The sequence below is a fragment of the Amblyomma maculatum genome, chromosome 6, assembly GCF_055883805.1.
Source record: "Amblyomma maculatum isolate TAMU_Amacu chromosome 6, ASM5588380v1, whole genome shotgun sequence".
Lineage (NCBI taxonomy): Eukaryota > Metazoa > Arthropoda > Arachnida > Ixodida > Ixodidae > Amblyomma > Amblyomma maculatum.
In genome coordinates, this window is record NC_139349.1 from 88,458,293 (window position 1) to 88,668,292 (window position 210,000).

At 45.7% G+C, this 210,000-nt stretch overlaps 1 long non-coding RNA gene across 1 annotated transcript; it reads right to left on the reverse strand.

The window, feature by feature from the left end:
• Positions 1 to 69,967: 69,967 nt before the first annotated feature.
• LOC146186224 (uncharacterized) lies at positions 69,968 to 206,508 on the reverse strand. Its single transcript, XR_014707848.1, has 4 exons — positions 206,290 to 206,508; positions 205,953 to 206,036; positions 183,047 to 183,160; positions 69,968 to 70,077 (listed from the first exon to the last, which is right to left on the reverse strand). It is a non-coding gene; the product is annotated as an uncharacterized LOC146186224 (long non-coding RNA).
• Positions 206,509 to 210,000: the final 3,492 nt, after the last annotated feature.

Below are 210,000 nucleotides of genomic sequence, written 5' to 3' on the forward strand. Positions count from 1 at the left end.
TTACAAGTGGCGAGCGGCTGAGGAACGCGGTGAGTTTAGAACTGGACAAAAGAAAGACCTGTTTGTAAACATTTGCATTTAGGGTTCTGATATACTCATGCCCAGAATGCTTTCATTTATTTGCCCCTAAATATATATATATAAGGTAACGCAGATGAAAGTAAGCTAAGGACCACCACACACTAAGCACGACACTGTCTCTGATACTGGCACGATTTGCCATCTGGTATTATATCTTCTGTTCGTATTTTTCCGGATGACTGCGTCATTAATATATCGCCGTATTAACAATAGCAGAGATCAGGAGATATTACCGGATGACCTAAACCGCATTCAGAAGTGGTGTTCCGACTGGCTTATGCAATTCAATGTTTTAAAACGCACATTATTGCACATCAAGCTGAAACTGTCTAAAATTCATTTGCCGTACCCTCTCAACTCAATAGTTGTATCTCAAACAAACTCATTTTCCCCTGGAACCGGTATAATTACCAGAAAAATGCGAATGTTTGTGTAAAGCTGTTCAAGGTTAGCCTCGCTGGCTCAGGAATTCAGGAACCTGAAACGTGACCATAGTTGCAGATAGAAAGATGGACAATTTATTTCACAAACAAAGTTGATATACAGCGCAGTATTCCAGCGACAACGTTCTGATAACTACGGTTTACTGTTGAGTTTAAACAAGAGGCAAATGTGTGAATTGTGAATGCCTCTTCGTGCATGTGTTCCGATGTTTCTGGGCATTCTGTGATTATTTATTCCGTGTGTCATCAAGGTAGGGTATTTCCTGGTATGCATGCGATTCGTATCAAAGGTCAGCCAGAGCGCTGGCAGATCTAGTTTGTTTTGCAACATCACTTTAGGTGCTACGCCTTTTTTTTTCTCAAAGGGGATGTGGAAGGAAAAGGGTTGCAATTCGAATAAAAATTAAACAGTAGCGGGACACCCCACCTTACCGAAAAACGTTAGCGTAAATACGTTACCCGTTACAGTTCCGATATGGTAACGTATAAACAACTTTAAGTTAACGAAAATAGTAACGCGTTACAGGTGACGCTTTTACGTTTAACGCTTTATCGCCAACACTCATGAAGGGCAATAAAACACCCCAACCCAGCCGGGGTGGCGCAGTGGTTACGGCACTCGACTACTGTTCCCAAGGATGCGGGGTCGAATCCCGGCCTCGGCGGCCGCTTTTCTGTGGAGGCGAAAAGCAAGGCGCCCGTGTGCTGTGCGATGTCAGTGCACGGTAAAGAACCCCAGGTGGTCGAAATTTCCGGAGTCCTCCACTACGGCGTCTCTCATAGCCTGAGTTGCTTTGGGACGTTAAACTCCACAAACCAAAAAAAAAATAAATAAATAAAATAAAACACCCCGATATACTCTTGCGAATTAGTGAAACGAACGAATCTATCCCTATCCAAAGGTTGTGGGTTCAAGTATTGCTTTCTGCACATCGATTTCCTTTCCGCTTCTTTTATAGCTCCTCGGTGGCTTCAGATGAAAGAATTTCTTTCATCGCTCACAGAGAGAAGGGAACAATATCGTGCTAATGCTCGCTGGTCGAAAAAGGTTTACTATTCTACCATGTCAGTAACACTAGACCGCTGGACGAGCAAAGCTGCTGAGCTTCCTCGCCACCCAAAAGCTAGGTTCCGCATGGGTGCCAGGATGGTCACGTCGAGCCGGAACAGCGCGGTGGTTTTTCAACGAAATAAATGGCGAAAGTCGAAACTGGACCCCAGCCAGCCGTCCGTGACCGTAACAACAACGATGCTGCATTGTTGATGAGAACCTGCTTCGCTAACTACTCTGACAATGCAGCATAAATACAGCAGTGAAACATGTGGACAAGCAGTAAAAGCAGCTACAGACAATGATACTCACTTACACGGTTCCCTGAGTGCGCTTTGAGCTTCAGTCATCGTCAGAAGAAATAAAAACAAAATATGATGACACGATCACGTAATAAGTTCTATCGCAAGCTGAATGAAAGGCCCAGTTAATTACGTTACAGCACGTGACTGTGCTCTGTGTGCAACAGATCATAATGCCCTTCACAATGATGGATTCGTAAACGGCCACAAAAACAGCTTAACCGGCAGCGTAATTGTATAGCTTCAGGCTCAACGTAATCAAAACGCTCTCCAGTTAACAGGCGCAATTAATTACTGCTACACGGTGCGTGACCAGAAACTCAGCACCGGATGCAGAGGGGAGCTCATAACGACAGTTATAATATACTGTATGGAAGAAAAAAAAAAAGCTATGTATTAGAAGTCCTGGAGCATCAATGGACAAGAAGTGGAAGCTGTGACAGGTTTTCTGTTCTTGGGAGCCAAGATTACCTCGGAAGGAGACTGCAGCCATGAAATTAGGAGACGCCTGCTTCTGGGAAAGAGAGCAATGGTTAGCCTTGACCGCCTAGTAAAGAGCAGAGACATTAGTCTACCAACCAAGATCCGTATAACCCGTACTATGGTCTTTCCAGTTGTGATGTATGGATGCGAGAGTTGGACTGTGAAAAAGGCTGACCGCCGAAGAATTGACGCGTTTGAATTGTGGTGCTGGCGAAGACTCTTAAGAGTTCCTTGGACTGCCAGAAGATCAAATCAGTCGATATTGTCGACCATAAACCCTGACTGCTCATTGGAGGGTCAAATTCTAAAGTTAAAGCTCAGCTACTTTGGTCATCTGATGAGAAGAGAGGAGTCGCTGGAGAAAGATTTGATGTTGGGAAAGGTTGAGGGTCGCCGGAGAAGGGGTAGGCAGCGAACGCGATGGTTAGATGGCATTCTCGAGGCATTGCAGATGAAGCTATGTGATGTTAAGAAGATAGTGAGAGACATGGTCCATAGGGTCACGAAGAGTCGGACACGACTGAACGCCTGAACTGAACTGAACTGAACTGAACTGATGTATTAGAAATAAATAATAGGAATAAGCGATGCGAAACGAAATAAATTGAATAGCGCTCAGAGTTCTTGCTAAGTCTTTTACGTGGGGTTCTGGATACATAGACCCAAATAAAAAAGGCAGTGTTTTCTGAAAATTTTCACGTAGGTCATAATCATATGTTGCGCAGTAATGGTTTCAGCCACTAGTTCCGTCAGTGATTCAGTGATGAGCATAGCTACACGGACTTCCTAAATTACGACGTCAAGGTGGCAGAGAGATCATGTCGTCATCTTTGTAGTACATACTTGGGATAAGTTTTTCCAGTTGGATCTAGTTGAACTTTCGCTGTAGTGTCATAATGCTAGGAACCAGAAGCTCCATGTTAATAGCTGAACTATCGGTATGAATGGTGGCACTTTCATTCGTTGCGGCTCTCAGACTCATGGAATGTTTCAAGGCCGCGTCAAACTTTTCGGGTATTCCACAGTTTATTTCCAGCTGGAGAAGTGAAATTGTACTGTGGTAGCATTGAGCAAAACAGCTAGAATGGCCATGATTTTAACAAGAGGGAAAAATATTTGTCATATTTACATATACATTTAGAATACTTAATAGCGTTAAAAACATATCCCGTCAAGGCTGTTCAATGTAACTATGAGCTAGTGAAATAGAGCTTCATTCAACACTTTGGTCTTCTGGAAAATGTGTTAAAAACAAGTTGAAACACCCGTGTAGATATTAAGCATACAAACTAAGCCTCCTGCTATGAAGGCAACTATTCCACATGACTTTCAAACGTTCCATGGAAGCTACCGCAGGGTCCAGCCGTTAAGCTGGACCCTGCGGTAGCTGGCTCTCTGTGCGCTTCTTTCAGACTCCTGCCCGAGGGCAAGTGGCAGACGGCAGCAGCTGGACGTTGAAGAAGTGAGCAAAAAGAGCGGGTGGTACTAATGGCGGCGCGAATATTCATCGATCCTTTACAGACATGTCGGGCACTGAGATGCTTAGCAAGCAGCTCGATTAGTAACATGAAGCGGTTAGTACATGAATACCCCGTTGTCTACGTATTCCGGTGTTTATTGTAGTGGATGAATGCAGCTGGGTGAGTAGTTCGGTAAGCGAACGTTGAAAAAATCAGTTCATTTCTATTGCCATTTGCGAAATATGCATACATAACAACTAGTAATAAAGAAAATAAATGGTTTATCAGGCAACAATGTCAATATGTAGGTGAAAGGTTGAGAAACAAGGCGTGGGAGTGCAAAGGGAAAAAAAAGTTCTTGCCTGTTTGGCAAAAGCCGATTGTCACTGTTTTCGCAGTGGAACGTAAGGAAATGCGAAGAGCTGTGTAGATAATCCTTTTTTCTAATTTTGCAGTCGCTAGCAAGCTCTCATGCCATATGAGAGAAGCTCCGTGCTTTGCCATGAGAAGCGTTCACTCATTAAGACCATGCGTTCAGCATCAAATGTACGCAAAGAGTCTAAACCAAGTGCGGGCTATAGCCAACTGCTTCTAGCCTATCAAATGAGTCTTTCAGTTTTTGGATCACTCAAAAACTCCTAAAGCAAAGGCAGTTTTATTTTTATCGTTCGATTTGTGTCTCTTCCGAAAACGTTAGGAAGGCTTCGTTTAGGGAAACACTTCTTACGGAAAGGGATTGCAGGGGCAGACGTCGCGGAGGCAGAAAGGAAAATGCCTCACGGTAAGCTTCACGTAGGTGCCAGCCGAGACGCAGATCAGAAATAGGTTGTAAGGAAGAGGAGACATTTCACATGCCATACCCACACGGAAACCTTGGATGGCATATGCCCGTTCAGGTACTCACTGCAAAGAGAGGGGAGCAAAGAAGTTTCTTTAAAGCCCTCAAGGGCTTTAAAGCGGATTACAGAAGACCAATTTTAGATGTGGCGCTTGAGAAACGCGCCCCCGGATATAAACATTCAGACACCAAAAAAATGAAATAAACACGTTCTCAAGATAGCAACATTACGGAGTTGGCGGTATAAGAGGTAAAAAAAAATCAATAAACGGAAGCTGCTGTTCCTGGTGGGCGCGAAAAGACCTCCCACTGCCGACGTACAGAGTAGTTTGGAATTTCGTAGCGGAAATCAGAACGAAACAGAATACGCACACCACAGGGAGAGGACGCGAACTTGAATTTACGAATTAATCACTAGCAGCGAGTGGTGGGGTGGACGATAGGTAGAGGTCAGGACAGATTATGCTTGGATGGAAAGGAGCTAGAGGGCAAAATATAAAGGGCTTGGGTAGCGGCACCGATGCATGTTGGAAACTGTGGGCAATAACACCAAGAATGACAGAGAAGCACGTTTAGGCCGAGAAAAATATAATGGGAACGTGTAGATGGGACATAGTTATAACAAAAATGAAGGTAAGCCGAAATCGGACTCTCCAGAAGTGCCAGCAAAACGATGCAACAGAGAAATGGCGCAGATAGAACGGAGTAGTCATTACAGCAGAAACATACTTGAAGGGAGAATGCAACAAATTAAAAAGAAGTAAGCAGCCCAGTGCGAAGTAAACGTAGGGTAACGAAAGCGTGGCATACATCAGTATTGATCCTGGCTCGAGTATATTCTCGCCTGAGAAAGATTTCCCCTCTTTCTATTTGGCAGCCGAGTCGGAGATTTTCCCCTTCGTTGAAGCTACCCACGAGTCCCTCCATCCTGCGGCCGTCTTCGTCCACGATTACGGGGTGGCAGGGGTCTGTGCGAGCGGTAGGGAGCGAAATGATCGAGTCCCGATGTGATCGAGTCCGCGCTGCCGCAACGGCGCCTCTTTGCCATTTCGCACCGCTGACCACGATGTCACAGGGCTGTCCCCGAGGCAAGGTTTATGCTGCCCCCTTCCTCTCCACCATTTGTCCCCGAGCATGTCATGGATGTCGTCGAAACGCCCCGCTCTCCATGCCCTTGACACCTCTGGCACCCCAGAGCGAAAGTGAGCCAAGGAGTGCTGGCAATCTAATCACCAGAGACGATAGCAACCACAACAACAACAAACACAAAAATCGGTGCTGGAATTGTAATTCTTGAATCTGAGTTTCTGCTTGTGACGAGATCCGCGCGGTGGTGAGATGTACAGCAGAGACCTTAAAGGAAAAAACGTTAAAATCGTGGTTTCCTTAAACGATGGATGGTGCGGCATCTGAGATCAGCAGCCCAAACAACCGTCAGACAATTTAATTTTTCTTCCGGATGTCGAGAAAAGCAGAGGCTCACTTCGAAATCTCCGCTATATTGCCACTCGCTTTGACCACTTTGTATTGATGCAAAACCTACGCCAAATTGACTATCGATGGTACTACTATCTATAAACTATTAACGATCAAATAAAATTGATGGTACTATAGATAGTACATTCGATAGTACTATTAATAGTTTAAAAATAGGATTACTAACAATACTTAATCTCTCGTATTACTACCGATACTGTTGTGAATAATTATGTAGTTTTCGGCTAGCAATATATCCAAAATATTTGCGATAACCTTTTTTTCTCCAATATTCAGTCAGTCTTAGTTAAAGACAATTGGTTTCGTGAACTAAATAAATTATTTATTTGCGCAAAGAAATTCTTGGTTGCCTAAGTAATAACTCTTGTGTATTGCGACTCCTGGGATTTTTAACGTCGAAATGATGGTCACGACGGTTCCTACGCATAGACAAAGTAGAATGAGAAAGCTAGGCGTCTCTCGCACCGCCTATATATTGATGGACATGTCTTTACAGTGCACTGAGGTTCCACGAAAATAAAAATATATAGCCGATCACGAACCACTACAGTATCATGTCAAAATTTCCCTACCAATAAATATTTTGTTTTCCTTACTTCACCCTATCGAAGGAACATGCGTTAGCTTGCTGCCAGCCACAGATAGCGAAATAAATTACTCGAAACTGCATACGGAATACTGATTGCTTGTTTTTGAGGAATCTCGTAAAGTTCGAACTGTTCAAAACAACACAGGGTAAAACATCAGCCAAGAAACTAGAACCGATTTTGAAAAATGCCGCTTTTACAATTCCCAAGAGCTGGTAATCATTAGACTACCTTAACTTGCATCGTTTGACACCTGACGCTGAATATGCTGTACGAGCTTACCTGGTAAAACAGGCCACTGATACTATTATGAAAGCTGCAGCTACACTACAGAGAGAACGGATGTCCTCAAATATACCCGCTGAAGTGTTAATGCCAACCGATTTCAGTTGCCAGCACAAATAGGCTATTTGCTAGACTTAACACTTTATACAGCAACTCTATCTATGGTACAGTTGTGTTGAAAAAATATTAACTCCATGGGGTCCCCAGGGCGGCGAAAACAGAACCACGCTGATGATTCGGCAAAGTGATTCACGAACAGGATTGTCCCCTTTGCCATAGGCGCATTTTTAACCGCTCTAGCTAGCCTTGTTATCGTCTGCTCCAGAACTAGGTCACCAGAACTAGTTTGTTTTTTCAACACAAGTGTACGTCTGCATGCCTTGGTGACGCGTAGACTGATAATGGAGTGTCCTGTCATAGCTACCACCACCACCACCACCACATCACAAACTCAGGAAACCGAGTTTGTGCTGAAATAACCTCCCTCGAATCATTTCATACTATCTATAAACTATCCAAATTACTATCAATAGTGCTATCGACAGTACTATTGATAGGTTTTTACTATGAATAGTTTGGTAGGGATCCAGCTATAGTATTGATAGTGCTATCGATAGCTTTGCATCACTACCGATTTCACTTCAGGCGGCGACAGTTCATTTGTTCACCTCTCCCTTCGCATGTGTATGTTTGCAGTCGGCCCCAGACCCTTAGCTCCCGAATTACCTTATCACCAAGCCTATTGTTGTTCACTTCACTGCGCCCATTTTGCTAAACCAGACCAATTCTGCGCCATCGGCCAAAAGTCTCGGTTCTCCACAGATAACACCCATGTTCAGGCCGGCTTCACCGCTGAACGATAGCTATCCTGCGGTCATCTCTTTTAGCGCACCCATCTTCTTTTATGGTCCTACTTGCAGCGACCTCAGTCTTTTTCTCTCATAATTTTGCAGCCTTTCTCGGAGCTTGTTCTTCTTTGACCTCCCGGAGCGGGTAGCTCTCGTAGGCCGAAATTTATTTCTCCCATTCGGGGCCATGTGTGGAACAGCATGCTCTGTATGGCAAACTTCTGTGTTCTCCGTGTCGGGCGGGTTCTGTACGTCGCCTTCGTTCTTTTTTTTTTTTTTTTTTTTCATTTCGGTGATTCTTCTTCTATAAATCTTTCCGTTCCGCATCTCTGCCCTCTTCCTAGCTCCCCTGCCCTCTTTGAACCTTCTACACACTTTCAGACCGAATTTAAATTTCTTCCAATACTCCATTCTCGAGGTATTCTACTTTGAATGCTATTTCCTCGTCCTTATTTACAATTGTTTTCTATAATACATTCAGATCTGCATAGATTTCTTGCCCAGACTTTAGGCGCAAACGACAGTTGAAACGAAGCTACTTTACCGCCTTTATACATTCGCCATGTAGCTGCAAAAGGACATTGTCGTTTCACATTAATGAGTTCTAAGTTGATTCTTTTGGGATTGGTGTCAGAATAAAAATCAAGTAATATCTCTAACACTTTTAGTAATACCAAACAGGAATCAAGTAATACCTTTAGCAGGAAGTACTTTGAAGAACGGAAGAAAGCGTATTTTTACCACACTAAAATTTATACAAAGTATAACTGGCGCGAAGTAAAACCTCTGCCATGCGTATTCTCAAGAAATTAGAATCTATATTACATATTTCTTTTCGTTAAAGGAAAACAAACTTCACCCAACACTTCATTTTAATCAGCACGATGGTATCGTTCTAATCAAACGAAGCCATATCCTGTTGTTATGTGTAGCATGTGGGCGATGCGAAAGCATTAGTGCTGTGCGTAAACAAGCGCAGATATAAGCCTGAAATAGTTATCGATAGCATGCTGTCAGCCGGGCGAGCAGTCAAATGTTGTGGCGTATAACTTGCAAAGCAATCGCTTTTCGCAAGATGCTTACTACCTCACTTTTCATCACGCTCCATTTTAGGCTTAAGTGGCTCTGAGGGCGATTAAACTGAAGTGCAGGACGATGCGAAAGATTACGCGGCCAAGAAGAGACGCTAACCTGACAAAGGTAGAATGAATAAACTTGCGCAAAAAGTTTAGGAAGACTGGCTTGTGGGGTTTAAGGTCCCAAAGCAACTTAGACTATGACAGACGCCATAGTAGAGGCCTCCGGAAGTTTCTACCACCTGGGGTTCTTTAACGTGCACTGACATCGCACAGCACACGGGCGCCTTGCGTTTCGCCTCCATCAAAAAGCGGCCGCCGTTGCCGGGATTCGAACCCGCGTCCTTGGGAGCAGTAGTCGTGAGCCGTAACCACTGCGCCACCCCGGCCGGGTAAAGTTGGGGAAGAAAAAGACGTAACGACAGGAAAGAGCTCAATGTCCTGTCGTCACATCTCTTTCTTCCTCAACTTTGTGCGCAAGTTTATTCTTTTTGCTAAAATGAACCAACTGTCCCAGAAGAAAGTAAATATTGACAAAGGTGTAGGAGCACGCACTTTAGGGTGTTCCGCTAGTGTGCATAACTGTCTGCTAAATAGCGAAACGCAATGACATGTTGCTTCAACACAGTGATGGGCTGTACTATAAATGCCCGAACGTGCTTCAACGGAAACGCATCGACGGCATCTCAAGGTCGACCCTGTGACGGTGCTGCAGTCATTAGGGCGCACGACAGCTGTGCTCAAGGGTGCGGGATCGAATCCTGGCCGCGGTGGCGGCTTTTCTATAGAGGCGAAAAGCAAGGCGCCCATCTGCTGTGAGATATAAGTGCGCATTAAGGCCTCTCATGTGGTCGAAATTCCTGGGAGCCCTCGATGCACTACGGCGTGTCTCATAGCCTGAGTCGCTTTGGGACGTTAAACCCCATAAACAAAGCAACCAACCTCAAAGCGGGCGACAACTTGAGCTTAAGGCATTCCGTATAGTTAATATGGTGCGTTACTCCGTTATGTACTCCGCAGTGGTTTAGCGGCTGGGGTGCGAGACTACAGAGCTAGATTAGCTTGTCCTGAATGCTGCAATGGCGGTCGCATGTCGGTGTAGGCGAAACACATAAGACGCCTGCATGTTTTCAGATGTCATTTTAAGGCAAAGATCCTTGGGTGGGTCAAATTATGGCGAAACCCTCTCCTGGGCCTCCGTCATAGCCTCAATCTCTCTGAGACGGTGAACGCAACATACCAAATACTAAGTCTTTCCAGGCAGGTCTGTCAAAAATCTATTTTCAAACGTGATATCGTTCCGCATACAAAGTAAGAAACTTGTCATTCAAATTTCCGCCATTCATTAATAATGCGGATAACACAATATACAACCGTAATTAACTAGTGCCGATGTGAGATAGCATAGTACGGCATTTTGAATAGAGAACAAGGGGAAGAAGACATCTTATCGCATTGGCCAAGCTTCGTTCCGACTTCTTTGCTCTTGCTTCCTTTTATTCCCTACTGTGTAACACCCCTTTTTCCCCATCATTTACCCCCGCTTTCTTTCACGCACGAAAGCTCCTGCTTAGATATGCAGACCCGGCTCGGAGCAGCGACGTTGACAGCGAGTGCAGCAGCTAAGGGCGAGGGAAGCGCACCCGTACGCACCAGCGCATCCTTGCATAGGCCGCGCTGGGCACTGAAAAAACGGCCGCGAAACCGGAATGAGCCTTCAGTCTCGATGACGCCTTTATCCGGCAGAGCCGTATTCTAGGCACGATCTCAAACGCGCGAGGGGGCTGTCCAAACTAGACACACATTACTGTAGCTCCCTTTCGCACTCCCGCGAGAACATTCATAAATGTGGCCCGACGTAACTACGTGCCTCTTGGCTCCGGACGCACATTGCAGGAACAATAGTTCCTCCAGTGGAACTTTGGGATAACGGCGGAAATCTGAAACACGCGCGCTGAGGCCCTGTCTTTTCACCGCATGTGGAAGCTGTTTTATCTCAACTAACTCGAGCGCTGAGCTGCGGGCCGGCTGCAAGAGTCTGGGAACTGGTACTGGAAAAATTCTGCTTGGATGTTGATTCACGATTATTTAAAAGAACACATTATCGGCGATCATGGCTCGTCTTCCACTAGGGCTCGTGAAAAGGCGGGTTATTCCGACAAGCCATGGAACCCAGAGGGCACGTTTTGCAGGGAGAACAATTTATACGTGGCCATTCGCGGAGAACGCGCGAATGAAACACTCGGCCTAGTTTTGCAGGCACCTATAGATGGCGCTACGGTGCTGCTGTGTTGGCTCGCCGCCGAGGCAATCACCGGTAGCGCGCGGAATATGAATTAAAAGGTCTGCACTTCGCGATCGATGCTTTGCGGGCACTACGCAGAATTGGAATAGAAATTAATAATTCGCTACGAATTTCTACTCACTGATTACTCGCTGTGAAAAGGAGATTGGAGGTTACAGAGGAAAGCTGAATAATTCTGTCCTCATGTTCGGGAAAAATGGCAGTTGTTTTGCGATGTTCCTTATTTGAACATCACATTGTTTATTTGTAAATGACATATGTTTGATGAATTATTTATAAATATTTGCGTGATTTATTCTGGTAGTTCTTTTTAGTGCAAAGTGACTTAGAGTGTCTCAATATTTAGTCAGCATGGCATCACAAAATTTCTGCAAACTTATACTGAAAACAGAAGCAAGCTGCTGGCTATATTTTAGATTGCTCTTCACGCGTTATAGGCATCCAATAGCATTTTTTACACCCCAGGCTAAAATCCAGGCTTGGACCATAAGCTTAATGACGTTTGCGTGGATATTGAACACCTTTCTGTCGTACGGCTGAAGAGTCTTATTAGAGTATCTTGTATTAAGAAAGAGCTGCTCGTGCTTTAGTGTAAACGAAAGTCACAGCCCGGTAACGAGTTTATGAAAGGATGCATCATCACAATGTATCGGATACATATTACAGTTGATATATCAAGCACTTGCATCTTAACTGAGGGGCACTTTGAGGTGTATGAAGTACTGAGGAGGAGATAGTAAGATAGTACACCACAACTTATTTTTGCCTGTAGGCGCCGGAAAACTCGGTTTTACTCGCGGCAGCCTAGCGGTGGGCTTGCGGCTGCCGATTTCAGTGACCAATGTCTGAGGATAAAGGTATCAGCACCTAAAGCTGAAACTTCTACGTTACCGCAGAGGGTACTTATAGGATCCCCGCATAAGTTTCCGGTTCTTGGAGGCGCTGGATTCGTAGGTGGGTGGTATATTTCTAGTGGTGTGTGTTCGGAATGAGGCTCTGTGGACGGAATTACCTCCACAGAGTCGTATCTTTATAAGAGCTAACAACTACGAACGCTCTAATCAAGATGTACGTATCGTGAAGATGCATATATCTTGTACAGTTCAAAGTTTGGATTAGACGTCGCTCACTCCACGGCTCATCACGCACGTTCTGAAGCATTTTGCACAGCTGAAAGAAAAAAGGAACTCACAACCGCCCCTTATGCTTATCCTCTCTACATGGCGGCAGTGACGCGAACACCGCAGTGTTTGAAGGAAGTGGCATCGCCTCTTGCAGAATTCTCGCTCCCCTCACTTGCCAAATTCTATTCTACAAACAGAAAGCACGCGAGAACCAGAAGCCTGTCTGATGCGGCGACATTATGGGATAACCCACTTGCTGTGGTCAAACAGTTGTTTCTGGGTGCAGAAATGCCTGGAAACAAGCTTAGTTCAAAATATATGGTCGCTAAATGTGCTCAGTGCTCTTTGTGTAGTATTTTATTAGGAATAATTGGTATAGTTAAGCTTAGAGACTTGGAGTAAGAATCACCGTGAGCTGAGTAGCAATTGCCACCGAAATTTGCGATGTGATAGTAAGCTCGATACCTATAAACACGGAGCTCCTATAGGACGGTAGCGTATGTTCCAAGGTTTTCTCTCTATTCCTGCTCTGTCCCACAGCAACCACATAGAGCCGTCTGATAATTCCTTAGCGCCTGCGGCATAGAAATACTATCGAGGCAGACCCGGTTGCAGGTTTAACAGATGGAAGCCACCGATTTGACCCAATTCTCCTCTTCCTTCTTTTTTACCTACAAGGCAGGTGTAGTTAGGAGATAATTACTCATATGCCTTTACCCGAGCGCAGTCATACGGCTAGGGAAGCAAAGCACAACGTTTTTAGAAATTCCCTGGGTAATAACGCTGTATAGCTACACTTACATCAACGAATTGTAAACGTAATTCTTTATTACATATCTGCTCCAATTTTGGGGATACTCCACTAGAACCTAAGTTTATGTCATGGGGCCTTACAATGTGAAGCAGCCACGCGTTCAAATACCGGCTTGCATTTGCATGTGCCTGCTTGGCCTTGTTTTGGAATTGACCTGTGCAAGAACGGAAGTTTAGGCCGGCAGTACGCACCACCAGCTAGTCCATGCCTGTTTAAGATATGCGATATCAGGCTGCGGCTATGACTTAGGTGCTCAGTGAAGTGACCAGGAAAGGTGTTCTGCGCAGTCCGAATCACATTCAGGGCAGAATGGCATCTACAGAGAGATTTAAGGCGAAAGTCTTTAATGGCGCACACTGTTGGCTTTCGTTCGGTCGCACTATAGCTGCCAATCATCCTGACAGGCACGCCGGGCAGTTTCTCATTGTCTAGCGTCACGCCAAGGCGGTTGCCATGGAGACCATAGCCACTTTTCACCTTTAAACTGTCAGTGAATGACTTTAGTCAGGGGCAGATAGTAATCATTAACGATGGTGGTAGTTAGTGATATATAGTGACATTGATGATGATAATGACAGAGATGACTAACGTTATCACACGGTGACGTCATCGACCGGGACGTACCGTCTCGACCAGATGTCATGCTATCATTACGTCAAATCCGGTCACGTCTAATATTCGGAATTGGCGTCATCATGACGTCGAAACGGTCATGATGTCATTCACGCATATTTAGGTTATTCGCGTGACGTCATTGCAGCCTTCCTGGCAACCATGAAACGCATAACGCAACGTGAGAGAGGGAGAAATAAAGAGAGAGAGGGCCTTCGGCGAATCATGACACGGCGTCGGTGAAATCCCAGCTCTGGTTGGACGGCGTTCCAAACGGCCTCTCAAGTATCGGAAAAAAGAGCGGCACGCAGCAGGCAGGACGCTGGTAGACGCTTTTTGGTTTCGAAACGCCCAACGTTATGGAGTCTCCGCAATACAGGGTTGCCCAACCGCGCCTGCTAAACCTGATAAGGAATAGGGTCTATAGGAAGATGACCCCGCCTGGCGTCCAAGCCAGGCATCCGTGCTGCGTTTTTCATTTGGCGCCTCCTCGAACGCCGCACCAAACAGCATAGAGAAGAAGGCGTTTCAAATTGGTTTACAGGAATGAGATGGCGCAGTATCTGCCACAATTCTCCGCAAACACTTGACCAGCACCTTAAGAGAAGGTAGTAAGGTGGGAATGGAAAAAAAAGTAAGAAAGAGGTTTCGTAGTGGAGGGCTTCGGACCACGGCGTAATCGATTTTGGTTTTTGGTTGGTAGAGGTTGTCCTCAACTTAAGTAAAACTCTCTTGGTTAGCCTCCACGTTTCAGCGCCATAGGTGAGTACAGGTAAAATGCAACTGTTATATACTTTCCTCTTTAGCGATACCGGTAAGCTGCTAGAAATAATCTGCGAGTGCTTGCCAAATGCGCCAACCAAAGTTGAGGGCAACCCAGAGGACTATGGAACGAAAAATGATAGGGGCAACATTAAGAGATAGGAAGCGTGCAGAGTGGGTTAGAGAAATAACTCAAGTTACCGACATTCTAGCGGAAATTAAGAAGAAGAAATGGACATGGGCAGGACATGTAGTGCGAAGAGAGGATAACCGATGGTCGCTTAGGGTAACAAACTGAATTCCAAGGGAAAGAAAGCGTAGCAGGGGGCGGCAGAAAGTTAGGTAGGCGGATGAGATTAAGAAGTTCGCAGGGGTCAAGTGGATGCAGCTAGCACAGAACCGGTTTAAGTGAAGAAATCTGGGAGAGGCCTTCGCCCTGCAGTGGGTATAGTCAGGCTGATGATGATGATGATGGTAGAGGTTTTCGCTTCATCGCACTTTAGTGGTCCTCAGTAAAGCCCGGCCTTAGTCCACAGTGCCCCCAGGAATTTTTTTTCTTTTTACCTGCTTACAGGCTGGTTTTTTAAACACTGTGAGATAACGTCAGTTCTGTCTGCGCATGTAGATTGTGTAGCAAGGCAGACGCCTTATACGTGACAGAGCTCAGTAATAAACAATTCAATAACAAAATTAGAAATCAAATTTCTGATGTTTGATTTTAGGGGTCATTAATATATCAAGAAAATGAAGGCCGTTAAGAGAAAAGCTGAATGCAGCTTTTTAATTCCCATTATTGGTAATGCATTACGAAATGACTAACGTTAAAAATCATAATTTTTCAGCTACTAAGACTGGTTTTACGAGTGATAATTTTTTTCATTGACGTCACTTTGCCTCTTTTATGCCTCAGAAGTATTCAGCGTTATTCCCATGACAATACCATGCCCAGCGACGAGTGGTTTCCCGCAATACCTTGGCATTGCGGGAACCCAGCTTTACGAGCTAAAAATGAGTATTTTTGACGATACATATATGTTCTAGCTACCGTGCCGATAAAGGAAATTTAATGCTCGAAGCAGCATTTCTTTTGATGGCCTTCTTTTTCGAATTATAATATTGGCCCCTAACATCAAAATTATAAAGGTAATTAGTTAATATTACTTAACTAACTGCTAACTGAGCTTATCACGTATATAATGTCGGTCTTGCTGCCCAGTCCGCCTCTACAGACCCAACTACGAGGTCTCTCAAACGGTTTAAAATAACCATCTATTGACTGTTAATAAAAAGAAAACACCCTGAATACGTTCATTTATGATGCTACCATCACATGGTGAGTGGCGTCATACTGAGACGGCGGCAAATAGCTTCAGTGCCTGAGGCCCTCATACAAGGAATTCGTCATCACGCGATATTTCGTTCAGCTCGTGCACTATACCTCTGCGCATACCCTGAATACAAGGTCGCGCTTTGGCGAATGTCCTGCAGGCGCCCCGGCCACACTGATTGGCCCAGGAAAGCCGTCTGAAGCTTTAGTAAATGCAGATGACGCTGCAAAATTATTCGACTTAACATTGAGTGAAAATAAAAATGTAAAGATAGCTGATCAGATGACAATGACAGCAATGACAGGTAGTTCTTACTTGGCTGCTTCTGGATGGTTTTAATATCCATAAGCCGAAATGAGTGCGCGATGAAACAAGTCATTTTCTGAAAAGGAGTTCCCAAATGGTGTCATCAAAGAGCCTTGGCTCGAGAGTCTCAAAATTTGCAGCGTGAACGGGATGTGCTAGAACAAAAGCAGTTCGAAGTGCAGTCAGTTTTCTGCCGTTTGTAGCTTCCATCGCATATCTGTATCCGCGAACAAGATAAAACAAAAAGACGGGACATTGTCAATGCTGAATACAGTACATTCTCAGAAATAAGGCACGCTCAATTATATTTATGCGGGAACCGAATGTGATAGAGTAGAGCGATTTTTCTTCCTTACGGTAATTAGGGCGCTCCCAAGCAGTTACATTCCGACAACACTGAAAACGAATGATTGTGTATGTTGAATACAGTATCGCAAAATTGAAAGCGAACGGAGAGTGCAAGGTCAGCTTCAGCTGGCTAGAAATTCGAGGGAAGTCGAACCAGAATTCTGGATATAAAGCAGCCACTCATACCCTCTAGCACTGTACAGACAGACAGATATTTCCGCTGCCTCTTACATTCGCTTTCGCCAGGGAGTGTTGGGAGGGGGCTGGTGCGTTTTCCCTGGCAAACCAAAGGAAGCTAAGGCTGCGCTGAGAGCCGGCGTCGAAGAGCAATCCGGCGCAACAAGCCTCACAGAGCCAATCTCGACCGCAATACTCTTCACGGACAGCTCCCCGCCCCGCCACAGTCAGATATCTTCCGAAACATTGCCCGGGGATGCGACCCGAGACAAAATATATACCCCAAGAGCCATGCCAGCTGTAGGGCGCCTTTCTTTCTCGAGGCAGATTCGATTTGTCTTGGGATGCGTGTGTTGTTTTCGTGTTTCTGGCCAACCGAATGATGGAGTCGGAGCGGAGATCGCACTCGAAGCTTCAGCTTTTGGACGAAGTAGTGAACGTGATGGAAGTCTTTTCGCAATTGGCAAACATTAGGTGCCTAATGACTGGTGTCTGTAGACTTTTAGACCTTTCTTCTCATTACTCATTTACCAAGATACTTTGTTGGGCGAGTTGGTACATATTTATTATTAATTTAAACAGCGCTTTCTTCCTTCTCCGCATGAGGAAAGTTCGTAGCATTGCGCGCATCGGCGTCATCACCGCTACCCCCGTCTCCTCCTCACTCGGCGGCGACGGGGACTCACCTGGGTGGGAGATGCGGGTCGTCTTGAGAACATTCTAGAGCACCTAACCAATTACGCCACGCGGCTAGGCGGGAGGAAGAGAGGTCGCTTGCAGAGTTAAAGTTACGCGTATGTGCGTACCGGCATTGGCGCTTTGTAACGGACAGACGCAGCATGCTCTAGTTATTGAGGTTCCGTCGTTTGAGCAGCCAGCCACTGTTAAAGCCATTGTTGCTGCGTTGGTAAGTGCTACTTCTCCGCTCCCGGAGTCAACCCGCTGTTCGGCAAGCCTGCGAAATCTGTGAGGGAGCGGCACTCGTTTACACAGCGGAGACATCGTGACTCTCAAGAGGTCGGCCTGCAGCAGTGCCCGGTGAACAATTTGGTGTACGTGTGTTTGGTTATCATGACTTTTTCAGTGTTGTAAAGTCTCTGTGCGTATTGAGATACTCTTAGTGGCATCCTTTGCATTGACTTTCTGTGAATCTTGTCTTTGTATTTTATTAGTATTAGTGAGAATTTCTCTGCATCGTCATTTGCTGTATATATGTTTCTGTTTATTACTTCTGACTCTAGCCCTTATTCTGGCTTGAACCGACGAAAGCTGGGCACCAAACGCCCGCCCCCCCCCCATATGTCACTACAGGTAGTTGACTTCTGGCTGAGCTAGCCACGCAAGCTGAGGGAATTTCCTTTGAGACCGGGATAGCTGCCCGCACTCACTCTAAGGGTATCTGGCAGTGCGCGGACCATTAGCAGCGCATCATTAGGAACCTATATTCAATAAGGGTGACACTCATTACTGGAGTTTTTTTTTAGACAGGGTTTGTCGTAGGTGAAGGCACAAAAGGCAGTTCACTTTTGCCTGACGAGGCCCCTTCACCCATTGCATTGCTGAGGGAGACGGCAAATTAAGATATAGTCAAAGAAAAAGTAAGACTAGTACACAAAGCAATAGCACACACATAACATAGCTACTACTTTTTCCTAAAAACTACAATATAGAATTATTGACACACAAAAAACGAGTAAAAATGAAACACGTATGATACAAAGCTAAAAAATGGGCACTTGACGCAGAAAATAGAAACAGGAAGTACCTTTTTACACTGCTCTTTAAATCATGACGGCAGCAAGAATGCTGAAGACATTCCATATTACGTGGGTGTTCATTGAGTAAATTAGGAACTAAGTAATCAAGTTCTGTGCGCCATAAGTTTTTGTCACCAGAGCCATTTGAGATCCTGCGCCTTGTTTCTCGGAAGCAATAGCGCCTAAAAGGAAAGTTGGTCACGCGTACCGCCAGTGTAGAAGTGAATTAAAAGCTCTATTTGAAATATTCCAATTGTCATCAGTAAATTGTGCTTTAAGTAAAATAGTTGTGCATGCTCTAACGAGCCTAACTTTCTATGGAAAGCAGTGCTCTTTTTTGTGCGATAACGCAATCCAGTGCAAGATTGTCTTTGTAGTGGCAACTGATATTAAGTAACAGTAATGCAAATGAAAAATCACTAACGCAAAATACAACTGACATTTAGGCAGCTAGGAACCAAATATTCTAGTTTTCATAAAACGCTAAGAGATATATTTGAGTGAACATTGATTATATTTGGAGTCCAACTTAGAAATCCCTCAAGAAGGACGCCTAAGTACTTATAAACGGAAATGTATTCTTAGTACCCGATGTCAATATTAAAGCTAACGTGCTTATTTTATGGCTTCAACCCTTGATCCTCATTATTATTCATGTTCTCTTTGAGCTGGTTTAGCCGGAATCAGCATAAAAGCTCATATAATCAGGTGTTCGCGAAGATTTGTAGTGTTAATAAATGCGTTCCTGAAAAAAGATAACAGGTGCCATCAGTGTAAAGTGCGATATCGGTTGCATTTGGTACGTTGACAACATATTTAATGTAAAATATAGACAATAAAGGACATAGAATTTTGTCCTGTGTAACACCATATTGTAGAGGAAAATTGGACGGTACCTTTCAACAGTCTTCAAGAGATCATTGTCTTTGTCTTTTGGTGTGAATAAAGTATGCGCAGAATAGAGAGTGAGAGGCGGAAAGTCAGCATCATAAGATGTTGGGAAAACATCTAGCAAAACAGGTGCAAGGCAAGACGAAAATGATTTGTAAAACTCGCTGGCGAACGCCAGACAGGTACTTCTCCGATACTTGAGAACCGCGCTCGTTTTCTCTTGACTTGTTAAACTATGCTAATCTATTTTTCCCATTGAAAGACAGAGAACCTGTGTACTTCTGTTGAAACGTCATTTAGCTACCCACAGAGTGCATAAAGATGTTTCATGAGGCTCTGCCGTAAACAAAGTAGAAAACATAATGAATGAAGCCTAGAAGCTTTGAAATTTCCCATTTCTACCATTAGCAAACGAGTCGCTGAGGTAGTTGACCCGCAGGCATTGAATACGACAAGATGACAAGACAGCAGGAAAAAACAACAGTACATTGGTTGTCCGTTCTTGTAGACCTGTTGCTGCGTGAAAATTAATTCTGGGGTTGATGGTTATGGAGAGACGTATTTATTTTGATCAGCCTCCAGACCAAGCCTTTCGTCGCTACTAGTCGTCTACACTGCTACAAAATGTGATGCAAATAGCATGCTACATATGTCTAGATAATCAAGGCTTGACGAGGAAAAAACGATTTGCTAGATTGATATACGTAATCAGCAAAACTTAAAAACTCCAAATGCTATCAAATCCAAGTCAGTTCTACTAGCCCGTTCACATGCCCCGCAAATTAACTAATTCATGCGCGTGTCCATGACCGTTGCAAAGTGATGAGGCCAGAACACTGCTTAATTCCCTTCAATTATTTCGTGAATTAAAACCTGCAGTGTCCAGTGTCACAACTGAGCGGTTTTCAGCGAGAAGGCAGAACAAAAGTGAATCGCAAAATGCTGTCTTTGTGTTCCGAAAAGAACGTTTGATGCGCCTAGATATGCACCTGTCTATTGAAAATCAGCATTCGGGTGGTTAGGCTTTCATTAACTTCTTATAAGCTGCGCAGCAAATCCGATGACATATATATGAAGGGGTAGAGTAAGTTTTTGGAATACCGGTACATTTAGGTTGAACATGACTATCTCGTCGCATCACTGAATGAATAGCCGCGCTTTGGGCCTAGATAACTTTGTCCTCTCATTGTGAAAGGGAATGAAATCGGTATGTTCCAAAAAATACATAACACGGTCTCTGTAAACGTTGCTTATAGGAGAATTAAGCTATTGAGATGCGAAGTATGTGCAAAAAATATATGTGTGTAAATATTTGCGGGGTTTATCTCTTCGAAATCTACATATACAGAGCGAAACGCTATGCAGCTGCAGTATCCACTATCTGTGACGGGCATATCTCCTGTTGCTTCTCAAATCGAGCTGCTTGATTTTCATCGATTTCAGTGGCTTGTTTTTAGAGCGTATCAGTTGCAGTAGTTCCCACCTGGAGAACTACATCACCTTGATTATCGGATGTGGCTTTAGACGCAGCCGGAGAGTTGCGCACTCGGTTGGCGTGCACCTCAGGTATGGCGAATGAGGAGGAGAAACCATTGGCAAAACAACTGCTATTATACCCTTTCTTAGTCACGTGGTATCGCAGTTGCGGAACTAGATGATATATACATATATATATATATATATATATATATATATATATATATATATATATATATATATATATATATATATATATATTAATGGTAACAGGAGGTGTCTGACTGGTGGTGAGCTTATAGGATGCTACTCCTGATTGATGAGGATGACAAAGAGTGTGAGTGGATGGAGGAAATTATTGAAAAAAAAAAGTCAGTGTCGCACACTTTCACACACACATAATCACACACAGATGGGTTTAAAAGGAATGTGATTAACCCCGTGTCCTTGTGAAATGTTATTACTCGAACTGGAGGAGCACACGGATTGATTGATTGATTGATTGATTGATTGATTGATTGATTGATTGATTGATTGATTGATTGATAACACTTTATTGTTCTGCGGATCTGCGCCTCTTCATAGTGAGTCCCGTGGTATGACATCGCAGTCACACTTCCTCTTCATCGGCTCAAGGTGAAACACTCGCAGAACTGGACTTTGGCACACATAAATGATTATTATATACATTATTATACACATTTTAGCTTTAAAAAACAATGATTGCTTCGAAGTTCTGCACTGGCTTCCGACGAGAAATCATTGCGTTAGAATCTGCTGCTGAATATTTTTTTCATGGAAGGTCAAATGTCGAGGTTTGCAAGTGCCCTGATTTTTCCATTTGCCCCACGAAATGTAGCCTTCGCACTAACAATACAAATGGCCAGTGAAAGTCGAAAGGTAAGACTGTAGAATACCTCTATAAATAACGCCTCAGCTTTCACAAAGCACGATTTAGGAACTGGTTTGCAGGCCAAGATACTCAAACAAAATGCCATAGCCCCAAGCAAAACCAAAGTAAGTCAAGCGGCATTTAATATAAGCAAGGAAGGGTCTTCTACATTCATGAAAGTGAACCCAGGGCCAAGCTAGGTCCCAATTGTACTCGGCACCTTTAAGCGCTAATGCGTGCTTTGAGTGCCTGACGCTGCTAGGCAAGGGCGCTTTGGCTGATTACGGATCAATCACCACCTTAAAAACATGGCGAATCCAATTCTCAGTGCATGGTAGATAAGAGAAGATGTTGAGGAACAACATAATAATAGAAGGATCTGAGGAACGACAAGGGGTATACCTCAGCAGCAATAGAAACATTGCCAATGAGAAATAAAGGGGATACGAAAGGGCTAGCTAACGACCGAACGCAGTCCTGTCGCCGTAATTCGCACACTGTGTTCTAGTTCTAAAGGGTATAAGGCATATAATATGGTAGACGGCTTGACGCCATTGAATAAAACAGCCATTGAAAGTCCGTGTAGTGCGTGAAAGCGCGGCTAAGGGATGTAGAGAGAACGGAAGAAACGTAGTAGATGCAGCCCGGGCTAGACACAAAGGAGTGTCGAGGGGCTTCTTAGCATATGCATGAGGACGCAAACTGCCACCCGTGAAACGTCGGCTCCTTTGACGCGCTTTTGCATCTCCGTTCCCTCTTCTCCGAACCACTCTTTAAAGCGAAGCTCTTGGCGACTGCATTTTCAACAATGAACTCTGAGTGGCGTGGAAGCGACGCAGGGTCAGCTCCCCACGGCACTGAGAAGAGATGCCCTTATCGCAGAACTGACGCCCTCCTCTAAACTGAGCTTATATTTTCCCACCAAAGCTACTTCCCACAACAGTGGGCCAAGCGACTGACGCTATTAGCTCTTTGACTGGTCGCCACTGCATGGCACCACTGTATCGGCAAAAGTAACAAGAGAAAAAGCATGGCTGGAGCTTTATGATTTGCTGATCTGTGCTAAGGCGTTTTAGGGGCCCTCAAAAGGGCAAGAAAGTGTTCCCGAGCTCACTGTCTCATGTTCAGGTTAGTGTGAGGAATGAGCACTTTTACAAGTTTGATGGGATCCTTTCATTGACTTTTAATCCAAGCTTAAGGATGATTCAACAAGCCCTGCCGTATCCAATTGGCAGATGTTTATTCAATACCTTAGACAGTGTCAGAATACCTTCAGCAATTTGTCGAGGAAGGGATTGGGGTTTGTTACTACAAGTGTAATAAGAAGGCAAGGACCCCGGACGTTTGCCCCGTGTTGCTGCTGAAAGCAGCAAATTTTACCGCGTACTTTTCTGCCGTTCATTCCACTATAAATGCCTCGAAAGTAATCGGGAAAATGATAGTTGCACGAGAAACCAGAAAAAAAAAATACCGGTAGAAAAAGATACAATTTTTTTTTTCATTTTTTGGTATCCTTTAAAAAAAAAAAAAACAGTATAGTGCTCGACATTCCCATCCAAACCGTGTACAGATAAAAGTTTCGAAATTGTATTTCAGGCCATTTTGAGATCAGAGAACGCTATCTGTATTACACCTTCTCTGCGCTCAATTGGTAAAAACTTATTGGCGCTAATGGTTTTGAACTTAGGATGTACCAGATACAAAAGCGATGGTAGGGCCTTTGAACGTCCATGACATGTAGACAAAACTCATATTCAGGCCTGCATTTGGTGTTTGCAATGCTCGGCAATATAGCCGCACCAGGTGTAAAACATAATTTGTCTTTAATACAACTTGTGCTATGGTGCCAAACTAACATCATGCGGAGTAAGGGAGCGTTTCATTTTATTTCAATAGGTAGGTGCAAATGGGGCACACTATTGATAAGTCATGCACTTTCTTCAAAATTCATCTGATATTGCGACGTCGGTGTCTACAGCAATTCAGGAGTCTCAATCCGAGTGCATGGAAAAAAACTAAACTGATTCAAAATTCTGAATTTCGGCACGATTGTCCGTTGCAATGCATTTCGCATAATCCTTATTTCTGTTGTTACTTTATGCACTTTTCTAAATAAAAAATTTGTGGAATTAGGCCCCTGATTTTGCCTTTCAGACATTTGAAAGGAGTGCATTCGTAACGCCTTACGCTTGAACTGGAATATTTTGAGCTAATACTAGCTGTTATGCAACTTAACAGACGAAAAAATAAACAACGAGCAAATACATCGAGAGGGGAAGAGAGCTTATCAGTTTGTAGTATTAACTGTCAAAGCTGTGGCTTGTGCTAAGTGGTGAATTGTGCCTCCATTGTGTGGAAACCACAACATTGGAAAGATGATAGCGCATGGGTGGCTGAAGTAATATGGCCTCAACCAAATTATATCGGCGGGTAGGTGACACATGGTCCATATTAAATATTCATTCCCCAGTTAGTTCTTAAACTAATCACAAGTAATCGGATATAGAAAGTTTAAAAAGATTCTTTTAGTACACCCACAAATGTAATCTGGTATCGACATCCAGTGAGTGAATAAAACTGGTTACGCATAAGCAATGCATCTGGAAAGCTAATCTATAATGTTCCATGGTATCTATTCTTAAAACTATTTACTTATAGTTAACAGCGTGCAGTTAAAGGAGCCCTCACTAAATATAAAACATCCAATACAAAAAAAGTCTAAAACAAATGCTGGATAATCTTGACAGTGAGAACCCTAATGCGCATACAACTTAGATGCGCGAAATGCTGCGACACATATAGGAATAAGGAAGAACATAGAAGAAGTAGAACCTTTGAATACAGCAAATTAAAATCGAACCTAGCGTCCTCATTTCTCTTCAGTAGAGTAGCTCAATATAAATATTCCATTTCAAACACGGCACTTAGTTGACAGGGTAAAAAAAAATACAAAATTCATTTTCGTTCCTTTCTAAATATTGAAGTACCTCCTTTTCACCTTTCCAGGTATCACACCTCATCCTATGGAATATATATCAAACTGAAAAAGCGATCTGAAAGCGAAGGGGGCAGTGACACACCGATGTTTGCAGATGGTGTTTTCTTTATCTTTTTTCACTAAAAATAAAAGAGTACGGTATTATTTTTATATTAGCTGTAAAAGAAAGCCGCCCAGCAAAATTTCAAATTGTTGCCACCTTATTTCAGTCCAATCTTGTGATTCAAGGGTGCTCCATTCCAATCTTGGGTTTGAAGATTTTGTTGGCTTTAAACTCACTTTTCTCAAAACAAGACTGTTTATTAAGGACAGGTACAATTATTTTCTAAACGAAAATCGCTATCAGGTTGATATTTTTCTGGGCTTAGATTATATTTATAATTGGCAATTTACTCCACCAAGATTATGGCCGCGCGAAGAATAGTGATTAATTATTAAAAACATGTGCAAACATTTGTCAGGATTAGTGCGTATAGAAAAAAAAGAACTAATAACGTGGTTCGTTTATAACAACAGATTTTGGTACAATATCTAGAGAATAAAACACTGAACAAATCGATATTAATATCTTTCTGCTATCTCTATTAGTTGCAGAGAAAATTGTACCTCAATATCCCGAAAATTATATAGGAAAGATAGGGATAATTTTTTCCTCTTAAGCTGTAACTTCATTATGGCTGCATAATTATTTTCAAATAAACAAAATGTAGTCTACCGGCTCTCATGCATGTAAGACACGCATGGAAAAGCTTAGAAGATGCGGCATGTTCTTCTTCCAGCTTCTCGGAATTAAATATTTTTCCTCACATATAATGGCTGGTCTCCATAGACAGACGATTTTAGTTTCGATGCCTTGGCGCCGCCATCTTCCCATTATAATGGCGCGCCGAATGAGCGAAAAGGGGAAAGTGCACATCGGTTTCACTTGACGCCATCTTGGGCTGTGCGTGCGCCGTTGATTCTGCAGTAGCGGCAGTGTACAACGGCTACTGCGCGCTTTTCATGGAAACATCCTGGCATCATAGGGCTGTTTTGTGTTTGGTCAGCATCCCAGCAAACCATACCATATGTTTTGCATGGCGCAAACGGCTGGCAGCAGAAGCAGCGGCCAGGACGTCTACGAAGGACTATGCTGTGCTTCCGCAGGCTGAACTTTAGTGATGAGTGCCGCATTTAAATGAGAGGATGTCTCTTTTGAGTTGCATTTCACAATTCTAATGGTAACTGTAGACACAAAAGCGCGGCGAATGAACCGTACGGCAAGCAACCGAACGCGGGATTTAATACTCGCCGCACTAATTGACCGAGCTACCCATTTCATGTCTTGTGTTTTCACTCGACCATGCGTATTTGATATTACGCTGTCTTCATATCGCATTAAAAGATTTGCAGCTTGCTATCCACAGGCAGCGTTCACCATGGTTACGCAGGTAACCGCTACTGCCGCGAACCACGCTCGGCGAGTGTTGGCGTCTGTGGGCCCAGGCTCCTGATTGCGAAAAGCTTACTATCGCGCTAGCCCGCGTCAACTACTTACTTCCTTGCGTTAAACAATTTTAAGAACAGCATATATAACAAGTGGTGTCTTGAAAACCGTCCGACGGTGTTTTTATTGAGCCTTTGAGTGCCTCCGATGGGGGCGCGATAGCGCAGCCCCGTACCGTCGTTGCTAATCGCATCGTCGTGTCATTTCTGCGCCGTGCCGTTGAGCTGAACGTCAAAAAACGTGTGGTCTCAGCTTCACCACATTAGGCACTATTAGTTGGGCGGGAGTAGTAAATGGGCGTACGTATCGTACACTGCGTTGCGTGCGTTTCAAACGTCGTGAACACGACACATTTAGTTGGCCGTGCCGCAGCATCCGCATCTATCGGTGTGCACGGTGGCGGCATCTAGTAAGCCAAAAGACGTGCGCGCTGGCTTGAAAAAAAATTAATTAAAGAGCACTGCAGAATCTGCATTGGAGTAATGTGAAAGCACGGATGCTGCTGTTGGTTGCTTCTGGTTGCTTCATGTCGCTTACTTCACTTCTTCGTTACCCATATTCGGTCTATGGTATTTTCAAATTGCGTGCCAATTCCTTCCTATGCCCTTTATTCGAATCTACGTCCGGTTGCGTGACGTCACGTCCTTGACGTCATATCCACTACGGCACCCCTTTCTCTCATTCCGTTTTCACTTTCACATTCCTCCCCTTCCCTTACGGCGCGGTTCAGGTGTCCAGAGAACAAGTGTGGCAGATACTGCACTTTTTTTTTCTGTGAACCAGTTATTCTAATTTTTACCTAATTAACTTATTGACCAAATAATTTTTTCCGACCCAACATTACGTCATTCTCTATCGATTTACATCACTCATTCACCTCTACCACTTCTCAATTTCTTACAACTGCTGCGGACACGATTTTGCGGACACGTTCTGCAGACACGGCCTGCGGACACGGCCAGCGGATACGGTCTGCGGGCAGAAACTTGTGAACATAGCGAATTAATACTTTCGCATTAAAAAATCGTTCCACTGTAATTGCTGATGACATGAATAGTCGCACTATCAACCTTTTTATTGCAAGGAGAAAAACTACACAAAGCGAACAAAATGAAAGCCACATGCCAAAGTGAGAAGAAGGTTGAGAAGAAATGTTCGTTGCTATGACGACCACATAAACACCTTAGAGAGAGGCCTGGCAGCTTGAAATTCGCGAAGTAATCTAGACAGCCAGGAGTATTTGTAGTTAATGTCTTGTCGTGTGGGCGAGAGTGAGCGTAATAGAAAAGAATTTCCTAATTTAGAGTGAGCCATTGCGTCGGAGAAAACAGCGGCGAGGTGTATTCGTTCCGAAGCGGATGGCCAGCGCGCCACCATGTTGTCAACGCATCCCGCAACCCACGCAGCAAAGGACGTACGCCGGGATTTGATGCGTGCGCGCGCCCGCAAGACAGGTCGCGTTACGTACGGATCTGAGCATGCGCATTCGTTACACGCATCGTCTCTGCGTACGCCCAACTAAACGTGTAAAGTAGACGACAAATTCGCGACACTTACAGCAGCCGATGCCGTGAACTTACCAAAGTGGTACCGCCCTCTAGGGCAGCGGACGACGGCGCTCTCACCGTGCGCTACTCCCTAATCGTCGCTAGGCCTCAATTGTTTTACACTGAATGCACATTAGACCGCGCTTTCGGATTGCATGTAATAAAAGAAAAATATGATTTATATTGATTGGCCACAACTCAGCCAGCCTGCAGACGATGAGGGGCGCCATACCGGCGGTAGCTGACTACAAGCAAAAACTTGCTTGTATTGCAGTTATCACTCCTATCCAACCACATGGTACGGGTCAACAATCCTCAAAGAAGATTGGTTTTTGGTAATAGGCTTATTATTAAAGGAAATAAATTTTAGCAGGCTCTTTTGGCGCTGACGCCAGGGATCCACCGAATGTTTGACACAGGGCTTGCGGGAGGCAAGGCCGGTACGGCGTGCTGTTTTACGTTTATGGAGGAAGTTAAATGTGCATCGTTTGTACGAAGTTTGTCGGGTTTACATGAAAAGTTCATAGGAAATTGAAATCAGGGTCTACTGGAAAGCGGTGAGGCAAGAAACAAGAAAAATAATAAATATTGTCGCCATTCATTAACCGGTGTAGTCTTCACCGTAAAACCACCCGACTGAAACTTCGCAGGGTATCTACAATATGCTGCTCCCAACGGGTCATGAAAAGAAGATGCCAACAGGAGCACTATTCGAGCTTCCTTTGAGAAGAAAAAAAAACATGCACTCTGCTTTCATTTGTTCTATATTTTAAAAACAAATCCCGGTGTTCTTTTGTTTCTTTTACTATTATTTTCAATACTGGCAAGAGTCTCCGCCTCAGTGCGTCATCCCTAGCTCTGCAATAGAGACAAACGAGGGATGTCGCAGGGCATTGAGGAATTTTAATCCCCTATATCTTGCTTTCTTAAGAGAAAATGAGTGGTGTGAAGGCACGGATGAAAGGTGGAGGTACACTGGCAAAACTTCGCTAGCCGCTCTTTCTTTGCACGTAAAGGCTGCTGCGAAGCCGGCGGTTCTCACTTATCGGTGTCGAATGTGTGCGCTGCTATTTCCTACATTTGATCGTCCGTTTCACGTTGGTTTCCCTTTTCTTTTCTGGTCACCGTCTTCGTGATATCACCATTCTTGCAGCGTAACTCTTCACTTTAGAGCCGAGAAGCCCTCGTGACTAATGTGCTTCAAACGCCTTATCGATCAGCCTTGAAACTCCATTCAGCGGCGCGTCTTCCATCAAGGAGCTCCGCTGCGAAGACGGAGGAAACGAAATTGTGATCAGTGTTGGGCTGGCGTGCAGATATCGAAAACACGTTCCGTATCGGCCTTGGACCCTTTACCTGTTCGTGTAGCTTCCGGTTCCAGTTTTGGGTGACAATTTTTCATCGTTTGCAACCCAACCTGGTAATAGACGCAGCTAACTTCAGAGTTTTGTTTTGGCGCACTTTTTGTTCCGTATCTTATTCTCCCTGAGCGTCCAGATAAACATGAAATAGTCATGAGGAAGTCTCGAGGAGAACGCATACGAGCGGGTATATGAGAACGAAGGGAAGAAGAATCAAGATGCTGAACTTTGCTTTTCTTGCGAGGCCACGGTGAACTGCGCGGGATAAAATATAAAGAACAACCCACTGAAATTCAGTTGTGCAGATGGAGTGACAATGATGTCACCACAAGGCACCATCGATATTTTTGGCGGTTGCACTACCGTCCTCAATTGTTATCGTGGAAGGTGCTATGCATATCTGCAGTGATAGGAAATGAAATGCAATAAGAAGGGAATTTACTTGAATATGATTGTATACGCTTAACAACTCCAAGCAGCCTTCCTCCCATTTCAAATCAGAACCTTTCTCGGCAGCTCTAAAATCAATTCACTTTTTATCTTTCAAGAATGACAAAAGTAACTGTGTCAAAACACGGTTAAGTGATAATGTCTGCTGCAAAAAATTCTCAGCCAGACACCAGAGTCAGAGAGAGCTTTTTGTCCCCTGGAGAAACCATTGATGCTGCAGACGCTGAAGTCGAATCCCGGTGCCCAATCATGGTAACTGGCATTTTTTAGAGCGAGTACAACTCAGCTGCTATACCGTCGCTGCAAAGCCTTCATGTTCCCATTTAAGGGGTTCTCGACCGTCTGACGCTTGCAGCCTGCGGCTAGGTTCGCTTTCATATTGGCGGCTAAAGGAAAAGGAAGAAAGGGACAGATTTACATCGATCTAAGAACGCACCTGCACGCCAATGAACAATGAATCTCAAATTTGGCTCTTCGCTAGAGATGGGAAAAATAGATTCGAACAAAAAGGTAGCGTGGATCAATCGCAAGCATCGATTACCTTTCAGCAAATCGTAAATATTCAGACTTTGATGAATACTTTATTTTTTTTCACACTTTCTCTCAATGCCATGACACGGCTGTTACACTGCCGGAACAGCGATGCTAGCATTATTTTTGCAGTGAACTATTTTCTTACTGCTTTCGATGCAACTTGCGCTTTTTTTGAAAGTGAAAGTTTATTAGATTGAACATATTTACAAAATGCATAAAAACACAAACGAGGGTCCCATAGTCATAAGACTGCACCGGGACCCTCTTTACAAGGCGAAAATTTCTTCTTGGTGTTTGCTTCTAGGAGCGTATTACTTGAAGTGTTTCAAGTTTCTCAGCATAATCGCTGAAGCAAACTTCAATACGGTCTATTCAAGTGGATTGTGCGGTAAGTTGGACATTGTGTAAGTATCGTAAGTTATAGAGTGCAATGATGGCGGGACTAATAACAGAAATAACTAAAAATTTTCATTTGTGTTTGACTGAAACGTGGCATGATATAGTGCCATATTAAAGCTCTAAACATCCTATGTGGTTCATTTAAAAAAAATTGTTCCATACCGTGGCTCGAAGTATCTAATGTCAAACAACCCCCCCTGAAAGCTGGTTGATTTGAATTATACCCATTGCACATTTTTAAATAGCGTTACTGCGTGTGATACTCTCGTAAATATCCAGTAAAATTTTTCTACGTCTTCAAATACATAAATGAATTCGCTATGTGGAGCATAAAGAGCAAACAGCTGCATTTTGTAAACCTTCGGTGCATGAAAGCCAAAACAACAATCGCGGTTCACTCCGAACGAGATCAGTCATACATAGAAAAATTACTTTTGAGAACAAATTATGTAAATAAATCACATTACAAATTGCTGATCGTAAAAAGCAATGACATTAAAATAACTTCCGAAAAATAATGCCGTTACTTTCAAATTACTTTCGAATTTTCAAGCAAAGAAAAAACACCTAAGAAAACTGCTCGAATGAAACTGCAGCCACTCTCCCGATGCATCGGAGCAGACATTCTTAGTCTTCCCGCTAAATTCCCTTGCAGACAAGTACTCCCTTTTTTCCTATAGCACGCACCATTAGAAAGATAAGCAAGTGACAACAAAACAACAAAAACGAAAACGGGGTCATACGCTGGTCACTTTCATTAGGCTCAAGAGAGAAATGAGCAGTGGGGAACTCAGCGCTTTTGCTGCCCAGATTTGTCCCCTGCGTTTGAAGCCGCCGAAGCAGGTTGTGTACTGCTTCGGTGGTCTCAGGAACCGACATCGGGAAATTCCGAGACGTAATGCTCGCGCCATGGCCATTTCTGCTTATTTTCTCCCCCCTTCTTCCCATGGGGACTAGCGTAGGCAGGTATACCACACCGCCTTGGCCGGCGCGACCTAGGGAGTGCTATTGAGCGCACTTTACTAGCTTTGAACTCCGTCCTGCGCTATTGTTTGCTGATATTTTGGCTGGCTCGAACCTGCAGCGCTTCGTTACTACTTTCTAGGCACCCAATATGGTGCACGTTGCACTGCCTTTACGTAAAGAGCGAAACTGCACTTCAGTAAAAGTAATTTCGAAAGGAATGATTTTTTATGGTGCAAAATTACTGGCCTGAAGTAATTCATTACAGTACTGATTGCCAGAGGAATTCATAAGAGTGCAGGAATTTCATTACTATAATTTCATAAAAAAACTGTAACTTCAGCTGCAGTGATTGAATTATTGCCATGGCTGAGCTCAGTACATCACAAGTAAACGAAATATTGAGTATCCAATTTCGCTTTTTTTTTTAGGTGATGTATGCCTGTCATTGCACCATTGTAGCAATTTGCATTTGATAAAACTTGCTTGAGTATCCAAGTTCTTCGGAGCTCGGATGCAGAAATCAAAGTTAAGGAATTCGGAGATCAAAGCTGCTTTAGTCAATGTCCTTTAGCTGCAAAGAAAAGAAATTGTTGCGTTGTCATCATTTATCATTTAGCCTATTTTCTGATCACAGCAATCTTTTAAAATATATATTCTTTCGGCAGGCCCACATACTGTGTTAGCTGTACTTTATGTAGTCATTTTTTTATTCTTTTGATAGAGCTTCGCCTAGGCTTTGTATCCCTGTCTGTTTTTTTTTTTCATTGTACTCTATATCATTATGAAATATCCTTATTACAATGACTTGATCACCTCTACTTTTGTTTTACCGTGAACCGAAATTATGTTTAGTTATCTGTGTTTTTTTGTGCTAAATTTGTTTTTGACTCTGTCGAATCTACCCCACTGGCCAATATAACGCCCTCGCTCCTGAGAGCAATGAAATAAAGTAATTAAAGGTTAGAGCATAACGATTGGTCTGTCTCGCATTTTACGCCACAAAAGTCTGTATGAGAAACTACACAATGTTATTGTTTGTTCCGTTCAATTTTATATTTCGGCGCCTAGCTCTCGCTCAGCGCCGATAGATCGCAGGGAAACAATTTACCACACGTCGTTTGTCGTTTTTGCAACAAGCTTGGCACTGGAATGTTCTTCATTATAATCTACTCTTCAGGATCAAGCAGCGCAACATAACTTTCTTTCACATATGCTTCATCATAGGCACTTACACTTTCCAAGAATACAAACCTTTAAAGAAATTTGATCGCTGAAAGACAATGCATTCGCAATAAATGAGTTATATCCCTGAAAAGGTCACGAACAGCTTGATTCCAGAAGAGATAGCAGAAAAACGGAAGACGAGCACAGGGTAAGAACACGAGAATCAAACGAAGAATGCGTAGGGGACTTCGTCGCTAGGGAGTTTCATCCGGGTGTTTGGAATTCCGAAATGGAGTCTGTAGAGGCAAATTTTCTCCTCGAATGGGCCTAAAATCACTTCCTTCCATAGTCTCCCTTCGCGATCCTTCTCTATACATGCCCATTTCCACTCTGGGGAACTCCCGGACCTTGTCTCCCGCGGGACCTTGTCTCCCTCTATTCCTTTTTCCCTGTTTAGATTTTCTCTCCTCTGAACTGTTCTCTATATACTCCTATCGCGTTGATGCCAGCATTACGTCACTCATTGCTCGTTCCGATAAGGTTTGAAACCGATATAGTTGAATAATTCCGGTCACCCTTTCAGCTCTCATGTTGCCCTTACTATCGTGGAAAAGACACTAAAGGAGAACAAAGTCACGTGGGTTCCTTTCTTTACGCGTAAAAGCAAGCACTATATGACGACCGCTGCAGTCTGTCCGGACGGGTGCGAGAGGAGGACATTTTTCCCATTTCCGGCTGAGGCGCCGCAGCGCTGTTCCGTGATTCAGCCCGGAAGTCATTTCCCTCGCATGTCTTTCATTTCCGGACGCTCCTAACTTTCGAGTCAGGGATCACGCCACACAAATTACGACCACGTTGCCCTGCAGCAGGCGTGCTTATTCTAGACAGACTGTTGGCGGTGGCGAAACGGGCCGCGCCAGTTTTTATGACAGTCGGCGATCTACATGTACAACTGACACGTTCTCTTGACGGCCTTAGGGTTGCCCAGGGACTCTGGTGCTCTGTCTGCGGGCGCGTTTCGCGCTTGCTGGACAACGCGATAAACAATTTGCTGCTGCCAACTTAACGGCCACCTCTTAAATGTTTCATTCCCTCTCTGTCTCTTACACTTCCTGTTGACCAAACGCGGATTCGCCGTCGCCATGTTCGCCAAGTCACATAGCCGTGATGCTTTTGCTCGCCTTTGGTTCGCTTCGCATGGATTTTTATAGTCGCGCCAGACCTTCTTCCACTTTTGCGCCCCTCAATATTCTCACTTAAGAGTTTGAGTGGATGTCTGCTGGCCGCCCCAAACAACGTTGCGTATTCTGATTGCTTACTTAACGCCCCCATTAAGTACGCTGATAGCAGCGACGTCGATAAGATCTTGAAATAGACTCGGTGGACAGAAACTCGGTGTTTTGCCCAAGGTGACAGCAGAGAGGACGTATAAGAAAACACGACTAATAGGCGTACTTGCCCCCCTTGCATCATAGTCGTAAAAAAGGTTAAACGTGTCTTCATGCTATGCCACGCGGGCTACGAAATGACTAGAAGAGGCCGCTGCAACTACGAAAGGTGCACAGGCTCGCGCGCAAGGTGGGAAAACAGAAATATAGTCGTAAAAAAGCGGAACGTTTTCGATCATGCACGCGTTCGCAATACGACTAGAAATGGAGCTGGTTCATGCGTATAGCGTCTTCGAATGTACCCGTCTTTCCATCGTTGGCCGGTCAACTGAGATCAAAGAAATCTTGTCACGATAGCTTTGAAACAACGCGCGCAGTATTCGATAGACTACCCTTCAGGAATAAAACACCGTTGGCTTATAAAGTGGCTCCTGAATTTATTAGAGAGGTGAGGAAACACTCCACTTCACGGCGCACAGGGGGCCTCGGGATGGTGAAACAAGGAGTGTTTTTGCTCAAAACGATGGAGTAACACAACAAAATCATGAGAAGCCTGAGCATACCATTGCATTATTGCATGAAAGAAGACGAACGCACTCTTTATTCAGCAAGATAAAAGCAGAGACCAAAATACCGAATTTTAAGTATCCAATATTTTTCCCTGCAACGGGAAGTCTGCTGTTCGAAGCACAGAATTCTGAAAGGATTTTTTAAGAAACGCTATACTTTAACAATAATATTTTATTGCATGAATGCGCCCGTTTTCACACCATGAAAATTGAGCGCGATATGTAGCCAAAACACTGTTGCGCAAGCTCATATAATCACATCTACCTATTAATATTTGCACGCATTTGGTATACAGAGATGGGCATCCCACATTTTTCACCAAACTTTGTTAAGGCACTACTAAGCACACTTCGTCAACTGAAAATGTGGTGATTGTGGTGAGTAATTATTATTTATTCTCTTTATAACCGGTGGGCACAATGTCGCCATCGAGCTGTAAAAATAAACAATAAATTGATCGAAAATAGCCAACTATTTTTCCGCACATGAAAGCAAAAGTTATTAGAGCTCGAGCACTACAGCCCACCATCAGGAGAATTTATTTTGGCTATCTGTACTAATGAGTATTTTTGGAACACATTCGCTTCCGTCCGGACGACCGTCATACATGCAAAATCAAGCATCAGCGTAAGCGTAATGCCCTCTTGCGGACAGTGGTAGTAGCCTCATCCAATGACACAAGATGAAACCTCATTATCGGCAACGCAAGTTCACTAGAACATGAGATGGAATTAAACATTAATAACATATATTGTCACCATATATATATAGGCGGTGGCTTCCGCCGCTGGCACTCACAGCAGGTACAGACGTAGCGGTGCACAACGGCAGCTAGCCTGGGCCAGTAGTACTTTCCTCGTATCCGTGCCAATGTCCAAGAAAAACCGAGATGGCTGGAAGAAAGGCAGTCGTGGCACGCGCGAAGAACTTCGTCATGAAGCGTTGTGGGTATTACAAGCAGATAAGCAGTTTCTGTTGGCCCTTAATTCTTCTTGTAGAGTACATCAACGTGCAAGCAAAATGACGACAGTAGGCGCCTGAAGAGCTGAAGATGGGATGACACGGTTCCTTCGAGGTATTCGATGAGTGGCAAAAGTTCAGAGCCATCCCGCTGCTTTCGGCCTAAGGTGAACGTCGCGATAATACCGAGGAAAGGGGAGTCATCGTCGGAGCCGTCCGTGTGGCAGCGAGTAGGGGCGCGGGACAAATAGTCAGCACCACTGTGTTTCTTCCCGGACTTGTGAACGGTAGTAACGTCAAATTCTTACACCCGAAGGCTCCGTTGAGCAAGCCGACCCGATGGATCTTTCAGGTTTGCCAGCCAACACAGCGAGCGATGGTCGCTCACGACACGAAACGGACGACCGTACAAGTACGGACGACATTTCATTACTGCCCACACAATAGCGAGGCACTCCTTTTCCGTAGTTGAATAATTACCTTCGACATTTGGATAACGTCGTCCTGGAGCATTTCTGTTACCCATCGGCGGCTGGCGTCACGTTCTTTTGAAGAGACACCGTAAGGACGCTGACATAGTGGACGTTGGTCGTCGGCAACTATAATTCGGTGCTTCGTTAGTGGTGTCTGTCGTACCTTAGAGGTTGATACAAAACAATCGCGGAACGAATTGACAAGATTCTCTATGCAGCGTTTCTGACTGGGCAAGAGGTGCGAGTTCACATCGGTCTGAATGGCTGTAGACGTCGCATTGTCGAGGTCTGACGTGTTGGATAAAGCGTACTAGCCCGTACATTCTCCAAGTCCTTCAATATAAGCAACCGTCATGTTCGCCGTCAAAGGTTTGGGTTCACATGTGATGTTTGTCACTAGCATTTCGGCTTGCCCACGGACAAGTTCGACAATGCCCCGAGCTACACAAACTTGTCGTGTAAAAAGCAGTGACACGTTAGCTTCAGCAATGCTACACATGCCGGTGCTATGATCACATTCGACAGTGATGAACTTGCTCGCCTGCGGAGTGATCGTTTCGCGGTCGTCACAGCTGCGCAACATCGTTTTTCGGAAATCCGTATTGCTATCAACGGCTTGCTTGGTTGAAAACAATACCATGAGCTGCGCCCGAAGGTCTATAAAAGCACCATACTCTTGAGAAATATCCATGCCGAGAATCAGATTTTTTGAACACTCTTGTAATACTGCAAATGTGCCAATGAAAGTAAAACAGCAGATCTCTATGGGGCAAGGGCACATGCAAATCGGCGTCATCACATGGCCACCGGTGGTGCGCATCATTGGCCCAGACCAAGGCATCAGAACCTTACGGAGTGCCGTGGCTAGCTGGCTGCTCATGACGGAAAAATCGGCGTAGGTATCCACAAGTGCGGTCACATCACAACTGTCGGCGGTTACAAAAATTTCCCCGGAAACAATGCGTTCGGAGCACGTCGGTAAGTTTGTCGGCTCGAGTCGTCGCCGCTTGGGCCGTCGCGTCAAATCGTCGGGTGGAAGCTGTTTGATCTGAGACGTAGCGGCGACCTCGCCCCCGGAGGTCGCCGTGTTTGGTTTTCCCGGCGAGGGGACGTTCCTCTGAATTGCCCAGAGGAGGCGTTTCGACTGGGTGAAGCAAAACGCCTTGGGAATGAAGATCGCGACTGCCATTGCGGTGACGTCGGGTACATCTCGTTAGCAGCAAGGTATTCCTCAACCTCCTGTGGTCTTCGCCATAGCAAGGTCGTGGCACGTTTGGTGGAAATCCTCTTAAACATGTTCTCCGGTATGGGCAATTGGAAGAATGGGGCCAGGCTCACCGCAATGATAACAGAGCGGCCATGTATTGGGCGTGCGCCACATGTGCGCCTTGCTGATAGCGGGACGCTGATCTTGCTGCTGCTTGACGGGGCGCAGATCCTGTTGCTGCTCGACGCAGCGAAGGTAGCGAGGCGGTGGTCCGGCAACGGGGCGGAATGAATGTGGCTCGGGGGCAGGTCGACGTAGGACATCACTGTAAGTCATAATGCTTGACTCCGGTTGTGGTGCTGGTGATGGCTGCACCGCTCGCCGGATTTCATCACGGATGACGTCCCCGGTAGAATAATACATTGCAGGTGGAGCATCCAAGTGGAGGTTCTGCAACTCTTCGCGAACAATGCTCCGCACAAGCTCCCGCAATGCCTCGTCCCTGGCTGCTGGCACGGATGCGCAGTAGGGTGTTGCTGCTACGCTTGCCTGATGGCCGTATTGGGTACTCCGTTTCTGCTGTGAACGTTCCATGCTGGCAGCTTCTCTCGCGAAATCTGCGACAGTTGTTGGAGGGTCGCGAATGAGGCCAGCGAACTACTGTTCCTTTACCCCGCATGGTAGGTTCGGCCCGACTGAAAAGTCGCGTCATGTCCTCGACAAGCATGTCCACGCTCTCATTTGACTGTTGAGACCTCGAACGAATTGCAATCTCTGTGTTTTCTTTGCGCGTACTCGAGCTGAATGTTGTAAGCAACTCCCTTCGAAGCCTGCCCAGTTGACAAAGGACGCCTCGTGGTTCTCAAACCACATCTTGGCCGAGTCTTCCAACGTGAAGTACACATTTATTAGCTTCCGCTCGTCGTCCCACTGGTTGAATGCGGCCACACGGTCAAAACTCGCCAACCAGTCTTCCACATCCTCGAACCGGTCACCGTGAAATGATGGCGGTGATTGAGGTGCGAGAAGGACGACCGGTGGGGCGTTGCTGGAATGCGTACTTGTCTGGCTGCCCGTCGTGGATGTCATTGCTCGCAGCGGTGTGGTCAGTGGAGTGGCGTCCGCGCGTCGATGAGCAGCGTCACTGACGTCTTCGGGGGCAACGTACATGGGGATCGTATCTTGCACCATCCACCAAATATCACCAATACACGTAGCAAGCAGGAGAACAACCGAGCTGGCCCTTTTAATGAAGCGAAGCTCGAGGGAGAAACGAGGACGACGCTCAGCCACGTGCCTAGACATTCGGCCACTTGATGGCGCCAGAAGGACAGTGGTGTGCCAATTTGACAAAAAATGTTTTGCGCGTAATCCAGATAAATAACATTTCACTGATAGTGGCGTCCTGTCCAGATACATGTGAACGTACAGGGTAGCACCGCAAAATGGCACCGCAGTCCTTTAGGCGGGTTTCGATGCTAGATGAAACTAACAGTATGTATTTTATTGGGTATTGCAGTCCTGCTGGTTTCAAATACGAGACAGGATCTTATCATTTTCACCATGATCTTCTCCCCGGAATTTTTAAAGGCCCAGTAGTCGTCCCCTTTAACTCCGTTCTACGGGAGTCCAGAAAATACAAAATAGAACTGATGTGGCCTCTTCTGTTTTTAAGGTGAAAGGCAAGTTCGAGTATTTGTTTTTTTTTTTCTTTCTTACAAGGAAGGAGTCGGAAATATAAGCTATGGTAGCTTACCAAACGGTTCCAGACTTACTTCCGGAAAGACTTAATTGGCTAAAAATTGCATGGGCGAGATCGGTCAGCGATATGTGCCCGCGAGATTCCTCAGGATATCAGTAGGGTTCTGGTATATAGTGACCGTTAGTATAGTTAGTGACATATAATGATAGTGGGGAAAAAGAGAGAGATAAATAGAAGGGGAGAGAAGAAAGAGACTCTCTCCATATATATATAGAAAAAAAGAAAGAGAGACTCTCTTCCCTATGTCTGGCAATTGGATAGGGAAACTCTCTCCCTCCTTTCTCGAGTTCATGATACTATCTCTCTCTGCTCTCCAAAGAGAAAGAGAGAGAGTGTGAAAAGAGAGAGAGTCTCTTATTTCTGTCTCTACAGTTAGCCGTTACAAATTAGAATTACAAAGTCGTTTAAGAAAAGCAAAAGAGAACACACAACTACAAAACAAAGAAACCAGCATTATTGCTTTGATTCTATAATTTAAAACCAGATTAATGTGCTCGACAACGCGTTTTCATTGAGTGGCGAAAATGAAAGCTGGAGAAAGCCGGAGCTAAAGTCGAAGCAGGTTTTGGTGAGCGAAGTGCCTCTGTGTAGCTTGTTTTCGCCCTTTGTTGCGCCTTGTGACTGCCGAGGTCAGGAAGTGCGCCACCGTTCCGGCGATGATAATACTGGTGAATACAACAAAGACAACCTGTTCTTGTTTGTGGAAGCATTGCTAGAAAAAGCTTAGTTCTAGATTTATGCTGGCGTCGTAGATAACCATAAAACATTTCTTTCCACTTGTGCCAAAATGAGATGTATTACTTACGAATGGCTTTATATTAGGCAGGTCGTTTTCAATCTGTTGTTTTTCGTATTTATAGACGAATCTGGAGCACCTCAAGGACATTATTTCAGGGAGAATTCAAAGCTGACTGCTTCGTTGGCGAGGTTTGAACACAAGCGTCTGCGCTATTGCCGTTTGCAATACTTTATCCTCTCTCCTTAATGATGAATAAAGTTAGCTATTCGGCTGGAAGAAAATGAAATGACGTCAAAAATTTTGATAGTCTGATACTTCTTATGTAATAGGTGCATAAGGTAATTTGGGTTCTATGATTTTGTAAATGCCAGCGTAACAATGAAGTCATCATGAATTTTAATACCAATAATTAATCTTAGATTTCACAAATCGGTCATATAACCGCCAAAGGCAATAGTGCATTGGCAAGTATTTGCCGCAATTTTTCGTTCATATCATCATATCATCACATCAGAACTTACTACTGTACTAAGCATATATTCGTTCACAACTGGAATGCAAGTCAGTAGCTTGTGATTTACGCGCCTCTCGCTTCATGATATAATCTGCAGCAATGCGCAATAACTGATAGCTCCATTCTAAACAACTAGCAAAGCTCAACCCCTGCTACTAGCATGAAAAGGTAGCTTTCTCACCCTAGCTCACAGTATGCGGTAGCAGGAAACTAGATCTCTTCTATGATTTTCGACAAAATACACACTGATCAGTTTACTTTAGATTGTCTCTGGGATCAACCGCCACCACGCATTCCCTGCTGCAAAGCTATGGTTAAATATTTTGTCCCTTCCCCTTATTCGTTCATCCCCCACAATAGGAAATATTCGAGTAAGGTTTCCGCATCAGTAACAAAAAAAATGATTACGGCTAACTTTGTAACACCTTTAGAGACCACTACTTTAATCGTGAGCTGCGAAGCACAGTAAGAGAGCTGCTGAAATATCGGACTGCTTGCTTACATGCGCATGTATAGGAATATATTTTACGTTTCCTAAAAAATTATTTTCGGTGTAGAGTGACTGTTTTAGGTTTTCGTTTCAGTTTGCATTGAAAGTGTTTTGTGTTGTATTTATTATACCATTTCTTAATTTGTTTCTTCCTTTGGCCTTTCTCTTCTCTAACGGATAATTGTACACAGAGGATAATCGTAACCAAATGTAAATTGAAGACCCCACCATACCCTCTCCCGAAGAGTGACACATCTAGAGTCGCCATAAAGCACCGGCTTATTTCTTACGACAAAAGCTTTTGAAGTAAACAGCCCCGGATGCGGGGCAGTAGGGATGCAGAGGATGCCATCGAGGCTCCCGACAAGCAATGATAACAATTACAACGTAACGAGAGTGAGCCCATTAACGCGGCAGGACAAAACACACTGAGGCCCGATTAGGGCGACACGTCACGGGAAATGGGTTGCAATTGGTAGAAGAAACAAGGCCTACCACGTGGCAGCAACTGACACAAAACACCTAATCAATCTCCCCAGACACTGCTTCCGTCATCATCATCCTGACAAGGTGCTGCTCCAGTGTGCGTGTACAGTTAGGCTGGCTCATGCTGGTCACCCATAGTAACCGCGCTCTAGCAGCGCTTCCGCCACAATTCTCCCTCCCAACCTTTTGCGAAATTATCAGGCATTATTGAAGAGTAAGCTAACGAACAAGAGGGGACACTCCAATGGGGATCCAGCGGCTGATTCGGGTTGCACCACACTGAGCACAATCGGCGAAGCGCGCGCCTCAGAGATGGGAACCTGAAATCAACATCTATTACCAGAGGCCGCAGCTTTACTTTCGGTATAGTTTTTACCATGCATCGCGTATTTTATGCAGACGCTTGCACTGAGTTTCCATTTACGCCTTGTAAACTCACTGAAACTGAGGAAGTTCTGCCACCGCAGAAGCCGCGCCGCCTCGACCATGCATTTCATGAACAAATTAATTGATGGATGGCGGCAGAGTCGCATGCCGCCTATCCATGGCTTTTAATATATTCTGTACTCAACCTTGCCTTGGCATACTTTTAGCAACCAGGTAAGTTATAGTTGGTTATTACTAGCTACCAAAAGTCTACTTATCTTCCATTTATCTTAAATAAACAGTATTTCCTTGCTGAGCCATGGAACATCGAGCTCGGCCGCAAAAGGTCCGAGTGTCCCGCCTTTTCCGTTGGCATACTCTAAGCCTTGCAGTATGCCAACAGAAAAGGCGGGACGAGGCAGTAATGGCTTAGCGTCTAAGGCATTACTGCCTCGTCGATTGCATGTCACGCGTCGCGGTAAAGAAAGACCTCAAGCGTTACGCTTCCTCCGGACGGGCATGGAAGGCGGGGAAAAGCGCTTGTATCTTATAAGTATGAAATTAGTCGCAGAGCTGCACAAAATAGAGGTTTGAAATTAAATAGGAGGCAGCATAAAATTTTCTTATTCTTACCTCTTTACTAATGTTCTTGCCTTTGAATCAAACTATTCAACAACAGAAATATATTTCTCAACAACGCAATACAACAAGCTGGTAGAGCGCACGCGCGTTTTACACTTTTGAATTGTCTGTTCAAGCCTTTCCTATATATACTACGGAACTACGAGCTGAGTACCAGTTGAAAGATGATTTTGAGGGTATCCGTCGGGCTGGCATGCTTATATGTATAAACATTTTTTATTGCGAAAGCAATACTACTTGAGGTTTCGAGCCTTCAGCGTGGCGCGGCCGCACCCACATGACGCTGTGACGTCACACCCCACGTGACACTAGGGGAGAGCTGGGTTACCAACTCAAGCGGTCAGCGTAGCGCGGCCGCACCAACGTGACGCTGTGTGTCACACCCCACGTGACACTAGGGTGAAAGCTGGGCTACCAACTCAAGCGGTCGCAGCCACGGCGCAGCGTGTGACGTCACACCCCACATGACACAAAAGCGGTCGGCGTGACGCGCTAGAGGCGCAGCTGGTGCTCACGTGATACGCGACGTTAGACACGTTCATATGGCTTGGTTACAGCGGGGCTTTATATGTGGACAGGCAGGAGTTGCCAACTTGGGTCTCTCGTTTCACATTGGACGGTTATGTCAGAATCAGCCTGCTAGGACCATGGCATTCACGTTACCCCTATAGGCCACTAAGGCAAGTTCATACTGGTTGGCTAAAGCGGGGCTTTATATGTGGGCTGAGGAAGAAGAAAAAGAGAAGAACGCTCGCTCACCCGCAGCTCAATATTTGGTTCAGCAGCATTGAACCCATTTAATGTTTTTCAACCTATTTCGTTCAGCTCTATTCTGTCGGTGCAAAAAAGTTAGTGACCCATTTTTATTAATTTTCTTGTTAGAAACGGACGTACAAAAGTCGGTTACGAAAGAGAGGGGGAATTGTGGCCAATAATTCAGTATTGAATTGGACATAAGCATACTGACGCATCAAAAATGTCACCAGAAGACCGCAGCAGCGAACATGTTCGTTTATTTTGGCTGTGCGGCAGGCGGTTTATGAGTGCATGGGCTCATATTGCAGTAACGCCGAAAAATACTTTGCACTGTCTACAAACGTAACAAAGAAACATCCCGTATTTCTACCGCTGGCGGATATATATAGCGAAACGAATCTAGACACTCAGTCTCTGGAGACATCGGAACAAAAAGGATTCAACTATGGCTGAAAGTTCAGCCTAATAAGGACATCGCTCTTCAATCCTGTGCGCATGTTTGCCCATCCCCCAACTTCGTCTATCGCAAATAGAAGCTTAGGGAAATTAGAGTAACAAATTCAATACGCCGCTCGAAAACGTAATGAGATCGTTCTCTGCTTCCGCTGCAGTTGTGCTCGTTTCCACGCAGCCCTTCGTAAGTATTGAGCGCCAGCCAATGGAAAGCAAATATACATATAACGGAGCAATATATACAGACAATTATACGTGCTGCTGGGAGCTTAAATGACTCGTAATTCTCCTCCCACGACTAGAACCAGACTGCGTGCAGCACCGGCAGGTTTTCTACCTTTGGGCTTCTGAGCACGCATAAAACGCCGCCCGGATTCGATTATGAGATGCCCTCTCGCTCAGAGCCCTTGTCGCGCACGACTCTTCGAATGCGGGCACAGCGCCAAGCACCGCGCAATATTGATACTAAAAACTCCCATAGGCACAGAGGACTGCTCGTCAGTGGGTGCCTCTTCCCATCCCTGGCCTGATTCGGGCCCAAGCGAAAGTAACCGCACTCTGAAGTCCAGGCGCTTTTCCCGGATTAGCAGCCCCTCACGGGCTTTACGGGCTATCAGAGGGTGCCTGATTCAGATGAACGCGACCACCGCGCCTGTGCTGCTCACCATTTTTTTTTTTTTTGCCAGGGCAGAGCGAATAAAAGAAACATTTGTGCAATAGGGTCAAAATGATGCCCGTATTTACTACGCCCGGAAGGCAGGATAGGCCAGAGGATGGCTATGTTATGAAAGACCATAAAATCTACAGCATCTTCGGACCATCAAAGATAGCGGATGGCAGAAGACATGAATATAAAAGTCAGTGCACGCGGTCACAGGGGCCCCGGTGCATCACCGTCTTCTTCATTCCCTATGCCTATAATGCAGTGTATCGGGACTATAAAGTTCCAACGGAAATTCGTCACCATGGAGCAGGAACGGCAAGTCATATTTTGAGCGGGATAAGGCTAAACCTTTCGCATATTTGGGTTTGTAACATATTTGCCTTGCTTTAAGGTTTTTTTTTCTCTAAGCTTGGGGCAGCATTGGTGGGACGTCTGACAGCGAAATGAAGATTACTAAACGCTTAGAAGTGAGCTCTTCGTCTGGGTGAATCAGGGGCAGCTAGTTCTCGTACTTCAAATTGAAGGCTCCGCCTTCTAGAATACGGGTCTGCGAGCCAGGGTCTCGCCCGACGAGTGAAGAACCAAGTCTTTTTTAAAACACCGGTTTATTCCGGATCAACAGAAAAGCAATAAATAAAAAAGAAACAGCATTGGACAAAACTGCGCTTAAAACATGCCGTCGAGGTGCGCGACAATGGACGATCAAGAATAAAATGGAACAAGGGTCAGGGTTTTACCGCGGCTACACAAAACACACTGGGAAGCGAATAGGGCGAGTAATGGGGCTAAAGCGTTGACGACGGTACAAAAACAGTGCTTCTCGCGGGGCAACAACTCACGCTAATACTCCTAAGGCATTCTTGTAGGCACCGCTTCCGTCTTCGTCTGGTCGCCGCCCCCCCCCCCCCCCCCCCCCCTCTGTCGTCCGTGTACACATACCACCAGCCTGTGACGCTCACTGGCCGCCCGGCGAAATAGCCACGAGCCCCGCTTCCCACGCGCTTATCTACCGTCGGTTTCGCGTCGATAACATGCCGATAACATGCCGCCCCGCTCCAGGCAGCTCACGCATGCGTACTCGCGCTGCCCGACCAAACACCAACAGAAACAGGAAGAAGCGCGAGTGGTTTGAAGCGCTAAAAGCGGCTGTGGGGCCCCACAAACTCATGCGCCTCCTTGTAGACAATCAAGACTGACTATTGTGAGAAAGCACTTGCACACTCCATGACGAAGGAGGTGCGTTCTGTGATTTCCGGAACGATTATACAAAAACGTAAAGAGAGATCTCACATCTTTAGTCATGAAATGATCGGTTGAAGGTTAGTTTAAAAGCAGGTAACAGCATCGGTAGTTGAATAGTTGCGTGAAACTCATTGCATTATCGCTGGTATGCCAAAGTAAACAATATGACTGCAAGAACACTTGACCAGGATTTCTTATTGAGCATCAAACTTTGTTACATAGTACGTATAGCTTTCTTCTGAATTCATCGAGATCACTGGAAGTGTTTCAGGCAGGTACTTCCGCTCTGGTGCAGTTTTAGGTGCCAAGGAATATTGATAAGATACAGTTCCAAAGTGAGGTACTGTACAAACGTTATCGATACTTGATGGGACATATGCCGGTGGCGCGATTAATACATTTTTCAGGGTTGGATTATTGTGATAAAGTTTAACGAAACATCTTTACATGGAAGCACCATAGGGAACGTTTACAACAGCTGTCACGTTCTCCTCTTAGCAAAGGATGACTGCTTAGAGCGGCTTTCAGCACACTTAACATTTAAGAACGAATGTCTTGTGGTGATGAAATGGATCAGTATTGTCTACGTTGTGATGTAATTTTGTGTTCGAAGCGCAATGATCTTCTGAGCTGTCACCATGCTAGTCCGGGGCCCGCTTTTCAACAAAATGTCGCACATACTGTTCTCTTTATACAATCTTGAACAAGAGCCCTCCTATGATGAGTCAAATTTCCAGGTCTGTGTGTTCAGCCATGTGGTAAAGTGTTCGTATTCGGAATGAACACGTCACGCACAGCCACAGAAAGAATAAATATGGTGTCTAGTCAACTGGAAAAAGATACCTTAAGCAGGACGCTTCGGCCAGTGTTTTTTTTTTTTTCCTTCAACATAATGTCGATACCACGCTTTCGGCCTTTTACAGTAACTGTCAAAAAAAAAAAAAACGAAATAGAAGATGATCTGGGAAAGCTAGCTTACTCAGAACAATGGCCTTGGCAGCTCGTTTCTTCTCTCCCTTTGTCTTATTTTTGCCCTTTTTATTGAACTTTTTCGCTTGCAGACAGTTTATGCTGACATGCATTACTTTTAGACTATATACATCTACAGTGGTGTTTATGTTTGGTTGGTTGGTTTGTGGGGTTTAACGCCCCAAAGCGACTCAGGCTATGAGCGACGCCGTAGTGGAGGACTTTTCGACCACCTGGGGTTCTTTAACGTGCACTGACATCCCATCGTTAGTACATTGCGACTTTAATTTGATCGCCAATTTACACCCCCCCCCCCCTCCTCAAACATACTTGATTGTGAAAATAACGTTTCTCTTTCCTTCTAGCGTGGCTTTATTCTCCAAACCATTACAACAGGGTCAATGACTCAGGCTGACGGATGCTGCGCATATCGCAGCCACTTCTTTCTATTTAAACCACTCGTTTTGTTCAGAGCCTCCTAGGCTTATATACTAGCTGCGGATAGATACCCTAGGCTTGTTACTATATTGTTACGTACGAAGGAGGAAGAAGAAGGCAGTAGCGCGGGCAGGAGCGCGCGCGCTAGGCTCGCACACAGATTCATTAAACGTCATCTCACGACCATCGAGCATCTTCTCTATGTCCTCTGTTCTCCTGCTGTCATCGCTTGCCGCCACGTAACATTTGGTTGGAGGTGCTGGGTACGTCATCCCCATCCTCGCCTTGGAGCATCGACGCCATCTGTAAGCCGGGACCATTGATCGAGGGCCAGGGACATCGCCGAGCAGCTTCGCCCCAGTCCTTCAAGCCCTGACCTGATACGTATTTAAAAGAGGAAGCGTCCTTTCGCAATTGAACAAGAGGTCATTCATAAAAGCGTTTCTCTGCTTTAATAATTCCCAAAACAAAATCTCCCTTTCGTTAACAAATGTGGCAAAATAAGGAGTGTTAGGCGGACGGTAGCTTTTGCTGGCGGGATAAACGACATGATGTGTTTCACCTAGAAGCAAACGGCGTGAGACGTCTCGATTGTTGCGGCTGCGATTTTTCTCCGCAGGCGTCATTAGGATCATAAAGCAGACCAGCCAGGAGCTCTTTGCAGAAGAGGCTATGCGCCGTGAGTCTTTAGACGCGATACAAACAAGAAAATTTTATTTTTGTGGCCCGGTCGGAGGAAGGGGAGCAGATATTCTTTTGTGTTTCCACCAAATGCTTTCAAACGAGCGGCAGTACTTTGCTCTTACTTTTATACTCTCGTGAACAAACGAGAAGGTAACATCCGTGCAGGAGATCTCTTGCCGTTGTCATTTTGTTTTGAATGTTCAGAGATTACGACCAAAGTGATGTTCGCTTTGGAGGATTATAAGTAACGTGCGCCAAATGAGAGGTTGCAGCGGCCATAGCTCACGTTACCAGCAATATCCTTTGCACCTAGATTTAGCTTCTAACACACACACACACACACACACACACACACACACACACACACACACACACACACACACACACACACACACACACACACACACACACACACACACACACACACACACACACACACACACACACACACACACACACACACACACACACACACACACACACACACACACACACACACACACACACACACACACACACACACACACACACACACACACACACACACACACACACACACACACACACACACACACACACACACACACACACACACACACACACACACACACACACACACACACACACACACACACACACACACACACACACACACACACACACACACACACACACACACACACACACACACACACACACACACACACACACACACACACACACACACACACACACACACACACACACACACACACACACACACACACACACACACACACACACACACACACACACACACACACACACACACACACACACACACACACACACACACACACACACACACACACACACACACACACACACACACACACACACACACACACACACACACACACACACACACACACACACACACACACACACACACACACACACACACACACACACACACACACACACACACACACACACACACACACACACACACACACACACACACACACACACACACACACACACACACACACACACACACACACACACACACACACACACACACACACACACACACACACACACACACACACACACACACACACACACACACACACACACACACACACACACACACACACACACACACACACACACACACACACACACACACACACACACACACACACACACACACACACACACACACACACACACACACACACACACACACACACACACACACACACACACACACACACACACACACACACACACACACACACACACACACACACACACACACACACACACACACACACACACACACACACACACACACACACACACACACACACACACAACCAAAGTGATATGCTAGAAAAATATTTGAGTGCTTCGAAATGCCCTCAACATTTATACCGCATCAATGTGAGGATCAGTGGAACTACGTATAAGTCCATTCAAAACTTTGATCTTTTGTTTCCGGTCCTTATTTGCCTTGAAAAGAGTCCGAAAATACATGCTGTTCGATATAAGCTTTTGTAGTACTTATCTGGCCCTAATTAACCAAGAATCACTACAGCCATATAATCTAAAGGCACGGAGTGTTGCGACCACTCTAATCAAAAAGAGGAGAAGCAGAAATAGCCTTTTTTAGACTACTTATGAAAGAGGGGCTGACTCTGGTCTTGTGACCGGGCACGAACCTTTAAGAAGCTGTTGCTGTTTTGCAACAGCATGTCACGGGAAACTCTCAAAAGACCCTATCAGTTCAAGGATATCCAGAAAGTAAAACAGAAGCGAGGTATTTCCACATGGTAAATCACCTGCCAAAATATGGGCATACGCGTCCAGTAATTCTCAAAATATAAACTACCCTACTCGCTTCAAACAAGAAAACTCCGCAAAATCTCCGCCCCAAATAAACTACTAAATATTTACGGTAGCAGAAATTGCGCTCATATTAAAGAATATAAACAGAAAGCGGTGTTCAGCCTTTCCGAGCATGGCATCAGCCATACGTTTTCTTGCTGTAATGAAAGCCTTGTAATAATATATGTGTAAGAAATGAAAGGTGGTTGTGGTATGTACCGGGGACGATCGGAAAGAGAACTTAAATATCATTGTTTGTGCATCGAATTTTTGTTTGAATTTATTATAGGCCCTAGCTCGGACCAAGCTGAGGATAGCCATAGAAAACTAAATATTTTTGCTGGCTCTTGGGGCTTAGGGAAATACTAGTTCAAGAGCAGATTTTCTCGCTGCTTGTTCGGCAACTGCGTCTACTTCACTCATCACGACACAACTCGTCCCCATCTATGTCGTCATTAGTTTACGACAAGGTCATAAGCAAGCACACTCGAGCCAGCAACGCGCACCAATGGCCGGCCACCTTGTGGTTAGAACTTCGCTGTTATTTGGAAGCGAATGCCTGCGACAACAGCCTAATAAATACACTCCGAAACAACCTGAAAATGACGAAAAATGTGTCATACAACTGCGAATAATCAGATAAGACGCCCTATTCTATGTGAAGTGCGATCAATAAATACTGCCAAATGGAGGCAGCAGTTAAAAGATGAATGAACAGAATTGTGTCTTTCACCGTTGCACGCACATGTCTTTAGAAACGGCACCTATATTGTACATCATCTTTCCAGAAAGCAAGTTCTCAACTCTAGTTATCAATCTGAAACGTCGTACATAAGAAGATGTCGCGGATAGGGTAAACTAATTAATTATAATGGTAAATAATATCATTTGCCTGCGGACTGATGCGTAAAGAAAAGAATCGCAATTTTAGAACGGGCTTAGCGAATAGAAGTCGACAGCCCGACCGTTTAAAATACAAAAAGAGCAATGCGATCTTCTGTGCCCAAGAAGAACTTTGGTTTGAGCTAGTTGGTTTGAGCTAGTCTTCCGTAGCATTGCCAGCAATTACTTTGATGAAATCGCATTATTTTAGTTAAATGTGCTTCAAATAGAGACACAATTAGTGCGGTTGGTGGCGTGCAAGATGGTGAGATTACTGTGGCAACAATACCACGCGCTGCTTCGCCATGTCATAAAGCTCAACGCTTAAGAGGAAGCTCAATAAGAATTTTGGTGGGTGCTTTTGACTTCCGATATTTCTAGCCACAATGCTGTTTTTGGAAAATTTATATAGCTGACTCATTTTCGCTGTTGACGGCCTTCAATTCTGCCACATTACATTGCTGTTGAAAATAAATAGGTAAAAAGGGAATTTATTATTTTATTTATTGTTTTATTTATTATTTCATTTAATATATTCATTTATAATATATGCCCGATCAACTGCACTTTATAACACGCACAGAGCCTACATTTCCGTGCCATCCACCACATGGGATCAAACTGCCGCATCCTTCCGAAATTTTGAAAAAGAAATTGTATCGAATAATTTGAAACGCCCTGCACATTTCGGCAGTGCTTTGGGTCTGTTGATTTATTGTGGAATGATTTCCAAATTCTAAATGGCATTCAAAGACCGGAATTCATCCTTAAAATATTTGCCTTGCCGAGGTTGCAGAAGAGGTGGAAGCGGTGTGAATAGCCCGTAGGTGCACAGCTGGTGCACAGCGGGTGCATCCGCGGGTTTGGTGTGGAGAATGCTGAATACTCGGGACAAAGTAAAGCCCAAGCAAAGGATGAATTCAGGACGGAACAAAAGAAAAGAACAAAGGTCTTCGCGTGTAAAGGTGGTTCGCCAAGGCTTCTTTGGCTAGAGAGATTGGGAACGTACGGGGGGAAATATTTAATCTAAGTCAAGCATTAATCTTCAGTAAGGCAGTGAAGATAGTATGAAAGGAAGCGGGGACGGGTGGCTATATGTCTTATGGACTTTATTCTGGATTCAAAGCGAGTATTATGCAAACGTAGTTGCGGGGGGAGAGGCTATGTAGACGGAAAGTGTGGAAAAATATTCGCTGAAACACGGAGAGAGGTTTAAAAAGCAGGGCGCATGAAAGCGTAGGTCTTGTAGCTTCAAGAAATATACCCAGAGACGAGGAAATTGCTATTCTCATGTCCTTCATTCAAATAATTGCAAATGCTAAAAAGAACTTTATTTCATGTTTCTAAACAGCTCTGCTCATTAACGCCACAATTTTATATCGTGAAGAAAAAAATGACCTTGAAAAACGGCTTCTAACAAACAGGCGGATCATTACCATGACTTTTAACGCGGAAGAATTACTAGGCAGTCGGGTAAGTAGCGTGTACGTAGTGTACATAACGTGTGTACAGTCTTGTGTCGCTCTGGTAAGAATTAGAATCGGACGAGCGGTTGTAATCGAAAGAGGACGACTGTGTAGATGCCAACACAAATTATGTCAATAATGTGGTTGGTTTTTAATTAAAGCCAGAAATACAAAAGCAACATCAGACGTCGAATTAGCAATACGACTAATGCCGACGTCCAAGCAGTGTTACGTCACTCCAACCGGAAGTGGGTGTATTCTGACATAGTGAGCCGAATAAATGCGTAATACGGATCAGAAGTGTGTAATGAGTGTCAATTAATAAAGTAAATTTAATTGGGGTATAAAACAGCGAAAAATAAACATTTGCGCAAAGTGAGGTCACAATGATACAGTTGCCGTGGGAACCACCGCCGGTGACGTCCCAGTGCAGCCTAGAACTAGTGACGTCATCGACAACCGGCAGTGCCATTCTCAACGCCAGGAAGGAGTTCATTGACTACCACCGTGACATCATGTCGCATCCTGATAACGTGTGACATCATGACGTCCAGTGGCGTCCTCTCCTACGCCAGTTGCTTTGTCGCCGCTGGCCCCAGATGACGCGGTGCTTAATCGTGCGCTGTGTTGATGTGTTGGGGTGTAACAGTGCTGGTAACGTAATAAAAAACGCCGGACCAAGAGTGAGAAATAGAAACGAGAGAGATAAGGAGAAAAAAAAAAGCTAAACGGAGGCAAAGAGGGCCGAAGAGAGGCAAAGAGAGACAAAGATGGGCAACGAGTGTCAAGAAGGCGTCATTGCTTATGAATTAATGCAACACAGATTATTGAATGCTCTCAGAAATTTCGCTTACTTAAATATTTTGTTGTCTCTCTGTGAGTGCAATTTAGCGAATTTAATCGAAATAGCAATTGTTCTTCGTTGACCACAAACGTGACATCGTTTTAGTGGTGATGACATGCAGTAAAGAATTGACAGGTGTGCTTGTCGCCGCCAAACTCGGGTTTTTCTCATTAAGACACATCTGTCATTCACAATTGCTGAGCAATACCCGCTTAGAATATTGTTCAACTCAAAATGTGAGAAGAATACAACGGTGGTTTTGAGATTGCCAGTAGAAAACACCAACTACTTTCGTATGGTTCAAATGCCGTGGAGGCTCTGCTTAAGAAACGCCTTTGCATACATTCATGTGTAGAAGATGCAACTTGAATAAATCAGTGAGCGCTCAGAAAGTAGAAGCAAAGCCTTCTTATTTTCCCTAAATATAACAAAGTAGTGCGGTCTCCCAAAATTGCTCATGTAGTCTTGCGCGACCACACCCGAGAAACCAGACGCAGGAATGCCTATCGGAGCCTTTTGGAAATGAAGTAAACGAAGGGCAAAACAAAAATAAAGGCACTGTAAGGACGACACACTCTTCCCAAATGGATTCTGGCCCCCAACGCTTTAAGCCAGCAGTATTAGAAGTCCAGCTGGCACGGTCAAATGCAATACCGACTGGCTGCTTCTCCCCTCTTGAGCAGCCGCCGAAAGTCTGACACAGCGAAGGCGCAGGCCGGGACGTTGCACGGATAGCATAATGCATGCACCCTGAACGCGCCGGCACCCGGGAGAAATGGAAGTAAATAATTATGTCTTCTGCAGGACAAAATAAAACCTGCTTAAATAAAGCGCATAGCGGACACACCGGTGACGGCTAAGAGTACTGCACTATATGTATTCTGTGAACGCAGGACGGGTCTCAGCATTATGATTTCATGAATGAGGCTGTCCACACATTTTTGTTTTTGTGTAGCTTACTTCCCTACCCCCCCCCCCCTTTCACCCTCTCTCTTTCCAGTCACGCCACCACCGACGTTTATTATCGTTGCTCCCTGTTCTGGCGTTGGAAGGCGGTTTCGTTGTGCCGTTTACCAGACTCTTTAATAGTTTCTAGACAGGTTGAGAAGCGAGAGACAAATACTGAACTCGCTCAGTATCTAATGTTATGCAGTAATTCTTTTCCAATCGCTGAACTGAAGTAATGAGAAAATAACAAACGAAAGTACGCACTTTATAACTTTACAAACAGTTAATATGATGGCTTTGGCAAAAAATTGTTGATACTGTGACGTTTCAGTCTTGGCGGCATAGCTTTGCCTCCCGCGTTTATTACGCCATTCAAAACACTGGTAAAGCTCCATACCCACCTCATATTTGTTTTCTTCAAAGGTTGGTACGGAAAGCTAGGCGTGACTAACTGCTTGCGCTGCCTACCGCGTCTATTTCAAGGTAGAGGAACACCAAACCCGCTCTCTCAAAGGGGGGGGGGGGGTCGACTGCGTGCCTTAACCATTTTCACGATTTTTGACGACAACATGCGCACGGCCTCGAGTAATACTAAATGCGTCGATTACCGCACCTGAGAGGCACGAACAAACGTAACAAACAAAACAAACAGACAAAAAAAACCAACAAACAAGCATCCCAATAAAGAAAATTAAGTAAAAGCAAATGTGAGGATAGCAAACAGCTGTTTTGTTTTATTTAGCCTCTTTCAAACCAGATTGCCGTCGGTGCTGTCAAGCAGAAACACTTTCCAGAATTCCAGAGGCCAGAGGCAAAATGCAGTGAAAAAAACGCTGCACTCAAACGCAGTAAGGAATACCTGCAGAAATAAAGAGAAAAGCGCAGGAGTTCGATGCCGAAGAACCCGCGAGGGAGAGCCACTTCACGACGCCCGTCCGATCACGATCCCAGCGAGAGCGCGGGAAGCACCATGTCGCGGTGGGGAAATTGCGACCGGGATGAACCGCACAGGCGATCCTCCGAGGTAACCGACGTGAAGCGTAGGGCCGTAACCTTCTGTATTTGTATCTGATATAAATGCTTTCCACCACCACCCGGCGCCTCTCCAGCGGAAGCCGGCGGGTGGTTCGCGTGCCAGCGAGATTGCGATTGTCCCTGGCAAGCCAGCTTCGCCACTTCCCATGGCTACGCTCGAAGCAGCCCTAAACCCCGCAAAACGCGGGCGCTGGATGTGTATTAGGGGTTGCCGCTTTTGACTTCTCTTCCTCTGTTCTTTGTAGCTAAAAGTTCTGAGCCACCACCCCAGCATATACGCTCCCTTCTAGCTTTTCTAGCTGATTTTACGATCTAATCTCTGTCACGTCGGGGCGGAAATGTACGCCACTTTGTGGTCTTTTAGTTTCTACCTTGTTTTTCTCTTAAGAGTTTAAAACGAGAGGTGACAGCCGTTGCAGACACCTAAACACGAAGCGTTTTCTCGAAATCTGGAATAACGTTTCCCTCTTCGGAGCAAGCAGAAGCACAAGGCACTCGCTCTCTGGGCACGAGAATGTTGCTTGGTAGCCGATGTCATCGTGCTCTACTTTGGTCTTCTGAAAACGCTACATCTTGCAGCGGCGGGATTGCGAACACGTACTTCATAGAACGAGTGGGGCTTTGTTCGGTGTATCACATCTGCCTTCTGAGCTGTGATTGACGCCGGCTTAGGGTTTGCTGGTGTAATACTACGTCATGTCTCTTTCACCGGTAAAAGTCGGCCCCCGCTCATGAGGAATGTAGCCATTAAATACGGCTATAATAAAGAAACACGAATTATGCAATATTTTAAGATATGGATTGCGTGAAGGAAGCTTCATACAAAATTGAGATGAAAGCCTCCCTCCATCCAGCACCACTGATTTTGTTTATATTAGACAAAGGGACATTTTTATTGTGCTTTTTTTCTCTCGTGACAACGAATATCCTGATGGAATGGCAGAGATGGGACCAGCCTTAAATATTCCGCTAAAAACGTCTTCTGCCTATTTACGATTTTAAACTCTTTTCTATCATTCTTTGTCGAAACCCGAAAGTTTAAAGAAAGAAAGTAGAGGATTAAAAAGCACGGCATAGCGCGTCGCATAAGTTCCTAGCCTTAACTAAGCTAATCGACATAGAGTACAGGAGAACCTGCGATTCATGAATAACATAAGTCGCGCATGAACTAAAACTTATACGCCGAGCACAACAACGCGATAAACCGATTTCATGAGGTAGAGTATCGATCGGAGGAGATGGTATATGCCATCAATGGATCAGTTGGCACTCTCGCAATCAGATGCAAGGAGGAACCATCAAAAAACAAATTGCATACAAAAGCAGTGCTGCGCCTGACATACTTCACGCGCGAACCTTCACCAAGCGCCGGCTTAATAAACACCACGATCCATCGGACCTAACGAAAACATCAGCGGCCTTTCTTCACTCGCTGACGGCACCGTGATCTCAGCCGCACGCGCCGGAGGTGGCACTGTGCAGGATGACTGCCGCGCCCTATAGAGTTCGGCTCCTCTCGACACTACGACAAGTCAGGAGCCCCAAGATATTACCTTCCTCCTCACCTACAGCGTAAAGGTCAAGCAGGCGTTCCGGGCTCGGAAAAAGGGGAAGGGCAGTTGAGGGGGACCGAGGCCAGGAATCCATCGGACGCGAACTCGCTTTAGATTGCAGAACTACAGGATAGGGGGCTGCGTGGCGCCTCAGTACAAATCGAACGATGACGAAAGGGAGCCTGAGGACGAGGCTAGTGTACAGAAGAGCGCATATGTGCCTGGCTCCTGCAAATTAAATTTTGAGTAGTATTCTCGCCCGCGTGCAGAGGAAGGGAGCTCATGCGCGCGTATGTTGCTCAAGAGCTATAGTACGTCCTGCGCCGTTCGCGTTCCTCACTGGGCCGGCGTTTGCGAAGAGGAGGATATTTGGAGAAAGCAGCGAATGCCACGTGGCACCGCGGATCCCGGAGTCTGCGGGAAATAAAATAGCAACACAAAACAGACAAAATAGGCCACAGTATTCGAGTCAACTTAGACAGCTCCCCTTCACAAGCACGCAGAGAGTAAAGTTGCTTATTATATTCCGTTCACATGGTAATGTGTTCCCTTTTTCGTTGTTTGAAAGTGACACCGAGACGTGAGCGTGAGTAAGGCTTACATTTGTTAGGAATCCTATTTCCGCTGAATACGCTCAGTGTAGAGAAATGAATGTAGCGGGTGGAAATGAAAGAAAATAGGAGCAATAAAAAATACTGGTAGCAGTCTCATAAAATAACTAAAACAACAGTTTTAGTTATTTTCCGATACAGAAGAGTTTGTATCGGACTTGTGCTTGATATCCAGCTTGTCTTTTTTTTTTTATATTCATCACATGAATAAACCACACGACGACGGCATTCGGCACGCGCCCACACAGCAATGTCTGTATTAGTGTTCAAATTGCCCGTGAGTTAGAGCAGTTCGAGTTTTCTGATTTTGAAATTCTAGTCGGGTTAAAAATGCTTGTGGGGCACCGGCCAAATTTCCATGACTCGGAACTAGAAAGAGCTGCTTTCGAATTCCGCCGGCTCTCTGTGAATAGCATTATAGCCAGCAACCTTCTCTACAGGCGCCTCTGTTTGATACACGCAAGAAGATTGAAATAGTGTTGCACTTGCTTCCTTCTTCTGAAAGAAATAGAGATTTTACTGCGCACATCCACTGTTTCTGTCTTTGTAAATTATGAGTTTCTGTTTATTTAGGGTGCTTAAAAATACTTCTATGGAAAGTCTTTTACACGAGGGCTTGTGCGATTTGAAAGGCTGGTCGTGGCGCTAACCAGGTTGGTCTGAGAAAAACACTTCAAATAAGGTATAAACTAATGTATAAAGAAGCGCGTCATACAAAATAAAATATGGGCAAAGGGAGGCAGTCTTCGAACACGCCGAGTCTCAATTACAAATCTTAATCGAATTCGTTACTCTTATTGGAATTTGTGCCGGCTTCATAAGCTGTGCATGGCCACCAAAAAAAAAAGGGGGGGGGGGGGGGGGTGCATAGCATTATGGAGGCAAAACTGTTCCGAGTCATAAAAAACGGTCTTCTTCCTAAAAATCAAGTTTGAATAGCTCTCTCAAATTTAATATTGCTTTGACAAATGGCCCCGCGTGTTTTTTATCTGCCTTGCTAAGCGAAACGAACCAAAAGATGCGGTGCTATATCATATGACCTTTATGTCATTAAACAAACTCCTACAGCGTTGCGCCGTTGTGTTCGTGTCATGAGTGTCTGTACCTGTAGCGTTTGGTTATGCGAAGTGGATATGTCTATTTCCCGGGTTACAAAAGCCGTGTATTCCACATTCACTCTTGCTGAGTTTCTGAATGGGGTTTTTGGCCTAAGTATTACTAACGCGAAAAAACAGGCTTTCGATATAAACAGTTTTGAGTAGAAAGCAGGTTTAACCGCAGTCACAAAAAGGTGCTGCATAAGTGCTCAGATCTGACCAACCGCAGGATCTGTGAGAATGCTAAGCCCTAAATAATCTATCCCAGCTGAGCACATTCGTGGCACTAAGTAATTTGACTTCCTGCAATCACTCCAATTATTGCTGAAGCACTCAATTGCAGTTTATGCGGTGTAAGATGTTTTAATAATCCAGAACAGTGTTCCAGATACACTTTAATGGAGCCTCGCTCTACATATTCAGTAATTGGGAATGTTCACAGCGTTGCTCCCATGTAGCTCTCCAATTTTATATCAGAGTTTCTCTCCTTATTTTACTGACGACAAGACCTCAGGTGTCGCTTCCTAAAGTTTGTAGAACCTTTAATACAGTTCCGCCTTATTTCCAGGCAATATTTGGCACCTGCATGGAATTGATTAGGTATGTGCAATGCCAGTTTGACATATCTAGAGATATTACACGTCCGTTTGCTTTCGTTGTAGCGGCACTGCTGCAGTAGATGTAAGCTAAGCACGTTATCTTCGAAATGAACATTGTGTTGAATGTACAATGTGTCAGCAGTAGTACAATATTTTATTTCGGTCATAAATTAGAGGCAACGCAAATTTCTATCTGTAAGTTGTACAGTGAGTTCCAGGCAATTATTTGCGAGACACCTCGACTGCATAAAGACCCACATTCGGAGGTTTCCGCTGGTCCTTTAGATGAGCAGGAAAATCTTCGCATAGCACTTCTCAAATTAGCGTTAGTAGTCTAGGCAGCAAGTTTTGTTTTCGTTTTCGTTTTAGACTGGAGCAATAAACAGACTTTGCGTACCCCACTACTTTCAATAGCTGGGCAAGTAGGGGCTACTTTGCTACATTCAACACCTGTCCCCATCTCTCTACGTCTTCGATTTTGATATTCGTGCATGAAACATGCCTACCGATAGGGTTCAGCCCCACGCTCGTCACTGCAGATCAGCGGTAGCTTCAGCTCGACATAGTGTAACCCGGGATCTGTAGGCGAAAGAATGAGCGGGACCTATCTTGATACAAAGCTTCTTGCATCGGCCTTCGCCGTGGAATAGGAAAAGTAAATCTCATTGATTTGAAATCACAGTAAAAGAAAATCAACGATAATAGCGGCCTTCAATTGTGTCTATCCCTTTTAACTCAGTCACAGCACCTGCTGACCAGTCCGCAAAGATGTGCTTGCGGCCTCCGACAGATGAGGCACGGCGTGCCACGGGGGAGTGTTTACCTCCACCCACGCCGCTGCATACATCAAAGGGCGACGAAGCGATGGAAAGGCATTCTTCAAGGAGAGCAGCGGTGGATTAATGGTCAGCCGCGCGTTCTACATCTGAGGCCTGCGGTGCAGCTATTAGGATGTGCTGCTACATGACCATGCCACTGGTTTCCGCCGTGATTCCAGCGCTGCGCCTCGCTCGCATGTTTTTCCTCAACGTAGAGCTATCCCCAGAGATTTTGCTGGTAAATTATTAACACTGATGCCTCTTTTTTTTAATTTCTCTTTTCGCTACTGGATCCTACGCACGCCTTAGTAACATAGAGAGCGCCGGACGCTGCGGCCACTGCTCATGCGACCGCTCCCCAGCGAGGAAACTTCCAGCCGCCGTATAAAGCGCCGCACATAGAAAGGGGAGAACCGAGCTTTGCTCTCGACTTTCCCATTAAAGAATGAGTGCGCTTCAAGATACCACAGGTGAGCTAAGGAGCAAATCCTGACAGGTGCCTTTCGTGTTTTAGTAGATGTGACAACTCTTCCTATCCAGCTAAGTAGGACTGCATGTGAAATGGCTGATTTTAGGAGGCACTGAGAGAGATAAGGTCCAAGTTTCTGCCTTAGTGAAGTTTTCGGAAAAGTGCGTATTTACTTATTTATTAACACTAAAGACCCGAAAGGGCATTACGTATATAGAAGGTCTAATAAATGTTTAACATACAGATCATGCACAAAAGCTGGCAAGCATTCAGGGAGCACATACATAAATTAAACCCGTCATTGCAGGTAAAAATTTGCTGCCTCAGGAAACACTTCAAGCTATCAACATATTTGTTGTGGCCAATGATAGTTGTCCGTTCTCCGGTAGGTGATTCCAGTAACGAATGACAAAAAGCGGTTACTGAAAATAAAGGTTTGTACCGGCAAAAGAGGGCTGTTCTTTGTATTGGTGATATATTTGTGGAAATACTTTATTAGCTGGTTTTACGTGTAGAGTGAAAAAACTGGATGACTATAGTTAATGTGGTGAAAGATAGACAAGAATTTTAACAACCTGCGTTTCACAAAAAGTGGAAAGTTAAGTGACCTGTTTATCTCAGATACGTTTGCATGTGCGTGAGCAGTTCTTTTGACGTAAACCGTGTAGTTTCTCATTGGAGAGATTCAACTTTATGTAATAGCTAAGCCTGACGTGGAAACCATATAAGCGATGCTTATGCGACATTCGAACGCAGTAAAGCAGTGTATGCGGTTTGTTTTGCAGATGAGTTGGCCAAATTCAAGCTGCGCATGAAGAAGCCAAGCGTTTTAGATGCCGCGGTCAATGTCGTATCAATGTTAAGGTTTCATTGATGAGAACAAATAATTTTAAATTCGTTTGAGCTTTCTGGAAGAGTATTGTTTATGCAAAGCAAGGTTTGAATTCGTGGTTTGAATTGAGATCGGAATTATTTGTCTCTGAAGTTTTTTGCTTTGTTAATGCAAGCAGAACGATGACACCACTGATATGTGTATGCCAGCTTATCGTTGAAGATGGTGTTCCGGCAACAGATTTCATGTATGTCCTAATTTCTTTCATAAACAGTGGACAAAACCTCACCCGAGATTTCTTAATTTCAAGTCAACAGCAAAATTTGAAGTTCGTTCATGCTCGCGGTATTGCCGTAATACAGCTATGAATTCTGAGTGAAAAACTTATCTGACACGTTTTCCTTCATAAAGACATTCGGGAAAAGTAAGAGACATTTTACCAACTTCCTAATCGGGAATCAAAGTTCCACAATTACTACTCTGCTTTAGTTTGCGGTCGTGCTTAAAAATAGCTACAAAAAACAACTTTATTCATTAGAGCAGTTGCTGTTTAATAAAATGATCAGTGTGACCCATATTATTTCAATCTAAATGGCCACAAAAAAAGTCAATTAGTCATTTTTTTTCTTCCTTGTGCAAACGTCTGAGACGCCTTGAGATTTGATTAAGTCCACAACTAATACATGAACATTAAGGCAAACAGTGTGATAATGCTTGCAAAAGGGGGTGCTGTAGAGGGGGTAAGAACTTAGCCAAGCGTTAATCGCTTTTATTCCCACCTCCTCCATCAACTTACAGTGATGGAAATGAACATTATTATTATTATTATTATTATAAAGACAGGTACAAGAAAAGGCATGCAACACATGCGGCGTCCGCGTCCCCGCGAGTTCGGCATCTCAGGTCATCAGCGCCATACCTCTTCTCGAAGATGTTCCTGCAGATTATTACAGCTGTATCATTTTTTGTGCACTCCATCTTTTTGCCTTTAGGTCGGTGGCAGTGACCAGTCCCTTATTCAGCAGGTATACTAATGGACACTCGACATGCGTCTGTCCCAGGAGAAGAAAACTGCGGAAACGCCACTGCATTTTGAAGCAGAAGCAAGCTTCCAATCTACCTCTATCTTCATCCAACTCGCTTTCTCTGCTTCTCATCGTATGTTCGTTCCCTATGTGCCGTTAGTCCTTTCATCCCATGAAGAGCAGGTCATCAGGACAAGGGGTGAAATGCCGTTCTCCTATTGCAGGTAAGTGCCCGGCGTTTCACTTCTCTCCCTCTGCAAATCGCGTCCCTCTAGGGGGTCTCTCAAACCGCTCTCATATAGCCACCCGTGGCCGGTTTCGAAATTGAGGAAACAATGAGGGCAGGGCGAAGACGACGTGGTGGAACTGATTACTTCTGAACAGCAAAACCGGTCGTTCAATAAATCCAGTTCTAGTTGGCACTGATCAAAACAAACGTGAAAAGCGCCTAGAATAACAAGTACGCAAAGAGACAACTCCTGCACTATGCACCGTCAGTCTCTGTGGTCATCGTTCTTAGAGCTGTGAACTTTTTCTTTTACTGCAATTTATTTACTTCTCTTCCTTTTCGCACTTATCCATTTGCTTTTATTTCCGCTTTCAGCGGCTAGAAAGAGCTCATTCTTCGACTGGTCTAAATACCACCGAAAATTTCAAAACACGAGGGCATGCCCATCTTACTAGAACAAAGACCTTGCACACGGAGGCGGGACCAGTCCAAAGGCTATAATCAAACTATTCATGTCTGACCAACATGTTACAAATATCTTTCAAAACTATCCTGCGAGGAACAATAATAGAGTTGAACGTTCATCTAGTTGGTCACACATTTCTTGGAAGAAGGCAGCAGAGCAGGTAACAACGCAAAATATAAGAAGCACACACAAACACAAAGACAACGCTGCTTGCATTGCAGCGTTGTCCTTGTTTTTGTGTGTTCTTATGTTTTGTGTTGTTACCTGCTCTGCTGCCGTCTTCCTAGAGATGTTCTGCGACCTTATGTCGATCAAACCGCAACGCGCTCATTATGTTTAAGCAAAGTATGTACTCAGTTCAATGTCCTTACATTGATTAGTGATGGTCGATCAATGCGAAAAAGAAGAAAAGGAGATATAACACCCGGGTAAAGTCCTTCCTGGCTCCTGTTCATTACAAAGATAATTTCTGCGTCTTCACACGGAAGCAGTCTGACAGGATTCAGGAACTTAACGACGAAGCTATCCGTACGACATGGCTGTGATAACGCACGCATTTTTGAAAAAGCTTGACGGGTAATAACGGTACGAATCTGATTTCTGAGATTAGGAACAAGCAAACCCTGTCCAGAGGCACCGGTTACGCTACTTACCAGCTCAACTCTGCCTTGGAGAAATTTCATATCGAACCGAATACATAATTTCGCTTCTGAAAGAATCGATTTCAATGTCCATCGCCTCCTAAACTTGCACTGATAAATGCTGACCTGGTGCCACAAATAATGGTGATTGCATGATGTGGCAACACGATGCAATTCAACCGCTGCCCTAAGGTACATAGCAAAAGAAGGGCGCGCCATTCATCATCATCATCATCATCATCATCATTGTCATCATCATTTATTGATCGCTTAAAGGTCTCATAGGGACATTAAATAAGGGAGCTGCCACATTGCTACCACAGTCATATAAACGAACACAGCAATGGTTGTGCTGTGAATAGATAGTGGAGCCAGCACGTGTGAGTATAGATTTCCCAAGCGTGGCCGCAGGGTGTCGACATCACCAATAGCATTGTGTTTACGGTTAGACTTCCTATTGTGAACAACGTCTACACTCTGGTGACAAGCCGTCTTGTTCTCTCGATATTATCACAAAGGGCCTTCCAAATATTTAAAAAACTTCACCTCATGACGAACTCGTCCCGCGCATAAAAATGGGCAGACAGGTGGGTGCCAACCGGTCAGCATACACGTACTACTGTCGCAAGTCATCTGCTGCACTTCAAGAGCTGCACTTACAATTAAAGATTACTGCGACGAGTTCCTGGATGCCTTGTAAAAGTATTCGTGGAATGCACTGAGTGGACCAACTGCCAGGAGCAGTCACCGGCATACAAGGTGGCCAAGCACGTCGCCAACACTAACTACTATAGCGGGTACGAAAACGTGGCCGCAGGATCACTATGCCTTCCAAGTATTTGCGCAGAAACGGCGTCGCGAATCCCTTGTCAAGCTAAGCGCAGGAAAATAGGAAACCTCTGACAACGAGACTAACCAGCTTAAGCAGGAGGAACTACCGAGAAAACACAACAGCCTTTTGTCCGCTGCTCAGCTGAGCCATTGATACGCAAGCTCTTCAAAAATGACCACGACTAATGATTGTGCCTTCGCTGCCAATCTCGACACCCACTATTCAAATCGCCAGACAACGTAAATATAATGCGGAGGTAAGCAGAAGGAAGCAGAAAGAAGTTTCTGTAGCGATCCACCCGGCCACGTACGTCGGCTGGGCTCTTACACCTACAAAGATCAGCGCAGTCTTCTGTTAGCTATATGTATAGCTCAGCGAAGGCTATGAAGGAGGCCATAGGAGCTATATTCACTGCAGCTGGCAGCAACCGAATCAGCCCCCGTTTCCGCTGCTTGACAAATGTGGGACCACACGAACATTATTCCAACTTAAAGAAGAAGCTAAAAAGTAACTGCGTAGTGAAAAAAAATAATTCTTCTTGGACGCAAACAACATCAGAAAATATATGTATTCCTGCAAGTATAATAATGCAGGGGATAAAGTGACATATATAGCTCAGCTTCTTTTTCTACATTTTCACTTTCTGAGCTCAAACCAAAAAAAAATCAAAGTTTCTGTTTGAAGAGGCATTGCAGCAAGCAGTACTGCCCACCTGTTCTGCCTGTGCTCCCCAATGAGGGTGTAAAGCGGTAGTGTAACAGGTCGCGATAGCCTGCCTTGGTCCCCAATAAACAAATACGTTAAGTGACTAGTTTTTTTAGATGTAATGTAAAATCTAGCCATAAATTCACAGTTACAGCAATTGGCTAATTAATACGCGAATGTTGCTAATAGAACTGTGCTCACGAACCAGACGTATAACTTTCAAAGGTTCCAATCAGCGCACCCGTGTGCTTCATAGAGTTGCGTGGTGCCAAAAATGGCCGAGCAGCATAGGAAAATCTATGAGAGATGCGACATTTCGTAAAAACGGTAGCGCAGCCGTAATGTCGACATACAGAGCGCCACCAGCTCTAATTTATTCATCCTTTGCCTTTGTTCAGCTGCCAGCTGTGGCTGCGTTGGTGTAGTAGAAAAGCTTCCTCAGCTTTGACAATATCACCACGCCATTTGCCCACAATAATCTCGATTACTAAATCGCTAATCCAATCCAGCCTCATTGAACGAATCAAGCCAAATGAATCTAGCGTATGGAAAAAAAGTCACACATTTCATTTACCTATCTCAGGGGCGCTGAGTGTTAAAGTCAATGCGTTCCCAAAACTGGCGCCATATTTCCTCGGTACTGCAAACGTAGACTCAAGTCACTGTATTTGTTTCGCTATCAAACCATTTTCTGAACTTTCCGCTTTCCTGAATGTCAGCTGCTAATCGAAGCAAAACTTGAGAGCTAAACTTCCGGCATCCAATGAGCATGTCGCGTTCCAGCTCTTAGCGGTACATTCCAAAATTTGGTTTCTATAAACTTAAAAAAATTCTTGTATGAAAGTGGCTCATAGCCTAATTTTTGCAGCTTTCCATAGCCTTAAAGGGACAAGGTAAAAAAGTATTTTAGAGAGGTAATGCAAAGCAATTTTGTCCGCAGTAACACTTTAGACGATATATGGTAGTTAGCATCATCCACGGCAGTTAAACTGTTGCTCTCCGTGTGCTTCAAACCCACATAACCAAGCTGGAAATTTAGCCTTGCCTTCAGCATAATACACTGCCTTTAATATTTAATGCGACTTTTCTCATCATAACTAAATTAGTATTTATTTATTCCATAATGAATAAGTTTGGTGCATTAAACTTCAGAGTTCCAATTGCATGATATACTGCTGGGTAAAATGGAGATGCGTTTGTCTGCAGGTTTCTAAAGCCACCCTGAGCTCAAGACAAAGTCGGTTGCACATGCACTTTATTAGAGCAGCTCATGAAAGATTCAAACAAAACAGAAATCTGCGAAAGCGAAGTGAGAATAAGAATTCGTTTCATATCAGCAGACCTCTTGAAGTCCATCTGCTGCCTTTGTTTTGGCGAGTAGTACACGGACGTTTAAAATAAAAAATCTGAAACACAAGCTTCCCGCCTTGAATATAAAAAAACATATAATCCTAAAGAAAAAAGGGCCTGTCAGCATTTGTTGCCTACTCACCAGAAAAAAGGTAAACCAAATTCTCGATATATAGCAAAAAAATTCATTTGCATAGCGGACTCTGAAACGCAGCGTTTTCAGACTACAGCACGTATGGACTGACCAAAAATAAAGTGCCTAATGCCTGGAAACTCTCCTCGCTTCCTATCCTTCTATATGCAAATTGAAGCTGTCTGCGAAAAAGGTTTTGGAAAATAACGAAGCAAAGCACACCCCATGAGGTTGCGAAAAGCAGCTTGGGTTCTTCTGGCTTTCGCTGGTGCGAAGCAAAGCCGTGGTTGATTAAATGTCCTGCACTGAGTCGTAGGCTGAGGTGCACGGCTGACTTCAACTTCAGTGGACGCAAATGAACAGGACGTTGCAAAAAAGTGGACAGACATTCTATTGCAGCGCTGAGAGTGATGGAGAAAAGTAGTTGCAAAGGGAAACGGATAATGAATTATGGTGGCGAAAGAGGAAAGCGTCGCTAAAAAAAAAGAATAAAGTGGCTTTTGGAAATGACACTGGCTCCTCCAGATGGGAGAAAGCCAAATTTCTTGATAGGCACAGCTGAATTATCAGATTCATCGGGAGCGGTTATTAGCTGAAAACTTGAACGGTGGTGCCGACTACTTAGAGCTGATGCTTTCTACACTGTCACTGCTTTTTGCCCTTTCCTGCAAGAATATCGTTGTAGACAAACATTCCGCTCCTTCGCCAAAAACACCGCGTCCTATGTCTGTGTGTAAAAAGTGAGAATTACGCCTCCGGCAGATGCCATGGAAAGGCACCGTCATTAAAAAAAATAAAAGAAGGGGCATAAACATAGATAAAAAGTTTGCATAGGAAAAAATAAAGACAAAGCGAAAATAGCAACCACAGAGACAGAAAACCAGAAGAAAACTATAAAATATATACATGATAAATTAGGTATCTTGCTTGTATTAACATTAGTTATTTATAGGAGGTCATGGCAGCTATGGCATTCCAATATCTGCTCTTTCTGTGCTGTGTAGATGTTGAGCTCTCGCAGATATTCCTTGTTCCCATTCACTCGCCGGAGAAGGATAAGTAATCCTCCTGCATCCCTGCTTTTGCCCCTCCCGCTTGTTGCGTTGATGCTAGTTTACCTTCTGGCGGGAAAGAACAATTGATATGAACGGTATGGTGCTCAGATTAGTCCGTGATTTTTATTTTTTTATTCTGGTGCTTGGTTTGTTTGTGTGGTACTGAATCTCTCCACGGTATCGAATAGCGCATGTGAAGTTCAAGTATAGTGGAATTCTTTGTATTTAGAACTGTCTCTTAGTCATAAAAGACGGTGGGCGGCTTTGAATGGATTGCAAAGCATCTTTTGAAGTCATTGACGCTGTTTATTAGGCTGTAAAATTGTGGTCTGCGCTAGAACGTTTTTCCATAACAGCATAATCAATCGTGAGATGCGCGTGATGAGGCTTGCTTTCTCTAGGTGTGGGGCACAGCTTATTGCAGCATTGGCCTAACGTTATTTTTAGGATTCGACATGCTCCTTTCGGGGACGTTTTATGCATTTGTGAAGTTTCTGGATTGGGTGTAGCGAGCTAATACACATTTTGTATAAAGCGATCCGTGATCCGCCATTGAAAACAGCAATGGCGTGCCGCCGGTGCGTACGTGCTGGTAGTTCCCTATGCGGCCGGTCTGTGTGCAGACGTCTAGCTTGTGGCGCCAGCTTGCGCCGCAAAGGACTTCTAGACATGCGCAGTCGAACACATGGTAGCAGATCACTGTAGCGATTAGCAAATCTGACAATGAAAAACCTTTCTATTGATGACGCCCCTTCCATAAAGCAGTTCTTTATGGTTATGTGATAGGTAATGCTTATAGGTATTAATTTATTTTAATATGAAAACGCCCGCTTACTTGTGAGTATTTTGGGTGTTAATATAACATTTAGATGCTGTTTGGTTTGATGAAGGGCGTTCAGTGTACTCAGGTATGTCCCTCATATGGTCATGAAACAACAAGGCGTTTTAAAATGTTTCTCATCTTTTTCTGCTTTATTCCCAGCCTTTTCCATCTCCATTCCCAAATCTTTCTGCTCTTTTTGTTTGTTCGCTCTTTTTCTAGAGAAGAGAGAAAGAGAAGCTCAATAACGCAAAGAGCGAAATTAGCTCGCTTTTAGTTCCACTCTTTGTTACTCCTCGTGAGGAAGACATTTCGGAAGAGAAAGATGGCAGGAAAGAGGTAAAGGAAATAGTGAAGGCTTGAAAATGCAAAAATATACATGGGTAAATGGGATCGGGGGGTTCGAGTTGTGCACCAACCTGATATGGTACAATGATGATGTTGAATATGATAAAAAAAAAGCCTGAAAAAGTTCACTGCCTAGGAAGTGCGCAATGATAAACAACATTGAGGGATCGATGTTTGTTTAGAAGTACAACCCCCCCCCCCTATATACCCAAATAAAAATTTCATAGAGCGCCCCTGCTGCCTATGACAGATTAAGAGCCTGCAATTTTGTGGTGAGTGAGTGAGGGATTCAGCAAGATGTTCACAATAAGAATCTCCAATTTTCCTATTTTAATGTTTGACTAGAAGTGTAGACAGACGGACTGGGTACAGGCTTGTGGTGGATATGTGTCTTAAAAGTCCCTTTATGCTTTCGTCCTTGCAGAATTCTGGCGAAGACCCGCACATGTGTATGCATGCGTGGGTAGAGTTTGGCACCGATTCAAGCGAAGAGGCTTGTGTCGGTTGCTAGAGGTTGTTTTAGGGAATGAGGATGGGTAAGTTATCAGCACACTCTCACACTCTCCACCCCCGGAGTTGCAGCGGATTAGAGCATTCTGTGCAACTCTCAGAGATCATGCCATGGTACAGACTATTCCTTCAGGAAGATTCGTGGCAGGCTTCGTATAAACAGTCTGACCAGGAAACCAAATAAAGAAGAAGGAACGACTTGGAAATGTTACGTCTTAAGATAAGTGACGTGTCGGCAGTAAAGCACGGAAAAAACGTGGTACAAAACAAAAGGCCATTTATTTACTAGACGACAAATTACTTATATAATTTATTTCCTAAGCAACTATTTATTAACAGTTCGCATGCTGCTAGCAAATTAAATACTTCATGTGCATCATATATTATCTCATTTTAGCATGAATGTTCTTTTGCACTAAAACAAGTTACAGCGAGCTCCATTCAAGACCCAAAGGCTCACATCAACATTATTTATCAGAACAAAACATGTGGTTGAGAGGTTTTTGTCAAATATTGCCATGAAGTTAGGGGTAATTTTTGTTAAAGGATAAAATAGAAATACAATATAGATCCCCGTATGGCAGTTCGTTAGAAAACATTTTTAGAGATTCAGACGAACTAGAAATGAACAATGCAGCAGAATATAGGCCCATCTGCAGCTTGGTATTTCATAAAATGCCTTCTCAACGAAACGCGTTGAACCTGGCTAACTATCTTAAACACCGTACCATTTCTCGTCGAAGTAAACCAATATTGCCTAAGTACCGACGGGTGGTGGACACTACCTGTGTCTCACTATATGCTTATTTGTCTACTTAAGTGGAATGAAAATACTTGCAGTAGCGCCGAAAGGGTATCAGGTTGATGTTTACCCTGAGGAGCGCTCTCATGTTTACTTATCTGCAGCTCACTTACTTTCCTTTTTCATTCGAAGGCTTGTTATCTCTTTCAGTATGATCATGTAACAGACTGGAACAGAAGGTTCATTTTTTCCATGCATTTTTTCATTCCACACCATGCATTTCCCAAACGAAGGTTTCATATTTTGTTGTCTTCAATCGTCTTTGTCTTTGCCCCGCAAGTGTTATCTCGCTTTTTATACCTCCTACGGACATTGGATTATAGTGGTTTCCCTACAGTGCACTCCATAGTTAATCCGTAGCACACTTTCACCATGGCTACCACGGATTATCCAATGAGCGGAAAACCTCAATTTTGTCTGTGATATACAAGATGCTTGGTTAGAGGGAGGGAGCAACTAAAAAGAAGCGCAAGTAATCTGAACTCGAAAAGTACGTAAAGTGATTCGAGTGCACTGAATTTATATCCTTGTTACGAAATTATCAAATGTCAAAAGTGAAAAGACTTACCCTTGACAGTACTCTATCATATTTGATGCTGGAGTAAATGCCCTTCTGACAATATAGTCTGAAGGATTATCGTACAGATAATGTTGTAACCGGACGAGAAACAGCTCACCAATGACCTGAAATGATAAATAATAAAAATATCAAATAATAAATATCACACTCGTATTAACATAAATAAAACCACATATCTAAATCTCTCTTATTATCACTCGCGCAGGAATGATAACGAAAACTGTAACAGACGATTTGCATCCCGCTGTGATATAAATTTCTGAAAGCGTTGCTTCAGTTGTAGTGCAGAAAAACATTCCTCTACTATCAAATCCTTGCAACAAACTACTCAAGAAACTAAATAACACGGGTATTTTTCTTACTAAAAAAACTAATAACTCAGTTATTCAGTACCGCAGAGTACACTGCCTTGAATCCATGACAGAAATAATTGAATCTTGGGGATGATTTATTTTCTTGGTTTTCAGCACTGTGCGTGAAAAAAAACATGATACACTATGCGATAAGAAGTTTGGGTTGATTTGGTTTATGTAGTTTAATGTCCCAAAGCGTCTAGGCTCTCAGATACGCTGTAGTGGAGGCTTCTGGAAATGTTCTGCCTCCTGTGGACATCGCACAGCGCATGGGCGCCTTGCTTTTCGCCTCCACAGAAAAGCGGCCACCGCGGTCGGGATTTGATCCTGCGTTTTTAAAGGTTGAAGATGAAAAAAAAAAAAAAAATGAGATGGAACACACTTCTTTAAAATACAAGTGGCTGGGGCTTTTGTAACATCCTAAAAAGTCCCCAGAACTCCAGAGACACACTTGGCAATGCTTTGGAATTGCCCTGATTAATCAGCTTGAGCTTAAGAAATTAGAATGTGACTGCACTCCCGGACAAGACGAAAGAAACGACGTACACCGACTAGTCTTCATCAGCCCTGTTCTACATCTTCAACTGAGTTCTTTTAGCGGCTCTCAGAGCATCCTTCCATAAAAACGGGGAAACGGATAGCTGGGGGTCGCTGCGAGTGGTTGCGGCCAGGCCTACAGGTAATGGCATAGGTCAACTGTGGAGACTTGGCAAATTGTGCAGTAAGGAGGGTATAATGTTGGACGTATTCTGTGTCTACGAGTTACATGCATACTGACAGTCACACTTGTGTGCAACGCTCGAACGGGGCTGTGCAGATGAAGTATAAGTGAAATTCTGAGGTCGGCGCCGCATATCGCCATTCCTGATATCTATGCAGTGAAAAATAGATAGGCAGCAGCATGTATGCTCTCTGTTATACGGCGTGACAGCTTGGTAGTCATAATGTGAGCGATCGCTCATCTCGTTGAGAAGGGGTTCTGTAAGCTCTGAAATTAAGAGTCTGGGGACGAAGCAAGAACGCGCCCATGTCGCTTACACTGGACTGACCAGAAAGATTTGCCTTTTTTTTTTTTGCAGAGAGGAATTGTGGGAGACTTCATTTAGAAATATCAAGAGTGATTTAGTCAAAGTTTGGCCGCAAGAAGGTGTAAATGGCTAAGCTCAACACTGAAAGTATCTGAGTGAGTGTTGCTGAAATAGTTGTGTTCCCATGGAAGAACATACGAGGTTGTCATAGCTTTTGTTTTAATAATTTAGAAAAATATGACCCAACCGTGGCCAAAAAGTCTAATCTGTCTGAGACAAATTTTAGAATTAGGCCATTGGCATTATGCAGAATGATGCTCCCGACTGATTTGAGAAAAACTGGCGGCCAGCCAACTTGCCTATCAAGCCCCGAATAATAAAAAAAAAGCAGTTTACCGAGTCTGCTGACATCTTTGAACTTGCTGCACCAGTACGACCCGCGAGGAAGAGGATCACTACGGGAGCAGAGTACGCGGAGAGTGCAGTAGTGTGCAATCGGACAGACGTCTCCCCGGGAACAGAGAGGCGGCAGTTATAGGGAAGGATGAGGGTCACCGCGGAAACAAGAGTGTAATGCGATGACAGAGGAATGCGCAACCGGGCGGTAGCTTCTATTGAAAGCCTCTAAGTGGTAGCCTTGTCCTTTGAACATCCCCTTGTATGAGGGAGGCAGAGGTTAGATCACCAGTACCGCAGAGACATGACTGGTTCTAAGTTCATGCAAGCCTTCTCAGGCTTGATGCTCGGTTTCGGCGGGGTTAAATACTCAGACATTAATCTCCCACCCTACATATAGCTATCCAAATACCTCCTGTCATAGCAACTTTGGCTTCTGATGCGTTATCGCCAGCCATATGCTCGGAAATGAGCACGCACCTCTGCTCCCAAATGTGGCGGATTTGAACGCCACTACCAGTTGATTATTGATCAGTTTCATCAAGTATTTTCAATTGTATGCCCTGTCTGGTTTGGCAAGTCGACACAGATGGCTGGGGAATGGACCTTGATGCTACGAATGCCCTCACTCTACGCTTAAATGCGATCGCATCTTAGTGGACGTGCGATAAAGAAACTCACTTCAACTCGAGAGCTGGAGTGTTCAATTCCGAGTAGAACCGCGCACTCACTGGTTTTCTAATAGGCACGAAATTTCCTCAGGCATTGATCTCGGCTCATCTTGGCGAATTAAAAAATGCATTGCGGTAGTCTTTCTCCTTCGGCGGAAATATGACAAACAGATTTGCAAGGCTTAAACTGCGCTTGACAGACTGCGTTTGCCGACCACTACCTCGCTTTAGCATGGTTCAGCTTTGCTTCGCTTGATTTTTTAACTGTCAGCAGGCAGAAACGACTACGCTGCACGTGGGCATGACGCGTACGTCCATCTGGTTGTTCGGGCTGTCATTTCATGTCTGTCTAAACAGCACTCAACGGCAGCTTTTTATTCTTACGGAAGACAGGCATTGGCGTTCATAACTTTGAAGTCACTAAGCGGCATTTCGTAGAAAGCGGCAGTTCAGGGGTTAAAAACCAAGGTTTATGTCCACAATAGTGGACATTGGTAATTATGACATGGCGGGTTAGCTATGTACACCATGGTCATCATAATCACCAGCCGAACTATACCCACTTCAAGACGAAAGCCTCTGCAATTCTTCCCTAATTAACGTGGTTTTGTGCTAGCTGTATTTACCTGACCGCTGCAAAATTTACCCCCCTAATTTTCGGCCAACCCTGCTTTGCTTTCCTTTCCTTGCAATCCAATTTGTCTCTCTTAGCGATCGTCGGTTAGCCCTCTCTCCGTACTTCATGCCCTGCCTACTGGCCATTTTTTCGGTATTCCCTCTACACCTTAGTTTAGGTAAGAACAACTCTATTTCTATGATCTGGTAATCAAGGTTAAATCAAAGTCAAAACAGACAAAAGTAGTATTGACAGAAGCAATTCACAGGGCGTTGATTCTGTGAATGCATGAGGCGTTGTCCTGTCTGAAAACAGAAAGTTATCAATGCGGTGCTGTAAAGACTGCTTTCGGCCGGCTCTTTCATCTTCGAGCTACAATCCACTGCACCGTTGGATTGAGAGAGATATGGTGCCGTAAAAATTGAGTTTACACCATTTTTTTCTAAGAAGTGTTGAAATTCACTGGATCTGAATTGCGGGCCGTTGTCTGTCACCACAATGAGTAGGCCATACGCCGGAAACCTACTCCTCATCGCCTCCACCGTAGCTTAAGGTTGATGTGCCACGCATTACTTTTATTTCGAGTCATTTAGAGTAGGCGTCTACCAGCAGCCGCAATGATTTCCATTCTACTTGCGCAAAATCCAAATGAACTTTTCCCAAGGATTTGAGCTATTGGCCAAGGTTGAATCGGTATTGACTAAAGAAGCAGGGCGGACACCAGGACGCCTCTCACTGCGTTTAATACCCGACTGTCCCTACGACTCTCGATGTGACTCGCGCAAGTCCCAAACCTCGTCTTCGTCCTCTTCTCGTCGTTCTGTTTGCAGATTCTTGCCTGAATCTGCAACACGCTCCGCGCCCTGAGGTGAGAGGTAGCTCGCAGCTTCAACGGTGTCGCCTCTGATGACCACCATGCGACTGATGCGATGATGCGACTGATGGATCGGGTCCAAGATGTGTCGTAAGAACTGCATATACCGGAAGTTCGTTATGCTCGTCTACCGTCTTCGTTAGTTCCGCCTCGTGGTCCCCTTGGTGATTCTAACTGCTCGAGAGATTAGATTCATCGCTGATCTGCTTGAGCGTCATCGTAGGCATGGGTCAATACTGCACGATGTCCACAAGGCCCATTTCTGTTGGACGGAAACCAGCGCACCACCCTTACTTTTATCAGCTGTGACAACACGTTCACTGTTTCTAGGGGTCCTTCCGTGTTTTCTGGAAAAGTGACAGTCCTGGTACTCAAAGCATTAAAGCACTGATTTCATGCAGTTTGCGCTGTAGTTCTAGCTTGAGGCTTAATTCGTAATACTCCTACTCACTCTCAGCCATCTTGGTTCCCGTCATGTAGGGCGCGATATACTCAATGTGTAACAGCGCCATACGGGCGCAGGACTTAGAAGCCATCTGCCGTTTATAGTCGTTCTTCCCGGCATGAACGTGTGATTGTGACTTTGCCCCACTTCACTGTAAACATAATATGCTTTGAACTAGTTCATCAATACAAAATGGTAAGTTCAACTCCGGAATTTCACAGCTGCATCTATAAGTTTCTTACGCACATCGTGGACGTAAACGCTGACCAAACTCACGCACAGTCTGGCACAACACAACACTCTGGGTTTCCACCATGTCTTTTCTTGCGAATGGGCCTCGCTTTCGTTATGTGCCTATGAAACCCTTTCCGCGACTTTACCAGGCTGTTCGATGATTTGTTGCCTTTCTTTCTCTCCCTTGCACCCTGCATAAAAGCTTGCGGCATTGCCCGACCTCGTTGTTTGTGCAATAACACTGGTGTGAAGATTTTCGTTTCTCACCTGGGCCCCTCTCGCAAGCTCTGTATAAGTCAGCGTGTCTGACAGAATAATTGTCGAGGCGTCGTCCTTCCGCACGTTATATTCAGAAGTTCCGCTTATGAGTTCATGAAGGTAGGATCTTGCTCTGCTGCTGGTTTTCTTTGTTTTGCGCAGAGTCATTGAATGCACTTCCGTCTTTCTCTATTGTTTGCTTCTGGATTGCTGTGCGATGTCAGTGCACGTTAAAGAACCCCAGGTGGTCGAAATTTCCGGAGTCCTCCACTACGGCGTCTCTCATAGCCTGAGTCGCTTTGGGACGTTAAACCCCACAAACCAACCAACCAACTTTCTTTGATCGCTCCAAGGGTATAACATCAGGTACACGATCCCCATGTTGCGCTCCTTCAAAGTCTTCTTTCGATGGCGGACCGAAAATAATCTCGCCTGTGCACAGCACAGGAGCGTCGCGCCGCCGTTCAACGCGTGTAACTGCATCGATGCTTTCTGTACTGTTGGAGAGCCCCGTCTGGGTAGGTTCGAGATTGTAATACGCGTCCTCAAGAGGTGGATCCCCCCCTACGACAGCCGCTCCTTGATGACTGCTGACATCGCTCTGGGCCCACATACGTCCTCACTCTTATCCGTCACTCGCCGCGATGTGTCGGTGTACTAGGCCTTCAGAGCTGGCTCGAGAAAAGGAAAGTCAGGCATTGATGTCACCGCGGTGGAACTTCTGACTTGTGTCTCTTTAATCACAATGTGAGAATCGGCGGCTGAGTCGATAGGTGATTCGGCGAACAGCGGTTCACGCTTTGAAGGGTTTCTGCGAACTGCAGCTAGAACAGGCTGGGTGGCTGAAGTCGTCTGAAATGATTCGATGTCTTTCTTCACGCCGTTACATAAATTCTCCCTACGTTGTGTCAGTTCTTTGAAACTTTCCTTGAAGCTTTCTACCTGTCCAGATAATGAATTCTGAATGGAAGTTTGTTTTCCCGCCGTGAGCTGCACTTTTCTCTTACGTTCGATCCCTCTGCTGCTTTCGCATACGATGCGGCTGCTGGAGAGAGCTCCACCCCTGTCTTCATGAAACAACGACTGTCGGCAACAATAGTAGGCCCCTTAACGCCCTCGATGTGATGGCAGAGGAGCGTCAATGTATGTGTGATAGTTTTGCGATAGTTTAATGCAGCTGCGGCGTCATCTGCACAGTCGCCTTTAAAAGTCTGCAGCTTCTCGCTCAGTTCGCGCAAGCCGTCGTTGCATGCCGCTAATCTTGCGTGAAGAGGATTTAAAGCAAGAATATTTACTGCGTTTGAATTCAAAAGTTGTCTTGCCTCATGTAAGAGCCGTGTCATAAAAGCTCGCTGGACGACACGCTTCCTTTTGATGTGGTCAATGGCGTATCGCTGAAGCCCTCTTTCCTTGCTGTCCGGTAGGGTTCGAATGCGGAGCTCCTGATATCTTCATGGAGGGCCGTTGTCATTCCTCTTGTAACCTCCAGGAAGGATCGTTGGACGATCTCACATTACCCTCCTGGGTTTCGGCGCCAAAAAAATATAGAAGCAGGGCGGACACCAGGACGCCTCTCACTGCATTTAATACTCGACTGTCTGTGCGATTCTCGAGATGACAACATGGCGCTCAGTCTTCTTCTTCTGCCTTGATATATGGCACATACCCACGAAGGGGGATTGGCCAGGGTTCAGTGTGGACTGCCAAATCTATCGCGCGCGCAAGTCCCAAACCTCGTCTTCGTCCTCTTCTCGTCGGTCTGTTTGCATATTCTTGCCTGAATCTACAACACTGTCTGCGCAGAATTTCGCACACTTTGACAGACCTCCCATGCTGGCATTATGTCCTCAAATTTGTATCGATTAGGTTTGGCTCCAAATCCAACTTCGGGCCAGCATATTTATTTTTGTCAGTCTTGAGTGGCTCTCAACATTAAAAATGAAACATTTGGCATGAGGACTGTCGGGATAACAGCCCGATTGTTCCACAACAGACAACCCTGTTCTATCGACAGCTAATGTCGACGAATAAAATAAGGGCGGTATTACTGTTCTGTTTCTTGCGACCAACCCCGCCACGTCATGTCGACTACTGCTCCCAAAACCTCATCCCTGCTTGTTTCTTCAGCTACTTCCTGAGCTGTGAAAAGAACCTCCGATTGTGTCGAGAAACGTTTTATTTCTTGTTGGTCGCCAGCAGTTGTTTCCAATGGAAGCTTTGATAAACAGTCTGCGTGGCCTACTTGCTGACCCTTCTTGCACTTGATCACGTACTGATAAGAGGCCAAGAATGTTTTTCATAGCTGCACTTTTGCAATCACTACTTGACTGCCGTATCTCCTCGGATAAAACAACTGCGTCAGCATCTGACGATCAGTCACTATTTCGAATTGCCTATCGAGCTTGTGAAACTTTTTAATGCCAAAGCTTATGGCTAAATCTTCGCGCTCTATTTGTGCGTACTTTCTTTCGGTCGCTGAAAGCGTGTGGAACGCGAAAGCGATCGGTTTGTCGTCGTGACCCTCACTATGTGCGAGCACCGCTCCGATGCTATAGGCCGATGCGTCACTCGTCAGGTGGATCGTGTTTTCATCGTACAAAGCTAGCACTGACTCCTCGATTAGAGGTAACTTGCATTTCTGAAAGCTGCTCTCACACTCTTTTGTCCACTCCCACGAACGAACATACTTTTCTGAGCAGCTCGTAGAGTGGTTCTAAGGTCGTTGCTGCTTGAGAAAGGAACCTAGCGTAAACATTCACCAGACCTAGGAAAGACTTTATCTCGGAGACGCTAATCGGGGTTGTGGCCTTCAGTATGGCTTCTACTTTTTCTTTCGTGGTATGAATGCCGACTGCGTTAATTTCGTGACCTAGGTAGTGGACGCGGTGTTTTAGAAATTGACATTTATCGGCATTGGCGCGTAGGCCATGCGTTTGTAGTCTCTGTAGCACCTATTCAGTACGTCTCAGGCATCGTGTTCGGTCTTTCCTGTTATGACAAAATAATCGAGATAGCACACTGTGCCCTCCAAGCCAACCAATATCCGATCCATTATCAACTGAAAAATGGCAGGGGCGCTCCCGACACCAAACGGTAAACGTGTGAAGCGAAAAAGGCTGAGGTGTGTGTTTATCGTTAGCAACTCTTGCGAAGGGCTATCCAATTCAAGTTGCATGTACGCCTTCGATAAATCCAGTACACTGAAACAAGTCTCCCAATGACGCAGTCACAATCTTCCGGCAACGGCAGCGGGTGACGGCTTCTCCGTCACTCTTCAGAACTGCTACAGGAGGCGTTGCCCATTGGCGTTCGCGTACCGGGTAGAACACACCTGCCGCTTCCAATTTCTTCAACTCTTTTTCAACTTTGTCTTTCAAGGCCTGGCCTGGCTTTACAGAATACAGGTTGTGCTCCCTGCTTCAAAACAATAAAGCCCACGAATGCCTTTATAGTTCCAAGTGGCCCCGTAATACGTACTTGTACTTGTCTAGCAGCCTTTCCTGTTTAGTGGTTGCGTTCACTTTGAACACCTGTGACCAGTTTAGGCGAATGTGATTCAACCAATTCGGCCGAGCAAGGTCGGTACCATGCACCCTTGTCCATCTGCAGCTACCACTAGCGGCAGTCTCCATAAGTGCCCTCATGAGTTACAGTTACAATGACCCTGTCTTTCAATGACACACTTGAGCCGTTATATGTCCGTAATCGAAATGGCGGATGTCTATAATGTTTCACAAATTCATCTTCAGGAGTTATAGATACCGCTGAGTCTATATCCATTTCAATAGCAATGGTTTCTCGTTTACGTTCATGTCAAATTTGTACGGATGAATTCTTTCTCCTAGCGCGCACAATTCTAAACTAGACACCTCCTCCCCAGGGAAATTGATTTGCCTTGTAGCAGACATGCTAGCTAAATGGCCAGCCCGAGAGCAGTTGTAGCCCCTTGCCTTGATGTGCCGACAGTCCTACTGGTGGTGGTGACTCCTACAACGAAAGCGCGACGGTATCCTGTCATTGTCAGCGGATATTTCTCTTGCTCACGCCGTCCCGCGTAGCCGATTGTGGCTGGTCGACTGCAGAGTCCCTGCACTGTCGCCACGTTGCCACCTCACCTCCTCCTCCGGTTCTCGTGTCACGCTGGGTCCCTGTAGCACCTCTCTCGAGTGGCTCTCAGCGGCTTTCATAGACGTGGCGATTACGCACGCTTTATTCCACGTTAAGCCCTTGTCTTCAGTGGCCAGAAGCTGAACCTTGAGTGCCAGCTCAGACGAAAACGTTCCAACCGAACAGTTTGTTGCTTATCGCTTCAGTTCTACGATGATGTCATGAACTGCCTCCCGGGTGCCTTTGTACGTTTATGGAAGTTATACCGCTCTGTGACTAACGAACGCTTCGGCGCGTAATGGTTCAGAAGCGCCTGTTTTATCTCTTGATAAGTGTTCTTTTCGGGAGCGTCCAGGAACATCAAGTTGCGCAAAATGGTATGTGCGCCGTCGCCCAGTATAGTTAGTAAGCACGTCCGTCTTGCTTTGCTCGTTCAGCTTATTCACTTTTGCGAATTCTGCACCTGTCGTGGTGCAGAATTCCGGCAGGCGTCCGATGAACGGTGCTGATTCTTGGGCGGCGTTCATGACGGCTGCTGCATTCTGCTGTTTGAGTCAGGGCCGGTGGGTTCGTGGTATCCTCGTCGCCATTGCTAGAGCCGAGACGGCCGGTGTGAACGGGTGTATTGTCGATGGCTTGACTGTACGCACACGGAACACCAAAGAACGCGTCCACCTACCTGGGCAGATTATACCATTGTGGTAGCGCTCAGATACATATGACCGTGGCCTCCTGCTGGATATAATATGCAACACAACCTAACGAACGACTTTTGAGTTAAGTAGAGCTGCAGCTCTAAAGTATCCATACTTTTCATTCGCAGAAATCTCCAACCTTCACTTCACGCTCCATCATGAAGTGAAGGTTGGAGATTTCTGCGAATGAAAAGTATGGATACTTTAGAGCTGCAGCTCTACTTAACTCAAAAGTCGTTCGTTAGGTTGTGTTGCATATTATATCCAGCAGGAGGCCACGGTCATATGTATCTGAGCGCTACCACAATGGTATAATCTGCCCAGGTAGGTGGACGCGTTCTTTGGTGTTCCGTGTGCGTACAGTCAAACGAAGTGGCGTCCGTGTGCTGTGCGATGTCAGCGCACGTTAAAGATCCCCAGGTGGTCGAAATTACCCCGTAGCCCTCCTCTACGGCGCCCCTTTCTCTCTTTCCACTTTCACTCCCACCTTCATCTATCCCTTACGGCGCGGTTCAGGTGTCCACATAGCAAGTGTGACAGATACTGCGCCTTTCCCTTCCTGTGAACCAATTATTATTATTCACTTCACGCTTGTTACCAGGTTAGGATGAGGTAACATATGGCAATAGGAAGGTGTGCGGCTTGTCTCGTCTCCGAATGGTCTTGCCAAACGCCTGCCTTCACCTAAGAGACGCTAACTAGGAGCGCTTGGAGCGGTTTATTGGATAATTATATGGTCAAATGTCTAGTATTTATAGAAAAATTTCACTTTTGTGTACATTGGCACATCATATGTCAGACTAAGACTGCATGCATAATCAGGAATGATGAAACCTAACTTTATATATAGCCATGACGCGTGGGTCTTTTACATTTTGCAACGTAACATCACTCATCCTTTCACTAGTAACCTTCTGTAAGCTGTGTAGAGTGACACTAATTAGGGCATTCATGACTCCTCATCATTGCTCTCATTCATAGCCATTGTATTGTTTTCGCATCTCAATAGTTAGAACTCAAGTAACTCTACCGAATTATTCTTTATCCTCTACAGTGCTCTTTCGGCAGCAAAGCAGCAGCAGATTTGTGCGTGTATGTGTGTGCGTGTGTGTGTGTGTTTTATATGGTGCTGAATGTTATAGTAAACCTCGAAAGTGGCTATCGCCCTCTCGTGAAAGCTTCGCTCCGCTCCGCCCTTTTCTCTGCTTCCTGCGAACTCGCAGTTGTGCTGTCTAAGTGCGTTTTCGCCCCTTGTTTCTAATGGACCACCTGAGAATCGACCTTAACAGCAATGACCCTCATCTGCTTGCTCTCGCAACTTTAATCGCTCCTTTAATATTTTGTTGCGAAATCAGCATTACGCCATGTTTCGCCTGGCCTCATCACGCAGCCGATAGCCGGTGGGCGCGAATGGCCTTGATAGCCGTTGCCTAGCACCCGTTCCAGCCGAGCTCCGTCAGGTGGTGTCGCTGTCGTCGGCTCCGCGCCGCTACCGCTTGCTCCCGCCAGATGTTATGCCTTGTTTTGTAGGGAAAGCAGCACTTCGACAACCAAAGCGAGACTTCGAGTAGCCGCAGCTATGCCGTGAAGGGGCGTAGCTACGGTCTCTGTCATACAAAAAAAGAAATTTGTCTGCATCCCTCAGAACCCCAGTCGAGCGCTTTAACCAACTGAGCCACGCACGGGACCGTGAACAGCGCATCTCAATTCTCCTTCTCCTTCGTAATGATGATAGGCTAGCCAGCGGCGTATTTCGGACGAGCATGTACTCAGCAAGAGTGCTCACTCGGGTCTCTCTTTTCATGTGAGAGAATGATTATTGAATCATCCAGCCATGACATTTGAATTCACGTTACCAGTATGCCACGGGTAGGAGCTGCCAACTCGGGTTGCTCGTTTCATATGGGAGGGTGATATCAGAATCAGCCTGCAACAACCGTCTGCATTCTCGTTACTCCTACGGCACGAAGACGCGGTAATACGGCTTGGTCGAAGCGTGACTTTATATTTGGGGTGTAGATAACGATCTCGCGTCATACCTCTAAAGGATGAGCATAATGTGTCTCCAATAATGTAGCGCCTTACACTGATAAGGCATGATAGGGGAATAATCTAGCAGGCAAAAAAAGGTTCCGCCATTGCTTTCATAATTCAACTAGGGTTAACCAAAGCTAAACCACAGCTGACTTTTTTGACCGCTATTTCCATTTTTTGATGAAGGATTAGATGAAAACAAAAAAGCCTATTGCGTCCATTCTGTTCCATGCTGCGCTAACCAGGCATATGCCCCCAGTTTCTGCAAAGCGGTGGCCAACCAAAACTACGCAGAGGTTTGTCGGTAATATGCAGAAATTGGGACTCATAGTTGGCGTTCCACCCCGTAATATTTCTCTAGTCTGCGATTGTTCTAAGGTTTGTGGGCTATGAGCATCTGGCCGGTGGATCAGTCATCTAGGTCACAAAGATATTTCTTTCGTCCTGTTATCGTTTAGAGGACGCATATTGTTCGGTTTGTAACGCTTAGGTTATACTCACATTTATTGTATCTTTTTCTGACATTCTTACTATTCTTCGCGAAGAACATCCTTCATCGGAGGAGGCACGAGAGTTCAGATGGGCATTATCTGGGAAAAGCAGTTAGAAAGCATGTTGCGAGCGGAATGCAACTTACCACTTGCGTTTCCCAAAAATCCTAGGTTGTCTTTCAAAGGCATAGGTTGCAATTTCATCGATGGAACCTACCATGTTCTCGAACTAACTGCTGCAATGACGTAGGCAAGCAATACTATTCTGTCTACCTCATCAATGGGCCCTCACTATAACTTAAACAAGAAGAGAGAAAAGCCGAAGGTAATCTCTCTGCAAGCAGCCACAGAGCAAGGCTTTGCAAGAGCATTTTTCAAAGTTAACTCGTTAGTATTAGTTAACAAGGTCACTACTTAGCATGCAATCACTGCATTCTGCTGCACCGCACCACTGTGAGTACTATGCTCAAGAATGCGATCATAAAATAAAATCACTTATTCAATAATTTCAGGAAATTCTATATTAAACACTCCGTATACTGCAGCATACATTGCAGTGAATTGTTTGCTGCGTAATGTGAGCTCTGTGTCATTGACGCTGTCCACTTTACTGTATACCACACCAATTAATGTGGTTTAATGCACACCATACAAGGCCAGAGCACGGTGACTTTTTCAAGTAGTATATAATGTGCCTCTACAACCTTTTAATATTCTGTCTTTAAAGGTGATAAAACTTTTCTTGCTCCCTCTGCTGCATTGCTGCACTGAGGCAGACTTGATGGGCACTTTTTAAAGTTTTTTCCCCACTGTTTTGCGTGCATTGGCAATGCTGTGTTTGACAACGACCATGTTTCTGAGAAACGTTACATGTTTTAAGAATGTAAGTTTAAGCAATGCAGCGTATGTATCTCGGCTCATATTGGAACTGAGAACTCGCGCCAAAAACTGAATTTCAGCTTAAGTAGAGAACTGATCACACAGCAGATTAAACGGTTTTGATTCACCAAGAACAAAAATCCTCATTTTTATTTTACTGTTATTTACTCTGGCAGACTCGCTGTTACAAACGAAGGAATTCGATATAGACATATGACTCCTCCTTGCTTAGGTTCGCCAGCGAGCAGTAGGTGCTGCTGTTCAGTAGCCAGACGCAGCCCCAATTTATCGAAGGACAGCATGTGAAGATGAAAGCGTCTGAGCGTTATAAGAAGCGTATTAGCTTTAGGTTTGAATTACGAAATAATACTCAATTTCAGGTTTGCCTCTCGAAGTGTTGTATAAAGAAGCGCCCAAACTCAAATAAATGTTTAGGCAAAAAAGAAAAGGAAGTAATTAAGGAATCGACAAGCCTGCCGAAAGGCACGTCATCAGCTTGTGCAAAGAAAGGTCACCACTTCAGAAGCCTCAGACGAGAGCAGAGTCAAGTGGGAACAACAATGAGACAAGCCCACGCCTTCTCATTCTCTGGCCACAACCAGTCAACCAAGTCCCCCGGGAAAGCGACGGTCGGAAGCAAGAGAGATCCGGTGTAGCCGAAGAGCTTGCGCAGGGAGGGAAGGGACACAGAATAAAGGGACACACACCGAGACATTCCTTGCCAATTAACACTCGTGCATCGTCCTGACACCATGCTTGTAGCTTACAGATTCGGTCTTACTTTGATCTTTTTCTCCGTTCTCACGCCTGCTCTTCACAACTAGCTGTCTTTCGTATTTCTTTCTTCCTTCGATTCTTTTCGCCTAGATGGCGTCCCATGCTGGCTATTCCGCTCCGCTTCCATTTGCCCATTGCGTGCCACATCCAAGATTAGATTTTGCTTTTAGTGGGGCATATCTTCCTTCTGTTAAAGCTATCCTCACTGAGAGTCGCGTATGTCCTGTTCTTCTACTTAGAGAACGGAGCGAAAACGAGGTTTCTCTTTGTTTTGCACCCTCTCTGTTGCAACGAACAAAACTTAAACAGCACATTCTACCACCTTGGATGTTAAGGTTTTGTTCAGTTCGATAGGACGGCTCTTCTAACTCCCCTCCATCCACGCTGTTGTTCGCAATATTGTCTATATCGCTCTCGATTTTCGCCATTTTGCTGTACACAGTGTCATTTGCATTCTGTAGATATTAGCCATAACCTAGATTTTAGAGCTTTCAAATATTTGTTGTTTCCTGTGTTCGCCTTCGATTGATTTATATGTTGATTATTTTTCCAAATACTATTTTACCACAGTTTTATACGTGCTCGGGTTAACGCAAGTGCCGTGCGGCACACACTGCCAACCAGGTTCCGAAATTTTCCACGAAGCAGTGTGCGGTTTTGTGAACTCTTTTCGAGACGAAGCATTCTTTACTCAAAATGGCGGCACTTTTGTATAACAGGCATGTAAGCTACATGCAGAGCGTCTAGCACTAAACACGAACCATAAACTTTTAGAAGCGGCGTGTGGCCGCCGCTCTTTCCACCAACGTCGTTGAGCGGAAGAAGCAGCTGGCCGCAACGGGGGCTTGTCCTGCGTTTGCCATTTTCCCCTTCCTTCCGACATTCGCCCATAGCTCATTTATTCCCCCCAAATTAAAGCACCGAGATAACAACAGAAAAAAACAGTACGAAGCGGCGTCCTCTATCCACACTATATAATTTTCGGCAGTGCCACCCACACTTCCTGTCCAACCTCTTGCAGCAGTGCAAAGCTCACACGGAGCATGATAGCTTGCGCTGACATAGCTAGGACTTATAAGTTCTCTGTAGGCATCCTTTTTTTATCTCATCTTATCATTTCCATTTTACCTCAAGGTGGCGATTCTCCAAGTTCGCTGGAGGCCACTGTTTTTTTGCCACCGAGCTTCCTTGGATCAGCCCTTTTCTACTCTTGTTTCACCTCCTGGGCCACGTGCGTTGCTTCTGCCGGCAGGCAACAAAATATAAAAATAAAAGATGATTGCGCTAAGCGCCACGTCTGTTCTTCTATTCCTTTCTTTTCCCTCTTTCTCTCTCAGTTCTGTATGCGATACTCTTCACCGCTGTGTGCAAAACAGGCAACTTTACAACGTGTTTACAGCGTTTTTTATTGCGAAAGCAATACTACTCTAGGTTTCGAGCCTTCAGCGTAGCGCGGTCAGCTGCCACGTCTGACCCACGTGATGCTGTGACGTCACAACTCACGTGACACTAGGGTGAGAACTGGGCTACCAATTCAAGCGGTCGGCAGGAACTGCTAACTTGGGTCTCTCGTTTCACATGGGACGGTTATGTCAGGATCAGCCTGTTAGGACCCTAGCATTCACTTTACCCCAATAGGCCACTAAGGCACGTTGATACGGCTCGTTTAAATCGGGGCTTTATATGTGGGCTGAGGAAGAAAAAAAGAAAACGAAGAACGCTCGGTCACCCGCAGCTAATGATTTCGCTCAATATTTGATTCAGTAGTGATGAATCCTTGTAATTTTTCTTCTCGCATTTTCTCTCGTCTTGCTGCTCTATCAAAGGCCGGAAATCAGAAACCTGCGCTGTCAATCTTTGCGGGGAGCGTGTTCGCGGGACAAGAGAGGTTTGCTGTTTCTCTCGGTATTCATTACAACGCCATCGCTAAGTAGCCGTTGGAAGAGCTTCTAAAGCAAGCATGCAGAGGCAAAAACAAACTTCCCTGTCAAACAACAAAGCCCAGAAGAGATTGGTGAAAGCGGATGGCCCTGCCGGTAGGCACCTAAGCGCATTTATTTGTCTCTTTTTCCACTCCCTTCTAGGTAACTTTATTGACCGGATCTTCTTCCTCACCCGACCAACTTATACCTTGCATAGACGCAGAAGGCGATTTGTTACATTTCCTCCGCAAAGCTTTTGACAGAGTGGAAATACCGCCGGGTGGTTCTTAATATGTAAGCGTAAATAAAGCGGCATTCCGATTTTGGTTATCATTCTCGCTATATTTGGAATAATTCATCTGTTTTTGTAGCCATGCCACGCCAGTTCGCCGATTACTAGCGACAGCGCCGTAGAGACGTTGTACGCATAATAGCCTCTCTGATCGTGGCAGCGCCCCAGCGCCCGCCTCGGGTGCTCGGGGGTCGGGTGCAGTACACGCAATATGCTGAAAACACGCATGCAATAGACGCCAAACAAAGCTGCGAATGACAACTGGAAAAGTAAGTCGGCTCGGCCTGACCTGGCAAGGTTAAAAATGTGGGCGGACGGGGAACACGAATTTCACCATCTTATGGCAGTTAACATTAAGTTCTAGTGCCCATGAGGCGAACATTGGTTTCTTAATTCCCGGTCAGGCTCATCGAGGGTTCGTTATATCCACCATTGGGGAGAAAATTAATTTATGAATCGAGATATTAATTACATGGGCTTGTCTAGGATCTTCGAAGGGAAATAGGGACTACTTCATAATATATACTACTTCGCTATAAATCATTCCAATATTAGGAGGCTGAACTGTAGCCCGTGGCGTTTTTAGGACGGGAGCTATCGCCGCAAAAAGGAGTTAGTCGTCTTCAGTTACGGTAATATATGTCAAGGGTTTTATTAAGTTTGCTGCTGACTACAACACAAGTAATCTATTTGCTCTGTAGCCCTAGTAGGTTATGATGGGCTTGAGAACATTATGGAGGGCCTAATAATGATACTGCAGCACAGAGACAAAGGAGCGAAAAGTGAATGCTACCGCAGCGCAGTCGGGCAGCCTTGAAACATATTTTATTTCATGCTGTATCACGCGCGCCCGCCGTGCCTGCCGAGAAGGTTGACGCTGCTATAGCTAGCTGACGCAAACATCCGCTGGCGGCAGAGAGGTAGACAACGGCGCCAATAGGCGGTGTCCAATCTGAACGAGCTGCAAAGCATGCTGGGTAATTCCGACTTCCGGGTCGATCGGCGAGACGCTCGTCTGCTGCGCTGGCTTGAAACTCTGCATCGACAACCTTAAATTCGACTCTGCACGTGTTTTATACGCGTGAATGAAGTCGTAGAAAGGGTCATAATGATCTGCACACATGTTATGACTCCATTTAACGTTTCATATTTGAAGAAAACGGGTAAAAAAGCGTTGCAAGTGCAACCATTACAACATGTGTCGTCTGTTCGCTCTGAAGTTTAGCATGCATCATTCATTCCGCCAAAGTTCTTTTTTAGATGATGTTATCATGCAGTCGCTAATATATCTCAATATATACTACAGTAAGCATTCTTAGATGTATTTCGCTAGCAGAAGCCGGATAATTAGACTGTCGGCAACCGCAGCTTAGCGATACGTAGGAGCGGACTGTTGCGCAAGTTGTATGACGGCTGAGCTGAAAGCATGCAAATACCAGATGGACATTGTGCTCTTTTGTTGCTGCCTTTATAAAGCTTTATCGGTTTATACTGCTCTGCCTGAGAGCGTCAGAGCAGCTAGGGCTTCTTGTCTTGCGGTGTACTGGAGCTGCCTGCATGCACGGCCGGTGCACCATGTTTTAGTTGCTCAGCTAAAATTGTGACATGCGATTATAACACTGTGCTGTGCTATTCCTCCAGTAGAATATGTTTACTTACCAGTGTCTTGGAGACCTTAAAAGCGTGCACAATGCTATTTTAAGCGACATGCTCTTGACAGCTTAACTTATTTTGTTTACATATATGAGACAGTTTTTTTTTTCTGAAAACTGTAGGAGAGAATACCGAAAAACTGTATCATGGTTCACATCATACTGTCAATCAATGAAAACAATAGGAGGATCACGAGATAAATAAAATCTCTCAAGCATTTTATTTTTACCTGATGTAGTACGAAGATGCAACTGCATGATACATGAGTTCTATTTTTAGCACTCCTATATTCATTCTGCATGCATATCATACCCCAACATGTATCCAAGAATATATGGCCAAAAACCTCTACTAAAGCTTGTTGAGGGCCTGGGTCGGCTAGTAATGTAGCTATTCTGGCATTCAGAGAGACATATACACTTGCCGAGGCTGCAGTACATGCGAGAAAACCCCACTCATAAACAAAATTAACCAAGCATAGTGTGTGGGACATTTTACACCATTTACATACAAGTGTAGAAGTTCTCCATGCTTGAAAATTTTATGCTTGATTGCCCAATACTGATTGCTGCATTATGTCGGTCAAAAAAGAGTATTTGTACTAAAACAAACGCTTTGTTTTAATGGCATCTCTTGAAACCTCCAGAAACTTCGGAATGGGAAACAATCACTGCTTGCAATCAAAGCTTGGAAGAGCCTGTAACTATTTGGTTGTTCTGTACTTTGTGCTTGGGGTCTGGTTGGACAGAAAATCTAGACTGTGTAATTGTGTTTCCAGTAGGCACATAAGCTGGTAATGCATACATACTGAAATGTGGGAATGTATAACTTCTGCACTATGTATAACGTGTTCAAGGTAAAGGAGTCAAGTACAAAAGCCAGGTATAAAGTCAACTTGGCTTGTGTTTCGTTATAATGAAAACATCAATTGATAACGCTTAGCAGAGCTTTGCTACGGGCACCAGAGAAACCTCCAGGCACAAGAATATAGCAAAAGGATAGAAGTACCTATAATCTTTATTATACAGCCATGAAAGCGCAAAGATTATTGGAAATAGGAAACCGTTCTCGTACTGTAATTACACCTCATATTACTTTCACCAGCAGAACTTTTGCAGCACATTTTTTACAGCATGTTATTAATGACCTCCAAGCAAAGCTGAGAGTGATGAATAGTATATTGATTGTGGCAAAATACCTAGTACCGGCTGTAGAAATGAGCTTCAATAGACCTGTGGGCGAGTAATAGCTAGCTCTAAGAAAATGCACAGAGCACAGAAACCTTGCCTCGGCAAGATTCATACTTCTTACCCTTACAGTCATAAAAGCTGCTAGCTAGGCCAGCCTCTGCCTACCTTGCAGAAGTTTGCACTTCTTGAGATAGTCAATGGCCACCAGTGCCTTGTTATGTATGTGAAAGCCACGCAGCGAATGAAAATAACACATAAACTTCATGTATGCAGCACCTTGCATTAGATCACAAGTAGCTTTAGACATTCATTTAATTTTCGCAAGCACGTTCAGCAGCACCTAGGTCATTATAAAACTGCTTTGCTGAACAGCAAAATTTGGTTTTATAACATGTATCTCAGCTGTCAGCTTTTCTACGTGGCAGACAATGAAAGATGAAACACAACTAGACAATATATATTGGTGCTGTTCTCAAGTGAAGATTTTCATGACTCTGACCCAGAGTATTGAAAAATGCTGTTAATTTTAATCCCTGCAACAGTCTTTAACTGCCTCTCTTTCTACACAGGAGAAGAATAAACATAACAGCACCATGTAGTAGGTCTGGACAAGCAGGAAACTTAATCCAACTTGCTTGTATTTCTCCCACATTTCTGCGTGCTCACGCTGATTGCTTCGCTGGTGAAAGCATGTTTCGTTTTCTGGAGTTAAATCAGCAAATAATTGCTCACACAATAAATTTATAAATCTTACAACCGCAAACGGTGACAGGCTGGCCTAGTCAGGCAACGAGACCAACTATCGACAGATGATTGGTAATTAGGCACTGACTGTGGTTCTAGAAACTTGCATTTAGCAGAAATGGCGGGAAGAAAATTGTTCAGTACTGATAATATCATATCACGCTGTACTGACGGAGGCCAAACAACACAATTTGCGGACCTTTTAAAGACGTGGAACGACCGCTCGCTGCTACCGTCATCATGCGACAACAGCTGTAACGCATGGCCAAAGTCTCCTGCGCGAGAACGTGATGCTCCTGAACGAGAGCAAACAACATACTTCACAAAATTTTCTAGCTTTCACAACGCTATCCAACACTTGCCATTGACAAAAGACTCGAAATAAAGCCTCGTGTTCCACGTGCAACTCGCCATCGACGGTCAGCCAGCGGATCGCAACGGCCAACTGTTTTCGCCGTTCACAACTCGATGGCACTCGGAACATCCTGTATTGTGTTCTAGTTGAGTTGCCATAGTTGGACGCCGGGCACAACACATTTCCAGCAAATTTACCACAAATATAAAGGGAATAAAGGTCGAAACCGCACGCCTGCAAGCAATGCCAGCAGATACCAAACCACAAAAACGACCCGGAAGTTAAAATTCATATTACAAAACCTTGCTGTGACGCAATGTCCACTAAAACTTGGACACCACCTATTGCTCGCGGAATCGGAGCATCTACAGGGCCACCCCCCCCCCCCCCCACACACACACACACCGCAGACGCGAAGGTCGCTGTTGCCGAGCTGAAGTCCACGACACGTGTTTGCTCACGGGACACTCAATGGAGGGACCCGAAGAGTGGGGCTGCGGACAAGTGAGGAGTAAAACGGACACACACGAGTTCACCCTGTACGCGGGTTTTACACGGTCCATTGCAACCACATTCCCACGGCCATTCACAGACACAGTGAAAGTCTTTTCTCGACGCTGTAATACTTCGAACGGGCCGTAGTACGGTGCGGTGAAGGAGGGTCGGATACCGTCACGGTGGATGAAAACGTAAGCTGAGGAAGCCAGGTCCTTGCTTACGTCGAAAGTGGAGGGCCGTCGAGGTGGTGTTGGTCGCAAGCGCTCAAAGAGCGACCGAAGTTGCTCAACGTAGGCGGGAGATGAGAGGGTGAGTGCTGCAGGAGGGGCGAAGAATTCATCAGGTAGCCGTAAAGTGGTCCCGTAGACTATTTCGGCAACGGTGAACCCTAGGTTTTTCTTTATCACCGATCTAATACCGAGGAGGACTAGCGGGATGTCATCGACCCATGAAGTTCGGGCATCGCGGGCAATGAGGGCGGCCTTCAACTGCCGATGGAGCCTTTCAGCTATGCCATTCGCAGACGGGTGGTATGCAGTTGTGTGGATGTCGCGGATGCCGAAAATGCTTGTCAACGCTCTGAACAGATCACTCTCAAACTGTCGGCCGCTGTCGGTTGTTACCACGCTGGGGCAGCCGAAACGAGAGATCCAACCGGCTACGAAAACAGACGCTACGGTGGATGCCCTAATATTGACACATATGCCATTCATAGACGACGAAGATTTGAACCGGCGATTCGGAGAAGACGACGAAGCGAAACGGTGCTCCGCTTTCGTGCTGCCCTGACTGGCTGTTGGTGTTCTTCGGTGTCACAGTGCCACAGCGCCTTCTGTGTAACGTTACGTTACAAATCTGGTGGAGGAATTGCCAGGTATCGATCCAGTCCTGCATAATCAGCCTGTCAATACGGAGCTTACCCCCGTACATCAACGTGTCGGCCGCCGCCTACGTGGAGAGCCCCCTGAATTCGGACCCCTTCCGGCCGCTACCAGGACGACGCATCCTCAGACGGCCGTAGAACCTGCTGCAATGACATCTGAGAGCAGGCTTCCCACCCACATCCTGTGTCATCAGCCGCGAACACCCCCCTCCTTTCATGGTGACGTGTTCGAGGACGCCGAGGACTGGCTTGAGAACTACGAGCGAGTTGCTCGTTACAACGGGTGGACTGATGAGCGCAAGCTCCACAACGTGTACTTCGCTCTTGAAGAGTCTGCACGGACATGGTTTGAAAACCACGAGGCTGCCTTCCCATCCTGGGCAGCCTTCTGTCGTGATTTCAAAGCCACCTTTCCTAGCGCCGACCGCCGGGAGCGAGCAGAAGCTGCGCTACACTCGCGCAATCAGCGCCCGAACGAGAGCGTGCGTATGTTCTTTGAGGACATGACACGCCTTTTCAAGCGTGCAGACCCACAAATGCCTGAAGATAAGAAACTGCGTCACCTGATGCGGGGCGTTAAACAAGAACTTTTCGCGGGACTGGTGCGCAGTCCACCGCGCACTGTGGCGGAGTTTCTCAGCGAGGCAGCGACCATGGAGACAACGCTGCAACACCGAGCCCGTCAGTACAACCGTGACGTGAACATCATTGGGTCCGACGCACCTCCTGTGCATATCGGCAGCGACATGGACGCACTACGAAATCTCATCCGTTCTGTCGTGCGGGAGGAACTGCAAGCGCTCCGGATGCCTTGCAACACAACAGCTTTTCCTTCACTGGCTGAAGTCGTCCGGGACGAGGTGCGTATGGCAGCTCAGCAAGTTGCTGACGTTCCCCAGCAGCGCGTTCCCCAGCAGCACGTTCCCCACCAGACGATCGACGCGAGGCCCACCTACGCATCCGTCTTACGTAGGGCTCCCCCGCCGGACCATAGTATCAACGCCGCAGCTCCAGCAATGGAGCCGCAGGGTCCTCGCATGGAGGGCCTCGCATGGAGCCGCATGGGGCCTCAGTACTCCCCTCCGCCAATGTACCAGCGACCCCGTCAAGTATGGCGGCCCCGGGACCGTCGCCCCCTGTGCTATCATTGCGGGGAAGCCAGTCACCTTTACCGGGCATGCCCGTACCGCCGCGTCAACATGCGGGGTTTCGCCTCGGAGGAACTCCACCCTCGGTATGACGAACGGCCTACTGAGATTGCAAGCGACCTTGCAGCGCGACAGTATCCCGTCACGTCCGGTTACCAAGAGCGTCGGTCTACGTCCCCGACGAGCTACCGTTCGACAAGTCCCCACTCTTCCCGACGCCGCTCCTCTCCCAGCCCTAGCCGGGAAAACTAATACCAGCGGCCTTCGGAGGCAGGGTCGCTGATGTCGGGAAATGTGAAGATCCTCCGTCATCGTCATGCCGACCCGACGAGATTTCGCTTGTGTCAGGTAGCGACAGCATCCGGCATACTACCTCCGATTTATGTGTAACGATTGATGGAGTGGATGTCACCGCGTTACTCGACACTGGTGCGGATTATTCAGTAATGAGCCGTGGTCTCGCCCGAGAATTGAAGAAAGTTTTGACACATTGGTCCGGCCCGAAAATTCGCACGGCGGGAAGCCACTTGATCGAACCTGCAGGCAAGTGCACAGCGCGGGTCGGAATCCGTGGTTTTGTGTATGTCGGAGAATTTATCGTGCTTCCTGAGTGTTCGAAAGACTTGATCCTTGGTCTAGACTTCCTGCAGACCAACGGCGCTGTCATTGACCTGAAAGAAGCGCGTGTTTCCTTTTCGACGAAACGAGCCGTGGCGCGCATTGAAAACGAAGATCCGGGTCTGAACGTTTTGCGTATAGTCGACGATGACGTGAGGGTTCCGGCACGTTCTAGTGTGTTGGTTCTTGTAAAGCATGACTTATTCCACGATTACGAGGGCATCGCGGATGGGCACCTTCCGCTACTACTCGAGAAGGAATTAGCCGTTGCTCGAGGACTCGTACAACTCCAGAACAGTTGTGCTACTGTCCTCCTGACAAATTTTGCTAAGGAGATGCGGCATCTCGCCAAGGACACGGCTGTTGCCGTCCTTCACGATGTTACTGCCTTGCCTCATTTATGCACCACCGGAGCGAACCCTAAAGAGGAGGCCGCACCTTGTCATGCTCTGCAGACCGTTAAAATTAACCCCGACTTGAGGCCCGATCAGAGGAATCTTCTCTCGGCTCTTCTGAGCGATTTCGCAGACTGCTTCGCCACAGGCTCTAAGGTCGGTCGTACTCCTGTCGCCAAGCACCGCATCATCACCGATGAGACCACGTTACCGGTATGCCAGCGCCCGTACCGGGTTTCTCCTAAGGAACGTGACGCCATTAAAATGCAAGTGGATGAAATGCTTGCGGGCGACGTGATCCAGCCTTCGACGAGCCCATGGGCATCGCCAGTGGTCCTTGTCAAAAAGAAAGATGGCACCTTGAGATTCTGTGTCGATTACCGAAAGTTAAATAACGTGACTAAAAAGGACGTCTATCCGCTGCCCAGGATTGATGATGCCCTCGACCGGCTACGCGACGCCAGGTACTTCTCCTCATTAGACCTCAAAAGCGGATACTGGCAAATCGAGGTGGATCAGAGAGACAGAGAGAAGACTGCATTTGTGACGCCCGACGGCCTATACGAGTTTAAGGTGCTTCCGTTTGGTCTTTGCTCTGCACCGGCCACGTTCCAACGTATGATGGACACGGTTTTATCAGGTCTCAAGTGGCAGTCGTGCTTGGTGTACTTAGATGATGTTGTTATTTTCTCGCCTACTTTCGAGCAATACTTGGACAGGTTGCGCATCGTGCTTCAAGCACTCAAAGGCGCGCAACTAACGATCAAGCCTGAGAAATGCCACTTTGCTTTCAAAGAACTACGCTTCCTCGGCCATGTTGTCAGTGCACAGGGCGTTCTCCCTGATCCCGAGAAGACTACCGCAGTGTCAAATTTTCCACGTCCTACCGACAAAAAGGCACTTCGACGATTTCTAGGTCTTTGTTCGTACTATCGACGCTTCGTCCAAGATTTTTCTAAGATAGCTGAACCACTGACAGCACTAACCAGAGATGACATACCCTTCCTGTGGGGAGACGATCAAGAGCAAGCCTTCCAGGAGCTTAGAAGCCGCCTACACAAACCCCCAATACTCGCCCATTTCGATGAAGACGCCGCAACAGACGTACATACTGATGCCAGCAACGTTGGCCTCGGCGCGGTACTCATTCAGTGGCAAGGCGGAGTAGAACGGGTTATCGCCTACGCGAGTCGAACACTCTCACGATCAGAGGCGAACTATTCGACAACGGAGAAGGAGTGCCTTGCGGTAATCTGGGCCATCAGCAAGTTTCGACCATATTTGTACGGACGACCCTTCCGTATTGTCAGCGACCATCATTCCTTGTGCTGGCTGGCAAGCCTTAAAGACCCGTCTGGACGCTTAGCTCGTTGGAGCCTCCGTCTTCAAGAGTATGACGTTACTGTTGTCTATAAGTCGGGACATAAACACCAAGATGCAGATTGCTTGTCACGCGCGCCATTGGACTCCACCGCAGTAGAAAACGCCGACGAGTTCCCCTTTATTGGGGCTATTACTCAATCCCATATGGCTGACCTTCAACGCAAGGACCCGGAGCTGGCGCCGCTCATCGATTATCTGGAAGGACGCGGTGGTAGAGTACCGCTTGTTTTTCGTCGTGGCTTGCAGTCATACGCTTTACGAAGTGGAGTTCTCTACAAGCGCAATTTTGAAAGATCAAGAGAGACATTTCTACTCGTAGTACCTACGCACCTACGGCCTGACATCTTGAGCGCTTGTCACGACGAACCGTCCGCCGGCCACTTGGGAGTTAGTCGTACGCTTGCAAGAATTCGGGAGAAATACTATTGGCCAAAATTATTACCTTCAGTACGATCCTACGTTAAAACCTGCCGTGACTGTCAACGCCGAAAGACTCCACCCGTGAAACCAGCTGGATTTCTTCAGCCGATCGCTCCACCGCAAACTCCATTCCATCAAGTGGGAATGGATCTTCTCGGTCCTTTCCCGAAGTCAACTAATGGAAAGCGTTGGATTGTTGTCGCGACAGACTACTTGACCCGATATGCTGAGACCGCGTCGCTCACAAATGGAACTGCCACCGAAGTCGCAGAGTTTTTTGTCCACGACATCGTGTTGCGTCATGGCGCTCCGGCTGTTATCATTACCGACCGCGGGGCAGCTTTTACGGCCCGCCTGACTAAGGCTGTACTGAACCTTACACATACTAGCCATAGACGGGCCACGGCATACCACCCGCAAACTAATGGCTTGGTGGAACGGCTAAACAGAACTCTGGCCGACATGCTGTCTATGTACGTGGATATAGAACATAAGACCTGGGATCAAATCCTCCCATATGCCACGTTCGCATATAATACGGCACTTCAGGAGACGACGCGGCTCACACCCTTCGAGCTTGTCTTCGGCCGTCGAGTGACCACTCCACTGGATACAATGCTGCCCGTATACACCGACGACGAAGATGAGCTTGACCTGGACATCGCTAGTTTTACCCAGCGTGCGGAAGAAGCACGGCAGCTGGCAAGGCAGCGCATATACCTACAACAGCAACTAGACGCTGACCGTTACAACAAGGGACGGCGCTTCGCTGCCTACGAGCCTGGAGACTATGTCTGGATTTGGACGCCCGTTCGTCATCGTGGGTTGTCTGAAAAAATTGCTGCGCCGGTACTTCGGTCCATATCGTGTCCTCCGCCGCCTCAGCGACGTTACATACGAAGTTGAATCCGCGACCCAAGATCCCTCAAGCCGCAGACGACGCAAGTTCACTGATGTTGTACACGTCGTCCGGATGAAACCCTACCACGATCGCCCCGCTGACTATTCTTGAGACTGATGGTGCCCCGTTTTGTGTTGTGGTATCCCACACCAACCTAGAATAACATCTGTCAGCTCATCGCATCAAGCAGCATTTGCAGCATCGAGGCGATGCTGCCAAGAAGGGGGGCAATGACACATATGCCATTCATAGACGACGAAGATTTGAACCGGCGATTCGGAGAAGACGACGAAGCGAAACGGTGCTCCGCTTTCGTGCTGCCCTGACTGGCTGTTGGTGTTCTTCGGTGTCACAGTGCCACAGCGCCTTCTGTGTAACGTTACGTTACAATATCGTAGACTGGAAACGCTTCAGGCCAACGCGTGTAACGGTCGACGCAGGTGAGCATGTAGCGTTTGCCACGTGACGAATGCAACAGACCGACAATGTCGATGTGAACATGGTCTAATCGCGAGTTAGGCGGCCGGAAGGGTTGCAGTGGTGACTGGTGTGTCTCGTAGTCTTTGCACGTTGGCAGCGCTGACACTCACGAGCCCAACGACGCACGTCAGCGTTGATGCCGGGCAACATAAAACGGGAGGTGATGAGGCACTGAGAAGCACGAACGCCAGGATTACTCGAGTCGTGTAGCTTGCCAAAAACTTGCTGATGGTGCGAGGATGGTACTAATGGACGGCCACAGCCAGTAAACATTTCACAAACTATTGTACCAGAAGAGAATTCTAGTGACAGCTCAGAAAATGACAGAGATGTGGATTCGGCACGTAGGTCACGAAGTTCGTTGTCTGTGCATTGTGCCTCGTCGACGGTCTCGAAATTCACATCACTAGCAGAAAGCGCATCGACAAGTGACAGGGCATCTGTTAATTCGAAGATGAAATGCAAGTGCAGTATTTGACGGGAAGTGTGCGTGCTGTGGTTTCCACGGAAAGCAAATGTAAATGGCTTGTGATTTGCCAGTACGTGGAACACGGTGCCTTCGAGAAGATGGCGAAAATGCCGAATGCTAGGGTAGACAGCCAGGAGTTCGTGGTCAAACGTGCTGTACCGAGTTTCTGCTGGCTTCAACTTCTGTGAAAGAAACCAGGTGGGCACCACAAGTTCTGTAGTTGTTGTAGAACTGCACCAACGACGGAGGAGATGTCGGTGATCACCCTCATGGGCGCGTCGTTGAGGGAATGCATAAGGAGGGTGGCGTGTGCAAGGACATTCTCTGCCTCTACGAAGGCAGTCTTTGCTTCGGGTGTCCGTGTGTCCACTTCAAGGGTGCGGATGGTGCCTTTGGGGTCTTTATCATGTTGGTGAGAGGTAAAAGAACATGGGCTATATTTGGCAGGAATTGACGGGGAAAATTTTGAAGTCCGAGAAATTCGCGAAAGTTTCAAAGCGATGTGGGGCGCGGAAAATCGCGCAAGGCTTGAACTTTCCTGTCTAATGGTTGAATTCCCTTGCGGGTGAAAAGGTGTCTGAGGAATTCAACGGAATCGACGGCCAAATTAACATTTTGCTGTGTTGATGGTCAATTCATGCTCATTGAGTCTTGAAAACAACAACCGCAGATGTTCAGCGTGGTGCTCGGGTGAAGTGCAGACCACGGGGACTTCATAATTGAAGCGTTGAAAAGTCTGGGTGGCATTCCGTAAGCCGAAAGGTATGCGAACATACTAGAAAAGGCCAAAAGGTGTGGTGATGGTGGTCTTTAGTATTTCCGCAAGCTCAGCAGAAATTTGATGGTAAGCCTTGAGCAGGTCAATCTTGCTCAAGATGATACTGCCAGCAAGAGTGGCTGCAAAGTGGTGAATGTGAGGGAGCGGGTACCGGTCGGGGACGGTGCGGGCGTTCAGCGCATGGTAGTCACCACAAAGGCGCAGTCTCCGGGGTCACGCTTGGGCACCATGTGCAGGGCGGAAGACCAGCTGCGTGATGAGGGGCGTATGATGCCTAGCTGCAGCATGTGGTCGAACTCCCTGCAAGCTGTGGCAAGGCGTTCTCCAGCAAGGCGTCGTGCTTTACAGGACACCGGAGATCCCGTAATGACGATGGGATATGTCACAGTGTGTTGAATTGGTATTTCCTTGTTGCTAGGTTTGGTAAGTTCGGGAAATTCTTTAAGGCTCGAGGCAAACTATGATGTAGGCAAAGACGGAGCTGCTTGCACAGGGGTGGGCACAGGTGCGAGGATACCCTTCACAGAGAGGCTGGTCATACAGTCCACAAGTTGGCGGGTGCGGAGATTTACGTTCATACCAAAATGAGTGAGAAAACCCGCACCTAATACGGCGAAGCGCATGTCGGTGACGATGAAAATCCATCGAAAGGTGCGACGCAGACCCAAGTCGATGGTTAGCGAACGCTGGCCATAAGTCGCGATTGTGGATGTGTTACAGCTTGGAGAGGCGCAGTCCTGAGACAGCGTTGTCGGTCAAGGCGCGAGGCAGGAATGACACTCATCACGGCACCAGTGTCCACCAGAAAGCGATGCCCTGCGATCGTGTCTGCAACTTAGAAGGGGCGGCTTGGCGTAGTGGTTGAGTCACACGTCACCATTAGTAACTCGTGGCCATGTTTCCCCTACCAGCGACAAGGCTCTCGACATTTGACAGCGCTGGCATCGAATTGGGCATGGTACCAGCTGTAGCCGTCAGAGCTGATTCTTGAGCGGCAAAGTGAACGTGAGCGTGAACCACCACGAAGAGACCGAGGGCGGCGGGGCGTGAAAGTTTGCACTGCTGCCACGGAGTCCATCAGCCAGTCGATTCTCTCCTCGAGCCGAGACTGGCGGGTCTCGAGTTCCGGAGTCACAGTGGCCGAAGACACCACGGAGCTTCCACTGGAGTATTCGTTGATGCGGTAGTCGAGCTCTGCCTGTTTGTCGAGAGGCATATCGTCCACAGCAGCCAAGACCACGACAAGTGTTTGTGGCAAGCGCTGCAGGAATTGCTCACGCAGAAGTGGGCTCTCGGCGTCTTGAGAGCGGTCGCCGAGTAGCTGCGCATCCGATGTAAGAGCTGCGACGGCCGACGATCGCCAAGTTCCTCTGCGTTGAGCAGTTGGTGCAGGTGGCTTCACTGTGGCACTGTTTTGCGCGTCAGCACTGGGGCCTTGAAATAGTTGTAGGGCGCGGTCTGGTGCGGGGATCTCATGACATCATCGAATGCGTCAGCCACTTTCCGAAAAAGTGCTGAGATGACGTCAAGGTACATCGCGCGTTGCGATGTTATGCGCCGCAGATCGAAGAGGGCTTCGACTTTTGTAAACCACACGGAGAGGTTCCTCGGCCAAAATGGCGGCAGGAACACTTGAATATTAGAAACAACCTCCAGGGCCTGGCACGTCGGATGCCATCGTTGACTGAGGCTGTGAGCCTGGGGTGTCGTTGCTGGTCGCTGCAGCGTTTGCTTCGTTCTCCATTGTACGTACGTCCGGGTCACAAAGTTATATGGGCGCAGAATGCGTGCGATATAGACAGACGCGCGTGAGAGGCAAAGGAGCGAAACCTGAATGCTACTGCCGAGCAGTAGGGCAGCCTGAAACAGATTTTATTTCACGCTGCATCAAGCGTGCCCGCCGTTGCTGTCGAGGAGGTTGGCGCTGCTAGCCAGCTGACGTACAAATCCGCTGGCTGCAGAGAGGTTAACAAGGGCGCCAATTGCGCGCGGAATCGGAGCCTCTACACAGAACTTTTAAAATCTGGATCACTTGGTACATGCTCTTGGAACAAAAAACGAGTCAGAAGACGGAGGACAGAAAAGAGATGAGAAACGCCCAACAAGACCACCATTCGTTGTGTGTGCCTCATCTCTTCTCTGTCCTACGCCTTCTGAATTGCTTTCTTCAAGAACTATTTACGACGTCTAACGCACACTGCACTCTAGCAATATTACTGCTGCAATGATACAGTCAGTGCAGCACTGTTAGCTGGAACTCCCAACTATCAGGGACGCGCTCCAGGGAAAGGAGGGACGTGTTGTTTCTTTGCTATCTTTTCTTTTAGATGATATTTCACGTTCATCCTTCAACTCATAAGTTCAAGACCAAATTGGAGGTTTAGTAAACACCTGTATTGTCAATGCACAAATGAAGCAAACTAAGCCAAATGGGGCGCCAAATTTCCAACTGCTTCCCTCCACGGATCTCTTCAAGTCCTGGCAATTAAAGGCCTCAGTGTTATGCTCCCGTAGCGCGTCTAAGAGGTGGTGCACATCCGCTTACTAACAAACCAATTGATATACCTATCCCACTAAACCTAGGCATTTTATATGATCGGAAAAGCGCGACAGACTACTAGGACAAGCGCGTTGAGCATTGAAATGGCACACGTAATATTAGGCGCGCGTCTGGTCAAGTTTGCCGCCTTTCTCTCTCGTCCGGAGCATTGTAGGACTGCGGGGGCAACTTGTGCTTTAGGGTTAAGAACTGAAGGACATGTCCACTTGAACTCACTCGTTTTAACGATCAGCTCTCTTTTAGACCATTGTTGTGCTCATCAACGCGACATACCACACCGTCGGCTTTGGACTGGCGCCTGCTCGTCGAGAGCGCAGCTGCGGGGCCTGCACTTGAGAGCCGGAGCGCGGTGCGTGACATTTCATTCATTTCCCGTGACCCTGGATCCCGGATCGCCTGGCTGGGGCGGATTTCAAGTCGCCGACGCAACCCCGCCCGCAAGACGACTCCGGATGTCCCGCGTCGGCAAGGCGAGCAGCACTATTCCGAACCACAGATGATCCACGGTGTGTGGAGGTGTGTGTTTGTGTGTGTGCGAGCGCTGGGCTCTTGTGTAAAGGAGCCGCGGAGGCCAGGAAGCTCGTTCCCACGGGACTCAGGCTGTCCGGCAAGGACGTACGTGACCACGGCAGCGGATTTGAACTCTGGAATGTGCACGCTTGATGTTGTGCGTACAGGATGACGGGAGTGAGGAGGAACTGTGCTGGAGCCTATTGGCCCCGCCCAGAGAGTTTACTGCGTCCCTATTGGCGCAATGATAGGGGCTTTGTTTAGGGAGTCTGTTTAACGAGCTGTGAGGGGTAATTTCGAAGGAGGAGGGACCAGTTGCATTAAACATGTTGTAAACCCGGTTCGACTCCGGGTAGTACTCCAAGGTGCCCAGCAGGTACAACTCAACAGACCGCCGGTCAGCGCAACCGAGCACGGCGGGTGAGAGGAGAACCCTTTCGAATGCCAGCAGCTGAACAGACCGTCGCTCTCTGGACGAGCACGGCGGGTGACAGCGTGGAGAGCGGCTTCGAAACTTAACTGGCGCAGTCGACAGGATCTGCTGTGGCTGAACTGGAGTCTACGGGAACGACGACGGCGACACTACGAGCCTCGTCAACGACGACGCCTGACCTTGACAACCGCTTGGAAAGCCCATTCTTGAAGCCGCTCCCAGCTTCTTGAATCCGGCGCAAGGGGACCCACCCCAAGGGACACCAGCGGCAGTCAGGCGAGTACCCCTATGGCATCTGCGGGCGCATGCTATGTCAAAGCCCTGGGTTTTGAGGAGCGATTGCGCTAAGGAAGGAGGAAAAATGGCAGAGGGGGATCAGAGTGAAGAGTTGGCAGCCGCCGGCAAGGCAGGCGAAGATGAGGTAGACTCCGCACTGGAGGCTATGTCAGAGCAGTTGGCACTACTGCAATTGCAACTAAAAATTGTAGAAACCCAGAAAGAGAATCAAAAATTGATTCTAGAAACAGAGCGACTGCGCTATGGACAGAGCGTGGAGCTTAGCGATAGCGGCAGCACCGTCGCGGCGAATGCTGGAACAGATGAAGATAGAAGGCTAAAATACGCGAGCCTATTGAAGGGTGTCCTGGCACCAATGCCGAATCAAGAGCAATTAGTGCCTGGATGGTTTGAGGAGGTGGAGGAGACCTTATGCTCGTACGACGTCCCGACCGAGTGGTGGGCCGGACTGGTTTTACCGAGGCTGAGCGAAAGGGAGCGAGGGCTCCTCGTACGGTTATCAGCAGACGAGCGGAAGAACTTCGCTTCTTTGAAAGACAAAATTCTTCGCGGACTGCGACTGTCAGCCGCAGAATACAAGAGATTATTCTCGTCAAGCAGCAAAGAGGCAGGAGAAACCTGGGAACAGTTCTCCGTACGACTGGAGAATTATCTCGACTACTACCTAGACAGCTATAAAGTGCGCACCGTCGAGGAGTTCAAACAGCTGACGGTGACAGACCGAATGAAGGAATGCTTAAGCGCCGATGCAAGAGCACACGTTGCTTTGAGTGAGAAAGAAGGTTTTCCCAAACCTAGTGACCTAGTAGAGCTCGCAGAGAACTTCGAAGAGAGTCGGAGGTGTAGGTCAGAGGTAGGACTAGCTGCGTCCGCAACGGCAAACCACCATGCCGAGAAGCGATCCGCTACGTCATCTCAATTAGGAGGCAGCACGGCTGAGAGGCGTCCCGGGCGACAGTGCTATAAATGTCACGAGAGAGGCCACTTTGCAAGAGAATACCCGAGAAAAGAAACGGTCTCAACAAAAAATGGAAGTAGCAGTCGCCGAGGCGAAAGGCAGGTTGTTGCTCGAGTGGAAATTCCAATTAGCGTGGAGATGGCGACAGGGAGTGTCAGGCGACAGAACGAGGCAGGCGACAAACGTATTGTCACAATAGAGAGCACGGGTCAGCAGCTCAGAGCTTTGGTTGATTCGGGTGCCGATGTAACTGTCCTTCGTAAGTCACTTTGCCGCGAGTATGAAGGCGCGGGGTCAACACTGAAGCTGAGAGGAGCGTTTGGGAGTGAGGTAGTCGCCGAGCTGGCTTACGTGCCATTAAAGGCAACGGAGGGTGCTCCCCTAGTGTCGTTCAACCCGTCCGAACGAGGAGTACCGATGAGCTAGTCGCAGGCGTAGATGCACTGATTACGCCAGATGACTACAATGAGCTTCTCGGGGAGAGAGCACTAACACCAGCAGATGAGTTAGTAGCTCTGGAATCAGATACAGATGAACCAGACGGGCCAGATACGGGACACGCTGATGCTGTGGCATGCGTCGTCGAGGCGGAGCCTGCTGCCAGCCAAACCGAAACAAACCAGACAGCAAGGCAGCTGTTCCGGAACGCTCAGCTTGCCGATGAATCGCTAAAAGAAGCATGGGCACAGGCTAAAGAGGGCTCGAATGGCATGCTTATACGAGACGAGCGTTGTTCCATCGAGAGCCAGTTGCTAGACACGAGTATTGTCAATTGGTACTACCTTCGGAACGGCGCGCGGAGGTTTTAAGGTTGGCGCATGATTCAGCGTGGGCAGGGCACCTGGGCGAACGTAAAACGCTTCAGAGAATAAAGGGGTAGTTTTACTGGCCAGGCTTGGCGTGCCATTCATGCCAGGTAAAGGCCCCTGCGCGCACTCTCGATAGTGTGCCGATCACACCCCTCTCTAGACCAGACAGCCCGTTTCAAGTCATCAACGTCGATTGCATAGGGCCAATTGAACCACCGTCTGCGCGAGGGCACCGTTACGCGTTGTGCGTTGTTGATGTTAACACTCGGTGGCCAGAGGTCGTATGCTTGCGCGCGCTGACAGCGAAGGCTATGTACGAGGCGTTGCTACAAATCTTTGCACGCATGGGTATACCGGAAACGGTGTGCTGTGATCAAGGCACAAATTTCACGGCTCAGTTAACTAGAGAGATGCTGTCCAGGCTTGGAACATGCCCACGGATAGGATAGGATAGGAAATACGTTAGTTTCTCTGGGAGGGTCTTGTGCTAGTAGCAAAAGAGTTCCATCTTCCGCCTTCTCACAGGGTCGGTTCCCCTATTCCAGGGCTCCGCTGAGCTTCGCTGCTCGCTGGGCGTGCTGGATTAGACCTAGTTGGCAATCCAAATCGCCGCTGGAGAGCCGACTCTCCCACTGTTCCGCACTCGGGTCTTTACGAAAGCTGTCGTTATTTCTGCATTGCCACGTGGTGTGGTATAACGAAGGTGTGCTACCACACCATGGGCAGGTGTCCCGATATTCTGACGGGTAAATTTTGCTTAGGATATGCAGGTTAGGGAATGTTCCTGTCTGCAGTCTTCGCCAGTACACTGCCTCTTGTTGGTTTAGATCCCGATGAGGCGGCGGATAGCAGATCCGTACCCCCTTATAGTAATTCAGAATATCTGAGTACGTAGGGCCGACTCGCTCGGGTAGATCGTCCGATTAGGAGGAAGCTCGGCTCGTGTACCCTCGAGCTACCTGATCGGCGCGTTCGTTCCCCGCTGTGTCGGTGTGTCCTGGCACCCAGTAGATGTTGTGTTTGGCATTTGATGGGGTCGCGCTCTGGAGGAGTCTGAGCGCGGCGCGACCTATCCGGCCGTTCATGTAGTTACGGCACGCTTCTCTAGAATCTGTAAGAATGGTAAGGGACGTGTTGCTTCGATACCCGGCTACCACCGCAAGAGCAACGGCCAGCTCCTCCCCTTGGTTACCGTGCATTCCCTGACTGAGGCGCTAGCTAGTTCCTTTAGGTTAGAATCAATAGCTACCGCCACTGCGCTATTATGGGAGCTTCCTGTATACGGAGCCGCGTCCGTGTATACCGTTGTGGATCTTGTAGCTAAATTTAGTTGTACATACTTCGCCCGGGCTGCTCTACGGGCCACATGCAAGTTGGGGTCCATGTTCCGGGGAAGGGAGCTAACCTTTAGCTTCTCGCGAATTGCGTCCGGTATGCTCGCAGTACGATTCTCGATTTCCGCAGTTGCACCTAGCCCCAGTCGCCTAAGAAGCGAGCGTCCCGTAGGAGTCTGCTGGAGCCTGGCTATCTGCGTGACCAGTTGGGCTTCTTTGATCTCTTCGAAGGTGTGAACGCCAAGAGCTAGTAGTTTTGCGTTAGAGGTGTTCATTGGTAGGTGCAGGGCTGTCTTCTAAGCTTTGCGGATTATGATATCTGCACTTTTCACTTCTCCTTTGTTGAGGTTGAAATACGGGAGGGCGTAGCCTACGCGACTGAGTACCAGGCTCTGAACCAGGCGCAGGATATCCCCCTCTCGCATACCGCTCCGCTTCTGCGACACACGCGTGATCATCCAGGCGACCTGAGTGGTCGATTGCTTGAGAAGGCCGAGCGTATGGCCGCATCGCTGATCGTTCTGAAGCCACATACCTAAGACTCGTATCTTGTCTCGTTCGGTAAGTAGCTGTCCTTCGAGGGAGACATTGAGGGTCCCTTCTTTGTGTTTCCCTTTGTGAACTCGCAAGAGTTCGGATTTTTCTGTGGAGCAGGTGAGACCTCGTGCACGGACATATTCTTCTACGCAGGTAGCCGCTGATTGCAGTCGTTCTTCTTTTTGGCCGAGCGACCCGGAAATAACCCAAACCGTGAAGTCGTCAGCGTACATGGCGTGCTGTATGCCTTCGATCTTCACAAGTTGTCTAGCGAGTCCGATCATAGCCACGTTGAAAAGTAGTGGCAAGGTGACGGACCCTTGAGGTGTGGCTTTGTTGGGGGTCGAGAATTTATCGCTGCGAAGGTCTCCGAGCCCAACCGTTGCAGTCCAGTTGGAGAGAAAGGCCTTCACGTAGCTGTGAATCTTCTCGCCACAGTGGAGGTTGTCGAGTCCTTCCATTACAGCCGCGTGGCTAACGTTGTCAAAGGCCCCTTTAATATCAAGGGCCATGACCGCGTTCTCGCCAGCGCTCGGGACATTGGTGAGGACTTCCTCTTTGAGTTGTATGAGGACGTCCTGGATGGAGAGGTGAGCTCGAAAGCCGAATATGCTGTGGGGGTAGAGGTCTTCATCCTCCATGTAATTTTGGAGCATCCGAGTAACGACATGCTCGTAGAGCTTGCCTAGGCAGGAGGTGAGTGAGATAGGTCGGAGGTTTTCGATCTGGAGTTTCTTACCCGGTTTTGGGATCATTACGACCTCTGCATGCTTCCACTCTTCAGGAACCGTTCCTGCGGCCCAGTGCCCGTTGAGGAAGGTTGTCAACGACTGCCCCGTCGCTGAGGTTGCGTATTAGTGCATTATGGATCTTGTCTGCACCCGCCGCCGTGTTGCGCGTGCATACCTTTATGGCAGCGAACACTTCTTCCCTGGTGATCGGCCTGTCCAGGTGGGTGCTCGGTCTTCCCAAGTATGGTTTCGGGTATGCTGCAGGCAAGGTCGTGCCGTAGCATTTCTCTTTTACTTTATCTAACAGTTCCTTCTCCGTACCCTCGAAGGTGTGGATGAGTCTGCGGATAGCTTTCCCGCTTACCGCCTTGGTTTGGATAGGGTCGAGGAGGGTCTTGAGTATACGCCACGTTTTGGCCGTGCTGAGGTTGCCGTCCAGCGAGCTACTGAACTGCTGCCAGCTCTGCCTGGCCAGTTGGGCTGCGTACTCCTCCGCTATCTTGGTGACTTCTGCAATCTTCAGCTTGAGTTTCCTGTTAAAGCGCTGCTTCTTCCAGCGCTTGGTGAGCCCTCGACGTGCCTCCCATAGCCTGAAGAGCCGGGGGTCCACCTCTGGTGTTTGCTCGGTGCGATCCACTTCCTGAGTGTACTGCTTCTGGAGGTCTGAGTTGTTGACACCAATCATCTATGGAAGTAATCCCCCCTTCCAGGTCCGTGCATGCCTTGCGGAAGGCCGGCCAGTTGGTGATCTTGGCCGTGCCGAGCCTGCGCTTGATGTTGATGGCTGTTATCGTGATCTTCAAGATATAATGGTCACTGCCTAGATTCTCCAGCAGATTCTCCCACGTTGCATGTTTCGCCCCCTTGGCAAAAGTTAAATCCGGACACGTATCCTGGCAGACAGAACTGCCAAGGCGCGTGGGTTGAGTTTAGTCTGTTAAGAGGGTACACTGGATCGCTTCCGCCGCATCCTCGACCTCTATACCTTTCTGATTATTTGTGGGGTATCTCCATTGCTGTCCGCGAGCATTAGTCACCTACAATGAGCAGCGTGTTGCTTTTAGCAAGTTTGCTGGCCCCTAGAAAGAGTTTATGAAAATTCGCGTCCCGCTGGCGAGGCGGGCTATAGAGGTTTACGAGAAAGACACTCTTTTCCTTGTGCTTCTTTTTGGGAATAATTTCCGTCACTAAGTGCTCAATTTTCGTGTTGGGAATCGGGTCATGGGCTATGGTTACCAACTTTTTGATCACCAGGGTTGCCGTGCGTCCGGTATCGTAGCACGTATATCCCCTGAGTGTCGGTGTCGTGTTAGTTTCCTGTAAAGCTATTATATCTGGTGTAGAGTCTTGCGTGAGCAGAAACTGCATTAGGAGTCCCTGTTTTTGGCGGTACCCCCTGCAGTTCCATTGCCAGATTTCTAGTGGTGTTTGTTTAGCCATGGCTTTGGGCGTTGTTCGGATTGGAGCCTTCAGTGACGAAACGGCGCTCTTGTGTGAGCCTGTCCCGGGCCTCGTTTGTTATTCGTCGCGTATTTTGGCTTTTGACGTGGTCCTGCCACGCAACGTTTTGCTCTAATAACGTGACGTTTTGTTCTAATAGGTTTGTTTTGACATACATAGCATCTAATCTTGCATGAGTTTGACGAAACTCTTCTTTGATGTGAACCGTGAAATTCTCCGCGTGCTGCATGAAAGCTCTTAATTCCTCGGGGCTCACGTCTAAGGCGGACGGGGGTCGTTGCACTTCGACCGGCGGGATCGGGGGCCACGGTACCTACCCTGTTCTTTGAGCCTGCATCTCTTTAATGAGGTCATTGACTTTTTTACGGAGATATGCATTCTCCTCTCTTAGAGCTTTAACCTCTTCCGAGTTACGCGTAATATTCTTTTGATCCGAGTGCGTAAACAGTGAGTTTGGAGGGCCCGCTCCCCAGCTCACCTTAACGCCGCCCTTCTTCTGTTGTTGCTTCTGCGACTGCTGCTGTTGCTGCTCCAGCTTGGCCGTTGACCGGTTTAGCGGCGGGAAAGAGTCCTCCCTGGATCGGCTCTGGCTGCGATCTTGCACTATGCTACGGCCTTGGCTCGAGGAGAGGCCATGGTCCCGCTCCGAGTTCAGCCACCTGGTTCGGCGCTCTTGACTCAGGTTCCGGTTCCGCTGCTGCTGCTGCTGCAATTGTTGCAATTGCTCCACCCTCTCCACGCCCGACCACCCGCAAAGCAATGGACTGGTTGAGCGCTGGAACGGTACCTTCAAATCCATGTTATTCCGTATTGTGGAGGAGCACGGCAGGGATTGGGACAGATTTGTCCCATTTTTGCTGTGGGCATACAGAGAGGCACCTAACGAAACGACGGGCCGCTCTCCGTTTGAGCTGATGTACTGGAGGGTGCCAGTGGGGCCTCTTTAAATCTTGCAGAAGTCGTGGAGTGGGGATTGGTCCGTCCCGGACTCTCTAACAATCCCAGCTGAGGAATATCTTTCGGAGCTGCGCAAACGGTTAGCTGAGGCACAAGCAACAGCTGAAGGTAATTGCACAGATGCTCAGAGAAAGTGCGCGAGTCGCTACAATCTCCGCGCGACGGATAAACAGTTCGCGGAAGGGGACGAAGTGTTGTGGCTGGAGAAGGAAGGCCAAGGCAAAATAATGGGAAAGTGGATAGGACCGGTCAAAGTTGTACAAAGTTTGCGGCCCTACAGTTACCTAATCGAGTTGGAAGGCGGCACACGTCGAGCTGTGCACGCCAACAAACTCCGAGCTTACCACGCACGCGTTAATGTTGTGAGCACAGTTTTCGAAGGGGACAGTGACTTCGGCGACGTGCCCACATTTCCAACACCGTCTGACGAAGGAAGTAGCGTGTCGGGCGAAGCTTTGAGCCACCTTACCCCATCGCAACAGGGAGAGCTGACCGTGGTGCTCGCTAAGCACGGACAAGTGTTTGGTAGTAAGCCGGGAAAGTTCACCGCTGGCATGCACAGAATAAGGCTGAAAGCAGGATCTGAAGTGGTAGCCGGACATGCGTACAAGGTACCAATGGTGTTTCGGAAGGAAGTGGGAAGGCAAATTAACGAACTGTGTGAGTGGAGTCTAATTTTTCCGGTAGAGAGCGCCCATGCCCATCCCATAGTGTGTGTATCTAAGAAGGACGGCGGCATAAGGCTCTGCTGCGACTATCGCAGGCTCAACAGCGTTACGGAACCGGACGCATTCCCCATGAGCATACCTTCGGAGCTTTTGTTTCTGGTTGCAAAGGCGCGTTACATCACCCTCATTGACATGCTGAGAGGATATTGGCAAATACCTTTAGATGAGCAGTCTCAAGCATTGACGGCGTTCGTAACGCCGGTCGGGCAATACGCTTGGAAAGTGATGTCTTTCGGGCTTCGGAACGCTAGCTCCACGTTCCAGCGGATCATTAACGAAGTATTAGCACCACACAGAGAGTATTCCTGAACTTACATTGATGATCTCGCCATATTCTCCGTGACGTGGGAGGATCATCTGAAACACATCGACAATGTTCTAAGTTCCGTAGCAGCTGCGGGATTCACTGTGAATGCAGCTAAATGCCGATTCGCAAGAGGGGAGGTAGAGTTTCTTGGTCACATATTAGGATCGGGTAAGCAAAGCGTGAATCCTGCAAAGGTCAGCGCTATTGAGGAGATTTCCCCGCCACAGACGAAGCGGCAGCTGAGGAGTTTTCTCGGGTTGGCAAACTACTATAGACAGTATGTCCATGACTACTCGCGTATTGTTCTCCCGTTGACTAACCTGACGAAATGGAGGACCCCTCATCGGCTACCTTGGGACAGCGAGGCACAGAATGCGTTCGAGAGCATTAAAGAGTGTTTAGGACGCGCCATCGCTGTATGCACCAGATCCTAGTAAGGAGTTTATACTATCCACCGGTGCCTCCGACTACGCCGTAGGAGCATATCTCGCACAGTGCGACGAAGGGGGGAACGAACGCCCGATCGCATTTTTAAGCAAGAAGCTCAGTCCGACCCAGACTCGGTGGGCCACAATCGAGAAGGAAGTCTACGCGATCATATGGGCACTGAGTAAGCTCGAGGCTTGGCTATTTGGTGCACAGGTGCGTGTGGTAACGGACCACAACCCCCTTAAGTACTCGCTGGGCTCTCGCTCTCCAAAGGTTCAATCTTACAATCGAACATAAAAGGGGTACTCAAAATGCCAACGCCGATGCTATGTCAAGGCTGGTGGCGGCCAACTAAATGGAGTCTAGCGCATCGAGGGAAGGTAAATGGTCTAGGAATATTTTGGGCTTTGTCATTGCGTGTGGTCGCGGATGGCGGGGGTATTGAACCTGACGCCAGCCGCGTCGCGTTGTTCGCTTGTGTGTTGTGTGTGGCTGCAGTATAAAGACTTATGCAGCACACTTGGTGGGAAGGTGTCGTGCTTATCAACGCGACATACCACACCGTCAGCTTCTGGACTGGCGCCTGCTCGTCGAGAGCGTAGCTGCGGGGCGTGCACTTGAGAGCCGGAGCGCGGTGCGTGACTTTTCGTTCATTTCCCGTGACCCTGGATCGCGGATCGCCTGGCTGGCGCGGATTTCAAGTCGCCGACGCAACCCCGCCCGCAAGACGACTCCGGATGTCCCGCGTCGGCAAGGCGAGCAGCACTATTCCGAACCACAGATCATCCACGGTGTGTGGAGGTGTGTGTTTGTGTATGTGCGAGCGCTGGGCTCTTGTGTAAAGGAGCCGCGGAGGCCAGGAAGCTCGTTCCCACGGGACTCGGGCTGTCCGGCAAGGACATACGTTACCACGGCGGTGGATTTGAACTCTGGAATGTGCACGCGTGATGTTGTGCGTACAGGATGACGGGAGTGAGGAGGAACTGTGCTGGAGCCTATTGACCCCGCCCAGAGAGTGTACTGCGTCCCTATTGGCGCAATGATAGGGGCTTTGTTTAGGGAGTCTATTTAACGAGCTGTGAGGGGTAATTTCGAAGGAGGAGGGACCAGTTGCATTATACATGTTGTAAACCTGGTTCGACTCCGGGTAGTACTCCAAGGTGCCCAGCAGGTACAACTCAACAGACCGCCGGTCAGCGCAACCGAGCACGGCGGGTGAGAGGAGAACCTTTTCGAATGCCAGCAGCTGAACAGACCGTCGCCCTCTGGACGAGCACGGCGGGTGACAGCGTGGAGAGCGGCTTCGAAACTTAACTACCATCCTTTACTTTCAAAGGAGTATCGTTATGGTGTGGGATGGCACAGGAAGACGCCTGTCAGACACAGGCAAGCCGCCCACCCTAGGTCCTTCTGTTTTACGATATACATTCACGCGCTCGTGTCACACGCTCGCACCGCGCTTCCTCACCTTCTGGCGGGGCGCTCTTCTGCGGCTTGCGCCGTAACAGTATCCAGCGAGAGCTGAGGCGTGACGACCGACGCGATTTCCGCAAATATGCACAGAGATCAATTCGTCATACCATCCGCTTATTTTATTGGAGTCTTCATCTTCATATGCTTGCTTGCTATTCGTGCTTGAAAAAACGATTAAGATGACTGCGGCCACCCACACTGGAGGAATGCGTAAGCACGTCACGCGTTGCTAGGCTGCGCCAGGACAACACGGTGGCAGCTACTACAGCAACTGCTTCTTTTTTACGTTATTTACTGGTTACCTATTTCAGGCGCCTTTTTATTCTTTTGTATGCTTCAACTAATTATTTGCACTTCTTTTGATAATTAACGCCATTTATACACTTTATGATCTTTTTCGTTTTTTCGGCTCTCATTATGGTGGCTAGAAAGGAGAGGTGGCACGACCGCGAATTCCGCCGCTCGGCGAAAATGATCTTGGGGTCATGCCGCTTTCACTTGTCGCCCTTGTGGTGCTGCTGTCAGCTCTCCGATGTAGGGTGCCTCGATGCTAGCCATCGAAGCACCATACTCCAATGCTCTCTCCGTCGCTTTCGTTCTTTGTGGCATCGAACTTGTGGCGTCGAACACACATCTCTCATCCCTCAGGACAGGTAGAACGAGAGGAAGAAGCTGGCTACACGGTTTGAAAGAGCACTGAAAAAGGGCATAGGGTGGGAAGCGTCAGTTCGCAAGTTGCGCCAATGTTTCGACAAGCGGACTTGCCTTTGTCTGGGCAGCACGACCACCACCACCATAGGTTAAAATACCCTTTTGCTTACGAAGAAGAAATTCTAGGGAGGGGGAGGGAGGAGGGTAGGTGAAAAGAAAGTAGGTGAAGGAGTGAAAACATTGTTTCTTCAGTATGTGTTTCTCACTCTGGAAGCGGTGATCCTGTGGCCTGAAAAATAAAATAAAAAGCGGCAGCAGCAGGCAGCACTACAATGCAGGATGGAGGATTAGTCAGTACCTAAAGCAGGTTCGGTGCAGACACACATTTCTTGAAAAGAGATAGGCATTCCAAAGGGCCCTCATAAAGAATATGTCTGCAGCGGAACATGCAGTTCTCGAAAGATTTGCACAGGACGGAAAGTTGGACAAAGAACCGATTAATAAGAGATCAGTGAACCACACCCTCCTCGTCAAAAAAAAAAAATGTTTTATGTCCAACCAAAGTAGGAGGGGATAAGAAAGAAACGTGTTTGGAGAAACACGCGCAACTTATGCTATTGAGGAGAGACAGGATAGAGTGTACACCTGCTGCGGATAAACTGTACAAATGAGGCTTCCCCTCCCCCTCAACGCTTGTTCAGTGCTCTTTCATATTACTCACACCAGTTATTCAAGGCTCATATTTTCTATTGCTGGCTATGCGTCGAAGAAATGCATCGCTGGCACAAAATGTGAAGAGTGCTGCTGCAAACAACTCTTTAGCCTCAATGATGGAACTTCTTCAGACGCAGCGTGCCTTACCAGTGCAGTTGACAGAGGTACGTTCTTGCTTTTCCGTCAAGAAAATCAAATCGCCCTTATGTAACTCCTTGAGAACACCTTAAGTCGCGATTTTAATGCCCGGGGGATCCGAAGAGAGAGCCTTTTGGACTTGATATCATTTCTTCAAATGACCAAATAATTGCAGCTCGTTGATTGTCATGAACATAGTAAATCTGTGACAAACAAATTCATCAAGTTCTGTGTGCTGAGCAGACTGCACTTCTACCCGAAGACGTCGAATTAACTGCAAAAGAAAGAAAGGCAGAACAAATTTGTTGAAACTGACTTGGGTTCTTTATTTGCTATTTCGCTGTGCGCAGCTCCAGAAAATTGCTTTTATTCTACGTGTATATCCGAGGACTTCAACAGTTACCTCGTCATTGCGATATATATTTAAATTTTCTTTTTCAGCATTCCTATTCCTTATTGCAATAAAAGCTTTGCTTATGCATGGAAGGTTTTTGTTAATAAAACTGAATTTTGATGCTTCTTTGCTTATAATTTTACATCGAATATACGTTTTACAATAACAGCAAACAATTTCTGGAGGAGATTCAACCAAAACTCTACTTTTCCATTTTAGATGAACAGAAAATTTATAGGTTACAAATAAGCCTGTGTCTGCCTACCACGCGAAGTAAGAGGTTGCAATCAATTTAGGTGACCCCAGGTCGCCTAAATTAATTGCAGCCTGCTTCAACCTGAGTTCTCTGGCATGTTAAACCACATAAAAGCAAACCAAAATAATTATCTTTTAAACTGCTGCAATGCGCGTATCAAGAAAGAGAACTTCATCATTGCAAACAGCGCATATTAGCACGAGAACGAAAAGAACCAACACCGCTGCATCACCTGCTTTCACTTTGCTAGAGAGTACAAGTGCTGTCAGCGTCCTTCCAGAGTTGCCTATTTCAGGTATCTGGTTAAAATAGTTCCAGCAGATAAATTTATTTTATCATTTTTTTGGTTGGACTGCGACGCAATGTTTACCCAGCGCTATACCAGAGCGAGTCGAGCGCGCATCGAAGTGCTGAGAGCAGCGCCAACTACGGGAGTATATAAATGGAAGAGCGGCTCATCTCGCCCGTTCTCGTCACCTACCCCTTCTAGCCATTATATCTTTCATTTCCAAATGCGTTCATTTTTTGTTTTGCGACCGCACACACTGAAGTCACTATTCTGACGTCTTCATATATCAAGTGGCCGGAAGTAAGGTTCCATGGCAATAATTTGGACGTCAACATTACCCGTTCGCCTATTTCGACAACCAATTGATTTTTGGGCTCTAATTAATTAAATAATGACTCCACATACACCAAATGTTTTCCCCGCGACGTTTTTTCATCCTTCATTAGCATTTACCTACTTCCCCTCACTTCGACGCAATCCTGCCGACAAAGTTCTATCGACACTCCTTAAACATAGCTACCTAATGCTTATGTGTTAAAAGTAGCCCCCAATCGCCCTTCTCCTTATGTGATATCCGCCTACCTTCTTTGACGGAATTTTTTAAGCGAATTAAGGCAACCAAGCAAACACAATTAGTATTATTGTAAGCCGCTAGCAAGTCCAAAGACGGGTTGCATTGACCTGGCGGCTCAGGGCATAGCGGCATGCATCCCAGGTGGCCGGCAAAAGATGCGCGTCGTCAAAGTGCATCTACGCTTTAACCACGCGTAATGTAAAAGTGGTTGGACAAGTACAGGCTCAATGAAGGGAGAAAAGACACATTAACACAACGCGTCTCTTGACGGCGAAGCTCTTGGGCGGAGAACGGAAAGACTTCGCCGTCTGCAAGGAAAAGGGAAGGGGTGAGAAGAGCGAAACGGTTAGCCCTTTTTAAACCCTTTTAAATAGGGTAAAAGAATGCAGATGACGCCAAAAAGCAAAACTCAAGGATACTTTGCCGATGAAATTGATGAAAGGCGAAAGCCTGAGGGCTGCATTCTGCTACGCGACTGTTGCGCATGCAGCGATGAATGCTTCTACGAGTAAAGCGACGACTACTCTTTCAAATTCTGCGAGTGCATTTATTCAGTGAATAATGCTTGGCAGCGACGAGATCGCGCTCTGTTGTATTTTCTTCTCTTCGGGGATGGAAGTTTGAGCGCGTAAAGTGATTTACAGTTGTGCATTCTTCTCTCCTGTGTTGTGTGCGAGGGGTGTTGCCGCATCCTGTGCGTGGCGCGGCGACGGGAGCCGAGCCGGAGTAAGACGATGCTTCCCCACCGACCCCTCTGCTGCTGTACCGCGTGATCTGGCGCCTGGGAGCTCAAGGTCGCGACATGCGGGGGACCGCGCCCCGGCGCCGGGAAAGAGACTCGCCTGAAGATCATGTTCTCGCTGTTTTCGTGAACTGACAGAAAGCGTGAACTGACACAAAGCAGACGCGTGTGTGCGGCGCCCCCTTCGGCGCCGAGGGAGGGTGGCTCCCCTGCGGGTCAGTCGGTCCGACTCTTTGTTTCGGGAACGGAAAGAAAGAAGTCGTGCGTGTGTTTATTCCCTTGTTTAACCTCTCCATGTAATGTAAAGCTCAATACAGTTTTTTGTCGTTTGTTCTCATGAAAGTTTCACCGTGTCGTCATTGACTGATTGTCAACTCTCACAACATGGTGCCGAAACCCGGGAACTACAATCTCCAGGACTAGGAGAACTTCGGAAACTCGCAACCAGGCTGCGACGGATAAAGTAAGTGACGGTACGGTCATAGACGACGCAATCATGCAGAGGACAAGGGAAAAGAGAACGGTGCGTCGACAGCAAAATACGAAACTCATCAATGAGGCAAAAGCTACCCTGCCATCGACAGATATCGGAGCGTTGTGCTCACTCATTGAAAGGCTTACAGCCAACAACGATGCGCTTCTGAAATTGAACACAGAGTTGGAAGACGGAATAGCTGATGAAGACTTCGCTTCCGAATTCGAAGCCGTCATGCGATACGAGGATGCAGCCACGGGTATGCTCGGTCAACTCAAGGCAAGAGAGGCTGAGCTGCTCAGATCGCCGCACCTCCTGACAGCGCAGTCAGCAGAACCACAGCGGGGGAGCCAACCTATCGGCCGTGAAGCTTCACATCGTAGTGCAGTAAAGTTGCCCACGCTTCAACTTGAAGCATTCAACGGAGAGCTTCAACAGTGGCGCAGATTCTGGGAACAATTTAAAGAAGCCGCCCATGACAATGCGGAGCTCACAAAGGGCGAAAAGTTTCAGTATCTGCGAAGCCTACTAAGCGGAGCTGCGGCCTCATCGATAGCCGGATTACAGGCGACGGGAGAGTGCTACAAAGACGCTGTGGCCATCCTCTCCAAGCGCTTCGGCGACACCCGAAATATCATCAGGGAGCACCTGGCCCGGCTTCGAGCGCTGCCATCGGTTACTTCATCGGAAGACGTGAGAGGCCTACGAAAACTACTCGATCACGTTCAGTGCCATGTGCGCGGACTGAGGGGACTGAACGTGAGCTCGAACACTTATTCTACGATGATGATCGACATTATTTTGAAAGCTTTACCTGCCGACATCGTCGTGGGATATTATAAACAACTGGCCAACCATCCGAGCTCATCTCGTTCCGAAAACAACGCCCCGAGCAGCGAGGAACCCACATCTGCCACGGGTCTCACAGACGGTGAGTTTGAACACCTTCTGACTTACTTGACTGTCGAAGTGGAAAGTCGAGAAAAGACTGGAACTGGCCTCAGTCGAGACAAGCCAATGAGACAGGGAAGTGAAAGGAAGCAATCGTCCTTACCGCCTACATCTGAGGTACTGCACGCAACCTCCCACGTAAAGGAGCAGTGTCTGTTCTGCGGAGCTCTGACACACAGCACTGCTGATTGCAACAGTGACATGGGCCATGAGGAGCGATTAGAGAAACTGAAGAAAGAAAATCGCTGCTTCCGATGTACCTTACGAGGGCATCGTTCGAAAGATTGTCGCCGCCGATTGAAATGCGGAAAATGCAGCGGCAGGCATGCCGTATCGGTATGCGACCCTAACTGGAAGCCGAACAAAAGGGAGGTCACTCCAAATTTGGATGTCAGCAGCTTGCATGCCAGCAGCCGCAATTTCATGAGTAGTGAAATTCTGCTACAAACTTGCCGGCTTTGGGCTGTTGGCGACAGTCGATGCGGCTACATTCGAGGCATCGTGGATGGCGGCAGCCACCGCAGTTTTATTCGTGAGGACATCTCGAAATTTCTGGGTCTGAAAGAAAGCGGCCAAACCTCTCTACAGCTGAGCACATTCGGGACAGCCACCTCTGCAACTAAAAGATATCGTCTTGTAGAGGTTCGTCTCCGCAGCCAGTACGATGACAAGGAATATCTAATCGAAGCCATTGAAGTTCCATTCATCTGCAACGACTTAGTCCAAGTGCCTGTTGAGGATGAGTTTGTCAAGATTATAGAGCAGACAGGGCGTCCCATAGCTGACAAACTTTTGTTGCCAGGTATGCCAGCGGTGCCAGGTATCGGTCTTCTTATTGGCTCTGAGCACCTGTGGAAGTTCATGACAGGCGAAATTCAACGTTGTCAGCAAAACGCTGACTTGGTTGCCCTAGGCTCAGTTTTCGGTTGGATGTTTCAAGGCCCAGTATCAGTGCATACCTCAGTTGACACTTCATCTAACATCTGTGTTCTGAGGGTAGGCACGGCGCTTAACACTACCGAAAACATTGTAAAAGGCTTCTGGGACTTGGAAAGCCTCGGCATCATAGATCATAAAGGAGGACCTGATGAGGAAACAGAAGCGACCATTCACCAACTTGAAAGAAACATCACTATGCAGAACGGCCGTTACGAAGTCGCCCTTCCTGTGACAGAGAACAGCGGACAACTGTCAGATAACCGATCTCAAGCTCAGAGGCGACTCAAGAGCCTCGGGAAAAGAATTCAGCGTGCTCCGGAATTCGGAGCCGAGTACCAGGCTACTATGAAAAGCTACATACAGATGGGCTACGCCGAACGGGTGACCACTGACGAAGAACCCACCTCGCACGTTTACTACATGCCTCACCACGCAGTTATGCGCAGCGACTCAACAACCACAAAGATGCGTATTGTGTTTGATGCATCCTCACATGAGCAATGTGCTTCTTCCCTGAATGAACATCTAGAGAAAGGGCCTTGTCTTCTCACAGATCTGGTCAAACTACTAATCCGTTTTCGACTGTATCAGATCGCTTTGACAGCAGACATTGAGAAGGCATTTTTACAAATCAGTGTCAGAGAGGAAGACAGAGACGCTTTATGTTTTCTTTGCTTTAAAGGCCTGACTTCAAATGCTGAACCGGACCCTGAAATCGAAGAGTGGTGTATGAAACGTGTGCCGTTTGGCACCAAAGCTAGCCCATTCTTGCTTAATGCCACGCTGCAACACCACTTCGAGGCTGCTGAAGCCTCTAGCCAAAAAACAGCTGCGCTTCTGGCGGAATCTTTATACGTCGATGACCTGTTGGTTGGAGCTGACACGGAAGAGGAGGCGGAGGAGATTTTCTCTCAAGCCAATGATATTATTCAGGCTTGCGGAATGAGTTTGCGAAAGTGGTTTTCCAGCTACAAGCGCTTGCAAGACCTATTCGCAGCGCAGGAAAGTCAGAAAGACTCAAACGAAACTGTGACGATTCTTGGCCTTATCTGGAATCTTGAAAGCGACACAATTACCGTGGCCACAAAGTCACTTTCAACCATTTTGGACAGTCAGCACAGCTGCAAAAGACGTATTCTGCAGACAATCGCCAGAATATTTGATCCTCTTGGAATGCTAGTGCCATTTACAATACAAGCCAAGACACTCTTTCAAGAATTATGGCAGCGGAACATTGATTGGGACGATCCACTGCCTCCTGACATTGCCAAGAAGTGGGAAGGCTGGGTGTCAGAGCTAGTGGACCTTTCTTCCCTGACAGTGCCACGATGTGTTGCTCCGGTTCTCAAACCGCAGTGTTATACAGTTGCATGTCTTCTGCGATGCCAGCCAGCGAGCGTACGGGACCTGCGCCTACCTACGAATAGATGGCCACGTTAGGGCCTGCGTCGTGAAGCTGCCCAACGGAACCACACTGTGACGGCCGGTTCAGCTTCTCTACCCCCTCGAGTTGTGTGTTTAGTACTAACCTAGGGATCCCACAGCTGGGGCCCGGGAGGTTGTTGTATTTTCTTCTCTTCGGGGATGGAAGTTTGAGCGCGTAAAGTGATTTACAGTTGTGCATTCTTCTCTCCTGTGTTGTGTGCGAGGGGTGTTGCCGCATCCTGTGCGTGGCGCGGCGACGGGACCCGAGCCGGAGTAAGACGATGCTTCCCCACCGACCCCTCTGCTGCTGTACCGCGTGATCTGGCGCCAGGGAGCTCAAGGTCGCGACATGCGGGGGACCGCGCCCCGGCGCCGGGAAAGAGACTCGCCTGAAGATCATGTTCTCGCTGTTTTCGTGAACTGACAGAAAGCGTGAACTGACACAAAGCAGACGCGTGTGTGCGGCGCCCCCTTCGGCGCCGAGGGAGGGTGGCTCCCCTGCGGGTCAGTCGGTCGGACTCTTTGTTTCGGGAACGGAAAGAAAGAAGTCGTGCGTGTGTTTATTCCCTTGTTTAACCTCTCCATGTAATGTAAAGCTCAATACAGTTTTTTGTCGTTTGTTCTCATGAAAGTTTCACCGTGTCGTCATTGACTGATTGTCAACTCTCACAACACGCTCCTTGTATCTTCGCAGTTGTTCTAGGTTAATTAATTACGAAACTGTCGCCAATGAGTGATTATAATTCATTAGTTATTCACTAGTAACTACAGTCAGTAATGCGCGGCAATAATTAGTAATACATAATTACTTTCACAACTGTCACTCATTAGTAATTATTATAAAATTACTCGTTATTTAGTAATTGATAATTGATTGCCCTATGGCCAAAAAGCACGCATTCGCGCATACTGTGGTGTTGTTCAGTGATTGGACGTGACTTCCATGACATCATCTCGTCTCGATCAATCAGAGCCGCCGCAAAAGCTTGACACTTTTGCTGACGACAACGATGAGGAAATAAAGGATTTCGCCTTAAAAAAACATTTTTGGAGTAAAAGGGATTATTCATACATTGAGGATCACTGTTTAATATGGAGGAAGCAAGAAACAATAGACCATGTTTTTTGCACTGTTTGGAAGGACATATTTTCGGGATGTTTTGCAAGGAACGCTAATGAAAGATTTTTTGCTAAACCCGCATGACATCCGGTACTTATGCGCAGAAAGTGAGGATGGGGTACCATTTGATTTAATTATGCTCATAGGCCTCCACTTTATATGGCCCTCAAGAATGGCTGGTTACCATTGTGACAAAGACGCACGGCCTGCCCGAATGTATTTTCGGGAACGCGTGAACAGGTTTTCGGCAATCCAGAAGCTGCTGCAGAATCTCCCGAGTGGCTCTGAAGACTTGAGCCTTTGTTGTTGTGTGTGCGTGACGTTTAGGGTGTTGTTGTGGCTGTAGGAAGAAGGAAAAGAAAATGCACGGGCTTGCTACTGGCTCTGTAGCTGAGCCAGCTCCGCTGCCTCGTGCAGATAGAAGAGAATATAGAGAAGAAAGAAAAGCAAGAGGGAAAGAAAGACGCGCGCCGCAACAACAGCCGTCGTCCACCACCAGCGGTGGCGTGTGCAATTACGGCCTACAACAGATAAAAATTCGGTGCGAGGCCAGCCCCCGCCGCAAGCAGCGGTGACCCACCTGCACCAGCCATATGTAAACAGCGCATGTAAATAAAGTTTCTGTATTTTTGTTCATTTTGTTTGTGTGAAATGCAATGTGTCAGGCAAGACCAGTCAATAAAGAAAAAAATGAAAAACGGTCAACCCTGCGCTCCTATCCGAGCCATTGTCCCACCACCGGTAAACCTACGACCTACTAGTAGGTCGTGGGTAAACCTCACTTCAGATGGTGGCGACGACTCTCCCCGAACGCCCCTTTGATAATAATAATAATAATAATGATAATAATAATAATAATAATAATAATAATAATAATAATAATAATAATAATAATAATAATAATAATAATAATAATAATAATAATAATAATAATAATAATAAAGTGCTTTAAGAAAGGTGGGAGTGAAAGCGGAAGGAGCGAAAAGGGTTGTTGTAGTGGTGGGCTCCGGAGTTTTTTTACCACCTGGGGATCTTTAGCATGCACGTCGCACAGCACACGGACTCCTCTTCGTTTCGCCTCCATCGAAACGCAGCCGCTGGCAGTCGGGATCAAACCCGCATAATCTGGCACATTCGTCGGGAATTCTCATGCACCACCGCGGTGGGCCCCCTTGGTACGCCATACAAGAAATTGATGACGTCTTGAAGTTATGCGATCAATATAATTTGCTAATGTGATTTCGTGGTGTATACAAAAGCTGTGATGGCTGTGTGTTATTTTCCGTGGTTCCGTGCTTTCTCTTCCAAAAATTTTCCCTTTTTTTGCGACATTCCAGAATAACAGATCTATGCTCTTTAAGAGACAAAACGCAACGGAGCAATCAATGATGCATATTTAAAAGCATGTGCTCACAAGACATTTTTCTTACAATAGTTTTCTTTTTGGGTTCCGCGTTTCCGGACATGGCATTATAGCAGCACTATGTAGGCGAATGATCCCAACCAGCGGTCAAACTACTAAATGCCTTGTCCGCTCATATGAATGTCTAATGTGCATTAGAAGGTTTTCTAAACGCGTGCAATAGACCGATGCCACCGTTTAGTTTCACGACGCCACCACTCTCGCAGTGCAGGCTGGTACATCTAATCAACCGGCCGCTCCAGCCCCCCCCCCCGAAGAGACTGCACGCCGTGTTTTTGAACGATATTTAGATCGTGTGTATGCCGTAGTGCACTGGGAAAATTCCCTTATCTCGTTCCTGGGCGTATGTATTAATCTAGTTTTATGCATTTAGGTAATAGCTTCGACTTTTCGGCCGAACGTTGTAGTCAGAGCTTCGGGTATATACGGCTGTGGTTGTAGTAGTGGAAGTAATAGTTGTCGACGCCGCATGTCAAAAATAAGGAGGGCTGCGCAGAAATCCGTAACATGGTAATTTGTGCTTCTACTGATTGATAATTGATTGGTGTTTTATAGGCGACGACGAGCTATGGAATCAATGTGATTAATTGAATAAATAAGGAAATATGAAAAATGTGTGGTTAGAAGTCTCAAAACGCTCAGAATGAAAAGCCAATTTGATGATGCTTACTCAGAAAATGTAGTGTGATTTGTCACTTAATTACATGAAACAACTGAAAAATGAAAACTTGTGTGTTCTATTATCTGAATGAAAAGCCTGCGCTGGATGGTGCTGTTTACAAAAATTTAGAATGCGTAATTAAACTGAAAAAAAACTAAAAAATTATCTAAATGGAGCTTCAAAGATGTCAAAATTGTCACAATGAGAAGCGAATGATTGATCTTGTGAATTAAAAAAAATTTAGTATGCAATTGATCAAATATTATTTAACAATTGAAAATGTGAAAAATTTTAAACAAAACGGGGTTCTAAGGTGCTAAAATTCTGAGACCATAAATCCAATGCTTGATGATTCCAATGAAGAAAAGGGTGTAATTGATCAATGAATTAATTGCAATATTTCAACAATTAGGATTAGAAAAAGGAAATTGAAAGTGTCGAAATGCTTGGAATGAAAAGCCATTCCATGATAATAATAATTAAGAAAATTTATAGTCTGTAATTGGTTATTTACTGAAAAATTTGAAAAAGTAAAAATCCGAAAAACAGGTTCAAAGGTGTCAAAATGCCCAGGTATGAAAATTCAGTTCAAGATGGTGCTAAATAAGAGAGTGTAAAATAAAATTTACGGTGTAATTGATCAATTACTATTTAAAATGATAATCTTCTGTCAATAGCAAATGCGGTTAAAACGTGTCAAAATCAGTTTGAGATCAATAATGTACTTCTTCATTTCATACAAATATTGAAATTTGATCACTTGTGAACTAATTTCTTCATTATCATCAAGCATTTATCCTTCATTATGTGTACTTGTCCCCTCTTCATAATATTTCAGTTCTTTTGTTTCGAATAAATAAATGGTCAGTTTCACCCCCTAAATTTTCTTGATTAGTTATAGTATGTCAAGCATGTCCCACGAAGATCATAATGGTCGGCGCTTGGCACGAGCGGAAGCCGTAGCCCGACATTATGGCAACAAAACAGGTGTATACTACGTGGACGCCTCCGGCCCTCACCACGGGGGATGGTACACGGCCGCTGTAGTTCACAACAGCAAAACAGTTAATGGTCTCACCTTCAGAGCCCAAAGTACAACACACGCAGAAGAGGTGGCGATTGCTCTCGCGGCCTTTCATTCCGACTCAAAATACATCATTACCGACTCACGAGGAGCCTGTCGGAACGTCAGACAAGGCTGGACTCCCTTACTAGCCTATAAAATTTATCTAAATTGCATACGGGATACGGACCCCGCACACCGCTACCTTATATGGGCCCCTGCTCATCAGGGTTTGGCAGGAAACGAGGCAGCAGACGCAGCCGCCCGCGCGCTCTCTCACCGGGCTGTTTTCTCCTCCCTACCCGATCAGGAACCCGATTTTAATCCGGCCTACACCTTCAATAATATCACGACATACTATCAAAATTGTCATCGCCTTCATCCCAGCTCATGTAAAGGTCTCAAAAAGGCGGATGAGCGGCTCCTTCTCCGCCTTTTCACCAATACATTGCTGTGCCCGGCAGCCCAAAAACATTTTGACCCGTGCTTTAGTGGCAGCTGCACACACTGTGGAGCGGTGTCTTCTGACATCTATCACATGGTGTGGGCCTGCCCCTCCAACCCGGCTATTCCCCCCATCCCCAACCCAACCCGGGAGAACCGGGAGGCCGTCCTGCTCGGCTGCCACGACTTACAGGCCCAACAAGCCTTAGTCGGACGCGCCCGAGCGGCGGCAACCGCCACTGGGGTCCCCAACTAGGGCCTCCCCTAGTGCTTGTAAGGATTGGTCCCTTATGGGCCGATTCAAACATACCTCCTGGCCCTTGTGTACATAAATGTTCTTACCACCACCATTGAACCCCGCTTTTCCTTTCCGTTATTTCAAATATTTGATCAATTACACACTTTAAGTTTTTTTATTAGATATTCAAGCACTGGCTTTTGATTTGAGCATTTTGACTCATTTGAAACCTCTTTTTTCAATTTCTCATTTTTCAATTAGTTCACCTAAATAATTGATCAATTACATAAGCTAAATTTTCTATTCGCGTCATCATGCATCGCCTCTTCATCCTGAGCATATTGACACTGTTGAACCCCCTTTATCCAATTTATTCATTTTTTATTTCTCTAATTCATCAATTATTTACAATGATTTCTTCACCTCGCCATCGCTTATCACACACTAATCAACTAACAATCACCAGAACCACAAGTTACCATAACACGATTTTTGTACGCAGCCCTCGATTATTTCCGACAAGCTCTTCAAAACTGAACGAGGCTACTGGTAAAAAAAAACAACTGATCAACAAAAACAAAACAAAAAGCAAACAAAAACGCTTGCTGTGCTTGTAACAGTCACTGTAAATTTGTGAAATAATGACAAATAATTTGCCTTGGCAATGAGGTATGGGAAATGTGCGTTTATTTCCTGTGGAGCCGAGATTTCAATAGTGCCGACTACTAGCCAGCCGACTACTACAAACATGGCGGTGGTGAACTTCCGAAAAACTGGCGCATGCGCAGATTAGTCGGTGGGATCGGTCTCATAGCGCACATGCTGCTCGCTTCAGGTCGTTAAGCCAGACATACCTAACTTGTCGGGAGAGACTTAACAGTGTAACATAAAAGAAGGATAAAATAAAGAAACGACACTTACCTGCAGCACTGGCTTCTTCCATACTCAGAGAAGAAACTTTATCGGAAAAACTAAATATACATACGTAATTATAAAGGAAAAGATGAAAGCAACAAAAAAGCAACAAATTTCAGAAGTAGAAAATATAATCAAAATAAAGGAACGACGGCAATATCTACAAGCCGCGGAATAAGCGTATATAATTAAAAAGAGCAGGCAAACGCAACCTATTTGCCTCTATCCCGCTCTAAAAGCGTTATATCGAGCTCAGCGTAGGATGGTAGCCTGTAGGCACCAAAGAATAAGTAAACAGGTTCAGTTCAGTTGGTTTCTGTTATTAATATGACATGAGCTAGTCACACGGTAAATAGATATTTAGTGGTTTCTTTATTCAAATTTTGTTTTATATTTCTGCATGCTACTGTTTGTGTGTATTTCACTTTATTTTGTTTTATGGTTACGCATGCATTTCTGTTTTTGCAATTTTTATTTTTTTTTTCTAAAGCAGGGAGGAATTCGAAGTCAGCGCTTCAAAGTGTCGTTTCTTTCCCTGGCTGTTAACTCACGTGGCACTGGTACGTTGGTTATAATGCAATACCAGCTCACCCATGACTATGTCGCTCCGCACCGAAAATACATACTCATCAGCTTGGCACAAATATGGAGGCGATCCTCAAAGCACCAAAAAAAAAAGTTTTTCAGGTGGTTGCTAGAAGCCATGAACGACATTTTTGCTTAAGTAAAAACCGAGTTGCAGCTCATGAAGGAACCATCGTGTGTATGTAGGCAGCGAAGGACAAAAGCACGAACCAAACCGCGCATATACATTTTACCATAGCTCTGAGACGCTAATAGAGTCCCCTTTCGCAAGCAATAAGCGCTTGCTTGCTTGCAGGCTTTGCAGCATGTGTAATACATCTTGACTGCATTACAAGTCATTCATTAGGCGGCGAATGTTGAGCGTGGCCAGGAATATGAGCGAAGAGACGCCGTCGCTCCTGGCGCAAATGATGGGGAGCGGTGTGAGTCGGTGAGTGGGAAACAGGGAAAACGGCTGTGGGAAGCAGTGTGTTCCCTTCTTTGAAAGCTAGGGCTCACCTCTTACGCAAAGAACCTCACGCGGGCTGCTATTTCAGAAAAGTCGGTTGCACGGCACATCTGCTGCAGTTGTTTGCATGACAGCCGCCCGTCCAAGCTAGTGCTGCCGCGTTGGAGTAGCGAAATTATACAGGTACCGAGATATATGGAAATGACATGCGCTCGCCTTCTCCGCTCTACTTTGCATAACATTTGCTGTTTTGCTCTCTCCTCAGTATCTTATTCTTGTGCTTGCGCCACTGTTTCCGCACTTTTCATATTTGACACCTCTATTGGAAAGAAGTCCGCTTGCAGTGATGAAATTTGAAAAGGGTAAACAGGGAAACATAACAGCAAGAGGGAGCGGTGAAAGTGAGCGTATTTTGCACGAGAGCGCCACCGAAACGCGCTGCGTTAGCGTAGGCGACGCTCTAGGCAAAGCCAATAATAGCAGCGGAAGATCGCCATGACTGCATCTTTTCCCAGCAGTGCCAACTCGTCTCGCGGGGCCGTCATTGTCGCGTGCTAGTTCAGAGCGTTTTTTATGCCTGCGCATAACGTTACCGCCTTTTATGCCGGTGTGCTGAGCGTCTTCTTCTGTCCAAATCATTCTTTTCTTCCAAACTGTCCGCTCGTCTCGCCTTTTTGGTTGTCGCAGCTGCTTATCCTGTAAGCCGCCTCGAGAATGAGTGGTCGTTTCTACAAATTAGCTGAATGTGTTATTGTTCCTATTCCGTGCGCGTGCATGCATGCAAGAGAGCTAAAAAAAAAAAAAGAGATGTTGCCCTGTCATTTGTCATTTCCTTTAAAATCACTGCTTGTTTTCTTACAGTTTATAAATAGATACGAAAAGCCAAATACGCTACGTATTTCCTCACGGCTAAGAACTTTAAAAAAAAAAGGAAAAGAGACGATCAAAATACGCTTCTCTGATGATCAAAGAATGAAAACATTTCAGCATAAGTGGGAGACATCAATCGAGTATTTTACTTCGATTTCTTTGCTTTACATATTTAGTGCTTTGCAAATCGTGTTCGGGACGATAAATCTTGTTATGGAAACTCCTTTGTTGCTAATGTTTCAGGCCTTAGTAAAAATCCAGAATAATATTGCGCATGTGTGCGAACAGGGCATTCGGATGCGTGCATTGAGAATGAATAATCGTCAAAAAGCTTTTCGCCAGCTCGCTTCCCAGTTTTCCACCAACTATTTCTCATTTTTGAAATGAGGAAGAAACCCTCAAACGGTTATCTAAGAGTTCGAGTCTTTTTGTCAAGCATGTTACTGATACCTACAGAGAAAAGTGTCTGAAGTTCTTCAGAAACGTTTCCGCGATATTTACCTAGCGTGCTCAAAATTCCAATAAGTGCGATGCTTCGCTGATGACTGACTGCTGTTCCCACTTATTTGAAAAAGTAGGTGAAAGATTGCAAATAAACTACAAAAATGAAGATTGCGGCTAAGAGACTTTCGAGTGTGATCTTGTCATCACAGACTACTACAATTGTGTCACTGAAAAGGAATCATCTATTTATTGCTCACCTGTTAGAGAGTATCGATGCGCGCGCCCTCGTGCCCTCGAAGGGTGGAGACAACTCCGCCATATTTTGGGCTACCTTCCTCAGAGCGCTTTAGGAGCGTTTCTTTTATCTGCCATCCCAATCTAGAACGCGCGCCAAGGAACGCCGCTCGACAGGAGCGATGGCGTACCATCCAAACGCATATTTCTCGGAGAAAGTGTGAGATACTGCGCCTTTCCTCCAGAAGACTCATGTTGTCTAGCGTTCCTGCCATGTGCAACCTCAAACATGAACACGCGCCAAGGAACGCCACGCGACAGCTGCCGCAAAAGCGGGACACACTTGCGTGGGCTCAAATATGGAGGTGTAGAGGTGGCACTGACACTTGCAAAGTCACCACTCTCCGGAGCGGCGGAAGAGGGCGCGCGCATTGAGGCACCCTACCACCTGTTAGACCACAGCGCACCTAGTGGGAGAAGCGCGAAACGCTCGGCGTGGCTACGAGCCACGCTACGCTGTTGTTGTGGCTGTAGGAAGAAGGGAAAGAAAATGCACGGACCTTCATCTGGCTCTGTACTCCGCTGTCTCGTGCGGACAGAAGAGAAAATAGAAAATAAAAAAATGAAGAGGAAGAGAAAGACGCCTGACGAAACAACAGCCATCGTCCACCACCTGAGCGGTGGCGGGTGCAATGACGGCCTACAACAGCCAAAAAATCGGTGGCTGGCTAGCTCCCGCAGCAAATGGCATTGACCCACTGTCCCAGGGACAGGTAGGTCACCGCTGCTTGCGGCGGGGGCTAGCCTGCCACAGAAGTTTCGAAGCGCCACCTCCTCTGCATGGGTTAGACAGCGGGGGAGGCTTACCGTACATGGAAGTATCAGAGCACGTGTACGGCATCGGAGGTGCTCCTTTGTTGTCAAAAGTAGGGTAGCATTGTCTAATTTTATGAGGTTCGGTGATGTCGAGGTTGAGGGTGAAAGGCGGGTCGCAGAATCCACCTGGCTTTGAGCTCTAAAAAGTTCACGCGGAGTCCATTCAATACGAATTGGCTGTGGTGTGCGTACCGCTAGACAATGTATGTTTTGGCAGATTTCTGTTCTACCTCTAACTCGTCTAAGTAGCTTTGTCAATTGGAGGGCATCAGTGCGTATGACAATACGAGCCGGTGGAGGCATGGGAGTGACGGTCACAGAGCTAATCTCCTCTTGCAATGCAAGCAGTTCTGCGCAAAAAAAAAAAGGTGTAGGTTCCGGTAATTGAAACATTGATGTCCTGTTCAGTAAAGACTTGCTAGGGCAGTGAACTACAGTTGTCACTTCGCAGGCTTGGATGCGCGTCGACGTAAATTAGAATGGATCCTTGTAGCAAGCGGGCGTCTTGTTCCTTAATTCGCTCGCGAAGTCAAGACGCCGTTTCCTGCGTTCTAGGCCGTCGTAAATCAGTTGGCTTGTTATCGCTCAGCTGTACAAAACGCCAAGGAGGAAAAGCTGGCAGTGGTGGTGGTAAAAGTGAATGTGATGAAGCATAAGCCCTCAGAGCACACGTTGCGTGAGAGAGGGTGCCCTTAATCCTGCGTGCATCACATCGTTGCTGCACCAGTTGATCTATTGTGTTTAGCTGCACATTTTCTTGGAGTGCCACGATTGTGTGATGCGAGGGAGGAAGATGATGACCCTCATTGCCTCTCGGTTCATAGCTTCAAGGCGATTCCATTGTGCCCTTATCAAGTGCTGGAATTGGGCTTGATGAACAAGGCGCGGTTGCACAACTGCCTGCACCAACTGTCTTGCAACATCTGAGCGAGCGCCACGCGTTTTTGGAGCAATTCGTCTGATCAGACCCAGAGTCTGTAACGACTGTTTTTTTAGCCTGAGACGGCCATGAAGTTCCAGTTCCTGACTCATGAATCGTTAAACCCGATGTTTAGTGCTGAACTTTCCTGAAGTGGTGTTCCGGACAGATTTAGATGAATAGTTGTTGCCACTAGTTTACGGCGTCCCCAGGTGTTGGCATCAGATATAAACGTAGTTTTACTGGCGGATAGTTCGAGGCCAATGGACGATGCATATGTATACCTAATATCTAAAGCTGACTGGAGGGCAGTGGATTGAGTCAGTAGGTCGTTGTATGCACTTCACACTGTAATGTCATCAGCGTATATTAAGAATTTAACATCAGAACTTTCATATAACCGCCATCCAAGGGGGAATAATGAACTATTAAATAATGTTGGGGACAACAATGACCCCTGCGGTACGTCGTGAAGAGGGACAAATGATCCTATGGCATTGCCACTGAGGCGTACGGCAAATTGTCTACCTTCAAAGAAAGAGTTTTAAAAATTGCGTAATCTATGTGGCAAATGGTGCATGTCAATCGAATCCAGAATGGCAGCATCTCTGATATTATCATAAGCCTTTTCGACATCCATGGCGAGGACGGTGCGTACACTGTGGTTGCGGGTGGACGATAATACTGAGGATGCAAGACAGCCAACCCGTCTTCTGTGCCTATAGATTGTCTAAAGTCAATTTAGGCCGGGTGGGTGATAGAAACCGTGATGTTCAAGCCACCACGAGATTCGTGTGGCAAGCATTTTCTCGGCAAGTTTGCAAATTGTTGAGGTAGAGAGTTGCTAAGGTCTGTTGACGTTTTCCACGGCTTTGGAATAGGGATCATAATAGCCGATGTCCAGTTCTTTGATAAATCGCCGTCCAGTCATACCTTATTTATGGTGTCAAGGAGTTGAAGAAGTGCGTCACCACTGTGGGTTTTGTAAACCTCGTACGTAATGGAGTCCGGACTGGGCGCTGTCTTTCAGTTGGCTTCATCTATAGCTGCCATCAATTCGGGCATGGAGAATGGGATCACGATTTTCTCGGCGTCGGCAGCAGATGGCAGCTTATCGACATAGGCTGGCATGCCCCACAAGTAAGTTCTTGTAACTAGTGCAGGCAACAGCTCGTACTGCTTGTCTTGCGAAATCATCTTGCTTGTCATGCGGAGACAAGTTTGCTGCAAATCATGCTGTGACCGCTGCATCAGGACGCCGACAACCATGCTCCATGGCATGGAACGTTCGCCAGAGATAGGCATGCGATTAATTAGTGAAGAACTTGTCGCACCACAGATTCCATTGCCGTCGGGAGAGATCACGCTCATACCTTCGAGCCTTAGCAGTAATGCAATTCAGTCTTTTACACGCTAGCGCAGATGGGTCTCTAGTTGCAGTCAACTCCGCTTGTCGACGAGCAGCCCACAAGTTGAGCAGAACCACATCAGTTGTTGGTCGACCAACCTCCACCCTGGTAATGGTCGTAGGCTCATTTAGTGCGCTTATTATGCGGTCTAGAAGCAATGGTATTGACTCTACAGAGTAATTTTGAAGAATGGCGCGGAAATTGTTCCAGTGGAGAACTGAACACTTGCGGTGTAATCGTCGGTCTGGTGATGGATAGAGGCCATATACGATAGGATGATGGTTACTGCCCCAGGAGTCCGGCTCCAAGTTCCCCGAGGGAGTGCCGGTTCCTGACCACCACGTAAGATCTGGAGCGTATGTTCCACTTCGAGTATGAAACACAGCCACCGTCGGTGTATCGGGATAGTTTAGGAGAATAAACAGCACATCCGTAAAGACGTCCCGCATTCGCCTGCCGCAAGGACCTTAAGTGGAGTACCCCCAGTCCGGGTGAGGTGCAATAAAGTCATCACCAACTAAAACTGGACATCCCGGGTAGTGTTGTCTAACATTCATTAACCATCACATGTTTATGGGGGAAGGAGAGCCCCCGCCAGGTCTGATATAGACTGACACAACTACAACAGTTGCCTTACTAAACTTGACTGCCATTGCAGCTACCTCCTGATATGAAGTACACGAGGTTTCCAAAGCAAGGCGGTCCTGAGGAAGCCGTGAGTCAACACACACAGCCACCTTTTCTTTCCTAGAGGAGTTGGGCGCGGATTGGCAGCCGCCCTGTCCATTTCTGCCTTGTGTTTCGTCCTTTGAGCAGTTTTAGTTTTCTGCATTTCTTACTGGCCTTTCATCATACACTCCTTGAATAAAGGCAATTTAAATAGCTGTTAACAAGCACAAAATGACCTACAGGGTCGCGCGTTGAACGCTGCTGCAGTCTTTCGAGTCCGTTCTGTGCCGGATCTCTGAGGGGGTGTGGGGCTCTCTGGCATGCTAGTAACTCTTAAGCGCCCGAGGCGTGAGAAGAATTCTGAATTCCGAAGGATTTGCAACTCTCTACTGATCCAGTGAACAACAAACCAAGCTTGAGAAGAAAACCTTATGTCTTGCAGAAACATGTATATACGTACAATTAGCAGCAATAGGTACGTGAGAATTTCCTGCTAAGTGTTATAGCTATCACCAAACTAATATTTTTTTTTTTTACACAGAGCACGGGAAATAAAAAAGACGTATGGTTGATAACTATAACTTCACGACTTCCATTAATGCGGAGAGGCCAATTTTCACTTGCACCACATTTGCTCCATTTCAGGTGCCAGCGGCATATTTCGGTGCTGTTTTATGGCTGGCACTTTGGTTATGCTTCATCAAAAACTACGAAACTAAGAAAAAGAACTCTTGATATGTTAGCTCACATTGCACCTTTAATATTTTACATGTGGCTAAGAAGCATAGAATCAAAGAAAAAAAGAAAAAAGAAACGCTTTGGATGTTTACGCACCATTATAAGGCGTACGGCCGCCTTGAACTGTTACCTGAGATAGCGACGTTCTCCGGAATCACAAAAAGTAAAAAAAAAAACGCCGGAAAAACAAGAAATCGTCAAGAGAAAATAAGGTGGTTAGGTATTGCGAAATTTAGGGCTGTTTGGAAGTTCATGCTCTCCATCATCCGAAACCTTATGCCTTTAGAAATAGGCTCTTTCAGGCAGCGTAAAGGAGAGCTGGGGAAGGCGTTTCTCCGGATAAATATCAGTTTTTCAATGTCCACCTCTAAGCTACATGGTGCATCATGCAGGGTTGCTACACAAGACGAACGATGGGAGACTTCCGCTAGAAACCTTATCTGTGTCCTTAATGTGGCGCTGCTTATGCTTTTAGGAATTTTCTGAGGAATGAAATGAGACTTCTTTACGCGCTTTCCAAACGTCCGCGGGTTGTTTGTCGAGCCTAGCGCCAAAGCATTCAAGCTACCTTGAAACCCTCTACCTCGTATAGGCTTGCGTGCACACCCATGTTATATTTCTGAAATGTCGAGCCGAACAGGCGCGGGTAGTGTTACTCTGAAGTGCCTTGCTATAAACGCTCGAACCATAGCACTTCGCAGAAAAAAAGAAAAAACAACTAAGATGCTTCAACCACAAAGCATTCCAGTATGGTGTTATGAAATCTTGCTGTAATTCAACCTTCCTTCTGTTTAGTTTCCCCCGGTTCTATTTGCCGCTATTTTATGAAATATTTATTTTCTCCTGTTCATGGCTTCTGGGGTAATGAACAAATCGAAAAACTAGATTCTATAAAGCTTTGCTCAATGAGGCTGATACAACACTTCGTCTCTGGTTAGTGGTGCGGATAGAAACATAGAAACTGGTTAGGCATAGGAATGTTATGCTTTACTGGCTTCGCAGATGTGCGCGAAAGCGACGTCGACTCAGCTATATTGGACGCTCAGCCCTACTTGCTGCGTGTGAGTGTGTCATCGCGCAGAGACAGCTACGATATTTCAGGAACCAAGTAGGCGATCGATAGCAATTATGTACAGGTTAGTGTGGGGCATAGAAGTTAATTTCAAACAAGATATGTTAAATCTAGTCAGAATATTCAAGAATTTTCTCCAAAGTCTGCCCTTGGAATAAGATAGGAGGTGAAGATTCGTACTTCGAGATAATTTCCGAAGTTCCTCGCTTCCCCAACGGCATGCGGAATAAGATGCAACCGGTTCAGCGAAGTGAGGAGAGATAGGCAGTTTGTTTACATAGTTAGAGTCGTGATGAAGATCGAGTTCAAGATGAAACTAGATTTCCATGAGGTCACATTTTAAGCCTTCCGAATTCCGAGGGGAAACAAGACTGTTTCCTACAGCGCGTTGCACAATTAGAGGCGCGATGTAGAATGCTTCTCCCAGATAAACCGTGTAGGGCTCGTGGCGCGCCGCGCATTCGAAGGCCGCGCCACTTCCCAATGCTCCCTGCGCGCGTGCCTGTTTCCCTCTCCCCACTCGCGCGGGGATAACCGGTCCCGCGCGAGGGGGCTATAAAAGAAGGCACGCGCCGCCGTCGCGCCCTCTTCTTGGTCCCTGGCGCTTCCTGGTCCCTGGCTCGTCGCTCCCGCTTCCCTCCCGGCTCTCCACGGAAACGACCCGCAGCCACCCGGACGACAAGATCCCTGTGAGATTAAATATGTTTGTTATACGGCCCACTGTGTGTTTGTCGTGCGCATCCCTCGGGCAGAGGAATCGCCCACAACTGGCGTCCAACGTGGGACTGAATTAGCACCCATGTGGACGATTTTTCTGCCAACGTGGCAGCGCACGGCAACACGACGGGCCGGTCCTTTGTATGTTAGGCGCGACGCCATTTTGAGTTTAGGGCTATCGTGTGTACAGATGACACGGAGTGTAGTATAGTAGTGTTTGTACAGTGTTTTATTTTGTTTTGGGTTATGTGCGTGTTTGTTAGTGTCGGGCGGTTTGTGTTTTAATTTTTTTGTGCATATGTTCGTTTTATGAAGTGTTTAGCCTTTGTGACTAGCCTCTTGATGCGGGCTAGGTGGTAGTCGTGCGCGTTTAGGCTCCCGACCGGCCTTAGTTGTTGAGTGAAATGCCTCCGAGAAAAGACGTGCCAGATAGGGCCGCCGCTTCGGACGCCAGTGCGTCCGGAAGTGAGGTAAAGGACGCGGTAGAGTCTGTGCAGGTTACCGATGCGGCCGCCTTGATGAGGCAGATGAACGAGGTGTTGTCGGTGTTCGCCCTTCAGCTCGGTTCGGTGGCTAGCGCCAACCAAGCCACAGCTGCGGCGGCAGTCTCGCGTCCGCGGATAAATGTAGAGGTTCCCTCCTTTTCCGGCTACACGGACGTGAAGTCAGTCCACGAGTTCTTGCAAGAACTCGAGGATTATCAGACGGCACTGGGTTCCCCAGACGACGTGGTGCTAGCGCAGGTAATCCCCGTGGCACTTGTTGAGAGCGCGGCGCGGTGGAGACGCTGCCAGCCGGCCTTCCAGTCGATGGCAGACTTCACAGATCGCTTCCGCGCCGAGTTCTTGCCGCCCGATTACGAACGCCGGATGCTTGAGGAGCTAGCGTTGCGCACACAGCACCCAGAGGAGAGCCTCCTCGAGTATGTACGCGCAATGCAGGAGCTCTACAAGAGGGCAGATCCCACGGCAACCGATCTTGAACAGGTCGCGCGCGTGATGAGGCAATGCCATCCGCGCTTCAAGCCGTATTTGCGGGGACGTGGTTTTGCAAACCTCGAGGCCCTAGCACAGGAAGCGAAGGTAGTACAGGCGGATTTACTCGCTGAATTGCGCTACCAGCCACCCCCCAGGCCAGCCGAATCGCTAGAGCCGCGATGCGCCTGGGCCGGAGGCCAAGACTCCGCGCCGCGCGCCAGGGGCGCAGACGTAATGACGATTGGGCAGGAAAGGCCAGCGGAAGGCTCCGATATTCCTCGCGCTCTTGACCCGTACGCGTTCGAGCAGCGGCGTCGAGCTGGGCTCGCCAGCGACGTCCGCATAGGCGCGGAGAGAGGGGAAATACGTCCCCAACCGCTTCGTGGAACGCGGCATCCCCCGACCGCGCGGCAGGTGAACGATCGGCTTTGCAACCAGCCGGGCCACGTGGCACGAGAGTGTCAAGCAAGGCGTACGCAGGGAAACGCGGACCGCCGGCGGCCATAATTGGTAACACCAGCCTGTCGCCGTCGGCGGGAGAATTTCGTGGTAACCACGGCGGAAAATGGGAAATGTACTCCCACGCCGCGTCACCGGGCGACCGCCCCGGGGGCGCAGAGGCTTTTGTCCCCCTCGCCTGTAGAGCGCAAGGAATGTTGTCGCGCTCGAGCCCTTTTATGCTAGTGCGGTTAGTTGGTCAAAGCTACTCGGCACTCGTTGACACGGGCTCAACTCTGTCATTGGTCGGTGATGATGTTTTCGAAGCCTGCCGTAGATGTAACATCCGTGTAAGGCCAGCAGAAACCACTTTGAGCTTAGCAGCAGGGACAACAAAAGCAGAAGGAGCGGTGCGTCTGGTCCTGCGTTTTGACGGCAGGAAGCGGAGGCATCGCTTCGTCTATCTGCCCGGCTTAGCCATACCAGTTATTCTGGGAAGAGATTTTCTTTCGAGCGAAGGCATTGTGCTTGACATGGGGGAGAACGGCTATCGCTACAGCCCCTTCACCCCCCTCATTCCCTTTGTTAGCGCACCCAAACAGGAATGCGTCGCTGAGCGAGCGAGCGTTCACGCTTTTGTCGCAGAGGGCTCCCCCGCGACACTGAATGGTAGCCCATTAGAAGCAATTATCGCGTCCTTCTCGGGAACCGGTAGTCAGCGCCGAAGGCTCGTAGAAACTTTACTCCCGTTTTCGGATTGTTTCACAGAGAAACCAGGCAGGACCGACTTGCTTCAGCACGAGATCGAAACGGGTGATGCGCGCCCTTTCAGATGTAACCCGCGGCCGTTAAGCGCGCATAAGAGACAGCTTCTCGACAGCGCCCTTGACGAGATGATTGATACCGGCGCGGTGAGACCCTCACAAAGTCCCTGGGCGTCCCCAGTGGTTCTAGCGCCAAAGAAAGATGGTTCGGTCAGGCTGTGTGTTGATTATCGAAAGCTCAACTCACTGACGCCTACGGTTGCGTACCCTTTCCAGTCGATCGAGGCTGTGATGTACGCGTTAGGGAACGCAAGGTTCTTCACAGTCCTGGATGCAAGCAGAGGGTACCTGCAGATTGAGGTGGCGGAAGGTGACATTCAGAAAACCGCATTCACCTGTCACCGCGGGCTCTTCGAATTTACTCGACTCCCGTTTGGTTTGTCTAATGCACCGAGCACGTTCATGCGACTGATGGACATCGTGCTGGGCGATACAAGGTTCAACTACGCGATGGCGTACCTCGACGACGTCGTGATATTCTCACAGTCGTTCGAAGAGCATCTCATTCACCTGAATTCCGTTCTTGATAGAATGAGACGTGCGGGTATAACGATCAACCCAAAGAAAGTGCAGTTGGCATCAAAGAGAGTGAACCTCTTGGGATTTGTGGTTGATGATGGCACTTTGAGACCGAACGATGACAAACTGCAGGCAATTCTGAACTACCCCTGCCCGACGGACGTGAAAAGCTTGCAGAGGTTTTTGGGAATGGTTGCCTTCTACAGACAATTCATCCCTAGTTGTTCAGAGCTCGCTAGACCGTTGAACCAGCTGTTGCGGAAAGGCTCGAAGTGGGTCTGGGGCAAGGAACAGAACGACGCTTTTGTTGCCTTGGCTCGCGCGATAGCGAACACCGCTAGTTTGCGCCTCCCCGACCTGAACAAGCCGTTTGTCTTGCAGACAGATGCTAGTGATGCCGGTGTAGGAGCTGTTTTGTTGCAGGAACACGAGGGCAAGCTGCGCCCTGTCGCGTTCGCCAGCCGCACGCTCACATCGGCGGAGCGGAATTACTCCGTGACCGAAAAGGAATGCCTGGCGATAATGTTCGCATTGTCAAAGTTCGACATGTACCTAGACGGAGCGGTTTTCACCGTGCAGACAGATCACCAGGCACTTTCGTGGTTAAAGAGGCTGAAAAACCCCGCAGGCAGACTCGCGAGATGGGCGCTGACGTTGCAACGTTACGCGTACGCCATTGAGTACCGCCGGGGCAGCATGAATAAGGTGGCCGATGCGTTATCGCGCGCACCGTTGAAGGCTGGCAGAAGCGCAGAAGAGGCGCAGACCAGCATTGCTGAAAGCGGCGTCGCCGCTAGTGGAGAGGAGGAGAGGGCGGACGCGAGTGTCGCGCCCTGCGTTGTTAAAGAGAGAAATGAGGCGGACAGAGTTGCCGCGCGGTGCTGCGAGAGAGAGAAGGCGCAGCAGCTGGTGGCGGCGACTACTCGCCTGCCAAGAAGCAAGGCAGAGAGAAATCTGTCATGGGGAGTAGCGGTCAGTAGGGAAGAGCTAATTGAGGCCCAGAAAGCAGACGGTCTATGCCAGCGGGTGCTGACAGAGCTTGCGAGTAGTGCAGCTTGCACCGGGAACGCTGAGGGCAAGTACGACGCGTATCTGCTGGGCGATGATGGCTTACTGCTCCGCTACATCCCCCAACTTGACGAGGAAGAGGCGATTGCATCCCCCTTCCGAGTCGTGGTCCCGAGGAAGTTGCGGAAACGATTCCTCCAGTACTTCCATGACTCAGCGCTGGCAGGCCATGGCAGCGGCAGTAAGACTTACGACAAGTTATGCCGTGTCGCGACCTGGCCAGGTATGAGAAAGGATGTGCTGGGTTACGCCCGTACATGTCCTGTTTGCCAGGTAGCCAAGCCTCGGGCGGGGAAACCCGCTGGCATGATGAAGCCGGTAGTTAGCAACTATCCGTGGCAAGTGGTCGCGTGCGATATCATGGGACCCCTCCCTCGCTCCGCGCGCGGACACCAATATATCCTGGTAATAACGGACCACTATTCCAAGTGGGTTGAGGTTTTCCCCCTTAGGAAGCTTGTGTCAGAACGGATTTGGGAGAAACTGTTGGAGACATTCACTCGTTTCGGTTTCCCCTCCGACCTCATTACAGACAATGCTTCGTATTTCACAAGCAAAGTCTTTGTTGATTCCTGTCGGGCGCTTCAAATCCGCCACAGGAAAACGAGTCCCTACCACGCTCAGAGCAACATAACCGAGAGAGTGAATCGGAATGTTAAGAGTATGCTGATTGCGACGACCGAGCAGCACAGAGATTGGGACGCACGGTTGTCCGAACTGGCTTTCGCCACTAGAACAACCGTGAACAGGTCGGTGGGTATGACACCTGCTTACTTGAATTTTGGGAAAGAGATCGCTTTTCCGCTAGAGAACGCCCTACTTGACGCGGCGGGGCCCGCGCCCCCTCCGCTTACACAGTACGCGGCAAAGCTCCGCGAGCGCCTTGAGGCAGCGCAGCGCGCGGCTCGTGAAAACCTCGATGTCGCGCGCATGGAGCAAGCGGATCAGTACAACAAAGGTCGTCGTCACGTCGTTTTCAACACGGGCGACTTGGTACTGAAAAGAACGCACCCGCTTAGTAACGCAGCGCGTGGTTTCGCCGCGTCGCTAGCGCACAAGTGGGTTGGACCGTTCGAAGTTACGGCACGGACAACGCCACTCACCTACCAGCTGCGGTTGTTGGCGAGCGGTGAAACCGCTGGTCCGGTGCACGTCGCAGACTTGAAAGCTTACCACCTTCGCAAGGACGATAACTGCGAAGCGGGGGAAGCTCAAAACGATGCAGGTAGCAACCCGGTTCGCAACCGACGCTATAACCTAAGGCCAAGGTAGTGCACTACTTTGTCTAACGTCTTTGCTTCTTTCAGAATGCATTCTGATAAGATTTTGCAGCAGCCAGATGAACCACCGTCGCTGGGGCGGGAAACCGCACCGAGCGCTTGGTTCAAGGAGGGGCCACTTAAACAGGGGGTACCCCCTAGTTTGTGGCCCATTATTGTGACCAGCGCGGCCATGCTGGCCGTCTTCAACGCGTCTGGAGTGGAGCCCGCTGCCCAGGCCTGGAGTACGGGCCTCAGGAAGCCAGGTGTGCCCGGGGCGAAAACGCCTGCTGCAATGTACATCCAGCACGGCGCCACGTGGCAAGGGGTCCACGATGCAGAGCAGCAGCTCAGGGCCGCTGCCAGGCGTATCCAGGGCCAAGCCCAGCTGCGCTGTGACCCCGAGGATGTGGCCGCTGCTGGAGAGGGACCAGCCGGAACAGCCCCGCCATGCCTGCTGCTTCTCCCGTCCCACGGACCAGCTAAGATGGCATCCCGCCAGAGCCAGGCGACAAGCCTTCATATTTTACGCTGACCCGGGCTCGGACATGGACATGGCCCGGCTGTTGGCGGAGCCCGGGTCGGACGCTGAGGGGGGGGAAGATGTAGGGCTCGTGGCGCGCCGCGCATTCGAAGGCCGCGCCACTTCCCAATGCTCCCTGCGCGCGTGCCTGTTTCCCTCTCCCCACTCGCGCGGGGATAACCGGTCCCGCGCGAGGGGGCTATAAAAGAAGGCACGCGCCGCCGTCGCGCCCTCTTCTTGGTCCCTGGCGCTTCCTGGTCCCTGGCTCGTCGCTCCCGCTTCCCTCCCGGCTCTCCACGGAAACGACCCGCAGCCACCCGGACGACAAGATCCCTGTGAGATTAAATATGTTTGTTATACGGCCCACTGTGTGTTTGTCGTGCGCATCCCTCGGGCAGAGGAATCGCCCACAACCGCAGAATCTTCGCAGTTCAAATTTTGCACACAAATGACATTTTATCGTTAGTATTTTTTAATACCAAATTTGTTAGGGATACTTGCCTGATTCAATCATACGAAGACGGATGTTCTTACCGTATGCGGCGGCGGCGAAGCAAACGAAACCTTCGCCCCAACGCTACCACCAGAGGCGACATCTTATGCTGTTTCCCCCAACTCTGTCACAACGAAACAAGAGGTGACGGAAGGTTGTTGCACAAGATGTGTAGAGTATGAAACTGTCTACAGCAGGGAAGTCTATCTTCGAAGTTGAATCTGGTAAAACTTTGTTTTGACCCCTTCCCTTTTTTATCTATTTGTAAATAATATTTGCAAACGTCGGAAAAATTATGTTTTATTTATGATATGCCGCTGACACTGTTGTAGTCATCCAACATACCAAAAAAAAAAAACAGTTGTCAAAAGTCATACGACAATTTGGACCGAACGAGAGTCGCGCATTGCGGCAGACGACAGCGCAGCTGGCGATACCCACCGCAGCCGGCTCCAGCTCCGGAGCGTCTGCTAGCGAGAGCGCCATTGGTGCATGGTCGCCTGCAACTGTGCGCGGTCAGTTTATCATGCTGTGGACAGTCTCGTAAGTCGCCAGACTTGCGGTGCTTGCAAGGGAATGTAGTGTGCACTGCAGCAATGTCGGACTACGTGAAAAGCTTCTCGTGATCGGATAAACAGCGCTACAGTTTGAAAAGCAGTTCAATGACACCGTTTTGCACCATGCACACTGACCCATTTGCTGTGCGTTAAACAGATTGGGAAGTCCTCCGGCCTGACTCGAGTGCTTTGCCACCAGTGGGCAAGGCAAAACTTGCAGTGTATTTGATTTTGTCTAGTCGCTTTACTGCAGAGGACGTTCAGACATAGAAGTCCCTGGAGGCATACAATTATGTTGGATCAGGTGGGTGCGCGTAGGGTTATCAACGCCAGTTAATATTTTTGCGTTTATTTTCTTTTTCCCCGTGGTATCATCATGGTTCTCATATATTGCTCTGCACTTCCTCTGCGGTTTCCTCGTCTTTCTTTCTTTTTTCTTTGCGTACTGCGCAGACCATGAAGCGCGTGCACGGACGTCGGAATATAAAGCCTCCCAAAATGTTTCTTACGAGTTGTTCACCACATGCAGGTATCGCGAAGCAACTACATATGCATTCATTTTAATACTTACGGCCTCTGTTTAGCCGCGATCGACGTTTTGGGGACGGAATGAGGTCGTGCCCATTATTTTGCGTTTAATTTCTCTCAATTTACAAAACGAGCCGTGTCTCGACGGCATCATTATACTGTCTTCCGCGGCGAATGTGCGCCTCCAGCACTTGGAATGTTTTCTTTTTTTTTTCTACTCCACCATGCAACATAATGTTGGGGCGTGGTACAAGACGTTCACCCCAAAAAAATAAAAGAAGGCCACCTGGGCGACTCGCCTTTAAGACTTGGTGGTTCATGTGGCAACGAGCCGCACATATTTATTGATAAATATGCTTTACAGAGATGCCAGGCACGAAGTGTTGTTTCATACGTATATTCATGGTCTTAAAATAATGCACCAGCTAAAGACTGCTTTCGTAGGCGCAAAGTCAGCTTCTATGCGAACCGTTCTTTATATATATTTTGTAGGGGCCGCGCTACCGCAAAGCATTTCTAACTCTGATTCTAAACAACGAGGGGTTTTAAAAGTAGATTGCCTACGCAGTAGCGCAGGATACTTTGTCACACACTTCTTCAGACTGACGTTTAACTCCAGGTCACCACTGCTGGTGCTCGGCGAAACGAGAAAATGTCGCCGTAAATCGTGTACATGTATTTTATGCGTCGCCTTCACAACTCGCACTCCCATACGTTTCGCATTGTTTTAAAAATACTTCGCCTCGTTAATGAGATTTCATATTTTCCCTATTTGTTCTAGGATATTCATGGTTGTTCTGTGCCGAACAACGACATCATAGGTGCCCTGTGAAATGAGAAAACTGCTTTGAAATATTTCGGTTCCATGTATTCCTACGGGCGCTAAGCCTACACTGTAAAAACAAAAACACCTTTTTGGGCATTTGTCTAATTCAAAACACCCTTACACCCTGAGTCTATGGTGTTCGTGCCACTGGAAATCACCTCTTGCATGCCAAATGGGTGCTTTGGTTGGAGAATATGCCTTAGGGTGTTACGGGCAAGCAATATCACCTAACATGCTGGGGGTATATGGCTGCGTAACTTCGTAGCCTTTTATACACAAGCGGCGCTGCTAATATAACCCAACACCTAAATAAAGCACCAAAAGTAACGCTAAAATTAAAATTACACACGAGTGCTTTCTAAAAATCAAACAGAAACTGAAACAAAATTTCACCGCCAGGAGACCGCCGGTAGCTACGAACGCTCTTTTCAAATTTCACAATATGGCCGTTAACATTGTGGAGTGCGTTTCGACCACGTTTCGGCGAATGCTGAATGTGCTTCTTCGATTGTTTACCCTCGTGAAATGTGTTTGCATTTCCCATGCATATGTGTTACAGAAGTGTGTACGCTTGTGAAGTGCCTTCTACATGTGGTGTTTAACGCAAACGGGCATTTGTCGTGTCGGCAAGTGTCCGGGCTTCTTTTTGCTTGGCTCAGGCCGAAGGACTGCTGCACCGCTTTATGTTTGAGATGTTCGAAAGAAGGCATGGACGATTTTTTCTTCTGCGTGACTAAGAGGTATATGCGCCGACTACATTGCACTCGCGCTGAAATCGCACTGGTTGGTTCGGTGCCGGTGATACGAAGGCGGACAGCTTACTGCGCGGCTGACGCAATCGTCTGTAAAGGTAAGCCTATTCTCACGCATATTGCGCTTTGTGGGAACAGTGTCCTACCGGGTTGCTGCATTCTGTGTCTTTTTGTGCCGGAACGCTCCAGAATGTGCTGAAATGAAAACGTGAGACACGCGCTTGCTTTCACCTCGCTGCCAAAATGATATCGCACATGTGCTAGATGTCGCGGCGAGTTACACAGATTTCGCGCAAGAGCATCAGTCTCAACTTTCTTGAACAGAAATAATGTATGTGCTACGTTTCCTTGCATTTTGTACGCGCAGGAGGTTCACGAAACGATTTTCGTTTCTTGACAGTTTGATACTTGCGCTCAGTTCGCAACGACTCGGTTTTGTTCTACCGTTTCGGTTCGTGCGGCAAGGTCATGTTGGCGTACTACCTTAATTCTCCTAGCACTTTCGACTCCCCCCTCCTCCCTTATCTCTTACACTTCGCGCTCGCTCTCCTGAAACCTCCTTCATGCTTCATCTTCTTTCACTCGGAGCGCTGCACCCCCCCCCCCCCCCTTTTTTTTTTTTATTTACTCGGAGCATAGGCGCGCGCCGTCCTGCTGCTCGGGGAGCGTCCTCCCGCAGCTGTTCTGTTTTAACTTTTTGTTCGAGGAGGCTATGTTCGTTCTCGGCGGCCGTTCAGCGCGGCACGCCTCTGCGCTCGTGCTCTCGGCATCGAAGTGCGCTGGTCGGCCGGCCTGGTTGCATAATAGTTTATTCCAAACTGCGTAAACTATATGCCGCTATCATCAGCCTATGTTAACTTCCCCGCGTCTGGATTTGCCTTTTTTAATCACAATGGGAGCATTTTTCATTTTACGGGGACCATATTTTGCGGTTGCATGGAGTGTGAAGTTGCTTTTTTATCATGCTGCTTTTGTTATAGCGTTTACTTTCGCTCTCGAAGAGTTATTTAGGTACGTATTTTATTTTCAGCAAGACTTCAATTAAGGCATTTGTACACGTGCTAAGTCAGCTGATGTGGTTCAAACCATCCAGTTTTCATTATTTTTGTGGTCACATTTCAACATAACTGTTTGACCGCATTACTTGATTTTTGTAGTGTCTTTAGACTAGAATAAATGGATATTCGATGCCTGATGCCTCAGCATTCAAGTAGAGGTCGACAGCTTGAATTCGGTAGCCAAATATTGTACCGGATGTTGCTATTACAGAGTTTGATTCTGAGCAGATGTTTACTTTTTTTTGTCTTTTGCTTAAATGTACATATGAAGCGGTTATCATAGCCTTAGTCGCATATGTTTACCTGCTTTGCTCATCACAGTGCGCATATTGCAGGCAAATTTGTGACTTACTGTTATTAAAAAAATTGTAATGTATGTGTTGAAAGCAGTTTACTGATTTAAAGGGCCCAGAACACAATTTGACTTTCATATGCTAACGATGTATGTCTGTAGATTGCCTCTAAGAATTGAAGCCTACTTTTTAAAGCTGAGCGGGGACCCTTAGTTTAGAGATATATTACATATTTTATTGCCATTCAGCCGTGTGCCAAGTTGAGGGGAGGATGATCATAATTTTTGCTTTGTTATTTTTTATATTAGACTTTCCTTAATATTGCTTGCAGTTTGGTGATGAGTGGCAAAATACTGATGGTTTTTGCAGTTTTCTAACCTTAGTAAATATTTGTATTTGCCGTTTGCTAATGCCAGTTTTTTTTTTTTTTTTTCAGATATGTACAAAGGCATCAATTGCCTTAGCTTTTGTACAATGATTTTTAATATTCAGTTACTTAAAACATTGAGTAAAATGAATTCTTTATGGCTACCATTCACACAAACTTGTAGTTCTTACATGACGTCAACATGCTGATCAAGAAGGACGGCAAAGAGGCAGTTGAAATTGGCCTTAACAAGACACTTGTCTTGGTTTTGAAGGACACCATTCGTGCAAGAAAAAAGGACATTGCCCGGGTGCTCGAAGTATGTTCTGGGGGAACACGTGAAAGGAGAAAGAAGCGTAAGTATTAAGCTGTTTCCTTCTGTTTGCTGCATGTGCTATCTAGTTGGCAGTTTTTCGCTAAATGCCTACATTTTTGCCATTTTGCATTGCCTTATAGATATACTAAAAACATGGCTGAGCATCAGAAATAATAATAAAACCATAACTAGTCTGTGCGTTTCTTCATATGTAACAATTTTTGCATTAGCTAAATTTAAATTACCTATTGTTCTTCTCCATTGTAATGGTGCAGCCTTTTCAAATCTGTTCAACTAGTAGCAGAGAATTAGGTGATACCTGATTCAAATCTTCACAAGCTTTGCTATTTTTTGCTGTAAGATGTTTGGCTTTCAGTTTGCGTGCCTCTACATGTTTTCAATTTTGTTTATTTGCCTTCCTAAATTAGACAATAAATTATCGCCTCAAAACTCGGCTGTCTCTTTTTACCTGCAAGGAGGTACACCATTGTTGTGTTGCTTATTTCTATTGTAGATGTACAGACAGTATGCATTCTGCAACTCTTGGCAAACATTGGGAACCAGCCGGGAGCTCTGGATGTTGTTTGTATCATTTGTAAGTTTTCTCTTTCTCATTTGAATATTCAGGAAGCCTACTTGAAACCGACATTATTAGCGAATTTTCTTTGTTTCTAAAATGGCTTACAGTCTAACTTGTAATATGTACTAGTGATTCATAATTCAAATAGAAATACTACACAAGTTTTCATCACAACTGTGAATTCTTTGCTGTGAAAGGATTATTTGTACTGTAAGTACAATCAAAAGCACTTTTAAGAGACTGCTGCCATCACATGCTTACCACGTCGTATTGCATACAAGAGTCACCTGATGAAGCACTGGTAATGTCAAGATTGGTGCAGTGTGCCATTTGACTAAGCACTCTGCTGCAGTGGACCAGCAGTGCTTTATCAGATGGCTCTTGCAGGCAGCTTGGTGGGGTTTAGCATTTGCTGGAAAGGGGTCTCTCAACCTGCTCATGCATGCTAGTACCTAACATGTTCCTAATCTCTGGAATATATAATCTGAGACTGCTTCAAAAGAAATATTTGCCGCATTGTCTTATCCTACAGGCTTCTGAAGGTGGGTAATGCAGTTTAATAGTGGTTTTAAAAAAATGCTGTAATTTGCTAGCCAAGTTTGAAATGATGTAATAATTTTAATTCTTCTGAGATTAGGTTTACCACATTGGTTGGGAGAAAATACTGCTTTGTTTCAAGGTTCATGCTTTATAAATATAATGCCTTCAACTACAATGCTAACATTTCATGCATTAGCCATGTGGCACTGTTATAGACATTCTCATTTATAGTAAACATTCTCAATAAATCCAAATTGTTATTTTGCATTTCAAGTTAGTCAACATATTTTTAGTATTCGAACCTTTAGTATTTCAAAGTGCTCAGACTGCCTGCCGCTATAATGATTACAACTTCTTGAACACTTGAGCTTTCTGCCGCCTCTCGAGGCTCACCACTGATGTTCTGGATGTCTATGTGCTATGCGTGGAAAATGTTTTAACATGCCATGCTTCAGTGTTGACATTTTTAAGAGCTTCTGCTGTTTGGTTGTTTGGTAATGCTCTGCTGTTGCACATGTAATTGTTGCTTAACTCAAAGCTCCAGAGTACACTTTCAATGAATAATGTGTGATGAAGTTTTAAAACTGCCACTAGAGCAGCGAGAACACTTTTTCCTTGTTACTAAAACTTAAATGTAAACACTTCAGGAAGCATTGCGATGACCTAGGGCTTGGCTGGTTCATACTTAGCACAAGAAGTGCAAAAGTTCAGAAATGCATTATGTGTTATGTATTACATGCACTTTGTTGTTTTTTTTTTGTAGTGCCCCATCACTAAGTATGCTCTTTCCACGTTTTTTTTTTGTTTGGTTCTGCAGTATCTACTTGGCCAGTGCAGGGTATGCTGTAGGCCTTGTGTGAGGCCTTCAGTTGAGCCAGCTGTTAATATTTTAGTAGTAAACACCGTGTTCCCGTGCTGTCAACAAATCATTACAAATTTTGAAGGTAGCCTATAACTAATTTTATTTTCAGTTGCAAGATATTCAGCAGTGGGTAAAGTGAGGATCAGAACTGCACCAATCATGGTTGCTTGAGAAAGATGCTCTCCCATTAATGCTAGAAAAAAGAAACTGCCTTAATTTTATATTCAAGTGCACATTGAGTTCCAAGAAAACTGTGCTTACTGGGGCACTGTTATTCAATTGCCCCATTTCTTTGCCTATTTCGAAAATGATACTGGGACCAGTGCAGCCCCAGCATCCATTCAGAACTTGTTTCAGTGCATTGTGGGATACCAGCAGAGCACCTGCATCTTTGTAAAGTAAATTTCAGTATTTTCTCCCATCATACAAGTGCAACCAGTGTCTTCGCGTCACAGCTTCGCTGAATCTCGCAGACCACTAGCGTACCCAACAGAAATGTGTGAAAAAGAATTGGTTTCGCACTGGAAGGTGGTGGTTTCTGTAATAGGGCAGTTCAATTTACAAATGCTGTTAAACCATTATGTAAAATACAAGGCAGTATTTTTGTCTTTTGGCCTGCATTACCAGTTTTTTTTTAATTTGTTACCTTTTTTGAAACAATTTTTTCCGGTTGAAATCATCCAAATGCTGTTAGGAGCGATAGAAATCCAGCTGGTATTTTTTTCCTTCTGCATACTTTAACAAGCTATTGGTTATTTACATTTTTAACTATCATATTAAACATTCCAGTTCATGTGAAATGAAAAGTTTGTGGGGCAGCGTGGAAGTTCTCTAACCCAGGTGCTTTTGATGGGTGTAGCCATTTTTATTCAACAAAATAGCTTGCATAATCTGAAAATACCATGCAACAGTATGCTGCGTGAATAAAAATGGGTTGACCTTACATGCTCTCATTTATGACTTGATCAAACACTGCCAGCTTTGTGCCTTCTGAATCAACCATAACAGTATACTCTGCATTGTTAATTGTGAGATACCACTAGTTGTTTCTGATGGGGCCCTTTTCCAGCACACTGCTGTACACTAAAGGGGCATTGGTGTATTCTAAATATAGAGTAGAAAATATGTTGAATTTGCTCAGGCGCAATGGACATTTATACAGCTGCTCTCTTATGCACTTCTTTCACATTTTTATCAAGGAACAGGAAGAAAAGCCGGCCACGCCCTGCGTCGGATATACTGGGAGCAGCATCAAAGAAGCTGAAGAGCATTTCTTCTTCATTGAGCACCGGAAGCTTCTTCGAGTCATCGCCTCTACGTAGGGTATTGTTCCAAAAATGGGTTGATTTTGGCTGTTCAATCTGTGATATGACAAGGCGTCCGATAATTTTTGCTGCTTTATAGAGCACCTCTTTTTGGGCGTATGTGTGTTGAAGTTAAGATGCGCTGCACGACGCTTTATTTCATCGCACAAGGCTGAACTTTATGCAAGTGCACGTGTTGACACTGACAAAGTGTAGGATTATTATTGTGTACTCCGATTATTGTTGCATACCACGAAAATTTTTGTTGTTTTTTTAAGAAATGTCACCATGCTGTTGTGACATTGTGACGTGTGCATTGTTTGGATATGTTTTTCAAAAAAATTGTATACTTTGTTGTCTGCATTTGTTGGAACTGTTTTGCTTCTTTCATTTTTTTAGGTATTTACGTCCATAACATGTATGTTTTTGCCCGTCTGCTAGGCTCTCGGTTGAGAGCGGCCGTATTGTCACATAAATGAGGTTCCATAGCGCAAAGCAATGAAGGAACAGAACACAAGTACCCCTCCTGACCCCCTCCCCCCAATGGCACCCGAGCACCCACTACTCCGAACCCTGACCCTTCTATGCCGAATAAAATGCTTCCAGTTACCTTGTGTTTGAAGCTGTGACATTCTTTCGTAACATGCTCTGTGAATTTGAGAAAACAATCATACTGGCATGGGCCATTCTAGATGTCAAAATAATGGCATGCAGCATCTCTTTACATGCTCATTTGGCATTGCAGGTGGTTACCAGGTATACTATTAAGCTTGATTGCAAATGTGCACATAGGAAAAGCATTAAAGAACGTGTAGTGGCAAAGGTAATTCCTAATTAGGGAATGCAATATATGCAGGTTATCCGCACTGATTTTTTTCAAGGGGTGTAAGGGTGCAATGCCACTTTTCCCACCCTGCAATAGGGTGTAAAGGTGATGAAAACACCCCAGTGCATTGGCCCCATAGAAGGGTGTTATGACCAACCGAATCACCATCTTTGAGGGTGTACTGGCACACTGAAGCCACTTTTTCTCAAGGGTGCATGGGTGTTAGTTATAGACATGCGAAAACGCCTAAAGAGGTGTTTTTGTTTTTACAGTGTACTTTACACCCCAAGTCGTCCCAGCCTGGCGACAGAAGCGCCACCGCATCGCGCTTATGTCACAGATCGGTGTAGGTCTATATCGACTGTTTTTGATCTCTAGGCAGAATACTACATCTAAATCGACACAAACTGCACATTCAAGCAAGTTGTTTAAAAGTTTAAAAAAAAAGAAGAGTTTATTAGAGGTACTGTGACTCGATCTAGAAGCACGGTAGGAACAGTGTCCCGCGCACACACCGATAGTAATATCACTGGAGACAGGGCACCGAATCGTGTTCTTCACCTTTGCACGTACATCTTCATCTTTACATCTGCAATAGACTACTAGAGCAAACTTTGCTGCGATCTTTGCCGCAATGAAATCTTTCTTTTAGTCACTAACACATTCTTTACTGTCATCGTTTTTTTTTTCATTTTTCTCGTAATTGTCTGATTTTCGCGGCATTTCTTGTTTTTTTTTTCCATTTGTGGTTGCTTCAATGCTCCTAAACGAACCTTCGTGCTAAGTTGAGCTTTGTTGACGACCATTTTTAAATAGCACCTTGATTAATTTTCTTTTATGCTGCATCTGTATATATCTTAATACCAGAGAGCATCTGAAATAAAATTTGTTTTGGGACAAAGGCCTATAAACGCCCGTTGGCGTCGGTGCCCACCCCTTTGTGACGTTGTAAGCGAGTTTTGTAAAATAAACATTATTAATATTAGTCGTAGTAGTAACTCGCCGCCTCTCTATTCTCTTATTTTTCGTCGTGTCAGAGCAGGTAAATTGTGTCGTGCAAGCTCTTTCATGGCCTTTTTGCGTTTCGTCAGCTCCTAGGGTGCATTCTACTGCGAGTTCAGCGAAAGAGCATGAGGGAAATCAGATCGTTTGTTTCTCCGTTTTTGCATTTCTACTCCCTTCCGGACCGAATGCAAGTATTGTTTATTTTTTCCGTAACTTGAAATCTTCCCAAAAACTTGCTCATTTTTCATATACTGCGTGTTCGTAGCGCTGCATTCTGAACAGTCGATTTTATCCCATATAACTTTCACTTCAAACCTTTTGTTTGCTTTTTCTCCTCTTTAATTATCTACATTGCCTACTTAACAATCACTTTATCCGAATCCTGCATTTAACTCAATCTCATCGAGGTTCAGATAGTGCAAGGGATTCAAATACGACTGCGGATTGTATGTTTTGATGAGGGCACAATACAAAGGAAAGCCATGGATTGCGCTTTATCAGCAGATTTTAATGTATCGCATAGTGTTGAAATCGGTTCAAAGCTCTTTATTATGGAGTCCCCGGGGTATAAACAACCATCTGCATAGCAAACTTCATCTCTGCATTGAAGCATGTAACTCACAAAACTACATCCCTCAAGAGGCCTTCTTCCGAAGGCATCAAATTGTACAGTAAAAAAATATCGACTCATACAACATTCAAAGATCACCACATTCGACAACAGTAGGTCTGAGTGACGTCAAAGTGACAACCCTTTTGCATTTGCTACTTCATCAAAAAGCCAGCCCTATTTTGTGAGTTCCACTAATAAATGACGGCAAATAAAATCAGTGCGACATTCTCAATACGCGATGCCCGCATTGACGTATGCAGGGCCTAAACTGGGCGGCAGATTCTCTAGACGTTTGGTCAGCACAGGTAATCTATTTCCCAGCCAGAGTTATTATCCAAACCACAGTGTAATATTTCTTTGTCCACACGCTTTAGTGCCGGTGTTTTCCTGGCTGAAACAGGTTAACAGCAAGAAATATATTAATGATTTTGAGGACATTATTTTGGCACACAATTAAAAAGCAGCTTTTGGTTAGAATGAAGGTAGTAGAAAAATGTTGGGAAGAAAGCTGCATTGAGTGTGGTTAAGACATGCGAAAATAAGGACTGGGATATTTATTGAGTAGAGAATTCTGCACAAGACCAACAGGTATAGGGCATGCGGTACTGCTCCCACGCAGGGAGTGGTAGCTATAAAAAGTACTAAACCCATGAAAATGGTGATTAGGGTGCAGAATAACAGGTGATGGTAACGGCGCTAAGGTTTAAAGCTCTAAATATACGCACTTATGTTAGGCACCAACACAAGAGAAGGAACACGTTTGAACAGCGCTGACAACATAAGTCTCAAGGAGGCAAACAAAATTCAGAAACTGCATCAAAGTGTATTGCTGGCCGAGTTGGTGACTGATCATGGTAGTAGAAAATAGAGCAGAAGACAGGGTACACTGTAAAAACAAAAACACCTTTTTGGGCATTTGTCTGATTCAAAACACCCTTACACCCTGAGTCTAGGGTGTTCGTGCCATTGGAAATCACCTCTTGCATGCCAAAGGGGTGCTTTGGTTGGAGAATATGCCTTAGGGTGTTACGGGCAAGCAATATCACCTAACATGCTGGGGGTATATGGCTGCGCAACTTCGTAGCCTTTTATACACAAGAGGCGCTGCTAATATAACCCAACACCTAAGTAAAGCACCAAAAGTAACGCTAAAATTAACATTACACACGAGTGCTTTCTAAAAATGAAACAGAAACTGAAAGAAAATTTCACCGCCAGGAGGCCGCCGGTAGCTACGAATGCTCTTTTCAAATTTCACAATATGGCCGTTAGCATTGTGGGGTGCGTTTCGACCACGTTTCGGCGAATGCTGAATGTGCTTCTTCGATTGTTTACCCTCGTGAAATGTGTTTGCATTTCCCATGCATATGTGTTACAGAAGTGTGTACGCTTGTGAAGTGCCTTCTACATGTGGTGTTTAACGCAAACGGGCATTTATCGTGTCGGCAAGTGTCCGGGCTTCTTTTTGCTTTGCTCAGGCCGAAGGACTGCTGCACCGCTTTATGTTTGAGATGTTCGAAAGAAGAAGGCATGGACGATTTTTTTTTTCTGCGTGACTAAGAGGTATATGCGCCGACTACATTGCACTCGTGCTAAAATCGCACTAGTTGGTTCGGTGCCGGTGATACGAAGGCGGACAGCGTACATTGCGGATGACGCAATCGTCTGTAAAGGTAAGCCTATTCTCACGCATATTGCGCTTTGTGGGAACAGTGTCCTACCGGATTGCTGCATTCTGTGTCTTTTTGTGCCGGAACGCTCCAGAATTGAAATGAAAACGTGAGACACGCGCTTGTTTTCACCTGGCTGCCAAAATGACATCGCACATGTGGTAGATGTCGCGGCGAGTTACGCAGATTTCGCGCAAGAACATCAGTCTCAACTTTCTTGAACAGAAATAATGTATGTGCTACGTTTCCTTGCATTTTGTACGCGCAGGAGGTTCACGAAACGATTTTCGTTTCTTGACAGTTTGATACTTGCGCTCAGTTCTCAACGACTCGGTTTTGTTCTACCGTTTCCGTTCGTGCGGCAAGGTCATGTTGGCGCACTACCTTAATTCTCCTAGCACTCTCGACTCCCCCCTCCCCCCTCCTCCCTTATCTCTTACACTTCGCGCTCGCTCTCCTGAAACCTCTTTCATGCTTCGTCATCTTCTTTCACTCGGAGCGCTGCGACCCCCCCCCCCCCCCCCTTTCTTTTTATTTACTCTGAGCATAGGCGCGCACCGTCCTGCTGCTCGGGGAGCGTCCTCCCGCAGCCCTTCTGTTTAAACTTTTTGTTCGAGGAGGCTATGTTCGTTCTCGGCGGCCGTTCAGCGCGGCACGCCTCTGCGCTCGTGCTCTCGGCATCGAAGTGCGCTGGTCGGCCGGCCTGTTGCATAATAGTTTATTCCAAACAGCGTAAACTATATGCCGCTATCATCAGCCTATGTTAACTTCCCCGCGTCTGGATTTGCCTTTTTTAATCACAAAGGGAGCATTTTTCATTTTACGGGGACCATATTTTGCGGTTGCATGGAGTGTGAAGTTGCATTTTTATTATGCTGCTTTTGTTATGGCGTTTACTTTCGCTCTCGAAGAGTCATTTAGGTACGTATTTTATTTTCAGCAAGACTTCAATTAAGGCACTTGTACACGTGCTAATTCAGCTGATGTGGTTCAAACCATCCAGTTTTCATTATTTTTGTGGTCTCATTTCAACATAACTGTTTGACCGCATTACTTGATTTTTGTAGTGTCTTTAGACTAGAATAAATGGATATTCGATACTGATGCCTCAGCATTCAAGTAGAGGTCGACAGCTTGAATTCTGTGGCCAAATATTGTACCGGATGTTGCTATTACAGAGTTTGATTCTGACCAGATGTTTACTTTTTTTGTCTTTTGCTTAAATGTACATATCAAGTGGTTATCATAGCCTTAGTCGCATATGTTTACCTTCTTTGCTCATCACAGTGCGCATATTGCAGGCAAATTTGTGACTTACTGTTATTAAAAAATTTGTAATGTATGTGTTGAAAGCAGTTTACTGATTTAAAGGGCCCAGAAAACAATTTGACTTTCATATGCTAACGATGCATGTCTGTAGATTGTCTAAGAATTGAAGGCTACTTTTTAAAGCTGAGCGGGGACCCTTAGTTTAGAGATATATTACATATTTTATTGCCATTCAGCCGTGTGCCAAGTTGAGGGAAGGAGGATCATAATTTTTGCTTTGTTATTTTTTATATTAGACTTTCCTTATTATTGCTTGCAGTTTGGCGATGAGTGGCACAATACTGATGGTTTTTTCAGTTTTCTAACCTTAGTAAATATTTGTATTTGCTGTATGCTAATGCCAGTTTTTTTTTTTTTTTTTTTCAGATATGTACAAAGGCATCAATTGCCTTAGCTTGTGTACTATGATTTTTAATATTCAGTTACTTGAAACATTGAGTAAAATGAATTCTTTATGGCTGCCATTCACACAAACTTGCAGTTCTTACATGACGTCAACATGCTGATCAAGAAGGAGGGCAAAGAGGCAGTTGAAATTGGCCTTAACAAGACACTTGTCTTGGTTTTGAAGGACACCATTCGTGCAAGAAAAAAGGACATTGCCCGGGTGCTCGAAGTATGTTCTGAGGGAATGCGTGAAAGGAGAAAGAAGCGTAAGTGTTAAGCTGTTTCCTTCTGTTTGCTGCATGTGCTATCGAATTGGCAGTTTTTCGCTAAATGCCTACATTTTGGCCATTTTGCATTGCCTTATAGATATACTAAAAACATGGCTGAGCATCAGAAAGAATAATAAAACCATAACTAGCCCGTGCATTTCTTCATATGTAACAATTTTCGCATTAGTTAAATTTAAATTACCTATTGTTCTTCTCCATTGTAATGGTGCAGCCTTTTCGAATCTGTACAACTAGTAGCAGGGAATTATGTGATACCTGATTCAAATCTTCACAAGCTTTGCTAATTTTTGCTGTCAGATGTTTGGCTTTCAGTTTGCGTGCCTCTACATGTTTTCAATTTTGTTTATTTGCCTTCCTAAATTAGACAATAAATTATCGCCTCAAAATTTGGCTGTCTCTTTTTACCTGCAAGGAGGTACACCATTGTTGTGTTGCTTATTTCTATTGTAGATGTACAGACAGTATGCATTCTGCAACTCTTGGCAAACATTGGGAACCAGCCGGGAGCTCTGGATGTTGTTTGTATCATTTGTAAGTTTTCTCTTTGTCATTTGAATATTCAGGAAGCCTACTTGAAACCGACATTATTAGCGGATTTTCTTTGTTTCTAAAATGGTTTACAGTCTAACTTGTAATATGTATTAGTGATTCATAATTCAAATAAACATACTACACAAGTTTTCATCACAACTGTGAATTCTTTGCTGTGAAAGGATTATTTGCACTGTAAGTACAATCAAAAGCACTTTTAAGAGACTCCTGCCATCACATGCTTACCACGTCGTGTTGCATACAAGAGTCACCTGATGAAGCACTGGTAATGTCAAGATTGGTGCAGTGTGCCATTTGACTAAGCACTCTGCTGCAGTGGACCAGCAGTGCTTTATCAGATGACTCTTGCAGGCAGCTTGGTGGGGTTTAGCATTTGCTGGAAAGGGCTCTCTCAACCTGCTCATGCATGCTAGTACCTAACATGTTCCTAATGTCTGGAATATATAATCTGAGACTGCTTCAAAAGAAATATTTGCCACATTGTCTTATCCTACAGGCTTCTGAAGGTGGGTAATGCAGTCTAATAGTTGTTTAAAAAAATGCTGTAATTTGCTAGCCAAGTTTGAAATGATGTAATAATTTTAATTCTTCTGAGATTAGGTTTACCACATTGGTTGGGAGAAAATACTGCTGTGTTTCAAGGTTCATGCTGTATAAATATAATGCCTTCAACTGCAGATGCTAACATTCCATGCATTAACCATGTGGCACTGTCATAGACATTCTCATTTATAGTAAACATTCTCAATAAATCCAAATTGTTATTTTTGCATTTCAAGTTAGTCAACATATTTTTAGTATTCGAACCTTTAGTATTTCAAAGTCCTCAGACTGCCTGCCGCTATAACGATTACAACTTCTAGAACACTTGAGCTTCCTGCCACCTCTTGAGGCTCACCACTGATGTTCTGGATGTCTATGCATACAATGTGCCATGCGTGGAAAATGTTTTAACATACCATGCTTCAGTGTTGACATTTTTTAGAGCTTCTGCTAATTGGTTGTTTGGTAATGCTCTGCTGTTGCACATGTAATTGTCGCTCAACTCAAAGCTCCAGTGTACACTTTCAATGAATAATGTGTGATGAAGTTTCAGAACTGCCACATAGAGCAGCGAGAACACTTTTTCCTTGTTACTAAACCTTACATGTAGACACTTCAGGAAGCATTGCGATGCCCTAGGGCTTGGCTGGTTCATGCTTAGCACAAGAAGACGCGCAAAAGTTCAGAAATGCATTATGTGTTATGTATTACATCCACTTTGATTTTTTTTTGTAGTGCCCCATCACTAAGTATGCTCTTTCCACGTTTTTTTTTTTTTTTGTTTGGTTCTGCAGTATCTCCTTGGCCAGTGCAGGGTATGCCGTAGGCCTTGTGTGAAGGCTTCAATTGAGCCAGCTGTTAATATTTTAGTAGTAAACACCGTGCCCCAGTGCTGTTTATTGTTTATTTACATTTTTAACTATCATAATAAGCATTCCAGTTCATGTGAAATGAAAAGTTCGTGGGGCAGCATAGAAGTTCTCTAATCCAGGTGCTTTTGATGAGTGTAGCCATTTTTGTTTGATAAAATAGCTTGCATAATCTAAAATTACCATGCAACAGCATGCTGCATGAATAAAAATGGGTTGACCTTATGTGCTCTCATTTATGACTTGATCAGACTGCTGGCTTTGTGCCTCCTGAACCAACCATAACAGTATACTCTGCATTGTTAATTGTGAGATAACCACCAGTGGTTTCCGATAGGGCCCTTTTCCAGCACACTGCTGTACTCTAAAGGGGCATTGGCGTATTCTAAATATAGAGTAGAAATATGTTGAATTTGCTTTTTGCCAGGTGCAGTTCATATTTATACAGCTGCTGTGTTATGCACTTCTTTCACAATTTTATCAAGGAACAGGAAGAAAAGCTTGCCACGCCGTGCGTCGGATATACTGGGAGCAGCATCAAAGAAGCTGAAGAGCATTTCCCCTTCATTCAGCAGCGGAAGCTTCTTCGAGTCATCGACTCTACTTAGGGTATTGTTCCAATAATGGGTCGATTTTGGCTGTTCAATCTGACATGACAAGGGGTCCGACAATTTGTGCTGCTTTATAGAGCACCTCTTTTTGGGCGTCTGCGTGTCGAAGCCAAGATGCGCTGCACGACGCTTTATTTCATCGCTTAAGGCCGAATTTTATGCAATCCGACGCGTTGACACTGACAAAGCATAGGATTAATATTGTGTACTGCGATTATTGTTGCATACGACTAAAAGTTTTGTTGTTGTTTTTTAAGAAATGTCACCGTGCTGTTGTTCATTGTTCGGTTCTGCTTTTGAAAAAAATTGTATACTTTGTTGTCTGCATTTGTTGGAACTGTTTTGCTTCTTTCATTTTTTTAGGTATTTACGTACATACCATGTATGTTTTTGCCCGTCTGCTAGGCTCTCGGTGGAGAGTGGCAGTATCGTTAAATAAAAGAGGTTCCATAGCGCGCATCAATGAAGAAACAGAACACAAGTGCCCCCCTGCCCCCCCCCCCCCCCTCCACCAGCACCCGAGCACCCACTAGCCCAACCCTGACCCTTCTATGCCGAATAAAAGACTTCCAGTTTCCTTCTGTGCGACATTTTTTTGTAACATGCTCTGTGAATGTGAAAAAAAAAACAATCATGCTGGCATGGGCCATTCGAGATGTCAAAATAATGGCATGCAGCATCTCTTTACATGCTCATTTGGCATTACAGGTGGTTAAAAGGAATACCATTAAGCTTGATTGCAAATGTGCACATAGGCGAAGCATTAAGGAACGTGTAGTGGCAAAAGTAAATCCTAATTCGGGAATGCAATATATGGACGTTATCGCACTGATTTTTATCAAGGGGTGTAAGGTTGCAATGCCACTGTTTCCACCCTGCAATAGGGTGTAAAGGTGATGAACACACCCCAGTGCATTGGCCCCATAGAAGGGTGTTATGACCAACCGAAGCACCATCTTTGAGGGTGTACTGGCACTCTGAAGCCACTTTTTTTCAAGGGTGCATGGGTGCTAGTTATAGACATGCGAAAACACCTAATAAGGTGTTTTTGTTTTTACAGTGTACTGCCATTAAAATTCAGAAAGTCCTCCCCATGCACAGTCTGGTCCCAGCTATTTGTTTCTGTTATCCTAGCAAAAGGCACATATATCATTGATGGGTCTCATTTCGTTAGTTTGTGAAAGGATAACGTAAAGTAGTACGTTTATAGTCAAAGCATCCAACCAATTTCAACCAAATGTTACCATTGAAAAACATTATGTATTTCATTGCATACCAGAATATCAAATGATTTGCTTTATCATTTTTTTATGTTTCTAACTCAATCAAATACACCTGATACAGCCTATAAAGAATTATGTATATATTTATTGAGTATATATATGACCTCCATTTTATTCATGGAAGTTGATGGAAGTTCAAACGGAAAGAAGTTCTGCTCGCGTCTCATCTGCCGCTTGAGACGTGAACAGGTGACTCCAAAAGATGTTGCTTGCTCTGCCGGGTAGCTATCCTGTTCGCGACTCACAGCTCTTTCTTAGCACGCGTCGCTCTCCAAAGTTAATGTATTTTTCATTACTTTTAAAGCAAACCAGCACAGGACCCTATGATATACAAGTCATACGGCATGTTTCAAAACACCTCACAACTAGGCGCCAGAGAGAGGATGGCATAAGCCCTCCGTCATCGTCATCGCCCTGCGTCTACACCTGTCGACGCCTGACAACGAGATAAATCATCCGAGATTACCGGCTGAAACGGAAAGTGGTAGCAGTGCCACACAGGATGTCAGCCGTTCTCTCTCTGGGGAACTGTCTACGTACCATCACGATGACAAATGACTGCGCTACGGTTGTGCTCCCTGTCTTGATCATATGTGGCGACTATTTCCTGCGAGATAACAAGCACGAAGCCTCGACAACTGGACGTTAGTGACGCGTTGGTGTACAGCAATGCTGCTCTTACACACTATATTGCATCCTGTTGTCACGCAGGCTAACGGGCAGACAGATCTATTTCTAAATACGGCCAGACGCATGGTGGCTATTGCGTAAACCTGAGTGTGTGCTGCAAATTAGCCATGGAATGTAGCGCTGAAAAGTTGCCCAAGGGCTCTCAGCCGTCTATATGTGGCGACATCCCTCGTTGTGGCGACATAGACTGCGTGTGGAACGCAGAACATTTGCAGCTTTCGGAGCGCGGACTTTGAACCAGAGATGCCAAGAAACAGAAAGACAGTAATGCATTTGACTTCCTTGGAAGAGAAGCCTAAACATGCCTTAGGAATTCGTCGTGGTGGAGTTCCAGCAAAGTACAAATCATCGGAACTGAGATCGTATGAAATAATGTCTTATACAAAAAGGAATTAGCGACCTTATCAGCTATCTCGAAATGATAACATCTCTATGAATAATTTGTATAAAAATAAAAAATCGGGGCATATTTTGTTTTACCTGTGAGTGAAGAACGCATCTATTGTTGGTTTTGCCAAAGTTGCATAACAACGCTTTTGAATGGTATCCTGGCGAAATCACGCACAAGAACCATTTTCGAACGGAACGCAGTCAGTTCACACTGGGCTATTTAAAGCAGTTAAAACGATTGGTATGTTGACCTCAGTGCTCCATCGGATCTTACCAAGCGTATATATTTTAATCTTGCGTGACACTCACGAAGAATAATGCACGAACGATCTTACGCTTTTATTGTGTTTGGTAGTGCATAATAATGTTATGAGAAATTGAGCATAGCAGAACAGAGTATGAGGGATCGTGAGCATCGAAGGCGTGTTGCTTATTGCTAAATGTTTCGCAATTTCCTTTACACGTCAGTGGCGCAAACAATATAGGCTGAAGGACAAAATAATTCTACCGGATTGCACCTCCTTTTGGCAGGGACAGGTAGCGAAAGCTGAGCATCTATGCGTGCAGATAATTGTGCAGCGAAGCAAGAAGTGCAATATGAAGGTAAATCGGCGCACCAATCAAAAGGCCAAGGTTTGCCAGGGCACGACTCTGGCAAGTGTCATCAAACGTAATTTCGTTGTCGAAGCCAACAATAGGACGAACTGTAATCAAGCTACATTTTGCACACATATTCGCAAATACTCGCAGTACCAATCTAAATGAACATCCCAGAGTCGGAGAAAACCGGCCTTTTGCTAGCACCCTGCAGCATCACGAGTACTGTATAATCAGTGTTGATGCTAAATAAAATTATTTGTATTTGTATTTGTAAGCTCCTGATGGCTGCCCGTATTAAAGATGATGATCATGTCACTGTATACTGATGTCTTCATAGCCTAAGTTCTCCACAGAAAAAGCCAATGGTGTGAGGTGGAAAGTTGCAGGTGAGGTGATTGGGTTATGACTTATTTATACACCACAATAACAAATAGTTCTTTTTGTTCAAATAGTGGGATGTGCCCTATCGCCTGATTCTGAATCAAATAAAATCAAACCAAATTAAACCTAATTTTTCTTTGCACAAAGTACAAGGATGGAGCAGCCGCCAGAAACGCTAATTAGATTCAGTACAGTTCAGTCGTTCAGTCGTGTCCGACTCTTCGTGACCCTATGAACCATATCACGCCACGCTTTCCGGTCTCTATCTTCCTAACGTCACATAACTTCATCTGCAGCGCCTCGAGGATGCCATCTAACCATCGCGTTCGCTGCCTACACCTTCTAATTAGATTAGGTCTAATCATATAGTCAATAAGTTTTGCTTGCTTTAATTGACTTGATAGTAGCAAGAAGCTGCATCAAGATTCAGTAGAAATTTTACACTCATATTTAATGCAGGGCGCCTGTGTGCTGAGTGATGTCAGTGCACGTTGAAGAACCAGAGGCGGTAAACATTTCAAGAGCCCTGCACTACGGCATGTATAATAGCCTAAGTCGCTTTGGGACTCCACATTCCATAACCCAAACCAAACCCGTTGTACAAACAAACTATTGACAGTCTGAAACAGCAGTCTTTTTCAAAGCAAGAGCCCCGCTAGCCCTACTGCGTTAACATTACTCTGGCGCTGTTGTGAACGCTCGACGGTACCAATTAAGATGGTGCCGCAACATCTTTTGCCAAACCACCGAAGCAGCGATTAAAACGACGACATGCACAAATAACGCCTCTGCGTGCTCAGTATATTACTCGCCGTGTAGGCCAGAACGAGCTAACCTTTGAGCTGTGTGACGACATTCTGGGATGCTAAAAAAGTCCTTCATTAACATATAAATAGAGTATTTTTTACAATTTGTGTCACCCATGATAGACCGCGGACCAATGCTGGTTGTTGTTGTTGTTGTTAAGAACTTTATTTTTGCACTGATGTAAGAGGACCCCTACTCCCCGCTCCCGGCACGCAGGCCTATGGGACTAAGGCCGAGGCCTCCACGACTAAATACAGGCGAAGCGAGTGTTTCTTCGAGGCTTCAGCCTCCAGGCTGATAGCTTGCTGCTGGTTGGCTGGGGACTCGCTCCGCAGTAACAGTTCCCAGGCTTCTCGACTATTTATGTTTTCCTTGGCGCCAGAGGAATCAAGGCATTGCCAGACCAATGATGGTAAGAACATCGTGACGTAGACTATCGCGTATTACGGTATACACTTCACGCGCGCAAGGAGCTTCGCTTGCGATGCCTCTTCGTATGAACAACGATGCAGAATGTGGCTCCAAAACGAACCGACCAATTTACTACACTGAGCTGATTGTTTCAAGAAACACATGTTGCCATGGTAGACTATTATAAAAGCTATATAAGAATTTAACTTCTATAATGTTGTAAGATTTGTCTGTGGCTGATATAACCTCTGTGGCAGCGTTATGTTAATTAAGAAGAAACGTGGCTGCAAAATGCTACCACACCACCGATTAACAGCAACATCGGAACGTTTTTTTAATTTACTTTGGTTGCCCTAGAATAAGCAAGCATTTGTACATTCCCCCACCTCATTTCAGCTCTACATGATGGGATCACTTGCTGAAAATTCTTGAACTGCGCTGTCGAACTGACGCCTACTGTAACTATTTTTTTTTTCAGGCAGAATAGATTTCCCGAGAACATTGGGGAAGTTGTATTCCGCAAGTTCCATTGCGAATCCAAAGCCATACCTTTCCGAAGCGTATGATCGACTCCGCTAACCGAAGCGTCGCTTCGACATAGAGAGAAAAGGTTACAGCATACGAGGTGACGTGAAAGACGACGTGCAAAAGGCGACATGCAAAGCTCGCGACGCCTTGGGTAAACGCACCTATGAGTACCTTGCTTTGCCCTGATTGCTATCTGCTAGTTAGAGCGAGAGAGAGACAAAAGAACGAAAGGTAGAGAGATTTGCCAGACAGCGCTGCTACCCTAGCGAAATGGAACTGGCTGTGAAAGCAACTACATGGATAGTAATGATAGCCACAAGAGCACCATAAATTAGTGTAATGTTGCGCCTAAAAACATCGACTACTTCAGCCGCTTTTTCGCTAGCAAGTGACATGGTCTAAACGTACCGTAGTAAGTCGGCCGTAGCGACCAAAATTTAATGTTCCTGAGTGAGCGACTCTGGACGACTTGGAAAAGGGCGAAGCAAGTTCATTCTGCCTTGTTTGGAGAAGTGTCTGGGGCCACTAAGGCTTGCAGAAAGCCTTGCAGGTTTCAAGGAAGAAGGCGTCTGGCGTTGGCAGTCGCGGTACGTTCCAGCGTAGGTCTGTACTGATGGCAGTAATCTGGACCAATAATACTGCTGCCGAGCCGTTCTGAACGCACAGCTATTAAAGGTCAACTCTGGTGGTTTTTTATCATTTTGTGTTTTTAGTTGAATTACATTCTTCGGCATGTCCTGACTCCAACATAAAAAAAACTATTTCGAAATTCCGGTTAGAAGTATTTTTAAAAACGAAAAAACAGCGAATCGAAACCGAAACTGCTTTCACGGCCAGAAATGACGTCCCAGTTGACGAAATGGTGACGTCGCACTCAGTATTAGAAAAACACTCATACGTGCGTTGGATGGTGAAAATAAAGTATGGAAATCATGACGCACTGCATACAATGTCTGAGGTAGTTCAATATAAGCCTCACTATTTCATAATCACGTGAGAAGTGGACATTAACGCTGGTATACTGTTTGTGACATCGGAAACTCAGTGTTGTCCACAGAAATAGTCTCAAATTAAGCCATGAAAACGACATATTTTAAAGTCGTGTTGCGCGTGAACGGATTATCGTACGGCGCCCAAATTTTGTAGAATGCGTCAGGGCGGAGAGGAGAACCTGTGGTAAAAGTTTTACTAGAATATTCGAATGGTCAAAAAACCTCCGGAATTGCCCTTTGAGTGGCCGGAGAGCTGTTCGTTGTGACGAGGGGCTAAGATTTCTTGCGACAATGACACAATTGCAGAAACGTCTTGCCGTCCCTATAAAGTTGTGCTGATAGAACACGCCACTTGGGTTAATGAAATGCTGCAGCTCATCATAAAATACACACGGCATTTATTCACCACAGGCTTTCCGGTACTTAGCGAGGGGTGTGATGGCAGGGTTTGTCATTTGACGCTGCCCCATAGAGCATGCGCTAAAGTACAATTCAAAGGAAAATCTAATTTCTTGCAAGCCCGTCCCTACTGGTGCTTGTGATACAATGTACCCATCTTGGAGCTGGCGGCCAGGTGTGTTCGCCCGATACGCTTTACTCTTTCGCAAGAAGGTTTCATCTTGACAGCTCACCTGTGGGACAGATCAGTAAGGCTAGCCAATCAGCAGAATGAGTGATAGTTGCTGACGTCACGATAGGGTCTTTCATAGAATTACGATGGAAAAGTACTGATATCCGAGCTTACGACTTTTCTTCACTGTATAGAATAATTTCTCTCTGATTGCGAAGAAATTTGGTTAGCGTAGGCCGTAAGTCATAATGCGCCGTCCTGCCACTGTTTGTGTATCACCTTAAGGCTGAGGTTGCCTGCATATTACTGATGTCAGTTTCAACGTTTCACTAAAATGAATAAGTAATTAGATACTTTAAAGGCGGCGGCGAATCTTAAAATATTAATCACGGCCACTCCCATACAAAATGGTATGCCATCTGCAGTCAGTGCCATAATTGTTCAGTTACGCTATAAAATTTCTGAAAAAAACTTCGGCTGTATGAGCAAAGTCCCTCAAAACGCGGAATTGTCTTCTCGTTCATTGGTCGGGGAGGCCTGGAGAAGGCAGCTGTCTTGCTAGATTCTGGGGAATTGTTTCGGTTGCTTGCATGTACCAGGAATTGAAGTTCCTCGAATCCGACGTTACATTTTTCTGGCTGGACGATGAGTTGAGCATATTTCAGGGGTCGAAGCATAGCAGAATGGTCCCCTTTTCCTAGTGTTGGTAGAAAGTAGACAAAAAAACGACGATGCTGTTGTTTCATCTTGCTTTCACTGTTGCGATTTAATCTGTGTCGCCTGTTTCGTCTTGTTATTATTTTATTATCAGTCTCGTTGCGTCAGCTATTCTGTACGATTTATTAATATACATATATTTTAACTCGAAAACCTTTAGCAGCTCATGAATGACATCCGCAGAAACTGTGCACGAGATGTGGCCGCGAGATTCCGCGGGATATCTCGCTGGGGCTCTGGTATATATAGTGACCAATTGTTATAGCTGGTGAAATATAATTATCTGACTAACATTATCTCTCTACCAAAAAGAGAGAGAAAGAGGGAGGAGAAGAAGAGGGTAATTGTCGACAATCTCTTATCCTCTTCTTTTTCTCCCTCTCTCGCCCCTCCCTTTTGATCCCTCTCGCTATCTTTCTTCAGAGAGAGAGAGTCGACAGAGGGAGAGACTTTCTCTTTTTTTAGAGAGAGATTCTCTCTACAGAGAGTGAGAGAGAGACTCTTTCTCTCTCTCACTCGTGAGGAATCAGGAGCATTCCACCGATCGCAGTAGGGCGGTCAAAATGAGTCCGCCTTGGTGCACGTAAGGTAACATGTGCTCCCCTGCACGTTTTATCGTGCCTTGTATCTCTTCTTGTTTTCTTACATTTTTGCTTAGGATAACCCTGTGTAGGATTTAAACGCACCTTACGCAATGCCACCTGGGCGTGTAAGGTTTTTAAAATGTATAAGTAAAATCGAAACGGTGTCCGTCAAGCAGCGGAACCTGACAGCCGTTAAGCAAAGACCAAAGAGAAGCACTTTACACTTGTGCAGATAAACCCACTTCCTCACTCCTGACGCATACGTGAGACTCATATAAGCAATCTCTAATAGAGACCGTCTCTCCAGAAGATGCTGGTGAACTTGCAAATAAATCGGCAAAAACTTACAAACTGACCTAAAGAATCTGCGCGTACCAGCCACAGATTTTCTGGGGAAGATGACAGCTTTCTTTCTCTGGTATTTTTATTTTCATTGCCAGCTCCAGCTGTCTCAAGAAAGAAACATACGAGAGCAAACGCCCTTCATTGTGGTACACGTTCGCAACCTCCAAACCCTAGCCTTAACTAGGAATAGAGAAAAAGTATGCGCAGGGTACATCAAAAAAGAAAGAGCTCTAGATATCAGACAGCCTGTTACCATGGTAATTACTCGTCGAGCGGAGCGGCTGTCCCCAGGGATAAGGCGTAGGGAGTGGAGGGGTAAGCGTACCATGTAGCAACGTGACGCTACAAAGAGGGGCCGATCCCGAAACAGACATCTGCGTCGACACCTAGCAGCAACATTTGAGAAACGAAGATTAAGCTAACATTCCCATCCTGTATTCCCCCTCACCTCACGCTGCTCCTGCCGTCCGACAGGAGCCTTCTCTCACTTGTTTCCCTCGGCCTACGTATTTCGTGATCCACACTTCATTCTGTCATTGAGTGAACGGACACTAGCAGTCTTAATTAACTTGTCGCGCATGAATCTCGGTGCCCAGTCGCAAGGCGGCCCTGACGGCGCAGACGATCACTTGACAGCGCTCAAGCATGTGCAACACACTTTGCGAATCCAGGCATGCGTTATTAAAGGATCCGCCCATTCCCTGCGGTTTTCAGTTCGGCGCAGCCCCTGGCTGGTTTGCATTAATACTGAGGCTTGGAGGGAGCACGCTAACATTAAAGTCCAATCCGCAATAAATGATAGCAGTGATTCTCACTTAGGCAGAGAGGCCTAGCACGACGGTCCACTAATTGGAGATCGAGTTGATATTTATCGTCTCCTCGTTGCAACGAGATTGGAACCTTTAAATGCAGTTTCATGTTCGGTTCAGCAGGAGCATAGAACGCTCGAAAAGACAGGCTCAAATTTTGACAGTTAGTTCACGCGAACATCAAGTGTGCTTTGGCGTGAAATTATCCGTAGTGTTCATGTCAAATCAGAGAAGTGGTAGCAAATGCGCTTATATTAACCCTCTATGCAAAAACAGGCCCTTCTTAAGCAATATTTAGATTGAGCTGCAGAGATAAAGCAGGAATAAAAAAATCTCGGATTGAATGACAATGTCCTTGTGGCTGGCGTAGTGTGAAGCTCCGGGATGGTGTAACTGCAGTTTTGTGGGACATCTTGCAGACAGAACACATCGTAGAGAAAAACATGTGGAAAGGGCAGGAAAAGAAGGTGTGATAGCTTAATAACACGCTATGAACTACACTTTGCAGTACCTAAACAGGTTACCTAATTTGAAGTCAATTTCTGTGAGCGGAAGCACACAGACTGCGCATCCACACTCGCTTTTATGCAGGAGAAAAGAAAAAGGATTTTATTTTTCAGGCCACATAAAAAAATTCCCAGATAAATTTGAAATCTGCACTAGAGAAATGAGTAAGCCTGAGCGTAGCTGTGTTGTCTGTGAGATGTGTCAGCGGGATACCGCGAGGGATAGAAAGTGCACCTATCTTGTCCTGAAAACCAATTAAAGAACGCCTGTGATCTCTGTGTTCAACGCTGGTTCTGTTCGACAAGGAGCGCACAATGTACCTTGTGCAGCATCAACGCTCAGGCTTTCGCAGCGAACCCATTGCTCCTCTCCGGTATCCGCGCATGCGCACTAGTGGCCCGTTCTTACACATGGCGAAATGCCCTGGTCTAGATGGCAAGGAGGTGGTTGTTAGGCAGCGGCGGTGAGAGCTGTGCAACCAAGGTGGAAGTTGGTACCTCGGCGAAATCGCTTCATCGCGACCAATGCAGTTTTCGCTATAAAAACAGGCTTTGCTATTGATTTGCTAGAATTTTTTTTTCTACTTTGCAAATGGGGACATTACTTCCGGGGATGTTTCTTCCGGGGACATTATTTCCGGGGACGTTTCTCCCGGGGACGTTTCTCCAGGGGACATTTTTTCCGGGGACGTTTTTTCCGGGGACGTTTTTGCCGGAAACCAGTCTTATCGTGCATATGCAGGGAACGCTTATGTGGGCGACAACTATGGCGTTTAAGCAAAACGGTAAGGCTTAAAATGTTGCTTTGTTTTCATTCTCCGTTCGCAACGACATAGAGCAAACACGCCTTAAGGACGCATTAATGCCCTCTCAACATCTTTCGTACGCAATATTCAGAATGAATTGAGCAGCCATGAGTCTGTCAGGTCGCCTTGTAAATAAGTTCTCTCAGCAAAAAGTGACGTAAAGTTCCCTTGTTTGTTGAGGTCAACAACGACTGCACAAATCTGCTAACTTCAAGTAAAAAAAAAGCATTTCTTTACAGTGTTAGGTCTAAAATTTCAATATTGCAATTTTTCAGCTAAAGCTTCTGATTTAGTGAGCTCTTTTGTTGCAAAATATTTTAGATTGACCTTAGGTATACGGTTTAGGGCTATAAGTGAAGGAAACTGCAAGCGCTTCGAATCTCCTTCATAGTTTGCTTCTTCAATACAAATTTTTGGAGCCAAAGGGAAATCGGAAACAAATAACGCATAAGAGTTTGAAATTGTGCATGGTCACAAGTCAAGCTTTCGCCCAAATAATTGTGTTTTTATGTTATACAAAAATAGTCACGGGTGTTATACTGTGACACGTTTTCTTGCGCTCCATTATTAGTAATCCAATTTGCGTGCACTGTTGTGCCAACGTCAATTTTTCTGTATTTCATCTTTTTGCCTATTTTAGTTACTATAGTTAATTTTAAACACAACGTTATTTTGTTATGCTGTGCTACACGATTATCTGTATTTTGTGTGCACTGTCCCGATTGCTTGACCTTTCTTCTTCCATTAACGTTTTTTTCACCTAATTTGTCAATACATGTTTGTACTCTTTTTCTTTGTTTTTGTGCTAATGTATGGTCCTTTCTCACCATTGTCTCCCCCCGTTCCCTCTCATGTAATATCCCTGTTAGGGATCTTTAAGGGAATAATAAATGATGATGATATGACGTAATCTTCATAGCATGTACATAAACAATTTTGTGTTTAAAGAAATACACAGTTCTTTGAAATCGTGCTTTTTATAAAACTCAACAAAGAAACTAGTCTCTGGTTTTATTTAGAACACCTGAGATAACTTAAGATTAGCTAGGAGCGTGGTTGAAGGACTGTTATTTGTGAACATTTTATTGAGTTTGAGTTTTTCAAGCGCTAATATTCCATGAAAATATTTGATCGAGACTGGCATTTCAGCGAAATATTGGCCTGGCTTTTGCATTTCGGCAGATGTTCCGACCATGAGCTGACTAATAAAATCCCAGAACAATTAACATATAGGTTGTCAAGAGCAACGGGATCTACATGGGATTATTTGCGAAGATGGCCATAAACTCATTATACACAGGCAGGGGATGACTCAACCAAGAGTTGTCAAGAACACCTAGAAGTCATATATTTCGTTTATTTGAACCTGAATCCACGCCTTATACTATCCGCGGCGTGTCATCTCTGCCGTTGGCCTCAATCTCTGACGGTATATAGTCGTCGCTATGATGAATCTCATTCTCTAGAACTCAGGGAACTACCCAGGGCAAAGTATTATCTCGTGAGAAATGCCACCTTTATTAAGCGCGATTACTGTTTTGTGCCAACAAGTCTGTTTTGATCGCTCGCACACATAGCAAGGACCTATTCAGTTCAATTCGCTCCTTGCCAAAAGAGAGGACGGTAAACATGCTCTTCTCTTTCAACCAGCGTTCCTTGAAGCTGTTGCTAAGGTCGCAATTGGATGTCGCAAGACTGAATTCTCCTAACGAGAGACGCAAGTTAAGTAGCAATCTTTCGATGCCTGACGCTTAGCTATGCATTTGAATATCTCATTGAATTTTATTACGTAGCACTTCGCATCTAGCATACTATTGCTTACTTCAGATGCATGGTGGTCTGAACCATGTGCAGGCGACTTTTACAAACACACACCGCCTCGCCTAAATGGGCAGCTGCGCGCAGAATAGAACTTATGCCAGAAATTCCTATGCGAGCCACCTGCCTCATCGCCACTGCTCTTTCCAATTACGCTCCCGCAGTAAAACAAATTTTCGCCAGCAAGCTCTGAAGCTGCGGCCGCAGAAAGGTAGGTTAACTGCATGAGAATTCAGAGTGATTACAGGATAGTTTCATATGCTGAGGAATAGTAGCCCCAAAGTCTCTGCTGCCTTCGGTATGCTAGAAGACTTAGTCTCCTGCTGTGCACTCTTTAAGAAAAAAACTCAATATTTAGATTTATAGAGCGCAAACTACTGTTGCAATGAGTAAGTCTCAAAATGGTAAGAGTTCAGTCAATCAATTCGGTAAGTAGGCAAGCCTCATTCATCATCCGAGCGTGCAAGCAGCTCTTAACTGTACGCTTGCATTTCATTTTGATCATCAGGTGTCGGTAAGTCATTATTTTCCGAATGTGTTTGATATGGCACAGTGCCAGCTAGCCTGTCGGTGTTTTACACCAGAAATTTAGAAGGTATTCGCGCGCATCACATCCGCCTCGCATCATCCTTCTTCCTTACGTTCAACCACTAGGCACGAAAATTTAGCACTCTGCGGCAACTAAAGCGAAAAATTTCATAGTACCCCGTTGTTGAAGTGGCATGAGGCTTCCTGCTCCAGCTGTTTAGCGTGTACTAGATGCACACGGTTCTAACCTTCTTTCTTAAGCAATCAGCTATCGCTGGCAGACCAGTCTTCTATCTCTTTCTCTACGTGGGGCAACTTAGGAAAGTTACTATCTAAAAGGTGGACACTGACCGCCCGGAAAAAAGAAATGCCAATAGAGAAGGAGGTGCTGAATTCTCAAGGAAGGAAGTTGGAAACTAAACTGTAGAGCGGGGGACAGATAAAAGTTGTCGACTACTTTTACCAAATGGGTCAACCCGGTCAGAGTGTTCCGTCTATGAGAAGCAGGAGCCAGTCAGGTTTTCCATCCGTCGAGTAACCAAAAAAAGATACAAGCACAAGTTGTCGGCTCCACCACCGGGACACCCTTTTCCCCGGACACAGCCAAACGTTGCGCACGGCCTGACGTCGCGTAATGAGAACCCATGTACTCAGGAACCGGCAGAGCAGGAACTCACCATTTCTATGTTTCTGATGCCCCTTGGGAGAGAAATGGAAACACTTGTAGGTCTGTCCATATGTTCATATTTGTTTTGGCTTCATGACGCTCTACTGCATAGCTCTCTGCGGTCAGTACAGTGCAATAATACACAAAAATGCTTGTCCTAAGTGCTTTTAGTGCCTTAGGTAGAAACGGACACATTTGCCTTCCGACATTTGCTCTCCGACAAAGGGCCAATGCCAGGTAAACGACGTTCGTCGTTCCTAGGGCAATGCAATGTCAAGTCAATAAGTCACCGACGTGATGTTATAGATCACGCATGTCATTGTCTCGCTGAACTGCAAAGCTGGAGGTCCAACTCGAACCAGGGAGTTTCACTGAAACTCTTGTGAATAGCTGGCATGTTCAATACAAATATAGAGGACTCTGTGTTTCACTGCCTTGCCCAAGCAGCTTCTCATGTATGGCGCATGGCAAAAAGGCCCCCTTCCCCTCCATTCAATCAATGCGAGAAGAAAATCAACATACTCATTGTACTAGTTTATACGATCTTATGAGAAGAGTGCGACTAGACACAGTCACGCTATTTGTACGGTAGTGACCGAATTCTTCTAGAGCTTTTAGGTTTAGCGCGTGAAGTTTCCGAAATTCCTAGATATTATGCGGTACAATTTAGAACGCATTCATCTTTGCGCATAGCGCACAGGAAGAATTTTCTTCTGTCAGCATTTCAGTGATTATTAGAGCGTCTGAACTTGTGTAAGCTAGTTGCTCTCTTTTTTGTGCCATTTCTACTTGATGTCGCTATGCGATTTTTCTGGAATTGTAAAATTTAAGATACCCGTTTTTAAAATAGATGCGGTACTTATGAAAACAAAAAGCACTCCTTTATCTTATAACTAAAAGTAAAAACTGTGGCAATCAGTTCAATGTGAAAGGTATAGTGTTACACAATGAGTAATTCTAGCAGGGCCGATTCATTAGGGCTGATTCATAAAGTACTTCCCTTGTGAAAACTGGAAGACAGAAAATTATAGGGATGAAGCTAACACGATTTGCGAATTATTCATTTTTATTCGATATGCTACCCCTCTGCATCATCTATTGGGGCTCCGCAGTTAGAACCGAAGATAACAACAATATTATGCTTATTTATTGTTTGGAGTTGATGCCTTAGCTATACCAATAACGCTGTGTCGACCATATGCTAATGGTTGCGGAGGAATCTTTAGATATATAAATAAAGAGGATGAAAGACAGGGGTGTCACCCAGAAAGTGGTCCGATTGGCTGCTCTTCAACTGGGAAGACCAATGATGGGATTAGAAAGGGAAAAAGAGAATGAGCGAAGAGCATGGTCCCAGCTTGTCGCGTAAGCCGGTCGCTCTCTGTAAAAAACACTGCCTCTTGTAAGCCCTGAGGGTAGTCGACCGCTGTGGCCAGAGACCGAGGATCTTATCCTATGTTAAAAGGCCAGAACGCTACGCTGGGTACATCTTTCGCGGTTAGAAAGGGAATTCATAGAAATCTTTAAAAACTCCTATTAAGAGCGAGTGCGAGATAAAGAACTAGAGAGCCACTAATTGTAAATTTTCTGCGCCTCCGCGAAAATAATTCTTTAACAGCGGACGCGCGCGAGAACGCTAGGGCAAACCCTGCCCTTTCTGCTGTACGTATTCGACTAAACCGTGCAAACGCGCCATTTTACAATACGGGAGCGTTGTTCTACTAACTGCTTCCTGGAGAGACATAGTGCTACGGCCGCAAGTTACAGGTCAGAAAGCAGTCGGTTGCCGTCGGAGCACAGAGAAAAAAAAAATATCCTTCCACATGCGCGCATAGGACAATATAGGCCGGCTTAAGTGAAGGCGAGCGATAACCAATATTTATGTTAGTGCCATCAATTATATGCATGGTATCATTTAATTTCTGTAATTAAGCCATTTATTTAAACCTGCCCTTCAATTTATCCCGGCTTAAGCAGGAAGCTTATTCTAAGTAAGGAGACAAGACTTTGGAAACAAATGGAATAGCAGACACAATCAGCAAACAACTACTATCAAAGAAAAATAATAACATCTAATTTTAAACATTTCTTTGCATAAATATAGTGTTTCTCATGAGAGCGGTGTGGAGGAAGAAAATATACTTCATCACTGCACGTCGCCTTCCAAGCATGGAGAATGCGTTCGCATGTCAAATTTCCTTTCTGGCCTGCCTAAATGTAGACTCCACTTCAGAGCTTATCTTAGTCAAATTAGTTTGAACTCAATTTTTTTTCAAATTCAGACGAAGAAAAATTTCAGGGGTAAAAGGCAGTCACACTTTAGGGTTAGCCCATTTGTTTTGGAAGCCACGACGGAGTTGGGCACACTTGAATTAGCTTAGATAACACTTCCGATCAAATTCTGATGAGCTCAATTTTCGGGGGTCCAGGGGAGAAAGTTTTAGTGGCGAACCCAGTCACGTGGAGGCCGCCACTGAATTGGCCGTACTCGAATTAGCTAAGGTATCATTTCAATCATGTTTGGACTTAGATAAATTTAGGAGGCGCGCAGGATAGGGAGCAGCAAAATTTTGGGGATAGCTAACCTAAATTTGACGGTGGCAACTGGATTTATACTCTTTGAAATTACCTCAGGCATTTTTTTTTTTCATGACATTCTGAGGAGATCGAATCTTGGAGGTTCAGGAGGCGAAATTTTCGGGGTGGTCCATCCAAATTGAAGGTCATCGTTTAGTTTGCCATGCTTGAATTGTTTTCAAAACTAAATCTAAAAAAGTCAAATTTCGGGGGTATATAGGGCGGATTTTGGGGCTCCGGATCATCATTTCAGTACATACATTCTGCGGACATGCTTTGTGGACAACTTCTGCGGACGCTTTCTTTTACCATGAGCCTATTAATGCCTACGCATTAAAATTTACTGCAAGGAGGCAAGTGACAAGCAGCGAAAAAAATGAAGGAATAGTGGTTCGCCCTTGCTTCCGTTCCACCTAGAGTCCATGATCTATGAGTCTCAAGCTCGATCATTGGGCAATTTGGGTAGCAGAGAAAATTTACTCTCTTACGGGCTAGGTCCGGAAAAGAAAAAAAAAAACTGCAAAAGGAGTAAATAAATTCGATTATTAAAGTTAAAATGAATACAAATAAAAATATATCATGTCCCAACACCATACTCATCCGCCCTATATCGACAAAAAAGCAGCAAATGCCAAACGCCTGACGTAATGCCTCAGAGAAAAATACTGAAAGGTTACTATGGTTCATAACAGGCACGAATACTAAAAATAAAAAAAAAATGTATACTTTGATAATCAAAGAGGAATTTGATTGTCCGTTGCCTCTCTTCTGAAGACAGCTGACATCTGTCTATGGCTCAGATAGATTAGGGAGCCAACGACTAATAAGTTCGATGAAGAGCGTACGCCGTCTGGGGACGATGCTGTTTAGTTAATTTCTGCTGATAAACGAGCCTGTGCTGTGCGATGTCAGCGCACGTTAAAGATCCCCAGGTGGTCGAAATTACCCGTAGCCCCCCACTACGGCTTCTCTTTCTCTCTTTCCACTTTCACTCCCACCTTCCTCCCTTCCCTTACGGCGCGGTTCAGGTGCCCACAGAGCAAGTGTGACAGATACTGCGCCTTTCCCTTCCTGTGAACTAACCAACCAACCTTGATAATCAAAGAGGGGTTTGATTGTCCAGCGCCCCGCTTCTGAAGACAGCTGACATCTGTCTATAGCTCAGGTAGATTAGGGCGCCAATGACTTATAAGTTTGATGAAGAGCGTACGCCGTCTGGGGACGATGCTGTTTAGTTAATTTCTGCTGATAAACGAGCCTGGCGGTAAAGTTGAGTCGTGAAGCTGACTCATATTTTTGCAAGTAGGAGCGAAATTTTTAGAACCGGCGCTCTGTGTGTTTGAGATCTTTGCTTTAGGTGAACTTATTTCTCAGATGTGCTAGCCGCAAGGACGCAGTCTTATTTCGGACCTCGGCTGGCGCTGAAGAAAAGTTAAGCCATGCTCACTTGAGCTTAAGTGTCGTCAAGTAGAGCAGTAGTAAAAATAATACAAACATGAAAAGGCGATTGTTGTGTCTATATTAAGAGATTCACAATCTGTCCGCTGTTTCATTCCAACACAGCACGCCCGCGCACACGCAAGCATACACACACGTTCAAAGGCACCCAAACATTTACCACACCTGCACTCACAACACCACTCCCTCGACGCTTGCCGCCGCAGAAAAAATACATTCCCTTAAAAATGTCGGCGCGAGCGTGATCGATGGCAGAAACAAGCCTCTCTGCACTGACGGTCAATAGACATTAACGAAAACGACATCGTCGTAAATTCACTTTCTCCTCTCAGTACCGGCCGTTGAAGTAAGTTTACGAGGCTTGCGATGATGGAGCTGCTGTGTCGCGTGACCCTCCTGTGGATATGGCTCCTGCAGTGGTCTCCGACGAAGGCAATGTCACGCTGCGTTGACAACAGGCCCCGCACAGTGCTTATACACGTGCCTGGCTCAGGAAGGATAAGCGACGGTGTCCTTCTTTTGACAGCGCTTTTATGCACTTCGTCTTAAGATGCGTGGTTTCTCGGTGAGTGGAAGGTAATACAAAAACAAGCACAAAATTGTGAGCCGTCTTCGCACTGTTGAGGTGTTGCAACTGTGAAATAAAGCCGGGCAATTTTACGCGCTAACGTTGCCCTGAATAACGAATAAAGGTTAGCACTCTGGCTGACACCCACCGTGCGTTTACAGATGTAAAGGATGTATGCACCAATATTTCGAGAAAATGCAGGCTCCTTCCATATCTCACAACTTCCAAGAATCTGCCTACTTTTTCCAAGACTGATTTCATGCAGCGTACGCCCTCAGTAGGAGAGGATATGCCATTCATATTACGAAGTTCTTGAAAAACCAAAAGGCCACCACTCGACAGGAGAATCGAACTGGCCAAATTTTTATCATTAGTCTTGTGCCCTATATCTGCCTACTGATGGAACGAAATTTGCTTTATACCACGACATTCTACTTGAGTTTGTGTAGCGTGGCGCTTTCCTTCGTATACGTGATAGACTCCAGTGTTTTGATGAGGCAAGGAAGCAAAAGATCTCAGCCGTATTTGAGCTGCAACAGGGCGGTAAACAAAGCGAGATCCCAGACAATAGCTGAGCACAGCAAACATTCTTCGCACGTTAACAATCTCTCGACGCATCGTGCTTGGAAGGCCCGCCTTTCGCAGACGGAGACAATAGGCGGGGTTTTCTGCTTTCTTTAAATTAAAACCCTGCCTATAGTTTCACTGGTGCTCGCATTCAGCATTCACGACACGAGGTGTTTACATTGTGATGGTGATAAGAAACATGTTCATTCAGCAAGTTTTTGTTCCCAGGTCAGCTCACTTCCCTCAGTTCAGGACAGCATTGATTGGCTTCCCCTATTGACTCGTTGGGCGGTTGAGCTAATGATGTTCCTTCGGTTCCAAGCTGGCCAGGGTCGCGTCTAGTTTGGTTAGGTTGATTTACTAATTGGTGAATTTGCACCATGCTGTGCAGATACTGCCAATTGTAATAATATATTACAGGTTTAACTTGTACTGCCCAAACATGTGTCTGGATATTGGAAGAGGTAAGAGAGGAATGTGTAGATTTATTTGGGAAATTATGGGTTTCGAGCTTTTTTCGAACAACGGCATCGGATATGTGTAAAGAATTCGTGTGATGGCTGGTATTGTAGTTCAAGTATTTGTAATATTATGTGATCTCTGCGTAGGTGTGGTCATCCCTTCGTATCATGTGGTTGTTCAATCGAGATATGTTTGTTCCCCTGTTGTCTTTCTGGCCTATCGGACTCTACTCTCCTGCCGGACCCCTCATGATATTCTAATGAACTCCAACTTTGTAGGCATTTCTTAAACAGAAGTCAGGTTTGTCTCGCCGGCCAGACTCTAAGCGGGGTCCGAGCGTTGTGTGGCGAACAGCAATAAGAGCGGTGTATCGCGGTAAATAAGGAATGTTCATAGAGCTTTGGCAAAATATTTTTTCTCGAACGTAAGAGATGCTGGTGTCTGCGCGGTGGTAACCTTATTACTTTATACCTTCAAAGCAATGTGCAGGAACGTGATTAGCGCTCTCCAATGCTTCAATTTCTTTTCTTTTAGTAACAGGTTTATAACTATTTGGCGACATGCTGACGGTCATAAGATAGCTTCTTCATCTGCGTATGCACACAACGGAACTCCAAAACTTAACGGGATATTTTAAGAATCATTGTTCACGTGTAGCACTGCGTTCTGCAGCTCAAAGGAGATGTCACTATAAATTTTTAGCCTAATATTTGCGGGCCTGTTTCGTGTGATGAGCACCTAGCTAATAGGGGGCCCTATAGTACTAAGAGTTTACACAAGCTAAGAAAGTATACTCCGGAAGCACCTGTTAGATATAGACAAAGCGCTCTGCGAGCTCTAGTAGTCACGTTTTCTCTTTCAGTTATATTTGTGGCACTTGGGTGACCACAGCAAGTTTCTTATCGATGGAAGCAAGGGAGAGTGCAATACCGGAAGACGCACTCTCTATCCCTTGTAAAACCATGTAAAAGAAGGAAGCGAAATGAAGATTTGGCTGTAGTAATAAATGGGGTTAATCGGTCTGAAAATCTGAATATATTTACTCAAAATATCGGTAAGATGCCCTTACTCGTGATGATGGATGAAAAGACAAAAATAATGGAGGTAAAAAACATACCGTTACCTATGTAATAAAACATCGGAGTGCCGATGTAATTTCTTTAAATATTCCATAACAACATCCTATTAGCGCGGTACACTGTTTTGCCTGAAAACATTAATATACATTGTTATATAAGCTCAGTTTTATTTTCATATTGAAGCAACTGACCTCAACAAGATAGCCGGTGTTTGAAAGATGTGAGCAATGCTGCTTACAGTTGGCGAATTACTAAAACACGCTCTTGAACCTATTAATGAAGCAGTTTCACTGTATAATCGAGTTTTTAGCCGTAATGTGAGAATGTATCGGACTTTTTTGTAGTTTAAAGTATTCGTTTCACGTTATGGTGACAACAGGTACTGCGCCTTGCTGCAGTGGAAAGCTTGCATATAGCACTCTGCACGTATACTGCCAAAGTTTATTCCGGGCATTTAGGGTTGCAGTAGTCCTTGTTTTTGCCAAAATTTTTTATTGAAGGCACACAATGTTTATACATGAGAATTTTTTGTTCTTTTGTGCATTGAAGAATCAGCCCGTTCAATGGGACGAAAATTGCGCACTCGAAGTTTTATGACTGGAACTGTAAGCCGTCCCTATTTATGAAAAGTTACTCTTGCTCACGCCTATAGTCAACTTGAGTTATAGTCATGTCTATACTGACCGCTAACATGTTGCTCTGTAATCGGCTCATGTCACTGAGTAAAATGATCCTGGAGGAAAACGACGCGCAAAGGAAACGGTATACACGCTCCGTGTCCAGTTTTAAGCCATGCACGCGCCTTCGAATGCGCTAAGAGAGGTAGACACTTACTATAGGGCCTAACATCAAAATCTGAGTAAAGATTTGGCTTACTTAAAAAAAGCAAAAACTAATTAAACACAAACCGGTCACTAAAATACATAATCTGATCCTTAGGAGGCTTCTTCCTAATGGGATTGGCGGTTGACGGCAGTTTTTTTAGCAGCATCCTCTTCGCGCCTTTGCACATTTATGTTGTTTTTTGCTTGGCGCCTGCACTATAATCCTTCTCATTATCCCCCAAGACAACAGAACTTTGAATAATTCAAGGGATTATATTTTCAATCTCCTACAGCGACGAAAGCATCTAAACATTTTCTTTCACTTTGAAGTGCGTTTTCAACTAAAATTTCAAACCCTATTAGCTTCACGACCAAGCGTGATGGAGGGACCGACCATAACACAGGGATGCAATAAAAATGAGTGCGAACCGTGTCGTGCAGTTCATGCACGCCTGTTTGCTGCTAGAAAGTCGGTATAGTTCAAGTCAGCGTGAACAATACAGCACAAGACAAGCTGGCCGAAACCAGAAAACGATATATCCGAAACATAGGCAGTGGCCGACTGGGCTTTCCTGCCCGTCTTTTCTCTTAGAGATTCTCTACTTATCACTCACTGTGGCACTGAAATCACGCCCAAAAAACTTTTGCGTTTGGAGAGATCGTAAATGCGATTGAGGGCGGGACAACGGCAGGCGTGAAGAACAGCCAGAAAAACTAAAACTAGCGACGCGCGGAGAGAGTGAATCGAGCACAGATGGGCGAAAAACCACACTCTCAAATAATATGCAAGCCAGCGCAAGCCCGACGAGATGGATCGGTGGGGTACGGTAGAACGCGAACCGAGAGCAATTCAAGCCCTTTTGGCGCCAACCGAATCGTGCGCTTCGTTCTTTTATATTCACCTATTGTTCATTTTTTCCATTTTACAGCTTTAGTTCCATTTGTCTGGCGAGTCAAGTATTGATCCCTGAATTCTAGAAAACGATGACGTCAAGTGTTTTAAAGGAGGCGCTAGTGAGAGCTGGCTTTCCTTGGCACTTTTCCGAAGATAGGGTGCCATTGCTGCTGTTTCTGGCGAGGCACTGTTTTCTGTAGGCTGGGTCTCCCCGACTGGGACTTTCCAGATGCTGCTGATTGAGCAGAAGTGTTTAAAGGGAAGTCAGAATAAAAATAAGTCAAATAAGGAGTGGTTGCGACCACCACTCTTGGAAATGGTTTCAGGGGAAGCCGAAAAAAATATAACTAAAAAATGCTAGCGTATTTCATGCTCTCATAATGAAGGGGTGAAGAAAATTTGCCTTGTTATCTTTCCGACGATTCTGCCACGCATGCAAAACGGAGAGCTGAGTATCAAAAAATTATACAATGAAAAATTATGAAGGACACGCCAGTTTATTTGTATATCAGGATAGCATTCATTTCGTCTGTGGTTTCCCGTGTGGCTTTTCATGGGCGACAAGTAGTGTCTGCTCGTTCAGTTACAATTCCCTTTTTTCTGCCTCTAATATCCAACACATTCATTATCACACAGTCGTAGACTTCCAGTTTTAACCAAACCTCCACGAACTTATATACACAGGGCATTTGTTTAACAGTACCGCTTGAGCCTCGAACTCCTGGCTCTGCTGCACTGGAACATATAGCAGGTGACAAAGCAAGCGAGCGTAAGGGCATGCCTGCTGTTGTCGGGCAGGTAGAGATTGTTGCTAAGCAACCTCAAGAAGCTGCCGAGGTTTTTATTTATCCGCTGTATATTGTTCAATTATTTATAAATAACACACATTTTAAATAAACAACATATCAGTTCCCTAACTAGTTACTGATAATTACTTTCGGAACAATAAATTGTCGACGACAATAATATTGGTGCATCATCTAATAAAAACAACTCCACACATTATAAGGAGACAAAGATGACCGGAAGCGAACAGATTTTATCCAGACTAGAGGAGAGGCCTCTAGCTATAGTCTTGCAAGAGGCAGGGGGGAGGTGAAATTAATGGGGTACAAGGGCTACCATAGTGATGAAAAGGAGAACTCGTGAGTTACTACCTTTTTGATACGTAATGTTGCCACATTAGTGCATGACCTAGGAGATAAAAATGTGGAAAACGTGTTTGTAGGAATTCTAACAGGCAAGAAGGACGACTCTAACCCTTTCATTCTAAACATACACAGCTCGCCTAGGCAACAAAAGACTAGGTTTAGGGTCATTTCGACGGCTGCGTTTCGATGGAGGCGAAACGAAGTGGCGTCCGTGTGCTGTGCGATGTCAGCGCACGTCAAAGATCCCCAAGGTGATCGGAATTACTCCGTAGCCCTCCACTACGGCTCCTCTTCCTCTTCCTTTCCTTCCACTTTCATTTCCACCTTCCTCCCTTCCCTTACGGCGCGGTTCGGGTGTCCACAGAGCAAGTGTGACAGTTACGGCGCCTTTCCCTTCCTTTGAACCAATTTAACTTAACGAGGCTGCTCACAACCTGGCTCGAGACATGTACTGCCAAGCAGGTCGGAATGAGAACGCTGAGGATGGCTACAATAAAGAAGGGCGTCTGCTGTCGTATTATGATGTGACGCGGTATTATAGAAGGTAGCGTTTGAAACTACCCTCTCCAGACAAGACTCTACGTGGAAAACAATGACGGCATAGAGGCGTCTGGAAGCAGATGTTTGTCCACCATTTGGTCTTAAATAAATATATATTCCCAGATTTCGAAGATGGGAGCTGCAGGATTTGCGTGCAGAGGGGTACCCTGAACCATATAATATGAGGGTGATTGCATTCCCTAGGCAGGCCAAAGAAAATAGATAGTAGAGAAGACTGGGAGGCTTTGCCGAAAATCCCAACCCCGGAACACCAGCTACTAGCGGTTCGACTGGCTGAAGAAGCTGCAGTGATCCAGGGGATTCTCACCTGCCCCAAGGCGCCTCTCCTCTAGAAGGGAGGACCTGGGGTAGAAAAGAGCTATTTCTGCCGGACAGTAAAGTTTATTCGCTCACTCACTCATCTCGCGCATATGAACCTTGATTCGCGAGGTTGCGTCCGACGAAGTAGAACGGCCAAGTATACGACATTCCTTCGAGCAGCGCATTGCGCCACTACGTTATTTCCTTCTCCAAAATTCTACTTTGTTTAGGCTTGACGCCGTTGCGCCAAGCAGTCAAGGTTCACGCGATACAGTAAATAAATGGCTGCGTTTACCTGCGTGGACTAGAAGCAGCGAGCCTGAGTCGGCATCCAAGCGACCGGAGTGCTCAATTCTTAACTTACTCTCCTAACTCAAATGAGCAACCTCAACTGGCAGCTCCTTTAAACTTTAGTATATCATGTTGCCTCGTAACTTAGGATAAACATCGAAATTCCAGTGCTAGGCCATGTTACCTGTTCAATACGAGCTCCTGAATACATGCATTTGACCTTTCGCTCATAATGACGACACTCATGACTACGCCCAGTTTTGCCTATAACGGGGTCTTGTGCGCTGTCGATGTAACACCAGAGTGTGTGAAGGCGCGGGAAATAAACAGCAATAAATTTCGAGCGGTGTTTATATATGCCGCTGACTTACTGCCCCATTATGTCATCTAGACTTCAGCATGGCTCGACATGATATCCTCAGTTGTAATGGCATATACCCACGGCCGAGGATCGCATCTTTTTATTTTACTTATTGTGTCATATTCCTTGTCGCCAGTCAAGCATCGATGTGAAAAAGCAGATTAAAGAGAGAGGAAGATATTTTTGCCACCGGCAATTTTGCGACAGTAATGTGCTATAGATTTACCTCGATTCCTTCGTATACAGCGTCACGCGCGTGCTCAATGCACTGTTGCGCGCAGCGGAAAAGATACGACAGGCCGACAGAGCGAATTTGCCCAGTGTTGCTTGTACGTATAAAACGGGAAGTATATGCTTCTCTGTCGATAAGAGAAGTTTATGACGTGATGAGCTTTGCAAATGCATTTGCCCATCGTACATCAGATGTACCTCCTCTATTAGAACGAAAACACAATATATTAAGTGTAGAGAGAAAAACCTAGCTAACTAGCACAAACTTCGGATCTTACGGCAAGATGTGGGGGAGCCTTCGCTGTTGAAATGACGGTACGGCAAAAGTGATGATCCTGTGTGCTGTAGTAGGCTGACAGGTCCGTTGAAGCGGGCAGAGCGCATCGGCGGCCTTCCTCATCCATATTTTACACTTGGCTATTGCTTGTGGAGCATTGGACTATTTTCTGATATGAAATCTATTGCTTTGTTTTTCTTCCCCTATTTTCTTATCTTTTTTTTTAATCTGTCATTTGGTATTTACTAATGTTATTGCTATGTCTTGTTCGTTCTTTGTTCACTTCAGTTTTGACCATTTTTTTATACAACTATTTATCCGCATCTCCCTTTTCATGTTACCTTAATTCTTTTCCGTTGGCCGCTATATTATATTTTCGCATTTCAGGTATTTTTTTTTTTTTCGGTGTCCTTTAATGTACAGCTTTCTCCCACCCGATTCGTATGGAATTTTATTCTTTAAATTCATAGTAATGGACGTCTTCTCAAGCTATCAAGGATTTCATGCGTGACGTTTTGTAAGTCTTTGTACCTGCATTTGTTTTGTATGCCCGACCCTTTTTAGTACTCTTTTTTTCTTATTTCATTACAGACTTTGGTAACCGCTTTATAGACTTTTTTTTTTTTCTTTCTAGAGCTGTAGTGTGCTTATCATGATCGATTTAAAGTTATAATGTTTGTGTAGTCGCCAATTCTTAATCCACAATTTTTGTGATTTTGTTCTATCTGCTCTTGCAGTGTCTGGCTACTTACGGACGTTTTCTTCTATGCCTCCCTTTTTCCTGGAGCTCTTCATCTTTTTGTGCTTTGCTTCTCGCGTCTTTGTTTTTTTTTCTCCTTTTGTATTTCAAAGAACTGCTTGTTGCAAAATGATAGTTGCGTTCTCTGTTTACCTTTGTATTTTATGGTATTGTATATATATATATATACTTACATCCCTGTTGTTCTCACTAAAATACATTTTTTATTTTCGGAATTTAGCTCCTTTTTTTTATTTTAAATTGGCTTAACCCCGGCAAAGGTTTGCTTGTCAGGGCTCCCTTTCTCGTTCTTTTACATTCTTTTATCATGTTCTGCGAAAATCCACAAAAAGAGAAAAGTATCAGTGACATCAAAGACTTGTTGTTTTGATCGAGGGCTTTGATGGGTGTTCAGTTGGGAGAAGGGGTTTTGTGTAGGAAAACTTATTTTGTTGCCATCCCATGCTGCATCGCATGATTGTACAATATTAGATGATAACGTTGCACTAACTGTGATTCCTGGAGGCTTGAATTAATTTTGCTTTGAGTGCCCACACCCCCTTTTTGAATCCAGTGGACACAGGCTAGAGGCTTCCCCTGGAACAGTTATACTAACGATGCTTCTTCACGCTGCGACTCAGACATAGTTCGACATCAGGCAGCGACGCTCGCGGGCTCCACCTTTGTACTGCATCGTCATGGGATCGTTACAAATTCGATGGGAGTGGACCTGTAGAAAGCAAACGGAGGTAAAAGTATTGATGCTATTACGTAGCAGGTTATTTAAAATCTTCATGCTATTTGAATGCGTTCATTTTTCCCGAACAATGAATTCCTTTAAACTACTCGAAAATGTTCGCTGCTCAGCAGTTGGCAGCAGATCAGTGGTTCAACTTATGTCTTCAGAAACACAATCTTGGTCCGCAAGCTGTGGGTTGTAATAAAGAAAGTTGATTTTTGTATTTATAAATGTCACAGTTCCTCGCTTTCGAAACTTTATAATTGCCCTTTCGAGAGATTAAAATGGTGTGTTTATGTTTGCTTTTCTTTTGTGACATTCATTGGAAGCTCACTGCTTGCTTCCGGCATTCAAGCAATGACTAAAGACTAATTTTATTTGCTAGCGAAATTTCAAGCGCAAACTGCTGTCACCCGGTATTTTGGCGAAGAAGAAATAAATATATTCCGGCATAAAATCCGGCCGCCACCAGATTAATACAGAGAAACTTTGCTTTTGAGAACTGTAGACAGCTGTGTGCTCTTCATAAAAAAAATAAAACCGTAAAAAACAGATACATGTCTATAGAGCGATGAAAGCCGGCGACCACCAGATTAATACAGAGAAACTTTGCTTTTGAGAACTGTAGACAGCTGTGTGCTCTTCTTAAAAAAAAATGAAACTGTAAAAAACAGATACATGTCTATAGAGCGATGACTGAACTTCTTGCTCTCGAATACGAGCTGCGCAAATTGCGCTTCGATTAACCTCGTTTAATATAGGCTCTAAAATTACACTGTTAGAAACATGAACAAATTCTAACTGCTGAGAATGCACTAGCGCTGCTTTAGTAGTCTGAAGCTGTCTCGGCCCCAAACAGTAATCTTTCTAGTGGCCGGGTGGAGGTGTACGGAGCTGCATCTCGCCAAGTGCTCTTTCGTGTTGCAAATGCTTCCTACGAGCTGTGAAGCTCGTAGGAAGCCAATTCTTGACGGAACTTCTTCCCCTGTTCCCGAAGAGAACGAATGGGATAAATCCGGCGCCAGGTAAAGGAGGCAGGAAGGACCGAGGGAACCGCTTGAGCACACTTCAGGACGAGCCCTGGTAGCTCGCTTCCTATGTATCCTCGAGTGGTGAACGATGAGGAGAAAGCGGGTAAGCGGGGAAGAGGATATAGCAGAGAATGATTGAAAAAAGTAAAAATCATCCCGTGTGTGTGTTTGAAAAAACAAGACGAGAAGAAATGGAGGAAGGTGTACAAGGAAGCGCCGGCCTTTTCAGCCATTTGAATGGGAGTGAAAGTATATATAGCGCGAACCACGAAGATAGCTCCCTCTGCCTCCTGACTAAAAAGGTCACTTTTCCCCACTTCCCTTTCTCCTCTGCGGCCCGCCGTCGGGGAGGGCAAAAAACAGCAGCGTTTTCTCCTGCCGTATGCCGTTCGTCTTCCGTCTAGGTGCTGAGCTTCGCACATGTCAACATTCCATTGCGCCTCACTTTGCACAGTGCTCCACACAGAGTGCAAGGAAAGGCAAAAAAATAAAGGAATTTAGAGAGAGTGGTAGAGAAAAATGGGCTGGGAAAGAGCCAGACGAAATAAGAGCAGAGTGCTTTCAGGAAAAAACTAGTTGCAAGGACATATAATTAAAGAAAGAAGCTAGAGTGGTGCAGCAGAAATTCGGTCGGACGAGAAGACGTGTTCTGCCCGACAGAAATACGAGAGAAATTAAACATCATGTTTGCCTCGTTAATGCAAAACCATCCCGGCAGATATTTTGGCAGATACCTAGCTCCGCATATGAAGTGGGACTTACTCCTAAAATGCACGATGCGTCAGGCAGAAAAAGGACAGGCGGGCATTGATTCAATCGAACAAACGAAGCATGCAGCTCTGTCCATCGCATACGCGTTTACCTCCGCAATGCCGATTGCTGAAAAGCATTGCATTTGTTTACGGGCGCATTCTGATAGAGAATGGCACCAGAGCTCAATCCTGATGCCTAGAGTAGAGATTTAGGTTAGTCTTCCTGCATTCCGCGTTCAATGGTGCCAAGGCGCCGCTACAATTTGTTTTTTCTGCGTGTGTGGAAAAGGGTGAGCTCTCAGTAACTAAGTGGAAAAATATCACTTGAACAAGGCATTTCAGTAGATGAAGTACAGAAGGAAAACTCAGTACAAGGTAAAGGGAACACGACTGGACGGGCTGACTCGGCAGGTAAATTGAATTTATTAAGCAATACATTTTTGCAGCGCAACCTGACGCGCATTCAGCGGCACCGCGTGTGCAGAAAATAGCGGGCGTTTTTCAAAGTAACAGCGCTTGATCGATGCTCATATACAGTTTTCGTTTAAAAAAAAAACCGTAAATACTTTGGTCTATTCTGCAGATTTATCAACGCCGTTTTTCCGATCGATTTGTCTGCTTCTAGAAATGTAAACACAAACAGGAAATAAACGCCAAGTTTGATGCTCGGTTAGTCTGTTTTCGAATTCGCTTTCAGGAAAGTGCCTTAAACTTCGGATTCCTCTAAGGCGCAAGTATTAACAGAATGTTGGCGGCATGCATTTTTAAACTCGCTGAAGGTTTTGATAAGCGATGTGTCAATGCTACCACAGCCGTAATTAAAGAGCGTGCATATGTTTTTTATGTTTCTACACGCAGCAAAAGACACCTGTTCTGCCTTAGCCGGTATGTGAAAGAATTGGACTTCAGTTTTCAGAAACTGCGCGGAAATAGAATTGAGAGAATAACGTGAGAATAGTATCGTAATGGGGCGGGATTGGAAATATGTTGAGCTATCATTCAAGGTTTACAGATTGGCTGTCATACTTACGTCAATTTTCTGTAAAAAAAGTTGTTAGAGACAATTAGTATTGCTTAGGTGAGGTAATGCGACAGCCTGAACACGAACACAAAAGCCACAACAGCCTCTTCACATTGCACCCGACGGCTGCGGCAGAGCTGCCAATTATGTACTTATGCAGGCACTCACATGCTGGAATCTTTAAGAGCACGCAGGTTTCTTCAAAACATCAAACATGTCGAATCGCCGTTGCGGGTGTAGGGGACGCGCCACGTAGCGCAGTTCTTAGCTTCACGGCTTGTTATTCAGAGAAGGAGGCTTCACACACAACTGCGCGAAAAGGCGAACGCGTGTAGTTCCGCTCAGTTGCATATTGCATACTTCCGAGCACAACCCAGTGCTGTTTATTTGTTACGCCGCTCCACTATAGCCTCCTGCCCTCTTTCCGTCCTTGCTTCCCTTCTTCTATCGTTTCATCTTTTAATTTAGTTTCTTTCTTTCCCGCATGCATAGATAGTTTGAAGTGAAAATGAGTGAGCCATTTGCCCTCGCCCTTGCTACGGTATCGAATGTGTGAAGATTAGCTACAAAAAGAGAACAATTCGGGTCGTAATTAGACTTGCCACCCGCAAGCTACTTCGCAGGAACCGCGCTGAATTCCAGTAGCAATGCTGCTCGCACATTTGTCGCCCCCTTCTCGTTTTCTTCTATTGCCTTCATGTCCAAAGAGCCTTCTTTCCCACCCGCCTCTTTGCTTTGTTTCTCTCTCCTTCTTTGTTCCCTTCCTGATGCTGCTCTCGAGCTATTTTTGCAACCGTTTTGTCAGTGTCTTTCGCATTCTTTCCTTCTTCTTTACATGTCATCTTGTCCTCTCCCGTTTATAATTAGCACCAGAGAGGAGCAAGCTCAGTCACATTAGCCTCATATTACACTCTTGATGAGCTTAGTTTTACTTAGGGAGTATATACTCCACGCGTAACTTCTATTATTGCTCAGCAGGTGACGGCTTCGATTACTTCTGTTTTGATATGTTTTTACACTTTAGGCTCTCCCCTTTTCTTTTACATGCAATGGCGATTCAGGGCCGTCAATCGGTATTTCAGATTTTCAGAAGCACATAAACATTTGCAAGAACAGCGGCACCAGCATTAGGGGAATGCCTAAGCATTCTTTGTGAAAAAAGGAACAGACACTGACCCTTGCACATCGGCATTACCCCCTTCAAATTTTCGACATCTGATTGACCTAATTGAATATAATTATTTACTAATTACTCTGCATGTACCGAACTTTTTCCCAGTGAGAGTTTTTTGTCCTCTATCTAGTGGAACCATTCGTTTTCTTGTACCTCGTTTCGTGCTGGTGTATTTCTACAGACAAATTTCAGGTGACACGACTTTGAAAACATATCGGACGTCTAACTGACCTAATTGGTTCTAATTAGTTACCTAATTACTCTGCATGCATCAAATTTTTACGTAACGAGATCACTCGTTCCGTTCGAACGCAATACTGGCGAAACGCCTGGTGACACCACATACCCGATGTTTAATTGACTTAATTGGTTATAATTGTTAACAATATATTCTGCATACGCCACAACTTTTCCCTGGGGAGATTTTTTCATTTTTAATTTAGTGCAGCCATTCATTTCCTTATTATTTGTTTAGTTTTAAAGTAATCCCCTCACTGGTGACACGACATACTCTACATCTTATTGATTTCATTGGCTCTAATTAATTACTCATTACTCTGCATCGACCAAATTTTTATATATTGAGATTTTTTATTCTCTCTATAGTGAATCACTCATTTTCTTATCAGTCGCTTCGTTAGAACGTAATCCGGCCGAAAACTTTTTGGTGCCACGACCTTCAAAACACATTCAAATAATGCTTACCCATTAAAAAGAATATCGACCGAAAGTTTTAGTTCTGTCTCATTTGAAGATTAGTTTTTTCATCTCCGTGGTCATTAACCCTTGCAACCTGACTTCAAAAACTATTCTCGTTCACTTGAGCTCCGCCAGCCACTTTGAAACTAAATTTATGCCATTTCTCGAAGACAACCCACGCTCACTGGAAAAGTTGACAGGAAAGATATACAAAGAAATGTAAGGAAGCGACCGAACGTGGGCACAAAATTTAATTAAACGACAACGTTAACGAGTCTATAAAGCGAAATAGAGATCCGAACAAGACATATATACTATCCGACCTGCATAAGCCTCCGATTTTACTGCACGTGAAAGTGGCTGCGCTGATAAGAAAATAACGAATGAATGTCCTAAAACACTTACACATTCAAAACTTGTTAGAAAAACGCACTTTGTGGGGTCATCTGCCTGTATTCTTCGCAATCCAACCTATCTGAAGAGCTACTTTAACAAAACAGTGAACTGAAACTGAATTGAAAACACTGCGCCGAGGACGTGAACGACTGAGTCGGTTTTCATGCCTACAGACTGCGAGCTTCACCGAATTGCTCTGGCTCACCATGGCCGGTCTCGAATAGAGCACACAATTCCCTGATGACCGGCCAAGACACTACCGGCTATTGGAAGGCCGATATTCTTAGACCTCTTTGTTGCATAAGCTGCTCAGCGGTACAACGCACGTCCGCTCGTTCTCGAATGCCAAAACGGTGGGATACATTGCGATGTCAACGCACGATAAAGAACTCTAGGTGGTCTGTAATAATCAAGAGCCATCACGGCATCCCACGATGTCCAGGGTTTGCTTCGAGAAGTTAAACCCCGCAGTTCACAAATCAATACAGTTAGCTCTGCTTCGGAATCGATTACATTCATGAAAGACTTAATTCTCGCTCCGGATTAGACATTTTCTAGCACGCTGTACAATCAAACCCTCCCCCCCCCCCCCCTCCTTTCATATGCGGTGTTCTTTTGAGAACCATTTTATGCGTGGAGTTTGGAAGGATTCGCTTTCTAGATGCATCAATTGCCTGTGCATATATTGGCGAGGTTGATTAATTCATAATCGGTAGCCTGTTAAACGATGCGAGTAAACGATGTATAACTCATAACTCATGCAATACTTTATTCAGCGCGCTAGTAGTTTAGTCTGTCGTCAGATATTAGGCCATTGGATCCCACCGTAAATAAATCACTCTTTCTGGAGAATCTATTACTTCGTTCTTCAATGCTTTGATTTTTTTTTTATTTATCCGTACACTACGTCTATGCCTCGCAGATAAAAAAAAATTGAACGCAATTAGTTTTCATGACTACGAATGCGGACTCTTGCAATTACTGCTTCTCTTACTTGGTTCGAACTTCGCTCACTGAGTGAAGTGGTATACAGGAATCTATCAAATATGGGAGAAATCGAAAAAAATTAAATTCATAAAATAAAACCATGAAAAAGCTCAGTTAAGCCATCTATTGTGCCGAGTGGCCCATTTGCAATGATCCAGCTGAAAGAAATGCTCGCCTCCGAAACACAGTTCGAAACCTTTTCGTCACGCATTTCCTAAAGCGGCCTTTGATGCAGTCCCTTTGTTTAGTTCTTAGTTACCTAAATAGATTAAAGAAAGAGGAAAGACATTTTTCTAGCCATACGTGCCCTGCTTACCAGAGACGTTGAGTATGGTTCGCAGGTAAAATATAGCGGTTAGTTTTCTCGTCTTTCTCCCGTGGCGGTACTTTTTGTCACCCCGCCGACACAAAAAGAAGGCAAAAAAGTAGGGAAAACGGGATAGCGTAGGATCTCCAACTGTCGGCGTCTTGTCCTTTTCGGGAAAGCGCTGCTACTTTGGGTATACAACAGGATACCGCAGCACCCGCCAGGAAGCTCCAACCGGACGAAGAGAAGAGCCTGCGGGTCCTCTGATAGGAGGCTCTGCAGAAATGCGGCATATATGTAGTTCAAGGGAAAAGGCAGAAAGTGCCGAAAGGAATTCGGACGCTACGGCTACCGCGTTCGGAGACTGAAACTGGTAGCTCGAGCGCAAGGCAGCGCTCTGCCACAATAGCGTACGGTCCGAATGCTTCTCATGCTTACCAAATCTCAGCCGGAGCCTCACCTCTCCCACCACAATTGCTTGTGGAGGTCGACCAGAGCGAAGCTGGGCCCATGCTTCTCTGCACTTTGCGTGAAATACTTCAATGAAAAAATAAGCAGTCCATTTATATAGTCAGTATTTAGAGCCTTTTCGATATTTTTTAGATTCACGCAATGTTGACTATTTCTGAAACAAACCAGTACAAGTAGCTATGTTTTGAATGGCTGCGCCGAACGCTAGAGAAAAAGAAAACAATGGGATGTTCGAATGCTACACGAAATTACTAATGGTTAAGGGAAACTCACTGCGCTAGCGAACGTTTCTAAAGAAGACATTTTCCCCAAAAAAGACCAGACCTCTTGTCAGAAGGTTAGCTTACCCTCAATCAATCCGTGTTCTTCGAGTCTGCGAAGCAATGGTTTGATGAAGAAATTTGCAATGCTTGGCGTTCCGAAAGCACAAAAAGACTTTGGAATCAGAGAAGGTATAACTGGGCAGAGCAGGAAGCTTATCTACTACAATGTATTGTTTTAACGACACCGGAGTGCAAAGACAAGGCAATTCGAAGCGAAATGCGGTGAGCGGTATATGTAAAGGGTCTCACCTGCACTGCAAGCTCGTTCAAAATGAAGGCCTTAATGAACCATGCTGCCACAATTAGAGCCTGCAAATCTTTATGGTATTAGATAAAGTTTTGTGAAACTAATGTGCTCCTTTATTGTTTGAATACGTTAACTGGAACGTATAGGTCGTTTGCGGCAATCACTTTAGGCCGCTCGCAATCAATTGTAACGATCACTCCTACGTACAAAAACAAAACGTCCGCGAAATTCAGTTTACTTTTCTGCCGCCACTCTGTGTTGGTGATTATGTCAAGTTAGTGATGATAGCCTCAAAAGCAATAAGGGACTGGCGGCGACAAGGAGTGCAATAACGTTCGCTTCGGCGGGCTGCCAAACCCCAACTGGAACGATCCAGACCTAATTGGTGACAGGCTAACGTCAATCTAAGGCTCGACACGCATGTCTGAGTCTACCAAGATGGTATGGGCATAAAATAAATGATACGGAATAAAAAAAAAAAACAAGTCTAACCTTGCAGAAAAAGAAGTGCAAGGACTGACCGCTTGCAAGCGCTTAGGGATGGAGAGTGGAAAGTAGAGATTTGTCTCTCAGTTACACGTTTTGACATCTCGTGACTTTTTGTCTCCTTGATCCCCGTACCTACTTTAATTTTCGCAAGTGCAGAAGAATACCTGGTAGACAAGATAGATACAGTCAAGGAACCTTGTGGGCGAGCTAAAACAGGGCGTTCTGCCTAAGAGCTTTTTCTTCCTCCCATGCTCACAAAATCTCATTCCCCCTCCCCCCTACCTCTAGCGCGCGCGTTCCTCATGTCAAGTAGTGCCCATATTTCTGGGCGGAGACTGAGGGCCCAGTGCGAGATGATGGGCCCGATGTCCAGTCGTGACGCACATGAGCGACGTCAGTTTACACGACCGCTGCCGGACCGCCATCACGCCGACATTCTCACTCCCGGCGCGCGCGAATCGTGAGAAGACACGATGATGCCCAAGATTCCTAGTGAGGTCGACAGACAGACGTTGGCATTCTAACTTCACGCAATACGATAGTCCTCGGTGAAACAACGAATATACATTGGACCTCGAATCAGACTGCCTGTCATCCATGTGATGCCATATGCTAAGCACGTCTACCTCCATTGTCTTTGTGTTGTCCGAGGTTCTTAAGACACGTTCGTGGCATATAATAGGACTGATTGATTTTGTGAGCAGTAACAATATTATGCCTAGCGTTGAAGATGGTGCGAATGAATTTGGCAGCGTCTTGAAGTGGCCAAGGGCAAATGCAGATGTCTGGGGTCTGGCAGTAAGTAGATCATGGGGCCATGCAGGCAACTTCACTGCTAAATCTAGACGAATTCCGATGGGGTTTCAATAAAATGGCTCAAATAAGCTTAGTTGTAAGAGTTGTGGTTCGCAAAGGATCGGACATACTACGGCTTCCGCTTTGCGCTGTATGTTTTTATCTTATTTTCCCCATTATTCTTTCTGTTTTTGCACAAAGCCGCGTGCGTGTTGAGTCAGAAGGGAAAACTTCGAAAATCGCGAGCTGGACAAATATTTAGGAATATTGCACTCTTGCTTCTGTCAAATCGGTGAATATATGGAGGAGGACAGAGAAAATGGCAGTATTTTTATCCAAAACTAGTTATTGTTATATGCCAGAGACTACGCATGCCGCTCTGTCTATAGGTATGCAAAAGCCAGTATTGCCAATAGAATTGACTTGTCAGTTTGAAAACAGTTGTTTTCAGTCCAACATCACCCCTTGAACTGACTGGCCAAAAGGTTCGTGTAACGCAAGGAAGTTGAGCTACTATATATTTTTTTTTGTACGTAATCTTGCCATAAGGCATATTATAGGAACTCACGTAATCGGTTTTCCTTGAGGAACTGGAGCAGGCTCCCGTTCTTAGGATTGTCGGTGAGCCATTTAGAAAAGTCCGCTTCCCTTCTTGTGGTTAGTCCCACTTCGCGCAGAATCTGTGTCCTTGATGCGCTTGTCCCTGCACAAGTCCATAGCAGGTGGCGAACATCCACTTCTGTAGCTGGTGTGGAACACTTCGGGCATGTGGTTGGTCCGATGACTGCTTGGGATTCCCATCGGCATGTTACCGACGGGGTAAGGGCCGCCCCATGCTCTTATCCTTCTAAGGGAAACTCCTCCAATCTCGTCAAGTTATGAGGGAGGGGGAATGTACACGGGGGAATGAGGGCACGTGTACTTTTCCTTAAATAGGATGCTAAGATGGGAACAGCAGAGCGGGCATCAAAAGGGAGTCTGGTGGGGGGCGCATTAGTGATTGGAACTTCGTGTGTGAGGTGGTCAACTTTTCTCTGCTCAGCGTTCTCAGCATCGTCTTGTGTCCAATGTATCTGGATGCGTATCTTTGTTTTTTTTATTGAGTGCGTGGATTTCCTGGGTAGCACATAGCGTTTTCGTCACTTTCTTCAGTTGTTTTATGGCGGCTAAGGAGTCTGTATAGATGTGGGCTTCTGGGTTGGAATCTATTTTATTTATGGTCTCCATAGCATCGCGGATTGCATATAGAGTTCCATCTCAAACTACTATATATAAAAGGTATTTTCTTCTTGTTTATCTTTATTGCCCTACACAGAATGCATATCAAATTCGTAAGCACGCTGTTCCGTGTATTGAGGTTAAGTTACCAAAATGACGAAAATAATTTTTTTATTCACAGTGAAGGTTATAGCACAGCAGCTGTGTGCTGAAGCGCAAGTATGTCATACATGTAGGAGGAATTGGCGAAAAATGAGTGAGCTGCTAAACCAATGTCACCAGAAGCATGTAGTCAGCATCTTGTTTTCTTCTATAAGCCTTCCTGCAATATAATTTCCTTTTTACATGCCATTCTCCCAGCACTTTTGTTGCGAAAGCAATACTACGACAGCCAAAGCGAGACCTCGGGTGGCCGCAACTAATCGTGAAGAGGCGTAGCTACTAGAAGAAGACGACGAAAAAAAGAGACTAGAAAGAAAAAGACGACGAAGAAGAAGAAAAGAAAGAAGAAGAAAGCAAAGAAGAATAAGAAGATGAAGTAGACGAAGAGGAAGAAGAATACCCGGTCACCCGCAGCTAATGCTTTCGCTCTACACTTGAGAGGGAAAAAAAAAAGGTGCGGATATGACGCTTTATGTCATGTGACTTCCTCTACTCTACCATTGGAAGCCAGTCATTCTACTCCTGTTCTTCAACTGGTGGGTGCCCGCTTGTCTGAGTGCCCTTTCGAAGTGCTCTCGAATGCGCCTGCTCTCCCACTCGAATTCGTCATTAGAGAGTAAGACAGTGAGAGAACGGCGCGTCAGTTGCGGACGTGGCGGCGGTCACTGGGCAGCGTTGCACAAGCGTGTGGGCGTTTGCTTTGCATCACAATGGATGAAGCCGGGCCATCTGGCACTGCGGCGCAGGTGCGCCGTGCTCGACGTGCTGAATTAAAGTACAAAGGCAGAACCGGAAAGCCGGAGGCCATAAATCGACTTTCGGCGGAGACGCGGCCGTTTGGACGCTCAAGTTCACGCAAGGCTGGCAGCGAGCTGACAGCGGATGAGCATAGACCACCTTCGTCGGCTCCGAAGAATTCCCATTCCAAGGGGATGTTAAGTTTGCGGGCTTTTCTCAGAAACGATGTGTTCACTGCGGGTCCACTGTCGCGGGGGAGATTCCGAAGGGGCGGCCAAGGTCAAGTGGCAGCTTAACGCTAGTTTATTTATGACGGTCGCACAGGCGGCCGCTCTTCGAAAGTGGTATAGGAAAACATTGAAACGGGAGACGCCGTCGGTTCGATTCGTTCTGATTCGCGGAAAAGTCGCGCTTCGACCGTGCAGTGAAGGAGGCAAACCAGAGCAGTAAAAAGCACAGCGTAAGCGCAGTGGTTGTGGTTTCGGCCTTAAATGCTCTGTCTCTAGATTTGAGGGGAAAGGGTGCGGAGGCTATAAATCGTGGCGAAACACGGGCTCGGGAGAATGCGCGGCAGAGGGGGCTGCTGTCGGTGTCTTCTCGGGAAGACGCCTGGACATACGTCCCTTTGAAACCGCCGCCCACGTGCAACCGACCAAGGGCAGCGATTTGAATGTTTGGGCCTTAGGCTTGTCCGTGTTGTGTGTTTTGGAAGCGATACCGCCGGCGCTGTTTGTCTTTGTGACTGCTGGCCACCTCTTGCGTGAGCTGAGGGAAGATATTGGAGAGAGTATAAATTACAGATGTGTGTGCTAATGTATGAAATATATACGGGGATAAGCGGTGCTACGTACCTACTTCGTATTTTATTACTCATTCAAGTCGGCCATATTTTTTTGTAATGTACAAGCCTGATTAAACCTTTGTCCTCCTTTTGCTGATCACAGCTTCCCTGGAGGAGTCGCCGCTGTGTCATCTATTCCGCACAAAGGCTGGATGCCAGGCTACATAGAACACGCGGAAACAAGCCAGCCTCAAGCGAGGTCGAGCTCGCACGTTTATTTACACTGCTAAAGCACGCACTTGGCGTCAGTAGGGGTGCAGTTCAAACCACATAAATTTAAGCCCTAAGTTGTTTAATTTAAAATGGTTTATTTTATAATAATGTTTTGAGTAATCCTTATTTCTAATTTATCCTTTTGGATAATGTCTGTGAACGGGGATGGCAACGAGAGATCGAGTGCGCTCGGGCCGGTAAAGCAGGATCGCGGGAGATCATGATTGAACCACCGTGTAGCAACGCCGGACGCCCATCGAGCTCTATTTTAATCGTCTTGATCACGATCCAAAGTGCCCGTGTAACCGCGGTATAAGGAATCGTTAAAATACGACGTGCGGCTCTCGTAAAATTCCAGAGCTGAGCGCGGCAACTACAATAAGGCATTAGTGAACTTTACTGCGGCGCCGTATTCGGCACTGTAATGAGGAGTGCAGGTGCAGAACATAGAAATTAGAAAGCGCGTCCTATACATTACAAAGAAATGAACGGCCAAATGATTAACTGTGTGCGTGTTATTGTCAAAATGCTAACGAAATATGGTCTCTAGCCAGTAAACAAAAATGCACGAACTTCCCTGTCTCGATTCAAGAACAGTGATTTGAACGGAGGTCCTCAGCTCGCTTGCGGGCATACGCCGCGGTTTTGAAAGCAGCGCTGCACTCTTCCAGTTCCATTGGAAGCAGTGAAATCTTGAATAACGATAGAATAAGACAGAAAGGGCAAATAAATTAGTTACCTCTATAAGCTGCAAAGAAATCAATAGTCAGTTTGACTAAAACTCACATGAATTTAGCTTCGAAATTGCACGCTAGACTGACAACAGGTAAATGCGACGCTAATACAGAGTGCTTTGTCTCTGGCTTTCATTTTGTCTTAAATCATACTAGTATTATTTGTGACTTACCTCCAAATCAATAAATCTACAAGAAAATTTCCACTTGTCAAAACAAGCTTTCTCTACGTTTTTGACCGCGAACCTTTTCCGACAACAAAATACTTACAGTCATAAATGAAAATGTTGTGCGGTTAAAATATAAATACGTTGTAGAACTAAAAATCCTTCAGAACTACTGACTGCAAAAAAACAGTACAAAAAAAAACTACACAACTACACAAAAGAGAACTGCTGAATAATTTGTCCTACTTTTGGCGCGATTTCGTTGTTTTTTTTCCGAGTGAGATTCATCGGGACTGCATTCTCTGCGGCTGTACGCAATGCGTAAGTAACAAAATAAGAGCACGAATGTATCTTACGCAAGTGCGTGGGAATGTTGAAGAACTGGAAGGAAAGCCACTGGCCGTGGCAACCCGTGCCGAAAAAGAAAAGTTTCAGCCCGGGTATGTCAAAGGAGGTTCATTATGGGCCCTCGTTCCTCCACTCCTAATTTATTTCTTTTTGACATCTTGTTGCCGTTTTTTACCATTTCGGTTTCCTGAGCGGCGAATCCAGATAAGACATATAAATAGGTCGTGCGCCAGGTTCACGGCGAAGTTCGCTTACGCAAAAAGCAAGCTCTTATTTTCTTGCTTATTTACCATTCCGCGTATGCTCCTCGCCGATAGCAGGTAGCCCTCGCGGCAGAAGAGTATTGCAAGGAATGAAACGTGTCATATCAGAAGGAAGTCGCCAGCATTTGCGTTGAGTGGGAGGGTGGATGGAGGACGATTAACTGCTCGAATGGTGTATAATTAATCAACCTGTTATACGTCTTATGGCAACGGGACACGTCAATGGTTTGCGCGTGTACACAAGTGCACTGCCGCTGGTGTTCTCCAAATACACCGCGGAACAGGCGTTTCCTGCGTAGCTGTCGATAAACTGCTCAATGAAAAAATCACTTTTTTCTTCTTTCCAAGGTTCCTTTGCGGAAACGCCTATGAAATCCCCTCTGGGTATATTGTTTCCGAGTGCTTTTAACGAACAGACGCTGAAGTTTTCTAATACAAATATGCTGCTTTGTAATGCAGCACGTTTTAATGCGCTGCTTCTTTATTATTTTTCTTTACTTCATGGACGTTTATTTGTAAGGTCTGCGCGGAGTGGTTCGTCATGCGTCATTGCTCATTTTTTCTAAGCGAAATGATTGTTGTCATAGTAGCTGATATTCGGTCTCAAAGTGTGACTACTTACCTCCGTCGCTGACACAAATTTATAGAAAGCTGTCTCCTGCGGGGCGCACATTATGTGATAACCTTGTAAGCATGTATATGATAACCTAGGAAACCTCACCCTACTATGACATGCTTGGGTTTCCCTGAAGCGCACGGTGCTCCCGTTTATGTCAATGAGCATCTTCCCCCGGCAACAAAGACCTTTTTTCTAAGGCGGATAAGCTCAAGAAGAAAAAAAAAGTGGTCCTTCTTGTGGACATCAAATGGCGCTATTCTGGCTAGGAAGGAACAGAACAGCACGATCTATCGCATAAGTAAGGTAGACGATCTAAACATTTTCCGTGAATGAACACTCCTACCGCTGCAGACTTTCTACACTTTTTCAAACCATCATGGCTTCATTTTCACCGAAGGACATTTCCTCGATCCTGTCCGAATCAAGCGTTCTATCTGCCATCCACTTCAAAGCCCCTACTTTACGGAAGAATTACGATAGCATAACTGCTTTGCTTACTTCTATTCAACATCCATTTTCCATCATATAATTTTCTGAAACTTGGCTATCTTCCCTTGATAAAGACTTGTATGCTTTTCCTGGTTATTCATGCGAATATGCAAACCGTGTTGATAGTGCCAATGGCGGTTCTGATATCTACGTTTCAAAGCGCATCGCCTACAAAAGACGCCTTGATTTGTGCTTGAATGTTCCCAAATGCGAATCTGCTTGGATCGAACTTGATTGTCGATCTACTGGTCACACAAAGAATATTATATGCGGCGCTGTTTACAGATCCCCTTCCAATATTGCGTCTAAATTCTGCCGAGTATTTCACCAAGCACTTCATAAACTATCCCTAGAAAATAATAATGTATTCATCATGGGTGTCTGTAACATTAATTTGCTTGACATGACCAATCCTACCAGTATCGACTATATGACCTGTTTCTACAGCTATGGTTACACAAATTTGATTAACACCCCTACACGTTGTACTGACCACGGCTCGCATTCCTTACTTGATCACATTCTCTCCAATTTTCCCACCGCTCCTCAGGCTGGCACGATAGAGTGTGATATCACTGATCATTTTCCGGTATTTCTTTGTGCACTATCACCTCATGGTATTAACCACAAGTCTACACAGAAATTAGTTTTCAATAGTGATAAATACATTGAAACCATATCTAATACCGATCCTTCATTCATTTTTAGTATCTCGAATCCAGAAGTGGCTCTTCCCGAGCTGTCGACTATAATCGTATCAGCAAATTATAAATGCTCGTCTCTTCGTTCATCCTCGCGAAAGTATGATATCCCTCTTTCCCCATGGATAACTACTGCTCTCTTAAACTCACTGCGGAAAAAAGAAAACATGTATAAGAAAACTAAATGCCAGCCATTTAATCTTCGTCTTAAATCGCGATACATCATGTATTCTAGTATACTATCATCTCTTCTAAAAAGAGCTAAACGAAGCTATTACAAAAACCAATTATCCAAGCAATCTAATAATTCTAAACGAAAATGGCAGCTTCTTGATGAATATTTTAACATTGGAAAGTCACCCAATGTAGTTAAATCTATTTTCCACGACGGGGTTCTTTTAACTAATCCTGAAGTAATACCGAACAGATTTTGTAATTAATTTTTAACTCACCTTATTATCCTTCCTCTTCTTTGTGCACACCTTCTCTTGAGCATTGCCCCCATTCCTTCTTTCTTACCCCCACTTGCCAGAAGAAATTATATCCGTAATTATTAACTTAAAGATGACCGGTCCCGAAATTGACAACATCCATGGAAAACACGTGAAAATTATCCGAAATATGCTCGCACCTGTTCTGACTCACATCTTCAATCTAGTTTTTTTTTAATGGCTGTTATCCGTGGCAGCTCAAGATAGCGAAAATAATACCAGTGTTCAAAAAAGGCGATCCCGCTATACCAAATAATTATCGACCAATTGCCATTCTTCCTTTTTTTGCAAAATTTTAGAAAAATTATTTGAAATAAGGCTGTCAGGATATATTGAAAAATACAACATATTGACTGATACTCAACACGGTTTTCGACGCGGACTATCTACAGATACAGCTATAGCTTCTCTCATAGATTATATCAGGCTTGCTATCGATAAAGGAAAGTTGTCAGGCGCAGTTTTCATTGATTTTAGCAAAGCATTTGATTCCATCGATCACTCCATCTTGTTTCAGAAACTTGAGTTGTACGGCATATCAAGACCTCCACTAATGCTTTTGAAGAGCTTTCTTCGTGACCGAGAGCACATAGTCTGTATTAATAACGATGCATCTAATAAAGCTCTCAATAATATTGGGGTTCCACAGGGTTCTATTCTTGGCCCTGTATTGTTTTTAATCTACATTAACGATTTACCATCCCGTTTCAGGCATTGTCCATCTGTTTTAAGCATTGTAATAGTATTATATACGCAGATGACTCTACTATGTTAACGTCGCACCATGACATTTACCAGCTCATAACTAACCTTCAAAATGACATTAATTCTCTTGAGCATTGGTGCCATATTACCCGCCTTACTGTGAATGTTACTAAGACTTGCTTTCAGATTTTTCATTCCCCTCAGAAGCCATTGACCGTCTCACCACTGCTGTACTTCAATTCCTCTGCCATCACGTCGCAAGACCGAATTTTGTTTCTAGGTGTTCTTATTGACCCTCACCTAAAATTCCATTATGATATTGCGGAAACTTGCAAGAAAATTTCATTTGGGTTACGCGCAGTAATCAAAGCCCGATCCTTCTCCCCAATCCACACGTTACTATAACTTTACTACACTTTAATCCATAGCCACTTAAACTACGGCATTTCATCCTGGGGTAACGCCTATCATGTCCATCTCTGGCCATTATTAAAACTGCAAAAGCAAGCCATACGCATCATAACCTCTTCCCCTCGAATGTCACCGTCGCACATTTTATTCATGAATTTTAATGTCTACCCCTTTCGGTCCTTTATCTTTATAATATCGGTATTCTATTCTTTAATATTCTTCAGCATCAGTTCCCATTTAGCATATTTCCTCCCGGCATGATCAAAAGCAACAGCGTTACACGGTTCGCTCTACATAATTTTCTACTACCTAAGGTCTGTACTAACTACGGGAAACAAGGCCTTCAATTTTCGTCCATACCCTTCTGGAATTCTTCGAATTTCGACAATAAGCAAACTAATACACTTTCTTTGTTCAAGTTGAAATTAAAAAATTTTCTTCTTAATTTGTGATTTCTTTATTTACCTTTTGTGTCGCGGAATTCATAAGTGTTTTTGTACTTTTTTCTGTATTCTGTTTTTGTATCTAAATCTGTTGCCATTGCACTCTTTACTACGTATTTTGTTATTTATTTTCAGTGTTGCTTCATAAATTTTCTTACAATATTATTATCCTTAATGTTGCCTATCAAATTCTGTTACCATGGGAGGTCCCACCTGCGGTCTTGTACCATGGTACCTCTCGCTGTATATTATTGTACCTTGTTTTTTGATGAAAAAAATAAATTTTCAACTTCAACTTCAACACTATTCGCGGAAATATTTCTTAACTTAGGTGCACATGTACGTCCCAGTATTCAGATATTATGCACAGTGTCACCGCTTTCGCCCTAATACACACAGGCGGTTGCATCACTTTTAAAATCCAGGTATCAATTCAAATATTCATGACCGTGGGAGCTGTGCTAAACCAGAAAAGACTGACATTTCATTTGGTCGTCGTCAAGTAGCTTCAAAAATGGTGATATACGTTTATTATTTTTTGCCATGTCAAACCATGTCTAACATAATACAGTTCGCATCGATATGCATATCGATGTGCACTTTCTGTGCAAATTCGTGTTAAGAAAATTCCTAATTTCGCGAATTGCCAACCACATTATATATTTTTACTTTTTTTTTTAGGTTTGATGCTTGCTATCAATGTTTTTCATAAGTTACAATTTTAATTTTGTCAATGAATGAAAGCAGCAAAGAACTATATTAAATAAAACAAAATAACTTTCATAACACACCCAATGAGAAAACAAAACTTTGAGAAAGAAAAAAAGCCGGCTCGTGCCGACGTACTTCTTTTATGCTCGAACGGGTGAATTAGCTCCAGATTCACATTGCTAAAGGTCTCTTGCAGCAGTTATCATTAAACGATATTAGGGAGAAAAATTTCAGACACTTAATCAGGTTATGCGTTGAGAATGTACTAGCGTAAATTGTGAAGTCCGCCCTGTTTGCGTTTCCTCCTCCGCCATTGCTGCTCGCCGAATGTGTTGACCGTGTTCCCTCCGCCCCCCCCCCCCCCCCCCCTTCCTTCTTGCCAACTGCCGCGGAACCGACCACTGCCCTCGTTTATACTAAGAAATAAACGCGACTAGAAACACGTCCATATCAAGCGGATTTATGATGTCAGACATCCTGGTGTGCAATCAGGGCTTAGAAATATCACATGTCCACGTGACGTGTTCATAGTCTCGACAAATCAGTCAATTTTGTGAGTAATTACTCCGATATTTATTTAGCCACGCCATATCTTTGTGTAGTTAATCTTCTAATGCTCCTGCATTGCGCAAGATTTTGAGCAGCTATTACAAGCAATCTAAAATTTAGGGATGCATTACGGTTTTCTGTAAAAGACAGGAACCAACCCTAGAGTTTGATTCAAGCCAGCGAGAGTACCTAATACTTATTCGTGCTCATATTGTCCAGGAACTGCTCAAAAACGTCTCTACGCAAGCCCCAATATACACGCACTTCAGGAATACGTGGCAGACAAAACAAGGTTTATTGACTCCATTTTATAAACAAATTTTCAAGGCTATAACTGAGATTGCTCTTTTAGCCCAAAATATGAGTGTGTCTGTACCAATCTTGTTTCTAAAAGCTTATCTTAGCACACACGCTATTAATTGCAAGCGCATAGTGTCAGAACTAGCGGTCCCTACCTTCTGTGGGTAGCTGGGTAATGCTGCAGTAAAACAAAAATGAAAACAAAACGAATGCCATTTTAGAGCTTTTTGTAAAATGATGTTTTCGGGGCCTTTCTATAGTAGACACGAAAAACAGGGTTAATACTTTGTGAGTGATAAGAAAGCAGAAAGAAAGCCATAAGTATACCTAGAAATACGAAAACTGATCACAGATATGTATATAGATTTTCAAAGATACAGCATTTAAAGAAAGGCCCACTGCTACCCGGATAGAGACTAGAATGGTGAAATGGCTGTAGCGCCCTTTGCTGCGATACGCCGATCACCATGGCGCCAAAACAGAGTTAATGAACAGCGCCGAAACGGAAACGGGAATTAAGGCGAACCGAAGGAGAACACAAGAAAAAGGCCAGGCCAGAAAAAATATTTATTTGCCTAAGAAGTTTCTGAGAAAATTATAGTTTTCCTTTGTATTCATGCGGCTGCGCCTAGGTGGATACCTCAAATAACTTTCGTGGGTCATCCCCACGTACTTATATGCTGCGCTGCCACTGGTGCAGCGCATTCGCTAAGAACCTGCCTGGTCCTTTGGTGGGCGAAGGAAATGTGCTGCAGAGCTATGGAATCTACGCTGACTCCTGCGGTCGGAGCAGTGCACGTGTGCACCCGGCGAAATTTGATGAGTGTAGCTACAGGGCCTTGTGAGCTGTGCCATCATTAGAGCATGCTCAAGGCGATCAAAAGTACAATTCCCGTGGCGGCATCAGTTGACCTAGGCAGTAAGGCTGCGGGTGGCATATCCTTCGTAGCGAAGTCGATGATGAAAACGACTGGCAATCATGTTACACTTCCAGAGAGGCATCAAAAATCGATTAGACAGATGCAAAATGAGAGGTTGAAAGGCGATAAGGCAGAACATAAACGGTTGGAATGGACAATAAACGGAACAGCAACTGCACTTGTCTACGTGTGCGTAAGAACGTACTGTGGCGTGCTAGCTGTGCCATCGCGTGACTTGCGCTAGAGTAATTAAACGATTCCGCCTAGTACTATCTACACTGGTAATAAACCCATTTATTCCCGACAGCTACTATCAACAACGGGAGAGACAGTATTTGCGCAAATGTCCTTTGGCTGCATTATTTGCCATACTTTGCAAATTAGCTTAGCGAGCAGGATCCTATTCATGGATCTTTGAGGGACATAGTGGTGAGACAGCATGTTTTGCTATGATGCAGAAATTGCCTGCAGCTCGTGTCAGTCACGCAATATCTGCTCTTTACTTCTGTTTACATTTCATCTGAATGAGTAATCATCTTTGCGGAACCTGTCAGTAGCAGACCACTTGCCGTCCAAAATGGAAGACGTTCTTTCAATCCCAGCCCTATTTTGGCCACTCATTACTGTAGGCGCACGAATTTCCCGCTGAACTGACGTCGCATTTTGACGGCACCAACATTGTAGTGGAAGGACGTATAGACCACATACCCTGAATGAGTAACAGCGCTACACCAGCAGGATTCCACATTCCTAAAACAATTCCCGACGAGGTCGTCTAACGACAGAGTCACGGCGGGCTACGCGCGCTCTGTAGCTCTAATAGCTGCGAGTCAGAAGACGAGAACTCGCTGAAGATGATGGTTAGTTTTACTCCCGCTGCCGGCCGCTTACCGACCGGTTTTCATAAATGGGTAAAGCCACCATTCAGAATGGTGCTGCAATTCCTAGGGTTCATTGCATGCGGATGCAGCCCACGGCTTTAAGTTCACTCACTCATTGCTTTGAAGACACACCAAGAAAGGAAGGTCCACCAAATAAACACCGCATACTTAAGTTCCTGACAGCGAATGTGCGGAAAACCGCTATATCGACAACTCGTTTTGCAAAATCTTGTACCCATTGAAAAATCAGTGGATTACCGACTGCATCAGGGATCGAACCTGCTATCTGCAGAATGAAAGGCGTATGCTCTGCCAGAAAAAAAAAAAAAAACGTTCTCTAAATTTTTTATACATAATATTTATTACACGCAGCTAACTACAGTTAGGGGCTATATGTTGCCGCGAACCATTCAAAGTTTTGCTAGTTGTGTTTCAGCAGCCGCCGGCATAAGGACGTATCACTGTGATTGGGTGCGAATACCAATTTTGTGCAATTTGTTTGTTCAGGCTCAGTGTCGCGCAAAGTGCCTTTACCACTTTCTCTGTGATTAGGCTTTATGATCACAGGCAAACACAAGTGCTTTTGTAATGATCCAGAGTTTCAAGTTATCTCTAGGCTGGTTATCTAGATGTTTCTGCGGCGACTTTAAAATGAGCACTTCTAACTGAAGAGGCATTCGTAGATCGATAACTGCCGAGCATGCTTCCTGCTATTGCCGCCGCCGATTGATTTGTCCTTTTGCAGACGCAACACAGCCAAACAAATGGTCCAATTGAGCGCAAATCTAGACTTCTCATATGTCGCGAATGGAATTCTCCCCACTATGTGACAATGTTGCTGCGATTCATTGAACGCTTATAGTTTTTTTTTTTTTTTTTAACATCCGCTGGCATGCGGCCATATGACCGCAAGTGTAGAGTGCGAATGGATTGTTCGCGTTTTGTATTTTTGACGCTTGGTATCTCAAGACGCAGCTAGTAACAAATTTCTTTGTCGCGAAAGGTGCGCCGGCATGTCTCTAGAATGATTCAAGGCAGTCGCGTCTGTTTTTAAATTGTTCAAGTTCATTCTTGTCTCCTTTGCTGCTTTATCTAGATGTTTCTTCGCTGAGTTTATACTGAGAACTGAGGAGCGCAGCAGCCATTCATAGTTCGATGTCCGAAGAGCACGATTGCTGCTATCGACGTCGCCGTGTTGCTTAATTCTTTTGCGGGCTCAAGTCAGCCCCAATAAAGAGTTTCAGTACAACGCTAGTTCATTCGTCTTTCGACAGTGGCATTGTGACCACTACGTGGCATCCGGTGGAAGTGCAAAACACCGGCAACCGTAGAGGCATAATTTCGTTAACATGACGTGTAATCGAATATGGCACCCGCCGAACATATACCGCCAGTGGTTTTCTTTCAGCCCCTCGAGCGCGCCCCATCCTGCAAAGACGGCCAGACGAAGATAAGAATATTGACATTGCCACATCAAAGGCATGGCATCAATCAACGCTTGAAACTAAGACGCCAGGCTGAGAGAAGTGTACTTTGTGCTCCAGGGATCTTCCCACGTACATGGTCCGAAAATTAGGAAGCTTCGTTGAAAATTTGGTAAACGTTCACGGTTATCTTGGTCTTTACTAGCACTGTTAGAACCGAGAACCCCGAGTCCTATCCTCCAGTCGAGGTTACAGCTCATTATTAGCCGTGCTGGTCTTCACCGAGGAAAGGAAACGACTTTTTCGCCGCGCCAACCCAAAAGTGACCTAAAATCAGAAAGTGTATTTGTTAATGCGAGGTGTGAAATACCTTTTTGCGGCCTGGTTAGAAATCCCCTAACAATGGCCGAATTTAAAAGGGAAGCGTCCCCCATCGCGATGACTATGAATTCCCCGCACGTGTCAATACGACCGACCACTTGAGGATGTAAGCGCAAGCCCCTACGACGGATCGTTAGCTGGCGGAGAAAGCCTGTGAGGCCTTATCCACGAGGTTGTTCGGGAGGAACTGCTTCGCATGCTACTGTCATGCTAACCTCCCCACGTTGTGGTGCTCACGAACACCCTCAGTCATGAAGTGCAGCAGGCACATGGCACCACTGTCTTGGCGGAAACAACGCAACAACCACAGGCATGAACTACGCCACCGCTTTATGTAGTCGGCCACCTTAACGACAGATGCCAAGCTCTCGTGTTCTCTAACCTGTTCGTGAAGACCGCCCCTTGATCCCTGCTTGACCAGCCAACCAGCGACATCCAAGCCCCACTGAGTGCGACGCCTGAAGTACTGCAAAAAACAAAAAAAGAAACAAACACTCGCTATGTTTTTACTGTAATGAGGCCGGCCACATTCTACTCCACTGCCCGCACAGACTCATTGGCCGCTGCATTCGGCGTCCAACGACGTCGTCCTGGCGACACGCGATCACATGAAACCGACGGCTTCTTGAGCATCCTCATCAATATCTATCTCAGTGCGCATCGGATAATCACAGGCCTTCGCTCAAAATTCACCAAGCTTACGATGGACAAATTCGTACCTGTTGCTTCAACTTCGACGCATCACCTTGCTTTAAACGACCTCAACGAAGAATCGGGCTCGCCACCTCGTTCATGCGTCGTCCTATACGTGGGTACCGTAGACATCAAAACAACGTAATGTAACGTGAAAAGAAACACCCAGCTCCTTTAGGATCGTGGGCACGTTTAAAAAACGGCATCTGAAAAAGGGAGCGACGACCGCTTTCTTCGACGAGCTAGCGAACAGCCTAGATATGTGGGTACTGCGCAGCTAACCAGCAGCCGATGCATCCAACCTAGGCAAGCATCTTACGTTTGGCATCAACCGAGAACTTTCCCGAGGATGACGAGGATGAATTCGCACTCTTCTTGAATTTACAGTGATCGCCCTTTGTCAGCATCGAAGGTGCGACAACCTCGGTTAGCAAAGCACTGCATTAGCCCGGACGAACATGCCTTATCACCTTTTTAAAATCAAATATCGTCTATTGCCGCAAAAATGCTAGGCCGCCAGCGATAAATTTAGACTAAATGCTCGCGGCGACTTCATCTAGCCTTCGAAGAGCTCTTGCGGGGCACCAGTCGTTATCGTGAAGAATAAAGACAGCACACTCTGCTTGTGCTTCGATTATTTCCATTCAACAATGTAAAGAAAAAAAGATTTAGACCCTCTCCCCCGCACTGAAAACATACCAGACCAATTCTCCAAGGCTAAGCACTTATCGTCAAAGGTCGATGAAAGAAATCTCGAGAAGACAGCGTTCATCACTCCAGACGGCCCTTTCGAGTTCCAGGTGATGCAGCTTGGCATGTACTTCGCACCAGCGATGTTGAAGAGTGATCGGTACTGTGCTGGCAGGCTTGAAGTAGCAGATATATCTGGCATAATTAGACGACGTCGTCGTCTTCTTTTCGAACTTTGAAGATTATTTTGAAAAGGCTGCACGCAGTGCACCCGCCATAAAATCATCACGGATAACATTGGAAACAGGAAAGTGCACTTCGCTTACAAGGAGCTGTTGTTCGGGGTCTACATTGTAAGCAAAGACAGAGTTCTTCCAAACCTAAAGAAAGCAGCTGCGATCGCGTAGTTTCCACAGCAAGGTGAAAAGAAAGTGGTGCGCCGATTCCTTGTACTGTGCGCATATTACTGGCGCTTTGTGAGGAACTATTCGCGCATCACCGAGCCCTTGACGGGCCATGTCAATGAGAAGCGCCACAAGATGCCGGCCAAGCACCTAAAAGCCACTGACAGTCTCCTCATCTCCTCGGACACCTCGATGAAAACGCCCAGACTGAAAGTCATACCAACGCAAGCAGCGGGGGCGTAGGCGCGTATTTTTTCAAAAAAGAGCGGATTGGAAAAACGTATTGCTTGCGCTAGCAGGTCCCTCTCAGAAGCCGAAGCAAATTACTTGACGACCGAGAAGTGCCTTACGATCATAAAGGCCACGTCGAAGTTCGAATCATACCCTTATAATGAGCCACTCAAGGTATTAAGGGATCACCATGCACTGTGCTGGCTCGCTTATTTGAAACGCCCATCCGACCGCCTTGTTCGATAGAGCTTACGTATTAAATAATTGAATATCAGGTTGTCTACAAGTCTGACCGCAAGCACTCCTACGCAGACTGCTTATCACGGGTTCCCACTGACGCACCGCCAAAAGGAGTCGACGAAGACGGATTCTTGGGTCCGACAAGCGCCAGTAGTTTCGCAACCAGTTCGCAACTCACTTGTAAGAACTAGCCGATCATCCGGCCCTCCCGGTCTTTTCAGACGTCATTATTTGTCGTTCGCGTTAAGATATAATGTCTCGGGGAAGAACATTAATGGCATTATGCTGGCGTGGCATGATGAGCCAACAGCAGGGCATTTCAGGCTTGTGCGAACGTTGCATCGAATTCAGGAGAAGTATTATTCCCACAGTTACCTGCCGACGTAGCTCATTGTGAAAACGTTTCGTCAGTGTCAGCGACGCAAGGTACCCCCGATGACATCTTACGGGCTACTGAACCCGATACCGCCTTGGAAAGCCCTTCAACAAATAGGAATAGAGCTCAGCAACCCTTTCGAAACTTCTTAAACGAGTAACAAGTGTATCATCTTGGCCGCCCATTACATGACCCAATACGCCATTGCGAAAGGCCTGCTCCTAATATATTCAATAAATTGTCCTGCGACACGGCGCCCCTGCTGTGTTTTTAACAGATAGAATAGCATTTACGGCTGAGCTGACGCTTGCCATATTAGCCTACAGTCATACAAGCCACTGAAGTGCTACAACATCGTATCATTCGCAGAACAGAACTACATAAAGTCTGAGCAAGACCATCGCAGGCCCGATTCTCATGTACGTTGATGCTAAACACAGTAACTAGGACAACATCCTGCCCTATGTGACCTTTGCCTAGAATGCCGAAGTCCAGGACACTACCAAGTCAACCCCGTTCCATCTTTTGTATGGCAGGCAGCCTACGCCCACACTCGACGCAATGCTTCCGAATTTCACAGACGAGGCCAACATCGACATCGCCTCCTACCTTCACCACGCAGATAAAAAATGAGTTCTCGCTCGGCTGCGCACTGAAAACCAGGATCTTAGTGATACACGACGCTACAAATTGCGACAATGCGACGCAGCGTAAAAGCCGGCAACGAAGTCTGGTTTCGGACGCCGATTCAACGTCTAAGTTGGAAGTTGTCACGCCAATACTTCTGGCCATGCCAATTCATCAGCCGCGTCGGACAACTACTCTATGAATTTATTCCCAGCAATGCTGGGGAAATCGTACGCGTTGAATGTCTTTAACCGTTATTGCACGCATTAAAGAACCCGGGATATTTAATCTTTTATTTTATATGTTTACCCTTCTGTGTTTATTTTGGGAGCATCGAGGCATGTCTTTTTAGGAAGAGAAGTAGGGGGGGGGGGGGGGGGGCAGTACTGTCTCAAATCAATGAAAGCATATTTTTGGGGGTTTTTTTTCGTTCCTGAACAGACACCGGCATAGGCCATATCACTGTAATTGTAATGTACGAAAGGATGATGCGCTCTTTGTTACGTTTTGTATCGCGAGACGCCGGTTTATCATTTTCTTTTTTTAATAACGTTGTTTATTGCCTCAGGGCATAATGGAATATTTTAAAAAAATTTAAAGGGGTATTAAATGAAAGAAAAAAGGTTGGCTGTTCTAATAAAGTTCAAGAGAGAGCGATGATAAGGTTCTTGCGTTGCAGCAATATACGAAGTTGAGTTGTTCGGCGAAAGGCCCCCTGCCGTCAGGTGCTGAATTCTCGTCGGCTTCAATGCCAGGCAAACCAACAACAAGTGGTGAATATCTGCCTCAATATTTTGTGACTTGCAGACAGGACATTCTTGCCGTCTGCACGAAGCATCGAAGCGAAGTGGCTTCTCGGGGTTTAGTCAGAGCTCCTGCAATAACTGTGACCCACCTGTGAACTGTCGAATAAACGCCTACGAATAAATGCTTGGAAGCCTAAGAATTCAGCCCTAAATTTTGCGAAGGGTGTATTTTTAGACTCATATATTTTTCTTGCACAACACTCGCAATTCAATGTAAAAAAAAAGACCCTTGCCTTGTCTTCTACGATTCAAAAAAACACACCAATGACGGCACATAGATGAATCAAGGTTGACACCTCAAGGCAAGGATGACAGAAAGATACTGTACTGCCTAAAAAGCAATAAAAAAGTTGGTTGCTGTTA